This window comes from Salmo salar, chromosome 26 (genome assembly GCF_965601325.2).
Source record: "Salmo salar chromosome 26, fSalSal1, whole genome shotgun sequence".
NCBI classification, from domain to species: domain Eukaryota; kingdom Metazoa; phylum Chordata; class Actinopteri; order Salmoniformes; family Salmonidae; genus Salmo; species Salmo salar.
Genome location: NC_138316.1, coordinates 1,169,792 through 1,371,837, shown reverse-complemented (window position 1 = coordinate 1,371,837; position 202,046 = coordinate 1,169,792). Strand labels below are relative to the sequence as shown.

At 42.0% G+C, this 202,046-nt stretch overlaps 1 protein-coding gene, 1 long non-coding RNA gene and 1 pseudogene across 16 annotated transcripts; 2 read left to right on the top strand and 1 right to left on the bottom strand.

The window, feature by feature from the left end:
• Window positions 1-43,698: 43,698 nt before the first annotated feature.
• Window positions 43,699-149,603, bottom strand: LOC106587004 (far upstream element-binding protein 3). 15 transcript variants are annotated; one of them, XM_082969302.1, is made up of 19 exons: window positions 149,340-149,603; window positions 137,368-137,479; window positions 136,984-137,081; window positions 123,804-123,837; window positions 122,299-122,348; window positions 122,051-122,122; window positions 116,633-116,690; window positions 116,106-116,268; window positions 77,644-77,742; window positions 77,249-77,353; window positions 77,030-77,132; window positions 76,700-76,800; window positions 75,639-75,783; window positions 53,587-53,747; window positions 52,277-52,347; window positions 52,095-52,180; window positions 46,452-46,802; window positions 46,210-46,331; window positions 45,287-45,805 (listed from the first exon to the last, which is right to left on the bottom strand). In XM_082969302.1, the coding sequence occupies exons 4-19, from the start codon at window positions 123,815-123,817 to the stop codon at window positions 45,731-45,733; spliced, it is 1,776 nt and encodes a 591-aa protein (XP_082825428.1). In that variant the 5' UTR covers window positions 123,818-123,837; window positions 136,984-137,081; window positions 137,368-137,479; window positions 149,340-149,603; the 3' UTR covers window positions 45,287-45,730. The 15 variants fall into 15 exon arrangements, with proteins under 15 accessions (XP_014030264.1, XP_014030268.1, XP_014030269.1 ...); XM_082969305.1 differs by lacking the exon at window positions 136,984-137,081 and adding an exon at window positions 117,189-117,298; XM_082969306.1 differs by lacking the exon at window positions 136,984-137,081 and adding an exon at window positions 117,189-117,298 and having other exon boundaries at window positions 123,804-123,834.
• LOC145864198 (uncharacterized) lies at window positions 110,447-111,171 on the top strand (annotated as a pseudogene).
• Window positions 149,417-184,897, top strand: LOC106587006 (uncharacterized). The gene is made up of 4 exons (XR_001324340.3): window positions 149,417-149,549; window positions 171,954-172,065; window positions 172,334-172,781; window positions 184,616-184,897. It is a non-coding gene; the product is annotated as an uncharacterized LOC106587006 (long non-coding RNA).
• The last annotated feature ends 17,149 nt before the right edge of the window (window positions 184,898-202,046 follow it).

The window sequence follows — 202,046 nt, the reverse complement described above, 5'->3', positions numbered from 1 at the left end:
GATCATGATATTTTGCTCTTTCATACCGAGGCATGGTGAATATCGAGGCCAGGAGTGTTGGAATGATTTTTCAAATACTGAGGAACTATCAGTCCCAATGGATGTTAAAAAACAGACTTCCTTGATGAAGAAAAATGACAGAGAAAACAGTAATTGCCAAATGGGCACTTTCCTACATGTGCATGCGTTCTGGAGAGAGACGCACCATATCTTCGCCACACACCCCTCCTCTTCTTCTTAACATTTTAAATTATACTCATGACACATTGTCTTCAGACATATTTTAGAAGCTTTTCACTGACAGCCGCAACTCTTCTCTGCTGATTCTCTCAAGCTCTGTTAGGTTGGATGGGAAGCTTCGCTGCACAGCTTTTTCAGGTCTCTCCAGAGATGTTCGATCAGGTTCAAATCCGGGCTCTGGCTGGGCCACTCAAGAACATTCAGAGACTTGTCCCGAAGCCACTCCTACATTGTCTTAGCTGTGTGCTTATTGTCTTTGTCCTGTTGGAAGACGAACCTTCGCCTCAATCTGAGGTCCTGAATGCTCTGGAGCAGGTTTTCATTAATAATCTCTCGGTACTTTGCTCTGTTCATCTTTTCCTCAATCCTGACAAGTCTCCCAGTCCCTGTCGCTGAAAAACATCCGACAGCATGATGCTGCCACCACCATGCTTCCCCATAGGGATGTTAGCGTACTTTGGTGTGGGGGCTGTGCTTTGGCAAAGTGGGTGGGGTTATATCCTGCCTGGTTGGCCTTGTCCGGAGGTATAGTCGGACGGGGCCTTAGTGTCTCCCGACCTCTCCTGTATCAGCCTCCAGTAATAATGCTGCAATAATTTAAGTGTCGTGGGGCTAGGGTCAGTCTGTTACATCTGGAACATTTCTCCTGTCTTATCCGGTGTCCTGTGTGAATTTAAGTATGCTTCCTCTAATTCTCTCTCTCTCTTTCTCTTCTCTCGGGAGGACCAAAGCCCTAGGACCATGCCTCAAGACTACCTGACCTGATGACTCCTTGCTATCCCCAGTCCACCTGGTCGTGCTGCTGCTCCAGTTTCAACTGTTCTGCCTGTGGCTATGGAACCCTGACCTGTTCACCGGACGTGCTACCTTGTCACGGACAAGGTTTTAGACTCTCTCTCTCTACCGCACCTGCCGTCTCTAACTCTGAATGATCGGCTATGAAAAGCCAACTGACATTTACTCCTGAGGTGCTCACCTGTTGCACCCTTTACAACCACTGTGATTATTATTATTTGACCCTGCTGGTCATCTATGAACGCTTGAACATCTTGGCCATGTACTGTTATAATATCCACCTGGCTTAGCCAGAAGAGGACTGGCCACCCCTCAAAGCCTGGTTCCTCCCTAGGAGTTTTTCTTAGCGACCGTGCTTCTACATCTGCATTGCTTGCAGTTTGGGTTTTTAGGCTGGGTTTCTGTATAGCACTTTGTGACATTGGCTGATATAAAAAGGGCTTTATGAATACATTTGATTGATATTGGCTAGGTGATGAGCGGTGCCTGGTTTCCTCCAGACGTGATGATTGGCATTCAGGCCAAAGAGTTCAATCTTGGTTTCACCACACCAGAGAATCTTGTTCCTCATGGTCAGAGTCCTTTAGGTGCTTTTTGGAAAACTCAGAGCGGGCTGTCATGTACCTTTTACTGAGGAGTGGCTTCTGTACCATAAAGGCCTGATTGGTGGAGTTCGGCAGAGATGGTTGTCCTTCTGGAAGGTTCTCACATCTTCACAGAGGAACTCTGGAGCTCTGTCAGAGTGACCGTAGGGTTCTTGTTCACCTCCCTGACCACAGCCCTTCCCCACCGATTGCTCAGTTTGGCTGGGCGCCCAGCTCTAGGAAGAGTCTTAGTGGTACCAAACCTTTTCCATCTAACAATGATGGAGGCCACTGTGTTTTGGGGGACTGGTACCCTTCCCCACATCTGTACCTTGACACAATCCTGTCTCTGAACTCTACAAACAATTCCTTTGACCTCATGGCTTGGCCTTTGCTCTGACATGCACTGTCAACTGTGGGACCTTATACAGACAGGTGTGTGCCTTTCAAAATCATGTCCAATCAATTTAATTTACCACAGGGGGACTCTAATCAAGTTGTAGAAACATCTAAAACATCTCATGGAATAGAATGGTGCCGGAGGGAGATGGCTGCCGTTTTACGGGCTCCTAACCAATTGAGCTATTTTGTGTTACTTTGCATTGTTTGTAACTTATTTTGTACATAATGTTTCAGCCACCGTCTCGTCTCTTATGACCAAAAAGAGCTTCCAGATGTCAGAACAGCGATTACTCACCATCTAATTGGCCAAAGATTTTTTCTTTAACAAATCAGACGCAAAGGATTTACTCGAGATACCCTACCAGGACCAAATCCCGACATTCGCATGAAGAGAAGACACCGATACAGGGGACGCAGGTCGGGGTGCCTTGTGAGAATTCGTCGGCGAGTGGGTAACCCGCCTCTACCATCTGTCTTATTGGCCAATTTGCAATCATTGGAGAATAATCTGGATGAGCTCTGTTCAAGGCTATAGTACCAACAGGACATTAAAAACTGTCATATCTTATGTTTCACTGAGTCGTGGCTGAACGACAACATGGATAATATACAGTTGCCTGGTTTTTCCGTGCATCAGCAAGACAGAGCAGCTGCCTCCGGTAAGACAAGGGGTGGCGGTCTGTGTCTATTTGTCAATAACAGCTGGTGCGCAAAATCAAATATTAAGGAAGTCTTAAGGTTTTGCTCACCTGAGGTAGAGTATCTCATGATAAGCTGTAGACCACACTATTTACCAAGAGAGTTTTTATCTATATTTTTCGTAGCTGTCTATTTACCACCACAAACCGATTCTGGCACTAACACCGCACTCAATGAGCTATATAAAGCCATAAGCAAACAAGAAAATGCTCATCCAGAGGGGGCGCTCCTAGTGGCCTGGGACTTTAATGTAGGGAATCAACTTAAATCCGCTTTACCTAATTTCTACCAGCATGTTACATGTATAACTCTCGACCACCTTTACTCCACACACAGAAACACGCACAAAGCTCTCCCTCACCCTCACCCTCCATTTGGTAAATCTCACCATAATTATATCCTACTGATTCCTGCTTACAAGGAAAAACTAAAGCAGGAAGTACCAGTGACTCGCTTAATACGGAAGAGGTCAAATGACGTAGATGCTAAGCTACAAGACCATTTTGCTAGCACAGGCTGGAATATGTTCCGAGACTCATTCGATGGCATTGAGGAGTATACCACATCCGTCACCAGCTTCATCAATAAGTGCATCGATGACGTTGTCCCCAGTAACCGTACGTACATACCCCAACCAGTAGCCACGGATTACAGGCAACATCCGCACTGAGCTAAAGGGTAGAGATGCTGATTTCAAGGAGTGGGACTCTAACCTGGACACTTATAAGAAATCCTGCTATGCCCTCAGATGAACCATGAAACAGGCAAAGAGTAAACACATAACTAAGATTGAATCCTACTACACCGGCTCCGGCGCTCATCGGATGTGGCAGGGATTGCAAACTATTACGGACTACAAAGGGAAGCCAGATGAGCTAAAGGAGTTGTATGCATGCTTTGAGGCAAGCACAACTGAAGCATGCATGAGAGCACCAGCTGTTTCGGACAACTGTGTGATCACGCTCGCCGTAGTCGATGTGAGCAAGACCTTTAAACAGGTCAACATTCACAAGGCCGCCGGGCCAAACGAATTACCAGGACGTGTACTCCGAGCATGTGCTGACGAACTGGCAAGTGTCTTCACTGACATTTTCAACCTGTCCCTGGCCAAGGCTGTAATTCCAACATGTTTCAAGCAGACCACTACAGTCCCGGTGCTCAAGAACACCAAGGTTACCTGCCTAAATGACATCTGTAGCCATGAAGTGCTTTGAAAGGCTGGTCATGGCTCACATCAACACCATCATCCCAGAAACCCTAGACCCACTCCAATTTGCATACCGCCCCAACAGATACACAGTTTACGCAATCTCTATTTCACTCAACACTGCCCTTTCCCACCTGGACAAAAAGGAACATCTGAGAATGCTGTTCATTGACTACAGCTCAGCGTTCAACACCATAGTGCCCTCAAGCTCATCACTAAGCTAAGGACCCTGGGACTAAACACCTCCCTCTGCAACTGGATCCTGAACTTCCTGACGGGCCGTCCCCAGGTGGTAGGTGTAGGCAACAACACATCTGCCACGCTGATCCTCAACACGGGGGCCCCTCAGGGGTGCGTGCTTAGTCCCCTCCTGTACTCCCTGTTCACCCAAGACTGAGTGGCCAAGTAGGAGTCTAACACCATCATTAAGTTTGCCGACGACACAACGGTGGTAGGCGTGATCCCCAACAACGATGAGACTATAGGGAGGAGTAGGGGTGCAAAGGGTGTGAATTTTTCCAGAAATTTTCCATGGAATGTTAGACCTGGGAGTTTTGAGAATTTTGCTTAAATTCATCAAAAAAAGTTAGCTTATACAGTGAACTTTTCTTGTTGGATACACATAAGGTCTTGTGGCATATTTTGTTTAAGCGGCGCAGGTCCTAATCCGGGCACTTGTCATCTCCCGTCTGGATTACTGCAACTCGCTGTTGGCTGGGCTCCCTGCCTGTGCCATTAAACCACTACAACTCATCCAGAACGCCGCAGCCCGTCTGGTGTTCAACCTTCCCAAGTTCTCTCACGTCACCCAGCTCCTCCGCTCTCTCCACTGGCTTCCAGTTGAAGCTCGCATCCGCTACAAGACCATGGTGCTTGCCTACGGAGCTGTGAGGGGAACGGCACCTCCGTACCTTCAGGCTCTGATCAGGCCCTACACCCAAACAAGGGCACTGCGTTCATCCACCTCTGGCCTGCTCACCTCCCTACCTCTGAGGAAGCACAGTTCCCGCTCAGCCCAGTCAAAACTGTTCGCTGCTCTGGCACCCCAATGGTGGAACAAGCTCCCTCACGACGCCAGGACAGCGGAGTCAATCACCACCTTCCGGAGACACCTGAAACCTCACCTCTTTAAGGAATACCTAGGATAGGATAAAGTAATCCTTCTACCCCCCCCCCCCTTAAAAGATTTAGATGCACTATTGTAAAGTGGTTGTTCCACTGGATATCATAAGGTGAATGCACCAATTTGTAAGTCGCTCTTAAATGTAATGTAAATGTAAACTATCCCCAATTCAATGGAATTGCAAACCTCTGCATGCACAGTGCACCCTTCCATCACAGGTACAGCTGAATCTCAAGATCTTGCACACTAATGAGATGCTACTGAGCCCACGCTACTACACTGTCTCAAGCCAAGGACTACATGCTTTCTGGTAAGTTTTGAATATAATACTGGGTGGGGTGAACATATTTAATATGACATACATATTTTTTTGTTAACTAGTAAATAGTAGCCTACAGCAAGATATGCTGAAATCATTTTTAACTTGTTAACAATTTCTGCTAGTTAGTTTTTGCTACCATGTGGGTTTTAGCTTGATTGAGCCTGCTAACAGAGGAGTGTTAATTCACCTGTTTCCATACATGTTTAATTTTAAAACATTTATTTTACAAAGGAGTTGTTTAATCTAACTGCTAACTATTTATCTGTACATGGAATTGTATTTGGGTTTAAAAAATAATAATAATAATAATCTTTACAGGATGTGTTGAGAAATATCACTGCAGCTAATGTAAAAGGAAAAGCTGTGTAGATTTGCAAATACTATGCCAAATCATATGTGAAGAATGCAACAAAGATGCAGAATCTGGCCAAGAGCATAAAGTTCCCTCAGTGCTCACAACAAGCAACCTCTGACAAAAGTCCCTCTACTTTTATTCGAGATGAAAATGTTGAATCAGACACCTTATCGATAGCAACAGCTCATGGTCCTCCTGGAATCAGAAGTTTTTTTGACTCAATGAAGGAACGTAGTCAGAGAAATGCTGATGAATGTCTTGCTCGAGCTGTGTATGCAACTGGTTCATCTGGCAATGTGTATTGCAAGAGATCTGAATGTTCTTCGCCCAGCATACACCCCTCCAACCAGGCATGCTTTATCTACTCATTTGCTGGATGCAGAGTTCAACAGAGTTCAAGTGAAGGTTAAGAAAATCATAGAGAAAGCAGATTGTATTGCAATCATCTCTGATGGGTGGTCGAATGTTTGTGGGCAAGGAATAATTAACTACATCATCTCCACCCCTAAACCACTATTCTACAAGAGCACAGACACAAGGGACAACAGGCACACCGTTCTCGACATTGCAGATGAGCTGAAGGCAGTCATCAATGACCTTGGACCACAGAAGGTATTTGCACTGGTCACAGACAATGCTGCGAACATAAAGGCTGCTTGGTCTAAAGTGGAGGAGTCCTACCCTCACATCACACCCATTGGCTGTGCTGCTCATGCATTGAATCTGCTCCTCAAGGACATCATGGCACTGAAAACAATGGATACACTCTACAAGAGAGACAAGGAAGCGGTTAGGTATGTGAAGGGTCATCAAGTTATAGCAGCAATCTACCTCACCAAGCAAAGTGAGAAGAATAAGAGCACCACATTGAAGCTTCCCAGCAACACCCGTTGGGGTGGTGTTGTCATCATGTTTGACAGTCTCCTAGAGGGGAAGGAGTCTCTCCAAGAAATGGCCATATCACAGTCTGCCGATATGGACAACCCCATCAAGAGGATCCTCCTGAATGATGTATTTTGGGAGAGAGTGGTAAGCAGCCTGAAACTCCTGAAACCTATAGCAGTAGCCATTGCACGGATTGAGGGAGACTCCCTCAATCCTGCCTGATGTTCAGACTCTGCTTGTAGATGTAAGAAAATAAATCCGTACTGCCCTGCCCACTTCAATGTTGCTCCAAGCAGAGGAAACTGCAGTTCTGAAATACATCAAAAAGAGTGAAGACTTCTGCCTGAAGCCCATACACACCGCAGCGTACATGTTGGACTCCAAGTATGCTGGCAAGAGCATCCTGTCTGGTGCAGAGATCAACCAGGCCTATGGTGTCATCACTACCGTGTCTCGCCACCTTGGCCTGGATGAGGGCAAGGTTCTTGGCAGTCTGGCGAAGTACACTTCCAAGCAAGGGCTTTGGGATGGAGATGCAATATGGCAGTCGTGCCAACATATCTCATCAGCCACCTGGTGGAAGGGACTTCATGGATCTGAGACTCTTTCCCCAGTTGCCTCCATCCTCCAAATCCCACCAACATCAGCCGCCTCAGAGCGCAATTGGTCCTTGTTTGGGAACACACACACCAAAGCACGCAACAGGCTGATCAATACAAGGGTTGAAAAATTGGTGGCCATCCGAGCAAATTTGAGGCTTTTTGAGCCTGACAACGAGCCATCGTCAACAAGGTTGGAAAGTGACAGTGAAGATGAGGCCTCGGAGTCTGATGTTCAAGAGGTGGACATTGAGGAGGTCCAGGGAGAAGACATTGAAGCCTGAGAAGAAGACAACCAAGCTTTAGTTTCTAGACTATCATTTTACAGATGTATGTTGAAAAAGTTTTTGGGAGATTGATGGATCATTGGGGACCATTCAACATTCCCTTTCTTTTGTTGTTCAGTGAAATCATCCCATGTGAAGAGTCAACTCATTTAATTAAAGTTCGTAACTAAATAGTTTTTTTTTATTTCTATTGGAAACATTTAAACATTTACAATTATGTCTCCATATGATATGGTAAATATATCCAATGCAAAAAACATCTATATTTAAATGGTATTAATATTAATTCCCATATATTTCCCTTAATTCCCATATATTCCCGTTAATTCTGATATATTCCCATTAATTCCCACGGAAAGTTTCCACCTCTGAATATTCCCCAAAATGTGCAACCCTAGGGAGGAGGTCAGAGACCTGGAAGTGTGGTGCTAGGACAACAACCTCTCCCTCAACGTGATCAAGACAAAGGAGATGATCGTGGACTACAGGAAAGGGAGGGCTGAGCATACCCCCATTCTCATCGATGGGAGGCAGGTTGAGAGTTCCATTACCATTACCAACAAACTATCATGGTCCAAACACACCAAGACAGTTGTGAAGAGGGCACAACAACTATTCCACCTCAGGAGACTGAAAGGTTTGGCATGGGTCCTCAGATCCTCAAAAAGTTCTACAGCTGCACCATCGAGAGCATCCTGACTGGTTGCGTCACTGCCTGGTATGGCAACTGCTCAGCCTCGGACCGCAAGGCACTAGAGAGGGTAATGCGTATGGCCCAATACATCACTGGGGCCAAGCTTCCTGCCATCCAGGACCTCTATACCAGGTGGCGTCAGAGGAAGGCCCTAAAAATTGCCAAAGTCTCCAGACACCTTAGTGGTAGACGGGAGGTAACCTAGCGGTTAGAGCGTTGGGCCAGTTACCAAAAGGTTGCTGGATTGAATACCCGAGCTGACAAAGTAAAAATCTGTCGTTCTGCCCCTGAACAAGGCAGTTAACCCACTGTTCCCCAGTAGGCCATCATTGTAAATAATAATTTTTTCTTAACTGACTTGCCTAGTTAAATAAAGGTTAAAAGAAATTTGTGCACCGAAGTGAAAAGGTGAGAGGAGAACATTTCAAAGCGAGAATGAACTATACAACGTTGTAAACTTTCATTCATAGGCTAGGTTGTAGCAACCTTATGACGGGTATAGGGAAAATTTGAGAATCATGTAGTAGCCTAAACCTATAGATGTTACATTGAGCTGGGTGAATGGAATATGAATGACAGTCATCAAATATGCTGTAATAGAAATAAAGCCATTTTTTTGTACTTTTCCCCTTTTTCTCCCCAATTTTGTGATATCCAATTGGTAGTTACAGTCTTGTTCCACCGCTGCAACTCCCGTACCGACTCGGGATAGGCAAAGGTTGAAAGCCATTCGTCCTCCGAAACACGACCCTGCCAAGCCGCACTGATCGTTTAACCTTGAAGCCAGCCACACCAATGTGTTGGAGGAAATACCGTACAACTGGCGACCGCAGTCAGCTCGCAGGCGCCCGGCCCGCCACAAGGAGTCGCTAGAGCACGATTGGACAAGGACATCCCGGCCGGCCAAACCCCTCCCCAAACCCAGACGATGCTGGGCCATTTGTGCGCTGCATCACTGGTCTCCCGGTCAAGGAGTGATACAGCCTAGGATCGAACCCGGGTCTGTAGTGATGCCTCAAGCACTGCGATGCAGTGCCTTAGACCGCTGCGCCACTCGGGAGGCCATCCTCCCTCATCTTAAACATCACCGAACGCCACTGATCTGTATAGAATTTTGTGATGCTCATGTCTCCACACAAACAAAATACTTTTTCCCAAAAGCAGGAAGGCAGGCGACAAGCTTATGTCTGCATATTATTCCTATAGAAACGCATTCTGGACAGATTTTGGCAAGAGTGAGCCCTCTCGCTTCACCTCTTCCTCACGGCAGAAACTATATCACCAGAGAAAGCCTCAGAGCGAGCAAAAAAGCGCCCCACTATATATAGCCCATGTATCTGATGCTGTCTGGCCAGAAATAGTATGACATGCCATATTCTTTTGGTCCAGACAGCATCAGATTCATGGTCTACACATATTGAGATAGAGGGGCGCTGTTTCGTTTTCTCAGATGCTTTAACTGAGACTGATGCATCTTTCTGTCTGCATGCATCTCGGTCAAATAAATGATAAATATTTCAATATTTTATTTGGAAGGGCAAAAGGTACGGTAGGGCGGGTCAGGCCCCCTAAGGCCCGCCCATAACACCGGCCCTGGGTCCAACTTTGGAAAGGCATTTGCTTTCCAAACTATGTTTTTCCCGCGATTGTATTTAACAATTTGCAAAAGGCAAACAGACAGCCACAACCAACCATAGAAATATAATCCATTAATGGCAATTCATATTCAAGTCTGAACGGGCAGCCATTGCTAGTGTACCCATGAGTTTAATACTCAAAATGCTAGGGTAAGAGGTTCCAAAATCCTTCTATGCATTCGGAAAGTATTCAGACCCCTTCCCCTTTTCCACATTTTGTTATGTTACAGCCTTATTCTAAAATTGATTAATTAAACAGTTTCCTCAATCTACACACAATACTCCATAATGACAAAGTAAAAAAAAGTTTTTAGAAATGTTTGCAAATATGACTCGTGAGCCATTTGAACGTAAATGTTGTTTTAAAAAAAAAATCAAAATGTGTTTTTGTGCAGAAATGCCTTCTTGAATGGAAACTTTCATGTGCCTTAATAACAAACTTGTATGGCATCTGTAAATATCAATACAATTGTTAAATTACGAGCCTAGTTGGTTTAGCCACGGAAAAAGACAGGAACCTTCCTGCTAGCCATGATTGTCTGAGATAATGAGTGGGCTGGACATGCCGAGAGATGAGTTCGGATTGGTCTGCCATGTAGCACGCTCCTGTCTATATCATGAGCTGGTCAGTATGTGTAAGTAATCTTTTCTAACACAGCATTTTTTTTTTAGATATCACATAGTAGAACTACATAAGTGTTGCTCTCCACTTTCTGGATTACCGAGTTTTGAAATCAGTGGAATTAGAGTATGATAGCTAATTCTGGCATTTGATTGCAATATGCAGACGTAGTCAAAAAGAGAACACACAGAATGCTGTTGTATACAACACCTGTCTCGGGACTACATCTTCAAACTAAGGGCAACCATGGCATCCGTGACAGAGGGAGAAGTGTCCATCCATGTATACAGGTAAAATAGTCTAGCTAGCTACACTTTCAGAAATTCTAATTCTAAAATTCTAAATTCTAATTTAGTCAGAAAGTCATTTTCATTTCAAGTTAAAGTGTACTGTTAGCTAGCTGGCTGGCTTGCTAACGTTACGTGTATGATCTGTGTAGTTATACTAGTCGTATCTCAGAGCCATTTGCATTGCTAGATATAGCCTAATGTTAGCTAGCTAGCTAACATTGAACCTGGTTGGTTTACTAGCTGCAGATTCATGCAGGGTAGTAACGTTATGAGTTGGGATTATGGCTCATTGTTTAACTAGCTAGCTACATGTCTTAACAAAAGACTCCACTATGCAAGCTGGTAAATTCGCTCTGGCTATCTACGCCGATATCAAAGTACTCTCGTCTGAGTGTGCCAGAGCGCAGAATAACTGATACATTTACTAACACTCAACACCTGTTGCATATGGCCGGTGTCAGTAAGCGTGGGCAAAAAAAGTGTCATTAAATTGTTACCAGCAGCACAGTTAGTCACCAACGTTCTGGATAACATACCAACAGCCTAACCAGCTCTGCTTGGGCGAGTAAAATGGTCAGTTAGCTGTTCTCTCATTTGTGCCTGAAAGTAGCTAGCAAGCTAGCCAAGGTTAGCAAGTTAGAATATAATAAAACTTCATATCAAATAAAATTATATTGGTCACATACACATGATTAGCAGATGTTATTGCGAGTGTAGCGAAATGCTTGTGCTTCTAGTTCCGACAGTGCAGCAATATCTAACAAGTAATCTAACAATTCTACAACAACTACCATCCAGGATGGAAATTTTTCTTTGGCAACACCTTCCATTAAAAGGATCACATACACATACAATCTCACATCATACACATTTAAACCAGTCAGTCCATGTTGCATACACTAAAAACAGAGGACATTAATACATTCACTCACAACCGACCACTGTCCCAACTGCATTGGATAGATCAGTACATATACAGATACAATTTACTTTGCATTTAGTAGTCCAACAGCACAAGGAACAAATTAATGCTTGACTGATGTTGTCAGGTCAGAAAGCTCTACTCCTCGGCCAGAGAGTCCAGTGTGCGCTCTGAATTTACGAAGGGACGATCTGTGAACTAACGAGCTCTGAATATCTACTTTTATCCAATGTAAAAAATACAACTTCAAATTTTGCTACATAAGGCCGAATCGAGCCGGTCGGTCACAAATGTATTATATATATTAAAAACCGAATTTACATAAGTATTCAGACCCTTTGCTATGAGCTCAGGTGCATCCTGTTTCCATTGACCATCTGTGAGACGTTTCTACAACTTGTACTCCACGTGCGGTAAATTCAATTAATTGGACATGATGTGGAAAGGCACACACCTGATAAAATAAGTTCCCACAGTTGACAGCGCATGCCAGAGCAAAAACCAAGCTATGAGGTCGAAGGAACTGTCCGTAGAGCTACGAGACAGGATTATGTCGAGGCACATATCTGGCGAAGGGTACCAAAAAATGTCTGCAACATTGAAGGTCCCCAAGAACAGTGGCCTCCATCATTCTTAAATGGAATAAGTTTGGAACCACCAATTCTCTTCCTAGAGCTGGCTGCCTGGCCAAACTGAGGGGAGGGAGAAGGGCCTTGGTCAGGGAGGTGTTCAAGAAGGACAACCATCTCTGCAGCACTCCACCAATCAGGCCTTTATGGTAGAGTGGCCAGACAGAAGCCACTCCTCAGTAAAAGACACACAACAGCCCACTTGGAGTTTGCAAAAAGGTACCTAAAGGACCATCAGACCATGAGAAACCAGATTCTCTGGTCTGATGAAAGCAAGATTGAACTCTTTGGCCTGAATGCCAAGCTTCACGTCTGGCGGAAACCTGGCACCTCCCCTACGATGAGGCATGGTGGTGGCAGCATCATGATGTGGGTACGTTTTTCATCGGAAGGGACTGGGAGACTAGTCAGGATCAAGGGAAAGATGAAAGGAGCCAAGTAATGAGGCGCCGATAGAGATGGTTGCCTCACTTCAAGTCCTTAGGAAACTATGCAGTAATTTGTTTTTTTTATGTGTTATTTCTTACATTGTTAGCCCAGAAGATCTTAAGTGTTATTACATACAGCCGGGAAGAACTATTGGATATAAGAGCGACGTCAACTTACCAACATTGCAAACAAGAATACGACTTTCCCGAAGTGGATACTTTGTTCAGACCTTCACCCTGGACATTGGATCTAATCCCAGAGGCCGACCCAAAACAACGTAGTCCCCGCAAGACAGAGTCAGATGGAGCGGCCTCCTGGTCAGACTTAGAAGGCAAGCACACCAGCAGGTATTACTCGCCAATGTCCAGTCTCTAGACAACAAGGTGGACGAAATTAGGGCATGAGTTGCCTTCCAGAGAGATTGTAACATTCTCTGTTTCACGGAAACATGGTTCACTCCGGAAATAATGTCAGAGTCAGTATAGCCACCGGGTTTCTTCTTGCGTCGCGCCGACAGAAACAAACATCTCTCTGGTAAGAAGAAGTGCGGTGGTGTGTGCCTCATGATTAACGACTTATGGTGTAACTCAAGTCCTTTTGTTCACCTGACCAAGAATTCCTTACAATGAAATGCCGACCACAATATCTCCCAAGAGAATTCTCTTTGATTATAGTCACAGCCGTATATATCCCCCCCCATGTAGACTGGAAACTCTATGTAGACTGGAAACCATATATCCTGAGGCTGCATTTATTGTAGCTGGGGATTTTAACAAAGCTAATTTGAGAACAAGGCTACCTAAATTCTACCAGCACATTGCCTGTAGTACCCGCTCGAGCAAAACACTGGACCACTGCCACTCTAACTTCCGCAATGCATACAAGGCCCCCCCCCTCTCCCATTTGGCAAATCTGACCATGACTCCATCTTGGTGCTCCCCTACTATAGGCAGAAACTAAAACAGGAAGCGCCCGTGCTTAGGTATACCCAACGCTGGTCTGACCAATCGGATTCCACGCTTCAATCATGTGGATTGGGATATGTTCCGGGTAGCCTCAGACAATAACATCGATATATACGCTGACTCGGTGAGTGAGTTTATTAGGAAGTGCATTAGAGATGTTGTACCCACTGTGACGATTAAAACCTTCCCTAACCAGAAACTGTGGGTTGATGGCAGCTTTTGTGCAAAACTGAGTGTGAACCACCACATTTAATCATGGCAAGGCGAATGGAAACATGACCGAATACAAACAGTGTAGTTATTCCCTCCGCAAGGCATTCAAACAAGCAAAGCGTCAGTAGAGACACAAAGTAGAGTCGCAATTCAACGGCTCAAACATGAGACGTATGTGACAGGGTCTACAGGCAATCCGGATTACAAAAAGAAAACCAGCCCCGTTGCGGACATCGACGTCTTGCTCCCAGACAAATTGAACAATTTCTTTGCGTGCTTTGAGGACAATACAGTACCACCGACACAGCCCGCTACCAAAGACAGTAGGCTCTCCTTCTCCGTGGCCGACGTGAGTAAAACATTTAAACGTGTCAACCCTCGCAAGGGACAGCAGTCTCAGACGGCAGCCTCGTCCTCAGAGCATGCACAGACCAGCTGGCTGGTGAGTTTATGGACATATTCAATCAATCCCTATCCCAGTCTGCTGTCCCCACATGCTTCAAAATGACCACCATTCCTGTTCCCAAGAAAGCTAAGGTAACTGAACTAAATGACTATTGCCCCGTAGCACTCACTTCTGTCATCATGAAGTGCTTTGAGAAACTGGTCAAGGTTCATATCACCTTCAGACCTTGCTGATACCCTAGACCCACTCAAATTTACTTACCGCCCCAATAGGTCCACAGACGATGCAATCCCCATCACACTGCACACTGCCCTATCCCATCTGGACAAGAGGAATACCTATGTAAGAATGCTGTTCATTTACTACAGCTCAGCATTCAACACCATAGTACCCTCCAAACTCATCATTAAGCTTGAGACCCTGGGTTTCGACCCTGCCTTATGCAACTGCGTCCTGGACTTTGAAGGGCCGCCCCCAGGTGGTGAAGGTAGGAAACAACATCTTCACTCCGCTGATCCTCAACACTGGGGCCCCACAAGGGTGCATTCTCAGCCCTCTCCTGTACTCCCTGTTCACCCATGACTGCGTGGCCATGCAAGCCTCCAACTCAATCATCAAGTTTGCAGATGACACTACAGTGGTAGGTTTGATTACCAACAACGACGAGACAGCCTACAGGGAGTAGGTGAGGGCCCTTGGAGTGTGGTGTCAGGAAAATAACTTCTCACTCATTGTCAACAAAAGAAAGGAGAATATCGTGGACTTCAGGAAACAACAGAGGGAGCAACCCCCTATCCACATCGACGGGACAGTAGTGGAGAATGTGGAAAGTTTGAAGTTCATCAGCGTACACATCATGGACAAACTGAAATGGTCCACCCACACAGACAGCATGGTGAAGGCACAACAGCGCCTCTTCAACCTCAGGAGGCTGAAGAAATGTGGCTTGTCACCTAAAACCCTCACAAATGTTCACAGATGCACAATCGAGAGCATCCTGTTGAGCTGTATCACCGCCTGGTATGGCAACTGCACCGCCCTCAACATCAAGGCTCTCCAGAGGGTGGTGCAGTCTGCACAACGCATCACCGGGGGCACACTACCTACCCTCCAGGACACCTACAACACCCGATGTCATAGGAAGGACAAAAAGACTATCAAGGACAACAACCACCCCAGCCACTGCCTGTTCACCCTGCTATCATCCAGAAGGCAAAGTCAGTACAGGTGCATCAAAGCTGGGACCGAGAGACTGAAAAACATCCTCTATCTCAAGGCCATCAGATTGTTAATCAGCCATCACTAACATAGAGAGACTGTTGCACACACACAGACTCTAATCACTGGCCACTTTAATAAATGGATTTAATAAAAGGTAACACCAGTCACTTTAAATAATGACACTATAATAATGTTTACATATACTATATTACTCATCTCATATGTAAACTCAGCAAAAAAAGAAACGTCCCCTTTTCAGGACGTTATCTTTCAAAGATAATTCGTAAAAATCCAAATAACTTCACAGATCTTCATTGTAAAGGGTTTAAACACTGTTTCCCAACCTTGTTCAATGAACCATAAACAATTAATGAACATGCACCTGTGGAACGGTCGTTAAGACACTAACAGGTTACAGACGGTAGGAAATTAAGGTCACAGTTAGGAAAACTTAGGACACTAAGAGACCTTTCTACTGACTCTGAAAAACACCAAAAGAAAGATGCCCAGGGTCCCTGCTCATCTGCGTGATCGTGCCTTAGGCATGTTGCAAGGAGGCATGAGGACTGCAGATGTGGCAAGGGCAATAAATTGCAATGTCCGTACTGTGAGACACCTAAGACAGCGCTACAGGGAGACAGCTGATCGTCCTCACAGTGGCAGACCACGTGTAACAACACCTGCACAGGATCGGTACATCCGAACATCACACCTGCGGGACAGGTACAGGATGGCAACAACAAATGCCCTAGTTACACCCGGAATGCTCACGCAGAATGCTCCATCAGTGCTCACACAGTCCGCAATAGGCTGAGAGAGGCTGGACTGAGGGCTTGTAGGCCTGTTGTAAGGCAGGTCCTCACCAGACATCACCGGCAACAATGTCGCCTATGGGCACAAACCCACCCACTGGCAAAAACTGCTCTTCACGGACTAGTTTGCGGTTTTGTCTCACCAGGGGTGATGGTCGGATTCACGTTTATTGTTGAAGGAATGAGCGTTACACCGAGGCCTGTACTCTGGAGCGGGATCGATTTGGAGGTGGAGGGTCCGTCATGGTCTGGGGCGGTGTGTCACAGCATCATCGGACTGAGCTTGTTGTCATTGCAGGCAATCTCAACGCTGTGGGTTACAGGGAAGACATCCTCCTCCCTCATGTGGTACCCTTCCTGCAGGCTCATCCTGACATGACCCGCCAGCATGACAATGCCACCAACCATACTGCTTGTTCTGTGCGTGATTTCCTGCAAGACAGGAATGCCAGTGTTCTGCCATGGCCAGCAACGAGCCCGGATCTCAATTCCATTGAGCACATCTGGGACCTGTTGGATTGGAGGGTGAGGGCTAGGGCCATTCCCCCCAGAAATGTCCGGAAACTTGCAGGTGCCTTGGTGGAAGAGTGGGGTAACATCTCACAGCAAGAACTGGCAAATCTGGTGCGGTCCATGAGGAGGAGATGCACTGCAGTACTTAATGCAGCTGGTGGCCATACCAGATACTGACTGTTACTTTGATTTTGACCCCCACTTTGTTCACGGACATATTATTCCATTTCTGTTAGACACATGTCTGTGGAACTTGTTCAGTTTATGTCTCAGTTGTTGAATCTTGTTATGTTCATACAAATATTTACACATGTTAATTAAGTTTGCTGAAAATAAACGCAGTTGACATTTTATACCATCTATTGCATCTTGCCTATGCCGCACAGCCATCACGCATCCATATATTTATATGTACATATTCATATTCCAACCCTTTACATTCGTGTGTATAAGGTAGTTTGTTGTGAATTTTTTTGATTACTTGTTAGATATTACTGCCGGAACTAGAAGCCCAAGCATTTTGCTACCCTCACATGAACATCTGCAAACCATGTGTATGTGACCAATAAAATTGTATTTTATTTGATGAAAACCTGCTCCAGAGCGCTCAGGACCTAAGACTGGGGCGAAGGTTCACCTTCCAGCAGGACAATGACCATAAGCACACAGCCAAGACAACGCAGGAGTGGCTTCGGAACAAGTCAATGAATGTCCTTGTGTGGCCCAGCCAGAGCCCGGACTTGAACCCGATCGACCATCTCTGAAGAAACCTGCAAAATGCTGTGCAGCAATGCTCCCCATCCAACCTGACAGAGCTTGAGAGGATCTGCAGAGAAGAATGGGAGAAACTCCCCAAATACAGGTGTGCCAAGCTTGTCGCGTCATACCCAAGAAGACTCAAGTCCTTAATTGCTGACAAAGGTGCTTCAACAAAGTACCGAGTAAAGGGTCTGAATACTTATGTAAATGTTATATTTCCATTTTTTTAAATAAATGTGTAAAAACCTGGGAGAAAAAACTATTTAATACATTTTAGAGTAAGGTTGTAACATAACAAAATGTGGAAAAATTCAAGGGGTCTGAATACATTCCAAATGCACTGTATGTCTATGGCTACAACGCAACAAGCTGTATATTTGGCGCGCATGATGCCCAAATTGCGGCCTTCCTTACCGTAGGCAACTTGTAATTGCCAAAATTAAGGAAACACTTGGAGTAAATAAGGGATACAACGTTTGTTATGGTTTGTAGTGCATTTTCCTGCCATGGTTTAGGTCCACTTGTAGAATCTATGCCAAGGCGCATTGAAGCTGTTCTGCCAGGTTGTGGTCGCCAAACACCCTTTTAAGACACTATGTTGGTCTTTCTTTTATTTTGGCAGTTACCAGTATGTGCTTGTGATCAAATTTAAACCAGTTCATTTTTAAAAACGATTGATCCTCTGTGGCTAAATTATTCTCTCTGGTGTATTTTGAACATTGAGAGCAGGCTCCTGTGGTTGGATAAATTTGATAAAAAAAGAACACAATTGTTTTTTTGGCTCTTTTTTTGCTGAATTACTATTAATCAGTTTCCCAATCAAGGAAGGGCCCCAGTTACACAAGTGGGCCCCATACCTCCTCTCCTCCCACCATCTGACGATAAGCAGAGTGGCAGTAGGCAGCAACAGGCTGTCTACACTCATTGAGAGGGGCTCCTGAATCCTCCTGTGGTTGGCAGTTGCAGTAAATGTTAAAAAAAATATACAGTACTACATTTCTAATCTACTGTATATGTTTCTTTTTTTTTTGCTGCCTCTTGGGCCCCCTTCAACAAATTTGTCCCTGTCAGTACAGTATGGGTTGTTGCCTGACTGGCTCAAACAACAAACAAAAAAAAGAGCAAAAACAATTTAATATTGAGATATTAAGCATGAGTTAATCTGCCAAAATGAAGACAAAATGCCATGCAGACATCCAATTATTATGATGCAGAGGAACAACATACATGCAGTTGTTTTCGGCAGCAGCCAAAAGAGAGATCCTCTACCTCCGATAGTTCTGAGTTACTGCCAGACTGAGCAAAACATAGTGTTAAAAGTCACGTAATGATTAACTAGGCTATTGAATCACCAATACTTATTATACATAATTTATTCTAAATAATTTATACATACCTCCTCTCATTCAGCAAGTCTTCTAATTGCTTCATGAAACATGGTCCCCTAAATTGAGTCCACACGGACATAAAAGTAACAATTAGCTAATTGCCAATGTCAGGCATGGTCTGTAGCTTTATTTGGCATATATATGTTTATTTGAAAGAGTTAGCTGGCTAGCTTGTAAAGTGGCAAATTAAAGTAGCCTTTTCTGTTTAGCTAGCTATCTTACAAAAGGTGCTCAAATTACAATAGCCTTTTTTATTTATCAAATGACTTTGGCTTCATGTATTTGAATTAAATAATCCATTTTGCTTATCTTAATACATAGAAAAATAATGAGGTTATTGGTAGGTTACTTGCAAGTTGGTTCAACCACCGTCCCTCTTGCATCAGCATGCTGTAATGGCAGTTCAATTTGAATTGACCAAAAGGTTCTAAAGTTTAATAGAATATTTTTTAATCTAAGAGTGTATGCTTTTATTAAACACATTATTTCCTCTTGCTTCTAGCTAGCATTTAGCTTGCAACAGCACAGGTTTATATGAACCTTTCTGTTTGCCACTGAGACCTCTGCAACAATGTTGCAAAATATGAATTAGATCTCCCTCCTGCCATAGAGAGCTAACATATTATTCTGACCAGGCAAAATCATGCAGCAGCATCCTTAATATGGTTATACATTTCAATACAAAACAGATGAAACAAATTAAAAGCGATTGTTACTTGTCATTTCAGAGTTTGATGTGACTGGGTTAGCGTTTATTAGCTGTTGTTTTCGAAAATCCCCATTACAGTCTGGGGTAGGGTTTAGAACCCTCAAGGTTCTTTGCCTTCACTGGGTATATACAGTGCCTTCACTGTATTCACACCTCTTGACTTTTTCCACATTTTGTTGTTACAGCTTGCTTTTAAAATTGATAAAATTAAGTTTTCAACCCTTTTGTTATGAAATGCCTAAAGTCCAGGAGTAAAAATGTGCTTAACAAGTCACATAATAAGTTCCATGGACTCACTCTGTGTACACATACAATTATCTGTAAGGTCCCTCAGTCATGCAGTGAATTTCAAACAAAGATTCCACCACAAAGACCAGGGAGTTTTTTCAATGCCTCACAAATAAGGCACCTATTGGTAGATTGGTAAAAAAAAAGAAAAATATATTGAATATCCCTTTGAGAATGGTGAAATTATTACACTTTTACAGTTATAGAGTTTAATGGCTGTGATAGGAGAAAACTGAAGATAGATCAACAACATTGTAGTTTCTACACAATACTAACCTAATTGACAGAGTGAAGAAAAGGAACCCTGTACAGAATAAACATGTTCCAACACATACATCCTGTTTGCAACAAGGCACTAAAGTAATACTGCAAAAGATGTGGAAAAGCAATTCACTTTTTGTCCTGAATACAAAGTGTTGGATTTGTGTATTGGTTTTACCCCAAACAACATAACACATTACCGAGTATGACTCTCCATATTTTCAAGCATAGTGGTGGCTGCATCATGTTACGGGTATGCTTGTAATTGTTAAGGACTGGGGAGTTTTTCTGGGGAAAAAAATGAAATGGAATGGAGCTAAGCACAGGCAAAATCCTAGAGGAAAACCTAGTTCAGTCTGCTCTCCACCAGACACTTGGAGATTAATTCACCTTTCAGCAGGACAATAACCTAAAACATAACGCCACATCTACACTGGAGTTTCTTACCAAGAAGACAATGAATGTTCGAGTTACAGTTTTGACTAAAATCTACTTGAAATAGTTGTCTAGTAATGATCAACAAACAATTTCACAGTTTAAAGAATTTTGAAAAGAATGTTGCACAATCCAGGTGAAAAAAAACTCTTAAAGACTTAAGTAGAAAGTCTCACAGCTGTAATCACTGCCAAAGGTGCTTCTACAAAGTTGACTCAAGGGTGTGAATACTTATGTAAATTCGATATTTCTGAGAAGAATTTTTTTTATTTAATCCATTTTGAATTCAGGCTGTAACAACTAAATGTGGATTAAATCAAGGGGTATGAATACTTTCTGAAGGCACTGTATAACCTTTTTTTAGTAAAGGGTTCTCTAATCTTGTCCAAAAAAACTAAAGGTTATATATAGAACCCCAAACAGCGCTTTTTTCTTAGTGTACATTTTGGGATGTAGACTTAATTTAAAGTAACCTAATTAAGTTTTATTCCGGGACTAGCCTCATCTGTGTTTGGGGTAAACCAGCCATCAGTATGTTGATGGTCCTGACCATATAGCCCATATGAAACACAATGATATCTGCTTGATTGGTGCAGTTTAAATGCTTAGTAAACAATTCAACTAGCCAGGCCTACATGAGATTTGACAGAAAAGCCACAGCAACCATACAATATTGGTTCCACATGTGCTCATAAACTCTGCCCTGAAAAAAACATGTTTTAAAATAGGCTAAATACCTGTTTGGGAAAAGTGAAGGGAGTCTTCGACCCCATGGCCATTTCTGGGGACTAAAACAGCTTAATTGAGACTTCTCATGAAGTTTAATGGCCTTGCACTAATTGATATGTTTAGTAAATTAGGCTACAATTATCAGTCACATGTAGTGGCTCAGTCTATGTTATTTCTCACTCACAGAGCTGCCGGAAAGCCCCAGTCAGGCATTTGGATAATAGTGGGAATTGGAGGAGGGAGGTGGGCTTCTGAATACTGGAGAAGCCCCGCTTTGGGAATAGCCATCTGCACTGGACAGACATCTCATTCCTGCCAATGTTGCTGTGCATCACTATTCATAAAGTTAGGGCAATGTGAACAGTAAACACTATGAGCGGTACGGCTCCGATTATGTGGTGTACAAAACCACCAACCTTAAAGGGCTTTCCAGACCGGAAGCTTTAGGTGGGAGCGTAGTTTACCAAAATATAGCAAACTCCTATTTTTTTCTGCCTCAGCTGAGCGGCTTTCACGCGCATGATGCCCACCGATCGCGCCGCCTGGTTAGAATTCCACCCCCCGCCTACAGTGGTTGCTCAACTAAAAGTTTTGAGATTATGCTGCAGGACATATAGGTAATTTGTGATTTAGTACGGTGCCCTGCGTCACCGCTTCAGACCAGCGCAAGGGATAAGTTAGAGCACTGATTATGCTTACTGGAAAATACTCTTTCAAAATGAATGGAAGAGGCAAGTGGAAGGGGGAAAAGACAGCATTCAGAGGTCAAGACAGCGCTGCTCTGAGATAAGCATGGAGACTGGTCTCGATAAATCAATGAGATTTTTATTTCACTGAATCTCCGTTTGGGTATTGGTTAGACTACAATTAGGGTGTGGAAATGTTAGGATTATTTTAGCTCTTACTGTAGCCTACTCCCGACCAGTCACATTGTACAACGCCATTATGGGCTATTAGCAGGACAATAGATACTTTGTGCAAGGCAATTGATCAGCATTAAAAACTTTGTGGATGGGGCCTCCCGAGTGGTGCAGGGGTTTAAGACACTGCATCGCAGTGCAAACTGAGTTGCTACAGACGCTGGTTTGATACCCGTTCCGGCCTCGACCAGGAGACCCATGAGGCGACGGTGGGCTTTTTGGTTTCTCTCCCTCTAAAAACAGAAATAAATCATTCTAAATAACAAACTGTCTTTATTTACAAACTAGTAAGAATGTCTCACCTTATGTTCAAGAATGGCCTTTTTCCTCGCACACTTTTGGTTATTTGAAAACGAAATCATCTCCAAAATATTATTATTTGTATTTTTTTAAACAATGCTTCATTAAATAGAAGCCGCAAGACACCAGTCTCAATGTCAACAGTGAAGAGGCAACTCCGGGATGCAGGTATTCCTGGCAGAGTTGCAAAGGAAAAGCCATATCTCAGACTGGCCAATAAAATAAAAGATTAAGATGGGCAAAAGAACACAGACACTGGACAGAGGAACTCTGCCTAGAAAACCTGCATCCCGGAGTCGCCTCTTCAATGTTGATGTTGAGACTGGTGTTTCGCAGGTACTATTTAATGAAGCTGCCAGTTGAGGACTTGTGAGGCGTCTGTTTCTCAAACTAGACACTCTAATGTACTTGTCCTCTTGCTCAGTTGTGCACCGGGGCAGTCCCACTCCTCTTCCTATTCTGGTTAAAGCCAGTTTGCTCTGTTCTGTGAAGGGAGTAGTGCACAGCGTTGCACGAGATCTTTAGTTTCTTGGCAATTTCTCGCATGGAATAGCCTTCATTTCTCAGAACAAGAATAGACTGATGAGTTTCAGAAGAAAGTTATTTGTTTCTGGCCATTTTGAGCCTGTAATCAAACCCACAAACGCTGATGCTCCAGATACTCAACTAGTCTAAAGAAGGCCAGTTTTATTGCTTCTTTAATCAGAACAACAGTTTTCAGCTGTGATAACAATTGTAAAAGGGTTTTCTGATTAACAATTCGCCTTATAAAATGATAAACGTGGATTAGCTAACACAACGTGCCATTGGAACACAGGAGTGATGGTTGTGTTCCAATGGTGTTCCAGTGATGGCTTCTGTATGCCTATGTAGATATTCCATTAAAAAGAAAAATCTGCCGTTTCGAGCTATAATAGTCATTTACAAAATTAACAATGTCTACACTGTATTTCTGATCAATTTGATGTTATTTTAATGGAGAAAAACTGTGCTTTTCGTTCAAAACCAAGGACATTTATAAGTGACCCCAAACTTTTGAACGGTAGTATACAGTCGTGGCCAAAGGTTTTGAGAATGACACAAATATTATTTTTCACAAAGTCTGCTGCCTAAGTTTGTATGATGGCAATTTGCATATACTCCAGAATGTTTGCCATGCAAATTTAACTGAATCCGCAAAAAAACATTTCCACTGCATTTCAGCCCTGCCACAAAAGGACCAGCTGACATCATGTCAGTGATCCTCTCGTTAACACAGGTGTGAGTGTTGACGAGGACAAGGCTGGAGATAACTCTGTCATGCTGATTGAGTTCGAATAACAGACTGGAAGCTTCAAAAGGAGGGTGGTTCTTGGAATCATTGTTCTTCCTCTGTGTACCATGGTTACGTGCAAGGAAACACGTGCCGTCATCATTGCTTTGCACAAAAAGGGCTTCACAGGCAAGGATATCGCTGCCAGTAAGATTGCACCTAAATCAACCATTTATCAGATCATCAAGAACTTCAAGGAGAGCAGTTCAATTGTTGTGAAGAAGGCTTCAGGGCGCCCAAGAAAGTCCAGCAAGCGCAAGGACCGTCTTCTAAAGTTGATTCAGCTGCGGGATCAGGGCACCACCAGTACAGAGCTGAGTACTGGTCCTTCATCCACACCTTGCTTGACCTGGCTGTGTGGCATGGAGCATTGTCCTGCTGGAAAAACCAATCCTCAGAGTTGGAGAACATTGTCAGAGCAGAAGGAAGCAAGTTTTCTTCCAGGACAGCCTTGTACGTGGCTTGATTCATGCGTCCTTCACAAAGACAAATTTGCCCGATTCCACCCTTGCTTGAAGCACCCCCAAATCATCACCGATCCTCCACCAAATTTCACAGTGGGTGTGAGACATTGTGGCTTGTAGGCCTCTCCAGGTCTCGCACCCACTGTGAAATTTGGTGGAGGATCTGTGATGATCTGGGGGTGCTTCAGCAAGGCTGGAATCAGGCAGATTTGTCTTTGTGAGGACGCATGAATCAAGCCATGTACAAGGCTGTCCTGGAAGAAAACTTGCTTCCTTCTGCTCTGACAATGTTCCCCAACTCTGAGGATTGGTTTTTCCAGCAGGACAATGCTCCATGCCACACAGCCAGGTCAAGCAAGGTGTGGATGAAGGACCACCAGAACAAGACCCTGTCATGGCCAGCCCAATCTCCAGACCTGAACCCCATTGAAAACCTCTGGAATGTGATCAAGAGGAAGATGGACGGTCACAAGCCATCAAACAAAGCCGAGCTTCTTGAATTTTTGCACCAGGAGTGGCATAAAGTCACCCAACATCAATGTGAAAGACTGGTGGAGAGCATGCCAAGACACATGAAAGATGTGACTGAAAATCATTCTAATTCCACCAAATATTGATTTCTGAACTCTTCCTAACTTAAACATTATTATTGTATTTGCATTATTCGAGGTCTGACAACACTGGATGTTTTTTTCTGCAAATAAATGCTCTAAATGACAATACTTTTATTTGGAATTTTGGAGAAATGTTGTCAGGAGCTTATAGACTAAAACTAAAAAAATCATTTTACCCAAACACATACCTATAAATAGTAAAACCAGAGAAACTGATAATTTTGCAGTGGCCTCAATTTTTTTCCAGAGCTGTATATGTTTATAGATGTGTGGTGTGTATTTGATGTACTGATGCAGGGCTCAGCCGTAAAAGTACTGATGCAGGGCACCAAAGGTTAAACAAAATAAGTATTAGTCAACTTCAGTTCTAACTGAATTTTTTTAAATCCTCAATCGTGGTAGAGACTCTGACGACCTCTGGAAGCCAACTCCAAAGAGACCACATTCAAATTCTCTATTCCTCACCCACTCAAACATAGGAACTGGTTCCTCCAGTCTGACCCCTGCTGCTGTCTCTGGCTCCACACCTACCCCATAATGGCAAAGCAAAAACAGTTTTTTTAGAAATTGTTGCAACAATTATTAATGTTTTTAATACGGAAATATCACATTTACATAAGTATTCAGACCCTTTACTCAGTACTCCGTCGAAGTACCTTTGGCAGCGATTAAGTCTTCTTGGGTATGATGCTACAAGTTTGGCACACCTGTATTTGGGGAGTTTCTCCCATTCTTATCTGCAGATCCTCTCAAGCTCTGTCAGGTTGGATGGGGAGAGTCACCACACAGCTATTTTCAAATCTCTTAAGAGATGTTAGATTGGGTTCAAGTCCTGGCTCTGGCTGGTCCACTCAAGGACATTTAGAGACTTGCCCCGAAGCCACTCCTGTGTTGTCTTGGCTGTGTGCTTAGGGCACATCGCCCCAGTCTGAGATGATGCTGCCAACCCCATGCTTCACCGTAGGGATGGTGCCAGGTTCGCTCCAGACGTGACGCTTGGCATTCAGGCCAAAGGGTTCCATCTTGGTTTCATCAGACCAGAGAATCTTGTTTCTAATGGTCTGTGTGTCTTTAGGTGCTTTTTGGCAAACTCCAAGTGGGCCTTCATGTGCCTTTTACTGAGGAGTGGCTAACATCTGGCCACTCTATCATAAAGGCCTGATTGGTGGAGTGCTGCAGAGATGGTTGTCCTTCTGGAAGGTTTTCCCATCTCCACAGAGGAAGTCTGAAGCTCTGTCAGAGTGACCATCGGGTTCTTGGTCACCTCCCTGACCAAGGCCCTTCTCCCCGGATTGCTCAGTTTGGCCAGGCAGCCAGCTGTAAGAAAAGTCTTGTGGTTCCAAACTTCTTCCATTTATGAATGGGTTGTGAATACTTTCTGAAAGGGGAAAAGGGGATACCTAGTCAGTTGAACAACTGCATGCATTCAACTGAAATGTGTCTTCCGCATTTAACCCAAACCCTCTGAATCAGAGGTGCGGGGGGTTGCCATAATCAACATCCACATCTTTGGCCCCCGGGGAACAGTGGGTTAACTACCTTTCTCAGTTTTTCCTTGTCAGCTCAGGGATTCGATCCAGCAACCTCTCAGTTACTGGCCCAACGCTCTAACCACTAGGCTACTGTGTTCTTGGGGACCTTCAATGCTGCAGACATTTTTTGGTACTGTTCCCCAGATCTGTGGCAAGACACAATCCTATCTCGGAGCTCTACGGACAATTCCTTCCACCTCATGGCTTGGTTTTTGCATTGACATGTACTGTCAACTGTGGGACCTTATATAGACAGGTGTGTGCCTTTCTAAATCATGTCCAATCAATTAAATTTACCACAGGTTGACTCCAATCAAGTTGTAGAAACATCTGAAAGATGATCAATGGGAACAGAATGCACCTGAGCTCAATTTCAGGTCTCATAGCAAATGGTCTGAATAAGGTATCTGATTTTTTCTGTTTTAAAAAAAATAAATGTGCAAACATTTTTCGCTTTTTCATTATGGGGTATTGTGTGTAGATTGATGAAGAAAAAAATGTAATTAATACATTTTAGAATAAGGCTGTAATATAACAAAATGTGGAAAAAGTCAAGGGCTCTGAATACTTTCTGAATGCACTGTAGTTATGATTCCATTATGGAATTATTGGATTTTCCACTGCTGGGGACAGGCTACAAACTGTTTGTGGAAACTTTTACACAAGACCTACCTTGTTTACAGACCTGAGGAAGCTGAATATATGGTCTTGTGGCACCATTTGTCCCAAAAGAGTGGGTTTTCCCCAAACAAAAGTAAACAACATGCCTAAGAGGGCTGATAGGGGTAACATGCGATGGATTCGTAACGATGACCTGCTCTTTGTAAAGTGAATGGATACCAGAGAGGTGGTCATGTGCTTCAGTATCCACAAATCGTACAGTGGTGATCACGTCAGCAGGCTTGTGAAGGACGCTAATGGGGCATGGACCAAGAAAAATGTCCCTGCTGCTGTAAAGGATTACAACAAGCGCATGGGAGGTGTGGACCTGTCAGACACGCTGATAGGCTGCTACAATGTTCTCCAAAATACAATTAAATGTTACAAGACATTGTTCTATCACTTCATCGGCATTGAATGCATTCATCCTCCAGAAAGAAATTGTTAAGAGCTGTGGATATACACAGTGGTTCCTCCTTTAAAAGTTGTGAGCTTAAACCGTGGGATTTAGAGGTAATTTGTGGTTTAGTACGGTACCCTGCATCACCACTTCATTGCTCCAGACCAGCGCAAGGGGGAGTTAGAGCACTGATTATGCTTTTGGGTCCTACTGTGTCTAACTGACAATGAATGGGCGACATAAACCTAAATAGAGACTGATAAATTGGGCACAACTTCAGTATTACCTACTAAAACTGTTGATACACTAAGGTTTTAATTATTTTATTTTGTTAGGATTATTTTGCTCTTACTGTAGGCCACTCCCGACCGGTCACGTTGTACAGCGCCTGAGTGGCGCAATGGTCTAAGGCACTGCACAGCAGTGCAAGCTGTGTTGCTACAGATGCTGGTTCAATACTCAATACCCTCGACTGGGAGACCCATGAGATGACTGTAGGATTTTGGTTTTTCTCCCTAAAAACAGAAATAAATCATTCTAAATAACAAACTGGCTTTATTTACAAATTAGTAACAATGTCTCACCCCATGTTCAAGAATGGCCTTTTTCCTCACTCATTTAACGTTATTTGAAAACAAAATCTTAAAAATATTTAAGGTGCATTGCACTAATAATAGTGCTGACTAGGAAAACATTCCCGCTGTTCTGTTCTTAGTGTCAGTCGGCACGTTCAAACTAAAACAATGTAACTAATAATGGCATCTTTATACTTTTATTAATAAAATAGTTATAAAATACTCTTTCATAATGTCAATGTTTATTTAGTTATGGATCCATAATCAATTACTATGGGAATAAATATCACTGAATTACATGAAATATCCTCCAATCCTCTATATGTAATTATTGGCGGAGAGTCAGGTCGATATTTTTCGATATACTGTAGGCCTACCATAGACAACATGAGTCTCACTAGTGTTGAGTAATGTGCTGTTAAAAGTGTTGTAGGTCTTATTTATTTAAAGAGCATATTGAAGTTAGAAGCAATAGCCTACAACTATTTTAGCACCGTTTCACGCTGCTCTGAGACAAGCATGTGTCGTGACGTTGTATTAGTTAATGTGTTGACTGCTGTTCATCGAATGATTAACGGTTTATAATTGCGTGATTAAATGAATCAGGCAATTATTAACTTATTAACCTGGGGCACCATGGGAAAATTAGTTTTATTGAGTTTCTATTTCCCAAATTAACTCAAAGAATATCAGAATATCGATTTTACAACAGTCACTAATTAATCAATTTCCTCTACATTCTCATTCTCAACGTCGCAGAATCTGCACAAACCCGAGTCCCACCAATGAGTTGGTACCACACCAATTTTAGTTTATTATTTATTTACTAGAAAGCTAAAATGATAATAAAAGATACACATACACAAAAACACAGTCTAGGCTATTGATTAGAAATTAGTACAACGGGCCAACACACTATGACGCATGTTACCCAAAATGGGGATTTAAAAGAGAGAGAAAAAGAGAAAGTACACGAGCGAAATATACATTTGGGTGAATTAGTCAGCTATGCTCATTTTAACCCTAACCTTGCCCCGAATTTCCGCTCTTATGGGTCAGAATATAATGATGTAATTACGTGTTGAAGGTCTCAGATTGGACTCTCCGCGTGGGCCATTTAGGCTTCAAGAAATGACGCACTTAGCTGGTGCAACTCTGGTTGTCCTCACGATGTCAGTGTCCTTCTGGCTTAATAGTCTGATTCCTCGCCCTCGTTCTGAAAGGGGTCTTCTGAGGACAGCCAGCCCTGTATCTCAGGGCTCACAGCGTAGGAATGAAAGCAGTGTAGGTACACGATTTGATGGAGATTGGTGAAATGCTTGAATTCACCCTCTTAGACGCAGCTATTCATCCGTAGCATGGGTAGAAAAGGATTCCTTTGTCTTCAACCTCGTGTTGCATTTTGGGTTCGTTGACTACTCAGACCTTGGCTGCAGCTCGGGTCACTTAGTCTGATATGTTAATTATTAACTCATTTAACCTCTCTGGGCTAGGTGGGACGTGACCGTCCCACACTATTCAACAGCCAGTGATATAGCATGGCGCGAAATGCAAAACAGCAAAAATATCATAATTTCAATTTCTCAAACATACGACTATTTTGCACCATTTTAAAGATAAACTTCTCGTTAATACAACCACATTGTCCGATTTCAAAAAGGCTTTACAGCGAAAGCAAAACATTAGATTATGTTAGGAGAGTACCATGACAAAAATAACCACACAGCCATTTTCCATGCAAGGACATGTGTCACAAAAACCCAAAACACAGCTAAATGAAGCACTAATCTTTGACGACCTTCATCAGATGACACTCCTTAGACATCATGTTACACAATACATGTATGTTTTGTTCGATAAAGTTCATATTTATATCCAAAAACAGCATTTTACATTGGCGCGTGATGTTCAGAAAACATCAATTTATAAAAATACTCATCATAAACATTTACAAAATACATAACAATTATTTAAAGAATTATAGATACAGTACTCCTTTATGCAACCGCTGTGTCAGATTTTAAAATAGCTTTACGGAGAAAGCACATTTTTCAATATTCTGAGTACATAGCTCGCCATCACAGCAAGCTATACGGACACCCGCCAAGTTCGGGGTCACCTGAACTCAGAATTAGTATTGTAAATATTCTCTTACCTTTGCTGATCTTCATCAGAATGCACTCCCAGGACTGCTACTTCCACAAGAAATTTTGTTTTTGTTTGAAATAATCCATATTTATGTCCAAATACCTCCGTTTTGTTCGTGCGTACAGAGCACTATCCAAAGGCATAACGCGCGAGCGCGGTACCAGAGACGAAAAGTCAAAATGTTCCATTACCGTACTTAGAAGCATAAAATCAATCTTTATGGTATTTTTAATGTAAAATTGCGATAATATTCCAACCGGACAATAGCATATTCATTCAAGAAAAAAAAGAAGGAACGGCGCGCTCGCGGAATCGCGCATATGCAATCCCTTTGTCCCCAGGCAGTCCACTGATTGACTGAGCTACTATACTCTGCCCAGTGACAGGAGAATGCTGAAAGAACTTTCTGAAGGCTGTTGACAGCCAATGGAAGCCTTAGGAAGTGCAACGTGACCCCACAGACACTGTAGTTTCGATAGAGATTCAAAAGAAGAACTACAATTCTCAGACTTTCCACTTCCTGGTTGGATTTTTCTCAGGTTTTGGCCTGCCATATGAGTTCTGTTATACTCACAGACACCATTCAAACAGTTTTAGAAACTTCAGAGTGTTTTCTATCCAAATCTACTAATAACATGCATATTCTAGTTTCTGGGCCAGAGTAGTAACCAGTTTAATTTGGGTACGTTTTTCATCCGGCTGTAAAAATACTGCCTCCTACACCTTGACAGGTTAACTCACTCTTATACCATCGGGTCAGAAGTGGGCGTAACCACCTTTAGGGCAATTCTCTGGGCGTACCAAGTTATGAGGCAAGGTCTAGATTTTACTCAGATACAATTTAGACAACTAACTTCACATTTCATCTTTACAAAAACATTCTCTTTGATTTGGACATTTTCCATACAACATACAATGTATAAACATCAAGCACTTATTAGGAAAACTTAAAGTTACAATGTTTTTGTTATAACGTCGTCCTTTGACTTTTAATAACATAACAAAAATGACATTAATTTTCATATTCCATCTATCGTCATTACCACCATTGTGGCTGACGAAACCATTGTTCCAAAGTCCATTTATTGCATGTTTAATGTTCTGAGGCTGGTTCGTTGCCTAAGATTTACAATGGGTGTGAGGGGTCATAAAACCCCCACATCTTCATACCCCTAGATCTCTCCTCCTCTGTTGGGGTGAGAGATAATCTGTAGGGTTGTGGTATCCTGTAACCTGACCTGATCAGGACAGTCATGACACATGGGGACACGTCTGAAAAATCAATTAAATTTCAATTTTCACTGAATCTCCGTTTGGGTATTGGTTAGACTAGAATTAGAAAATTAGGGCGTAGACATTGTAGGCTTTTGGTGTAACCTTTATTTAACTAGGCTATCAGTTAAGAACAAATTCTTATTTACAAGGACAGCCTACTCCTTCCTCCCCGTCGAGGAATTGAACCCCGATGTCCCACAGAACGCTGGATTATTTAGCTAAATAGCCTAGTACTGTACTCCTGACCGTCACATTGAACAGCGCCATATTATCCATTCCATCCTAATGGAAATCCAGAGGGTTTTTCATTTTCCTTGGAATAGAAACACCATAACATTAATCAAATTAACCTGTCTGGGCTAGGGGGCAGTATTTTCACGGCCGGATGAAAAACGTACCCAATTTAAACAGGTTACTACTCTGGCTTAGAAACTAGAATATGCATATTATTAGTACATTTGGATAGAAAACACTCTGAAGTTTCTAAAACTGTTTGAATGGTGTCTGTGAGTATAACAGAACTCATATGGCAGGCCAAAACCTGAGAAAAACCCAACCAGGAAGTGGATTGTAGTTTTTCAAGACTGGGCCTATTCAGTATACAGTCACTTGGGGTTCAATTTGCACTTCCTAAGGCTTCCACTAGATGTCAACAGTCTTTAGAACGTGTTTCAGGCTTTTGCAGTCAACAGAGAGCGAACAAGACCTCCTGGAGTCTGATGACCGAGAGAATGACAGGCCACAATTACGCGCATCCACGTGAGGTGTTAGCTGTGTTCCATATAGTTTTTCAAGACATTGGAATCGTTCGGTTGGAATATTACTGAAGTTTTACGTAAAAAAGGCCCTAAAGATTGATGTTTTACAACGTTTGACATGTTTCAACGAACATAAATATAACTTTTTGTCATGAAATTTTCGGCGCGCTTCCTACATTTGGAGTAGCTTACTGAACACGCAAACAACAAGGAGTTGTTTGGACATAAATTATGGACTTTATTGAACAAAACAACATTTATTGTGGACCTGGGATTCCTGGAAGTGCCTTCTGATGAAGATCATCAAAGGTAAGTGAATATTTCTAATGCTATTTATTATTTTAGATGACTCCAAAATGGCGGGTATCTGCATTGCCTGGTGTATTTTTCTGAGCGCAGTACTCAGATTATTGCAAAGTGTGCTTTCCCCGTGAAGCTTTTTGAAATCTGTCACAGCGGTTGCATAAAGGAGATGTTCATCTATAATTCTTTGAATAACAGTTTAATATTTTATCAACGTTTATGATGAGTATTTTTGTAAATTGTTGTGCTGAATCACCGGATGTATTGGAGGCAAAATATTTTCTGAAGGTCACGCGCCAATGTAAAATGATGTTTTTGGATATAAATATGAACTTTATCGAACAAAACATACATGTATTGTGTAACATAATGTCCTAGGAGTGTCATCTGATGAAAATCGTCAAAGGTTAGTGCTTCATTTCCCTGTGTTTTGGGTTTTACTGACATGTCATTGCTTGGAAAATGGCTGTGTGATTATTTTTGTCTATGTACTCTCCTAACATAATCTAATGTTTTGCTTTTGCTGTAAAGCCTTTTTGAAATCGGACAATGTGGTTACATCAAGGAGACGTGTATCTTTAAAATGGTGTAAAATAGTCGTTTGTTTGAGAAAGTTGAATTATGACATTTTGTTGTTTTTGAATTTGCCTCCCTGATATTTCACTGGCTGTGTCCCGCAGTAGCCCATAGAAGTTAATCCCAATCTCTAAAAGTAATTGGACAAGCAGATCTAAATTATTTGTGACATTGTGGTTACAATAAAGAATGTAAACAAGATGTAAACAACATGCTGTTTTTAATTACAGTAGTGATGGACAGCTGGTGGCATTTTGAAAATAGTTTTTCAAACACTTGTAGCCCGATTAGCAGGACAATAGACTCTTTATAGCCCGGCTACTGTAGGTGTGAACATCCCCCTACCTGCAATGTATTCGATGATTAAGTACTCTGAAGTGTTACATTTCTGCCTCAAAACAGCAGTACAGTATTTCTTCATCAACGTCTTTATGCTTTCGTTAATAAAATAATGATAAAAATACTGTTTCCAAATGCTGATGTTTATTTAGTTATGGATCCATAACGAATTACTATGGGAATATATCAGTGAATTACAGAAATATTGGAACAAAGTTGTCTAATGAAGGCAAACAAATAGTTGCTTACTGGAAAATACTCTTTCAAACACACGGTCACGTTGTACAGCGTCATTACGGCTATTAGCAGGGCTATATTTTGGCCTTTATAAATATTATTTTGGCCTTTATTCAGATTACAATCGCTCACTGTCATTTAAAATAAATACAAATAATCTCCAAAATATCACTATACATAGGCTTCCCGCTGTGGGTGTCTATTTCAGCACTGTTTAGCACTGCTCTGAGACAAGCATGGAGAAATGAAAATGTTCCATGATATTCTTAAGATATATGTGTTGACTGAATATAAGCAAGTGATGTCTGCTAAATAATGAAGTTAGAGTAATTTATTTCTGGAGAAACCTAAATAACAAACTGGCTTTATTTACAAATTAGTGACAATATCTCACCCCATGTTCAAGAATTGCCTTTTTCCTCGTTACTTTTTAAACAAAGCGATTATTATTATTATTAATTTAGAATGATATAAAAGTCCTTTAGATATTCTCACAGATCCTAACGGAAAATGGTCCTTAGATATTTATTTAGAATCTTCCAATCCTTTAAATGTAATTATTGGCAGAGAGTCACGTCATTGAAAAACATATTTTTAGATATACTGTAGGCCTACCATAGGCGAAATGAGTATTGGTTACACTACAATTAGGGTGTGGAAATGTTATGCCCCTTAGATATTAATTTAGAATCCTCCAATCATCTTATGCTGTAGCCTACTCCCGACCGTCACGTTGTACAGCACAATATTTTCCATTCCATCCTAACGGAAACCCTGAGGGTTTCATTTTTCTCAGAATAGAAACACTATAATATTAAATCAAATTAATTAAGACAAATTTCTTAAAATCAATCTCATGTACTATCTTATTACAAAAAAGGTTTTAAATTCTCTAGTAATGCCAATATGGGAGACTATCAAATGCTTCTCAAAGTTGCCCTCTGGTGGTCAAACTACCAAACTTGCATTAACATAAAACCTGCATTAACATAAAAAATGGCTGACAATTAACGTGCCATAGAATGCTGCAGCAGCCTGCAAGGTGTGTTGCAGTATGACGCAACTTTTAAAGGAGCAACAACTGTAGCCTTCAGAGAGCTGGTCATTCAGGATATTGCTGACTACGGCACAAAGTCCACTGCAGCACCTTCCCTCTACTCCTGCCACCAGTGGTGTTCACCTGCCAAAACTGCAGACCTGAATGTGTCTCAGGGCTAAAAGAGCACAGCATGGAGGCGTCGTTGTACTCTGTGCCACAATAAATCTCCCATCACCTGCACTACTTGTGCTGTTACCCTCTGCTTTACAGCAGAAAGAGACTGCTTTGGGACTTGTCATCAGCAGCACAATCTTGTGTAGAGGAATGTGGGTGTTATAAATACTCTTATTGTAAATAGTGTGTAAATAGTTGTTTTTTCACTTTGTATGTGGTGTGCGCACTTATGACATTAGATCAGTGTTGGCTGCTAACTTGGCCCTTATCTTAAATAGTTCACTTCTGTGTTGGGAGGCATTGGATCAGCGTTCTCGTTGCATCTCCTGTTAGTACATTTTATGTAAGAAGGTAATGATCGATCATGTACGACATTCCTGGGAGTGTGTAAATTTAAATGTTTTATTACCATATCATTTTTGTATGTTCTCTATAGTTATATACTTGAAAATGTATCAATTGACCAATTCGGCCACTTGGGTATATTTGGGCAAACTCGTGAGGGACACCTGGGAGACTTCATACTAAATATTATGTAGCTCTCTCATTCTTGAAAACTTTTGCACACACAATGTTGCCCTGTTGTGGACAACATCTAAATTATCCCCAGCTTCCTATCTCAATGTACAGCCTTTGATCGATCAACAACATTTACATTTGAAAATTCATATATTTTTTACATTTTGTTTTATCTTAACATATCTATTGTGTTATATTCTCCTACATTAATTTCACATCTCCACAAACTTCAAAGTGTTTCCTTTCAAATAGTATCAAGAATATGCATATCCTTGCCTCAGGTCCTGAACTACAGGCAGTTAGATTTGGGTATGTCATTTTAGATGAAAGGTCCTATCCAGAAGATGTTTTAAAGTGACCAGTGTTCCATGACTATGTACTATCAGATTGTGACAACTAGGTGACTAAGTATTTTACTAAGTCTATTGTTGTGTTATTATTTTATTTTTATTTAACCTTTATTTAACTAGGCAAGTCAGTTAAGAACAAATTATTATTTACAATGACGACCTACCAAAAGGCCTCCTGCGGGGACCGAGCTGGGATTAAAAATACAAATGTAGGACAAAACACACATGACGACAGGAGACACCACAACACTACCCAAAGAGAGACCGAAGACAACAACACAGCATGGCAGCAACACATGACAACATAGCATGGTAGCAACACAATATGACAATCACACGGTAGAAGCACAACATGGTAGCAGCACAAAACATGGTAAACATTATTGGGCACAGACAACAGCACAAAGGGCAAGAAGGCAGAGACAATACATCACGGGAAGCAGCCACAAGTGTCAGTATTAAAAGGGGTATTAAAAGGGGTAAGCTAGCTAATGTCACATTCGGACTCTTTTAGAGTCAAATGGCAAGTGCTCTCAAGGACCTCAGCTACCCGAGCCACATCCTGTTCACTCTGCTACCATCCAGAAAGATAGGTCAGTACAGATGCATCAAAGCTGGGACCGAGAGACTGAAAAACAGATTATATCTCACAGGCTGTGGTTTGGGTGACTGAGGTCCTTGAGAGATTAGAGTCAAATGTGTATGTTCCCTCAAAGTGAACTTAAACCTATATCACCAGCAGCTCAACAGACAGGGCACACGTAAAAAGAAGGGGGTGATAAAAAAAAGCTGGAATCTATCTATTTTTGAATTTTCTCGCTATATAGCTATTGGATTTCTCTTCCCCCCCACTTGCTTTGGTAGCTAACTGAGCCTGCACTCTTAGAAGTTTTACCATCAAATGGGCTCCAGCCAACAATCTGTAAGTCTCTGCTCTCCATTTGCTTTTGATATGCGGTTATGATTTAGTTGTGGCGGTAGGCTAATAGCTAGTTGGCTAAAGAGCTAACGCTAGCTGGCCGGCTAGCTTGCTGGCTAAGATAACTGCACATACAGTGCATTCGGAAAGTATTCAGACCACTTCCCCTTCAGACCACTTCCCCTTCAGACCACTTCCCCCACAGGAGTCCACCTGTGATAAATTCAATTGAATGGACATGATTTGGAAAGGCACACACCTGTATATATAAAGGTCCCACAGTTGACAGTGCATGTCAGAGCAAAAACCAAACCATGAGGTCGAAGTAATTGTTCGTAGAGCTCCGAGACAGGACTGTGTCGAGGCACAGATCTGGGGAAGGGTAGCAAAAACTTTCTGCAGCACTGAAGGTCCCCAAGAACAGTGGCCTCCATCATTCTTAAATGGAACAAGTTTGGAACAACCAAGACTTTTCCTAGACCTGGCTGCCCGGCCAAACTGAGCAATCGGGGGAGAAAGGCCTTGGTCAGGGAGGTGACCAAGAACACGATGGTCACTCTGACAGAGCTCCAGACTTCCTCTGTGGAGATGGGAAAACCTTCCAGAAGGACAACCATCTCTGCAGCACTCCACCAATCAGGCCTTTATGGTAGAGTGGCCAGACGGAAGCCACTCCTCAGTAAAAGGCACATGACAGCCCGCTTGGAGTTTGTCAAAAGGCACCTAAAGGACACTCAGACCATGAGAAACTAAATTCTCTGGTCTGATGAAACCAAAATTGAACTCTTTGGCCTGAAAGCCAAACGTCACGTCTGGAGGAAACCAGGCACCATCTCTATGGTGAAGCATGGTGGTGGCAGCATCATGCTGTGGGGCTGTTTTTCAGTGGCAGGGAAAGGAGAGACTAGTCAGGATCGAGGCAAAGATGAACGGAGCAAAGTACAAAAGAGATCCTTGATGAAAACCTGCTCCGGAGCGCTCAGGACCTCAGACTGGCGCAAAGGTTCACCTTCCAACAGGACAAGGCAGGAGTGGCTTTGGGGCAAGTCTCTGAAGTCCTTGAGTGGTCCAGCCAGAGCCCGGACTTGAACCCGATTGAACATCCCTGGAGAGATCTGAAAATAGCTGTGCAGTGACGCTCCCCATCCAACCTGACAGATCTGCAGAGAAGAATGGGAGAAACTCCCCAAATACAGGTGTGCCAAACTTGTAGCGTCATACCCAAGACGACTCGAGGCTGTAATCGCTGCCAAAGGTGCTTCAACAAAGTACTGAGTAAAAGGTCTGAATACTTATGGATAGTGCATTCGGAAAGTATTCAGGCCTATTCTCTTTTCCACAGTTTGTTTCTTTACAGCCTTATTCTAAAATGTATAAAAAAAATATTTCCCTCATCAATCTACACACAATAACAAAGTGAAAACGGGTTTTTAGAACGTTTTTCAAATGTATTAAAAAATAAACCAAAATGTGGAACAACTCAAAGGGTCTGAATACGTCACAAATGCACTTTAACATTTGATAACTGGTTAGCTGGTGTTATGTTCTTCCAAAGCTTTGGTTAACTTTCATATAAGCTAGGTGTTGATAGCAACTGGGTGACTCATTCAGTGCTAATGTAAAGTTAGCAGGCTGGTAGGGCTAACGTTAGCAGGTTAGTAGGGCTAACACTAACACGGAACCCAAACCGGCTGCGCGCGCGCGTGCGCTATCGTGCATACATTTATTTTGTCCCCCTACACCAAACACGATCACGACACGCAGGTTAAAATATCAAAACAAACTCTGAGCCAATGACATTAATTTGGAGAAAGGTCGAAAAGCATTAAACATGTATGGCAATTTAGCTAGTTAGCTTGCACTTGCTAGCTAATTTGTCCTATTTAGAAAGCTTGTTGTTGCTAGCTAATTTGTCCTGGGATATAAACATTGAGTTGTTATTTTACCTGAAATGCACAAGGTCCTCTACTCCGACAATTAATCCACACATAAAACGGCCAACTGAATGGTTTCTAGTCGTCTCTCCTCCTTCCAGGCTTTTTCATCTTTGAACTTATATGGTGATTGGCATCTACACTTTCATAGTATTACCACGACGACAGGCAAAACATTGTCTTTCAATCACCCACATGGGTATAACCAATGAGGAGATGGCACGTGCGTACCTGCTTCTGTAAACCAATGAGGAGATGGAAGAGGCAGGACTTGCAGTGCGATCTGCGTCAGAAATAGGAATGACTTCTATTTTAGCCCTTGGCATCGCAGATGCGCGTTGGCGTGCGCGAGCAATGTGGGTGCAATAATTGAATAATGTGGATTTCTAAATTTATTTTGCGACGCTCGCGCACGCGACGTGTCCAATCGGGTCAGCATGTAACAGGCTAGTTGGCTAGGAACTTTGTTGGCTAGCAAAGTTGATTTGTAACAATAAATTCAGTATTTGCTTGTAAGTTGGCTGAAAATGTAATTGAAACCAGTAGTCAGTCATGAGTGCAAAAGATTTGGTTTAATTTGAAGTTATACATTTGAAGTTATTTATATTGGAGTTTACATTATAGGGAATAGGCTGGCTTGCCGGGTCCTTCATATTACATCACACGCCGGAAAAACATTTTCCGACATGACTTCTGCATTCTGATCAGTTTTATGTAATAATTTGAAAAGTAGAAAAGTGAGGCATAACTTTGCATTGGGACTTTTGATGCGTATACTAATGCAAATCCATATGTTACGTTTACACTGCTTACCCTTTAAAAGTCATTCAATAGTAAGGCTACCTGGGGCTTCATTATGTAAAGATTCTGTATGGTGCAAATTAACAGGGTTTTAAGTCATGGTGACATTCCAGCTTCTCTGCAATCTCAGACTGGCCTCAGACCAGGATAAGACAAACATGGCCATGTAGTCATGGAGCGTAGAGCTGAGGATATCCAAAGTGTAATGAATAAAATAGTACACCTAAACAGGTGTCGTGGGGGGTCTCCAATAGATTCAAATTTAAAAGGCAAAAAATAGAATACAAGTAAAAAACCTATAATCCTTTAAATTCTGCTTGGCATGCATCATTCTAAGAAACAAGAGAGGTGAAGGCTAAAGTCAAAACCTGGCAGTATTAGTATTGGTACCTAGTTCATAAGGCTAGATTATGCATTCAACTCCAGGCTCCTAATTAAGGGCCAGAAAGTGACCTAAACTAAGCTAGGTTCCCTGGTTTTAAAGAGAGAGAAGAAAGTCAGTAGAAGAAACCACAATCCTTAAGGACTAGAGTTGAACACCTTTGGTCTAAATGTCTGGTCTGCAGCCTGCCTCGGCAGACAAACAGTTTGAACATCTCAACCAAGAGGAACAATTGCACTGTGGTCAGTACAGAAATGCTACACAAGAGGTTCAAACTAGTGCTGCCATCAAACTCCTCAGACACAGTTTTATATTGGGCCCACTCACCTGTAAAGCAGGTTGCATTGAAGGAATGTAGAGACAACTGGGAAAGGATGACTGGCAGTTATGAGGAGGCTGTGAACTAAAACATTGCTGTCGAGTCAGGTGCTGGAATTCATCAGATTCTATTTCTGATGGTACTGACCTCGTCCCCAGGTGTGAATAACTGGCACCTAGAGCCTGGTAACAATGTGCTACAAAGAGAGACTTGAAAGGGGTGCGGTTAAAATTTTGTCTGGAGAGGGAGTGAGCCTGCTACAGATGGTGAAAATTGGCAATCAATCAAAATAAATGTTCTATAACACTGACCACATAATTTTTGGGAAGCCCAATTGATTCTGAGTTTGGGCATATAGTTTAAATGTTAGAACAATTTTTAAGATGCGTACTATCCAATTTTGCAAACTCACTTCCTTGTAAAAATCAGTTGCGCTGCTCGTGCCTTGAAGTCCACAATGAAAGCGAGGGAGGGGTTCTAAGGGTTGCACTAGATGGTGATGGACTGTGAGATCAGCCAATTAAAACTGGTGGTTGTTTTCGCCGCTCCTGCCAAGTCCCGTTCTGAGGCGGTGTGAAACCAGACGTCTCGACAGAGACTGGTGGGCGAGACTATGATGGCACAAATATCACCTCCATACTGGAACCATAAGCTCTTGATTCCAGCATCAACAGATTCTATGACAATAATAACAGAACACAATTTGTCTTACATCAAATAGTGCAACTTCCATCTGCACTGAGGGACTCAAGTTCTGTAGCCACTGGATGTGTACCTGTGGATGTATTTCAAGGCCTACCTTCAAACTCAGTGACTCTTTGCTTGACACCATGGGAAAATCAAAAGAAATCAGCCAAGATATCAGAAAAAATGGTTCATCCTTGGGAGCAATTTACAAACGCCTGAAGGTACCACGTTCATCTGTACAAACAATAGTATGCAAGTATAAACACCATGGGACCACGCAGCAGTCATACCGCTCAGGAAGGAGACACATTCTGTCTCCTAGAGATTAACGTACTTTGGTGTGAAAAGTGCAAATCAATCCCAGAACAACAGCAAAGGACTTTGTGAAGATTCTGGAGGAAACAGGTACAAAAGTATCTAACCACAGTAAAACAAGTCCCATATCGACATAACCTGAAAGGCCACGCAGCAAGGAAGAAGCAACTGTTCAAAAACCGCCTGTCACGTCCTGACCAGTAATAGGGGTTATTTTGTTATTGTAGTTTGGTCAGGACGTGGCAGAGGGTATTTGTTTTATGTGGTTCGAGGTGGTTGTGTGTTTGATTTATTTTTCCGGGTTTTGGGCACTGGTCTATGTTAATGTATTTCTATGTTTAGTCTAGTTCTTTGTATTTCTTTGTTTAGTTAATTGGGGATTGGACTCTCAATTGGAGGCAGGTGTTTTCTAGTTGCCTCTGATTGAGGGTCCTATATATAGGTATGTGTTTGTTTTAGTGTTTTGTGGGAGATTGTGCTAGGTATAGCTTTGTTGCCTTACCGGCCTGTTATTAGTCGTTGTGTTTTTGTTGTGTACGTGTTTGTTTTGGTTCACCTTCTTTGTCCATTCAATAAAAGAAGATGAGTGCACATTTCCCCGCTGCGTCTTGGTCCACTTTAACCTACGACAACCGTGACACCGCCATAAAAAGCCAGACTACGTTTTGCAACTGCACATGGGGACAAAGATCGTACTTTTTGGAGAAATGTCCTCTGGGCTGATGAAACAAAAATAGAACTGTTTGGCCATAATGACCATCGTTATGTTTGGAGGAAAAAGGGGGAGGCTTGCAAGCCAAAGAACACCATCCCAACCGTGAAGCACGGGAGTGGCAGCATCATGTTGTGGGGGTGCTTTGCTGCAAGAGGGACTGTTGACTTCACAAAATAGATGGCATCATGGGGAACGAAAATTATGTGGATATATTGAAGCAACATCTCAAGACATCAGTCAGGAAGTTAAAGCTTGGTCGCAAATGGGTCTTCCAAATGGACAATGACCCCAAGCATACTTCCAAAGCTGTGGCAAAATTGCATAAGGACAACAAAGTCAAGGTATTGAAGTGGCCATCACAAAGCCCTGACCTCAATCCTATAGAAAATGTGTGGGCAGAACTGAAAAAGCGTGTGGGAGCAAGGAGGCCTACAAACCTGACTCAGTTACACCAGCTCTGTCATGAGGAATGGGCCAAAATTCACTCTACTTATTGTGGGACGCTTGTGGAAGGCTACCCGAAACGTTTAACCCAATTTAAACAATTTGAAGGCAATGCTACCAAATACTAATTGAGTGTATGTAAACTTCTGACCCACTAGGAATGTGATGAAAGAAATAAAAGCTTAAATAAATCATTCTCTCTACTATTCTTCTGACATTTCACATTCTTAAAATAAAAGTGGTGATCCTAACTGACCTAAAACAGAAATGTTTTACTTGAATTAAATGTCAGGAATTGTGAAAAACTGAGTTGAAATGTAATTGGCTAAAGTGTATGTAAACTTCCGACTTCAAGTGTATTTTATCTTCTTTAGGTCGAGTTCCACTCTGAACACTATGACCAAAACACTAAAGACTAAATGGCTCTCCTCCAGCAACAGTTAAATCTTTAATCTAGGGTCAGCTACCTCAGGGGCACACAAAAATAAATGCAGGCTCATCTTTATTTACAATTCCACTTAAGAATATGTTTCCTTTGCTAATACAGCGGCTTTTATTACTTCTGGCAATCCTTGCCTTCACACACTACTCAATTAGGGGACACCTTGAGGTCATTATGGAATAATTACTCATTTGTTATTGATGACAAATGTGCTTTTGGCATGGGAACCACTGTCTATTAGTGCAGTGCAAGTGCAGTAATTCCCATGCCGACATCCCATGTAGTGGATCCGCTTGGCTTCCTGTCTCCAACTTTTAAAATGCCCATTTAGCACTCCCATTCTGATCATCAATTTAAAGCAGAGGTCATCTGATGTGTAATTACTGGAAGACTTTAAGGGGTTGACGTCATCGACAGCATCCCAAATGGCACCCTATTTCCTATATAGTGCACTACTTTGAAAAAGAATGTTGTGCACTATGTAAGGAATAAGATGCCATTTGGGACACAGCCTTCCTCTTTTCGAAACATATGACCATCTGGGGCTAGGGCTTGATGGCAACAGTCATAAAGGATTATGCCGCAAGTCGACAGACTTCTACAACTTTGTTTGCTAATGTGTTTTACTGCATAAGTGAGGGGATGGGGGCATGTATTTCACTAATGGACTAAATTAAGAATGACAGACCAGAAAAGACATTACACTTATGGTATTTTTATCTGGCAGAAAACTAGTTATTACATTTGCTGTCCACATGCAATCATCATTTGTCCTTCCATAGCTGGAAAAAATCAAATATGATCAGATTAAATTCATACTCAATCTTGAGAGAGGAGATTTAATTGAAGCATGGTATACAGCAACAAAGAACACTGTTAGGGAGATTGACAAATCATTATACAGATAAACTTTTTAACAGTACAAAAATAAAGATTCTATATTTTCACCACAAAAGCAATTGTGGCAAATTACTGAGTCAAACAACTAAGAAAGCATAGAAATAAACAAGTGAGAATATATATTGCCTCTATTCATGTTTATGGCATATACAAGGTATCTAAATCACACTGTATGCTACAGAAAGATGAACTTGTTAGTCCAGTGATATGGCTCTTTGGGTAACTGCAGTTAAACTAATTTGCCATTGAAAAGGCAGCACACATCTAAAAACAGGAATGTGCATTACAATAGCCCAAATGGTATCAACTGCCCTAGAAACAAACAAATTACTTGACTTTTAAATACAAGGTTATCTGTGCATATGAGAAAAATGTCAACAAAAATCATAGGTTAAAGTATGTCTTGTCATCAGAAAAAATTGTAGGGAGTAATCATGTAACGAATCATAGCATATGTTCTTGCTTACACAAAAACAATTATGTTAGCGAGAAACAAAGTGTACTGGTTGGGATACTGTGGAAGCTAGGTGCTTCAAAAATATAAATAAATCACACTTACATTTGCCATACAAAAACAAATATTTTGAACAGGTAGAATGAAAGCGGCTTAGCAGTCTTGAGCACAGAAGACATGCTGGGTTTATATTTGCACTTGGTGAGAGATGCAACATCAAATTTCAAAACAACATTTACCATATTAGCAGTGAATACATAAAATTGGGAGAGCATCCGTGTGAATATTACAATAACAATCCTTATTCAACAAATATACTTAAATACCCATGTACATGAGGATACATACATAAGATGAAATCAAACTCATAATATCCCAGCTCTCTAAAATATAATTTTGATAAGCATTTATTACACTTAGGCTTAAAACTAGGATGTCTAATGTAGGAATAATAACTAATTTATCAGCATATTTGTCTCAAAACCGAAATTAGATATCGCACCTTCCTGAACAGAAAACAAAACAATGACACAGAAGAAATACATGATTAAATAAGAAATGACAGATACCATAGCAGGAATTTAGTTCGAAATTAAAACTTTTTTCCAACATTCAAACATTACATTTCAATCTCTCAAAATTAAAAATGTTCTACGTAAAAACACAAATCAAAAAGCAAACGCATGCTTAAAACATTATCGTTCACAAAAACAAAACTGTCATTATACTCAAGCCTCAAGACTGCTAAGCCAATACCATTTTATTGCAAAAACTAGACAAAATAGATTATACTACATCTTGTTCAAAGACACGGCGATACATTTAAAGAAAGAAGAAAAAAAAGTATACTGAAGACGAGTGTATCCCAAAATTGCCAAGTAAAATATCAGTTTTTAGGTTTAGTTATTCTACAGCGAATGCATTACAAAAAGGAAAGGTACGCCGCAAAGTGTTGAAAATATACTTTAGAAACCTCAATAGTACTGTTAGTAGTTATCTTTTTGTCTCAATGATTCCAAAGTCTTAATTAGATGGGTGTCCACTCTAATGCTCCTGGAAGATATTTTAAAAAGGAAAATGTTATGTAGTTTACCATGTACGCAACAGCACATCCCAATACACACAGGCATGTAAACTTTTCAAAACTTGCCAGTAATAGTTTTAACATACACTGAGTGAACAAAACATTACAAACAGCTGTGATCCCTTATTGATGTCACTTGTTAAATCCACATCAATCAGTGTAGATGAAGGGGAAGAGAAAGATTAAATAAGGATTTTAAAGCCTTGATACAATGAGACATTTACTGTGTATGTGTGCCATTCAGAGGGTGAATGTGCAAGACAAAATATTGAAGTGCCTTTGAATGGGGTATGGTAGTATGTGTCAAGAACTTCAATGCTGCTGGGTTTTTCACGCTTAACAGTTTCCCGTGTGAATCAATAACGGTCCACCACCCAAAGGACATCAAGCCAACTTGACAACTGTGGGAAGTATTGTAGTCAACATGGGCCAGCATCCCTGTGGAACACTTTCGACACCTTGTAGAGTCCATGCCTCGACGAATTGAGGCTGTTCTGAGGGCAAAATGGAGGAGGGGGTGCAACTCAATGTTAGGAAGGTGTTCTTAATGATTTGTACACTCAGTGTATATAAAGAGAGAGTGCTGTTTAGCGGCAGAGCTGTTCATAGGCAGAGCAGGCACTTTTAAGAGGCAGAGAGAGCTGTGTTGAGGCAGAAAGAGAGCTGTTTGAAGGCAGAGAGAGAGCTGTTTAGAAGCAGAAACAGAGCTGATTAGAGACTTAAGTTTAGAGGCAGAGTGGTTTAGAGGAAGAGTTGTTTAGAGGCAGAGACAGAGCTGTTTAGAGACAGAGAGCTGTTTAGAGTCATATTGAAGAAAACCTAATTAGTGGAAGAAACCATTGTTTAGAGAGCTGTTTAGAGCCATTGTTAGTATAAGTTTGGCAGTGTTGTACATTACCTGAAGACCTGGGCCCTGGGTTGCCTGTGCACCCGGCCAGTGGTACACTCCCTGCTGCCTGTAATATTCTGCCATAGCTGCACTGTGTTCTGGGAGTGAGCTCTGCTGCTGAGATGTCTGACCTTTTGGGGCACAAGCGTATAGATAGACATTGCAAGAAAACAGCATCAAATAACGCTATCACAATTGAAATTGCAATCTTGAATATGTCTAAAGACAACTGACAAAATGAATGAGACTACTCTGTTTCTTATAATAATCCTCCCATGCTTTGCTGTAGTCATGGACAATACTCTGAGCTTGGGTCTTTTGGCCTGCAAACACAGAATGGGCCATTACACAACGGTGGACATAGAGAATCATAATCATTGCGTTATCTGTAATGTCTACTACTGGAGATACACTGCGCCAAATGCCGAACCTCAAGCTTTGCTGCAGTTGCACAAAATGTATGGCAAAAATATTGCAATTGTTCGAAAAGTCATGTGGGTATGACAGGGTTTTTACTGTCTCAGAGCACTTGCCTAGCTTTTTATAATACTGCTCCCAAGCTGTAGAGTAGTCTACCTGGCCTGCCTGGGATCCATTGTGACCTGTACCCAAATAAAAGAACATTGCATTAAATATAGAACAAATACCAGTGTATTTCAAATGGACTCTAACTTTTTTTTCTTGCTATACAGCCTTTTGCCCAAACCTATCAGAAGTAATTTGCTTTGGGAATAATAAGAACATTTAAATGAAACGGTTGCCTAACTAAAAGCCTTTCCGGCAATTTTCGGACAATTTTTACGTGTTATTTGTTGGACATTTATGTTTCCCCAACATCGTTGGTTCAAACCATGGTAGACTCCCCTTTCAATTGGCTTAGAAGTAAAATAGAATAGTGGATGAAAGCTAATGTGTACCTTCTACACCTGGTTCATTGTAGGGCTGCATGATTAATCCAATTTACATTGAAATAGCGATATTGACACGTGCAATATACATATCGCAAGAGGCGGCGAAATTATCAAATGCCACACAGCCGCGTGCAACGTCTGTTATTATACTTTACTCGTTGTTACTTAGGATTTTTTAGATGCTTGAGCAGCAATGTCCCACAACTACTTCACCAATTACTGAGCACCCCGAGATGATCAAATACTCAGAGGACACCGTTATCCCGGACACATCAAACTCTGACAATCGGCTTGTATGCATTTATGAGTCTTAACTTACATTTGAGAGATATTTGTAAGACAGTGAAATGAGCAAAATGTTGCAGAGTCCATCTTTACATGTCTATTTCATATACAGTGCATTCAAAAAGTATTCAGACACCTTGACTTTTTCCACATTTTGTTACATTACAGCCTTAATAAAAAACAGATTAAAATGTTTCCCCCCCCCCCCCCCCCCATCAATCTACACATAATACACCATAATGACAAAGCAAAAACAGTTTGACATTTTTGCAAATTTATTACAAATTTAAAAAATAATAATATCACATTTACATAAGTACTCAGATTACAGCCTCAATCCTTTTTTGGTATGACGCTACAAGCTTGGCACACACGTATTTAGGGAGTTTCTTACATTCTTCTTTGCAGATCCTCTCAAGCTCTGTCAAGTTGGATGGGGAGCATCGCTGCACATTATTTTCACATCTCTCCAGAGATGATCGATCAGGTTCAAGTCCGGGCTCCGGCTGGGCCCACTCAAGGACATTTAGAGACTTGTCTTGAAGCTACTCCTGCGTTGTCTTGGCTGTGTGCTTAGGGTTGTTGTCCTGCTGGAAGGTGAACCTTCACCCCAGTCTGACGCTCTGAGACCTCTAGAGCAGGTTTTCATCAAGGGTCTCTCAGTACTTTGCTCCGTTCATCTTTCCCTTGAGCCTGACTAGTTTCCCAGTCCTTCCCGCTGAAAAACATCACCACAGCATGATGCTGCCACCACCATGCTTCACCGTAGGGATAGTGCCAGGTTTCCTTCAGACATGACGCTTGGCATTCAGGCCAAAGAGTTCAATCTTAGTTTCATCAGACCAGAGCATCTTGTTTCTCATGGTCTGAGTCCTTTAGGTGCCTTTTGGCAAACTCCAAGCGGGCTGTCATGTGCGTTTAACTGAGGAGGGGCTTCCGTCTGGCCACTCCACCATAAAGGCCTGATTGGTGGAGTGCTACAGAGATGGTTGGCCTTCTGGAAGGTTCTCCAATCTCCACAGAGGAACTCAGGTTCTTGGTCACCTCCCTGACTAAGGCCCTTCTTCCACGGTTGCTCAGTTTGGCCGGGCAACCAGCTCTAGGAAGAGTCTTGGTGGTTCCAAACTTCTTCCATTTAAGAACAAAAGGAGGCCACTGTTCTTGGGAATCTTCAATGCTGCAGAAAGTTTTTGGTACACTTCCCCAGATCTGTGCCTCGACACAATCCTGTCTCGGAGCTCTACGGACAATTCCTTCGACCTCATGGCTTGGTTTTTGCTCTGACATGCACTGTCAACTGTGGGTCATGATATACATAGGGTTATGCCATTCCAAATCATGTCCAATCAATTGAATTTACCATAGGTAGACTCCAATCAAGTTGTAGAAACATCTCAAGGATGATCAACGGAAACAGAACGCACCTAAGCTCAATTTTGAGTCTCCTTGCAAACATTTAAAAAAAACTGTTTTCGCTTTGTCATTAAGGGTGTATTGTGTGTAGATTGATGAGAGAATAATAGTAGAGAGAACGATTTATTTCAGCTTTTATTTCTTTCATCACATTCCCAGTGGGTCAGAAGTTTACATACACTCAATTAGTATTTGGTAGCATTGCCATTAAATTGTTTAACTTGGGTCAAACGTGTTGGGTAGCCTTCCACAACCTTCCCACAAAACGTTTGGTGACTTTTGGCCCATAACTCCTGACAGAGCTGGTGTAACTGAGTCAGGTTTGTAGGCCTCCTTGCTCCCACACGCTTTTTCAGTTCTGCCCACACATTTTCTATAGGATTGGGGTTAGGGCTTTGTGATGGCCACTCCAATACCTTGACTTTGTGGTTCTTAAGCCATTTTGCCACAACTTTGGAAGTATGCTTGGGGTCATTGTCCATTTGGAAGACCCATTTACGACCAAGCTTTAACTTCCTGACTGATGTGTTGCTTCAAAATATCCACATCATTTTCCTTCCTCATAATGCCATCTATTTTGTGAAGTGCACCAGTCCCTCCTTGTAACGGCTGTCGTGAGAGAGAGTAGACCAAGGTGCAGCGGAGTTAGTGTTCATCATTTAATATTTAATAAAGAAAGAACACTATACAAACAAAACAAGAAAACCGACAGCCAAACAGTCCTGTCAGGTGCAAAACACTAACAGAAACAATTACCCACAAAACCCAAAGGAAAAACATGCTCCTTATGTGTGACTCCCAATCAGCAACAACGAACTTCAGCTGTGCCTGATTGGGAGCCACACACGGCCCAAAACAAAGAAATACAAATACAGAAAAAGGAACATAGAACGCCCACCCAATGTAACACCTTGGCCTAACCAAAATAAAGAACAAAAACCACTCTCTATGGCCAGGGCGTTACACTCCTGCAGCAAAGCACCCCCACAACATGATGCTGCCACTCCCGTGCTTCATGGTTGGGATGGTGTTCTTTGGCTTGCAAGCCTCCCCCTTTTTCCTCCAAACATAACGATAATGACAACGTCATTATGGCCAAACAGTTCTATTTTTGTTTCATCAGACATTTCTCCAAAACGTACGATCTTTGTCCCCATGTGCAGTTGCAGACCGTTGTCTGGCTTTTTTATGGTGGTTTTGGAGCAGTGGCTTCTTCCTTTCTGAGCGCCCTTTCATGTTATGTCGATACAGGACTCGTTTTACTGTGGATACAGATACTTTTCACCTGTTTCCTCCAGCTTCTTCACAAGGTCCTTTGCTGTTGTTCTGAGATTGATTTGCACTTTTCACACCAAAGTACGTTCATCTCTAGGAGACAGAACGCGTCTCCTTCCTGAGCGGTATGATGGCTGCGTGGTCCCATGGTGTTTATACTTGCATACTATTGTTTGTACAGATGAACGTGGTACCTTCAGGCGTTTCAAAATTTCTCCCAAAGACGAACCAGACTTGTGGAGGTCTACATTTTTTTTTTTCTGATGTCTTCGCTGATATCTTTTGATTTTCTTATGATGTCAAGCAAAGAGGCATTGAGTTTTAAGGTAGGCCTTGAAATACGTCCACACCTCCAATTGACTCAAATGATGTCAATTAGCCTATCAGAAGCTTCTAAAGCCATGACATCATTTTCTGGAATTTTCTAAGCTGTTTAACATCTCTGGTATCAAAGCGTCCCACCTCGACAACAGCCAGTGAAATTGCAGGGCGCCAAATTCAAACAACAGAAATCCCATAATTAAAATTCCTCAAACATACAAGTATTATACACCATTTCAAAGATAAACTTCTTGTTAATCCAACCATAATGTCCGATTTCAAAAAAGCTTTACGGCGAAAGCACACCATGCGACTATGTTAGGACAGCGCCTAGCCACAAGAAACCATACAGACATTTTCCAGCCAAGGAGAGGACTCACAAAAGTCAGAAATAGCGATTAAATGAATCACTAACCTTTGATGATCTTCATCTGGTGGCACTCCCAGGACTTCATGTTACACAATAAATGTTTGATTTGTTCGATAATGTCCCTCTTTATGTCCAAAAACCTGTTTTGTTGGTGCGTTTAGTTCAGTAATCCAAAAGGCACAAAGCGCACTCTCAACATCCAGACGAAAAGTAAAAAAAGTACAATAAAAGTTTGTAGAAACATGTCAAACGATGTTTAAAATCAATCCTCAGGTTGTTTTTGTCATAAATAATCAATAATATTTCAACCGGACAAAAGCTTCGTCAATAGAAAAGAAGAAACAAGAAAGGCACGCTCCCGATCACGCGCTGGGCTCATGTCTGGAAATTTCCACTGTCCACTCATTGAAAGTGCTGTATCTCCCTCATTTTTCAGAGTAAAAGCCTGAAACAATGCCTAAAGACTGGCCACATGTAGAAGAAGCCATATAGATTGTGAACTGGGTCCTAAGTCTGTGTATGGTGGATAGGCTTTCAATGGAAAAAGCCTTTCAAAATAATAGTAGTTCCTGGATGGATTTTCCTCAGGTTTTCGCCTGCCACATCAGTTCTGTTATACTCACAGATATTATTTTAACAGTTTTGGAAACTTTAGGTGTGTTTTCTATCCAAATCTACCAATTATATGCATATCCTAGCTTCTGGGCCTGAGTAGCAGGCAGTTTAATTTGGGCACACCTTTCATCCAAAATTCCGAATGCTGCCCCCTACCCTAGTGAAGTTAAAGGCACAGTCAGTTTAGTGTATGTAAACTTCTGACCCACTGGAATTGTGATACAGTGAATTATAAGTGAAATAATCTGTCTGGAGTGGTTGAAAAACGAGTTTAATTGACTCACTCCAACCTAAGTATATGTAAACTTCCGACTTCAACTGTATGTCATTATGGGGTATTGTGTGTAGATTGATGAGGACATTTTTTAATTGAACCTATTTTATAATATGCTGTACTGTTACAAAATGTGGAAAAAGGGAAGGGGTCTGAATACCTTCCCGAATGCACAGTAAACACAGCGTAAAATTATTTCAAAACAATGTTTAAGCTGAGGAAATATAAATACAAAGTAATTGCTGCATCGTTTTAGCCAAGTGCAACCAGCTTGATCGTTGCGTTGACCATTCTGTTTCAGTGGTGAACATAGAGTTCAGCCTGGTTCCACCATGTAAGCAGAGTTGATATTAATTGTAAAATACAAGACAACGTTGCTAAATGTTTACGAGATTTGCTTAAGACAAGTTGTAGCGCTAAGGTGACTTACTGTGGTCTTGCTGGCCTTGAGGCTGCCATGTTTGATAAGCAGTCCCCCATCCCCCTGTCATTAAAGTCTGGGCTCCACTGCCACAACTGATCAAGACAGAGAGCAGACAGAACGACAGCAACACAAAGAAAATGCATATAGTAGACAAAAAATGACAGGGACAAACAGAAACTGTGACTTACTTTTGATGAGTTGCAGGGCTTTGAGTGTAAGGGCTCAACCCACAACTACCATTGCTTAATATTCCTGAGCCCTGAAAAAAAAACGAGACATTCAACATTGTTAACTAGAGTAAATAACAACAGTTTAATTCATTTAAATCATGGTGGTATTTATTTAGTTGACTAACAGTTAATAATGAAACAGAAATTGCAAGCAATTTGCCTAGGTAGCATTGCCTAGCTTTTATTTTTTATTTAACCTTTATTTAACCAGGAAAATACCATTGAGACTCTTTTTCAAGGGAGACCTGGCCAAGAAGGCAGCAACAATCAATACATAACATGATCCAGCCTAAAAACAGCATTTACACTCCTCTGTAACAGAGTCTCCCATCAATATTTTAAATTCATTCAGTGGCACTAACAAATCTAGATGAAGCATGGATTGTAGACTATTCCATGCGTCTTGTGCACAAGAAGAGAAGGCAGTCATGCTTAATACTGTGAAGGTCCTGGGGACTTTAAGTAGCAACCACCTAGCAGACCGGGTATGGTAACTGCTGGTGGTGAAGAAGACCAGACTACAGAGGTAAAGAGGGAGTTTACCCAAAAGGGCTTTGTAGATGAACACATACAAATGTTTCTTTCTGCGCATATAAAGGGAGGTCCAACCTACCATTTGGTACAATGTGCAATGGTGGGTGAGTGTCTTGGCATTTGTAATAAAGCGCAAGGATGCATGATAAACAGAGTCCAGTCTCTGTAAGACGGAGGTGGTTGCATGCATATACAACAAGTCACCATAATCAATTACAGAGAGAAAAGTGGCCTGAACAAGCTTCTTTCTAGCCATAAGCGGGAAGCAAGCCTCATTACGAAAATAAAAACCCAATTTCCGCTACCCAAACTTGTTGCTCCGTCCAAACACTACGCCACGCCCACAAACGTTAGTTTCTTCTCTGCAATGAGTCTGGATCTAAGTACTTCAACAATGATTGTTCCCAGAAACCGATGGGTTGGGCCAGAGTAAGAATATACGTGGGTAAAGCGGCATTGTGAAAATTCACCATTGGCTTTGGTAATCTGAATTGTTAGAGATTATCCAATCGCTGGTAACTTTGTTTTGTACAACACCCCTCATTTTGATGTCTCCACAAACGACTTCAAAGACGGCCATCTCAGACTGAAGTATGAAGCGAACACAGAGCAGTGGAAGAATTCAGTTTAAGTCGTCAGGCAATACAGTTTAAGTCGTCAGGCAATAGGTAGTCATGTTGACTTATCGAGACTTAGTCTTTGGACTTAAAGGCACTTGACTTGGGGGAACTTACTCCGATCTTGTCGTCAATGAGCTGACATGCTACCTCCATCTGTTGCGGGGTGCCTCTGATGGAGAAGATGCGAACATTGGGGTCGGTGTTGGGAGGGGGGTTCCTCTGCAGCTCCACGTGGGCTCCAGACTGCTGGTTGATGCTCTTGATGGTATCTCCGCCTGGACAAACAACACACATCATCACACCACATGAGACCACTGACGGCTGGGAATAACACATCCTTTGTCATCGCCCTTGATGTTTTGGATGCAATAGTGTTGGGCCGATATATGATAATGTTGGGAATTGGCAATATTTGACCTCGATGATATATCGTGATGCGCAAGATTATTCTCCATTTGAAATCAAAACCGTGCAGTTTAACTAAATTATTTTTAAATGACGAATGATGTTTTTCACCATAACAGTATTTTTAATGAGCAACTATATAATCACAAATAAGTACACAAATAGCACAGTCTGGAATTATTTAGTCATTAGCGGCGCAAAACGATATCGGATATCCCTTTAAATCTTTTGATGATAATATGATCAACAAGTACTTCACCTGCATTCATACACACTGTATATAAAAAGGTGCATTTCTAATATTATGACTCAATGGCCGAGAGGTCTGGAGTTTGTATTTGAAGTGTAAGGGAATGTTGTACGCTTATTAACTAAAAAAGGAAGCTAAAAAGTATACACCTCTCCACGTCTCAATTTTCCTTTACATCCGTGAAAATTTGCAACAAAAATAGATCACACTTCCCACCGACACGACATAAAGGGTGAGTGCCACCTGATGAGTGCCACCAGTCTATGTGCTGTCTGCAACTCGACTTCTGTATGTGGGGAGCAATTACACGTCAGGCCAAACAGAATCATTACGGCTGGGCAAGGATTTTTTTCTTTTATTAAACCGTATCCCTTTTTTTTTTTTTGAATTTTGCTGTCTGTGGCTCTTTTGAAGCGAGCAGGGCAGGCATTCAGAAATCGGTTCCCCCCTGTGCCAAGTCCTCTCAAAGACCCCGGACGGCCACCCGTTCCTTCCACCTCGACTCAAAAGAGCAGGCTGGCTTCTCGGCTAGGGGCCGCTGATGTCCGAACATCAATTACATGTTTGTTCACAATTTGGTGACACGTTGTCAACCCCGCTTGAACCCGGGCTGAAAAAGCCGGAGAAAAGAGTCCTCCTCCCGCTGCCAATAGACTACCCGGGGCCATTAACCCATTGTCAACCAAATGAAACTTCTGCATTAATGAAGCCATTATGAGGTCTCCAGTCAGAAGGAGAGAGGAATAAAGGCACTGACTATTCAGTGCCAAGGAGTGGGCCATGGTTAGTGGAGATAATAAGGCCCTCTCAATGAAGCTGCTGGTTCAGGTTGCCAGAGACAGAGAAGGGGGATTTGGGGGGGGGATTTGGACTTATATGAGGGAGACGCAGGACCACTAAGTACTATCTCTTATATGTGAATAAGAGTTTGTAGCAGTCAAATCCACATAATCTTTTCGTCCGACCTGTATGATTGCGTGTGCCACGGGTGTTAACCGCACATGTTGTTCCGACTCAGGTGTATTAAAATGTAGCTTTAATCTGTGCAGAGGAATTTCACATCGGAAATGAATTTCTGAATGGTGTAGAGCCAGTGTTGTATGAATGCATTTTGAAATTCAATCAAGTTGTTGGATAAACTAGCATTTCTGAAGAATTTAGTAAACAGTGTAGGTAGGTCCTGATCATGTATGTCTCCTATCAATATTGTTATACAAAACACTTGCATCCATTTCCAACCATTTCAGATACCTGCTGCTAGCCTTCAGTGGCACAAGTAGCGGAGGGCAGAAGTCTGTTATGACTTAACAAGTGAATTCAATTGCCACATTGTAAGTACTTCCCAAGTCAATAATCTTTTCTTATTATTGACTTAGGAAGTACTTACAAGGTGGCAATTGAATACCGTAAATTACCGTAAAATACCTTAAAATAAAGTATGAAGAAAACAACCCTGCAGGTCTCACTATAAAAACAATACAGATTAAATATCACAAACCATTTTAAGATACAAGGTGCTAAAAGTCCCTCTGTAACCCTGCCAATCTGTAAAACCAAGTATTTTTAACTATAAGCCGCAACTTTTTTCCCAGGCTTTGAACCTCACGGCTTAAACAATGACGAGGCTAATATATGGATTTTTTCCGCAATCAATTTTTTTCTCTCCAAAAAAACACATTCTGTGACGTGCTCAGTTTTTTGGCAGCATGAAGCTTTCATTAGACCAATGAAATTGCCGAACGGGTTAAGGTCAAACAACTTTTTTGTTTACTGTTTAGATTAAATCGAGCGCTCTCAAACTTCCCATCATTCTGATTACGGTAGTCATTTTGTCACCCTCATCATGGCAAAGACACGGAGAAATGCATATGATGCAGCTTTCAAGTTGAAGGCGATTGATCTGGCTGTTGGAAAAGGAAATAGAGCTGCTGCACGGGAGCTTGGTCTTAATGAGTCAATGATAAGATGTTGGAAACAGCAGCGTGAGGAATTGACTCAAAAAAAGACAACTAAAGCTTACTGCTAATTTTTAATTTTTTGTTACAAGCCGTGTTGCGTTAAAGCCTATTTATTTTTGTTACAAGCCGTGTTTCGTTAAAGCCTATTTATTTTTGTTACAAGCCGTGTTTCGTTAAAGCCTGTGTAAAGTTAATTTGTTTCAATGTACCGGTAGGCACCTGCGGCTTATAGACATGTGCGGCTTATTTATATTCAAAATAATATATATATTTTTAAATTCAGTGGGTGCGGCTTATATTCAGGTGCGCTTAATAGTCCGGAAATTACGGTATATATATATACATATACAGATGAAGTTGGCAGTTTACATACACCTTAGCCAAATACATTTAAACTCAGTTTTTCACAATTCCTGACATTCAATCCTTGTAAAAATTCATTAGGATCACCACTTTATTTTAATAATGTGAAATGTCAGAATAATAGTAGAGGGAATTATTTATTTCAGCTTTTATTTCTTTCATCACATTCAAAGTGGGTCAGAAGTTTACATACACTCAATTAGTATTTGGTAGCATTGCCTTCAAATTGTTTAACTTGGGTCAAACGTGTCGGGTAGCCTTCCACAAGCTTCCCACAAAAAATGTGGTGAATTTTGGCCCATTCCTCCTGACAGAGCTGGTGTACTTGAGTCAGGTTTGTAGGCCTCCTTGCTTGCAAAATGTTTTTCAGTTCTAACCACAAATTTTCTATGCGATTGAGGTAAGGGCTTTGTGATGGCCACTCCAATACCTTGACTTTGTTGTCCTTAAGTCATTTTTCCACAACATTGGAAGTATGCTTGGGGTCATTGTCCATTTGGAAGACCCATTTGCGACCAAGTTTTAACTTCCTGACTGATGTATTGAGATGTTGCTTCAATATATCCACATAATTTCCCTTCTTCATGATGCCATCTATTTGGTGAAGTGTACCAGTCCCTCCTGCAGCAAAGCACCCCCACAACATGATGCTGCCACCCCCGTGCTTCATGGTTGGGATGGTGTTCTTCGGCTTGCAAGCCTCCCCCTTTTTCTTCCAAACATAATGATGGTCATTATGGCCAAATGGTTCTATTTTTGTTTCATCAGGCCAGAGAACATTTCTCCAAAAAGTACAATCTTTGTCCCCATGTGCAGTTGCAGACCGTTGTCTGGCTTTTTTTATGGCGGTTTTGGAGCAGTGGTTTCTTCCTTGCTGAGCGGCCTTTCAGGTTATGTCGATATAGGACTCGTTTTACTGTGGATAGAGATACTTTTGTACCTGTTTCCTCCAGCATCTTCACAAGGTCCTTTCCTGTTGTTCTGGGATTGATTTGCACTTTTTGCACAAAAGTATGTTCATCTCTAGGAGACAGAACGCGTCTCCTTCCTGAGCGGTAGGACGGCTGCATGGTCCCATGGTGTTTATACTTGCGTACTATTGTTTGTACAGTTGAACGTGGTACCTTCAGGCGTTTGGAAATTGCTCCCAAGGATGAACCAGACTTGTGGAGGTCTACAATTTGCTTTCTGAGGTCTTGGCTGATATCTTTTGATTTTCCCATGATGTCAAACAAAAAGGCACTGAGTTTGAAGGTAGGCCTTGAAATACATACACAGGTACACCTCCAAATGAAATTATGTCAATTAGCTTATCAGAAGCTTCTAAAGCCATGACATCATTTTCTGTGATTTTCCAAGCTGTTTAAAAGGCACAGTCAACTTAGCGTATGTAAACTTCTGACCCACTGGAATTGTGATAGTGAATTATAAGTGAAATATTCTGTCTGTAAACAATTGTTGGAAAAATTACTTTTGTCATCCATAAAGTAGATGTCCTAACCGACTTGCCAAAACAATACTTTGTTAACAAGAAATTTGTGGAGTGATTGAAAAGCGTACGTAAACTTCCAACTTCAACTGTATACACATACACACACACACACACATATATATATATATATATATATATATATATATATATACATACACACTATCGTTCAAAAGTTGGGCCTCTGTACGCCTGTGTAGATATTCCATAAAAAAATCTGCCATTTCCAGCTACAATAGTCATTTACAACATTAACAATGTCTACACTGTACTTCTGATCAATTTGATGTTATTTTAATGGACAAAAAAAGCTTTTTTTTTTTTAGTGTGTGTGTGTGTGTGTGTGTATGACACACTATGCACCCCTTTGAGGAATTCCGTAGGGGATTGTTCTATCGCCATGGCCATATATATTACACCCTGGGGCTAGGAAGGAACATGGCTCGTCGCTTTGGTTGTCCCCTTCTTCTCACTAGGGTTGTGGTGCAGTTCAGGGGTTTGTGGGGGATGTAGGTCTGACAGAGGGGTGAGCAGAGGCACTGGCTGCATGTGGCATCGTAAAGACATTAATCACTGTGCCGAAAAGGGCGTCGTGACAGGGCACAGAACGGCTGCCTTCCATCCATATTGGCCCATTTCTTATGGTAATGCCAAGATGGGGCCCTCTGCAACTAGGTTTATTTGTCCCATTCACCTCAGCACAGAAGGCACTTGACATTTCTATTGCTCAGTTCTTTATTATAGGTGAAGACCCCCCTTCAACCGACCCACCCTTAACACAAATACCCCCGCCGTGGCTCGCACGCTCGCAGCGAGCCAATCGCTAAATGGTCAATGACTTTTAGATAGCAGGCAATAGAGTAAGAATGAATAGCAAATAAGCTAATTCGAAACCGTCATTCCCTCATTTGAGCCCATTGCCCGGAAAACGGATCTCATTAGAAGGACCGGGGCAATCTTCCAGATGATTGAGGGCTGTTATAATGAAACTCAAACAATTAATATCACATTACTTCACATGCATTATTCCCCTCAGTAAGCACTTTACGTAGGTGAGAATAGCACTTTTAAAAGCCATATATATACACACACACACACACACACACACACACACACACACACACACACACACACACACACACACACACACACACCACACACACACACACACATACACACACACACACACACACGAGTGCAGGGTGAGAAAGTGAGAGACAGAAAGGGAGAGAGGGACTCCATGGCCACCCAGGTGCTTCTGGCACATTAGAGAAACTTAGTAACTTTCATTCTAAGAAATCCGATGGGAAAAAAAATATGCACTTCGCGAAAGGGATTGCTAACATAACTAGAAAAGTACAATGTGGTGTGCATGCTAGCTTGTGAAGGATTGATTGATAGGATAGCCTGACCATGTGAAAGTTGGTTTGGTGTCTAGCTTGAACAGGTCAAGAGTTTGTGGGTTATTTTATGCAAATGTATATATATACACTGAACAAAAATATGAAAGCAACATGTAAAATCCCAGAAATGTTCCATAAGAACAAAAAGCTTCTCAAATTGTGAGCACACATTTGTTTACATCACTGTTAGTGAGCATTTAGCCTTTGACAAGATAATCCATCCACCTGACAGGTGTGGGATATCAAGAAGCTGATTAAACAGCATGATCATTACACAGGTGCACCTTGTGCTGGGGACAATAAAAGGCCACTCTAAAATGTGCAGTTTTGTCACATAACCTAGAATCTAGAGTCAACAAACAGTTACAGTCTTTTCTTTCTGCTAACAGTATTCTTAGCACCAATCAATCTGGTTTTAGATCTAAACACAGTACCACATCGGCCACTATGCTTGTTGTAAATGATATTGCAAATGCCTTAGATGATAGAAAGCACTGTGCTGCGTTGTTTGTAGATTTGTCAAAAGCTTTTGACACTGTAGACCATGCTATCCTTTTGAGTAAGCTGTCTTCTATAGGAGTGGGCACTGATGCCTGCCGATGGTTTTATGACTATCTTAAAGATAGAACTCAGGCCGTCATGGTCGACGGGGTCAAGTCTGACTCCTTACAGTTACTTAAAGGGGTGCCTCAGGGTTCAATAATTGGCCCACTATTGTTCTCACTTTATATAAACAACATTGGTGATGATGTCAAATATGGTAAATTCCATTTATATGCAGATGACACAGTGATGTACTCTATTGCTCCAACAGCGGACCAAGCTTTAATGCAGTTGGAGTCTGATTTTAGGATACTACAGGGGTCTCTTTTACAGCTTAAACTTGTTTTAAACGCTAAGAAAACAAATGTCATGTTTTTTTCTAGGTCTAAACTCTCAGTTAGAAACACTTTTGTAATCACTAGCCTGGATGGTACTCAAATCAAACAGGTCTCTGCATATAAATATTTAGGGGTATGGTTAGATGATAAGCTTTCTTTTAAAAAACATGTTACTGAATTGGGAAAAAAGCTCAAATTCAAGATAGGGTTCCTTTACAGAAACAGGGCTTGTCTGTCCTTTGTAAATAGAAAACAAATTGTGCAGGCTACTTTTATGTCCGTTTTAGATTATGGTGATATTATCTATATGCATGCATCGGCAAACACATTAAAACCACTGGATGCTATTTACCATTGTGCACTCAGGTTTATCACGGGTGATAGTTACAAAACTCATCACTGTATCCTATATCAACATGTGGGTTGGGCCTCTATCTTTGAGGCGAGAGCAACATGCTCTCTTGTTTATTTATAAAGCGCTTCTTTTAAAACTACCTCCATATATATCATCATTAATTTCCACTAGATATACAAATTTTAAAACCAGATCACAGATGTGGATTACATTAGAGACTCCTGCAGTCTCCACAGAGTTGGGTAGGACTGCCTTTAGTTCCTTTGCGCCTTATTTATGGAACAAACTGCAGATCCAACTTAAGTTAGACACTCTGGTGTCCCTTGCCCATTTTAAAAATGTTATGGAGGATCAATATGATGTTGTCTGTGATTGTTTCTGTTGAATTGTGTCTTTGTTTTGTATGTTTGAAATGTTCTTGTCTGTATGCCTAAAACTGTACATGTCAACATGTTTACACAGGGCACAGCCGTAAAAGAGATCCAGGTCTGTCTGTTTTCCCTGTTAAAATAAAGATAAAAAAATAAAAAAATAACACAAAGCCCAGGACATCCGGCTTCTCTACCTGCAGGACCATCTGAGACCAGCCACCCGGATGGACAGCTGATGAAACTGAGGAGTATTTCTGTCTGTAATAAAGCCCTTTTGTGGGGAAAAACTCATTCTGATTGGCTGGGCCTGGCTCCCCAGTGGGTCTATGCCCTCCCAGGCCCACCCACCATGGCTGCGCCACTGCCCAGTCATGTGAAATCCATAGGTTAGGGCATAATGAACTTATTTAAATTAACTGACTTCCTTATATGAACTGTAACTCAGTAAGATCGTTGAAATTGTTGCATGGTGCATTTATATTTTAATTTAGTATAGTTACAGTTGATAAAAGTATTTGAAGTTAGGACTTGGTGTCTCTAACTTGAACGGTTCAAGAGTCGCTGTTGGTGGGTTAATTTATGCAAATGTTTTCAAATTTATATACAGTGCATTCGGAAAGTATTCAGACCCCTTGACTTTTTACACATTTTCATATGGTACAGCCTTATTCAAAATGGATAACATTTATTTTTTTCCTTATCAATCTACACACAATACCCCATAATGACAAAGCGAAAACAGGTTTTTAGAAATGATTGCCAATTTATTAAAAGTAAAAACATAAATACCTTATTTATATAAGTATTCAGACCCATTGAGACTTGAAATTGAGCTCCGGTGCATCCTGTTTCCATTGGTCATCCTTGAGATGTTTCTACAACTTGATTGGAGTCTACCTGTGGTAAACTCAATTGATTGGACATTATTTGGAAAGGCACACACCTGAGCAAGAGCAAAAACCAAGCCATGAGGTCGAAGGAATTGTCCGTAGAGCTCCGAGGTAAAGATCTGGGGAAGGGTACCAAAAAATGTCTGCAGCATCGAAGGTCCCCAAGAACACAGTGGCCTTCATTCTTGAATGGAAGAAGTGTGGAACCACCAAGACCCTTCCTAGAGCTGGTCCCCCGGCCAAACTGAGCAATCAGGTGAGAAGGGCCTTGATCATGGAGGTGACCAAGAACCCAATGGTCATGCTGACAGAGCTCCAGAGTTCCTCTGTGGAGATGGGAGAACCTTCCAGAAGGATAACCATCTCTGCAGAACTACACCAAATTAGGTGTTTATGGTAGAGTGGCCAGATGGAAGACACTAATCAGTAAAAGGCACAACAGCCTGCTTGGCGTTTGCCAAAAAACACCCAAAGGACTCTCAGACCATGAGAAACAAGATTATCTTGTCTGATGAAACCAAGATTGAACTCTTTGGCCTGAATGCCAAGCGTCAAGCCTGGAGGAAACCTGGCACCATCCATGTTTTTCAGCAGCAGGGACTGGGAGACTAGTCAGGATCGAGGGAAAGATGAACGGAGAAAAGTACAGAGAGATCCTTGATGAAAACCTGCTCCAGAGTGCTCATTACCTCAGACTGGGGCAAAGCTTCACCTTACAACAGGATAACGACCCGAAGCACACAGCCAAGACAATGCAGGAGTGGCTTCGGGACAAGTCTCAATGTCCTTGAGTGGCCCAGCCAGAGCCTAGAATTGAAGCCGATCGAACATCCCTGGAGACCTGAAAATAGCTGGGCAGCGACGCTCCCCCTTTTCTTATTTATGAAGTAAATCTCTATTTTTGGTGTAAATGGCATGTTATAGAAGGGTCAAACTTTTGTGTGTGATTTGGCTTGTTTTTGAGAAACTTACCCCAGCTGCGATTCATTTCCTCATTGCTCGTTGTGCAGTATCAGGGCACGCTAAAGATATTTACAAAAAACACCCAAATACATCCTTTTAGAAACAGACACACTCTCAGTATAGTGATGTAGGTCTTTAGATGTCATACACATGAAATTCCCTAGGTGATCCACAACGTTATAATCCATTTTGGTTGAGTCACGCCGTTTCCCCACAGAGCTGTGTAGGCCCGAGCGTGTCCTTATAGTACACGGACACAGCCCGCGCAGCACAGCAGGTAGGAGAAATGTTCGAGTCACACAAAATGGATTATAACGTTGCGGATAAAGTTCGGAATGACACAATTTCATGTGTGAAATTTCATAGTGTAATTTGTGGTTTGCCTTTAAAATAAATGTCCCCCAGTGAACAGGTTTCAAACTGATACAAACAGTGGAATCATGCCATATTTGGACTAGATAATGCTGAACCAGGTTGGTATGTTATATAAATTCAACAAAATACAAAAATCTGTTGAAATCGCACTGTGGATGTGAAAAACTTTCGAACTGCATTGGGGAAATAATTAAACTGTACAGCCTAACCTATGGTTTGTGCACCCAAGAAATGGGGCATCAGCCTACTTAGTGACACTCACAGAACACAACTGTGTAGAGTTTACACAAATATTAGCGTCTTAGCTCCGCTCAGCTTCCCTTATGTTGTTTCATCGCCCCCAACATATTCAAAGGATCATGGCCGTTTGAGACAAAAGCCCTGTACGTACTGGCCAACTATGGTTTGCATGCCCTGCCGTAGGACCCTATCATGCAGAATAAGTGGTTGGAGTTCGTAGTGCAATGGTGGTGAGTATACAGGTAACTAGACCATAGACAGCTGGTTATGTATGTGGTTATGTACAGTATATCTGAAAAGTTGTATTAAAAAATACACAACTTTATAAACAAGTAGGCTAATTTCACAGGCAAGCAGATACAACTAGTAGAGCCATTTTGGTTGTAAAGTACATTAGCAAAAAGCTTTGTCCTTCTTTAGAACAAAATACCACTTTGCTGTCTATTATATCACCCTGTCACAGGCCCTCCCAGTCAACACCACCTCATAAGATTGCCTGCTGCAGTTGTTTGAGAGATGTCCAGCTTGTAGCCGAACATGCAGCATAGAGAAGACCAGCAAGGGGGCCCTCATCATTGTGTGTGTGTGTGTGTGTGTGTGTGTGTGTGTGTGACCGACCAGTATCTTTGATGAGGGGCCAGGAGCTGATCTACGCTGCTATGCCCATCAATGGGGCTCTGGAAAATACCTCACCTCCAGCCTCACCTCTTGCCTGCTCTCCAATGGTCGCTGATGGGGAGAAAATAATTAGGTATGTTTAGTCTAACCTGTTCAAACGTCAACATAGTATATGTTTGTGTCAGATATCACTTATCCCTAACTGCTATTGGTAATAGAACCGTAATTGTGTATGTGTTCACAGAAACATGTATGGAGCCAGCACACAAAGACTTGCAAGATGATGTGATGAAGTCCAAATTGACAGACGGGCTTGATACTGATGTCTCTGAATTAGGGCTGTCCCCGACACAAAAAAATTCACTAACAGGGATGTAAACTAATTTGTGCACAACATTTTAGGGAAATAAGCTTTTTGTGAGTATGGAACATTTCTGGAATCTTTTATTTAAGTGTATATAAAAAAAAGAAGCATGAAAAGGTAGCTTAATGGGATAATGTCTTACTGTGGTGTGTGAAGAATCAAATCATTTACCTTGCATGTGGTACATTATTGTGGAAGCACCTCCTCCAAGTGTATGAATTAAGCTGTTAGAGAAGGTTTAAATACTATGCAACCTGCCTACACATAGTTTGAAGTACAATACGAACAGTTACTGTAGTAGCTCAAAGCTGTGTGCTGGGAAAAACTTGGTAGAGCATGGGTGGAATTGGCACTCTGGTGCTCATGTGAATTTCCTTTCTCTTTTAGGCTTCAGACTAATGCCTATTCTCATTTAAATTGTAGTTTTTTGTTTTTAATTTAGTGAAAGTTGATCAAAGTTAGGATTGCCTGAATATGTGATTTGGTGTTGCTAGCTTGAACGGTTCAAGAGTTACTGTTAGTTAATTTACGCTTATTTATGCAAACATATATAGTTATAGCTGATAGAAGTTTTTAAGAATCAGAAGTTTTGGCTATCCTAACATGTGAAAGTTGATTTGTTGTCTCAGTGGTTACTGTTATTGAGCTATTTCATGCAAATGTGTATAGTTAATAAAGATTTTAAAGAAAGTTAAGTTGGGATAGCCTAAAAGTTTTAAAGTTGGTCTTGTAGCTTAATTGGCCAAAGAACAGGTCCATTTTGAAAAGCTACCCCTGTATTCCTAAGGTTCTCATTTAAACCCAAGTTAATTTATGCAAATCTAAAATTGTTATAATCAAAAAAGTATACATACTATAAAAACATATTTAGAAAAGCAATCAAAGTTGGGATAGTCTGAACATCTCAAAGTTGGTTTGATCACTTAAACAGTGAAAAATATTTAAAGAATATATATATATATTTTTTACCATTCAAGTCTATGGCCCTTTTTTCCCAAAGAAATGCATCGGAAGTTAATTTAAATATTGCTATATAAAGTATAAAGAGCGGGTTAAAGAAATCAACTGATTATATGATTTGGTAAGAAATCTAGAGTTGTTTTGCCTTCAGCAAGCACCCCTATTAATAATTTGAATATTTAAGAAATCTAGAGTTGTGCTTTGCTTAGCATGCACACCTAATAATAGAGAGAACAATGTATAGCTAACAGATCCCGATGCCATTTGATATTATGAACACAAGCGTTCTAAATAAGGTGGTGGAGGATAGGGCATTCAATACGTTGAATGATAATGGTTTTATCATTTTGAGATCAATCACACCCTACTGAGTCATACAGTGCCTTCAAAGAGAATTGTTGACATTTTCCTGTATTACAGCCTGAATTCAAAATTGAATAAATAAAAATATTTCTCTCCCATCTATACACAATACCCCTTAATGACAAAGTTAAAACAAGTATTTTGAAAATGTAGAACATTTATTGAAAATAAAATACAGAAAAATCTCATTTACATAAGTATTCTCACCCCTCACCTTTGGAAACGATTCCAGCTTTGAGTCTTTCCGGGTCTCTAAGTCTCTAAGAGCACCTGGATTGTGCAATATTTGCACATTATTCTTTTTTTTAATTCTTCATGCTCTGTCAAGTTGGTTGTTGATCAATGCTAGACAGCCATTTTCATGTCTTGCCACAGATTCTCAAGCAGATTTAAGTCAAAACTTTAACTAGGCCACTCAGGAACATTCAATGTCACCTTGTTAAGTAACGCCAGTGTATATTAGGCCTTGTGTTTTAGGTTATTGTCCTGCTGAAAGGTGAATTCACCTCCTAGTGTCTGGAGGAAAGCAGACAACCAGGTTTCCTCTAGAATTTTGCCTTTGCTTAGCTCTATTCCGTTTATTTTTATCCCAAAACAACTCCCAGTCCTTGCCGATGACAAGCATACCCATAACATGATGCAGCCACCACCATGCTGCGAAATATGAAGAGTGGTACTCAGTGATGTGTTGGATTTGCCCCAGATATAACATTTGTATTCAGGACATAAAGTTCTTTGCAACATTTTTACTTTAGTGCCTTATCGCAAACATGAGGCATGTTTTGGAATATTTTTATTCTGTACAGGCTTCCTTCTTTTCAAATCTGTAACTTAGGTTAGTATTGTGGAATAACTACAATGTTGTTGATCCATCCTCAGTTTTCTCCTATCACAGCCATCAAACTCCGTAACTGTTTTAAAGTCACCATTAGACTCATGGTAAAATCCCTGAGCGGTTTCCTACCTCTACGGCAGGTATTCCCAAACTGGGGTACGCGCAATGCCATCGGGGGTACGCCAAATAAAAATGTGATTCACATTTTCAAACAGTACATTTATATTTTCCAATGGGGCTATACATTTGTGTGAGTTTTTTTCCCCCCCCTCGCCTGAGCAGTCTTGTTTCACTGCCAAAAATAAAATTAAACAATCTAGCGTTCAGCGAAATAACAACACAATGTCAAATACAGGTAGCCTAGTCAAATAATTAACATCCAATCACATTAACCGTTACTCTCCCATGGGAAACCTTCACTCTTGAGCAGACATTTAGAAACGAAACATGACAATTTGAAAAATAATCCACGGGAGTTTTTTGAGCGAGAATAAAGACGACTTTCGAGTAGTAAAACATGTATAAAAGCCACGGATATGGCTTGGACAATGCTGGGGGAAAAATTATACAGACAATGTATTCATCAAACAACACTGTTTCACGACGCATCAATGACATGGCAGGAGATGTTTTGAAACAATTATCTGCGTTACAGCTGGATGAGTCAACAGACGTGGTGGGCCTGGAACAGCTTCTGGTATTTGCCCGTTACGGTTATGGGGGGTCAATTAAGGAAGACATTCTCTTCTGGAAGCCAGGACAACAGGAGAGGAATTTTTTAAAGTACTGGACAGCTTTGTGACATCAAATAGACTTTGGTGGTCAAGATGTGTTGGTATCTGTACTGATGGCGCAAAAGACAAGACAGGGAGACATAATGGAGTGGTAATGCGCGTGCAAGCAGTTGATCCCGACGCCACTTGGGTACACTGCAGCATTCACCGAGAGGCTCTTGCTGCCAATGGAATGCCTGACAGCTTGAAAGATGTTTTGGACACTAGTGAAAATGGTTAACTTTGTTAAAGCAAGGCCCCTGAACTCTCGTGTATTTTCTGCACTCTGCAATGATATGGGCAGCGACCATGTAACGCTTTAACAACATACAGAAGTGCGCAGGTTATCAAGAGGCAAAGTATTGACACGTTTTTTTTTTAATTGAGAGACTAGTTTAAAGTTTTCTTTACTGAACATAATTTTCACCTGTCTGACCGCTTGCATGATGACGAGTTTCTCACACGACTGGCCTATCTGGATTATGTTTTTTTCTTGCCTGAATGATCTGAATCTAGGATTACAGGGACTCTCCACAACTAAGTTTACATAAACCTTAGCCAAAAACATTTAAACACAGTTTTTCACAACTCATGGCATTTAATCCTAGTAAAAATTCCCTGTCTTAGGTCAGTTAGGATCACCACTTTATTTTAAGAATGTGAAATGTCAGAATAATAATAGAGAAAATGATTTATTTCAGCTTTCATTTCTTTCATCACATTCCCAGTGTGTCAGAAGTTTAAATACTAATTGAGTGTATTTGGTAGCATTGCCTTTAAATTGTTTAACTTGGGTCAAACGTTTCAGGTAGCCTTCCACAAGCTTCCCATAATAAGTTGGGTGAATTCTGGCCAATTCCTCCTGACAGAGCTGGTGTAACTGAGTCAGGTTTGTAGGCCTCCTTGCTCACACACACTTTTTCAGTTCTGCCCACAAATCTTCTATAGGATTGAGGTCAGGGCTTTTGATGGCCACTCCAACACCTTGACTTTGTTGTCCTTAAGCCATTTTGCCACAACTTTGGAAGTATGCTTGGGGTCATTGTCCATTTGGAAGACCCATTTGTGACCAAGCTTTAACTTCCTGACTGATGTCTTGAGATGTTGCTTCAATATATCCACAGAATTTTCCTCCCTCATGATGCCATCTATTTTGTGAAGTGCACCAGTCCCTCCTGCAGAAAAGCACCCCAACAACATGATGCTGCCACCCCCGTGCTTCACGGTTGGGATGGTGTTCTTCGGCTTGCAAGCATCCCCCTTTTTCCTCCAAACATAACAATAGTCATTAGGCCAAACAGTTCTATTTTTGTTTCATCAGACCAGAGGACATTTCTCCAAAAAGTACGATCTTTGTCCCCATGTGCAGTTGCAAACCGTAGTCTGGCTTTTTTTTATGCCGGTTTTGGAGCAGTGGCTTCCTTGCTGAGCGGCCTTTCAGGTTATGTCGAAATAGGGCTTGTTTTACTGTGGATAGAGATACTTTTGTACCTGTTACCTCTTGCATCTTCACAAGGTCCTTTGCTGTTGTTCTGGGATTGATTTGCACTTTTCGCACCAAAGTACATTCATCTCTAGGAGACAGAACGCGTCTCCTTCCTGAGTGGTATGACGGCTGCGTGGTCCCATGGCGTTTATACTTGCGTACTATTGTTTGTACAGTTGAACGTGGTACCTTCAGGCGTTTGGAAATTGCTCCCAAGGATGAACCAGACTTGTGGAGGTCTTGGTTAATTTCTTTTGATTTTCCCACGATGTCAAGCAAAGAGGCACTGAGCTTGAAGGTAGGCCTTGAAATACATCCGCAGGTACACCTCCAATTGACTCAAATGATGTCAATTAGCTTGTCAGAAGCTTCTAAAAACCATGACAGAATTTTCCAAGCTGTTTAAAGGCACAGCCAACTTAGTGTATGTACATTTCTGACCCACTGGAATTGTGATACGGTGAATTATATGTTAAATAATCTGTCTGTAAACAATTGTTGGAAAAATGACTTGTGTCATGCACAAAGTAGATGTCCTAACCGACTTGCGAAAACCATAGTTTGTAAACAACAAATTTGTGGAGTGGTTGAAAAACGAGTTTTAATGACTCCAACCTAAGTGTATGTAAACCTCCGACTTTAACTGTATATTCAATGTGCGGGACAAAATTGAGGCTATGATTAACAAGTTGGCGCTCTTCTCTGTCTGCATTAACAAGGACAACACACAGGTCTTTCCATCATTGTATGATGTTTTGTGTGCAAATTAACTCAAGCTTACAGACAATGATAAATGTGATATAGTGAAGCACATGAGTGAGTTGGGTGCACAATTACGCAGATACTTTCCCGAAACGGATAATACAAACAACTGGATTCGTTATCCCTTTCATGCCCTGCCTCCAGTCCACTTACCGATATCTGAACAAGAGACCCTCATCGAAATTGCAACAAGCGGTTCTGTGAAAATTACATTTAAATCAGAAGCCACTGCCAGATTTCTGGATAGGGCTGCGCTCAGAGTTTCTTGCCTTGGCAAATTTTGCTGTTAAGACACTGATGCCCTTTGCAACCACGTACCTATGTGAGAGTGTGGAAAATGATTTAAGACAGACTCTCTCCAATACAACCCATCATTGCAGAGTTAAGAGCATCCTTTCAAGCCCACCCTTCTCATTAACCTCTGGTGAGATATTCCAAAAAAATTATGAACAAATAAGGTTTTATATGTAAGATGGCTAAATAAAGAGCAAAAATATTGATTATTATTATTTGTTCCCTTGTCGTATAAGAGCTCTTTGTCACTTCCCACGAGCCGAGTTGTGACAAAAACTCACACTCATTCTTATGTTTAATAAATCAAATCAAATTGTATTAGTCACATGCGCCGAATACAACAGGTTTAGACCTTACAGTGAAAAGCTTATTTATGAGTCCCTAACCAACAATGCAGTTTAACAAGATACGGATAAGAATAAGAGATAAAAGTAACAAGTAATTAAAGAGCAGCAGTAAAATAACAATAGCGAGACTATATACTGGGGGGTTCCGGTACAGAGTCAATATGCGCATATGTATATGTAGGTGGAGTTATTAACCTCCCTGGGCAAGGTGGGACGCTTGCGTCCCACCCAAGTCAACAGCCTGTGGAATCGCGTGGCGCGAAATACAAATACCTCATAAATGCTATAACTTCAATTTCTCAAACATATGACTATTTTACACCATTTTAAAGACAAGACTCTCGTTAATCTAACCACATTGTCCGATTTCAAAAAGGCTTTACAGCGAAAGCAAAACAGATTATGTCAGGAGAGTACCCTGCCAAAAATAATCACACAGCCATTTTCAAAGCAAGCATATATGTCACAAAAACCAAAACCACAGCTAAATGCAGCACTAACCTTTGATGATCTTCATCAGATGACACTCCTAGGACATTATGTTATACAATACATGCATGTTTTGTTCAATCAAGTTCATATTTATATCAAAAACCAGCTTTTTACATTAGCATGTGATGTTCAGAACTAGCATACCCACCGCAAACTTCCGGTGAATTTACTAAATTACTCACGATCAACTTTCACAAAATACATAACAATTATTTTAAGAATTATAGATACAGAACTCCTTTATGCAATCGCGGTGTCAGATTTTAAAATAGCTTTTTGGCGAAAGCACATTTTGCAATATTTTGAGTAGATAGCCCGGCCATCACGGCTAGCTAATTTGACACCCACCAAGTTTGGCCCTCACCAAACTCAGATTTACTATAAGAAAAATTGGATTACCTTTGCTGTTCTTCATCAGAATGAACTCCCAGGACTTCTACTTCAACAACAAATGTTGTTTTGGTTCCAAATAATCCATTGTTATATTGAAATAGCTCAGTTTTGTTCAGGCGTTCAGGTCAGTATCCGAAGGGTGACGCGCGAGCGCATTTTGTGACAAAACATTTCAAAATATTCCATTACCGTACTTCAAAGCATGTCAAACGCTGTTTAAAATCAATTTATATGCTATTTTTCTCATAAAATAGCGATAATATTCCAACCGGACGACGTGGTATTCATTGAAAGACTGGAAGAAAACATGGAGTCGTCTCGTGGACGCGCATCTCCAGTGTCATTGTTCCCTGCCTGACCACTCACAAAAACTCCTGTTGTTTTTCGCCCAGAGACTGCAGAGACGTCATTCCACTTTCTGGCGCCTTCTGAGAGCCAATGGAAGCCTTAGAAAATGTCACGTTACAGCATAGATGCTGTATTTTTGATAGAGATGCCACAGAAGGAGAACAAATTGTCAGACAGGGCACTTCCTGTATGGAATCTTCTCAGGTTTTGGCCTGCCATATGAGTTCTGTTATACTCACAGATACCATTCAAACAGTCTTAGAAACTTTAGAGTGTTTTCTATCCAAATCTACTAATTATATGCATATTCTAGTTTCTGGGCAGGAGTAGTAACCAGATTAAATCAGGTACGTTTTTTATCCGGCCGTGCAAATACTGCCCCCTAGCCCCAAAAGGTTAAAACATGTTGGTATTACAGACTCGGACAAGGAGAGGTTGAAAATGTCAGTGAAGACTGCATCTCAGTGCAAGTGGTGTCACTACAGTCCCTGGTTCGAATCCAGGCTGTATCACATCCGGACATGATTGGGAGTTCCATAGGGCGGCGCACAATTGGCCCAGCATCGTCCGGGTTTGGCTGAGGTAGGCCGCCATTGTGAATATGAATTTGTTCTTAACTGACTTGCCACGTTAAAAAAAGGTTAAAAATGTCGCAAGGATCTGTACACAATTCCTGGAAGCTGAAAATGTCCCAGTTCTTCCATGGCCTGCATACCAACCAGACATGTCACCCATTGAGCATGTTTGGGATGCTCTGCATCAAAGTGTACAACAGCGTTGTTCTAGTTCCTGCCAATATCCAGAAACTTCGCACAGGAGTGGGACAACACTCCACAGGCCACAATCAACAGCCTGATCAACTCTATGCAAAAGTGATGTGTTGCGCTTCATGAGGCAAATGGTGGTCACCCAGACACTGATTGGTGTTCTGATCCACACCCCTATATATACACACATATCTGTATTCCCAGTCATGTGAAATCCCTTGATTAGGGCCTAATGAAGGTATTTCAATTGACTGATTTCCTTACATGAACTGTAACTCAGTATAATTGTTGAAATTGCTGCATGTTGAGTTCATATTTATGTTCAGTGTAAATTCAGGCTGTAACAACAAAATGTGGAAAACGTCAAGGGGTGTGAATACTTTCTTAAGGCACTGTATATGACATACAGTAGAACCTCAAAGATACCAATCTCAGAGTTACAGACTGACCGGTCAACCCAATGGGCCATATCATATTCGGACATGTATTAAACAAAAAATATATACTTCTGTAGGTTACAGACACAGGTATTTGTATTTATTATGGATCCCCATTAGCTGCTGCCAAAGCTCTTCCTGTGGTCCAGCTAAATTAAGGCAGTTTATACAATTGTAAAAACATTACAATACATTCACAGATTTAGCAATACACTGTGTGCCCTCAGGCCCCTACTCCACCATTACCACATATCTACAGTACTAAATCCATGTGTATGTATAGTGCGTATGTTATCGTGTGTGTGTGTGTATGTGTCTGTACCAATGCTTGTGTTGCTTCACAGTCCCAGCTGTTCCATAAGGTGTTTTTCATCTGTTTTTTAAATCAATTTTCACTGCTTGCGTCAGTTACTTGATGTGGAATAGAGTTCCATGTAGTCAAGGGCTCTATGTAGTACTGTGTGCCTCCCATAGTCTGTTCTGGACTTGGGGACTGTGAAGAGACCTCTTGTGGGGTATGCATGGGTGTCCGAGCTGTGTGCAGTAGTTTAGACAGACAGCTCGGTGCATTCAACATGTCAATACCTCTCATAAATAAAAGTAGTGATGAAGTCAATCTCTCCTCCACTTTCAGCCAGGAGAGATTAACATGCATATTATTAATATTAGCTATCTGTGTACATCCAAGGGCCAGCCGTGCTGCCCTGTTCTGAGCCAACTGCAATTTTCCTTTTTTGTCGCACCTGACCACACGACTGAACAGTAGTCAAGGTGCGACAAAACTAGGGCCTGTAGGACCTGCCTGGTTGAAAGTGTTGTTAAGGCGGCAGAGCATCACTTTATTATAGACAGACTTCTCCCCATCTTAGCTTTTACTGCATCAATATGTTTTGACCATGACAGTTTACAATCTAGGGTTACAAGAAGCAGTTTAGTCATCTCAATTTGCTAAATTTACACATTATTTATTACAAGATTCAGTTGAGGTTTAGGGTTTAGTGAGTGTTTTGTTCCAAATACAATGACTATAGTTTTAGAAATATTTAGCGCTAACTTATTCCTTGTCACCCACTCTGAAACTAACTGCAGCTCTTTGTTGAGTGTTGCAGTAATTTCAGTCGCTGTAGTAGCTGACGTGTATAGTGTTGAGTCATCCACATACATAAACAATCTGGCTTAACTCAAAGTCAGTGGCATGATGTTAGTAAAAAAAAAAGCAAGGGGCCAACAGGTACAACTAACTGTTGCTTAGGCCTACAAGTACAAAAACACTTCCAACATTTACAGCATCTGGCTAAATGTGTAGAAAACACGTGGTAAAGGCAATCCATATTTTCTGTAATGGTTCAATGTTATTAAGTGAATTTTGGACATTTCAGTGTTCTGAACAATATATAGTGCATTCGGAAAGTATTCAGACCCCTTGACTTAATCTAAAATTGATTGAATAAAACATTTTCCTCATCAATCTACACACAATACCCCATAATGACAAAGCGAAAACAGGATTTTAGATTAAAAAAAAAGAAGAAAAAAAAGAAATACCTTACTTACATAAATATTCAGACCCTTTGCTATGAGACCCGAAATTGATGTCAGGTGCAACCTATTTCCATTGATCATCCTAGAGATGTTTCTACAACTTGGAGTCCACCTGTGGTAAATTAAATTGATTGGACATGATTTGGAAAGGCACCTGTCTATATAAGGTCCCACAGTTGACAGTGTATGTCAGAGAAACAACCGGCTTGAGCGGTCGAAGGAATTGTCCGTAGTGCTCCGAGACAGGATTGTGGCGAGGCAAAGATCTGGGGAAGGGTACCAAAACATTTCTGCAACATTGAAGGTCCCCAAGAACACAGTGGCCTCCATCATTCTTAAATGGAATTTAGTTTTGAATCATAAAGACCCTTCCTAGAGCTGGCCGCCCGGCCAAACTGAGCAATCAGAGGAGAAGGGCCTTGGTCAGAGAACTGACCCCGATGTTCACTCTGACAGAGCTCTAGAGTTCCTCTGTGGAGATGGGAGAACTTTCCAGAAGGACAACCATCTCTGCAGCACTCCACCAATCAGGCCTTTATGGTAGTGGCCAGACAGAAACCACTCCTTAGTAAAAGGCACATGACAGCCAGCTTGGAGTTTGCCAAAAGGCACCTAAAGACTCATCTCAGACCATGAGAAACAAGATTCTCTGGTCTGATGAAACCAATATTGAACTCCTTGGCCTGAATGCCAAACGTCACATCAGGAAGAAACCTGGCACCATCCCAAGGGAAACATGGTGGTGGGAGAATTACAGTATGCTGTGGGGATGTTTTTCAGCGGCAGGGACTGGGAGACTAGTCAGGATCGAGGGAAAGATGAACGGAGAAAAGTACAGAGAGATCCTTGATGAAAACCTGCTCCAGAGCGCTCAGGACCTCAGACTGGGGCGAAGGTTCACCTTCCAACAGAACAACGACCCTAAGCACACAGCCAAGACAACGCAGGAGTGGCTTCGGGACAAGTCTCTGAATGTCTTTGAGTGGCCCAGCCAAAGCCCAGACTTGAAACCGATCAAAAATCTCTGGAGACCTGAAAATAGCTGTGCAGCGACGCTCCTCATCCAATTTGACAGAGCTTGGATCTGCAGAGAATGGGAGAAACTCCTCAAATACACGTGTCAAGCTTGTAACGTCATACCCAAGAAGACTTGAGGCTGTAATCTCTGCTAAAGGTGCTTCAACAAAGTACTGAGTAAAGGGTATGAATACTTACGTAAATGTGATATTTTAGTAAAAAATAAATCTGTTATTGCTTTGTCATTATGGGATATTGTGTGTAGATTGATGAAGAAAAAAAACAATTTTATCCATTCTAGAGTAACGTAACAAAATGTGGAAAAAGTCAAGGGGTCTGAATACTTTCCGAATGCACTGTACACTTGTGTTCGTAGCTCTGAGGTTCTACACTGCTTTGCGCACTGAGGGACTGAGTTACCTTACCTTTGCCGATCACCAGACCACACTTGTCTGCAAGTATCGTGTAGGTGACTTCCTGCAGTCCCCCTGGTGAGCCCATGCCCCAGTCCCCGTGGCCTCGTCCCCTTCCTCTTGGTCCTCCAGAGCTTCCAAAGCCATCACGTTCCTGCTCCAATCACACGTAAGATAATGATGTTATTATCTCCTTGTGGAAATTTTGTTTGTGGCATACATTAAAACAAATCATCAAGCATAGACAAATGGACAAATCAAGACAATTACATACAATAAATACAATGAGAATAGACTGCAGCGATACATAATGATCCAACATTAAATTAAACTTTTTATATACAGCAATGAGACACACACCAGCTAGTACAGATATACCCTGGGTGCTTAAACCAAGCCTGGAGCGACATTTATTGACAATGTCCTTCTGATATGACATTTCAAACAATATATTAAAATACATGCCATGCAATATCTTATCAACCCTGATATCGTCTGTGCATGTAAAGTCAACCAAAGGTATGACATTTCAATGCATATATTCAAATACATGCCATACAATATCTTATCAACCCTGATATCGTCTGCGCCTACAAAGTCAACCAAAAGGTATGACATATCTGTAAACTGAATTTGACTAGGAGTTGCAGATCTTATTTGCATATCTAAATGGTAATTCTCTTGTAATGGCCACCTGAGCAATACACGCCAGGAGACTCCAGCAACATAGGCCAAGTCCCAAATGGCATCCTATTCCATACGTAGTGCACTATTTTTGACCAGAGCACTATGCAGGAAATAGGATGCCATCGGGACACAGCCATGGGTCAAGAGGCAGCTTGGTGGGAAATAAATTGACTGGGAAATAAGAATCACAAGTGGTACGTGTGCTTGCTTGGCACATGAGGTTTGTGTTCTGTGCCGAGTGCATGTGTGTGTGTGTGTGTGTGTGTGTGTGTGTGTGTGTGTGTGTGCACGCTACTTGTCCGTAATGTGTGTGTTCTGTGCAGTGTGTTCCTTGCTCTGAGTGCTTACTTGCATGGTATTCATTCGTTCTGTCTCTGTGTGTGTACCTGTGCTGTTTGGGTGAGCTCGTTGATGAGTTGGACAGCGTGCTGACACCTGTCTGGTTGTCCCATCACTTGGGCGATGCGCTCTGGGCTGATGCCATCATCTGTCGGTGGGAGGGAGTAGGGTCAACACTAAGCTAACGGTGGTGACTGACAGCAGATACAGCCACACACCAACACACAGAAGCAGTCGCCTTTCCACATATATAATTGGTCATGGTACGATAAGAGACATGGCTTACCCCAATATAATTCCAACTCTACAGAGAAGAGAAACCTTCATTCATATGACACATCTGACATATGTTAAAAGAAATACACACACACACACACCTGGTTTGAATTGGATCCTCACTCCGGATTCTCCCTGGATCTTCTTGATCATCTCGCCACTCCTGCCGATGACAATTCCCACAGCAAACCTGGGTACAGCCACCTGAAGGGAGGGATTGGCCTGAAGCATGTGAGCTCAAACATCAAGGGTGTGTTCAAAATGGCACCATAGTCATTGGTTGTTACATTCACTGGACGTCCTGTACATTGCATTCTTACATCCAAAGTACTTCCACCCAATCTTGACGCAAAGTCGTTTCGGCCACTGCGGAAGTCTCCCTGGTATTTGTCGCGAATGATCTCTATCACCAATTCCCGCGCTTGCTGTGAAGGGGAGAAGAAAATGGGATTCACGTGACGGTACATCCCAGAGGTGAATGAGATGCCATAACGGGATCTACAAAGAGTGAAGATTGACCACCTAATGCATTTTTCAAAGTGCAAAATGATCTGTATCACAAATCAGAAATAGTCTAAATAATTGTCAACAGAAAGCCTCACTGGAATGTAGAGAGGAGGGTCTGTGTTGGATTGAAAAGTGAGGATTTCTGCAAATAATTCTGTGTGCACCGTGGCTGTCGACTGAAGCCGCACCCCACCCACCCTTCACTCACTTGGACTTTGTAGGGATCCCCAGTGATTCTCAGGGGTTTGTCTGCCCCGGTGGGCATGGGGCCGTCCTGGATCATCATCATCTTCACTCCTATTCTCTCCTAAGAAAGAGCACACACAGTGAATGAATGTGTTGTGCAAGTTGTTTTCCTCTCAGTCAGCTGAACGCATCGCTTAGTTCATAGAACTGTGGTTATAGAGATAATGCCAAAAAGGCCAGCTTAAAAATTTAATAATTTTTACACATTTGTTTCTGATACCCCAAAGTATCCTAACATAGATAATTGAAGAGCTTGATGGTCCATGTTAATACTATCTTAAAACAAATCTACATGTTAGGGCAGTAAATATCATACAGAAAACACTTTTTTAAATATAGTTCAAATGGCATCTCTTGCAGGTAGAACATTTTCAATTATAACAATAAGCTTTGCAAGTTGAAAAAGGTTAGCCTGGAGCCCTGACTATAGGTTACTGCTTTTAGATCTGCCTGACTGAATGAATCAAACCTCTTCTTCTTAGGGAAGCCAATATGAACCTGAGAAATATTGCTTTGATAGCCTAATCGTCATCTCAAAAAATTTGTTTCCATGAAATTTCCACTTTCCATTAATTAGGCCTGCTGTCCACAATTAGGTGTAAAACTAACATTGTTCGTTTTTAAAGGAGAATGTGATATCATGTATGAATCAACTTGCCTTTGTAACCTCCCCAACTCACCTTCTCCGATGGGTATGGCGACTCGCACCCAGTGAGGTAGTTTCACAAAAGTGGTTGCCTTAGAAATATTAGTGAATACCACTGAGGCAGAGAGACACTGTAAGTAGGGAGAGTACGGAGAAACAAATCCTGTGCTAACAAGCCTCGTGACCTTTGTGTTAATCCATACGAGGGAGATAACGAAAATGGTGAACATGGTACAGGGAACTGCCAAAATAAAGGCAACAGCAACAAGTGTCTTAACCTCTCTGGGAAATGTGGGACGCTAGACATCATTCAAACAGTTTTAGAAACTTCAGAGTGTTTTCTATCCAAATCTACTAATTATATGCATATTCTAGCTTTTGGGCCTGAGTAGCAGGCATTTTTCTTTGGGCACACTTTTCATCCAAGCTACTCAATACTGCCCCCCTTTCCCAAAGAAGTTAATAGGGTGTTGGGCCACCACTAACTGCCAGAACAGCTTCAATGTGCCTTGGCATATATTCTATAAGTGTCTGGAACTCTATTGGAGGGATGCGACACCATTCTTCCATGAGAAATTCCATAGTTTTGTTGCTAAAGGAAAACACTCTCAGGTGCCACTCCAAAATCTCCCATAAGTGTTCAATTGGGTTGAGATCTGGTGACAGAGACGGCCGTGGCATATGGTTTACATCGTTTTCATGCTCATCAAACCATTCAGTGACCACTCTGTGGATGGGGGCATTATGTTGGAAGAGACCACTCCCATCAGAATAGATTCACCATAGGTTGCAGGTGATCACTCAGAATGGCCATGTATTTATTGGCGTTTACCTTGCCTTCTAAGGAGTTGAGTAGACCTAAACCATGCCAGGAAAATGCACCCCACACAGGGGTTAAAGCAACAACAACAAAAATCCCATGACTGAAATTTAAATCAATCTCAGATCGATTGTCTGGGGCCTGTTGGGGCTCGGGGGCAGTATTGAGACATTTTGAAAAAAATATGTGCCCATTTTTAACTGCCTCCTACACCAACTCAGAAGCTAGGATATGCATATTATTAACACATTCGGATAGAAAACACTCTGAATTTTCTAAAACAGTTTGAATGGTGTCTGTAAGTATAACAAAACTCATATTGCAGGCAAAAACCTGTGAAAAATAGATTTAAAAAAAAATGTGAATTTTGTGACTGTACTATTTAGTGTCATTGTTTTATAGATACCATAGTGAGAAAGGATTCATTTCGCAACACCTACGGCTTCCACTAGATGTCAACGATCTTTATAAAGTTGTTTGAAGCGTCTATGATAAACAGAGAGCAAATTAGAATCCAAGGAAGTTGACATGTCATCACTTCATTTTTTTGCGCCTGCGCATAAATCTGAGAAACGTGAGTTTGTCATCATTGTTTATCTAGACATAGGATAGGTTGTGTGAAAATATTACTGATGTTTAACGTTAAAAATGGACCAAAAGATTAATGCTAAACAACATTTGACATGTTTGAACAAACATAAATAGATTATTTACTAGGTTTTTTTAGCTTTTCGGCGTGATTTTACACTCCCCCCACCACGTTTTGTGGGAGCATAATGAACGCTAAGTACTTGGTGTTATTTGGACATAAATTATGAACTTTGTCAAAAGAAACCACATTTGTTCCGGACCTGGGATGCCTTCCGGACCTGGGATCCCTGCCTTCTGATGGAGATAATCAAAGGTAAGGGGATATTTACAATGTTATTATCGATTTTAGATGATGCTAACTGTATAGCATAGCCTGTTGTTCTTAGCATAGCACCCCGTTTATTGCAAAATGTGATTTCCCAGTAAAGTTATTTTGAGATCTGGCCATTCGGTAGCAATTACGAGATGATAATATATTATTCTTTAAATGACAATATTATAATTTACCAATGTTTTCGAATAGTAATTTTGTTATGTTCACCGGAAGCATTTCAGAGAAGAAAAAAATCTGAATTTCACGCTACTGTAAAATGCTGTCTTTGGATATAAATATGAACTTGATGGAACAAAAAATGCATGTATTGTATAACATAATGTCCTAGGAGTGTCATCTGATGGAGATTGACAAAAGTTAGTGCATAATTCTAGCTGGTTTCTGCTTTTGGTGACGCCTGACCTTGAATTGAAAATGGATGTTTGTACTTTTGTGGCTATGTACTGTCCTAACATAATCTAACTTTATGCTTTTGCTGTAAAGCCTCTTTGAAAATCGAACAATGTGGTTAGATTAAGGAGATGTTTATCATTTAAATTGTGTAAAATAGTTGATTGTTTGAGAAATTGAAATTATTAGATTTTTGATGTTTTGAATTTCCAGCCTTGTTAGCAATCCCGACTCGGGGTTCATTGCTAACCTGTAGCCCCAACAGGTTCCTCCTTTTCATGTAAGAAAGTCATGACCATCATGCTTTTAGGGAAAGAGGATAATTTTGTACATGTATTAAACCTGCGAGTTTGACCAATTCCAGGCCCCTTGCTTGGGGGGTTGGATGGTCCTCCCAGGGATAATTTTTTACGTTGAAGGACTGAGAAGCTCAGTCCTGGTGTCTTATTTATTTATATTATTTTTCAAACAATAACAACTATACATAAACACAATAAACAGACAAACACATTTCTAACAACATCACACCTGCTCAGTCCCACTGCAACCATACAAATAAAATAAAATTGTATTTGTCACATGCGCCGAATACAACAGGTGTTGTTACTTACAAGCCCTTAACCAACAATGCAGTTTTAAGAAAATTGAGTTAAGAAAATATTAACTAAACAATAAAATAACAACAATGAGGCTATATACAGGGGGTACCGGTACTGAGTCAATGTGCAGGGGTCAGGTTAGTTGAGGTATGTCTCACAACCACACTCATCCTTCATCCCCCGGAACATTCCATTGCTTGTAGCACTATGCCATATGGCCTTAAACCGAACTGTTAGATTTATCTCTGTAGCACACATATACATTTGATTCATCCAGTGCCATAGTGATGGAGGATAATTTGATTTCCAGCTTTTAAGTACAGAAAAGTATGGTCCACCGCATTGGGTATCTCACCGCACCCCCATATGCCATGTCTTGAAATATGCTGATTGTAAGTTTAATTCTAATCTTTCTTTGTAAAACCTCTGACAGCCAACTTTCTAAGTCTGCCCATGACTTTTGGACTTTATAGCACTCCCAGAAGGCATGAATTATTGAGACCTTGTTAGTTTTACACTTAAGACATGACACTGCCATTGTGCTGTATAATTTGTGAATTTTGTTTCTTGTATAATACATTCTATACATTGGTTTATACTGGGTTTAAGTTGCATGCATTGGAAAATGTCTACATTGGTCAGTCAAAAATTGCTTTTGAAATCTGTGATGGAAATAATTGAACTTCCTATTACTAAGTTATTTACGGTTTCTATGCCTTTAGTTTTCCATGTGGGCCAATTCTGAAAAGCTATCAAAGGATTGTTTCATAGGGTTGTGTTTTTAGGGAATAATATTGGTTCTTGTAGAATACGTTTCATTTTCTTCCATATTGTTATAGCGTTCTTAACTATGAAGTTGTTAATGTTCTTAGATTTATCTTTTCAAAAATCGATGGCAAGGTGGTGCCTACAGACATGGCAGCTCTGCTTCTAGCTCCTAAGCAAATTTGCTAAGGATATTTTTTTGGTGTGTGCTGGTAACTCACCAGCATTACAACTTTCCCAAATTGGATCCTTTGTTCTTACCCCCCAGGGCAAATGAACTTATCCCAGAGGATGCTCCAAGATGCCGCTGGCGGAGAAGAGGTATTCGGAGTGGACTTCTAGTCCGACTCAGGAGTTGTGCACACCATCCACCGCTTCAGAGTATATTACTCGCTAATGTTCAGTCTCTGGACAATAAAGTAGACGAGCTCAGGGCGAGGATCTCCGTCCAGAGAGACATCAGGGACTGTAACATACCGTTTCATAGAATCATGGCTCACTCGGGATATACTGTCGCCTCCATACAGCCAGCTGGGTTCTCAGTACATCATGCAGACAGGAAAAAAGAACTCTCCGGGAAGAAGAAAGGCATGGTGTATGTTTCATGATAACATACAGAAACTCAAGTCCTTCTGTTCACCCAATCTAGAATACCTCAATCAAATGCCGACCGCATTACCTCCCAAGAGAATTCTCCTCGGTTAGTCACAGCCGTGTATATTCCCGCTCAAGCCGATACCACGACGGCCCTCAAGGAACTACACAGGACTTTCTGCAAACTGGAAACCACATATCCTGAGGCTGCATTTATTGTAGCTGGGGATTTAACAGAGCAAATTTGAGGAAAACGCTACTGAAGTTCTGTCAACACATTGACTGTAGTACTCGTTCTGGAAAAACACCTGACCCCTGCTAATCCTCCTTTCGAGATGCCTACAAGGCCCTCCCCAGCCCTCCCTTCGGCAAATCAGATTGCGACTCCATTTTGCTCCTTCCCTCCTATAGGCAAAAACTCAAACAGGAAGTACCCGTGCTAAAGTCTTTTCAACGCTGGTCTGACTAATCGGAATCCATGCTCCAAGATTGTTTTGATCACATGGACTGGGATATGTTCCGGGTAGCCTATGAGAATAACATTGGCGTATACATATACACGAGCTCAGGGCGACACGGTGACTGTTATTCCCACTGTGACTATTAAAACCTACCCAAACCAGAAACCATGGAAATATGACAGCATTCACACAAAACTGAAAGGGTGAACCACTGCATTTAACCATGGCAAGGTGACTCGGAATATGGTTGAATACAAACAGTGTAGTTATTCCCTCCGTAAGGCATTCAAACAGGAAAAATGTCAGTACAAAGAAAGTGGAGTTGCAATTCAACGGCTCAGACACGAGACATATGTGGCAGGGTCTACAGACAATCACGGATTACTAAGGGAAAACCAGTCACGGACACCGACGTCTTGCTACAGGACAAGCTAAACACCTTCTTCGCCCACTTTGAGGATAACACAGTGCCACCGACGTGGCTCGCTCACGAAGACTGTGGGCTCTCGTTCTCCGTGGCCGACGTGTGAGTAAGACATTTAAGCGTGTTAACCCTCACAAGTCTGCCGGCACAGACTGCATCCCTAGCCGCATCCTCAGAGCATGTGCAGACCAGCTGGCTGGAGTGTTTATGGACATATTCAATCTCTCCCTATCCCAGTCTACTGTCCCCACTTGCTTCATGATGTCCCAACATTGTTCCTGTACCCAAGAAAGCAAAGGCAACTGAACTAAAGTATTATTTTCGGCGTGATTTTACACTCCCCCCACCACGTTTTGTGGGAGCATAATGAACGCTAAGTACTTGGTGTTATTTGGACATAAATTATGAACTTTGTCAAAAGAAACCACATTTGTTCCGGACCTGGGATGCCTTCCGGACCTGGGATCCCTGCCTTCTGATGGAGATAATCAAAGGTAAGGGGATATTTACAATGTTATTATCGATTTTAGATGATGCTAACTGTATAGCATAGCCTGTTGTTCTTAGCATAGCACCCCGTTTATTGCAAAATGTGATTTCCCAGTAAAGTTATTTTGAGATCTGGCCATTCGGTAGCAATTACGAGATGATAATATATTATTCTTTAAATGACAATATTATAATTTACCAATGTTTTCGAATAGTAATTTTGTTATGTTCACCGGAAGCATTTCAGAGAAGAAAAAAATCTGAATTTCACGCTACTGTAAAATGCTGTCTTTGGATATAAATATGAACTTGATGGAACAAAAAATGCATGTATTGTATAACATAATGTCCTAGGAGTGTCATCTGATGGAGATTGACAAAAGTTAGTGCATAATTCTAGCTGGTTTCTGCTTTTGGTGACGCCTGACCTTGAATTGAAAATGGATGTTTGTACTTTTGTGGCTATGTACTGTCCTAACATAATCTAACTTTATGCTTTTGCTGTAAAGCCTCTTTGAAAATCGAACAATGTGGTTAGATTAAGGAGATGTTTATCATTTAAATTGTGTAAAATAGTTGATTGTTTGAGAAATTGAAATTATTAGATTTTTGATGTTTTGAATTTCCAGCCTTGTTAGCAATCCCGACTCGGGGTTCATTGCTAACCTGTAGCCCCAACAGGTTCCTCCTTTTCATGTAAGAAAGTCATGACCATCATGCTTTTAGGGAAAGAGGATAATTTTGTACATGTATTAAACCTGCGAGTTTGACCAATTCCAGGCCCCTTGCTTGGGGGGTTGGATGGTCCTCCCAGGGATAATTTTTTACGTTGAAGGACTGAGAAGCTCAGTCCTGGTGTCTTATTTATTTATATTATTTTTCAAACAATAACAACTATACATAAACACAATAAACAGACAAACACATTTCTAACAACATCACACCTGCTCAGTCCCACTGCAACCATACAAATAAAATAAAATTGTATTTGTCACATGCGCCGAATACAACAGGTGTTGTTACTTACAAGCCCTTAACCAACAATGCAGTTTTAAGAAAATTGAGTTAAGAAAATATTAACTAAACAATAAAATAACAACAATGAGGCTATATACAGGGGGTACCGGTACTGAGTCAATGTGCAGGGGTCAGGTTAGTTGAGGTATGTCTCACAACCACACTCATCCTTCATCCCCCGGAACATTCCATTGCTTGTAGCACTATGCCATATGGCCTTAAACCGAACTGTTAGATTTATCTCTGTAGCACACATATACATTTGATTCATCCAGTGCCATAGTGATGGAGGATAATTTGATTTCCAGCTTTTAAGTACAGAAAAGTATGGTCCACCGCATTGGGTATCTCACCGCACCCCCATATGCCATGTCTTGAAATATGCTGATTGTAAGTTTAATTCTAATCTTTCTTTGTAAAACCTCTGACAGCCAACTTTCTAAGTCTGCCCATGACTTTTGGACTTTATAGCACTCCCAGAAGGCATGAATTATTGAGACCTTGTTAGTTTTACACTTAAGACATGACACTGCCATTGTGCTGTATAATTTGTGAATTTTGTTTCTTGTATAATACATTCTATACATTGGTTTATACTGGGTTTAAGTTGCATGCATTGGAAAATGTCTACATTGGTCAGTCAAAAATTGCTTTTGAAATCTGTGATGGAAATAATTGAACTTCCTATTACTAAGTTATTTACGGTTTCTATGCCTTTAGTTTTCCATGTGGGCCAATTCTGAAAAGCTATCAAAGGATTGTTTCATAGGGTTGTGTTTTTAGGGAATAATATTGGTTCTTGTAGAATACGTTTCATTTTCTTCCATATTGTTATAGCGTTCTTAACTATGAAGTTGTTAATGTTCTTAGATTTATCTTTTCAAAAATCGATGGCAAGGTGGTGCCTACAGACATGGCAGCTCTGCTTCTAGCTCCTAAGCAAATTTGCTAAGGATATTTTTTTGGTGTGTGCTGGTAACTCACCAGCATTACAACTTTCCCAAATTGGATCCTTTGTTCTTACCCCCCAGGGCAAATGAACTTATCCCAGAGGATGCTCCAAGATGCCGCTGGCGGAGAAGAGGTATTCGGAGTGGACTTCTAGTCCGACTCAGGAGTTGTGCACACCATCCACCGCTTCAGAGTATATTACTCGCTAATGTTCAGTCTCTGGACAATAAAGTAGACGAGCTCAGGGCGAGGATCTCCGTCCAGAGAGACATCAGGGACTGTAACATACCGTTTCATAGAATCATGGCTCACTCGGGATATACTGTCGCCTCCATACAGCCAGCTGGGTTCTCAGTACATCATGCAGACAGGAAAAAAGAACTCTCCGGGAAGAAGAAAGGCATGGTGTATGTTTCATGATAACATACAGAAACTCAAGTCCTTCTGTTCACCCAATCTAGAATACCTCAATCAAATGCCGACCGCATTACCTCCCAAGAGAATTCTCCTCGGTTAGTCACAGCCGTGTATATTCCCGCTCAAGCCGATACCACGACGGCCCTCAAGGAACTACACAGGACTTTCTGCAAACTGGAAACCACATATCCTGAGGCTGCATTTATTGTAGCTGGGGATTTAACAGAGCAAATTTGAGGAAAACGCTACTGAAGTTCTGTCAACACATTGACTGTAGTACTCGTTCTGGAAAAACACCTGACCCCTGCTAATCCTCCTTTCGAGATGCCTACAAGGCCCTCCCCAGCCCTCCCTTCGGCAAATCAGATTGCGACTCCATTTTGCTCCTTCCCTCCTATAGGCAAAAACTCAAACAGGAAGTACCCGTGCTAAAGTCTTTTCAACGCTGGTCTGACTAATCGGAATCCATGCTCCAAGATTGTTTTGATCACATGGACTGGGATATGTTCCGGGTAGCCTATGAGAATAACATTGGCGTATACATATACACGAGCTCAGGGCGACACGGTGACTGTTATTCCCACTGTGACTATTAAAACCTACCCAAACCAGAAACCATGGAAATATGACAGCATTCACACAAAACTGAAAGGGTGAACCACTGCATTTAACCATGGCAAGGTGACTCGGAATATGGTTGAATACAAACAGTGTAGTTATTCCCTCCGTAAGGCATTCAAACAGGAAAAATGTCAGTACAAAGAAAGTGGAGTTGCAATTCAACGGCTCAGACACGAGACATATGTGGCAGGGTCTACAGACAATCACGGATTACTAAGGGAAAACCAGTCACGGACACCGACGTCTTGCTACAGGACAAGCTAAACACCTTCTTCGCCCACTTTGAGGATAACACAGTGCCACCGACGTGGCTCGCTCACGAAGACTGTGGGCTCTCGTTCTCCGTGGCCGACGTGTGAGTAAGACATTTAAGCGTGTTAACCCTCACAAGTCTGCCGGCACAGACTGCATCCCTAGCCGCATCCTCAGAGCATGTGCAGACCAGCTGGCTGGAGTGTTTATGGACATATTCAATCTCTCCCTATCCCAGTCTACTGTCCCCACTTGCTTCATGATGTCCCAACATTGTTCCTGTACCCAAGAAAGCAAAGGCAACTGAACTAAAGTATTATTCTACATTTCTTTTTACAGCTTTTGATACGGTAGACTATTCCATTCTTGTGGGCTGGCTAAGGAGTATTGGTGTCTCTAAGGGGTCTTTGGCCTGGTTTGCTAACTACCCCTCTCAAAGAATGCAGTGTATAAAGTCAGAACATCTGCTGTCACCAAAGGGAATACCCAAAGACTCGATCCTAGGCCCCACGCTATTCTCAATTTACATCAACAACATAGCTCAGGCAGTAGGAAGCTCTCTAATCCATTTATATGCAGATGACACAGCCGTACACTCAGCTGGCCCCTCCCCGGGAATTTGTGTTAAACGCTCTACAACAAAGCGTTCTTAGTGTCCAACAAGCTTTCTCTGCGCTTAACCTTGTTCTGAACCCCTCCAAAACAAAGGTCATGTGGTTTGGAAAGAACGCCCCTCTCCCCACAGGAGGTAGTCACCTCATTAAAGTACTTGGGAGTATGGCTAGATGGTACACTGTCCTTTTCTCAGCACATATCAAAGCTGCAGGCTACAGCTAAATCTAGACTTGGTTTCCTCTATTGTAAATGCTCCTCTTTCACCCCAGCTGCCAAACTAACCCTGGTTCAGATGACCATCCTACTCATGCTAGATTACGGAGACGTAATTTATTGATCGGCAGATAAGGTTGCTCTCGAGAGCGGTTAGATGTTCTAAACCATTCGGACATCAGATTTGCCACCAATGCTCCTTAAAGAACACATCACTGCACTCTATACTCCTCTGTAAACTGGTCATCTCTATACACCCATCGCAAGACCCACTGGTTGATGCTTATTTATAAAACCCTCTTAGGCCTCACTCCCCCCTATCTGAGATATCTACTACAGCCCTCATCCAACACCCGTTCTGCCAGTCAAGTTCTGTTAACTTCTCTGGGCTACGTGTACCCGCGGTACACACTATCAACAGCCAGTGAAATATCAGGGCGGCAAATTCAAAACAACAAAATCTCATAATTCAAATTTCTCAAACATACAACTATTTTACACCATTTTAAAAGATACACTTCTCCTTAATCCAACCACATTGTCCGATTTCAAAAAGGCTTTACGGCGAAAGCGTAAAGTTAGATTATGTTAGGACAGAGCCTAAACAAGAAAAACCACACAGCCATTTTCCAAGCAGGAGAGGCGTCACAAAAACCAGAAATACAGCTAAAAGTAAGCACTAACCTTTGACGATCTTCATCAGATGACACTCCTAGGACTCAATGTTACACAATATAGTGGGGGAAAAAAGTATTTGATCCCCTGCTGATTTTGAAAATTTGCCCACTGACAAAGAAAGGATCAGTCTATAATTTTAATGGTAGGTTTATTTGAACAGTGAGAGACAGAATAACAACAAAAATATCCAGTAAAACGCATGTCCAAAATGTTAGAAATGAATTTGCATTTTAATGAGGGAAATAAGTATTTGACCCCCTCTCAATCAGAAAGATTTCTGGCTCCCAGATGTCTTTTATACAGGTAACGAGCTGAGATTGCTCCTAATCTCAGCTCGTTACCTGTATAAAAGACACCTGTCCACAGAAGTAATCAATCAATCAATCAGATTCCAAACTCTCCACCATGGCCAAGACCAAAGAGCTCTCCAAGGATGTCAGGGACAACATTGTAGACCTACACAATGCTGGAATGGGCTACAAGACCATCGCCAAGCAGCTTGGTGAAAAGGTGACCACATTTGTTGCAATTATTCGCAAATGGAAGAAACACAAAAGAACTGCCAATATCCCTAGGCTGGGGCTCCACGCAAGATCTCACCTCGTGGAGTAGCAATGATCATGAGAACGGTGAGGAATCAGCCCAGAACTACACGGGAGGATCTTGTCAATGATCTCAAGGCAGCTGGGACCATAGTCACCAAGAAAACAATTGGTAACACACTACGCCGTGAAGGACTGAAATCCTGCAGCGCCCGCAAGGTCCCCCTGCTCAAGAATACATATACATGCCCATCTGAAGTCTGCCAAAGAACATCTGAATGACTCAGAGGACAACTGGTGAAAGTGTTGTGGTCAGATGAGACCAAAATGGAGCTCTTTGACATCAACTCAACTCGCCGTGTTTGGAGGAGGAGGAAGGCTGCCTATGACCCCAAGAACACCATCTCCACCGTCAAACATGGAGGTGGAAACATTATGCTTTGGGGGTGTTTTTCTGCTAAGGGGACAGGACAACTTCACCGCATCAAAGGGACGATGGACGGGGCCATGTACCGTCAAATCTTGGGTGAGAACCTCCTTCCCTCAGCCAGGGCATTGAAAATGGGTCATGGATGGGTATTCCAGCATGACAATGACCAAAACACACGGCCAAGGCAACAAAGGAGTGGCTCAAGAAGAAGCACATTAAGTGGCCTAGCCAGTCTCCAGACCTTAATCCCATAGAAAATCTGTGGAGGGAGCTGAAGGCTCGAGTTGCCAAATGTCAGCCACGAAACCTTAATGACTTGGAGAAGATCTGCAAAGAGGAGTGGGACAAAATCCCTCCTGAGATGTGTGCAAACCTGGTGACCAACTACAAGAAATGCCTGACATCTGTGATTGCCAACAAGGGTTTTGCCACCAAGTACTATTTCATGTTTTGCAGAGGGGTCAAATACTTATTTCCCTCATTAAAATGCAAATCATTTAAAAAAAATGTTTACATGCGTTTTTCTGGATTTTTTTGTTGTTATTCTGTCTCTCACTGTTCAAATAAACCTACTATTAAAATTATAGACTGATCATTTCTTTGTAAGTGGGCAAACGTACAAAATCAGCAGGGGATCAAATACTTTTTTCCCCCCACTGTACATGTATCTTTTGTTCGATAAAGTTCATATTTATATCCAAAAACCCTATTTTACATTGGCGCGTGATGTTCAGAAAATATTTTGCCTCCAAAACTTCCGGTGAATGAGCACAAAAATTTACAAAAATACTCATCATAAACTTTGATAAAATATTAAATTGTTATTTAAAGAATTATAGATAAACATCTTAATGCAACCGCTGTGACAGATTTCAAAAAAGCTTCACGGGGAAAGCACACTTTGCAATCTGAGTACAGCGCTCAGAAAACAACAGCAGGCAATACAGACACCCGCCATTTTGGAGTCATCTAAAATCATAAATAGCACTATAAATATTCACTTACCTTTGATGATCTTCATCAGAATGTACTCTCAGGAATCACAGGTCCACAATAAATGTTGTTTTGTTCGATAAAGTCCATCATTATGTCCAAATACCTCCTTGTTGTTAGCGCGTTCAGTAAGCTACTCCAAATGTAGGAAGCGCGATGAAAATTTCACGACAAAAAGTCAAAAAAAGTTATATTTACGTTCGTAGAAACATGTCAAACGATGTATAGCATCAATCTTTAGGGCCTTTTTAACATAAATCTTCCATAATATTCCAACCGGACGATTCCAATGTCTTCAAAAACGTTATGGAACACAGCTACCTCTCACGTGAACACACGCCACTGAACTCATGTCATTTTCTGAGTCACCAACTTCAAGGCCTTCTTGTTCGCTCTCTGTTCACTGCAAAAGCCTGGAACAAGGTTCTAAAGACTGTTGACATCTAGTGGAAGCCTTAGGAAGTGCAAAATGAACCCTAAGTCACTGTGTGTTAGATAGGCAATGACTTGAAAAGACTACAAGCATCAGATTTCCCACTTCCTGGTTGGATTTTTCACAGGTTTTGCCTGCCATATGAGTTCTGTTATACTCACAGACATCATTCAAACAGTTTTAGAAACTTCAGAGTGTTTTCTATCCAAATCTACTAATAATATGCATATCCTACCTTCTGGCACAGACTAGCAGGGAGTTTAATTTGGGCACGTCATTCATCCTGAATTTTCGATCACTATCACTAAAAAGTTAAAGGTCCCCAAAGCACACACATCCCTGGGTCGCACGTCTTTTCAGTTCGCTGCAGCTAGCGACTGGAACGAGCTGCAACAAAACACTCAAACTGGACAGTTTTATCTTAATCTCTTAATTCAAAGACTCATGGACACACTGACAGTTGTGGCTACGTTGCGTGATGTATTGTTGTTCTCTACCTTCTTGCCCTTTGTGCTGTTGTCTGTCGAATAATGTTTGTACCATGTTGTGTTGCTACCATGTTGATGCCATGTGTTGCTACCATGCTGCTACCACGCTGTGTTGTCATGTGTTGCTGGCTTGCTATGTTGTTGTCTTAGTTCTCTCTTCATGTAGTGTTGTTTCTAATCGTGATGTCTGTTTTGTCCTATATTATTATTTTTAGCCCAGCCCCCATCCCCGCAGGAGGCCTTTTGGTAGGATGTCATTTTAAATTAGAATTTGTTCTTAACTTGTTATGGATAGGGGGCAGTATTTTCACGGCCAGATAAAAAACGTACCCGATTTAATCTGGTTATTACTCCTGCCCAGAATATGCATATAATTAGAAGCTTTGGATATAAAACACTCCAAGGTTTCTAAAACTGTTTGAATGGTGTCTGTGAGTATAACAGAACTCAAATGGCAGGCCAAAACCTGAGAAGATTCTGTACAGGAAGTACCCTGTCTGGCCATTTCTTGGCCTTCTTTGTCATCTCTATCCAAAACAGAGGATCTCTGCTGTAACGTGACACTTTCTAAGGCTCCCATAGGCTCTCAGAAGGCGCCAGAACGTTGAATGATGACTCTGCAGTTACTGGCTGAAAAACAGTAGCGCATTTGGTAAGTGGTCGATCTGAGAACAATGAGACGGGTGCGCGCATGCACGTGAAGAGTCCATTTTACTTTTTCAGTCTTTGAACGAAAACAACGACTCCCGGTCGGAATATTATCGCTTTTTTACGAGAAAAATCGCAAAAAAATTGATTTTAATCAGCGTTTGACATGCTTCGAAGTACGGTAATGGAATATTTTGAATTTTTTTGTCACGATACGCTTCCGCGCGTCACCCTTCGTTACCCTTCGGATAGTGTCTTGAACGCACAAACAAAATGCAGCTATTTGGATATAACTATGGATTATTTGGAACCAAACCAACATTTGTTGTTGAAGTAGAAGTCCTGAGAGTGCATTCTGACGAAGAACAGCAAAGGTAATCCAATTTTTCTTATAGTAAATCTGAGTTTGGTGAGTACCAAACTTGGTGGGTGTCAAATTAGCTAGCCCGTGATGGCGAGCTATCCACTCAGAATATTGCAAAATGTGCTTTCACCGAAAAGCTATTTTAAAATCGGACACCGCGATTGCATAAAGGAGTTCTGTATCTATAATTCTTAAAATAATTGTTATGTTTTTTGTGAACGTTTATCGTGAGTAATTTAGTAAATTCACCGGAAGTGTTCGGTGGGTATGCTAGTTCTGAACGTCACATGCTAATGTAAAAAAGCTGGTTTTTGATATAAATATGTACTTGATTGAACAAAACATGCATGTATTGTATAACATAATGTCCTAGGACTGTCATCTGATGAAGATCATCAAAGGTTAGTGCTGCATTTAGCTGTGGTTTTGGTTTTTGTGACATTATATGCTAGCTTGAAAAATGGGTGTCTGATTATTTCTGGCTGGGTACTCTGCTGACATAATCTAATGTTTTGCTTTCGTTGTAAAGCCTTTTTGAAATCGGACAGTGTGGTTAGATAAAGGAGAGTCTTGTCTTTAACCTGTTTGGGCTAGGGGGCAGTATTGAGAATTTTGGAAAAAATATGTGCCCATTTTTAACTGCCTCCTACACCAACTCAGAAGCTAGAATATGCATATTATTGTTCAGGTTTGGATAGAAAACACCCTAAAGTTTCTAAAACTGTTTGAATGGTGTCTGTGAGTATAACAGAACTCCTATGGCAGGCAAAAACCTGACAAGGTTTCATGCAGGAAGTGGCCTGTCTGACAAGGAGTCGTGCGTCTTTGCATCTGTTTATTGAAGAGTAAGGATCTTAGCTGTAACGTGACAATTCCCAGGGCTCCAATAGGCTCTCAGAACCCGGGAAAAACCTGAACGATGACGAGGCAGCCTCTGGCTGAAACAGATTATCGCCTTATCCAAGTGGCCAATCAGAGGACCATTGAATGAGGCGCATGCACGATTCGCCCCCGTGGAGAAATTTCATTCGGCTGTTTAGCTTATTGCAGATTCCCGGTCGGAATATTATCGCTTTTCTACGAGATAAATGGCATAAAAATTGGTTTTAAACAGCGGTTGACATGCTTCGAAGTACGGTAATGGAATATTTAGACATTTTTTGTCACGCCATGCGCACGACCGTTATTTACCATTCGTATAGTGTCTAGAACGCACGAACAAAACAGAGGATATTTGGATATAACGATGGATTATTTGGGACCAAACCTACATTTGTTATTGAAGTAGAAGTCCTGGGAGTGCATTCTGACGAAGAACAGGAAAGGTAAGAACATTTTTCTTATAGGAAATAGGATTTTGGTGAAGGCTAATCTTGCCGGATGTCTAAATAGCTAGCCGTGATGGCTGGGCTATGTACTTAGAATATTGCAAAATGTGCTTCATCCGAAAAGCTATTTTAAAATCGGACATAGAGTGCATAGAGGAGTAATGTATCTATAATTCTTAAAATAATTGTTATGCTTTTTGTGAACGTTTATCGTGAGTAATTTAGCAAACTGTTAGTAAATTCCCCGGAAGTTTGCGGGGGGTATGCTTTTTCTGAACGTCACATGCTAATGTAAAAAGCTGTTTTTTGATATAAATATGAACTTGATTGAACAGACATGCATGTATTGTATAACATAATGTCCTAGGTGTGTCATCTGATGAAGATCATAAAAGGTTAGTGCTGCATTTAGCTGTGGTTTGGGTTTTTGTGACATTATATGCTAGCTTGAAAAATGGGTGTCTGATTATTTCTGGCTGGGCACTCTCCTGACATAATCTAATGTTTTGCTTTCGTTGTAAAGCCTTTTTGAAATCGGACAGTGTGGTTAGATTAAGGAGAGTCTTGTCTTTAAATAGCTGTAAAATAGTCATATGTTTGAGAAATTTAAGTAATAGTATTTCAAACGATTCAAAAATCGCGCCACTGAATTCAGGTGGCTGTTACGTAGGTGGGACGAATTCGTCCCGCCTTGCCCATAGAGGTTAAAATGGTGTAAAATAGTCATATGTTTGAAAAATGGAAGTTTTCGGATTTTCGAGGAGTTTGTATTTCGCGCCACGCCCTATCATTGGATATTGGAGTGGTGTTCCGCTAGCGGAACGTCTAGATGTAAGATTAACTGACTTGCATAGTTTAATAAAGGTGAAATAAAAATAAAATGACTATCCCCCCGTAGCACTCACTTGTCATCATGAAGCGTTTGAGGCTAGTTAAGGATCATATCACCTTAACCCACTGTTCCTAGGCCATCATTGAAAATAAGAATTTGTTCTTAACTGACTTGCCTAGTTAAATAAAGGTAAAATAAAAAAAATAAACACCCTAGACCCACTCCAATTTGCTTACCGCCCCAATAGATCCACAGACGATGCAATGGCCATCGCAATGCACACTGCTGTATCCCATCTGTACAAGAGGAATACCTACATACGAATGCTGTTCATTGACTATAGCTCAGCATTCAACACCATAGTACCCTCCAAGCTCATCATTAAGCTCGGGGCCCTGGGTCTGTGCAATTGGGTCCTGGACTTCCTGATGTGCCACTCCCAGGTGGTGAAGGTAGGAAACAACACCTCCAGTTCGCTGATCCTCAACACAGGGGGCACACAAGCATGCATGCTCATTCCCCCTCCTGTACTCCCTGTTCACCAATGACGCACGCCTCCAACACAATTATCAAGATTGCAGACGACACAATCAGACGACCTGATTACAAACAATGACGATACAGCCTACAGGGAGGAGATGAGGGCCCTGGCGGAATGGTGCCAGGAAAATAACCCCTCCTTCAACGTCAACAAAATAAAGGAGATGATCGTGGACTTCCCGTGTAGCTCAGTTGGTAGAGCATGGTGTTTGCAACGCCAGGGTTGTGGGTTTGATTCCCACGGGGGACCAGTACGGAAAAACAATGTATGAAATGTATGCATTCACTACTGTAAGTCGCTCTGGATAAGAGCGTCTGCTTAAATGACTAAAATGTAAATGTAACTTCAGGAAACAGCAGAGGGAGCACATCGACAGGACCGAAGTGGAGAAGGTGGAAAGCTTCAAGTTCCTTGGTGTACACATCACTGACAATCTGAAATGGTCCACCCACACAGACAGGTGGCTGCAGAAATTCGGCTTGGCCCCTAAGACCCGCACAAACTTTTACAGATGCGCATCCTATCGGGCTGTATCACTGCATGGCAACTGCATCGCTTGCAACCGCAGATCTCTCCAGAGGGTGGTGCGGTCTGCATCACCGTGGGCACACTGCCTGCCCTCCAGGACACCTACAACACCCGATGTCACAGGAAGGCCAAAAAGATCATCAAGAATAACATCCACCTGAGCCGCTGCCTCTTCAACCCACTATCATCCAGAAGGTGATGGCAGTACAGGTGCATCAAAGCTGGGACAGAGGGACTGAAAAACAGCTTCTGTCTCAAGGCCATCAGACTGTTAAAAAAACATCACTAGCATGCTACCACCCGGTTACTCAACCCTGCACCTTAACCTGTTGAGTATAGGGGGCAGTATTTTCACGGCCGGATGAAAAACGTACCCAAATTAAACTGCCTCCTACTCAGAAGGTAGGATATGCATAGTATTAGTAGATTTGGATAGAAAACACTATGACGTTTCTAAAACTGTTTGAATGACGTCTGTGAGTATAACAGAACTCATATGGCAGGCAAAAACCTGAGAAAAATCCAACCAGGAAGTTTGACCTCATATGGTTGTTGTCATTTCAAATTATGTTCTATCTAAACTACAGTGTCTGTGATGTCATATTGCACTTCGTAAGGCTTCCACTAGATGTCAACAGTCATTAGAACCTTGTTTGAGGCTTCTACAATGCAATTTGATTGAATAATACCCGGAACAGTAAGTGGTCGACCTGGTGTCATTGACTTACCTCGTGCGCACTCACGTAGGGCTAGCCATTTTTATTTTTCTTCTGTAAAGAATCTGCTATTGTCCGGTTGGAATATTATCGAAATTCTACGTTAAAAACACCCTAAAGATTGATTGTGAACATGGTTTGACATGTTTCTACAAACGCTGAGGGAACTTTATAACTTTTCGTCGACGGTGGATAGATGCATTTTGGAATGGTGATCTGGACGCGTCATCAAAAAGGATTTATTTCGACATAAATTATGGACTTTATCGAACAAATGAACATTTCTTGTGGAAGTGGGAGACCTTCCGAGTGCATTCAGCCGAACATCAGCAAAGGTAAGATAATATTTTTAACATATTTCAGCGTTTTGTGGATGCCGTGGCTGGACGGCTGGCTAACTGAATAACTTGGGGCTCAGTACTCAGAATATTGAACAATGTGCTTTCTCTGTAAAGTTATTTTGAAATCTGACAAAGCGGTTGCATAAATGAATAGTTCATCTATACTTCTTTAATTAATTGTTATATATTTTGTCCAGGTTTATGATGACTATTTCTGTAAATTATGGTGCCCATTCACCGGACATTCACCGGGTGAATACATTTTCTGAACGTCACGCGCCAATGTAAAATGTTTTTGGGGATATAAATATGAACTTGATGGAACAAAAAATGTATGCATTGTCTAACATAATGTCCTAGGAGTGTCATCTGATGAAGATCGTCAAAGGTTAGTGCATAATTTTTGCTGGTTTTGTGCTTTTGGACGGCTACCCTTGCTTGGAAAATGGCTGTCCTTGCTTGGAAAATGGCTGTGTTTTTTTTTTTGTTGCTGTGGTGGGATCCTAACATAATCTAATGTTTTACTTTCGCTGTAAAGCCTTTTTGAAAATCGGACAACACGGTTGGATTCAGGAGAGGTTTATCTTTCAAATGGTGTAAAATAGTCGTATGTTTGAGAAAATTGAATTGTGGTATTTTAGTTGTTTTTGTATTTCGCGCCATGCGATCCCATTGGCTGTTGGCTTGGGGTTCCGCTAGCGGAACGCCTAGATGTAAGAAGTTAAGAGGCTGCTGCTTTATGAACATAGAATCACTGGCCACTTTAATAATGGAACATTAGTTACCTTAATAATGTTTACATACTGCTTAACTTATCTCATGTGTATATACTGTATTCTATTCTACAGTATTTTTGTCAATATCATTGCTCCTCTTAATACTTATATATTTCTGAACTCAATTCTTTTACTTTTAGATTTGTGTGTATTGTTAGATACTACTGCACTGTGGGAGCTAGGAACACAAGCATTTCACTATACCCGCAATCATATCAACAACAAAAAAATGTGTATGTGACCAATACAATTTGATTTGAAAATAGACTTACTGAAGGTTCAGAGGATTAGCATGCGCATCTTCAATATGTACTGATTGTTCCTCTTTAGTTCATTTAACAATATATTGCAAGTAAAAGCTTGGGTGGCGAGTTGATACAATTCCAAGTCCGGAAATTTAGGAAGATGTAAAACTTAATTTATTATATGAGTTTAACTTGCCCACATAAAGTCTGTTATAGCAGAGTTTACTTTTTTAACCTCTATGGGCTAGGTGGGACGCTTGCGTCCCACCTACGTAACAGCCACTGGCAGCCTGTGGCGCGATTTACAAAACCTTAAAAATCCTATTACTTCAATTTCTCAAACATATGACTATTTTACAGCTATTTAAAGACAAGACTCTCGTTAATCTAACCACACTGTCCGATTTCAAAAAGGCTTTACAACGAAAGCAAAACATTAGATTATGTCAGCAGAGTACCAAGCCAGAAATAATCAGACACCCATTTTTCAAGCCAGCATATAATGTCACCAAAACCCAGAAGACAGCTAAATGCAGCACTCACCTTTGATGATCTTCATCAGATGACAACCCTAGGACATTATGTTATACAATACATGCATGTTTTGTTCAATCAAGTTCATATTTATATCAAAAACCAGCTTTTTACATTAGCATGTGACGTTCAGAACTAGCATACCCCCCGCAAACTTCCGGGGAATTCGCTAACATTTTACTAAATTACTCACGATAAACGTTCACAAAAAGCATAACAATTATTTTAAGAATTATAGATACAGACCTCCTCTATGCACTCGATATGTCCGATTTTAAAATAGCTTTTTGGTGAAAGCACATTTTGCAATATTCTAAGTACATAGCCCAGGCATCACGGGCTCGCTATTTAGACACCCGGCAAGTTTAGCACTCACCATAATCATATTTACTATTATAAAAGTTTGATTACCTTTTGTTGTCTTCGTCAGAATGCACACCCAGGACTGCTACTTCAATAACAAATGTTGGTTTGGTCCAAAATAATCCATCGTTATATCCGAATAGCGGCGTTTTGCTCGTGCGTTCCAGACACTATCCGAAATAGTAAAGAAGTGTCGCGCGCATGGCGCAATTCGTGACAATAAAATTCTAAATATTCCATTACCGTACTTCGAAGCATGTCAACCGCTGTTTACAATCAATTTTTACGCCATTTTTCTCGTAGAAAAGCGATAATATTCCGACAGGGAATCTCCTTTTCGGCAAACAGAGGAAAAAATCCCAAAGGCGGGGGCGGTCGGGTCACGCGCATAAGCCCAGTGTCCCTTGATCGGCCACTTGAGAAAGGCGATAATGTGTTTCAGCCTGGGGCTGGAATGACGACATTCTGTTTTTTCCCGGGCTCTGAGCGCCTATGGACGACGTGGGAAGTGTCACGTTAGAGCAGAGATCCTTAGTAAATGATAGAGATGGAAAAGAAGTTCAAGAAATGGTCAGACAGGCCACTTCCTGTAAAGGAATCTCTCAGGTTTTGACCTGCCATTTGAGTTCTGTTATACACAGACACCATTCAAACAGTTTTAGAAAATTTAGGGTGTTTTCTTTCCATATGTAATAAGTATATGCATATTCTAGTTACTGGGTAGGAGTGGTAACCAGATTAAATCGGGTATGTTTTTTATCCAGCCGTGTCAATACTGCCCCCTAGCCCTAACAGGTTAAAGAATGTCTTTGGTGGAGGTAATTGATATTACAGAGAATAAATATAAAAACGTTTGAATGCATGTCATTCTGAAAAGGTTTATTCTAACAGTAAGATTCATGGGAAGATTGCTTCATTTAACTAGATCTGCTTTAATCCTGTTGAGTAATGGGATAAAGTTACCTTTAAATATTTGTTGTTTGTTGTCACTTATTAAACATCATAAGTGTTAGATATTTTTGTGGTCCATGAGATATTATTTTTCCTATTGCCATTATTTCAATTTTTTCCCATGTAAATTTTATATCCTGAGATTTTTGAGTATTCTGAAAGTTTTCAATATTAGTCAGGTATATCAGGAGATCGTTGGCAAATAAATGTAGTTTATATTCATGTTTACCAATACTGATACCTGTTATGTTTGGGTCCTGTCTCAGTTCAATTGCCAAAGCAAACAGGAGTGGGGAGAGAAGACATCCCTGTCTTGTGCCCCTTTCTAAAGCAAATTCATCAAATAATGTATTATTGGTTTATATTTTTGCTTCTGGATATTTATATAATATTTTTATGAAACGTATTGTTTCAGCTGGAAAGTTGAAGGCTTCCAAAGTTTTGAATAGAAAAAAGGCCCTTCAAGATGGTCGAAAGCAGTGTTACGAGACTGTTCTTGAGACGACAGAGTGTCTTGGTCTCGTCTCGGTGTCAGATACATTTGTACTCGGTCTTGATTCTATTTTCTTCCCGAGACCAGCCGAGATCAGTGGAGTAAAAAACTAAATTATCAATTTCCATTCAGTCAGAGAAAAAAGACGCTTTGCCAGGCCAAATATACACTCCTTTCTTGAAACACTAATATCTTAAGTCTTCATATCTACACTGAACAAAAATATAAACTCAACATGTAAATGTTGGTCCCATTGTATATGAGCTGAAAAAAACATGCCAGAAATGTTCCATAAGCACAAAATGCTTATTTCTCTCAAATGTTTTTACATCCCTACTAGTGAGTATTTCTTCAGGAATGACGGCCAGAGCAGTTGCCAGACAATTTAATGTTCATTTCTCTACCATAAGCTGCCTTTAACGTTGTCTTAGAAAATGTGGCAGTATGTCCAACTGGCCTCACAACCGCTTGCGTCGTGTGAGCGACCGGTTTGCTGATGTCAACATTGTGAACAGAGTGCCCCATGGTGGCAGTGGGATTACAGTATGGACAGGCAAAAGCTACGAACAACGAACCAAATTCCAATTTATTGATATCAATTTGAATGCACAGAGATACCGTGACGAGATCCTGAGACCCATTTTCGTGCTATTCATCCGCCGCCGTCACCTCATGTTTCAGCATGATAATGCACGCATGGATCTGTACACAAATACTGGAAGCTGAAAATGTCCCAGTTCTTCCATGGCCTGCATACTCACGAGACATCACCCATTGAGCATGTTTAGGATGCTCTGAAATGACAAGTATGACAGCGTGTTCCAGTTCCTGCCAATATCCAGGAACTTCGCACAGCCATTGAACAGGAGAGGGACAACATTCCACAGAGAGTGGAAAAAAAATTGTAGACCACAAGTCTGGTTCATCCTTGGGAGCAATTTCCAAACACCTGAAGGTACAACGTCCATCTGTACAAACAATAGTACGCAAGTATAAACACCATGGGACCACACAGCCGTCATACCGCTCAGGAAGGAGTTGTGTTCGGACTCCTAGAGATGAAAGTACTTTGTGAAGATGCTGGAGGAAACAGGTACAAAAGTATCTATATCCACAGTAAAACGAGTTCAATATCGACATAACCTGAAAGGCCGCTCAGCAAGGAAGAAGCTACTGCTCCAAAACCGCCATTAAAAGCCAATACTACGGTTTGCAACTGCACATGGGGACAAAGATCGTACTTTCTGGAGAAATGTCCTCTGGTCTGAAGACACAAAAATACAACTGTTTGGCCATAATGACCATCGTTATGTTTGGAGGAAAAAGGGGGAGGCTTGCAAGCCGAAGAACACCATCCCAACCGTGAAGCACAGGTGTGGCAGCATCATGTTGTGGGGGTGCTTTGCTGCAGGAGGGACTGGTGCACTTCACAAAATAGATGGCATCATGAGGTAGGAAAATTATGTGAATATATTGAAGCAACATCTCAAGATATCAGTCAGGAAGTTAAAGCGTGGTCGCAAATGGGTCTTCCAAATGGACAATGACCCCGAGCATACTTCCAAAGTTGTGACAAAATGGCTTAAGGACAACAAAGGTATTGGAGTGGATATCACAAAGCCCTGACCTCAATCCTATAGAAAATATGTCATCAGAACTGAAAAAGTGTGTGCGAGCGAGGAGTCCTACAAACCTGACTCAGTTACACCAGCTCTGTCCCGAGGAATGGGCCAAAATTCACCCAACTTATTGTGGGAAACTTGTGGAAGGCTACCCGAAACGTTCAACTCTCCGAGTTGGGCATCTCCGGCGCGGCCCACGCTTGGATTGCATCCTACCTGACAGGTCGCTCCTACCAGGTGGCGTGGCGAGAATCTGTCTCCGCACCATGCGCTCTCACCACTGGTGTCCCCCAGGGCTCTGTTCTAGGCCCTCTCCTATTCTCGCTATACACCAAGTCACTTGGCTCTGTCATATCCTCACATGGTCTCTCCTATCATTGCTATGCAGACGACACACAATTAATCTTCTCCTTTCCCCCTTCTGATAACCAGGCGGCGAATCACATCTCTGCATGTCTGTCAGACATATCAGTGTGGATGACGGATCACCAGCTCAAGCTGAACCTCGGCAAGACGGAGCTGCTCTTCCTCCCGGGGAAGGACTGCCCGTTCCATGATCTCGCCATCACGGTTGACAACTCCCTTGTGTCCTCCTCCCAGAGTGCTAAGAACCTTGGCGTGATCCTGGACAACACCCTGTCGTTCTCCACTAACATCAAGGCGGTGACCCGATCCTGTAGGTTCATGCTCTACAACATTCGCAGAGTACGACCCTGCCTCACACAGGAAGCGGCGCAGGTCCTAATCCAGGCACTTGTCATCTCCCGTCTGGATTACTGCAACTCGCTGTTGGCTGGGCTCCCTGCCTGTGCCATTAAACCCCTACAACTCATCCAGAACGCCGCAGCCCGTCTGGTGTTCAACCTTCCCAAGTTCTCTCACGTCACCCCGCTCCTCCGCTCTCTCCACTGGCTTCCAGTTGAAGCTCGCATCCGCTACAAGACCATGGTGATTGCCTACGGAGCTGTGAAGGGAACGGCACCTCCATACCTTCAGGCTCTGATCAGGCCCTACACCCAAACAAGGGCACTGCGTTCATCCACCATTGGCCTGCTGGCCCCCCTACCTCTGAGGAAGCACAGTTCCCGCTCAGCCCAGTCAAAACTGTTCGCTGCTCTGGCACCCCAATGGTGGAACAAGCTCCCTCACGACGCCAGGACAGCGGAGTCAATCACCACCTTCCGGAGACACCTGAAACCCCACCTCTTTAAGGAATACCTAGGATAGGATAAAGTAATCCTTCTAACCCCCCCCCCCCCTTAAAAGATTTAGATGCACTATTGTAAAGTGGTTGTTCCACTGGATATCATAAGGTGAATGCACCATTTTGTAAGTCGCTCTGGATAAGAGCGTCTGCTAAATGACTTAAATGTAAATGTAAATGTTTGACCCAAGTTAAACAATTGAAAGGCAATGCTTCCAAATACTAATTGAGTGTATGTAAACTTCTGACCCACTGGGAATATGATGAAAGAAATAAAAGCTGAAATAAATCATTCTCTCTACTATTATTCTGACATTTCACATTCTTCAAATAAAGTGGTAATCCTAACTGACCTAAGACAGGGCATTTTTACTAGGATTAAATGTCAGGAATTGTGCAAAACTGAGTTTAACCTGTTATAGATAGGGGGCAGTATTTTCACAGCCGGATAAAAAACGTACCCGATTTAATCTGATTATTACTCCTGCCCAGAAACTAGAATATGCATATAATTATTAGCTTTGGATAGAAAACACTCCAAAGTTTCTAAAACTGTTTGAATGGTGTCTGTGAGTATAACAGAACTCATTTGGCAGGCCAAAACCTGAGAAGATTCCATGCAGGAAGTGGCCTGTCTGACCATTTCTTGCCCTTCTTCATTATCTCTATCCATTACAGAGGATCTCTGCTGTTACGTGACACTTCCTACGGCTCCCATGGGCTCTCAGAAGGCGGCAAAAAGCTGAATCGTGGCTTTGCAGGCTCTGGTTGAAACAAAGTAGCACGTCTGGGTAGTGGCTGCTCACAGTACTGTGAGACTCAGGTGCGTGCCCGCGTCGACAGAATGCTTTGTTTTCTTTCGTCTGTTTACCTAAACGCACATTCCCGGTCGGAATATTATCGCTTTTTTACGAGAAAAATGGCCTAAAAATTTATTTTAAACAGCGGTTGACATGCTTCGAAGTACGGTAATGGAATATTTAGAAATCTTTTGTCACGAATTGCGCCATGCTCGTGACCCTTATTTACACTTCGGATAGTGTCTTGAACGCACGAACAAAACGCCGCTATTTGGATATAACGATGGATTATTTTGGACCAAACCAACATTTGTTATTGAAGTAGCAGTCGTGGGAGTGCATTCTGACGAAGACAACAAAGGTAATCAAACTTTTGTAATAGTAAATCGGAGTTTGGTCAGGGCTAAACTTGGTCGGTGTCTAAATGGCTAGCCGTGATGGCTGGGCTATCTACTGAGAATATTGCAAAATGTGCTTTCACCGAAAAGCTATTTTAAAATCGGACATATCGAGTGCATAGAGGAGTTCTGTATCTATAATTCTTAAAAGAATTGTTATGTTTTTTGTGAACGTTTATCGTGAGTAATTTAGTAAATTCACCGGATGTTTGCGGGGGGTATGCTAGTTCTCAACGTCACATGCTAATGAAAAAAAGCTGGTTTTTGATATAAATATGAACTTGATTGAACAAAACATGCATGCATTGTATAACATAATGTCCTAGGGTTGTCATCTGATGAAGATCATCAAAGGTTAGTGCTGCATTTAGCTGTGGTTTTGTTTTTTTGTGACATTATATGGGGGGGGGGGGGGGGGGGGGGGGTCGCAGCGAGATGATGATGCAGCACTCCATCACTCTCCTCCTTGGTCAAATAGCCCTTACACAGCTTGGAGATGTGTTGGGTCATTGTCCTGTTGAAAAACAAATGATAGTCCCACTAAGCGCCAACCAGATGGGATGGCGTATCGCTGCAGAATGCTGTGATAGCCATTCTGGTTAAGTGTGCCTTGAATTTTTAATAAATCACTGACACCAGCAAAGCACCCTTTCTTCACGGTGGGAACCACACATGCGGCGATCATCCTTTCACCTATTCTGCGTCTCACAAAGACACGGTGGTTTGAACCAAAAATCTCAAATTTGGACTCATCAGACCAAAGGACAGATTTCCACTGGTCTAATGTCCATTGCTTGTCTTTCATGGCCCAGGCACGTCTCTTCTTATGACTGGTGTCCTTTAGTAGTGTTTCTTTGCAGCAGTTCGACCCATGAAGGCCTGATTCAAGCAGTCTCCTCTGAACAGGTGATGTTGAGATGTGTCTGTTACTTGAACTCTGTGAAGCATTTATTTGCGCTGCAATTTCTGAGGTTGGTAACTCTAATGAACTTATCCTCTGCAGCAGAGGTAACTCTTCGTCTTCTTTACCTGTGGCGGTCCTCATGAGAGCCAGTTTCATCTTAGCGCCAGATGCTTTTGCGCCTGCATTTCAAGAAACTTTAAATGTTCTCGAAATTTTCAGAAGGTAGTGATGGACTGTCGTTTCTAATTGCTTATTTGCTCTGTTCTTAAAAAAAAAAAATATTGGTCACATACACGTGTTTAGCAGATGTTTTTACAGGTGTAGCGAAATGCTTGTGTTTATAGCTCCGACAATGCAGTAATATCTAACAATTTCACAACATTTACCCAATACACACAAATCTAAGGAAGGGTGTCAGAGCGGCATAGACAAAGATACAGTATATACAATTGAAGTCGGAAGTTTATATACACCTTAGCCAAATACATTTAACCTCTTACATCTAGACGTTCCGCTAGCGGAACACCTGCTCCAATATCCAATGATGGGCGTGGCGCGAAATACAAACTCCTCTAAAATCCGAAAACTTCCATTTTTCAAACATATGACTATTTTACACCATTTTAAAGACAAGACTCTCGTTAATCTAACCACACTGTCTGATTTCAAAAAGGCTTTACAACGAAAGCAAAACATTAGATTATGTCAGCAGAGTACCCAGCCAGAAATAATCAGACACCCATTTGTCAAGCTAGCATATAATGTCACAAAAACCAAAACCACAGCTAAATGCAGCACTAACCTTTGATGATCTTCATCAGATGACACTCCTAGGACATTATGTTATACAATACATGCATGTTTTGTTCAATCGAGTACATATTTATATCAAAAACCAGCTTTTTACATTAGCATGTGACTAGCATGTGACTAGCATTCCCACCGAACACTTCCGGTGAATTTACTAAATTACTTACGATAAACGTTCACAAAAAACATAACAATTATTTTAAGAATTATAGATACAGAACTCCTTTATGCAATCGCTATGTCCGATTTTAAAATAGCTTTTCGGTGAAAGCACATTTTGCAATATTCTCAGTAGATAGCCCAGCCATCACGGCTAGCCATTTAGACACCGACCAAGTTTAGCCCTGACCAAACTCCGATTTACTATTACAAAAGTTTGATTACCTTTGTTGTCTTCGTCAGAATGCACTCCCAGGACTTCTACTTCAATAACAAATGTTGGTTTGGTCCAAAATAATCCATCGTTATATCCGAATAGCGGCGTTTTGTTAGTGCGTTCCAGACACTATCCGAAATGGTAAATCAGGGTCGCGAGCATGGCGCAATTCGTGACAAAAAAATTCTAAATATTACATTACCGTACTTCGAAGCATGTCAACCGCTGTTTAAAATCAATTTTTATGCCATTTTTCTCGTAAAAAAAACGATAATATTCCGACCGGGAATCTCCTTTTAGGTAAACAGAAGAAAGAAAACAAAGCATTCTGTTGACGCGGGCACGAGCCTGAGTCTCACAGTACTGTAACCAGCCACTACCCAAACGCGCTACTTTTTTTCAGCCAGAGCATGCAAAGCCACGATTCAGCTTTTTGCCGCCTTCTGAGAGCCCATGTGAGCCGTAGGAAGTGTCACGTAACAGCAGAGATCCTTTGTAATGGATAGAGATGGCAAAGAAGGCCAAGAAATGGTCAGACAGGGTACTTCCTGTACAGAATCTTCTCAGGTTTTGACCTGCCATTTGAGTTCTGTTATACTCACAGACACCATTCAAACAGTTTTAGAAACTTTGGAGTCTTTTCTATCCAAAGCCAATAATTATATGCATATTCTAGTTACTGGGCAGGAGTAGTAACCAGATTAAATCGGTACGTTTTTTATCCAGCCGTGTCAATACTGCCCCCTAGCCCTAACAGGTTAAAATCAATTTTTATGCGATTTTTCTCGTAAAAAAGCGATAATATTCCGACCGGGAAACCCTGTTTTGTTCAAAGACTGAAAATGTAAACATGGGGTCGTCTCGTGCACGCGCGCACCAGTCTCATTGTTCTCAGATCGACCACTTACCAAATGCGCTACTGTTTTTCAGCCAGAGACTGGAGAGTCATCATTCAACGTTCTGCCGCCTTCTGAGAGCCTATGGGAGCCGTAGAAAATGTCACGTTTCAGCAGAGATCTTTTGTTTTGGATAGAGATGATCAGGTTTTGGCCTGCCATATGAGTTCTGTTATACTCACAGACACCATTCAAACAGTTTTAGAAACGTTAGAGTGTTTTCTATCCAAATCAAACAATTATATGCATATTCTAGTTACTGGGCAGGAGTAGTAACCAGATTAAATCGGGTACGTTTTCTTTATCCGGCCGTGCAAATACTGCCCCCTATCCCCAACAGGTTAACCATACCACGTGGTTAAACTCTTAGACTATCGATACCGACAGAATAAGAACAAGTCTTTGATATTAATTACTAGCCTGCAGCTAGGAATTCGGTATCATTGAACGCAAAGACCAACAACCGCCGAAACAGCTATTCTATAACGACATGAATGAATGTTACTCTGAACTATCCATTCTAACCACGACAGAGAGAGAGAGAGAGAGGGCGGACAGACTCTCCAACAGAAACAAAACTTTTCAACAGAGATCCCGAAGACACACTGAGCGTAAATATATATATTGATTGCAATTGTTCCCGAATGAGTGAGCGTTCATGTGCAAAGGATTAGCATTTCAATTGTTATAATTATCAACTCTGTAGTGCCTTCTCAGCTGACCCCCACTCCCCTTTTGTCTAACAAGCCACCATGCCGGTTTAGCCCACTAGGGCACATTCTCCTATCCTTTCCTTGTAACTATATCTACTGTTTGTTATGCATTTCTGTGAATTGCCTAGTTAGTAAATAAATGATTTTAAGACAATTGATGTATGGATGACTCATAATGAAGACTGGGTTCGTGCAGATAACCAACAATTTACGACGTTTGGAATGAGACTAACGTGAGGTAAATAATAATTCATTAATTCGAAGACTAATTGATCAGATATTAAAATATCTGAAAGTTATATTAGGAAAATTATAACTTTGTAATCTGAATATTTTCTTTGGTGCCCTGACTTCCTAGTTAATTACAGTTACACGATTAATCAGTTTAATCGCGTAATAATAATTACAGAGAGTTATTTGATAAATAGGTCTTCAGTTTTAATGATGCCAAAGACACGACACTATTTATTTGTTAACCGCTCAACACAGAGAGACTGACAGTTATTTGCTTGACAATCACCGGCTCACTAAATTTCGTGACCGACACAGCCCTATTTGTAGCCCAAACAGTTCAGACGCTAAAGACAGAAGTTGACACATCAGTGTTCAGACGCTAAAGATGTTTTGGTGAGAAGACTTTCAGGATGTCTCATTGTCTGACAAAAACCGCTGTAGCTTGGCCACCTTCCATCACAGATGCGGAAGGCCGACATAGGCGGATGCAATGGATTGAGACGCAGCCCATGCAAGAAAACAGATATCTCTAGCTTAAACTGACATTTTGACAGGGATTTTTTTATGATGTTACTGAGATTGACTCACGGGTGTGTCAATAGACACAATCTTGTCATTAATAGCATTGTTGTTCCTAATTAAAGCATTTGTATCCTTATCTTTAAAATAGATAAACTCAGCAAAAAAAGAAACGTCCCTTTTTCAGGACGTTGTCTTTTAAAGATAATTTGTAAAAATCCAAATGACTTCACAGATCTTCATTGTAAAGGGTTTAAACACTGTTTCCCATGCTTGTTCAATGAACCATAAACATTTAATGAACATGCACCTGTGGAACGGTCGTTAACCTCTCTGGGAACCTGGGACGCTTGCTAGTCAACGGCCAGTGGAATCGCGTTGCGCGAAATGCAAATGCTATAACTTCAATTTCTCAAACATATGACTATTTTACACCATTTTATAGATACACCTCTCCTGAATCGAACCATGTTGTCCGATTTCAAAAAGGCTTTACAGCAAAAGCAAAATATTAGATTATGTAAGGAGAGTACCCTGCCAAAACAAAATCACACTGCCATTTTCAAAGCAACTAGCATTCATCACAAATACCCAAAGCACAGCTAAATGCAGCACTAACCTTTGACAATCTTCATCAGATGACACTCCTAGGACATCATGTTACACAATACATGCATTTAATGTATCGATAAAGTTAAAATGTATATATAAAAACAGCATTTTACATCGGCGCGTGACGTTCAGAAAATATTTTCCCTCAAATGCTTCCGGTGAATCAGCGCTACAATTTACAAAATTACTATTCGAAAACATTGTTAAAATGTAATATTGTCATTCAAATAATTATAGATTAACACTCTCGTGAATGCAACCGCATTGCCAGATTTAAAAATAACTTTACTGGGAAATCACACTTTGCAATAAACGTGGTGGTATGCTCAGAAAAATAGGCTAGGCGATACATGTTAGCGCCATCTTGGAACCATCTAAAATCAAATATACTATTGTAAATATTCCCTTACCTTAGATTATCTTCATCAGAAGGCACTTCCAGGAATCCCAGGTCCACAACAAATGTAGTTTTGTTCGAAAAAGTTAATAATTTATGTCCCAATAGCTCCTTCTTGTTAGCGCGTTCCGAAGGCTACTCATAATGGACTGTAGCGCGCGGGACTTGTCGCCACGAAAGAGCAAAAAATATATATTTACGTTCGTTCAAACATGTCAAACGTTGTATAACATAAATCTTTAGGGCCTTTTTCAACCAGAGCTTCAATAATATTCAAGGCGGACGATTGTATTGTCTTACTAAACGTTTCGGAACAAAAGGGTTCCCATGGGCGCCCGCGTCATAGTAGTAATGGCCCTCCCCCTGTGACCAACTTTCCAAGCCTCTCGTTCAGTCAGTTTCTACCATAGAAGACTCAAACCACTTTGTAAAGACTGTTAACATCTAGTGGAAGCCTTAGGAAGTGCTAAATGAATCCTAACTCGCGGTGTGTCTCATAGGCAAAGTGTTGAAGGTGATTCCACAAATCAGATTTCCACTTCCTGCATGGAATCTTCTCAGGTTTTTGCCTGCCATATGAGTTCTGTTATACTCACAGACAACATGCAAACAGTTTTAGAAACTTTAGAGTGTTTTCTATCCAAATCTACTAATTATATGCATATTCTAGTTACTGGGCAGGAGTAGTAACCAGATTAAATCGGGTACGTTTTTTATCCGGCCGTGCAAATACTGCCCCCTATCCCCAACATAAGACACTAACAGCTTACAGACGGTAGGCAATTAAGGTCACAGTTATGAACACTTAGGACACTAAAGAGGCCTTTCTACTGACTCTGAAAAACACAAAAAGAAAGATGCCCAGGGTCCCTGCTCATCTGCGTGAATGTGCCAGGCATGCTGCAAGGAGGCATGAGGGCTGCAGATGTGGCAAGCGCAATAAATTGCAATGTCCGTACTGTGAGATGCCTAAGACAGTGCTACAGGGAGACAGGACGGACAGCTGATCGTCCTCGCAGTGGCAGACGTGCACGTGTAACAACACCTGCACAGGATCGGTACATCTGAAAGTTACACCTGCGAGACAGGTACAGGCTGGCCACAACTGCCAGAGTTACGCCAGGAACGCACAATCCCTCCATCAGTGCTCACACTGTCCGCAATAGGCTGAGAGAGGCTAGACTGAGGGCTTGTAGGCCTGTTGTAAGGCAGGTCCTCACCAGACATCACCGGTAACAACGTCACCTACGGGCACAAACCCACCATCGCTGGACCAGACAGGACTGGCAAAAAGTGCTCTTCACTGACGAGTCGCAGTTTTGTCTCACCAGATTCGCGTTTATCGTCGAAGGAATGAGCGTTACACGAAGGCCTGTACTCTGGAGCGGGATCGATTTGGAAGTGGAGGGTCCATCATGGTCTGGGGCGGTGTGTCACAGCATCATTGGACTGAGCTTGTTGTCATTGCAGGCAATCTCAACGCTGTGCGTTACAGGGAAGACATCCTCCTCCCTCATGTGGTACCCTTCCTGCAGGCTCATCCTGACATGACCCTCCAGCATGACAATGCCACCAACCATACTGCTCGTTCTATGAGTGATTTCCTTCAAGATGGGAATGTCAGTGTTCTGCCATGGCCAGCGAAGAGCCCGGATCTCAATCCCATAGAGCACGTCTGGGACCTGTTGGATTGGAGGGTGAGGGCAAGGGCCATTCCCCCCAGAAATGTCCGGGAGCTTGCAGGTGCCTTGGTGGAAGAGTGGGGTAACATCTCACAACAAGAACTGGCAAATCTGGTAGAGTCCATGAGGAGGAGATGCACTGCAGTACTTAATGCAGCTGGTGGCCACACCAGATACTGACTGTTACTTTTGACCCCCTCTTTGTTCAGGGACACACTATTCCATTTCTGTTAGTCGCATGTCTGTGGAACTTGTTCAGTTTATGTCTCAGTTCTTGAATCTTGTTATGATCATACAAATATTTACACATGTTAAGTTTGCTGAAAATAAACGCAGTTGACAGTGATAGGACGTTTCTTTTTTGCTGAGTTTAACTGGTTTGGCGTGTGTTAAATAGTATGCTTTATTGGAGTTTAACCAATAGTTGTTGGATCTCTTCAAAAGTAAAATATATTATTCCTGCTTAAGTTCAGGAATTGTATTTTCTTCTTTACCTTGTAAATATTTCTTATGGGTTCTTTCAACAACAACAAAAAATGTTTCTTCTGTCTCCTCTGTCTACATTTGCAACAGTAAAGATTTATTTTAAATCATTTACGTATTTCATAAATTTCAGGTTCTTGAAAATGTTCATTCTCCAAATTCTGTCACTAACTGTCCATGGTAGTTGGGAAAAGCAATATCCAGGTGTCCTGTAAATTATTTGTACGTAGATATGACATTTTTCAGCATCTTTGGAGGCTCCTTAATGTGCCTTTTTAATTGCTATGTCTGTCGAACTTGTCAAATGTGTGATTTAGGTCACCTGCTAAAAAAATAGTTCCTGTCTGGATTTGATCTAATATAGCTTGAATTACACTACGTTCAAAAGTTTGGGGTCACTTTTGAAAGAAACGCACATTTGTTGTGCTTTTCTTTCAAAAACAAGGAAATGTCTTAGTGACCCTGTAACGTCCGTCGTTCAAGGTAGACCAAGGCGCAGCGTGAGTTGAGTTCATCATCTTTTATTCTAAAGGTGAACCAGCAAAAAACAATAAACAACACAACGAACGAAAAGCTTCGTAGTGCAAAATACATGCAACCAAACAAAGACAAGATCCCACAACTGACTGTGGGAAAAAGGGCTGCCTAAGTATGATTCCCAATCAGAGACAACGATAGACAGCTGCCTCTGACTGGAAACAATACTAGGCTTATCAAAGGAAAAACCAACATAGAATTACAATACATAGAATGCCCACCCCATGTCACACCCTGACCTAACCAAACAGAGAAAAACCGGCTCTCTCAGGTCAGTGCGTGACAGACCCCAAACTTTTGAACAGTAGTGTATATCTAAAAAAAAACTGATTTGCTCCTAGGGGGATATGCAATGAAATAATGTGTTTTTCACCACATGTAAGGTACAATGCAAGATTAAAAAGCAACCTTCTTGGTCTGGGGGCTGGGATATAAGGGAAGAAAATGTGTATTTGTCACGTTTTCCGCCGAAGTCGGCTCCTCTCCTTGTTCGGGCGGCGTTCGGCGGTCGACGTCACTGGCTTTCTAGCCATCACCGCTCCATTTTACATTGATCCATTTGTTTTGTCTTGTTCCCTGCACACCTGGTTTTCATTCCCCAATCACACTGCATGTATTTATTCCTCTGTTCCCCCTCATGTCATTGTGTGGAATTGTTTGTGTTACGTGTTAATTGCTGACGCGCCAGACTGGTTTGCTTATACCATGTTGTTCACGAAGATGTTTATTGTTAAACATAAATTATTGTGACTGTTTTGCACTTTTGCCTATTGGCTGGAGGTTTTGACGCAGTTGTGTCCATCTGTTGGTTTCTCTTGCCTTAATAAAGTGTGCGCCTGTTCACAACTCTCTGCTCTCCTGCACCTGACTTCGCTACCAGTATGCACACACCTGACAGTATTATTTATCAGGATGCCTTCACCTCTGCTGTTACTATAGTAGGTAGCAGCATAGGCTTCTCCAATGTAGCTCCTCTTTAAAAAAAATAAATAAATGCAACTCTTGCAGAAAAAAACACATCTGCTGACAATTCCATGTAATAATAAGACGAGAGAGTCATAGTATGAATACATAATTATTATATAAAGTCGGCCAAAAGTTTTGAGAATGACACAAATATTAATTTTCACAAAGTCTGCTGCCTCAGTTTGTATGATGGCAATTTGCATATACTCCAGAATGTTATGAAGAGTGATCAGATGAATTGAAATTCTTTCTCTCGTTAACACAGGTGTGAGTGTTGACGAGGACAAGGCTGGAGATCACTCTGTCATGCTGATTGAGTTCGAATAACTGACTGGAAGCTTCAAAAGGAGGGTGGTGCTTGGAATTATTGTTCTTCCTCTGTCAATCATGGTTAACTGCAAGGAAACACGTGCCGTCTTCATTGCTTTGCACAAAAAGGGCTTCGCAGGCAAGGATATTGCTGCCAGTAAGATTGCACATAAATCAACCATTTATCAAATCATCAAGAACTTCAAGGAGAGCGGTTCAATTGTTGTGAAGAAGGCTTCAGGGCGCCCAAAAAAGTTCAGCAAGCGCCAGGACCGTCTCCTAAAGTTGATTCAGCTGCGGGATCGGGGCACCACCAGTACAGAGCTTGCTCAGGAATGGCAGCAGGCAGGTGTGAGTGCATCTGCACGCACAGTGATGCGAAGACTTTTGGAGGATGGCCAGGTGTCAAGAAGGGCAGCAAAGAAGCCACTTCTCTCCAGGAAAAACATCAGGGACAGACTGATATTCTGCAAAAGGTACAGGGATTGGACTGCTGAGGACTGGGGTAAAGTCCTTTTCTCTGATGAATCCCCTTTCCGATTGTTTGGGGCATCCGGAAAAAAGCTTGTCCGGAGAAGACAAGGTGAGCGCTACCATCAGTCCTGTGTCATGCCAACAGTAAAGCATCCTGAGACCATTCATGTGTGGTGTTGCTTCTCAGCCAAGGGAGTGGGCTCACTCACAATTTTGCCGAAGAACACAGCCATGAATAAAGAATGGTACCAACACATCCTCCGAGAGCAACTTCTCCCAACCATCCAGGAACAGTTTAGTGACGAACAATACCTTTTCCAGCATGATGGAGCACCTTGCCATAAGGCAAAAGTGATAACTAAGTGGCTCGGGGAAAACAAAACATTGATATTTTGCGTCCATGGCCAGGAAACTCCCCAGACCTTTATCCCATTGAGAACTTGTGGTCAATCCTCAAGAGGCGAGTGGACAAACAAAAACCCACAACTTCTGACAAACTCCAAGCATTGATTATGCAAGAATGGGCTGCCATCAGTCAGGATGTGGCCCAGAAGTTAATTGACAGCATGCCAGGGCGGATTGCAGAGGTCTTGAAAAAGAAGGGTCAACACTGCAAATATGGACTCTTTGCATCAATTTCATGTAATTGTCAATAAAAGCCTTTGACACTTATGAAATGCTTGTAATTATACTTCAGTATTCCATAGTAACATCTGACAAAAATATCTAAAGTCACTGAAGCAGCAAACGTTGTGGAAATTAATATTTGTGTCATTCTCAAAACCTTTGGCCACGACTGTACATTATGCAAATTATATAACGTGTGACCATGTAGAAAGAACAGCCATTTAACAGAGAACACACAAAAAAATATAAAGTAAAGTACTTCTTTATACTTTGAGGCAGTCTGCCTTTTTAGGGCTTTTAAATTCCAACTCCTCTCCTAACAAATTAAAATATAGTGGCTGGTGGGGCTCTACTTGGAGAGAGTGAGTCCACAAAGAGACCGAAGGCATCACACCTAATTCAGAGAAGTGTCTGATGCCCTCCCAGCCACACCATCCCAATCCCATCTCCACTCTCACCAATAACAACCATTGAATATTAGCTATAAATGGCAAACAAGGAATAATAATGACTAGACAGCCTCTCCTAATCTACCCAGAACGCTTATTCATTTTACTGCCTCTCCAACCTAATGTGTGTTTGTGTGGATGTGTGTGTATATCTGTTGGGTTGGATAAAAGCAGAAGACATATTTCAACCCTGTATGGACTAATAAAGGCTGTATCACAACCGGCCGTGAATGAGAGTCCCATAGGGCGGCGCACAATTGGCCCAGCATCGTCCGGGTTTGGCCGGTGTAGGTCGTCATTGTAAATAAGAATTTGTTCTTAACTGACTTACCTAGTTAAAAAAAGTATACATTTAAAAAATGTATTTAAAATAGTCTTATCTTATATCTGTTCTATTGTATGTGCGTGGGTGTGTTTGTGTATATGAACAGGAGTATGAGGGAAGAGTAAGGGATGGTGAATATGAATATGTCTAGGAGGGTGGGAGAGAATGGGTGTGTGGATGCATAGGCTATATGTTGTGTGGGAATGAATGAGAATGGATGAGTAAGTCGATGGATGGATGGATGGGTAAGTGTTTCTGAGAGGAAGGGAGAACTTTAACCCCTGACCCCACACCATAACAGAGCTGCCACAACCCTCATTTACTCAAGTGTTTCCTTTATTTTGGCAGTTACTTGTAATTACTTGATGTTCAAATCACAAATTAGCTTTACAGGTGGATACAGTTGAGAAAAGACTGCAGAGACTAGAAAAAGAACATTTCCAAATGAAAATGTGTGTGCATGCTTGTCTTGAAGTATTTATGGTTGCGAAATAAGTTGTAGTGGGTTAAAAAAAGCTTTGTAGGCCTAGTACCAGTAGTGACTGCGGTTATAATGGTAGTAATAAGGCTAGTTGTAGATCATAGTGGATTAGTATAGTAGGCTAGAGGGAGTACTATAGCCCAAGAGAACTGATTACATTTTTCTTTCTCTTAGAAGGCATACCTGCAGTTGCTTGATGGTGTCCCCTCCCCTCCCGATGACTAGGCCCACTTTGCTGGCTGGGATGAGCATCTCGTGGACTGAGCTGATGTCCTCAGCCACGCTGTGGAACCCAGGGCTGTTTCGACAGCGGTCCACTATCTGCCCAAGCATTCTTTTGGCCTGCCTGGTGGAGAGCAAACAGTTGCATATCAATGATGTATAGATGATGTGATGTATTATAGTCAATACCAATTACATACTGTACTATGATTGCCTACTATGACTGCTTACAGTGTCAACATTTTATGATTGGTCCACAATGTGGTTTTTAAAACTGTATTATTTATTGTCAATTACTGTAATATTATGGAGTAACAGTTAAATAAATGTATATCAACAGAGTTGCAGTTAATACAGCGTGTGAGAATCTATAGACCATCAATCAGGGGACATATTGTTCTTTTCAAAATGACAAAGGATTGTTGACGATACTGCTACTGAGTTTATAGAATTTCTGTCACGTTCAACGTCTCAATATAGAAACTCACTCAATGCTCTCTGGGGTTCCATTGAGGGAGCAGGCTCTGTCCATCATACCACCACTCTCTACAATGAGAAAGAACCGCTGGCATACAGTTAAAGGAGTCAAGTTTTTGAGATAGAACCCTTTCGGTACAGAACATAAACAGTCATGATAATGCATTTTGCATCATCACCTCATTGCTGACAGCCTTGATTAGCATGTGTCCTACTGTATGTTGCTGAGATATAAAATTAAAAGCAATCTGATATTGGTTATTATCTAACATAAGGACAGGAAGTGTTGTGAAGTGTGTGTAGTCACAGACATTAGGGACATACTGTACGATGAGGCCGACAAACATCGCAGCTCTGCTTCTAGCTCCTAAGCAACTTTGCCGTATTTTGTTTTTTGGTGTGTTAATTCTTACATTATTAGCCCAGAATGTTTTTTTGTGTTATTACATACAGCCGGAAATAACTTTGGGATATCAGAGCGGCGGTAACTAACCAGCATTGCGACCACGAATATGCCTTCGCCGAATTGGATTCTTTGTTCTTACCCCCCAGGGCAATTGAACTTACCCCAGAGGCTGCTCCAAGATGCCGCCGGCGGAGAAGAGGTATTCTAGTCCGACTCAGGAGGCGTGCACACCATCCACCGCTTCCGAGTATATTACTAGCTAATGTTCAGTCTATGGACAATAAAGTAGACAAGCTCAGGGTGAGGATCTCCCTCCAGAGAGACATCAGGGACTGTAACATACACTGTTTCACAGAATCATGGCTCTCTCCCGTCTCCATCCATAAAGCCAGCTGGGTTCTCAGTACATCCCGCAGACAATAATAAAGAACTCTCCTGGAAGAAGAAAGGCGGTAGTGTTTGTTTCATGATAACACACAGAAACTCAAGTCCTTTTGTTCACCCAACCTAGTATACCTCACAATCAAATGCCGACAAATTACCTCCCAAGAATATTCTCTTTGGTTATAGTCACAGCCGTGTATATTCTCAAGGAGCTACACTGGACTGTGTGAAAACTGGAAACCACATATCCTGAGGCCGCATTTATTGTAACAAAGCAAATTTGAGGAAAACACTACCGAAGTACTATCAACACATTGACTGTGGTTCTCGTGCTGCTAAAACGCTCGATCACTGCTACTCCCCCTTCCGGGTTGCCTACAAGGCCCTCCCTTCGGCAAATCAGATCACAACCCCATTTTGCTCCTCCCTTCCTATAAGCAGAAACTCAAACAGGATGTACCTGTGCTAAGGTATATTCAACACTGGTCTGACCAATCAGAATCCATGCTTCAAGATTGTTTTGATCACACAAACTGGGATATGTTCAGGGTAGCCTCAGAATAACATTGGCACAGACACGGTGACTGAGTTCATCAGGAAGAGTATAGGCGATGTTGTTCCCACTGTGACTATTAAAACCTACCCAAACCAGAAACCGTGTATAGATGGCAGCATTCGCGCAAAACTGAAAGCGCAAACCACCTCATTTAACCATGGAAAGGTGACTGGGAATATGGTTGAATACAAACAGTGTAGTTATTCCCTCCGTAAGGCAATCACACAGGCAAAAAGTCAGTAAAGAGACAAAGTGGAGTCGCAATTCAACGGCTCAGACAAGGAGACGTATGTGGCGGGGTGTCACGACTTCCACCGAAGTCGGGTCCTCTCCTTGTTCGGGCAGCGCTCGGCGTCGCCGGTCTTCTATCCACTTGTCATTTTTTATGTGTTTAGTCTTGTTTTTCCTCACACCTGGTTACAATTCCCTCAATCATTTGTTGTGTATTTAACCTTCTGTTCCCTCCATGTCTTTGAGTGGGATTGTTTATTGTAAGTGCTTGCGCACGTGATGATTGGTGCACGACGGGTTTTTGTATCCAAATGTCTTGTTATTTTTATGCCGTGGATTTTGCTATTAAACTGCTCCAGCAATTACAAAGTTCTGCTCTCCTGCATCTGACTTCCCTGCCACAGATTACGCACACCTTACACAGGGTCTACAGACAATAACGGATTACAAAGCGAAAACCATCCATGTCACGGACACCGACGTCTTGCTCCCAGACAAGCTAAACACCTTTTTTGCCCACTCTGAGGATAACACAGTGCCACCGACGCGGCCCGCTACCCAGGACTGTGGGTTCTCGTTCTCCGTGCACAACGTGAGTAAGATATTTAAGCATGTTTACAGACAAATTCAACCTCTCCTTATCCCAGTCTGCTGTCCCCAATTGCTTCAAGATGTCCACCATTGTTCCTGTCCCCGAAAAAGCAAAGGTAAATTAACTCAACGACTATCACACCATAGCACTCACTTCTGTCATCATGAAGTGCTTTGAGAGGCTAGTTAAGGATCATATCACCTCTTCCTTACCTGACACCCTAGACCCAGTTCAATTTGCAATTGCCAACGCACTGCCCTATCCCATCTGGACAAGAGGAATACCTATGTAGGAGTGCTGTTCATTGACTATAGCTCAGCCTTCAACACCATAGTACTCTCAGCGCTCATCATTAAGCTTGGAGCCCTGGGACTGAACCCCGCCCTGTGCAACTGGGTCCTGGACATCCTGATTGGACGCCCCCAGGTGGTGAAGGTAGAAAACTACACTGCCACTTCGCTGACCTCAGTTTACAGGGAGGAAGTGAAGGCCCTGGCGGAGTGGTGCCAGGAAATTAACCTCTCCCTCAACGTCAACAAAACGAAGGAGCTGATCGTGGACTTCAGGAAACAGCAGAGGGAGCACGCCCCTATCCACATCGATGGGACCGCAGTGGAGAAGGTGACAAGCTTCCGTTCCTCGGCGTACAGGTCACTGACAATCTGAAATGGACCAACTAAACAGACAGTGTGGTTTAGAAGGCGCAACTGCACCTCTTCAAAGTACAGAGAGATCCTTGATGAAAACCTGCTCCAGAGTGCTCAGGACCTCAGACTGGTATCAAGGTTCACCTTCCAAAAGGGCAAAGACATGAATCACACAGCCAAGACAACGCAGGAGTGGCTTCAGGACAAGTCTCTGAATGTCCTTGAGTGGCACAGCCAGAGCCCGGACTTGAACCCGCTCTAACATCTCTGGAGAGACCTGAAAATAGCTGTGCAGCAACGCTCCCCATCTAACCTGAGATAGCTTGAGAGGATCTGCAGAGAAGAATGGGAGAAACTCCCCAAATACAAGTGCCAAGCTTTTAGTGTCATACCCAAGAAGACTCGAGGCTTTAATCGCTGCCAAAGGTGCTTCAATAAAGTACTGAGTAAAGGGTCCGAATACTTATGTAAACGTCATATTTCCGTTTAAAAAAAAAACGAAATGAGCAAACATTTCTAAAAACCTATTTTTGCTTTGTCATTATGGTGTATTGTGTGAAGATTAAACATTTTGGGGAAAAAGTCAAGGGGTCTGAATAGTTTCCAAAGGCACTGTACTAGAGATGCACCGATATGAAATTTTTAGCCAATACCAATAACCGATATTTAAAAATGTAGCTGCCTTTTAAGCAATCCAGTACAGTTAAATAGTTAACATACACATAAACATGGACGCAGCGGTCTAAGGCACTGCATCTCAGTGCAAGGGGCGTCACTACAGTCCCTGGTTCGAATCCAGGCTGTATCACATCCGACCATGATTGGGAGTTCCATTGCGCGGCGCACAATTGGCCCAGCATCGTCCGGCCGTCATTGTAAATAAGAATTTGTTCTTAACTGACTTGCCTAATTAAATAAAGGTTACACACACACACACACACACACACACACACACACACACACACACACACACACACACACACACACACACACACACACACACACACACACACACACACACACACACACACACACACACTGACCAAAAAGTCATTTGTTGGCATTTACTTATGTCCCCATTACCAGTAAAACATAATCAAAACCTATTTCTTTCACTTACTAGCTGTGCTGTTTCGTTGTTCATTTGTTCAGTCGTTTCATTCTCAACCAGGATTCCTATGGAATGCCTTTTGGGTCTTTGCGTGTCCATAAATATACTATTTAACACGTCAAATAACACAATTTGACGTGTCAAATAAGTTTGTTGATCAATCAGGACCTGAATATGACTGAACGTCAAATAATAATTCTTTACGTAGTTATTACACATTGATTACACTATCACTCGTATTCTATACGTCACAACGATATATCGATACGTAAGCTATGATGCTGGTAAAGTTGTCTTGCGTACCTACAGTGCGTATCATAAAAAAAGCTAGCTAGCTCATTGTTGCAAACAACGTAGTTCTTCCCCAAAAACATAGCAAAACGACATAATCTGTTTCAGTAGCTATAGCTAGCTATCTAATTATATAGCTAGGTGTCATCTAAATTAACCCTAATTTATAAGACAGTTCTTATTTAATTAATGGTGGTCGGACCATCTATGTGAAGCTAGCCACAATAAGGATTAGTCACAATAGTGGACTTTGCGGTTAGCCTTCAAAATAAAAGTATGGCATAATGCTACTATTTGTAATAATTTGCATCACAGTCAATGACATACTTTTATTCTGAAGGCAAAACGCAAATTCCACTATTGTGCTTTAACAGTGCTACTGTATCTTTTTTGACACGCAAAGACCCAAACGGCGTTCCATAGTATCTATGTCGTGAAACTAATAGCAGTGAAGCTATTACTGTGTAACTCCGGTAGGGCAACATCAGAAAAATAGTGCACTTCGTAGTGTGTACCGGTGTTCGACCAGTCAGCGAAAGCCAATATCACCCATGACAGAGAACGGTTGATTGTCAAGGGCAATGAATTCCATTATCTTGGCTTTAATGGATTTTGCCTTTGAGTTGTCTCACTGAAATGTTCTTACTCTTTCAAATGACTGCTCGACTTGTTGACTGCTTGATCCACACAGCAGACATTGTGGGCTAGGTTAACAATGCTTTGTTACATGTGAAGCCCAACATTTTACGTGGCGTCATTACGTCCTGTACCTAAGTTATATAGGTATGCATGGTAGCTTTGACATCGGTTTTTAACATTGCCGTTAAACTAAACATCGGGCCGACACCGATGTTGGCATTTTTGGCTAACATTGGCCGATTCCGATATGTTCACCAATATATCGTGCATCCCTACACTGTACATAGACAAGGAATCACTGGCCACTTTAATGTTTACATACTGCTTTACTCATTTCATATGTATATACTATATTGTACTCTATTCTACTGTATTTTAGTCAATGCCACTCCGACATTGCTCATCCTAATACTTATATATTTGTTAATTCCATTATTTTACTTAAGATTTGTGTGTATTGTTGTGAATTGTTAGATACTACTGTACTGTTGGAGCTAGGAACACAAGCATTAACATCTGCTACATGTGTATGTGACCAATAAAATTTGATTTGTATATTTAGAAATGCTTACCAGAGGCAATTTGAATCTTGCACCCGGACTCCAGCTGGATTCTCGTAATTTGTTCACCTCCTCTGCCTATGACTAAAATAAGCGGGAGAAGGAGGAGAGAAAAAAAGTGGGATGGGAGTGGAGAAAATAGTTCAGGTAATGTGTCAGTTTGACAAAATAAATACATCCTTTAACATATCTCAAAATCAAGCATCCAAGGATGAAAACATCCCAAACCACATAACGTACCTCCCATAACATGTACTTACTGAATCCAACCATTCTATCAGGCACTTTGAAGTCTTCTGTCAAAACAGCCCTAAATTACAAGAGGGTGGGGTGAAAAGAGACAAGATATATACTGAGTGTACAAAACATTAAGAATACCTGCTCTTTCCATGACATAGACTAACCAGGTGAAAGCTATGATCTCTTATTGATGTCACTTGTTAAATCCACTTCAAATCAGTGTAGATGAAGGGGAGGAGACAGGTTAAATTAAGATTTTTAAACCTTGAGATAATTGAGACATGGATTGTGAATGTCTGCCATTTAGAGGGTGAATGGGCAACAAAATATTTAAGTGCCTTTGAATGGGGTTTGGTAGTAGGTGCCAGGTGCACCAGTTTGTCAAGTACTGCAACACTGCTGGGTTTTTCACACTCAGCAGTTTCCCAGGTGTATCAAGAATGGTTCACCAGCCAAAGGACATCCACCTAACTTGACACAATTGTGGGAAGCATTGTAGTCAACATGGGTCAGCATCCCTGTGGAATGATTCTGACACCTTGTAGAGTCCATGCCCAGACGAATTGAGGCTGTTCTGAGGGCAAAGGAGGGGGGGGTGCGCAACTCAATATTAGTAAGCTGTTCTTAATGTTTTCTACACATACAAAAATGTCCATTTAATATATGTTTGTGGACAGTAGCAGTAGATGGATACAGTGTAGAAAGGCCAGCAGATGAGTCAATGAATGATTACGTTGCCCACCTACACTACAGGGCTATGGCTAACACTTATCTGCTGTTCCATCACTGTGATAGAACATATGAACTACAGATAATGTAAACGCTTGAGTAAATGAGGGATACCAAGTATATTTTAGAAAGCAGGTGCTTCTACAGAGGTGAGGTTCCTGAGTGAATTAAACAATTAACATCCCATAAGATGCTCCCATAAGCTGACAATGCCCCCATCCATAGGGCACGAATGGGGCATGAATGGTCACTGAATGGTTTGATGAGCATGAAAACGATATAAGCCATGGCCGTCTCAGTCACCAGATCTCAACCCAATTGACCACTTATGGGAGATTCTGTAGCGGCGCCGGGGACAGCGTTTTCCACCACCATCAACAAAACACCAAATCATGGAATTTCTTGTAGAGGAATGGTGTCGCATCCCTCCAATAGATTTCCAGACACTCGTAGAAGTTATGTCAAAGGGCATTGAAACTGTTCTGGCTCAAGGTAGCCCAACGCACTATTAAGACACTTTATGTTGGTGTTTCCTTTATTTTGGCAGTTACCTACACACATAACAATTTAGACTTCGCTATATTTGCAAAGCAGAAGACGGTGAAGCTGTCCACAAATCATTATCTGGTCTAAGTACTTCAGCGCTATCCCGCTGGGGATCTAGTGTTGTGTATTTGGGTTGGATAGTGAGCTAAAATGAAGTGGAGGAGACGGAGTAATCCCACAGATTGCTCAATCAATATGTATTTACTGTCTGTCAATACAGCGGGTAAATTGGTGCTGGCTACAGGCTTACCTTTGATGTACCATGGCTCCCAGCTGGTTACCTACTATGAGGGGAGGCGGCAAGAGCCAGCCGGAAAGGGGACCAGTGCCAGATGGAGATGCAGAGGAGAGAGAAAAACATATTAGTGAAGGTAACTTTTTTTCTTAAAAAATATTTAATACAAAATATAATAAGAAAAAATTACTGGCTGCACCCATGCCAAAGAGCCTGAAATGCGCTGCAATGGATAGCTGCCCTTTTATGGGTTCCAATTCTACTATTTTGTGTGTTTTTTGGCGCTGATAATAAAAGGTGCAATATGCAGAAATTGCTCCGACATTTACTGGTTGCAAAAATTCAAATAGTTTGCCTAATTTCTGCTTGTGACAAAACAAGCAGTCATTGCTTAGAGAATCAATGTACCGTCTAAACGGCTGTGAAATATCTTTTCCATAACCAAAAACACTGTATTTTCAGCTGTTCAAACCTGGTGTACAATACCAAAAGTAAAAGACAAAACTAAACTTAAGAACGGAAAGCATAGAAATAGCACACATAGAACAGATCTACTGCTTCTTTGACTTACTTTCAACGAAAACATTAACTCCACATACAAAACTATGTGGACACCACTTCGAATTAGTGGATTCCGCTATTTCAGCCACACCCGTTGCTGACAGGTGTATACAATCCAGCACACAGCCATGCAATCTCCATAGACAAACATTGGCAGTAGAATGGCCTTACTGAAGAGCTCAGTGACGTTCAACGTGGCACCTTCATAGGATGCCACCTGTCCAACAAGTCATTTCGTCAAATTTCTGCCCTGCTCGAGCTGCCCCTGTAAACTGTAAGAGCTGTTATTGTACAGTGGAAAGGTCTAGGAGCAACAACGTCTCACCCGCAAAGTGGTAGACCACACAAGCTCACAGAACGGGCCCAATGGGTGCTGAAGCATGGAGAGCGTAAAAATAGTCTATCCTCGGTTGCAACACTCACTACCGAGTTCCAAACTGCCTCTGGAAGCAACGTCAGCACAAGAACTGTCATTAAATGGGTTTCCATCGCCGAGCAGCCACACACACCAGCCTAAAGTCACCATGCGCAATGTCAAGCGTCCGCTGGAGTGGTGTAAAGCTCGCCGTCATTGGACTCTGGACCAGTGGAAACGCGTTTTCTGGAGTGATGAATCACGCTTTACCATCTGGCAGTTCAACGGACGAACCTGAGTTTGGCGGATGCCAGGAGAATGCTACCTGCCCCAATGTATAGTGCCAAGTGTAAAGTTTGGTGGAGGAGGAATAATGATCTGGGGCTGTTTTTCATGGTTCGGGTTAGGCCCCTTAGTTCCAGTGAAGGGAAATCTTAATGTTACAGCATACAATGACATTCTAGACGATTCTGTGCTTCCAACTTTGTGGCAACAGTTTGGGGAAGGCCCTTTTCCGTTTCAGCATGAATATGCCCCAGTGCACAAAGCCAGGTCCATACAGAAATGGTTTGTCGTGGTCAATGTGGAAGAACCTGACTGGCCTGCACAGAGCCCAGACCTCAACCTCATTGAACAACTTTGGGATGCATTGGAACGCCGACTGCGAGCCAGGCCTAATCGCTCAACATTAGTCACCGACCTCACTAATGCTCATGGCTGAATGAAAGCAAGTCCCCGCAGCAACGTTTCAACCCATATGAGTGGAGGCTGTTACAGCAGCAAAGGGGGGACCAACTCCATATCATGATTTTAGAATGAGATGTTTGACGAACAGGTGTCCACATACTTTTGGTCATATAGATTATCTATAACTCACATTTCTATGCGAATTTGGACAGGTAACTCAAAAAGTTGAATATTTATCTTTTTTTGTACATAATGAATCCTATGACCGAAAAGAGCTTCTGGACATCAGAACAACGATCAATCACTAACCTCGATTTGGATGGTTTCTACTTCAACGAGTCGGCGGTGCAAGACATACTGCTCACCCCGGACCAGGCCCTAATCCCTGCAGGCACCCTGACAAAACTACATTGGCAAATAAATAATCTGCCTCTTACCCTCTGTTCTATTGGCGAACTGAAGAACTGTAATATCCTATGTTTCTCGGAGACGTGGCTGACACGGATAATATACATCTAACTGGTTTTTCAATGCATCGTCAAGACCGTATTGCAGCATCGGGTAAGGTTAGGGGGGAGAGGTGTGTCTTTGTTAAAACTTCTTAGGGCTAGGCCTCTTTTTTCTCCACTTCCTGTCTGAATGACATGCCCAAAGTAAACTGCCCTGATGCCAGGATATGCATATAATTGGAACCATTGGAAAGAAAACACTTTGAAGTTTGTAGAAATGTTAAAATAATGTAGGATAATATAACACAATAGAAATGGTAGGAGAAAATCCAAAGAAAAACCAACCAGATTCTTTTTGAGAGAGAGACCATCCTATTAGAATTGCAAGAGAAAGGTCATATTGAAAATTAGCTCCCTGGATGCAATTCTTATGGCTTCCACAGGGTGTCAGCAGTCTATGATCAAGGTTTCAGGCCTGAAACTTTAAAAACAAATAAGAAATATCAGTTTTAGTAGAGGGACACAGTCTTGGAAAATCATGTTTGCGCACACCATGAAGACATTATGCACCTGCTAAAATCGGTTTCCTATTGAACATACTTCTTTCCAAAATGAATATTATAGTTTGATTACATTTTAGGGTATCTGAGGAGTAAATAGAAATGTACTTTGACTTGTTGAAACAAAGTTTAGGGGTAGATTTTCTGATTCCTTTCTCTGCAGGTTGAACGAGTGGATTACTCAAATCGATGGCGCCAACTAAACTGACTTTTTGGGATATAAAGAAGGATTTTATATAACAAAATGACACTACATGTTATAGCTGGGACCCTTTGGATGACAAATCAGAGGAAGATTTTCAAAAAGTAAGTGAATATTTAAATCGTTATTTGTGAATGTATGAAACCTGTGCCGGTGGAAAAATATTTTGATGTGGGGTGCAGTCCTCAAACAATCGCTTGGCATGTTTTCGCTGTAATAGCTACTGTAAATCAGACAGTGCAGTTAGATTAACAAGAATTTAAGCTTTCAGCTAATATAAGACACTTATATGTACATAAATGTTTACAATCCATCATATTTATGATTATTTATTTGAATTGCCCTCCAGTTTCACTGGAAGTTGTCTCGCTAGTGGGACTCCTATCCATAAGCAGTTAAGAACAGCTGGTGCGCAATCTCTAATATTAAGGAAGTCTCAAGGTTCTGCTCGCCTGAGTTAAAATACCCCATGATAAGCTACTATTTACCAAGAGAGTTTATCTATATTTTTCCTACCACCACAAACTGATGTTGGCAACCAGACCACACTCAACCAGCTGTATCGGGCCATTAGTAAACAAGAAAATGCTCATCCAGTGGCTAATGATTTTAATGGAGGGAAACTAAAATCCATTTTACCTCATTTCTACCAGCATGTCACCTGCACAACTAGAGAAGACAAAAAAACTCTAGATCACCTTTACTCCACACACAGAAACACATACAAGCTCTCCCTTGCCCTCCATTTAGCAAATCTGACCATAACTATCTTATGCTAAGCTACAGGTCTGTTTCACTAACACAGACTGGAATATGTTCTGGGATTCATCCGATGGCATTGAGGAGTTTACCACATAAGTCACCGGCTTCATTAACCCTCAAGTCTTTTTCTGTCTGTTTAAGCTAGAGATATCCTTTCGCATCTGCGATGTAAAGTGGGTGAGCTACAGTGGTGTGTGTCAGACCATGATGTCCCGAAAATCGGTCTTATCACGAAAACGTCTGTAGCATCCGAACAGTATGGCCTACAACCTATTATGGCCCTCTATCGAAAGGTGAGTCTCTCACGAACAGGTATTCGTCAACTCCATATTAATGCCCATGATTTTGGAATGACATGTTAGACGAGCAGGTGTCCACATACTTTTGGTGTATATATGGAAGTAGTTTAGTGCCTAAAAAAGGAGGTTAACCTGTTGGGGCTAGGGGGCAGTATTTTCACGGCTGGACAAAAAACGTACCCGATTTAATCTGGTTACTAATCCTACCCAGTAACTAGAATATGCATATACTTATTATATATGGATAGAAAACACCCTAAAGTTTCTAAAACTGTTTGAATGGTGTCTGTGAGTATAACAGAACTCAAATGGCAGGTCAAAACCTGAGAGATTCCTTTACAGGAAGTGGCCTGTCTGACCATTTCTGGAACTTCTTTGCCATCTGTATCTTTTACAAAGGATCTCTGCTCTAACGTGACACTTCCTACGTCGTCCATGGGCGCTCAGAGCCCGGGAAAAAACAGAATGTCGTCATCCCAGCCCCAGGCTGAAACACATTATCGCCTTTCTCAAGTGGCCGATCAAGGGACTGTGGGCTTAGGCGCGTGACCTGGCCGCCCCCGTCTTTGTGATTTTTTCCTCTGTTTGCCGAAAAGGAGATTCCCGGTCGGAATATTATCGCTTTTCTACGAGAAAAATGGCATAAAAATTGATTTTAAACAGCGGTTGACATGCTTCGAAGTACGGTAAAGGAATATTTAGAATTTTTTTGTCACGAAATGCGCCATGCGCACGACCGTTATTTACCATTTCGGATAGTTTCTGGAACGCACGGACAAAACGACGCTATTCGGATATAACGATGGATTATTTGGGACCAAACCAACATTTGTTATTGAAGTAGAAGTCCTGGGAGTGCATTCTGACGAAGAACAGGAAAGGTAAGACCATTTTTCTTATAGTAAATCTGATTATGGTGAATGCTAAACTTGCTGGGTGTCTAAATAGCTAGCCCTGTGATGCCGGGCTATGTACTTAGAATATTGCAAAATGTGCTTCATCCGAAAAGCTATTTTAAAATCGGACATATCGAGTGCATAGAGGAGTTCTGTATCTATAATTCTTAAAATAATTGTTATGCTTTTTGATAACGTTTATCGTGAGTAATTTAGTAAATTGTTAGCGAATTCCCCGGAAGTTTGCGGGGGGTATGCTAGTTCTGAACGTCACATGCTAATGTAAAAAGCAGTTTTTTGATATAAATATGAACTTGATTGAACAAAACATGCATGTATTGTATAACATAATGTCCTAGGGTTGTCATCTGATGAAGATCATCAAAGGTTAGTGCTGCATTTAGCTGTCTTCTGGGTTTTTGTGACATTATATGCTAGCTTGGAAAATGGGTGTCTGATTATTTCTGGCTGGGTAGTCTGCTGACATAATCTAATGTTTTGCTTTCGTTGTAAAGCCTTTTTGAAATCGTACAGTGTGGTTAGATTAACGAGAGTCTTGTCTTTAAATAGCTGTAAAATAGCATTTCAAACGTTTTGAAAATCGCGCCACAGGATTCAACTGGCTGTTACGTAGGTGGGACGAATTCGTCCCACCTAGCCCAGAGAGGTTAAATATGTTCCCAAAAATGTCCTGGTCTTTTTTATATAAACTTTTTCAGGAAGCTGTCTTTCAAAGATAATTCGTAAAAATCCAAATAACTTCACAGATCTTCATTGTAAAGGGTTTAAACACTGTTTTCCATGCATGTTCAATGAACCATAAACAATTAATGAACATGCACCTGTGGAACGGTCGTTAAGACACAAACAGCATACAGACGGCAGGCAATTAAGGTCAGTTATGAAAACTTAGGACACTAAAGAGGCCTTTCTACTGACTCTGAAAAACACAAAAAGGAAGATGCCCAGGGTCCCTGCTCATCTGCGTGAATGTGCCTTAGGCATGCTGCAAGGAGGCATGAGGACTGCAGATGTGGCCAGGGCAATAAATTGCAATGTCCGTACTGTGAGACGCCTGAGACAGCGCTACAGGGAGACAGGACGGACAGCTGATCGTCCTCGCAGTGGCAGACCACATGTAACAACACCTGCACAGGATTGGTACATCTGAACATCACACCTGGGGGACAAGTACAGGATGGCAACAACAACTGCCCGAGTTACACTAGAAATGCACAATCCCTCCATCAGTGCTCACACTGTCCGCAATAGGCTGAGAGAGGCTGGACTGAGGGCTTGTAAGCCTGTTGTAAAGCAGGTCCTCACCAGACATCACCGGCAACAACGTCGCCTATGGGCACAAACCCACCGTCGCTGCAAAAATTGCTCTTCACTGACGAGTCGTGGATTTGCCTCACCAGGGGTGATGGTCGAAGGAATGAGCGCTACACCTAAGCCTGTACTCTGGAGTGGGATCGATTTGAAGGTGGAGGGTCTGTCATGGTCTGGGGCGGTGTGTCACAGCATCATCGGACTGAGCTTGTTGTCATTGCAGGCAATCTCAACGCTGGGCGTTACAGGGAAGACATCCTCCTCCCTCATGTGGTACCCTTCCTGCAGGCTCATCTTGAGATGACCCTCCAGCATAACAATGCCACCAGCCATACTGCTCGTTCTGTGCGTGATTTCCTGAAAGACAGGAATGTTAGTGTTCTGCCATGGCCAGTGAAGAGCCCGGATCTCAATCCCACTGAGCACATCTGGGACCTGTTGGATCGGAGGGTGAGGGCTAAGGCCATTCCCCCCCAGAAATGTCCGGGAACTTGCAGGTGCCTTGGTGGAAGAGTGGAGTAACATCTCACAGCAAGAACTGGCAAATCTGGTGCAGTCCATGAGGAGATGCACTGCAGTACTTCATGCAGCTGGTGGCCACAGCAGAAACTGACTGTTACTTTTGATTTTGACCGCAGCCTTTGTTCAGGGACACATTACATTTCTGATAGTCACATGTCTGTGGAACTTGTTCAGTTTATGTCTCAGTTGTTGAATCTTGTTATGTTCATACAAATATTTACACATGTTAAGCTTGCTGAAAAATAAACACAGTTGACAGTGATAGGACGTTTCATTTTTTTCTGGAGTTTACATCTCTCATATATAGGACAAACTTCCTTTTTTGACCATCTGTTTTTCCATCTGTTATTCAAAGTGTTTCTATGGGCTAATAACATTAACTTTTTAACTTCTCTAGGGCCGGCGGGACGAAATCGTCCCACCTACGTAACAGCCAGTGGAATCCTGTGGCGCGTTATTCAAATACCTTAGAAATGCTATTACTTCAATTTCTCAAACATATGACTATTTTACACCATTTTAAAGACAAGACTCTCCGTTAATCTAACCACACTGTCCGATTTCAAAAAGGCTTTACAACGAAAGCAAAACATTAGATTATGTCAGCAGAGTACCAAGCCAGAAATAATCAGACACCCATTTTTCAAGCTTGCATATAATGTTACAAAAACCTAGAAGACAGCTAAATGCAGCACTAACCTTTGATGATCTTCATCAGATGACACACCTAGGACATTATGTTATACAATACATGCATGTTTTGTTCAATCAAGTTCATATTTATATCAAAAACCAGCTTTTTACATTAGCATGTGACGTTCAGAACTAGCATACCCCCCGCAAACTTCTGGTGAATTTACAAAAAATTTACTAAATTACTCACGATAAACGTTCACAAAAAGCATAACAATTATTTTAAGAATTATAGATACAGAACTCCTCTATGCACTCGATATGTCCGATTTTAAAATAGCTTTTCGGTGAAAGCACATTTTGCAATATTCTCAGTAGATAGCCCGGCATCACAGGGCTAGCTATTTAGACACCCAGCAAGTTTAGCACTCACCAAAGTCAGATTTACTATAAGAAAAATGTTATTACCTTTGGTGTTCTTCGTCAGAATGCACTCCCAGGACTTCTACTTCAATAACAAATGTTGGTTTGGTCCCAAATAATCCATAGTTATATCCAAACTATGTGTTCAAGACACTATCCGAAAGGGTAAAGAAGGGTGACGAGCATGGCGCATTTCGTGACCAAAAAATTCTAAATATTCCATTACCGTACTTCGAAGCATGTCAACCGCTGTTTAAAATCAATTTTTATGCCATTTTTCTCGTAAAAAAGCGATAATATTCCGACCGGGAATCTGCATTTAGGTAAACAGACGAAAGAAAATAAAGCACGGGGTCGACTCGGGCACGCGCCTAAGCCCATTGTCCTCTGATCGGCCACTTGCCAAAAGCGTAAATGTGTTTCAGCCTGGGGCTGCCTCGATATCATTCAGCTTTTTCCCGGGCTCTGAGAGCCTATGGGAGCCGTAGGAAGTGTCACGTTACAGCAAAGATCCTCAGTCTTCAATAAAAAGAGCCAAGATGAACAACAACTTGTCAGACAGGCCACTTCCTGTACAGAATCTTCTCAGGTTTTTGCCTGCCATATGAGTTCTGTTATACTCACAGACACAATTCAAACAGTTTTAGAAACTTTAGGGTGTTTTCTATCCAAAGCCAATAATTATATGCATATTCTAGTTACTGGGCAGGAGTAGTAACCAGATTAAATCGGGTACGTTTTTTATCCGGCCGTGTCAATACTGCCCCCTATAACAGGTTAAGGTATAGGGGGCAGTATTTTCATTTTCGGATGAAAAGCGTGCCCAGAGTAATAATATGTGCATATTATTAGTATGACACAAGAGGAAATGAAGGCCAATCTACCGGAGGAATTTAAAAGCTACCCAAACACGCAGGTCATTGTTGACTGCACCGAGCTTAGGTGTCAGAAATCGTCCTTTCTTCTGCTGTAGAGTGAGATGTTCCACAACTACAAATCCCACTGCACAATTAGGGCATTATTGGGAATAGCTCCTCATGGACCGATCACGTTTGTGTCCTCACTGTATGCAGGCTCCATCCTCATCGATGACCTTGGGTGATTCGGAGGGGGAAAGAACAAGTTATAAGAACAAGGAGGTATGAGATGCAAATTCGTGCGGTTGGGGTGATGACACCGTTGTGAAATCAGTTGTTTGCTTCAGCGTTGAGAGAAAAGGTGCAAAATCCGACTACTCATCGTTTATATTGATGCTGATGAACTTATGTGATATTTGATGTCGACATTCCGTTTTTATACTTTAACTTCTCTAGGGTAGGGGGCAGTATTTTGACGTCCGGATGAAAGGCGTGCCCAAATTAAACTGCCTGCTACTCAGGCTCAGAAGGTAGGATATGCATATTATTAGTAGATTTGGATAGAAAACACTCTGAAGTTTCTAAAACTGTTTGAATGATGTCTGTGAGTATAACAGAACTTATATGGCAGGCAAAAACCTGAGAAAAATCCAACCAGGAAGTCGGAAATCTAAGAATTGTAGTTCTTCTTTTGAATCCCTATCGAAACTACAGTGTCTGTGGGGTCACGTTGCACTTCCTAAGGCTTCCATTGGCTGTCAACAGGGCAGAAAATAGGAGCTCAGTCAATGAGTGGACTGCCTGGGACCAGTGAGTTGTTTACTGCGCGGGCACATTTGGCAAGCCACTCCTTCTTTTTCCTCTGTAATGAATACGCTATTGTCCGGTTGGAATATTATCGACGTTTTATGTTAAAAAACCCTAAGGATTGATTGTAAACAACATTTGACATGTTTCTACGAACGATAATGGAACTATTTGACTTTTCGTGTCTGGATTTACGCTCGTGCGTTATGCCTTTGGATAGTGATCTGAATGCACGTCCAAGGTCCAAGGTATTTGGACATAAATATGGAGTATTTCAAACAAAAATAACATTTCTTGTGGAAGTTGGAGTCCTGGGAGTGCATTCTGACGAAGATCAGCAAAGGTAAGAGAATATTTATAATACTAATTCTGAGTTTAGTTGACCCCAGAACTTGGCGGGTATCTGTATAGCTTGCTTTGATGGCTGAGCTATTTACTCATAATATTGAAAAATGTGCTTTCTCTGTAAAACTATTTTAAAATCTGACACAGCGGTTGCATTAAGGAGAAGTATATCTATAATTCTTTCAATAACTGTTGTAAATTTATCAACGTTTATGATGAGTATTTTTGTAAATTGATGTGCTCATTCACCGGAGTTTTGGTGGGAATACATTTTCTGAACATCACGCACCAATGTAAAATGGGATTTTTGGATATAAATATGAACTTTATCGAGCAAAACATACATGTATTGTGTAACATGAAGTCCTATGAGTGCCATCTGATGAAGATCATCAAAGGTTAGTAAATATTTTTGCTGTATTTTTGTTTTTTTTGTGATGCATGTCCTTGCTTGGAAAATGGCTGTGGTTTTCTTGTGAAGTTTATGTCCTAACATAATCTAATTGTATGCTTTCACCATAAAGCCTTTTTGAAATCGAACAATGTGGTTAGATTAACGAGAAGTTTATCTTTAAAATGGTGTAAAATAGTTCATTGTTTGAGAAAATGAAATTATGAGATTTTTGCTGTTTTGTATTTCGCACCATGCTATTTCACTGGCTGTTGAATAGTGTGTCCCACGTAGCCCATAGAAGTTAAAAGTATATATATTTTTTATACCTAAAGGGGTCTTAAAATTCCGAACTAAATATCTAAATGATCCGAGATTACAACCCCCTCCCCCCACAGTGCATCGACGATGTTGTCCCCACGGTGACCGTACGTACATATCCCAACCAGAATTAGCTTTTGTTGAATAAAACAAATAATAAATAACACATCTGTAATCACAAGCAACTAATATATTTTATATCTTTTAATTAGCAAAATATATTTTAATTGGTCAGTCATTTTGTTTTTACATAGAGTGTGACACTATTAGAAGACTATCTAGCTGATGGGAACTTTTACAGTAGGTGCCTCACAAGAAAGGTGGCTTAGGCCTAAGAGATTTATGGAGGATTTCCATTGTAGCAAACCAGCAGTCATGGATTTCAAATTTTACATTTTTTTCTCTCTCCGACAGACAATACACAGACAGTAATCCAGTCGGGTGTCATTGGCTACAGTCAGCTCCAGTAGGACCACATTTAAACAGTATTTAATCTTCCCACTCAGTATGGATCTTCCCACGATCAGCCTGGCAGGCCCCCAAAATGGACAAATAAAAAGAAGTGACTTAGAGGAGCAGCGGGATAGTGCCATCATAGCAAACAATGGCATTTGTCACTCAAATCCAACTTTCCTTAGCTTGGCTTTTTAAGACTGTACGCTTCACCATCGCCACAGGATAGGGCGTCCAGTGCAGGAGAACTGGCCAACTCGTATACCCTTTTCACACTGTCATGCAGTCCTGAACCATACTGTGCTGGCTCTGATATTTTCTTTTCACATTGTCCTGGTTACATCAACGATGGTGCATGCGTAACGAGCCCAGCGCATTAGAGCTTGGCTCAGCTCAGTAGTGTCAAAACGCTGATTGTTTGGGATCTCAAATACAAATCTCTACCCCTTTCCTATGGTCCATTCGACAACTCCCATATGTCTTCAGTCTCAATGTCCTTTGTACTAAGATTAAATTGATGAAAGTGTCTCTAAACTGTTGCCCCTTATCATCTTCGTACCTAGCTTAGATTGGGTTGTGGATGAATGGATTTGTGATGAAGAGAATAAAAAACTGTAACATTGAATAAATACCTTTGGATCCTGACAGATTACCAGGGTCCAAAGGTAGCAAATTGCTACCTTTAGTGGCAATGTACCAAACCTGTACCAAACCTTCCAAGGCTTTGGTACAGGCTTCAGCAAACCCTACAAGGTAGGCCTCCACCACTTTGTGCAAAACGAGTAGGCCTATGAATACTTGGCAGGGCTCGACATTAATGCTGGTCCTCTTGTCTGGGACAAGTAAAAAAAATTGTTGGACAAGAAGAATATAGATTGAAGATGTCTGAATGGACTAGTTAATAACTTTTTTTTTTTAAACGCAATATCAAACAATTAATCCCATCAGAATTGGATCAGAGAGGTCAACATTGGAATAATATTCAAATCTATTTTTCATGTACATAAAAAAGGTTGCATATTTTGGGGAATATTCAGAGGTGGAATTGAACTTTAATTAAATTAGTTGACTCTCCACATGGGATGATTTCACTAAACAACAAAAGGAAATATTGAATGATCCCCAATGATCCATCGCATCTCCCAAAAACGTTTTCAACATACATTTGTAAAATGATTGTCTAGAAACTAAAGCTTTGGTTGTCTTCTCAGGCTTCCATGTCTTCTCCCTTGACCTCCTCAATGTCCCCCTCTTGAACATCAGACTCCGAGGCCTCACCTTCACTGTCACTTTCCAACCTTGTTGAGGATGGCTCGTTGCCAGGCTCAAAAACCCTCAAATTCGCACAGATGGCCACCAATTTTTCAACCCTTGTATTGGTCAGCCTGTTGCGTGCTTTGGTGTGTGTGTTCCCAAACAAGGACCAGTTGCGCTCTGAGGCGGCTGATGTTGGTGGGATTTGGAGGATGATGGAGGCAAAAGAGGAAAGAGCCTCAGATCCATGAAGTCCCTTCCACCAGGTGGCTGATGGATATGTTGGCACGACTGCCATATTGCATCTCCATCCCAAAGCCCTTACTTGGAAGTGTACTTTGCCAGACTGCCAAGAACCTTGCCCTCATCCAGGCCAAGGTGGCGAGACATGGTAGTGATGGCACTATAGGCCTTGTTGATCTCTGCACCAGACAGGATGCTCTTGCCAGCATACTTGGGGTCCAACATGTACGCTGCGGTGTGTATGGGCTTCAGGCAGAAGTCTTCACGCTTTTTGATTTATTTCAGAACTGCAGTTTCCTCTGCTTGGAGCAACAGTGAAGTGGGCAGGGCAGTACGGATTTCTTCTCTTACATCTGCAAGCAGAGTCTGAACATCAGACAGGATGGCATTGTCTCCCTCAATCTGTGCAATGGCTACTGCTATAGGAGTTTCAGGCTGCTTACCACTCTCTCCCAAAATACATCATCCAGGAGGATCCTCTTGATGGGGCTGTCCATATCGGCAGACTGTGATATGGCAATTTCTTGGAGACCCCTTCCCCTCCAGGAGACTGTCAAACATGATGACAACACCACCCCAACGGATGTTGCTGGGAAGCTTCAATGTGGTGCTCTTATTCTTCTCACTTTGCTTGGTGAGGTAGATTGCTGCTATAACTTGATGACCCTTCACATACCTAAATATTTCCTTTGCTCTCTTGTAGAGTGTATCCATTGTTTTCAGTGCCATGATGTCCTTGAGGAGCAGATTCAATGCATGAGCAGCACAGCCAATGGGTGTGATGTGAGGGTAGGACTCCTCCACTTTAGACCAAGCAGCATTGTCTGTCACCAGTGCAAATACCTTCTGTGGTCCAAGGTCATTGATGACTGCCTTCAGCTCATCTGCAATGTAGAGACCGGTGTGTCTGTTGTCCCTTGTGTCTGTGCTCTTGTAGAATACTGGTTGAGGGGTGGAGATGATGTAGTTAGTTATTCCTTGCCCACGAACATTCAACCACCCATCAGAGATGATTGCAATACAGTCTGCTTTCTCTATGATTTTCTTGACCTTCACTTGAACGCTGATGAACTCTGCATCCAGCAAATGAGTAGATAAAGTATGTATTGTTGGTGATTAATCGTTCATGGACTCATTTCAAGGTAAAAAAGTTAAGACATTGTGAAAACCATCCCTTTAAAATCGCCGGCAAGAGAAGAATGAAATGGCTAATAGCAACCAGCTTACCTCCGTCTTCCACCGATCGCTTCTGGTCCCCGTAGCCATACATGGAGGGGTCTACAATAGGTGGGGAACTATTTAGGTGAGAAATCTGCTCATTCCTCATTTTTCCTGCCATCTGAAATGTGAGGAAAATAATAATTACTTCACAGATTTTCTATACAACAGTTCATTCATCCATTGTATTCATTGTTGTTACATTCTGAGAAACATTTCACCCAAAAATTGCTTATTACATTTTACAAAATTGCCAGTCCTATGACCACTAAAGCCCATTCATACGCTACCTTTAGCGACGATAGTATCATCTGGCCGGGGAAGTTTTGTTATGAGCTCCGACGCTTGTTCTGAACATTAAAACGCATTGCTTGCGGTACGGTTTTGGAAAGGAACGTATCGTTCATATCAGCGAGAAATTATTTTAAAAAAAATTATTACTACACACCTTTATAGGGTTAGGGTTCCCACACAGCCATATGTCCATGTTACAGTGCTTGTTTATGGAAAACAGACAAAAGACCCCTGCACATCGACTTGGTACTGGTACCTTGTGTGTGTATAGCCAAGTTATTGTCACTCATTTTGTATTTATTATGAGTTATTACTTTTCTATTATTTCTCAATTTTCTCTCTCTCTGCATCGTTGGGAAGGGCCCGTAGGTATGCATTTCACTGTTAGTCTACATCTTTTGTTTACAAAGCATGTGATAAATAACATTTGATTTGATCGCAGGTTTTAAGCGACTGGGCAGATAGGATGAAAATAGAATGAGATTGATCTGTCAATATTTTCTATATCAGACACACAGCTGGATGGGCATATGTTCGTTTATGTGTGCGGTACACCACCCCACTAAGGGATGAGCCTACGGCAGGTATAAAGCTGAGTGTGCTAGCTAAACTAACCCCCTCCCAGCCTAAAGTAAGGAGCAGGCTGAGTTAATAGCATATTAGACAGGCCTCCCCCTGGCCAGAACCCAATGGGCCAGGGGACGAAGGGTGGGACGGCACCAAGTCTAGCTATTCCTTCATCATTTACAGACCAGAGATAATAATACAACAGGCAGAAAACAACTGGAGAAGCAGAGTGGGCTTGTCTGAAATGCTGTGTGTCATGTAACAGCCCAGCTAAGTAAAGGCTACACTGTCCATGTTACAGTGCTTGTTTATGGAAAACAGAAGTGTACATGCGCTAATTAGCCATTGGCGTCTCAAGAAGACCTGTGTGTAAAGGGAAGACTGACGCCACAAACGGCTTGCCGCTGAAAAATACTGTTGGCTGCAACTACGTTTAGGTGGAGTATTTGTCTGTTTTGACTGCCAGAGCCAATTCACCTCTAAACAGAACATGTAAGGTCCTTGGACTATAAGGAGTAATGTTAGGCCCATTTAGTTCATTATTGGGTTATATGACCACGTCAGGCAATTGCAATCTGTTGGTCAAAAGCACTTGTAACCATGAGAGCTAGAGCAATTATCTGCTGAACAACACAACAAGGTTGACTCATCAGCAACTGAAATGTCTAAACAAAATAGCCTAACCTTGAGAAATCAAATGACAAAGATTTTTTTTTTTTTATTAAAAAGTGCAACACTGTATAGAATAATTTTCTGTTGCTCTTATTCACCCTCATGTGCTTTAAAAGCCATGGGGACGTTGTAAGTGTAAAGGATTTAATAATGTATCATCTGAGCTTTGAGTAGCCAATGGAGCCATGCAGTTCTACCATTCCCCTTCCAAAAAACGTATTGTCGACACTTGAGATGATTTTGAATCTTTCAGAGACCGAGTTGTTATCACTTCTATCCATGAGTTTTGGGGCCAAAGAGCTAGTTAGTGAGCATTCTGTCAAACAATGTGATAGAGGGTTCAATCAAACAAATCACATATATTTTGCATGAGAGGGGGCATTGTAATATCTAAGTTTACCCAAAACCTTTATGTAGCACAAATAGGCATATTAGCTATGGTATCTAGTGAAAAAACATAATAAGTACTAAGGTGTTAGGTGACGCGATAAACAATGGACGCTATTTGAGAATTCTACAAAAACAACTGCAGTAATCAAATCAATTTTCACTAAATGTCAATAATGTTGTTGTCAAAATACATAAATCATTTGAAAACATGAATGTGGGAGTTGTCTAAAAATCCCAACACTGTACGTTATGATATTTACGCGATATGAGACCAAATTTAAATCAAGTGTCATGCTTAAACGTACTCGGGACTGAAATATAAGGTTAAACGTTTTTCCTTCTCTTTGGTCATTCAGATGTTCTCAGAGACACTGAAAAAACATAGCAGGTTACAAAGTAGAGCTTCGTAGCTACGTTTTGATGATGGGTTGTCAGGGATTGGTCCAAATTCACCTTTCGCCACCCCCATTTCCATGACCTGTGCTAGCTTGCTAGCTGTGTGGGACACCTGATACCGTTCACTGAGGAAACGAGCCAGGCGAGAGGCTGTAACGTGCCATTGCGGCTGTATTGTGCCAAAAGCTATTTTTGTGACTGATGGTTTATTCTTTCAAGTAAAAACTACAATAACACAGTGGCTACAGTCCTACAATCAATAATAACATAGCTAAATATCAGTGAATTGAAAATGTGTCCTAACTACCTTTCTGTGCAGCTGGCTCGCTGACAGCACACCGATTGTCTCTTACCGGAAATGGTGGAGTTTATCCTCCCATCAACAACGTAACGCATCAACACCAAAAAATACATTACAATGTAACCCAACTCAGGTGTAGGCCTACCTTAAACTGTGTTACAGTTTAGACTTAGTGAGAAGTGTGTGTCTGTGCTAGCCTAACACAGACATACCAAGCCTATGTGTGATGTGGTGTGTGTTAGAGATGCATGATATATCAGTGAACATATCGGAATCGGCCGTTAAAAGCTCAAAATCCCAACATCGGTATCGGCTGATGTTTAGTTTAACGCCCGATGTGCAAAACCGATGTCAAAGCTGACGTGCATACCTGTATAACGAAGGTACATGACGTAATGACGCCACTCACATTTTTGCTCTATACGTGCAACACAGCATTCCTAAACTAGCCCACAATGTCTGCTGTGTGGATCAAGCAGTAAACAAGTCAAGCAGTCATTTGAAAGAGTAAGAACATTTCAGAGACAACTCAAAGGCAAAATCCATTAAAGCCAAGATAATGGAATTCATTGCCCTTGACAATCAACCGTTCTCTGTCATGGGTGATATTGGCTTTCGCTGACTGGTCGAACACCGGTACACACTACCAAGTGCGCTATTTTTCAGATGTTGCCCTACGGGAGTTACACAGTAATAGCGTCACTGCTATTAGCTTCACGACATACATACTATGGAACGCCGTTTGGGTCTTTGCATGTCAAAAAAGATACAGTAGCACTGTCAAAAGCTGTACAAAAAATGTCAGCAAACACCAGCCACGAACGATGTGTTTACAATACCGAGTTGGTAATAAAGCATAATTTGTTCGACCACAACGTCTGGGGTAGCTAGCTTTAGCTTGGTACCTAGCTAGCACCAATACAACCAGCCTGAAAACAATGACCAGTAGAAACTGCAGTCATTTTCATTACTCTTAGCAATGATTTAGGAGTCCTTGTGAGTAAGTATTAGCTAGGTTGCAACTTGTTCAGTCGGGAGGAACTATTGGATATAAGAGCAACGTCAACTCACCAACATTACGACCAGGAATACGACTTTCCCGAAGCGGATCCTCTGTTTGGCCCACCACTCAGGACGATGGATCGGTTCCCAGCCGGCGAGTCAAAACAATGATGCCACAGAAGGGGCAGACGGAGCGGTCTTCTGGTCAGGCTCCATAGACGGGCACATTGCGCACTGCTCCCGAGCATACTACTCGCCAATGTCCAGTCTCTTGACAACAAGGTAGACAAAATCCGAGCAAGGGTAGCATTCCAGAGAGACATCCGAGACTGTAACGTTCTTTGTTTCACGGAATCATGGCTCACTCGAGACACGCTATCGGGGTCGGTACAGCCACCTGGTTTCTTCACGCATCGCGCCGACAGAAACAATCATCTCTCTGGTAAGAAGAAGGGTGGGGGTGTATGCCTTATGATTAACGAGACATGGTGTGATCATAACAACATACAGGAACTCAAGTCATTTTGTTCACCTGACTTAGAATTCCTCACTATCAAATGCCGACCGCATTATCTACCAAGAGAATTCTCTTCGATTATAATCACAGCCGTGTATATCCACCCCCAAGCAGACACATCGACAGCCCTGAAAGAACGTCATTGGACTCTATGTAAACTGGAAACCACATATCCTGAGGCTGCATTTATTGTAGCCGGGGATTTTAACAAGGCTAATCTGAAAACAAGGCTCCCCAAATTCTATCAGCATATCGGTTGTGCTACCAGGGCAGGTAAAACCCTGGATCAATGTTATTCTAACTTCCGCGACGCATATAAGGCCCTCCCCCGCCCTCCCTTTGGAAAAGTTGACCACGACTACATTTTGATCCCAGCCTATAGACCGAAGCTAAAACAGGAAGCTCCCGCCCTCAGGTCGGTTCAACGCTGGTCCAACCAATCGGATTCCACGCTTCAAGATTGCTTCGATCACGTGGACTGGGATATGTTCCGCATTGCTGCGAACAACAACATTGACGAATACGCTGACTCGGTGTGCGAGTTCATTAATAAGTGCATCGGTGATGTCGTAACCAACAGCGTCTATTAAAACATTCCCCAACCAGAAACCGTGGATTGATGGCAGCATTCGCGCAAAACTGAACGCTCGAACCACTGCTTTTAATCAGGGCAAAGTGACCGGAAACATGACCGAATATAAACAGTGTAGCTATTCCCTCCGCAAGGTAATCAAACAAGCTAAGCGTCAGTACAGAGACAAAGTGGAGTCGCAATTCAACGGCTCAGACACGAGAGGTATGTGGCAGGGTCTACAGTCAATCACGGACTACAAAAGAAAAATCAGCCCCGTCGCGGATCACGATGCCTTGCTCCCAGAGAGACTAAACAAGTTTTTTGCTCGCTTTGAAGACAATACAGTGCCACTAACACGGCCCGCTACCAAAACCTGCGGGCTCTACTTCACTGCAGCCAACGTGAGTAAAACATTTAAACGTGTTAACCCTCGCAAGGCTGCAGGCCCAGACGGCATCCCCGGCCGCGTCCTCAGAGCATGCGCAGACCAGCTGGCTGGTGTGTTTACAGACATATTCAATCAAGCCTTATCCCAGTCTGCTGTTCCCACATGCTTCAAGAGGACCACCATTGTTCCTGTTCCCAAGAAAGCTAAGGTAACTGAGCTAAATGACTACCGCCCTGTAGCACTTCCGTCATCATGAAGTGCTTTGAGAGACTAGTCAAGGACCATATCACCTCACATTTACATTTTACATTTTAGTCATTTAGCAGACGCTCTTATCCAGAGCGACTTACAGTAGTTAATACATACATTTTATTTTCATTTCATGCATTTTTTTTTTTGTACTGGTCCCCCGTGGGAATCGAACCCACAACCCTGGCGTTGCAAACACCACGCTCTACCAACTGAGCCACAGGGAAGACCTCCACCCTACCCGACACCCTAGACCCACTCCAATTTGCTTACCGACCCAATAGGTCCACAGACGACGCAATCGCCATCACACTGCCCTAACCCATCTGGACAAGATGAATACCTATGTAAGAATGCTGTTCATCGATTACAGCTCAGCATTTAACACAATAGTACCCTCCAAACTCGTCATTAAGCTCGAGACCCTGGGTCTCGACCCCGCCCTGTGCAACTGGGTCCTGGACATCCTGACGGGCCGCCCCCAGGTGGTGAGGGTAGGTAACAACACCCCGCTGATCCTCAACACTGGGTCCCCACAAGGGTGCGTTCTCAGCCCTCTTCTGTACTCCCTGTTCACCCACGACTGCGTGGCCATGCACGAATCCAACTCAATCATCAAGTTTGCAGACGACACTACAGTGGTAGGCTTGATTACCAACAACGACGAGACGGCCTACAGGGAGGAGGTGAGGGCCCTCGGAGTGTGGTGTCAGGAAAATAACCTCGCACTCAATGTCAACAAAACAAAAGAGATGATCGTGGACTTCAGGAAACAGCAGAGGGAGCAGCCCCCTATATACATTGACGGGACAGTAGTGGAGAGGGTGGAGTTTTAAGTTCCTCGGCGTACACATCACGGACAAACTGAAATGGTCCACCCACACAGACAGCGTGGTGAAGAAGGCGCACCACGCCTCTTCAACCTCAGGAGGCTGAAGAAATTTGGCTTGTCACCAAAAACACTCACAAACTTTTACAGATGCACAATTGAAAGCATCCTGTCGGGCTGTATCACCGCCTGGTACGGCAGCTGCTCCACCCATAACCGGAAGGCTCTCCAGAGGGTAGTGAGGTCTGCACAACGCATCACCGGGTGCAAACTACCTGCCCTCCAGGACACCTACACCACCCGATGTCACAGGAAGGCCATAAAGATCATCAAGGACAGCAACCACCCGAGCCACTGCCTGTTCACCCCGCTAACATCCAGAAGGCGAGGTCAGTACAGGTGCATCAAAGCTGTAACCGAGAGACTGACAAACAGCTTCTATCTCAAGGCCATCAGACTGTTAAACAGCCATCACTAGTGGCTGCTGCCAACATACCGACTCAACTCAAGCCACTTTAATAATGGGAAAATTGATGTAATCAATTTATCACTTTCCACTTTATATTATTTATATTAGATAATGTTTACATAACCTACATTATTCATCTCATATGAATATACTGTACGGCATACCATCTACTGCATCTTGCCATCTTGATGTAATTAGATGTATCACTAGCCACTTTAAACAATGCCACTTTATATAATGTTTTCATAACCTACATTACTCATCTCATATGTACAGTGGGGGAAAAAAGTATTTGATCCCCTGCTGATTTTGTACGTTTGCCCACTTACAAAGAAATGATCAGTCTATAATTTGAATGGTAGGTTTATATGAACAGTGAGAGACAGAATAACAACAGAAAAATCCAGAAAAACGCGTGTCAAAAATGTTATAAATTGATTAGCATTTTAATGAGGGAAATAAGTATTTGACCCCTCTGCAAAACATGACTTAGTACTTGGTGGCAAAATCCTTGTTGGCAATCACAGAGGTCAGACGTTTCTTGTAGTTGGCCACCAAGTTCGCACACATCTCAGGAGGGATTTTGTCCCACTCCTCTTTGCAGATCTTCTCCAAGTCATTAAGGTTTCGAGGCTGACGTTTGGCAACTCGAACCTTCAGCTCCCTCCACAGATTTTCTGGCTAGGCCACTCCAGGACCTTAATGTGCTTCTTCTTGAGCCACTCCTTTGTTGCTTTGGACGTGTGTTTTGGGTCATTGTCATGCTGGAATACACATCCACGACCCATTTTCAATGCTCTGGCTGAGGGAAGGAGGTTCTCACCCAAGATTTGACGGGACATGGCCCCGTCAAATGATGCAGTGAAGTTGTCCTGTCCCCTTAGCAGAAAAACACCCCCAAAGCATAATGTTTCCACCTCCATGTGGAGATGGTGTTCTTGGGGTCATAGGCAGCATTCCTCCTCCTCCAAACATGGCGAGTTGAGTTGATGCCAAAGAGCTCCATTTTGGTCTGATCTGACCACAACACTTTCACCCAGTTGTCCTCTGAATCATTCAGATGTTCATTGGCAAACTTCAGACGGGCATGTATATGTATTCTTGAGCAGGGGGACCTTGCAGGCGCAGCAGCATTTCAGTCCTTCACGGCATAGTGTGTTACCAATTGTTTTCTTGGTGACTATGGTCCCAGCTGCCTTGAGATCATTGACAAGATCCTCCCATGTAGTTCTGGGCTGATTCCTCACCGTTCTCATGATCATTGCAACCCCACAAGGTGAGATCTTGCATGGAGCCCCAGGCCAAGGGGTATTGACAGTTATTTTGTGTTTCTTCCATTTGCGAATAATCGCACCAAATGTTGTCACCTTCTCACCAAGCTGCTTGGCGATGGTCTTCTAGCCCATTCCAGCCTTGTGTAGGTCTACAATCTTGTCCCTGACATCCTTGGAGAGCTCTTTTGTCTTGGCCATGGTGGAGAGTTTGGAATCTGATTGATTGATTGCTTCTGTGGACAGGTGTGTTTTATACAGGTAACAAGCTGTGGTTAGGAGCACTCCCTTTAAGAGTGTGCTACTAATCTCAGCTCGTTACCTGTATAAAAGACACCTGGGAGCCAGAAATCTTTCTGATTGAGAGGGGGTCAAATACTTATTTCCCTCATTAAAATGCAAATTAATTTATAACATTTTTGACATGAGTTTTTCTGGATTTTTTTGTTGTTATTCTGTCTCTCACTGTTCAAATAAACCTACCATTAAAATTATAGACTGATAATTTCTTTGTCAGTGGGCAAACGTACAAAATCAGCAGGGGATCAAATACTTTTTTCCCCCACTGTATATACTGTAGTCTATACCATCTACTCCATCTTGCTATCCTGATGTAATGTATCACTAGCCACCTTAAACAATGCTGCTTTATATGTTTTCATACCCTACAATACTCATCTCATGTGTATATACTGTACTCCATAACATCTACTACATCTTGCCTATGTTGTTCAGCAATCACTCATTTATATATTTTTATGTACCTATTCGTATTCATTCCTTTACACTTGTGTGTACAAGGTAGTTGTTGTGGAATTGGTAGATTACTTGTTAGATATTACTGCATGGTCGGAACTAGAAGCACAAACATTTCGCTACACTTGCATTAACACCTGCTAACCATGTGTATGTGACAAATACATTTGATTTGGTTTGATTTGTTGTTCGCCTATTGAAATTGAACTTCAGTTCATGAAAATAAATAGCTATAACTAACTATATCTACTGAAACAGATTATGTATTTTTGCTATGTTTTTGGGGAAGAACATTTGTTTGCATCCATGAGCTAGCTAGCTTTTTTTTTTATGGCCAGCACTGTAGGTGTGCGAGACAACTTTACCAGTATCATAGCATACGTATCGATGAATCGTTGTGACATATGAAATACAAGTGATAGTGTAATCAATGTGTAATAACTACTTTAAAAAAAATTATGAACGTGTTAAATTATCATGTGACGTGTAGTCATATTCAGGTCCTGATTGGTCAACAAACTTATTTGACAAGTCAAATAGTGTTATTTGACACGTCAAATAGTGTTAACAACACAGCAAGTAAGTGAAAGAAATAGGTTTTGATTATGTTTTACTGATAATGGGGACATAAGTAAATGCTTACAAAATAACTTTTTGGTCAGTGTGGTGTGTGTGTAACCTTTATTTAACTAGGCAAGTCAGTTAAGAACAAATTCTTATTTACAATGACGGCCTACCCCAGCCAAACCCGGACAACGCTGGGCGAATTGTGCACCACCCTATGGGACTCCCAATCATGGCCGGACATGATACAGCCTGGATTCGAACCAGGGACTGTAGTGACACCTGTTGCACTGAGATGCAGTGCCTTAGACCGCTTCATCCATGTGTGTGTGTTAACTATTTAACTGTACTAGAATGCTTAAAAGGCCACTAAAATGTTTAATATCGGTTATCGGTATCAGTTATTTTGGCAAGGAAAATATCAGATATCGGTATTGGCCAAAAATGTCATATCGGTGTGTGTCTGTGTTAGACTGTGTGTGTGTGTAAGTGGCACAGGCACAGGGTTGGGCGTATTATTTTGCACTCTAGGCCTAATCAGTTGGCCTACTGAATACAACATTACTGTGATATATACAGCCTAACAGTTACTAATTGGTAAATAGTATCCCTGCTTTTTTTCATGATTATGTAATCTCAATTATGTGTCCTCCATTACCACCCCAGGTGTGTGCGCGGGCTGCACCTTACTCCTCAGTATAAACTCCCAGGTCCGCATAAAACGGCAATACTTAATTTAATTCCGTACGAACTAATTAGCATAATATGTATCTAATTTGCATGAGGCCATATAAAAAGTTGTATTCTAATTTCATAAATTGTTTCAAATTGTTACCCACTGTTTTTCATCAACCATGATGATTTGTTAATATGTCCACCCTACTTTAAATTATTGGGCTTAAATTACTAAATGACATATTCCGTACTGCCTAATTAGTAGTCACCCCATCTTAACTGCCTATTTTGTATAATATAGCATTTTAATCTTTTTTTTTGGGGGGGGGGGGGGGGTCATCTCTGTGTTCTACAGCAATTGTGACCTCCCGATCTTGTGTTATTGGACGAAAAGTGTTGAATTTAAGAATCCAGACAGGTTATTTGGTGCTTTATTGACAAAAGATTAACATTCACCTGTCGTTTTCCGATCAATTTAAAATAAGATATCTCAGAATTGGTCAATCCTATCCTCATGAAATAAAATGTTATGTGTTCCTGGGAAGCTTCTCTATAACATGGAATACAATGTATAACACCAGAACCAGTTTCATTTTGGCCTTTAAAACAGTGTTTTTAATGGGTGAGTAAAAAAAAAAAAAAATCTAAAAAAATCGTTAATTTTTTTCTTTTCATGAAGAAAAAAAATAAAATACTCCAGTCTGAACTATTTAAACCATATTGAAGTGTAGAAATTATAATTAATTTAATCTCTGAACAATTTTTCTTCAATCACAGTATTTTCAATATATAGCTATTTTTGGTTGATTTTGGTCTCAAACCAGTGAGTTTATTAACATTCCTCAAGAATATGAACAAAATGTAATTGCTGACAGTGAAAGAGGTGGGAATGTTGTTCCTTTGTCATATAATTGCTACATTTACTATAAATATAGCATTAAAAATAGTTTTCCAGATTGAATTTTGGCGATGTGAATATTGGTTCAAGACAGACAACCTGGTTCAATTTGGGTCAGGAGTCTAACATCCTAATACTTGTGACAATCTACCCTTACCTGCTCTTTAATCGTGTTCCTAACTAGACACACCCTGTGCGGGTGTGTATAATATGGTGCTTGCTAGTTACATAATGGAGCCTACTTGCACGGGGGGCAATTGACTCAATGATGTTTACAACTGGGAAATAATATGGATAACGATCTGTTTAAAAACGTGTGGGTGTGTTTGGAATCTTTGCCTACTTGTCACTGATTGTTATGGGTTTGAGAGTACAGCCACACAGTTCAACCCCAGAACTTCAGTGACAGAACAACAAGTTGCATATGGACACGTGTGGAAAACGTAGCTAACTACTGTAGCGATCTTAACATAAATTAACTTGAAGACTTCGTGGTAACAACACGGTAAACTACATAAAAACATCGCTTCCAGTCGTGACCTGTTGCAGCCAAAATGAACAAGCGCGAGCACGCATTGCAAACTCGAAACTATTGTGATTGTCAACTAGCTTAGAATGTTAGCTAGCTGGCTAGGTCGCTGGCTAGTGTATTTCATGAACACATAGCACAAGCTGCAGAGATGGGCGAGTTTTAAAAAAAAAGTTATTTCTCGTCGTTTAAAAGGCCTAGCTCAACCACAGTTGATTCCTTTGCGAATTCCTCTACTCCTATTACCTGTCGGGCCCGATGTAAAGCGTGGGCGAAGCCGTCAGCTTTCATTCCGGACTGAGCAACAGAGGCCTGTCCCTGCACCAACTCCGCCATCATCATCTCCACCCAGACTTCTCGGTTGTAAATAGTTACCACAGCCACAAAGTCAGAATTGGCTATTGTAAAAAATAAAATGCACTTTTGTCTTAACTTAAGGTTAGGCACAAGGTTATCAGTTTGGTTAATGTTAGGTTTATAATCAGATTGTGGAAACAGGTGGGGTTTAGCTATAATTAGGACTTTGTAGCTGTAATAACTAGTGACGGCCAGGCTGCTCAGTTGTTGGACGCGTTCGAGTAAATCACTTTTGTCAGGGCTGCAGTACAAACACTTAAAAGACACACCCTCGTCCACTTACCCTAGCCTTATGCCCTTGGGGGAATCCCCGTTGCCATCTTGGTCGGTGGTCCAAATGATTAGCCAAGCAAGGGAAGTTTGCAACCTAAGCCCTCGTTCTTAGTCGGTTTTGCGAGTGTACAATTATGTTAACTAAGGGGCCAGAAACTCCCCATAATCCGCTAATGAAAGTCCATAATTTAAAAACATCACTGCAGAAGTCAACATACAAGTAAGTAAAAACGAATACAAATAAGTTAGATACTGTGCTACTGATGCAAATGACGGCACAACCGTCTCGTTAAAAAGTACATATGTTTTTGTTTAGTAATCTTTTGGAAACTTTTGAAAAACATTTTCCTTCTTCAGAAGTTCCAGCTAGGCAGGCTAACGTTAGTTAGCAAATTAATTTGCTAGCTATAATATAGTAGGCTTATATTAATAATTATATTTAATATAAGTAGACATAATTGATTGTAACTCATATAAAGCACCCACAAGTTACCGGTGGCTGAAAACACAATCACTGGATGAACGAGTGACGAATTTCCGGCCAAGGCTGGTCTGGACATTGTCCGATTTGCGCCTACTGCATGAACTTCACATAAATCATGTGATCAAAGGTCATGCCTTTTTGACTGCAGCCGACTGTAATGCTGCGTTCAAGACAACTGGGAACTGTGAAAAATACGAGGTCAGATCATGACGTTAGTGAAATTCATGTCGGAGTTCTAGAAAGAGGCCCGAGTTCCCGAGTGGGAATTAGGAGTTGGATGACCGTTTAAAACGATCTTTCCCAGTCGGAGCTCGTTTTTTTCCGAGTTCCCAGTTGTGTTGAAATCTCGGAAGAGTTCCCAGTTGTTTTGAACATGGCACAAGTTTTTGCAGTTGCTCGTAATATTCATCCTGCAGCCATCGCTTGCCTTGTGGGAGGATCTATTGTCAACCAATCATGTGTGTGATTTTGTTTGACGCACGCGGACATGACCAAAGACTTGACTGAAACAGGAACCAACTTTGCCGCAGTTCGTATAATAGGCCTACAGTGGATATGTGCAAATTAATGTGATAATTGATTGTACAATGTGCACGTTTTCAGTTTGTGAGTGTGTGCGTGCGCTATAGGAGTTCGATACATGTTTATTTGTAGGCAACATTATCAATGTAGATTTTTATTCACTATGGCAACACAAGCCTTGCTTGGGAAAAAACATAATTAATCTGGTTTCCATACAGCCATTTCATGCAGATTAATTACCTGACTCATAAAAAAAGTAATGACCGGTCTGACGGAAACCCAATATGCCAGTACAATTTTATAAATGCTGACAGACAATTTGTTCGACATGGTAGGATCTTTTTGTATCGGTAACATTAATTATGCGAGAAATGGAGGTAGAAAGGCCTTTATACGCAAGTATCTTGCAGTCACTCGAATCACTGCAGCACTTAACAAAGAGCAGCAGTCAGTTTCAGAATGGGTGGCAAGAATAAGTTATTCCTAAATATTTCAAAAACTAAAGCATTGTATTTGGGACAAATCATTCACTAAGCCCTAAACCTCAACTAAATATTGTAATTAATAATGGGTAAATTGAGCGAGTTGAGGAGACTAAACTGCTTGGCGTAACCCTAGATTGTAAACTTATGGTCAGAACATATTGATGCAACAGTAGCTAAGATGGTGAGATGTCTGTCCATAATAAATCGCTGCTCTGCCTTCTTAACAACAATACCAGCAACAATACTGCCCAGTCGTGTGATCAGGTGCCACAAAGAGGGACTTGGGAAAATTACAACTAGCCCAGAACAGTGCAGCAAGGTTGTCCCTTAAATGTACATGTAGAGCTAACATTAATAATATGCATGTTAATTGCTCTTGGCTCAAAGTAGAAGAGAGATTGACTTACAAAACAAGTAGCAATGAAGAAGTATTGACATGTTGAATGCACCGAGCTGTCTGTTTTAAACTACTAGCACACAGCTCGAACACCCATGCATATTGTGATAATGGCGACGGAGGGAATGGCTGCTGTTTTATGGCCTCTAAACCAACCGTGCTATTTTGTTTGTTTTTTCGCATTGTTTGTAACTTATTTTGTACATAATGTTGCTGCTACTGTCTCGTATGACCGAAAGTAGTTTCTGAACATCAAAACAGCGACTACTCACCTTGGCTGCTCTTTAATTATTTGTTACTTTTATTTATTTTATTTTTTTCTTAACTGCATTGTTGGTTAAGGGCTTGGAAGTAAGCATTTCACTATTCTATTTGGCACATGTGACAAATAGCATTTGATTTGATACCCCACAAGACATGCCACCAGAATTCTCATCACAGTCCCCAAGTCCAGAACAGACTATGGGAGGCACACAGTACTACATAGAGCCATGGCTACATGGAACTCTATTCCACATAAAGTAATTCACGCAAGCAGTAAAATCAGATACATAGAAGAAAATAATTGATAAAATACACCTTATGGAACAGCGAGGACTGTGAAGAGTCACACACTGAGATACAAACACACATAACATACACACTATGTACACCTGGATTGTGTGTTGTAGTGGCCTGAAGGGACATAATGTATTGTGAAATCTGTTTTAAAATGTATTAGTTCTTTTTTTAAATTATAATACAGTTGAAGTCAGAAGTTACACTTAGGTTGGAGTCAAACTATTTTTTCAACCACTCCACAAATTTCTTGTTAACAAACTATAGTTTTGGCTAGTCGGTTAGGACATCTACTTTGTGCATGACACAAGTAATTTTCCCAACAATTGTTTACAGACAAGTGAAATAATCTATAATTCACTGTATCACAATTCCAGTGGGTCAGAAGTTTACATACACTAAAATGACTGTGCCTTTAAACAGCTTGGAAAATTCCAGAAAACAATGTCATGGCTTTAGAAGCTTCTGATAGGCTAATTGACATCATTTGAATCATTTGGATGTATTTCAAGACCTACCTTCAAACTCTGTGCCTCTTTGCTTGACATCATGGGAAAATCTAAAGAAATCAGCCAAGACCTCAGAAAAAATATTGTAGGCCTCCACGCTCTGGATCATCATTGGGAGCTATTTCCAAGCGCCTGAAGGTACCAAGTTTATCTGTACAAACAATAGTACGCAAGTATAAACACCATGGGACCACGCAGCTGTCATACCACTCAGGAAGGAGATGCATTCTGTCTCCTAGAGATTAATGTACCTTGGTGCGAAAAGTGCAAATCAATCCCAGAACAACAGCAAAGGACCTTGTGAAGATGCTGGAGGAAACGGGTACAACACTATCTATTGCTACAGTAAAATGAGTCCTATATCGACATAACCTGAAAGGCCGCTCAGCAAGGAAGAAGCCATTGCTCCAAAACCACCATAAAAAAGCCAGACTACTGTTTGCAACTGCACATGGGGACAAAGATCGTACTTTTTGGAGAAATATCCTCTGGTCTGATGAAACAAAAATAGAACTGTTTGGCCATAATGACCATTGTTATGTTTGGAGGAAAAAGGGGGATGCTGGCAAGCTGAAGAACACCATCCCAACTGTGAAGCACAGGGGTGGCAGCATCATGTTGTGGGGGTGCTTTGCTGCAGGAGGGACTGTTGCACTTCACAAAATAGATGGCATCATGAGGTAGGAAAATTATGTGGATATATTGAAGCAACATCTCAAGACATCGTCAGGAAGTTAAAGCTTGGTCGCAAATGGGTCTTCCAAATGGACAATGACCCCAAGCATACTTCCAAAGTTGTGGCGAAATGGCTTAAGGACAACAAAGTCAAGGTATTGGAGTGGCCATCACAAAGCCCTGACCTCAAGCCTATAGAAGATTTGTGGGCAGAACTGAAAAAGCATGTGTGAGCAAGGAGGCCTACTAACTTGACTTAGTTACACCAGCTCTGTCTGGAGGAATGGGCCAAAATTCTGCTTGTGGAAGGCTACCCGAGACGACATTTGACCCAAGTTAAACAATTTAAAGGCAATGCTACCAAATACTAATTGAGTGTATGTAAACTTCTGACCCACTGGGAATGTGATGAAAGAAATAAAAGCTGAAATAAATAATTCTCTCTGCTATTATTCTGACATTTCACATTCTTAAAATAAAGTGGTGATCCTAACTGACCTAAGACAGGGAATTTGTACAAGGATTGTCAGGAATTGTGAAACTGAGTTTAAATGTATTTGGCTAAGGTGTATGTAAACTTCCGACTTCAACTGTATAATGTATATTACTGCCTTAATTTTTGCTGGACCCCAGGAACAGTAGCTAGCGGGGATCCATAATAAATACAAATGTGTTGTGTGGTTCTCCCATTACAACTCAGGAAAAAATGCAGTTTATTAGGCTACAGATTAAATAAGTGATGATGAACATCACAGGATGGTGAAAGTGCACATGATGAGCTTGATGCTCCTTTCTAATAAAAATCTATATTGATTAAATGTTGGTGTTTTCATGGAAATATCCACAACAAAATATTCATAAAATATACTTTTTTTTCACCCACAAATTTAGCTTTTCAAGTCGTCAGACATTATAATTTGAATCCTATATTTTAACCACCATTTATTTTGTGACAATGTTACTGCGCAAGTGCTAGGGTAACAAAATACTTTGAGCAAGCCAATCAAATCATTTTATTTGTCACAAAAAAATGTAAAATGAAAGTAACATAATTAAACAGTAGCAGTAAAATAACAATAGCGAGGCTATATACAGGGGGTACCGGTACAGAGTCAATGTGCGGGGGTCCCGGTTAGTCGAGGTAATTGAGGTAATATGTAGGTAGTGACCATGCATAGATAATAAACAGAGAGTAGCAGCGGTGTAAAAGAGGGGTCTGGGTAGCCCTTTGATTAGCTGTTCAGGCGTCTTATGGCTTAGGGGTAGATGCTGTTTAAAAGCCTTTTGTCCCTAGACTTGGTGCTCCGGTACCACTTGCCGTGCGGTAGCAGAGAGAAAAGTTTATGACTAGGGTGGCTGGAGTCTTTGACCATTTTTAGGGCCTTCCTCTGTCACCGCCTGGTAGAGATCCTGGATGGCAGGGAGCTTGGCCCCGGGGATGTACTGGGGAGTACACACTACCCTCTGTAGTGCCTTGCGGTCGGAGGCCGAGCAGTTGCCATACTAGGCAGTGATGCAACCAGTCAGGACGCTCTCGATGGTGCAGCTGTAGAACTTTTTGAGGATCTAAGGACCCATGCCAAATATTTTCAGTCTCCTGAGGAGGAATAGGCTTTGTCCTGCCCTCTTCACGACTGTCTTGGTGTGTTTGGACCATGATAGTTTGTTGGTGAGGTGGACACCAAGGAACTTGAAGCTCTCAACCTGCTCCACTACAGCCCCGTCGATGAGAATGGGGGCATGCTCAGTCCTCCTTTTCCTGTAGTCCACAATCATCTCCTTTGTCTTGATCCTGTTGAGGGAGAGGTTGTTATCCTGGCACCACACTGCCAGGTCTCTGACCTCCTCCCTATAGGCTGTCTCATCGTTGTCGGTGATCCGGCCTACCACTATTGTGTTATCGGCAAACTTCATGATGGTGTTGGAGTCGTGCCTGGCCATGCAGTCATGAGTGAACAGGGAGTACAGGAGGGGACTGAGCACTTACCCCTGAGGGGCCCTCGTGTTGAGGATCAGCGTGGCAGATGTGTTGTTACCTACCCTTACCACCTCGGGGCCGTCTGTCAGGAAGTCCAGGATCCTTTTGCAGAGGGAGGTGTTTTGAGGGGACTATGGTGTTGAATGCTGAGCTGTATTCAATGAATAGCATTCTCAGATAGGTATTCCTTTAGTCCAGGTGGGAAAGGGCAGTGTGGAATGCAATAGAGATTGTCAACATGTTTTTGATGCATACTCTGTGTCTGTGTGTGTGTGTGTGTGTATATATATATACATACATACATACATACATACATACATACATACATACATACATACATACTGCTCAAAAAAATAAAGGGAACACTTAAACAACACAATGTAACTCCAAGTCAATCACACTTCTGTGAAATCAAACTGTCCACTTAGGAAGCAACACTGATTGACAATAAATTTCACGTGCTGTTGTGCAAATGGAATAGACAACAGGTGGAAATTATAGGCAATTAGCAAGACACCCCCAATAAAGGAGTGGTTCTGCAAGTGGGGACCACAGACCACTTCTCAGTTCCTATGCTTCCTGGCTGATGTTTTGGTCACTTTTGAATGCTGGCGGTGCTTTCACTCTAGTGGTAGCATGAGACGGAGTCTACAACCCACACAAGTGGCTCAGGTAGTGCAGCTCATCCAGGATGGCACATCAATGCGAGCTGTGGCAAGGTTTGCTGTGTCTGTCAGCGTAGTGTCCAGAGCATGGAGGCGCTACCAGGAGACAGGCCAGTACATCAGGAGACATGGAGTAGGCCGTAGGAGGGCAACAACCCAGCAGCAGGACCGCTACCTCCGCCTTTGTGCAAGGAGGAGCACTGCCAGAGCCCTGCAAAATGAACTCCAGCAGGCCACAAATGTGCATGTGTCTGCTCAAACGGTCAGAAACAGACTCCATGAGGGTGGTATGAGGGCCCGACGTCCACAGGTGGTGGTTGTGCTTACAGCCCAACACCGTGCAGGACGTTTGGCATTTGCCAGAGAACACCAAGATTGGCAAATTCGCAACTGGCGCCCTGTGCTCTTCACAGATGAAAGCAGGTTCACACTGAGCACGTGACAGACGTGACAGAGTCTGGAGACGCCGTGGAGAACGTTCTGCTGCCTGCAACATCCTCCAGCATGACCGGTTTGGCGGTGGGTCAGTCATGGTGTGGGGTGGCATTTCTTTGGGGGGCCGCACAGCCCTCCATGTGCTCGCCAGAGGTAGCCTGACTGCCATTAGGTACCGAGATGAGATCCTCAGACCCCTTGTGAGACCATATGCTGGTGCGGTTGGCCCTGGGTTCCTCCTAATGCAAGACAATGCTAGACCTCATGTGGCTGGAGTGTGTCAGCAATTCCTGTAAGAGGATGCATTGATGCTATGGACTGGCCCGCCCGTTCCCCAGACCTAAATCCAATTGAGCACATCTGGGACATCATGTCTCGCTCCATCCACCAATGCCACGTTGCACCACAGACTGTCCAGGAGTTGGCGGATGCTTTAGTCCAGGTCTGGGAGGAGATCTCTCAGGAGACCATCCGCCACCTCATCAGGAGCATGCCCAGGCGTTGTAGGGAGGTCATACAGGCACGTGGAGACCACACACACTACTGAGCCTCATTTTGACTTGTTTTAAGGACATTACATCAAAGTTGGATGAGCCTGTAGTGTGGTTTTCAACTTTAATTTTGAGTGTGACTCCAAATCCAGACCTCCATGGGTTGATAAATTGGATTTCCATTGATTATTTTTGTGTGATTTTGTTGTCAGCACATTCAACTATGTAAAGAAAAAAGTATTTAATAAGATTATTTCTTTCATTCAGATCTAGGATGTGTTGTTTAAGTGTTCCCTTTATTTTTTTTGAGCAGTGTATATATATATCTCCCTAAATAAATTCTCAACACATTTTAATAAAAAGTTATCAAAAAAATATAAGATCTTGCTACCATGGAAAGGAAAATACCTGTCTATTTGTGGAAAAATCATCCTGATTAACTCTTTAGTCATATCCCAGTTTACCTATTTGCTTATGGTCTTGCATACACCTAGCGACCTGTTTTTTTTATTTTATGAGCAAGAAATATTAAATTTTATTTGGAATGGCAAGCCAGACAAAATTAATTAAATAGGCCTTTTTCTATAATGAATATGAATTCGGGGGGCAGAAATGATTAAATATTAAAGCATTAGACCTCTCACTAAAGGAGTCAGTCATACAAAAACTATACTTAAATCCAAACTGGTTCTCTAGCAGATTAGTAAAAACGTCTCACCCCGTGTTCAAGAAAGGCCTTTTTTCCCCTTAATTCAGATTACAACCTCTCACTTTCGGTTATTTGAAAATGAAACAATCTCCAAAATATCGATATTTTTAAAACGAGCCATAGAAAGTTGGTTGCAGTTTCAGTTTAATCCACCAGAAAAGACAGAACAAATAATACAACGAATATTGTGGTAAAAATCAAATCTACTAACTGATAAAAAAAAAAGGATAATCTTTGTAAATTATATCATAAATAGGACTGGTGGAGTTATGTCATTCATGCAGCTAACAAAAATTTATGGAAATGTGGGCTCTATACAAAATTTCTAATTGCAACATTACTACAAAAATGGAAGAGGCAAGTGGAAAGGGGGAAAAAGTAAGGTACTTGTCTGTAGGTCCTGCATTAAATTTTAAAATTGCTTAAGGAAAATTATGATAAATAAAAAAAAAAGTATACCAGTTTGACAACTGTGCAATATAAATTGCAAAATAGATTTTTAATTTACCGATTCCATGGCACCTGGTTTATGAACTGATATGCAAAAGGATGCCGGATTCAAAACTTAATTTTTCCATTTATATATAATAAATATAAATAGCGCTACTGGGTGATTTGAAAAGTCATAGTCAATTGATCAATAGTATAATAATACTTTTAGCAAAAAATGTTATCTTTAATTTACAATCTGTAGAAACTATGAGAATAGAAAGGTTCAGAACTTTTGTAAAACATAACAGCACAGTGGAAAAATATGCCAAATAGAAATCCAATATGGATGGTGTTAAGACATAGATGGGAGAGGTTGAGTGGAGCTGAAGGGTGGGACTAATAACAAGATGACTAATGTAAAATATACTGTGTCCTTAAAATGTATATAGGTTCAGAATGTTTGAAACAGCACAGTTACATTTTTTTATGGCAAATAGAAATCAAATGGGATGGTCTTCAGAAATAGATGGAATAAGATAACAATTGAAAAATAACATTCTTTCTGTAAAATGTATGTATAAGCTGGAAGTAGAAGCCTAAGTGGTGGTGTTCATTAGTTTACTCCAATTAGGGGAGGGGTGGAAGGGTTAGTGGAAAATCATTTAGAAATATATATTTTAAAAGTGTGTGTGTGTGTGTGTGTGTGTGTGCTTGATGGACAAAATGAACTGGCAACAGACAAACAGAGAATACAGGTATAAATATACTGGGGATCATGGGGAAGATGGGAGACACCTGGAGGGGGGTGGAGACAAGCACATAGACAGGTGAAACAGATCAGGGTGTGACAAGAACTGTCAATAACTTTAATAATAAAACATCTGATTGGCTTAGAATAAAAACTGCTATGGATATAATAACCAGATTAATTGGTTGAAACATTTAATCAAAAAATGGAAGTGGGTTTAATGGGTACATGGCCTTAATAGGTATATTTACCCTAATGGACTACCGTGGAATCTGTTACTTCCCAACCCTGGATACTTTGAATTGATGAGCTGCATCTAGGTCACGCACACACGCATACAAACACACTATATATCATATATTATTTGCTTTATTTGAACAAATTATTTATTTTGACAAATTATTATTCTCTGAGAAAGTTAAAGAAAAAAGGCAATAAATTAAACCCAAATGACAGTAGATTTATTCCTGAGATGAACACACCAAAAGCTCTGTAGAATGAAAAGAAGGAATACACTTGGTAGTAGGAGATGCACAATCTAATTTCTTTAGGGTAGTACCCTGCATTATTACACCCCTTTGCTTTTATTCATCTCTGTATCTGTGTTTTTAGTGACTCAATTACACTGCATCCTGTGGTGAAAATTACAGATGTTTTCCCCATACCTTTCTCTGCTGGGACAAGAGGATAGAGGACCTCCCTGTCCCCCCAACCCTCCCCCGGGCCTTTTCTATTTCTCTGCCTTGCCTATCATCACTCTTCTCACTACGCTATTCCCCATTTCTCCCATCTCTCCCAGACATTCACACATTGAGGTTTGTCTGAATGCAGAGGGAGAATGAAAGGTGAATTCAGTTGTTAGAGAGATACTTTTACCATTCCTCTGCAATCATCTCTGAAAAAGTATATGCAAAGCAGCTGTCTCCAATGACTCATTTCCAGTGTAAATATGGTATTTGATCTCTATTTGAATTCTATATTTTTTATACTTTTATTAGATAACATAATTGAGAGGATAGTTTGCAAGTAGGCAAAGCATTTCAATGTACTGTGAATACTGTGCTGTACCCTGTGCATATGACAAATAAACTTTGATTTGACTTTGGTGCAGTGTTGTTAAATATACCCACAGTGGGACAGAAACATTTAGTATCAAATCGGGTACATTATTTTAAACAGCTGAAATGACGTGAACTCATACTAAAGATTCCTCAGCATATTTACGTGATCCTGATACATATTTAAATACATCAGGTATTCCAATGTTCAGTTCACAAGTGAGTATCAAGGCATTCAAATGGGGTTGCCAATAAGTCTAAAAATGTTGCCATCACCACAGTCCACACATTTAGGCATCAGTCTGAAGGTTGCCTCCCAATTGTAAACTCACTGAACTGTAACTGGATATACATTTACAATGCTTCTTGTAGTTGTTATATGAATCCATTTCAATTTTAGTGAGTGCACTATGCTCATGGATCTCTAACATTAAGTTATTCTCTGACCGTTAACTTCTTTAGATTTTCCACCTGTTTTCTTAACGAGAAATATGTATTGTCCTTTAATCAGGGCTGATCTGAAGAAGTAAAACCCATTCAATGGAGAGAGCTTTTAGTGAAATGATCGCTCCTTTTTTATTGCATCAATGCTTTGGTTGTTAGTATTGCTCTAATTGACTCAATTGTCTGCCCCCCATCTCTCTCCCTCTGTCTCCTACTCACTCACTCACTCACTCACTCACTCACTCACTCACTCATTCATTCTCTAAGTTGCTGTAATGCCTTTGGTGCCTGTTTGCAGATATTAGTAAACATATATTGTACTACAGCCAATGCATTGGATGGATTGGTCCAGCGAGTCCCATCTGCAGAAATATATCTGAGTGTCTTAATGCTTGGGTACACTTGCCTATTCTATCTCGCATTATTCTAATATTCTAGTATGAGAAAACAAGGAGGTTAAGTGGAGGAGAAATTAATGGTGGGGAGGTCAGATGTGCCTCTCACCATCCTAATGAACTCTTTTGGCTGTATGTTTCCTGTTGTTGTTCAAAGAGCTCTTCAGAAACCATTATTTTCCACTTGACAGACCTCTAAACACATCAGCACAGCCCTGCCATGTGGTGAAGAGCTGTGTTGATGGAACAGTCTGATTTACTCTGTTGTGCGTGTGCATGCACACATGCGTGCATGGACGCGCACGTGCAAAGGCACACACACACTCACAATGTTGACACGCACACAAACGTTCATAATAAAGCATAAACAAATAATAATACAGTTGAAGTCGGAAGTTTACATACACCTTAGCCAAATACATTTAAACTCAGTTTTTCACAATTCCTGACATTTAATCCTAGTAAAAATTCCCTGTCTTAGGTTAGTTAAGATCACCACTTTATTTTAAGAATGTGAAATGGCAGAATAATAGTAGAGTGATTTATTTCAGCCTTTATTTCTTTCATCACATTCCCAGTGGGTCAGAAGTTTACAAACACTCAATTAGTATTTGGTAGCGTTGCCTTTAAATTGTTTAACTTGGGTCAAACGTTTCAGGTAGCCTTCCACAAGCTTCCCACAATTGGTTGGGTGAATTTTGGCCCATTCCTCCTGACAGAGCTGGTGTAACTGAGTTAGGTTTGTAAGCCTCCTTGCTCGCACACACTTTTTCAGTTCTGCCCACAAATCTTCTGTAGGGTTGAGGTGAGGGCTTTGTGATGGCCACTCCAGTACCTTGACTTTGTTATCCTTAAGCCATTTCGCAGCAATGTTGGAAGTATGCTTGGGGTCATTGCCCATTTGGAAGACCCATTTGCAACCAAGCTTGAACCCCCTGACTGATGTCTTGAGATGTTGCTTCAATATATCCACAGAATTTTCCTTCCTCGTGATGCCATCTATTTTGTGAAGTGCACCAGTCCCTCCTGCAGCAAAGCACCCCCACAACATGATGCTGCCATCCCTGTGCTTCACAGTTGGGATGGTGTTCTTCAGCTTGCAAGCCTCCCCCTTTTTCCTCCAAACATAACGATGGTCATTATGGCCAAACAGTTCTATTTTTGTTTCATCAGACCAGAGGACATTTCTCCAAAAAGTACAATCTTTGTCCCCATGTGCAGTTGCAAACCGTAGTCTGGCTTTTTTATGGCGGTTTTGGAGCAGTGGCTTCTTCCTTGCTGAGCGACCTTTCAGGTTATGTCGATATAGGACTCGTTTTACTGTGGATATAGATACTTTTGTACCTGTTTCCTCCAGCATATTCACAAGGTCCTTTGCTGTTGTTCTGGGATTGATTTGCACTTTTCGCACCAAAGTACATTCAACTCTAGGAGACAGAACGCGTCTCCTTCCTGAGCGGTTGACGGCTGCATGGTCCCATGGTGTTTATACTTGTGTACTATTGTTTGTACAGATGAACGTGGTACCTTCAGGTGTTTGGCAATTGCTCCCAAGGATGACTTGTGGAGGTCTACAATATTTTTTGAGGTCTTGGCTGATTTCTTTTGACTTTCCCATGACGTCAAGCAAAGAGGCACTGAGTTTGAAGGTAGGCCTTGAAATACATAGGCTAATTGACATCATTTGAGTCAATCAGAAGCTTCTAAAGACATGACATTATTTTCTGGAATTTTCCAAGCTGTTTAAAGGCATAGTCAACTTTGTATATAAACTTCTGACCCACTGGAATTGTAATACAGTGAAATAATCTGTCTGTAAACAACTGTTGGAAAAATTACTTGTCATGCACACAGATGTCCTAACCGACTTGCCAAAACTATAGTTTGTTAACGTGAAATTTGTGTAGTGGTTGAAAAATGAGTTTTAATGACTCCAACCTAAGTGTTTGTAAACTTCCGACTTCAACTGTATATGTGCCGTAGTACAAGGTCGAAATATTCATTATAGCGTCAGTACTTATATGCTGATTTATAGTATCAGTACAAACAAATATTTATGCTGTTGCAGCAATAAACAATGTAGCCTATTGTCTGTACTAAAACAAATAAACAAGGTTTATTAAAAATCTCTTAGATGTTAAGTCCCTTATTTAGGGGACTTTGAGAGGTTCTGGAATGGTTCCGACCGATATTTCTGTGTAAAGCACACTCTGTGAAGGGCACAACATCAATTGCTTTACACTCCCTAATAAAAGCACAGGTTGTCCCATATGGAGCCAGATACCTTCAATTCTTACTTGGTCTCCCTTTACTCAGTTACAGATCTTTTTATGCGTACAAACTTGTGTCAGTAATTTGGCGTCTGCAAAGGACATGAACCGAATGTAGCTAGTCGAATTTAGTTGTATTAGTGAATTCCACTCAGTAAAAAGTGGTCTGGAGTCCAATTTGACATTTTTGGTTCCAATCGCTGTCTTTATGAGATGCGGTGTGGATGAACGGATGATCTCCGCATGTGTATTTCCCACCGTAAAGCATGCAGGAGGAGGTGTTGAGGTGTGGGGGTGCTTTGCTGGTGACACTGTCTGTGATTTATTTAGAATTCAAGGCACACTTAACCATCATGGCTACCACAGCATTCTGCAGCTATTCGCCATCCCATCTGGTTTGCGCTTAGTGGGACTATCATTTGTTTTTCCACAGGACAATGACCCAACACACCTCTAGGCTGTGTAAGTGCTATTTGACCAAGAAGGAGAGTGCCGAAGTGCTGCATCAGATGACCTGGCCTCCACAATCCCCCCGACTTCAACCAAATTGAGATGGTTTGGGATGAGTCCGACCGCAGAGTGAAGGAAAATAATGTATCTCACAGGAGAACGAGTATGGTATTGTTGCTGCCCGTAGCATTGAAGGTCAGGGAAGTCAGCGAGCGTCTGGCCTCCCTTGACAAATGTATTTTTGAAAATGTGCCAATAAGCATTGACCTAAACTGAGCGAGCTCAACTGTGAATGGTCCTTGTGCACAAAAAAATTGTCAAAGGAAGCCAGCTTGGATATGGCGTCACTCCTATCCAATCCCATTGAGAGCATACGTCATTGACTGAAACATCTAATTGTTGCGTTGTTGTCCTCCAGTAGCTAGCTAGTCAGCTAGCTAAAATTGGCCCTTTCCTAAATTAGCCATGGATGGAGATAGGGATTTTGACTTGTTGTTTTATTTAAATCTCCTTACTGGCCAATGACTATAATGGCGATTCTGAACCAACCATTAATTCATACATTTAGTGCCCCTGGCCTGAGGATGGGAGTTCAATATGTAGCTTGATGTAGAATGCTAATGGAAGTTAGGGTAGCGAGCAAGCATTTCAGCAGGTAGCCTAGGACAACAAAAAAGAAAAGCGTGAACTGTATGCCAGAGTGATAGACCATTTCATCAACATTAAAGAGAGGAGGATTTCACTGGCGTTTCTCTACAAGTAGGGTGAGTCATGTTTTCTACTTGCACGAATGCACACACACATACGCACACACAGAAATCAGAACCATGGACAGCCACATCATATTTAGATTACATTGATTGGACTAAATAGCAAAAAACTATCTTTTAGTTTTCACTGTATTAGACTAAACAGAGGTGATTTGATTATGTTGAAATGGTGCTGGAATAGTGGAGGCAGCTTCTGTTTTCTTTGACTTGCTGTAACTCTGTGGTTCTAAATCAATAGTTTAGTGGTCCAAAAATGTCGGAAACATTGACTTGCTTGACCATGCTGTAGGTCATGTAACTGTCTGTTGCTGTACACGCGATATCCTTTGTGGATTTCACTGGCCAGAGGTTGCTATCCAGTTTTGTGATATAAAAAAAAGGTATGGTTGAATTTATTCTGCCACTGTGTCTTCTTATTGTCTCGGCCTATGTATCATGAATTAACATGTTATAGAGGAAACAACGCAATTATCACAACACGTCGATTGTTGTATGGCTTTTTTGGGGGTGGGGGTGCTTAACTTCCCCAGTGATTTTACCCACGAACCGCTACTGTGTACGTCAGAATTTGTTCAAGCCTAGAAATGCTAGTCCATAATCGTAACATGGTGTTTGTATGTTCACAGATTAAATTTGACGTTCATGTTTCACGCATGGCTTTTCTTACAATCCTAACAATTTACGTATGGATTTTCTTACGAACCTAGCGATATGTACGTTCAACCTTTTGGCAGGTATCTGGCTCCATAGTCCCGATTCATATGCGCTAATGCAAGCGCATATGAAGGTTCACAGACACAAGAAATCTGCTATTTGCATACGGAGCAACACTTCACATTTTCTGGCCTAAGCAGACAAAATAACGATTTCCTGTGCCTGTGTAGCTTGTATTTGTGCTTGCAATAGCTCATATAAAATGGGAGAGTCTAGCGAATACAAAAATAGCAGTTTCATCTCTCTGTGATGATTGATTTATAGCTCTCAATCAGGAAAAAGACAAAATAATTTAGTTGAATTGAAACGAGACCACTTTCTCTTGGTCACAGACATACAAAATCACTCTATGCTTAAAGCTGATCGTAACGAGTCTGTACACATTTGAATGGTGTCTCTGTGCCTCTCAGTGGATGCTTGGTAGAACACTGTCATCAGTTATATGAAATGATGCCAATATATACACTAAGTATGATCATATTTATTTTACGGTTATAAGAAATGTGACATCTTATAGTTAGTACTTTATCATTTTATTGTTACTATATTTAGAAAGCCTTTCAGTCATTTCAAGCGCTATTGCCCCACTTATGTTGAATATTTTCATAGTACTGTATTTCTAGTATGTACTTGAGCTTGTGTCCTCAAATGTGAATAAACCTCAGAAATGTATAACTATTTTTATCATCAAGGTGAGTTCCATACCTTTCTACAACCTATACAGCATTACCAGTTATTATTTATGGCCATCTCATAAAATGTTGTTTGGGTATGCCTATTTAGGCAGAAATCTACATGTTTCCCTATTGTTTAAGAGGTTTTAAAGGAGCATTATGAAGTTGACTTACCTTGTGACATTGTCAAAATCAAAATATGCTCTCCCTGTGCTCAAGCAGATGGGTTGTTGTTGCCATAGACATACCCTGAACGTGAAAGCTGATCTAGCCATCCACAATGCATTACAGAAACAAATCGAAAGCCATAATAAGAATGCTTGCAAACAAACTACAGGACTCCAGAGATTAAAGGAGACATCAGTGAGAGTGAAAGGATTGTATTGATTGGCATGAGCCAACACTGAATTATTGTTACCCTGGGGTTGATGTAGGAGGCTGAAGCTGTGTGGTTCTGTGTTGAAATGGAAAGAGGGACTAAACATAAGGCAGCTTGTGGCAAAGGTTTAAGGACCTCTCCCACCCCCTGTTCTCCTCTGTGGTTTTGTCATCTCTATTTTGGAACTGGTCAATAATTGACTCCAGACGACCTTCTTGTCCACTCCATATTGGAGTCGGTTGAGTGAAAGGGAAGAATGTGAAGAGGATGCTGCAAGGAGTTTAAAATGGCAGAACAGATGTAGCTCTGACTCGCTCTGTGAAAATGGAACAGAATCTCTTGAGAATTAGTTTTGGATACTGAAGCCATACAGTATGGAATAAGTACTGCTGAATACACAACAGTCAGGCACAGATGCTACAATGAGCTAGTAAGATACTCTATTTCAATAATTTAATCAGAAACGTAAAAACTAACAATCCAACATATTCATCACCATAAGTGGTTCTTATCTCAAATCAAATCACAATTTATTTGTCACATGCTTTGTAAACAGCAGGTGTAGACTAACAGTGAAATGCTTACTTAAGGCCCTTCCCAACAATGCAGAGAGAAATAAAGATAAATAACAGAAAAATATTAACACAAGGAATAAATACACAATGAGTAACAATAACTTGGCTATATACACACGAGGTACCAGTACAGAGTCAATGAGGGTGTGAGGTAATTCAGGTAGATGTACTACATGGCCAAAAGTACTCATCGAACATCTCATTCCAAAATCATGTGCATTAATATGGAGTTGGTCCCCCCCCCCCCCCCCCTCCCCTTGTTTCTAAAACAAGCTCCACTTTTCTGGGAAGGCTTTCCAATAGATGTTGGAACATTGATGCGGGGAATTGCTTCCAGTCAGCCACAAGAGCATTAGTGCGGTCGGGCACTGATATTGGGCAATTAGACCAGGCTCGCAGTCGGCATTACAATTAATCCCAAAGGTGTTTGATGTGGTTGAGGTCAGGGCTCTGTGCAGGCCAGTCAAGTTCTTTCACACCGATCTCGACAAACCATTTCTGTATGGACCTCGCATTGTGCACAGGGCCATTGTCATGCTGAAACAGGAAAGGGCTTCCCCAAACTGTTGCCATAAAGTTGGAAGCACAGAATCGTCCAGAATGTCATTGTATGCTGTAGCGTTAAGATTTCCCTTCACTGGAAGCACAGGAGGCTGGTGGCACCTTAATTGGGGAGGACGGGCTCATAATAATTGCATGGAATAAATGGAATGGTATTGGACACATGGAAATCATGTGTTTGATACCATTCTATTCCAGCCATTGTTATGAGCCGTCCTCTCCTCAGCAGCCTCCTGTGACTGGAACTAAGGGGCCTGAACCATGAAACACCATGAACCATGAAAAACAGCCCCAGACCATTATTCCTCCTCCACCAATCTTTACCGTTGGGACTATGCATTCGGGCAGGTAACATTCGCCTGGCATCTGCCAATCCCAGATTCATCTGTCATCGGTGAAGTTCGATTAATCACTCCAGAGAACGCGTTTCCACTGCTCCAGACTCCAATGGTGGCGAGCTTCACACCACTCCAGCCAAAGCTTGGCATTGCACATGATGATCTTAGGCTTGTGTGTGGCTGCTTGGCCATGGAAACCCGTTTCATGAAGCTCCCAATGAACAGTTATTGTGCTGATGTTGCTTCCAGAGGCAGTTTGGAACTCGGTAGTGAGTATTGCAACCAAGGACAGACAAGTTTTACGAGCTACCCACTTCAGCGGTCTCATTCTGTGAGCTTGTGTGGCCTACCACTTTGCGGCGCCGTTGTTGCTCCTAGAAGTTTTCACTTCACAATTACAGCACTTACAGTTGACAGGGGCAGCACTAGCAGGACAAAAATTTGACGAAGTGACTTGTTGGCAAGGTGGCATCCTATGAAGGTGCCACGTTGAAAGTCACAGTACGGGCCATTCTACTGCCAATGTTTGTCTACGGAGATTGTATGGCTGTGTGCTCGATTTAATACACCTGTCAGCAACGCCTGTGGCTGAAGAACCGAATCCACTAATTTGAAGGGGTGTCCACACACTTTTGTCCATATAGTGTATTTTTATTATTGATCCCCATTAGCTGCTGTCAAGGCAGCAGCTACTCTTCCTGGGGTCCGGCAGAATTAAGGCAGTTATACAATTTTAAAAACATTACAATACATTCATTACAGGCCCATACTCCGCTACCACATATCTACAACACAAAATACGTGTGTGTGTGTGTGTATAGTGCGTATGTTATCGTGTGTGTGTAAGCATGTGTCTGTGCCTATGTTTGTGTTACTTCACAGTTCCTGCTGTTCCATAAGGTATAGTTTTACCTGCTTTTTAAATCTGATTCTACTGCTTGCATCACTTACCTGATGTGGAATAGACTTCCATGTAGTCGTGGCTCTATGTAGTACTGTGCACCTCCCATAGTCTGTTCTGGACTTGGGGACTGTGAAGAGACCTCTGGTGGCATGTCTTGTGGGGTATGCATGGGTGTCCGAGCTGTGTGCTAGTATTTTAAACAGACAGCTCGGTACCTTCAGCTTGTCAACACCTCTTACGAAAACGAGTAATGATGATGTCAATCGCTCTTCCTCGTTGAGCCATGAGAGATTGACATGCATGTCATTAATGTTAGCTCTTAATGTTAGCTCTCTGAGCCAACTGCAATTTTCACAAGTCCCTCTTTGTGGCACCTTACCACACTACTGAACAGTAGTTCAGGTGCAACAAAACCAGGGCCTGTAGGACCTGCCTTGTTGATAGTCTTGTTAAGAATGCAGAGCAGCGCTTTATGGACAGACTTCTCCCCATCTTAGCTACTGTTGTATGTACATATAGGTAGGGATAAAGTGACTAGGAAACATGATAGATAACAAACAGTAGCAGCATATGTGATGAGTCAAAACAACGCAAAAAACGGTCAATGCAGATGGTCCGGGTAGCTACTGGTTAACTATTTAACTAACTATATAGCCGTCTTATGGCTTGAGGGTAGAAGCTGTTCAGGGTCCTGTTGGTTCCAGACTTTCGACATCGGTACCACTTGCCATGCGGTAGCAGAGAGAACATTCTATGTCTTCGGTGGCTGGAGTCTGACAATTTTTAGGACCTTCCTCTGACACCGCCTGGTATAGAGTTCCCTGCCATCCAGGACCTCGGCCCCACTGATGTACTGGGCTAGTGATGTACCTTCTGTAGCGCCTTGCGGTCAGATCCCAAGCAGTTGCCATACCAAGGGAAGTGTGAAATGCAATAGAGATTGCATGATCTTTTGGGGCGGTATGTGAATTGGAGTGGGTCCAGGGTGTTTGGGATGACGGTGTTGATGTGAGCCAGGACCAGCTTTCATGGCTACATGCGTGAATGCCAAGGGGCGATAGGCTTTCTTGGGCACAGGGACTATGGTGGTCTGCTTGAAACACGTTGGTTACAGAGCGAGATCACAGCTGATTCTGGAACAGCTGGTTCTCTCATGCATGGTTCAGTGTTGCTTGCCTCGACGCGAGCATGGAACGCTTGCTTCACTGGGCAGCTTGCGGCTAGGTTTCTCTTTGTAATCTGTGATAGTTTGCAAGCCCTGTGTATTTTTTATTGTAGGCAAATGTGAAGTCATGCACATAGAAACAGAACATTTTGTATGAAAAAAAATTTGAATTCAAATGAAAGCCTTAAGTTTGTTTGCATCCAATCTGGAACTTTCTTTGGTTTTTACTCTCGGTTCTTGAGGACACTTTTTTTTTTCCCGGTCCTTCAAGTCATCTTTTCTTTCCACCGAGTCTTGGTACTCTTTTGACGTGGAGGCGGGGATAGGGGGGAAGGGTGTGTTTTTAATTTAACCTTTATTTAACTAGGCAAGTCAGTTAAGAACAAATTCTTATTTACAATGACGGCCTACGCCGGCCAAACCCAGACGACGCTGGGCCAATTGTGCGCCGCCCTATGGGACTCCCAATCACGGCCGGTTGTGATACAACCTGGATTTGAACCAGGCTGTCTGTAGTGACGCCTCAAGCACTGCGATTGCTGCGCCACTCGGAGGCCCAATAAATGTCATGGCGATCTGCTTCCGGTGAACTATTTCCAGTTTTTTGCCATTGGTCGCCCATAATAGTATTAGCTCGCAATTTCTCTCTGGTCCTTCTATTTGTTGTGTGTGTGTGTGTGTGTGTGTGTGTGTGTGTGTGTGTGTGTGTGACGGTGCCTTCGGAAAGTAGGCACTGTAATACAGATTTACATAAGTAATCAGAGCCTTTGCTATGAGACTCGAAATTCAGCTCCGTTGCCTCCTGTTTCCATTGATCATCCTTGATGTTTCTACAACTTGATTGGAGTCCACCTGTGGTAAATTCAATTGGTTGGACATGTTTTGGAAAGGCATACACCTGTCTATATAAGGTCCCACAGTTGACAGTGCATGTCAGAGCAAAAACCCAAAACCATGAGGTCGAAGGAATTGTCTGTAGACCTTCGAGACAGGATTGTGTCGAGGCACAGATCTGGGGAAGGGTATTCTTAAATGGAAGAAGTTCAGGACCACCAAGACTCTTCTTAGCGCTGGCCGTCTGGCCAAACTGAGCAATCGGGGGAGAAGGGCCTTGGTCAGGGAGGTGACCAAGACCCAATGGTCACTCTGACAGAGCTCTAGAGTTCCTTGTGGAGATGGTTGTCCATCTGGAAGGTTCTCCCATCTCTGCAGCACTCCACCAAGCAGGCCTTTATGGTAGAGTGGCCAGATGCCACTCCTCAGTAAAAGGCACATGACAGCCCGCTTGGAGTTTGGCAAAAGGCACCTTTAAACTCTGACCATGAGAAACAAGATTCTCTGGTCTGATGAAACCAAGATTGAACTCTTTGGCCTCAATGCAAAGTGTCAAGTCTGGATGAAACCTGTCACCATCCCTACGGTGAAGCATGGTGGTGGCAGCATCATGCTGTGGGGATGTTTTTCAGCAGCAGGAACTGGGAGACTAGTCAGGTTCGATGACCGTAGCAAAGTACAGAGAGATGCTTGATGAAAACCTACTCCAGAGTGCTCAGGACCTCAGACTGGGGCGACGGTTCACATTTCAACAGGAGAACGACCCTAAGCACACAGCCAAGAAAATACAGGAGTGGCTTCGGGACAAGTCTCTAAACCTTGGGTGGCCCAGCCTTGAACCCGATCTAACATCTCTGGAGAGACCTGAAAATAGCTGTGCAGCAACGCTCCCCATCCAACCTGGCAGCACTTGAGAGGATCTGCAGAGAATTGGAGAAACTCCCCTAATACAGGTGTGCCAAGCTTGTCACATCATACCCAAGAAGACTCAAGGCTGTAATCGCTGCCAAAGGTGTTTCAACAAATCACTGAGTAAAGGGTCTGACTCCTTATGTAAATGTGATATTTCAGTTTTTTGTTGTTGAATAAATTAGCCAAAATGTCCTTGTTTTTGTTTTGCCATTATGGGGTATTTTTGTAGATTGAAGAAAAAAAGTATTTACTCAATTTTAGAATAAGGCTGTAATGTAACAAAATGTGGAAAAAGTCAAAGGGTCTGAATAGTTTCCAAATGCACTGTATGTCTCAAGTGCTTTTTTTGTTTGTAATAGTCGTGTAAGTGGAATACTATAGCTAGTGTGAGTATGGTGTGTTTCTTCAAATGTAGTATTTTCTAATTCAAGTGCTAGCTAGCTGTTGGAACATATCGACATCACCATAAAGAGGATCAAGACGTGTACCATGAAGAAAAGAAGTCAGAGAAGAGAGGTTAGCTGTTCTGAACATTGCTGTGCAGCTCATCTGCAAAATTCAATGAAGAGCTGCCAATGAAGAGCTACGAAAGAAGCGTGCGAAACAACTTCAACATCGGGAATAGCTGTAAGGTCTGTGGCTGAAGATGTAGTTGAGCCAACTCCAGGAGGGCTGTGTTGTCTGAGGATGGGGGCAGTGCCACTTCTTTTCCAATGGAACAATTATGTTCTTCCCCCAAGGCCTATTGTTTGGGAGAGGAGAGAGAGACCGAGCACCGACCATGCAGAGGATGGTGGAGATTAAATTGATGATGCGATGAACTGTGCCCAGGACCACGACTACTGTGCAGTACCTGAGCCAACAGCAGTTGATAGCTAGGCTTAGGAGAGACCTGGAAGAGGTGACTGTCAGATGTTGTATTGGTCTGCAACAGTTTGTGGGATCAGATAAGGACATATGATTCTACACTAGGTAGGTTGATGACTCTAAACCAGCACAACTTGTATTGTATGTTATCAATAGGTAGGTAATGATGAAAGTTATGATTTTGCTGAGTCCTTATCAGTCTGCTTTTGTTTCATTCTTCCAACAGATTTCCCAGTTATGACCATCTTGTCTTTTTGGAGACTGATTTGAATCAGCAACTGCCAAGTTTGTGCAGGTCACTCAAGCAGCATGAGGTCACTCTTCCATCCAAGTACACTGTAAGATTGTTATAATTTTCATGTTGTGAATTGGTTGAAATGTGTTATTATCATTAATTATTTTCTTGAGAATGTGATGTTAAATTAAATACACAATACAATGTTAAATTAAGTACATGACGCATCCACAGTCAACCTCCTGAAAACATTATTATGCTGCAGACTATAAAATGGATGTGCAGGCCCTATAAAACAAACAGTTGTGATAAAAATGTACAGCAATGACACTGAACTAATCAATTGCATATATATAACCTGCGTTCTACAGAGACAGGCGCTTGTTGCAGCCAGTGGATGAGCTTTGCCTCTTCCTGACACTGGATCTCAGAGACCTGGGCCAACACTTTCTCATCCATCCCTCTGCAGTCAGTAGGATCATCATCACCTGGGCCAACTTCCTATACACACTGCTTGGAGCAGTGACCATCTGTATGACACAAGAGGAAATGAAGGCCAATCTACCGGAGGAATTTAAAAGCTACCCAGACACGCAGGTCATTGTTGACTGCTCCGAGCTTAGGTGTCAGAAATCGTCCTTTCTTCTGCTGTAGAGTGAGATGTTCTACAACTACAAATCCCACTGCACAATTAGGGCATTATTGGGAATAGCTCCTCATGGACCGATCACGGTTGTGTCCTCACTGTATGCAGGCTCCATCCTCATCGATGACCTTGGGTGATTCGGAGGGGGAAGAACAAGTTCTAAGAACAAGGAGGTATGAGATGCAAACTCGTGCGGTTGGTGTGATGCCCCCGTTGTGAAATCAGTTGTTTGCTTCAGCGTTGAGAGAAAAGGTGCAAAATCCGACTACTCATCGTTTATATTGATGCTGATGAATTTGTGATATTTGATATCGAAATGCCGTTTTTATACTTTAACTTCTCTAGGGTAGGGGGCAGTATTTTGACGTCCGGATAAAAGGCGTGCCCAAATTAAACTGCCTGCTACTCAGGCTCAGAAGGTAGGATATGCATATTATTAGTAGATTCGGATAGAAAACACTCTGAAGTTTCTAAAACTGTTTGAATGATGTCTGTGAGTATAACAGAACTCATATGGCAGGCTAAAACCTGAGAAAAATCCAACCAGGAAGTGGGAAATCTGAGGGTTGTAGTTTTTTTTCAAGTGATTGCCTATTGCCTATACAGTAACTTAGGGTTCATTTTGCACTTCCTAAGGTTTCCACTAGATGGCCACAGTCTTTAGAACGTTGTTTCAGGCTTTTACTGTAAATATTTAGCCAACGAGAGGGCCTGGAGTCCGATGAGTGAGGAAATGACGAGCTCAGAGGTGCGCTGACGTGAGTGTGAGCTGTGTTCCTTTTCTTTTCTGAAGACATTGCAATTGTCCGGTTGGAATATTACTGAAGATTTATGTTAAAAACATCCTAAAGATTGATGCTATACATCGTTTGACATATTTCTACGAACGTAAATATAACTTTTTTTGACTTTTCGTCGTGACATTTTTGCGCGCTTCCTGCATTTGGAGTAGTGGACTGAACGCGTGAACAAAAAGGAGGTATTTGGACATAAATGATGGACTTTATCGAGCAAAACATACATGTATTGTGAAACATAAAGTCCTAAGAGTGCCATCTGATGAAGATCATCAAAGGTTAGTGATTCTTTTTAGCTGTATTTCTGTTTTTTGTGACGCCACTCCTTGCTTGGAAAATGGCTGTGGTTTTTCTTGTCAAGATGATGTGGTAACATAATCTAATGCTATGCTTTCGCCGTAAAGCCTTTTTGAAATCGGACAATGTGGTTGGATTAACGAGAATCTTATCTTTAAAATGGGATATAATAGTTGTATGTTTAAGAAATTTGAATTATGAGATTTTTGTTGTTTTGAATTTGGCGCCCTGCTATTTCACTGGCTGTTGAATAGTGTGTCCCGCAGGTGGGACGGTCACGTCCCACATACCCAAGAGAGGTTAATTACTAGTGATATTGACATGCTATTTTGAACCTTGATTATCAGTTGATTACCATTTTAAATACATTTAAATATTACCAAATAAATATGCCAGCTTAGGTTTTCTTATTTTAAGTTTCCTTCCAGTCTCATTAATCCTACTAGAGCAAACCTATCCTGATTACGAGTATCTTAGACCAGTTGCACGTAGTTTCAGGCAAGAGTATTTTAGTAATTGTGCATTGAAGTGACATTTCTATTCCAAACACACACATAGATACTGTTACAATAAATATATTTTATATATTTACACTACCGTTCAACAACACATTGAACTATAACTTAGGTGTTCTCGAGTTTATAGAAATCTAACAATGGTGGATGCACCGGCAGCACGGTGAAAGACTGTATGGGCTCTAGCCAGCCATTCCCCTTAGGCCTCTGACTGTACCCAATGACTGTTGTAATTTTATAATTCTAAATATAATTCATACAAATACAAATGTGTCTCTTACATCTAGACTAGAATCACCTTGTAAACAAATCAATCATCAACAAGAAATGTGTTAAATTAAATTTAAGGGCTTCACACATTGTGGGGCTGCGGCTCGGCTACCCTAGTCAAAATATTCTATAGGATTAGTGATTTTTTTTTTCCCAATAGAATCCTATAGGATTTTGTGTCACTTCTATCATAATCCTATTGGAAATCAAATGTCATCTGAATGGATCCTATACTTTGTTACTTGAAGGAGTTTGTCACTCCAATCAGAATCCTATAATTTTTTTCTTAATTGAACCTAATAAATTATAGTTCAACTTCCACCGCGCTTGTGCATTATCATAATTCAAAAGTGCACCACTAAAAATCCCTGCATTAGCATGTTTCTGTTAGCCAAACATCCTGACAAAATACAACATAATATTAGTGGCCTGTTAATGTGCCTGGACCTTGTAGACTAAACTGCAGAGAAAAATCCCATCACTGATCCAAATGGTTGCCCAATCAGATAGGTTAGATGCAAGTATTTCTAAATGAATACCAGGATGCATTCAAAACGCCAGGCTTTTGAGCAGCTATTCAAATGACAGGTTATTCACTGCAGTTTACAGCCTAGACTAGTTTTGTACGCTCTTGAAAACAATAATAACATTCTTCATTACATTGTATTGTTGTAGCCTAGGTAGGATACATTTCTTGTCCCTAAAACAACTTAAGCATTTGGTAGCTTTTCCAGATGCATGCCTGGGAGGGAGTGACTCAGCCTTGGGCGCGCACATATGATTTCATTATCTGATAAAAAAAATATATATATTTTGCTGTGTAAATTGACTGGATGTATTCTCTGCAGTATTAAGCATAACATTGAGCTTATGGATTATGGTCTAATATCCAAACGCTTCTACTGACAGTAGCCTATAGGCTACAGCTCAAGCCTGTCTGTCTTTGTTCTGTTGCAACAAACTCGCAGGAGCTAAATAACAAACCTAACAATTCTCCCCCTCCCAAAGTCTATGTATGGAAGGTAGTATCAAAGTCCTGAAAACGCCCAGTGCGTGCACGAGCCCTGACAAGTCTGGGCTCAGGGGCAGCCAGAGCTGGCTGTTGTTCGGGAGGCTGAGCAGGTGGCATGGCAACAGGACTGTCCTGCCTGACCACATTCGATGTGTTCACGGGAGCAGGGACCCTGCATAGACAGCTGGAATGCCACTGAGATCCACCTGCCAGTTGAAATGTCACTGGGCCCAGTTGACGGCTGACCTGAACGTGATCAGTTTGCTGGCCCGATGAGGTCGACGGACTCCGACCCAGTCAGACACCTCGATGGCTGGCGGCTGAGCTCTCTGCTTCATATCATGCTGATGCTTCCTCACTGAAGATCCACGAAGTCTGGTGATGGGCAGCACAAGCTCACGCCCCAACATGAGTTAGGCGGGGAAGACTCCCGTAGTGAAGTCCATTTTTTAGGAAACGATTTTAAATCACCACCCCCCCCCCCCCCCCCCCCCCCCCGTTCGCCTGCATGTGATGGAAAGCGGTATGGATGTGGTTGACACCTTTGGCTGCGAGGTAAGAGAGGAAGTGGTTCGATAGGAACTGGGCACCATTGTCCATGGTAATGGCCTGAAGCAGGCCCCAGCGAGCGAAGAACTGATCCAGAAAGTTGACTATGGTCTCCGCTGTGACTTTTCCCATTGGACTGTCTTCGGGCCATTTAGAGTGAAGGTCAAACAGCACAATGAGAAACCTTTGATGGTGTGGGACGTTGTGTAGCTCTCCACAGACGTTGAGTGCTCCCAATATTTGTGTCATTCTCAAAACTTTTGGCCACGACTGTACATACCACCACAAGCCGATGCTGGCACTTAGACCGCACTCAATGAGCTGTATACGGCCATAAGCAAACAGGAAAACGCTCATCCAGAGGCGGCGATCCTAGTGGCCGAGGACTTTAATGCCCGGAAACTCGTCCTTTTTAACTAGTTTCTACCAGCATGTTAAATTTGAAACCAGAGGAGGAAAAAAAACTCTAGACCACCTTTACTCCACACAGAGATGCGTACAAAGCTCTCCCTCGCCCTCCATTTGGCAAATCTGACCATAAGTCTATCCTCCTGGAAAAACTAAAGCAGGAAGCACCGGTGACTCGGTCAATAAGGAAGTGGTCAGATGAAGCAGATGCTAAGCTACAGGACTGTTTTGCTAGCACAGACTGAAATATGTTCCGAGATTCTTCCGATGGCTTTGAGGAGTACACAACATCAGTTACTGGCTTCATCAATAAGTGCATCGATGGCGTCATCCCCACAGTGACCGTACATACATACATACATACAGTGGGGGAAAAAAGTATTTGATCCCCTGCTGATTTTGTACGTTTGCCCACTTACAAAGAAAAGATCAGTCTATAATTTTAATAGTAGGTTTGCATTTTAATGAGGGAAATAAGTATTTGACCCCTCTGCAAAACGTGACTTAGTACTTGGAGGCAAAACCCTTGTTGGCAATCAGAGGTCAGACGTTTCTTGTAGTTTCTTTGCACACATCTCAGGAGGGATTTTGTCCCACTCCTCTTTGCAGATCTTCAACAAGTCATTAAGGTTTCGAGGCTGACGTTTGGCAACTCGAACCTTCAGCTCCCTCCACAGATTTTCTATGAGATTAAAGTCTGGTGACTGGCTAGGCCACTCCAGGACCTTAATGTGCTTCTTCTTGAGCCACTCCTTTGTTGCCTTGGCCGTGTGTTTTGGGTCATTGTCATGCTGGAATACCCATCCACGATCTATTTTCAATGCCCTGGCTGAGGGAAGGAGGTTCTCACCCAAGATTTGACGGTACATGGCCCTGTCCATCATCACTTTGATGCGGTGAAGTTGTCCTGTCCCCTTAGCAGAAAAACACCCCAAAGCATAATGTTTCCACCTCCATGTTTGACGGTGGAGATGGTGTTCTTGGGGTCATAGGCAGCATTCCTCCTCCTCCAAACACGGCGAGTTGAGTTGATGTCAAAGAGCTCCATTTTGGTCTCATCTGACCACAACACTTTCACCAGTTGTTCTCTGAGTCATTCAGATGTTCATTGGCAGACTTCAGACGGGCATGTATATGTATTCTTGAGCAGGGGAACCTTGCGGGCGCTGCAGGATTTCAGTCCTTCACGGCGTAGTGTGTTTCCAATTGTTTTCTTGGTGACTATGGTCCCAGCTGCCTTGAGATCATTGACAAGATCCTCCCGTGTAGTTCTGGGCTGATTCCTCACCGTTCTCATGATCATTGCAACCCCACGAGGTAAGATCTTGCATGGAGCCCCAGGCCGAGGGATATTGACAGTTCTTTTGTGTTTCTTCCATTTGCGAATAGTCACACAATGTTGTCACCTTCTCACCAAGCTGCTTGGGCGATGGTCTTGTAGCCCATTCCAGCCTTGTGTAGGTCTACAATCTTGTCCCTGACATCCTTGGAGAGCTCTTTGGTCTTGGCCATGGTGGAGAATTTGGAATCTGATTGATTGCTTCTGTGGACAGGTGTCTTTTTTACAGGTAGCAAGCTGCAGTTAGGAGCACTCCCTTTAAGAGTGTGCTCCTAATCTCAGCTCCTTACCTATATAAAAGACACCTGGCAGCCAGAAATCTTTCTGATTGAGAGGGGATCAAATACTTATTTCCCTCATTAAAATGCAAATCAATTCATAACATTTCTGACATGCATTATTCTGGATATTGTTGTTGTTATTCTGTCTCTCACTGGTCAAATAAACCTACCATTAAAATTATAGACTGATCCTTTCTTTGTCAGTGGGCAAATGTACAAAATCAGCAGGGGATCAAATACTTTTTTCCCCCACTGTACCCCAACCAGAAGCCATGGATTACAGGCAACATCCACACTGAGCTAAAGGGTAGAGCTGCCGCTTTCAAGGAGCGGGACTCTAACCCGGAAGCTTATAAGAAGTCCCACTATGCCCTCCGACGAACCATAAAACAGGCAAAGCGTCAATACAGGACTAAGATTGAATTGTACTACACCGGCTCGTCGGATGTGGCAGGGCTTGCAAACCATTACAGACTACAAAGGAAAGTACAGCCGCGAGCTGCCCAGTGACACGAGCCTACCAGACAAGCTAAAATACTTCTATGCTCGCTTCGAGGCAAGTAACACTGAAGCATGCATGAGAGCATCAGATGTTCTAGATGACTGTGTGATCACGCACTCCGTAGCCGATGTGAGTAAGACCTTTAAACAGGTCAACATTCACAAGCCGCAGGGCCAGACGGATTACCAGGACGTGTACTCCGAGCATGCGCTGACCAACTGGCAAGTGTCTTTACTGACCCGTAGCACTCACATCTGTAGCCATGAAGTGCTTTGAAAGGCTGGTCATGGCTCACATCAACACCATTATCCCAGAAACCCTAGACCCACTCCAATTGGCCCTGTGGCTCCAGGACAACAACCTCTCCCTCAACGTGACCAAGACAAAGGAGATTGCGGACTACAGGAAAAGGAGGACTGAGCACTACCCCGTTCTCATCGACGGGGCTGCAGTGCAGCAGGTCGGGGCTGCAGTGGAGCAGGTTGAGAACTTCAATTTCCTTGGTGTCCACATCACCAACAAACTATCATGGTTCAAACACACTAAGACAATTGTGAAGAGGTTACGACAAAGCCTATTCCCCCTCGAGACTAAAAAGATTTGGCATGGGTCCTCAGATCCTCAAAAGGTTCTACAGCTGCACCATCGATAGCATCCTGACTGGTTGCATCACTGCCTGGTATGGCAACTGCTCGGCCTCCGACCACGAGGAGGGTAATGCGAACGGCCCAGTACATCACTGGGACCAAGCTTCCCACCATCCAGGACCTCTATACCACGTGGTGTCAGAGGAAGGCCCCAAAAATGTCAAAGATGCCAGCCACCCTAGTCATAGACTGTTCTCTGCTACCACATGGCAAGCAGCACCGGAGCGCCAAGTCCAGGTCCAAAAGGCTTTAACAGCTTCTACCCCAAGCCATAAAACTCCTGAACAGCTAATCAAAGGGCTACCCAGACCCCTCTTTTACGCTGCTCCTACTCTGTTTATTATCTATGCATGGTCACTTTAACTCTACATACATGTACACTACCGTTCAAAAGTTTTGGGTCACTTAGAAATGTCTTTGTTTTTGGAAGAAAAGCACACTTTTTTTGGTCCCTTAAAATAACATCAAATTGATCTAAATACAGTGTTGACATTAATGTTGTAAATGAGCATCCTGTAGCTGGAAACGACAGATTTTTTTTATTTTAACGGAATATCTACATAGACCTACAGAGGCCCATTATCAGCAACCATTACTCCTGTGTTCCAATGGCACGTTGTGTTAGCTAATCCAAGTTTATCGTTTTAAAAGGCTAATTGATCATTAGAAAACCCTTTTGCAATTATGTTAGCACAGCTGAAAACTGTTCTGATTGATGAAGCAATACAACTGGCCTTCTTTAGACTAGTTGAGTATCTGGAGCATCAGCATTTGTGGGTTTGATTTACATGCTCAAAATTGCCAGAAACAAAGACCTTTCTTTTGAAACTCGTCAGTCTATTGTTGTTCTGAGAAATGAAGGCTATTCCATGTGAGAAATTGCCAAGAAACTGAAGATCTCGTACAACGTTGTGTACTACTCCCTTCACAGAAAAATGCAAACTGGCTCTAACCAGAATAGAAAGAGGAGCGGGAGGCCCCGGTGCACAACTGAGCAAGAGGACAAGTACATTAGAGTGTCTAGTTTGAGAAACAGACACCTCACAAGTCCTCAACTGGCAGCTTCATTAAATAGTACCCGCAAAACACCAGTCTCAACGTCAACAGTGAAGAGGCGACTCCGGGATGCTGGCCTTCTAGGCAGAGTTCCTCCGTCCAGTGTCTGTGTTCTTTTGCCCATCTTAATCTTTTATTTTATTGGCCAGTCTGAGATTTGGCTTTTTCTTTGCAACCCTGGCTAGAAGGCCAGCATCCCGGAGTCGCTTCTTCACTGTTGACGTTGAGACTGGTGTTGTGCGGCTTCTGTTTAATGAAGCTGCCAGTTGACTTGAGGCATCTGTTTCTCAAACTAGACACTCTAATGTACTGGGCCGTGTGTGTGTATGCTCGTCGGAGGTTGTAGAGGGATTTCCTATAAGCCTTTGGATCAGCTCTGGCCTTTAGCTCAGTATGGATGTTGACATGGCTTCTAGTTGGGATATGTACGTAAGGTCACTTTGGGGATGATGTGGTCAATGCACTTATTAACTTCTATGAGCTACGTGGGACGTTTGCGTCCCACCCGCGGTACACACTATCAACAGCCAGTGAAATATCAGGGCGGCAAATTCAAAACAACAAAATCTCATGATTCAAATTTCTCAAACATACAACTATTTTACACCATTTTAAAGATGCACTTCTCCTTAATCCAACCACATTGTTCGATTTCAAAAAGGCTTTACGGCGAAAGCATAAAGTTAGATTATGTTAGGACAGAGCGTCAACAAGAAAAACCACACAACCATTTTCCAAGCAGGAGAGGCGTCACAAAAACCAGAAATACAGCTAAAATTAACCACTAACCTTTGACGATCTTCATCAGATGACACTCTTAGGACTCAATGTTACACAATACATGTATGTTTTGTTCGATAAAGTTCATATTTATATAAAAAAAAAAACATTTTACATTGGTGTGTGATGTTCAGAAAATATTTTGCCTCAAACTTCCGGTGAATGAGCACAACAATTTACAAAAATACTTATCATAAACGTTGATAAAATATTAAACTGTTATTCAAAGAATTATAGATAAACATCTCCTTAATGCAACCGCTGTGACAGATTTCAAAAAAGCTTCAGCACACTTTGCAATAATCTGAGTACAGCACTCAGCAATAACAGATACCTGCCATTTTGGAGTCATCTAAAATCATAAATAGCATTATAAATATTCACGTACCTTTGATCTTCATCAGAATGCACTTCCAGGAATCCCAGGTCCACAACAAATGTTGTTTTGTTCGATAAAGTCCATAATTTATGTCCAAATACCTCCTTGTTGTTTTACGCGTTCAGTAAGCTACTCCAAATGTAGGAAGCGCGATGAAAATTTAACGACGAAAAGTCAAAAAAATTATATTTACGTTCGTAGAAACATGTCAAACGTTGTATAGCATCAATCTTTAGGGCATTTTTAACATAAAACTTCAATAATATTCCAACCGGACGATTCCAATGTCTTGAAAAACGTTATGGAACACAGCTACCTCATCACGTGACTGCGCGCCACTGAACTCATGTCATTTTCTGAGTCACCCAACTTCCCGGCCGCCTTGTTCGCTCTCTGTTCACTGCAAAAGCCTGAAACAAGGTTCTAAAGACTGTTGACATCTAGTGGAAGCCTTAGGAAGTGCAAAATGAACCCTAAGTCACTGTGTGTTAGATAGGCAATGACTTAAAGACTACAAGCATCAGATTTCCCACTTCCTGGTTGGATTTTTCTCAGGTTTTGCCTGCCATATGAGTTCTGTTACACTCAGACTTCATTCAAACAGTTTTAGAAACTTCAGAGTGTGTTCTATACCTTAAGTTTGAAATGGATGATCAATGTGGTAAACTTCTGCCATCGGATGAATCCCGGAACATATTCAAGTCTGTGCTAGCGAAACCGTCTTGTAGCTTAACATCCGCATCATGGGATGGGACATGGGGTTGCACAGGTGACATGCTGGTAGAAATTGGGTAAAATAGATTTCGGTTTCCCTGCAGTAAAATCACTGGCCTCTAGCCTCTCTGGGGTATGTGGGACGCCACCTGCGGGACACACTCGCCAACAGCCAGTGAAATAGCAGGGCGCCAAATTCAAAACAACAAAAATCTCATAATTCAAATTTCTCAAACATACAACTATTATATTCCATTTTTTAAAGATACACTTCTCGTTAATCCAACCACACTGTCCGATTTCAAAAAGGCTTTACGGCGAAAGCATAACATTAGATTATGTTAGGACAGCACCTAGACAAGAAAAACCACACAGCCATTTTCCAAGCAAGGAGAGGTGTCACAAAAACCAGAAATACAGCTAAAAGTAATCACTAACCTTTGATCTTCATCAGATGGCACTCATAGGACTTCATGTTACACAATACATGTATGTTTTGCTCGATAAAGTTCATATTTATATTTAAAAAAAAATAATAATTACATTGGCGTGTAATGTTCAGAAATGTTTTGCCTCCCAAAACTCCGGTGAATGAGCACATCAATTTACAGAAATACTCATCATAAACGTTGATAAAATATACAACTGTTATTCAAAGAATTATAGATACACCTCTCCTTAATGCAACCGCTGTGTCAGATTTCAAAAAAGCTTTACAGTGAAAGCAAACTTTGCAATAATCTGAGTACAGCGCTCAGACATCAAAACAAGCCATATCGATACCCGCCATTTTGGAGTCGACAGAAGTCACAAATAACATTATAAATATTCACTTACCTTTGATCTTCATCGGAATGCACTCCCAGGAATCCCAGTTCCAGAATTAAAGTTTGTTTTGTTCGATAAAGTCCATCTTTATGTCCCAATACCTCCATTTTGTTCGCGCTTTCAGTTGAGTAATCCAAATGCACTGTGCTCGCACAGTAAATTCAGACAAAGTCAAAAATGTTATATTACAGTTTGTAGAAACATGTCAAACGATGTATAGAATCAATCTTTAGGATGTTTTATCATAAATCTTCCATAATATTCCAACCGGACGATTCCTTTGTCTTCAGAAATGAAAATGAACACACCTAACTCCCACGGGAGTGCGCGCGATTGAGCTCATGTCATTTTCTCAGTCATCTGACTCCATATGCTCTTATTCTCACCCCAGTCACAGTAGAAGCATGAAACAACATTCTAAAGACTGTTGACATCTAGTGGAAGCCTTAGGAAGTGCAAAATGACCCCACAGACACTGTGTATTAGATGGGCAATCACTTGAAAAACTACAAACCTCAGATTTCCACACTTCCTGGCTGGATTTTTTTCTCAGGTTTTTGCCTGCCATATGAGTTCTGTTATCACAAACATAATTCAAACAGTTTTAGAAACTTCAGAGTGTTTTATATCCAGATCTAATAATAATATGCATATCCTTCCTTCTGGGCCTGAGTAGCAGGCAGTTTACTACGGGCACGCTTTTCATCCGGACGTCAAAATACTGCCCCCTACCCAAGAGAGACTAGGAGCACAGCCTCTGGGTGAGCATTTTCGTGCTCGTTGAGTGCTGTCTTAGTGCCAGCATTGTTTTGAGCATAAAAAAATATAGATGGAAAAACTGTCTTGGTCTACAGTTTATCATGAGAACCTTGAGCTGTTTTTAACAGAGACACACCCCTCCCCCCTAACTTTACCCGACAGTGCCGTACGGTCTTGAGAATGCATAGAAAAATCAGCAAGATGTATATTGCCCTTGTTCAGCCATGACTCCGAGACACATAGGATATTACAGTTCTTCAGGTATCATTGATAGGATAGTCTCAAACGGAGCTCGTCCAGTTTGTTCTCCAGTGATTGTACTTTGCCAATAGAACAGAGGTTAGAGGCAGATTATTTATTCGTCAGGGTGCTCGCACGTTGGCGTCTCTTACGCTGTCTTCTCCTCTTCTGAGTCTCTGGGATTAGGGACTGGTCCGGGGTTAGCATTATGTCTTGCGCCGCTGACTCATTGAAGTAGAAATCTTTATCCAAATTGAGGTTAGTGATCGCTGTTCTGATGTCCAGAAGCTCTTTTCTGTCATTGGAAATGATGGCGGAAATGTTATGTACAACAAAAAGTTAAGATCAGTGCAAAAAATAAAATAGCAGACGTGGTCAGGAGCCCGTAAAACGGCTGCTATCCATTTCAGCGCCATTTTAGTTGACAACCTGGCTATAACTATGGGGGATGTCTTTCTCTCTCTCTGTGAACTTCTCTCTGTGGGAGTGAGGACCCAGGACCCAGATGCTAAACGGACTTGTATCCTTACATATCCCTTGCTTACAATCACATCATGAGTAACCTGCTTAATTTCTTACAAATAACTTAGCAAAGGTCTGACGTATATGCATTTTCCATCACCCTGTGCATCAGATTACACCGGACACAGCGATCCTAGATGTCTCAGGAACTTCTCACAATTCAACTTTGAACTGGCTCATACTGCTGTTACCACACTGTGTACCGGACAGAGATCAAAAGAAAAGGTATCAGTTTCATATTAACCAACGTTTGTAAGCACGCATGTATACATAATTGAGGATGCCTGTATAAACGCAAGACTGATGAGACTTTGTACTAGCCTTTTGCATTATGATGTGACTGCGTGTAGGCCTACCCCAAGTACTCTATATTAAAGCTGACGCTTCAACCGCTTCCAGACTCAAGTTTCTTTTATATTTACAGAGTCAACATGCATTTGAATATTTCTGTCTTCTGTAATCAAGTCATGGACACCTGCTTTCCTTATGAGAAGCAACTCAAATGAGCAGTGTCCTGCATGCTCTCATGAGATGACATGGGCTATCATGAGACCAAGAAATTGATTAGTGTTTAAAAGCATCCACGTGATAATTCCTGTTTTTTGTTTTTCTGGATAGGCTATCTTCTCAGGTTTTTGTGAACATTCCAAGGGGTGGCTAGCTCCAGTTGATAAACAGCACAGATGGACCGTGTTTATAGTCAGAGATGAGGCTGTAGGTGTTTGGGGGTGCTGGAAGAACACCCCTGCCCCTGGCTTGGTTGGACACATCTAGGTAATGGAATAACTAAGGTTGGGGTCCTCTGCTATCAAGGCGCATAATCTGCTTCTTCTGGATCGGAACCCCAGTAAGCCTGCCTGCTGCAGCCACCCATGCTAGCTCTTATCAGGGCCTCTGACTGTCTTCATTACCAACGATCATATTGCTCACCTGGTCACCCAGGTGGGACAGAGTTCAAGTTTCTCTTTTCCCACGGCCCTAAACGCTCATTTCCACTGTGTAGTCATCATTACCTGGTCTTCCTGTTCTGAACCTCCTTCCCTCCTGCAAATGCACACCATGACGACATCATGGTGGTAGGCCTGATCATCGACGGTGAGGAGACAGCCTATAGGGAGGAGGCCAGAGACCTGGCAGTGTGGTGTCAGGACATCAACCTCTCCCTCAACATCAGCAAGACAAAGGAGCTGATCGTGGGCTACAGGAAATGGAGGCTCAGCACGCCCCCATTCACATCGATGGAGCTGTAGTGGAGTGGGCCAAGAGCTTCAAGTTCCTCGGTGTCCACATCACTAAGGATCTATCACGGTCCACACACACCAACATAGTTGTGAAGAGGGTACAACAATGCCTCTTCCCTCAGGAGGCTGAAAATATTTGGCATGGATCCTCAGATCCACAAAGTTCTACAGCTGCACAATTGAGAACATCTATACTGGCTGCATCAACGCTTGGTATGGCAACTGCTTGGCATCCGACCGCAAGGTGCTACAGAGGGTAGTGTGTACAGCCCAGTACATTATTGGGGCCAAGCTCCCTGCCATCCAGGTCCTCTATACCAGGCGTTGTCAGAGGAAGGCCCTAAAAATTGTCAAAAACCCCAGCCACCCAAGTCATAGACTGTTCTCTCAAGTGGTATCGATGCACCAAGTCTGGAACCAACAGGACCCTGAACAGCTTCTACCCCCAAGCCATAAGACTGCTAAAGAGTTAGTCCGGCTACCTATTGGTTATCTGCATTGACCCTTTTTGCACTAACTTTTTTGACTCATCACATTCGCTGCTGCTACTTGTTTTATTATATTTTCTGATGCTTAGTCACTTTATTCCTAGTTATACAGTGCCTTCTAGAGTATTCAGACCCCTTGACCTTTTCCACATTTTGTTACGTTGCAGCCTTCATCTAAAATGGATTGAATAAAACATGTCCTTAGCAATCTACACACAATACCCCATAATGACAAAGCAAAATCAGGTTTTTAGACATTTTTGCAAATGTAAATAAAATGAAATACCTTATTTACATAAGTATTCTGACCCTTTGCAATGAGACTCAAAATTTAGCTAAGGTGCATCCTGTTTCCATTGATCATCCTTGAGATGTTTCTACAACTTGAATGTAATTCACCTGTGGTAAATTCAATTGATTGAACATGATTTGGAAAGGCATACACCTGTCTATGTAAGGTCCCACAGTTGACAGTCTACGTCAGAGCAAAGCCAAGCCATGAGGTCGAAGGAATTGTCTGAGTTTCGAGAAAGGATTGTGTTGAGGCACAGATCTGGGGAAGGGTACCAAAAAATGGCTGCCGCATTGAAGGTCCCCAAGAAAATTGTGGCCTCCATGATTCTTAAATAGAGGAAGTTTGGAACCACCAATTCTCTTCCTGAGCTGGCCAAACTGAGCAATCGGGGGAGAAGAGCCTTGGTCAGGGAGGTGACCAAGAACCCGATGGTCACTCTGATAGAGCTCAAAAGTTCCTCTGTGGAGATGGGAGAACCTTCCAGAAGTACAACCATCTCTGCAGCACTCCACCAAGCAGGCCTTTATGGTAGAGTGGCCAGATGGAAGCCACTCCTCAGTAAAAGGCACACGATAGCCCGCTTGGAGTTTGCCAAAAGGCACCTAAAGGTCTCTCAGACCATGAGAAACAAGATTCTCTGGTCTGATGAAACCAACATTTAACTCTTTGGCCTCAATGCCAAGCGTCAAGTCTGGAGGAATCCTGGCACCATCCCTACTGTGAAGCATGGTGGTGGCAGCAGCATCATACTGTGGGGATTTTTTCAGCAGCAGGGACTGGGAGACTAGTCAGGTTCAAGGCAAAGATGAACAGAACAAAGTACAGAGATCCTTGATGAAAACCTGCTCCAGAGCACTCAGGACCTCAGACTGGGGAGAAGGTTCACCTTCTAACAGGACAACGACCCTAAGCACACAGCCAAGACGATGCAGGAGTGGCTTCGGGACAAATCTCTAAATGTCCTTGAGTGACACAGCCAGATCCTGGACTTGAACCCGATCAAACATCTCTGGAGAGACCTGAAAATGGCTGTGCAGCTACGCTCCCAAACCAACCAGACAGAGCTTGAGAGGATCTGCAGAGAAGAATGGGAGAAACTCCCCTAATACAGGTTGCCAAGCTTATAGCGTCATACCCAAGAAGACTCGAGCCTGTAATTGCTGCCAAAGGTGCTTCAACAATGTACTGAGTAAAGGGTCTGAATACTTACGTAAATATGATGTTTCAGTTTTTTTTTTCTTTTATAAATTAGCAAACATTTCTAAAAACCAGTTTTTGCTTTGTCATTATGGGGTATTGTGTGTAGATTGAGGGGAAAAACTATTTTAATACATTTTAGTATAAATGTTGGGAAGGGCCCGTAAGTAAGCATTTCACTGTTGGTCTACACCTGTTGTTTATGAAGCATTTGACGAATACGATTTGATTAGAGGTACGGACTGGAACCAGAAACTTCCCTCACACATTCCCATGTTTTTCCTCCAGTTACCTATATTTATCCAAATAATAATAACTCTTTGCAAAAAAACACAATTTAGACATGCCCACTGCACTCTTAGGAAAAAAAGATGCAATCTAGAACCTTAGAGTTCTTCGGCTGTCCCCATAGGAGAACCCTTTGAAGAAGCCTTTTTGACTACAGGTAGAACCATTTTCAGTTCCATGTAGAACCCATTACACAGAGGGTTCTACATGGCACCCAGAAGAGTTATATCTGGAACCAAAAAGGGTTATCCTATGGGGACAGCTGAAGAACCCTTTTGGAACTGTTTTTTCTAAGAATGTTTCTAAGAACTGCCCTATTGCCAATCCGTCTCTGCTCATAGCCGTAGCCTAAGATGGTGGATCAAATTAAGATGAAAGACTCAAACTGTTTACCATAAAAAAGAAAAACAATCTCTGTTTTTTTCAAGGTCTCGGTCTGTGAAAGTGGGCATTCCCTCTCTCGCGTGAGCACGCTTTCCCCCACGTGAGCTGTCTTTGTTGTTGTCTAATTGGGCACCCCCTCTGCGGTTCTCTGTCGTAGATTCAGCTGGGTGTTATGGGACTTGCTTTCCCTGTGCACCAGATACAAGCACCAGCCCGGGCTCTAAGGTTACAGGTTGCAAGTGCTGAGGATCCCTAATTGGTAGCGGACAGTCTGCGGTCATTGTCGAATGGCCTTTGTGGAATCCAGCGGTCAGCGGTGAGGTCAGCGAATCAGGACCCTGACACATGAAGGTCAGGCAGGATTGAATGACCACTGGAAGACTGCTCCTTCTGTTGGGGAATCTACTTATTTTCTTCTGTCATCTGCTCCCCTCTAGCTTGCCCTCAGGGTTCGTACTTACATTTATATACCCAATAGAGTTGTAAACAATGGATTTGTTGTTGAAATACAAACTTTAGAACACCTTCAGAAACATTTGGTGATAAGTGGCCATCTTCATGGTGCACAGTTATACATTTTTTTTACCTGTTGCACTTTCAGATACTGGTATTTCAATCCAAATCATACCTTATTATAGGATTTTATAGTATTACATGATGTTTGTAACTTTCCATTGGATTTATTTTTTTCTCAAATTGTATTTTTATATGGCTCCTACATAATGTCAGAATGTTACGAAACACTGCGTATTGTATATTGAATTTAAACTCACATTACACCCACAGACATTTTACAAACTGAATAAACCCCTTACTCAATAACTATGATTCTGAAAACACAAATAATGTCCAATCTACAGTAGGTATAACGATCAGTGCGCATGTACCTGAAAACGCTTTAATCACCATTAATACATGCCATTTAGCAGATTATTTTATCCAAAGCAACTTATAGAAGTGCAGGCATACATTTTCAAATGTGTTGCCCAAGCAGGGAGACCCGAACCTACGAGAGAGTAAAGACCGGGTGACACAAGAAGGCCCTTTTGAGAGAGTGATTCTCCAAGGAACAGAAAGTGAATCAATTAGGATGTTTTCTTAGTAACAATATCAGGGTTGTTTTATCATCTTTGGGCTAAGAGGATTTTCATGAGATACTCTTTGGAGGACCCTGTGGCCCATGTGTTTGTTAATCAGCTATAATTGATGTAGGTTAAGCATCATTACCTCTGCTTACAATACTGCTTTACCCCTGATAGGAATCCCGCCTCCCCTCCTTTTTTGACTGCTGGCGATAGAGAAATGAGCAACATGAGTCCAGCAGTATAACGATAGCCAGGTGTTCACTGGGGCCGAGCAATTCCCCCTAACCCCTCTGTCTCTGTCCTTTCCTCTGACATCATCCCCTCCCATGGCCATGAGCTACACTTCTGTTATTCCAAACAAGCGGTAGTACACAAAGGTAATATTCAAACCATGGCACTTTTGGCTGCACTGTGACTCATCTGGACTGGAACTGCCTCATTTGAACTGCTGCCGTTGCAATCTAGCATTCTCTTTAAGCCTCACTTAGTCGTAGCTAAACACTGCTTTGTTGTGCTACAGCATTTTATTGGTCTTGCCAATGGAACCAATGGAATAGGCCCAAAAGTGCAAACCCTGCCCATCTGGCCCTCCAGGCAGGCTCGAAAAGTATTTAAATACTATTTGAACCCAGGTTTGATCTGATGATGTATGTGGGCCTGGCGTGATGGAGCATGGAGATGGAGAGGCTTGTGGGGTTACCAAAGAGGCTGAATCATGATTGCAGTATAATTGAACAGGTTAGGATGCCTGTGAAATAATAGAGCAGCGGCAAACCGGTTCTCCCTGTCAGTGTGATCAGCAGGGATTCTGAGGTTTCCCCATGACCCATCCTCCCCAATCCCATCCCTCTCTTTCGGTTTAGAACCAAATTATGACAACATGTACCACGATCTGATGATCTCGTCTGTGAAAACGTACAGTTGAAGTCGGAAGTTTACATACACCTTAGCCAAATACATTTAAACTCAGTTTTGCACAATTCCTGACATTTAATCCAAGTAAAAATTCCCTGTCTTAGGTCAGTTAGGAAAACCACTTTATTTTAAGAATGTGAAATGTCAGAATAATAGTAGCGGGAATGATTTATTTCAGCTTTTATTTCTTTCATCACATTCCCAGTTGGTCAGAAGTTTACATGCTCAATTCGAATTTGGTAGCATTGCCCCTATTATTGTTTAACTTGGGTCAAGCGTTTCGGGTAGACTTCCACAAGCTTCCCACAATAAGTTGGGTGAATTTTGGCCCATTCCTCCTCACAGAGCTGGTGTAACGGAGTAAGGTTTGTAGGCCTCCTTGCTCGCACATGCTTTTTCAGTTCTGCCCACAAATTTTCTATAGGATTGAGGTCAGGGCTTTGTGATGGCCACTCCAATACCCTGACTTTGTTGTCCTTAAGCCATTTGGCCACAGCTTTGGAAGTATGCTTGGAGTCATTGTCCATTTGGAAGACGCATTTTCAACCAAGCTTTAACTTGCTGACTGATGTCTTGAGATGTTGCTTCAATATATCCACATAATTTTCATTCCTCATGATGCCATCTATTTTCTGAAGTGCACCAGTCTCTCCTGCAGCAAAGTACCCCCACAACATGCTGCCACCCCCGTGCTTCACGGGTGGGATGGTGTTCTTCGGCTTGCAAGCATCCCCCTTTTTCCTTCAAACATAACAATGGTCATTATGGCCAAACAGTTTTGTTTCATCAGACCAGAGGACATTTCTCCAAAAAGTACGATCTTTGTCCCCATGTGCAGTTGCAAACCGTAGTCTGTCTTTTTTATGGCGGTTTTGGAGCAGTGGCTTCTTCCTTGCTGGGCGGCCTTTCAGGTTGTGTCGATATAGGACTCGTTTTACTACCTGTTTCCTCCAGCATCTTCACAAGGTCCTTTGCTGTTGTTCTGGGATTGATTTGCACTTTTCGCACCAAAGTACGTTCAACTGTAGGAGACAGAACGCGTCTCCTTCCTGAGCGGTATGACTGCTGCGTGGTCCCATGGTGTTTATACTTGCGTACTATTGTTTGTACAGATGAACGTGGTACCTTCAGGCGTTTGGAAATTGCTCCCAAGGATGAAGCAGACTTGGAGGTCTACATTTTGTTTTTCTGAGGTCTTGGCTGATTTCTTTTGATTTTCCCATGATGTCAAGCAAAGAGGCACTGAGTTTGAAGGTAGGCCTTGAATACATCGACATCTCCAATTGACTCAAATGATGCTCTTCCTCCCGGGGAAGGACTGCCCGTTCCATGATCTCGCCATCACGGTTGACAACTCCCTTGTGTCCTCCTCCCAGAGTGCTAAGAACCTTGGCGTGATCCTGGACAACACCCTGTCGTTCTCCACTAACATCAAGGCGGTGACCCGATCCTGTAGGTTCATGCTCTACAACATTCGCAGAGTACGACCCTGCCTCACACAGGAAGCGGCGCAGGTCCTAATCCAGGCACTTGTCATCTCCCGTCTGGATTACTGCAACTCGCTGTTGGCTGGGCTCCCTGCCTGTGCCATTAAACCCCTACAACTCATCCAGAACGCCGCAGCCCGTCTGGTGTTCAACTTTCCCAACTTCTCTCACGTCACCCCGCTCCTCCGCTCTCTCCACTGGTTGAAGCTCGCATCTGCTACAAGACCATGGTGATTGCCTATGGGGCTGTGAAGGGAACGGCACCTCCATACCTTCAGGCTCTGATCAGGCCCTACACCCAAACAAGGGCACTGCGTTCATCCACCTCTGGCCTGCTGGCCCCCCTACCTCTGAGGAAGCACAGTTCCTGCTCAGCCCAGTCAAAACTGTTCGCTGCTCTGGCACCCCAATGGTGGAACAAGCTCCCTCACGACGCCGGACAGCGGAGTCAATCACCATCTTCCGGAGACACCTGAAACCCCACCTCTTTAAGGAATACCTAGGATAGGATAAAGTAATCCTTCTAACCCCCCCCCCCCCCCTAAAAGATTTAGATGCACTATTGTAAAGTGGTTGTTCCACTGGATATCATAAGGTGAATGCACCAATTTGTAAGTCGCTCTGGTTAAGAGCGTCTGCTAAATGACTTAAATGTAATGTAAATGTCAATTAGCCTGTCAGAAGCTTCTAAAGCCATGACATAATTTTCTGGAATTTTCCAAGCTGTTTAAAGGCACAGTCAACTTAGTGTATGTGAACTTCTGACCCACTGGAATTGTGATACAGTGAAATAATTTGTCTGTAAACAATTGTTGGAAAAATGTGATAGTAGATGTCTTAACCGACTTGCCAAAACTATAGTTTGTTAACAAGAAATTTGTGGAGTGGTTGAAAAACGAGTTTTAATGACTCCAACCTAAGTGTATGTAAACTTCCTACTTCAACTGTATATAGTGGTGGTGGATTATCTAGCCCAAAATGACCACCACCGTGCTCACCTTCCATTTGGGTACTGCATATGGAAGTGAGTTGTCCCACAGTAATGAAGATTAGGACAGAGAGCAGAGATGGTGTTTGATCTCCCTGTACAGGAGAAGAGTCCGTAAAGGTTCTGTGTATGAGCCAGTCCCCTCTGAGCCTATCCCTGGCGCTGTCCACACAGGTCGTCTGACCAGAGCACACCTGCTGGCACTGGCCTTTTGGCACCGCATTAGCCTTTTCCTTCCACTAGAGAAGAGCCATTTCATCTGAAATAGTCTCATCACTTCCGCCACTGCTGAGAAATTGCCTATCGACCAGCAGTGACCCCACTGACGACCCCCCCCCCCCCCCCCCAATCCCCCTCTACCCGATTTTTATACATGTTTAAGTAATGTTAGCTGCACCAACTCCAATACACAACTGTCCAGAAAAAGGGAGTTGGGTTCTACTTTCTGCATGATGAAATGAGAGGTGAGATAGAACTACTCGACACTAGGAAAATAAACTTAATTGAACGAGCAAGGTTATCAGTTGTGATATTATGGTGGTTATTGGACAAATCCTACTTAGCATGTTATGAATCATATAAAGGACTGATAAAATATTACACAATTAATATGCGCCAGGCCAGGATAACGAACTACAGATTCAGTCTTTTTTGTGTGCATTCATGCATGCATCGCAGCACTGCATGCCATAGCATTATTAAGGCCAATGGTATAGAGATCCAATCTTTGTAAATTGTAATGTGAAAATGACAAATGCATTTATCATTTTCACATTCCAATTTAGCATTCAAGCATTGCATGTATTTATTTATTGGAGTTTATTTGAACTGGGACAATGTACAAAAACATAAGTCTCAGAGCACTGAGAAATTATGTGTTGCACCAGATTTAGCAAATGTACATCTGTAGTCCCTTCACTGCATTTGTTATTTATTTATCATTTTGAGATTTTTGATCAGCAATCCATATTACCAGTTTTCTTTTATTTTCCAGGATTGGGGGAGTTCCACTCCTTTCGTAATTTCTTTGCTTTATTGAAGAAATACACTGAGTGTACAAACATTAGGAACACCTTCCTAAAATTGTGTTGCCCTCAGAACAGTCTCAATTCGTAGGGGCATGCTCTACAAGGTGTCGAAAGCTTTCTATAGGGATGCTGGCCCATGTTGACTCCAATGCTTCCCACAGTTGTGTTAAATTGTCTGGATGTCCTTTGGGTGGTGGACCATTCTTGATACACACGGGAAACTGTTGAGCGTTCTTGACACACTCAAACCGGTGCACCTGGAACCTACTACCATACCCTGTTCAAAGCACTTAATGTTTTGTCTTGTCCATTCACCCTCTGAGTGGCACACATACACTATACAGTAAATACAAAAGTATATGGAGACCCCTTCAAATTAGTGGATATGGCAATTTCAGCCACACTCGTTGCTGACAGGTGTATACAATCGAGCACACAGCCATGCAATGTCTATAGACAAACATTGGCAGTAGAATTGCCTTAGTGAAGAGCTCAGTAACTTTCAACGTGGGATGCCACCTTTCCAACAATTCAGTTCATCAAATTTCTGCCCTGCTACAGCTTCTCCGGTCAAGTGGAAACGTCTAGGAGCAACAGCAGCTCAGCCGCGAAGTGGTAGGCCACACAAGCTCACTGAACGGGCCCGTGGTCGTCTGTCCTCAGTTGCAACACTCACTACTGAGTTCCAAACTGCTTCTGGAAGCATCGTCAGCACAAGAACTGTTCATCGGGAGCTTCATGAAATGGGTTTCCATGGCCGAGCAGCCGCACACAAGCCTAAGGTCACAATGTGCAATGCTAAGCGTCAGCTGGAGTGATGTAAAGCGCACCGCCATTGGACTCTGGAGCAGTGATGAATCACACTTCACCATCTGACAGTCCAATGGACGAATCTGGGTTTGACTGATACCAGGAGAACGCTACTTGCCCCAATACATAGTGCCAACTGTAAAGTTTGGTGGAGGAGGAATAATGGTCTGGGGCTATTTTTCATGGTTCGGGCTAGGCCCCTTCCAGTGAAGGGAATTCTTAACGCTACAGCATACAGTGACATTCTAGACGAATCTTTGCTTCCAACTTTTTGGCAATAGTTTGGGGAAGGCCCTTTCCTGTTTCAGCAGCAAAGCGAGGTCCATACAGAAATGCATTGTTGAGATCGGTGTTGGAGAACTTGACTGGCCTGCACCAGCCCTGACCACAACCCCATCGAAGTCCCCGCAGCAATGTTCCGACATCTAGTGGAAAGCCTTTCCAGAAGAGTGGGGCATTTTAAATCAGCAAAGGGGGACCAACTCCATATTAATGCTCATTATTTTGCAATGAGATGTTCGACGAGCAGGTGTCCAAATACTTTTCGTCTTGTAGTGTACATAATCATAATGTCTCAATTGCCTCAAGGCTTAAAAATCCTTCTTTAACCTCCTCCCCTTCATCTACACTGATTTAAAGTGGATTTAACAATTGACATCAATAAGGGATCAAGGCTTTCACCTGGTCAATCTATGTAATGGAAAGAGCATGTGTTCATAATGCTTTATACACTCAGTGTAGTATAGTGTTGGAAAGATGGGAGAGTGAGTCAAAGGGCAGTGGGACAGATTCGAACCCATGCCAACTGACATACATGTGTGCCGGGGTCAGCGACTGTAACCGCTGGACCAGACAGGCCTCATATTCGCAAGTTTTCATGAGTGACATGTTTGTTTGTATTTGATATTTACTATTTATTTTTCTTACCCTTTTTCCATATTCCCATCAACATACTTTATATGTGCACTGCATTCTGAGATGGAATGCTCAATCAAATGTGGTATTCATTTATTCATTCATTAATGATGACATATAAAGAGTGTTTGTCCTTGTTATTCCAGCCCCAGTCATCTGGCCCAAGGCAGGAGTATAGACATAACAGCAGTTATGCAGACTGCCTTAAAGTCTTTACAAATTAACAATTAAAAAGCAAGCAGTGCTTGTGGGTTGGGGGGAAGGGGGGGCATGGGAGGTTGATTCGCAGAAATGAAAGCACAGTGGATGGCTTGGTGGCCTTCATATTCACTTTAGGTCCTCTCACTGACAATGAGCAGAACAAAGCAATGCTTTAAATGCACATATCTACAACCATGGCTCATGTCAGTATGTTCTTCCCCTTAACCATAATTCCCCATTTTCACTTTCTCCACTTGTGGAGCGATTTGCAAGCAGTCATTTTATTTCTAGACTGTGACTTTTCTATAGGCAACTGTTGTCTAATCATTAATCAACGATGATTAAGCAATCAATGTTTACCAAGAGAAATTCTGCTAAATTGTTAGATTAAAATTCTAATATTAATAGCTGAAAAAATTGCTTGCATTCCTCCAATTGAGATCTTCCCGCTGCTCTCTTTTCTGCAAGAGTGTGGTGTGATGAACAATGTGTGCTCTCGTGGATATGGTGACCTATTGACACATGCTCCGAGGTTGCAAATCCATTCTACCTGCTCCATTGTGTTGTTGATGGGATGCGTAGGCAGGTCATGCTGCCCTCATGCTGCTCATTGATAGAGCAGTGCTGCTATATAATACATCACTTTCACTCTCTGATGAAGACAGAATACCTGTTGACCCCATTGTTGTGGCCTTTGACAGAGCTCTAAGATAATACATATTCAGGATATTCCATCGTTCTGCATACTTTGGCTGCCAGTCTCACAGTACTTTTTCAAATGGAGTATTTCAAAAGACTTAGCTGACAAGTCTCCTTGTTGATTTCACTAACACTGTATGACAAGAAATAATAGATTTAATAAACAGAAACTTTGAGTATATGATGATCTTGTAGTGACAGGTAAATTATCCTCCTTTTAAATTTGATTACGACACTACATTTTCCAGAACCTCAGTAACACAGCAGCAACCTGCTATGCTATGATAAAGAAGACTGACATGTATGTAAGATTAAAATGAAAACCTGTAGTATGTATATTTCTCTGTCCTTTTACTTTGTTAGTCACTTCATCGCAATAAAGTGTCTTTTCAAACAGCTAATGCAGACGTATCTTTCAAAAAGGTCTACTTCTATATGAGTTAGATTGGAGTGGTTGTAAGGTGTTAATAATTGGAAAACAAGAAACCTTGCAGACAGTTTTAGACCACATGAAAAACACAAACCCAAGGTAAGCAAAGTATTGCCCCCCCCCATTGTCCTCTTCTCCCCAAGCTGTTATCATTCAACACTGATTCATACAGCCTCATTGACATCCAGGTGCTTGTTTAGCAAGAGAACATTGATGCATCCTCCCTAGCAATCTCAACAGGCCCAGGGCCGGCTCCAGCCTTTTAGGAACCCTAAGCGAGATTTGGTTGGACCCCCCACACACCACACGGCAAAACATTTTAGTGGCCTCTTGATGGTGGAGAGAACAATTTAAGTTTTAAAGTTAATTTCATGCAATTCTACAAATTTTGCCATGGGGCATAGAGAAAATGTTGTAGTTTTATAACTCATTTCATGCAATTCTACACATTTTGTAATGACATGCCATGTTAGTATGATGTCTGAGTGAGAATGACTAACAAAATCAATGGGTACCGCCTGAAGGTCAGGGCCCTTGGGCACGCGCCCTGCTTGTCTGGTCGGTATTCAATAGCTGGCTAGACCAAGTACCAATCAAAAAATTGTTAGCTGACATGCCTAATTGAGTGACTGTCAGTGACTGACATAACAATAGTACACCTGCTGATGCACAACCAAAGAGTTTTCATCTACATTTTTTGTAGCTGTCTATTTACCACCACAAACCGATGCTGGCACTAGACCGCACTCAATGAGCTGTATAGGGCCATAAGCAAACAAGAAAATGTACATTCAGAGGCAGTGTTTCTCATGGCCAGTGATTTTAATTCAGTGAAACTGAAATCCTTTTCATAAATCTTTTACCAGCAGAGGTGACAAAACACTATATCACCACAAACACAGAAACGCATACAAGGCCCTCCCTCGCCCTCCGTTTGGCAACTCAGACCATAACTCTTTCCACCTGCTTCCTGCTTACAAGCAAAAACTCAAACAGGAAGTACCAGTGACGCGCTCAATACGGAAGTGGTCCAATGAAGCAGATGCTAAGCTACAGGACTGTTTTGCTAGCACAGACTGCAATATGATTCATCCGATAACAGGAGTTTACCACATCAGTCACCGGCTTCATTAATAAGTGCATCGAGCTGCCCAGCGACCCGAGCCTACAAGACAAGCTAGATGCCTTCTATGCTCACTTCAAGGCAAGCAACACTGATCCATGCATGTGAGCACCAGCTGTTCTGGACAACTGTGTGATCTCGCTTTCCGTAGCCGATGTGAGTTAGACCTTTAAACAGGTTAACATTCACAAGGCCGCGGGGCCTTATGGAATACTAGGAGGCAAACTAAGAGCATGCGCTGACCAGCTGGCATGTGTCTTTACTGACACTTTCAAGCTATCCCTGACCCCGTCTATAATAGCAACTTGTTTCAAGCGGATCACCATAGGCCCCGTGTGGAAGAACACCAAGGTACTCTGCCTAAATGACTATCGCCCCGTAGCACTCACGTCCATAGCCATGTAATGCTCTGAAAGGCTGGTCATGGCTCACATCAACACCATCATCCCAGACACCTGGACCCACTCCAATTCGCATACGCCCCAACAGATCTGTTGATGACATCAATCTCTGTTGCACTCCACACTGCCACCCACCTGGACAAAAGGAATACCTATGTAAGAATGCTGTTCATTAACTACAGCTCAGCATTCAACACCCTAGTCCTCACCAAGCTCAGGACCCTGGTACTGAACACCTCCATCTGCAACTAGATCCTGGACTTTCTGATGGGCCGTAGGCAACAACACATCCTCCACACTGACCATCAACAAGTGGGCCCCTCGGGGGTGTGTGCTTAGTCCCATCCTGTAATACCTGTTCACCCACAATTGCATGGTCTGCCACACGACTCCGACACCATCATCAAGTTTGCTGACAACACGACAATGGTTAGACTGATGACGATGAGGCAGCTGATGGGGATGAGGTCAAAGACCTGGCTGTGTGGTGCCAGGACAATAGCTTCTCTCTCAACATCAGCAAGACAACGGAGTTGATCGTCGACTACAGGAAATGGAGGGGTGAGCACGTCCCCATCCATATTGATGGGGCTGTAGTGGAGCGGGTCGAGATCTTCAAGTTCCTCTGTGTCCACATCACTAAGGAATTAACATGGTCCACACACAGCCACACAGTTGTGAAGAGAGAACAACAGTGCTTCTTCCCTCTTGGGAGGCTGAAAAGATTTGTCTTGGGCTCTCAGATCCTCAAAAGGTTCTTCAGCTGAACCATTGAGAGCATCTTGACTGGCTGCAACACGGCTTGGTATGGCAACTGCAAGGCACCTGACCTCAAGGGGCTACGGAGGGTAGTGAGTATGGCCCAGTACATCACTGAGGCCGAACTCCCTGCCATCCAGGACCTCTTTACCAGGCGGTATCAGTGGAATGCCCAAGAAATTGTCAAAGACTCCAGCTACCCAAGCCATAGACTGTTCAAATCAAATCAAATGTATTTATATAGCCCTTCTTACTTCAGCTGATATCTCAAAGTGCTGTACAGAAACCCCGCCTAAAACCTCAAAGGCAAGTAATGCAGGTGTAGAAGCACGGTGGCTAGGAAAAACTCCCTAGAAAGGCCAAAACCAAGGAAGAAACCTAGAGAGGAACCAGGCTATGAGGGGTGGCCAGTCCTCTTCTGGCTGTGCCGGGTGAAGATTATAACAGGACATGGCCAAGATCTTCAAATGTTTATAAATGACCAGCATGGTCAAATAATAATCATAGTAGTTGTCAAGGGTGCAGCAAGTCAGCACCTCAAGTGTAAATGTCAGTTGTCTTTTCATAGCCGATCAAAATATTTATTATACATGTTATATTTCTTACATTATCTTACAGCATTTTTATGCAAAGTTGGCAAATATTGTGACTCCACCAGGTGCCTAATTGTCAAACATCAAGCAATGTTTGTATGGAGTTATCTTTTTCTGTAATACTGCTGGAACTTTATATTCAGGGAATGTTTCCTTAGACATTTTCTAAGACAACACACTGTTCTCTCTGCTACTGCACTGCAAGTCTGGAACCAACAGGACCCTGAACAGCTTCTACAAATGGGTACCTGGACTATCTGCATTGACCGTTTTCTGTAGTAACAATCTTGCACTGACTCCATGCACACCCACTGCTCTACCCACACATTCACACATGCTTACATAGACACCCGAACACACACACACACACACACACCCACTACATGACCAATGGTATGTGGACACCTGCTCATCAAACATCTCATTCCAAAATCATGGGTATAAATATGGAGTTGGTTCCTCTTTTGCTGACACCCTCCACTCTTCTGGGAAGACTTTCTACTAGATGTTGGAACATTGCTGCGGGGAATTGCTTCCATTCAGCCACAAGAACATTAGTGAGGCCAGGCACTGATTTTGGGCAATTTGGCCTGGCTCGCATTCGTTGTTCCAATTCATACCAAAGGTGTTCGATGAGGTTGAGGTCAGGGCTCTATGCAGGCCAGTCAAGTTCTTCCACACAGATCTTGACAAACCATTTCTGTATGGACCTCGCTTTGTGCATGGGGACATTGTCATGCTGAAACAGGAAAGGGCCTTCCCCAAACTGTTGCCACAAAGTTGGAAGCACAGAATCGTCCAGAATGTCATTGTATGCTGTAGCGTTAAGATTTCCCTTTACTGGCACTAAGAGGCCTAGCCCGAACCATGAAAAACAGCACTAGATCATTATTTCTCCTTCGCCAAACTTTACAGTTGGCACTGTGCATTTGGGCAGGTAGCGTTCTCCTTGCATTAGCCACATCCAGATGGCGTATCATGATTCATCACTTCAGAGAACGCGTTTCCACTGCTCCAGAGTCCAATGGCGGCGAGCTTTACACCACTCCAGCCGACGCTTGGCATTGCGCATAGTGATCTTAGGCTTATGTGCGGCTGCTCGGCCATGGAAACCCATTTCATGAAGCTCCCGACGAACCATTCTTGTGCTAACGTTGCTTCCAGAGGTAGTTTGGAACTCGGTAGTGAGTGTTGCAATCGAGGACAGATTATGTTTTTCATGCTTCAGCACTCGGTGGTCCCGTTCTATGGGCTTGTGTGGCCTACCAATTTGCGGCTGAGCCGTTGTTGCTCCTAGACGCTTCCACTTCACAATAACAGCACTTAGCAGGACAGATATGTGACGAAATGACTTGTTGGAAAGGTGGCATCCTATAACGGTGCCACGTTGAAAGTCACCAAACTCTACTGTCAATGTTTGTCTATGGAGATTGCATGTATTGCATGCTTGATTTTATACACCTGTCAGCAACGGGTGTGGCTGAAATAGCCGAATATACTCATTTGAAGGGGTGTCCACATAGTTTTGTATATATAGTGTAGCTGCCTCAATTAACTCGTACCCCTGCAAATCCACATTGTACTGGTTATTCACTGTATATTTATTCCTTGTGTCATTATTTGTATTTTTATTACATTTTGTATCTTTATCAAGCATGTTATCTTTAAAAGGACCTGTAAGGAAGCATTTCACTGTTAGTCTACACCTGTTGTTTATGAAGCATGTGACAAATAAGATTTGAGAATGCCAATTCTGCAGATCTTCTATATAGTGTAACCTAGACCCCTTCATATTCATCCCTTTTTAAGACACCTCAGTGACAGCTTCATTTTCACAGTTAATTTTTCATTTTATTTATTTTCTCTCCTGTGTGCTCTGCCCCCTCCACGCAGCCAGCAGTGTGTTAATTGCAGGGTTGGGGGAATGCAGGCCCCTCAGAACTGGGCGGCCGAGCAGGCCCTACCCTGTCATTTAGCGGCGCTCTGCGCCTCGCAGCCACGGGGAAGCTGGAGATTTTCGCGCCGGGCCCGGGAGTGGAGTGGACTTGTCTGCTCCTCAGCGGGACCGTAATGACAGCTGCCTTTTAACGGCGCGCTGAGAGGGGAGAGGGGGCCGAACCACAGGGGCGCTCATCAACTTGAAGGGGGATCATTTTTGTCACAGGCATTAGATTTTTTGGGGGACTGCTTTATGACTTTGTGTGTGTGTGTGTGTG

Coding starts and splice junctions, on each gene's coding strand:
- LOC106587004 (XM_082969295.1), bottom strand. CDS start 149,041: ATGATGATGGCGGAGTTGGTGCAGGGACAGGCCTCTGTTGCTCAGTCC. Junction 76,801..77,029: donor GAGGATCCAATTCAAACCAG/GTGTGTGTGTGT, acceptor TCCCACCGACAG/ATGATGGCATCAGCCCAGAG. Junction 46,332..46,451: donor GGATTATTATAAGAAACAGA/GTAGTCTCATTC, acceptor GTGCCCCAAAAG/GTCAGACATCTCAGCAGCAG.